The sequence below is a fragment of the Capra hircus genome, chromosome 19, assembly GCF_001704415.2.
Source record: "Capra hircus breed San Clemente chromosome 19, ASM170441v1, whole genome shotgun sequence".
Lineage (NCBI taxonomy): Eukaryota > Metazoa > Chordata > Mammalia > Artiodactyla > Bovidae > Capra > Capra hircus.
Window position 1 is genome coordinate 24,037,661 of NC_030826.1, and position 261,190 is coordinate 24,298,850.

The window sequence follows — 261,190 nt, forward strand, 5'->3', positions numbered from 1 at the left end:
ATCTGTAACATGTATATGTCTCTATATGTATAATTTCATGCTTGCAAAACAAATCCCATTAAGCCAATTTCATTCCATATTCAGTGCTCTATAGCACACAATTAAGCTGCTTTGAAACTTTCAGCATTTATTTTTGCACTTTACCAAAATTATTTTCTTTGGAATAGACTCTCTTCCTTCTGAATTCTTTAGTAAAAAAAAATTTTTTTTATCAATTGGCTTTTGTATATAATTAGATTTACCAAGCTTCCTTCTCCCACTGTGAATGTTTCTTTGTGTCCAATGCACAAGTTCAATTTTTCTAGGTCAATTTTTCCATATATATACTTTGGGAAAAATACTTTATTTTCCCATCAAATTTTAGTTAGTTACAAAATTTACAATGTGCAGTTTAGGCCACTGTAGTTTCAGTTTTTGTGTTGATTCTTTTCTATCAAGACTAATTTTCTCTGACTCAATATTTATAGACTTTAGAGTTTCTAATTAGACGTTATTTTTTTTAATCTATAACATATTGCTGTGTGACTTTAGCCACTTTCAATTTCATTTCGATTATTTCTAACAGTCTACAGACTCGGTTTTCCCATTTATAAAATAGGGATATTCATAATAATAGTGTCCCTTTCATGAGATTGTTGGGAGGATTAAGTGGGCTAATGCATACAAATACTTACCACAGTGCCTAGCACAGAATAATAAATTATTCACATTGAAATTTCTAACACAAAAAACCCTTTATGATCTGTCCCACCCTCCCCACAACCTCTCTAGACTCATCTGCCTTTAGCTCTTTTCAGTTTCAGTCGGCTTTGCGTTGTTTTATTCCTGTGTGTCTTTACGGAGTCTGGCCCTTCCACCTAGAATTTTTTTCCTTCCCTTCTCTTCCTCCATCCCTGACACCCACACCAGACCTCACCTTATCGAATTCCTATTTTTTCTTCCAAATGCAACTCAATTCTCATTTCACCTATAATACCTCTCTTGACTTGGCCCTCTGCCCCTCTCTGCTTCTATCCCATCTCAAGGATATTACCAGTGTCTTTTTCAGTACCTGCAATCTAGTAAGTGCCCTGTGAGTTCAGCTGAGTAAATGAGTGTGCTCAGACATTCCTTCTCTACTGAAACGTCTTCATGTTCCACTAATGTCTCTGCCTTCTCTTTGCCTTCTTCCCTTCTTTCCCAGTCACTTCCCAAGTATCTCTTTCACTGTCAGGTGGAAATCTCTCCCTTCCACACTCCAGACTGTGCAGTTCAGTTCAGTTCAGTCGCTCAGTCGTGTCCGACTCTTTGCGACCCCATGAATCGCAGCACGCCAGGCCTCCCTGTCCAGCACCAACTCCCAGAGTTCATCCAGACTCGTGTTGGTCGAGTCAGTGATGCCATCCAGCCATCTCATCCTCTGTCGTCCCCTTCTTCTCCTGCCCTCAATCCCTCCCAGCATCGAAGTCTTTTCTAATGAGTCAACTCTTCGCATGAGGTGGCCAAAGTACTGGAGCTTCAGCTTTAGCATCATTCCTTCCAAAGAAATCCTAGGGTTGATCTCCTTCAGAATGGACTGGTTGGATCTCCTTGCAGTCCAAGGGACTCTCAAGAGTCTTCTCCAACACCACAGTTCAAAAGCATCAATTCTTCAGTGCTCAGCTTTCTTCATAGTCCAACTCTCACATCCATACATGACCACAGGAAAAACCATAGCCTTGACTAGACGGACTTTAGTCGGCAAAGTAATGTCTCTGCTTTTGAATATACTATCTAGATTGCTCATAACTTTTCTTCCAAGGAGTAAGCGTCTTTTAATTTCATGGCTGCAGTCACCATCTGCAGTGATTTTGGAGCCAAAAAATAAAGTCTGACACTGTTTCCACTGTTTCCCCATCTATTTGCCATGAAGTGATGGGAAGTGATGCCACGATCTTAGTTTTCTGAATGTTGAGCTTTAAGCCAGCTTTTTCACTCTCCTCTTTCACTTTCATCAGATGCTTTTTAGTTCCTCTTCACTTTCTGCCATAAGGGTGGTGTCATCTGCATACCTGAGGTTATTGATATTTCTCCCAGCAATCTTGATTCCAGCTTGTGCTTCTTCCAGCCCAGCGTTTCTCATGATGTACTCTGCATAGAAGTTAAATAAGCAGGGTGACAACATACAGCCTTGACGTACTCCTTTCCCTATTTGGAACCAGTTTGTTGTTCCATGTCCAGTTCTAACTGTTGGCCTGCATACAGATTTCTCAAGAGGCAGATTAGGTGGTCTGGTATTCCCATCTCTTTCAGAATTTTCCACAGTTTATTGTGATCCACACAGTCAAAGGCTTTAGCATAGTCAATAAAGCAGAAATAGATGTTTTTCTGGAACTCTCTTGCTTTTTCCATGATCCAATGGATGTTGGCAATTTGATCTCTGGTTCCTCTGCCTTTTCTAAAACCAGCTTGAACATCAGGGAGTTCACGGTTCAGGTATTGCTGAAGCCTGGCTTGGAGAATTTTGAGCATTACTTTACTAGCGTGTGAGATGAGTGCAATTGTGCAGTAGTTTGAGCATTCTTTGGCATTGCCTTTCTTTGGGATTGGAATGAAAACTGACCTTTTCCAGTCCTGTAGCCACTGCTGAGTTTTCCAAATTTGCTGGCATATTGAGTGCAGCACTTTCACAGCATCATCTTTCAGGATTTGAAAGAGCTCAATTGGAATTCCATCACCTCCACTAGCTTTGTTCGTAGTGATGCTTTCTAAGGCCCACTTGACTTCACATTCCAAGATGTCTGGCTCTAGGTTAGTGATCACACCATCGTGATTATTTGGGTCGTGAAGATCTTTTTAGTACAGTTCTTCTGTGTATTCTTGCCACTTCTTCTTAATATCTTCTGCTTCTGTTAGGTCCATACCATTTCTGTCCTTTATTGAGCCCATCTTTGCATGAAATGTTCCCTTGGTATCTCTAATTTTCTTGAAGGGATCTCTAGTCTTTCCCATTCTGTTCTTTTCCTCTATTTCTTTGCATTGATGGCTGAAGAAGGCTTTCTTATCTCTTCTTACTATTTTTTGGAACTCTGCCTTCAGATGCTTATATTTTTCCTTTTCTCCTTGGCTTTTTGCTTCTCTTCTTTTCACAGCTATTTGTAAGGCTTCCCCAGACAGCCATTTTGCTTTTTTGCATTTCTTTTCCATGGGGATGGTCTTGATCCCTGTCTCCTGTACAATGTCACGGACCTCATTCCATAGTTCATCAGGCACTCTATCTATCAGATCTAGGCCCTTAAATCTATTTCTCACTTCCACTGTATAATCATAAGGGATTTGATTTAGGTCATACCTGAATGGTCTAGCGTTTTTCCCTGCTTTCTTCAATTTGAGTCTGAATTTGGTAATAAGGAGTTCATGCTCTGAGCCACAATCAGCTCCCTGTCTTGTTTTTGTTGACTGTATAGAGCTTCTCCATCTTTTGCTGCAGAGAATATAATCAATCTGATTTCAGTGTTGACCATCTGGTGATGTCTATGTGTGTTGCTATGTCCCAAATGTTGACAGATGGAAAAATACACCCTTTTAAGTCTGCAACCCTATGAGGGGAAAAGGAAGTGTTCATATCCAATAATACCCTTGTGTGAAACCTTTTAATGGTTCCCCTAACCCTCAATATGAAATCTCAAAGCCTTTCCCAAAGCTGGAGGAGTCCTGTGTGCTCTGGCATCTGCCTACCTCTCCAGCCCTGTTCCTAGCAATTTGGCCTCACAGACTTCTCCATCCTCAAATTCACCCTACTACCTTGGGGTCTTTGCTTCTCTCCATCTATGGTGCGCAGGTTCAGCTGCCCCAGGGCATGTGGGATCTTAGTTCCCTGACCAGGGGTCAAATCTGCATGCCCTGCACCAGAAGGCAGATCCTCAACCACTGGACCACCGGGGAAGTCCCGATACTTATTCTTAAATGTGATCCAAGGACTTCCCTAGTGGTCCAGTGGCCAAGACTCCACACTCCCAATGCAGGGGACCCCAGTTTGATCCCTGATCTAAGAACTGGATCCCACATGCTACATCTAAAAGATCCCTGTGTACCACAACTAAGACCCAGTGCAACCAGACAAATTTGTTTTAGTGTGACTCAGGCTAGGCTAACCCACCCTGGTATAGAAGACCATTGACACTACTGGACTAGTGCACACCAGCACACCAGAAAACCTGGACCCTTGGCCCAGGAAAAAGCACTGCTACCTCAACCTCTCATTCCATCTCTCTCTGAGCCTCAAATTCCCCAAGTCTCCATTTTCTCTGTTCTGATGAATGGCAACAGAATACTCATCAAACTATCTACAGAATTGTGGATTAAGATAACCAATATGAATGAAAGCACTTTATAAATAGGAAATTGTGCAATCTCAAAGGCTGAAAAAGTTGCAAAATATCTTTTGGAAGGTAATTTTTCATAATATCAAAAGTCATAAAACTGTTCATCCTCACTGACCTAGGCATCCCACTTTCAGAATACATCCTGTGACAGGGGCGCCCACACTTCATCAGTCTACCCAGAATGTTCCCATGGATGGCACATTCCTAGATTATAGGCTGAAGCCTGTTTGAACTAGCATGTGGATTATGTACAAGTCCCGTTTCCTTGCCAGTCAAGAAAACACAGCCCAGTGAAGGGTATTATTCTGGGAATCGTTTGGATGAAGTAATGGACCAAATTCAGCATATTGCTTATTAGTAAATTGTTTGCAAGTTCTACAACCCTTCAAGACACAGCAGCATCTTGGCATTCAAGTTGAGAACTACCATTCTTTAAAAATAACTCAGAAGAATGAAAAAATGCATATACATATACATTGGGCAATAATGACAGCAATAATATCAGCTCTTTCTTATCCATTCCCTTATTGCCTCCTCATAAAAGTTCTGTGAGGTAAACAGGAGGGGTTTCTACTTCCTGGTCTCCAGGCGGAGCCATGAGTTCATATGCATGCCAAGTGGAGAGCCAGTAAGCATGATGGATGGACCCCCCTGCTTGAGATCATAGGACCTGAACCTGCAACATTTTCAGGCTGTGACTCCTTGCCCATGTCGCTTCAAATCTCTAGGTCTCTTTTTACTCAAAATTCCTCCCAGTTATTGAGTGGTTTAGATGGGGTACTGGATGTGATGTACTTTGAGAGGTACACATTTGCACAAAGGTGGTATGTCTTAGCGTGCTGAGCTGGGACCACTAATTGATTCTTTAAGTCCAAAAAGTGACCTTCTCTTTATCCACTCATGTTAAGCAACACCCTAAGATTTCAGTCATCATAGTGGCCCTCCTAAGACAAAGATAAAACATGATCATAACAAAGCAAAATAAATATTTATTAGAAATCATTAAAGCATTTCTTCAATGACACTAAAATGTTCTTACTCCATTTATGATTTCTCTCTTGCACATAGAGTTTCACACACACGCAACACTAAAAACAAGGATGTAAATGGAATTTGCAAAGATTAGGCACATTCAGTGAGAACAAGGTAACAATTCTGTGAGACCAAGATCGCAATAAAAAAAAAAAGAAAAAGAAAATCGATGCAGAGATCAAGTATGGCTTACAGGCCCACATGACGGTCCATCTATCTGGCCCCTACCCAGAGCCAAAGGACTTAGTCCAGCAGGCCTTGTGGAAGGAAAAGAAGGTCAGTAACACTGGGCTCCAGGGCAGGAGCCCTCTAAGAGCTTGGTGACTTCACAGTACAGCCTTGAACTCCTCCCATTCCCCGCCCAGGGAGGAAGGTAAGCACCTTTTTTACTCCAAACATATATAACTTAATTTCTAGAATAATGGATTCTTCCTGAGGCAGAATTTAGCTAAAGGAAAATTTCCAGCCACAACTATTATCTGAGCGTGTGAGATTCCATTCCTGAAAAATGCTTTCCCCTTAAATTAGTGAAATGTGAATCACTTAAGATACCCTTATACACCTGTGGATTCAGTGTGGTGCGGTGTGCGTGTGTGTGTGTGTGGTTTTGTGCACATCTGTATGTACACACTTGAATTAAAAACCCATCATAGAGATCACAGGGACAATGCAGACTGCCAGCATGAATCATCTGAGCAAAAAACCTAATCCCCTGACACATGCCAACCACAAAGGCAGACTCAAGTTTACCAAAGAACTGTGCCAAAAAAATAAAACTTCACAGGAGGACATCTGTGGTCCAGAATCAGAACACTCCAGCTTCAACAGCTCTGATACAATCTACCGCATGACTTTGAACAAGTCCACTTTTCTCTTGGAGCTTTGGTTTCCGGGTGTCAAATAAGAGAAATGGTCCTTTTAAACCAATGCTCTTTGACTCATCACCTTCCTTGGAAAACTGCCTAGGTTGAGACCGTCTAGGATAAAAGCCTTCCAAGAGGAAGATTCAGTATAGAAAATGGTCCTGCCAGCAAATTTGATCCAGATCCATAGACAGGTCTCCATATGCATAAGAAGACAAAGATCCAGTTATTCACTTCTGTCTGTCTAACCTCCCAGCTTTTATTCAAGTGGGAAGTGAAGAGTTACACAGTTTTATCCATGCATATCCAAACCAAAACAATTCTGAATTCCCAGCTGCACAGAGTAGAGCGTGGAGCCATGTATCCAAGTTGCTGCCCTTCAAACCAAGACATCTATCTGTTCAGGGTAAAGGCAAGAAGTTGATTCAAGATACAGGATGCTACTCCCCAGGCTAAAAGGAGCTTCAGGTTCATCTGATGATGATCTTTAACAATATCCCTCATATATGCTCAACCAGCTTCTGCTTAAATATCCCCAGTATCACAACTTCCCTTTAGGTCCAGTGTTTAAAACTCCACGCTTCCAATGCAGGGAGTGTGGGTTCAATCCCTGGTTGGGAGTGAAGACGGCAAATGCTCTGGGGGTGTGACCGAAAAAAAAACAAACATAACATCTGAAGAAGTTGTTGGACTACATTGAACCATAATCGTTTTCCCTGAAGCTTCCAACTTTGGGGCCCTAGTTCTGTTCATCTGTAATACATCTGGTCCTCCTGCCTCCGTGATAATCCCCCTAAATCTTCCCTTCTGCAAGAAACATGCCTAGTCCCTTCCTCCCCTGCTCACACCTGAACCTGGTCTGACCACTGCAGCTTGGAGCACTGGGCAGTTCCCTGGGTCATCTGAGAGTACAGGGGCTGCTGCAGATTGCAAGGCTGCATCTTCGACTCATCTGTCCCTGACCCAGCCCATCAGGGACACAAGGGCCAAGATTCTGCCCACCCAGGTAAGCTGGTGCACAGAGCAGCCCAGAGCAGAGAAATGGGCCAGGAGTGGACTGTGTGGCCCATGCTCCTTAGTTTGCTTCTAGTCAAATTAACTAACCAACAGCCAAGTTATCTAAAAGCTGAATGATTTTTGTGTGATTTAAAATTAAAGTTTATGGTTAATATCATTACAATTTCACATTGGAAATCCCACAGGACTGTGATGACCTAAAGGGGTGGGATGTGGGGGTGGGGGGCAGGAAGGAGGTTCAAAAGGGAGGGGATATATGTATATTCATGGCTGATTCACATTGTTGTACAGCAGAAACTAACACAACATTGTAATGCAACTATACTCAAAAAAAAAAAAAATTCCCACATGAATCTTTCACCATATAACTGAGTCAGAGTGGATTTTCTGGTTGTTTAGGTTCCAATAGGACTTCTCTACTGGCTCAGATGATAAAGAATGCCCCTGCAATGCAGGAGACCCAGGTTCATTCTCTGGGTCAGGAAGATCCTCTGGAGAAGGGAATGGCTACCCACTCCAATATTCTTGCCTAGAAAATCCCATGAACAGAGGAGCCTGGAGGGCTACAGTCCATGGGGTCACAGATATGGACATGACTGATGGACTAACACACTTGAGTCAGCTGGAACATTTCTACTCTCTCCACTTCATCTCTGTCCCCAAACTGAGTAATTTCAGGGAAGAAAATCAGAGGATGAGAATCTAAAAATAAGCCCCACATCTTGGCTCCTCCCCAGATGCCTTCTCTGCTTCAAAATTCACAGTTAAAAAAAAATATTGAATACCATAGCATTTCAGATAGTCTGTAAAATTCCTCCAATGAAAAATACTGATGTGTAAGAGTAACTTCTGAGATTCAAGACCATATAAATAGAGCAGCTGCTATTTCTGTTTCAGACGAAGCCACTATCCCAGCTTGGAAGCCTGCACTGTGCCAGGGCTGGGACAAGGAAGCCAGCCAAGATCTTTCACCCAGATCACAGGCCCTGCCTGGCATGTCTCATGTGGTTTTAAGTATGTAAAGAAAAGCTTTTTGTCCTTGTTCTGGCCACCTTGAGGCCAAGTATATAATACTTACGTCCAACCCCCAAATCCTAAAATCTATTTCTCAGCTTTTAAAATCACACACTTCATTTGAAGTAATTTTCATTTAAAACTGAATTGTCCTTTCTCTACTGAAAAGAAAAACCCTGTGTTAATTATGCTTCTAGAATTGTCTCTCAGTTGGAGACAGTCTGAGCCTTGAGTACCAAGGCTACTTATTCCGAGGGTGTTTTCCTGCTCCCTGAAGATTCCAGAAGCTCATTCCTCCTGGCCCCAGGATACCAGGCTCAGCTCAATCCCCTGTACATTCTAGGATCAGATCAAGAGGCCCTTAAATTCAGGAGATCCAGTCACAGTAGGGGAGATGGTAGAATATTAGGGCTGGGGCCAGGAGCTGTCAAGACATTGACAAGACATTGTCAAGACATTGAGAGAAGAAAGACCCCTCTCTGTGCTCCTTGGGCCCCTGTGCCTGCCCTGCCATCCTCTCTCCCAGCCAAGTCGACCTGCAGTTGGTGAACACAGGAGCTTCACCCAGGATTCAGGGCTCCTGGAACTCCCAAGCTCAGGACTGCTGGCCATAGGTCTTTACAAGCTCTTTGCCAAATAACAAACTCCAGGGTGTTTCCCACTCAGACAAACTGACAACTGCCCCTTGGTTCAGCTACACGCTCAGCATGAGGGTGCATTCCTCATCTCTGCAGGTGGAGCCAGGCTCCATTGCTCTGCAAAGGACACAGCGCCAAGTCCAGCACCCAGGCTCCAGCATCAGATGGCCCACACGCACGTGAGCTCTGGGTCCTGCTTTTACACTGAAGTTTCCGGAAATTCATCTATTTCCTCAAATGCGTTGAGGGTGGTTTTGCTGTTGCTCCTGGAAGTGTCTTGGATTTTGTTGAAATCTGCTTTAAAGACAAAACACTAGTTTACAAATAGAGAGCGCTCTGCAAGTTGCGCCCCCAGGTCGGTCTTCGCCCACCACTCGACTTTCAGAAATGTTTCCAACTCAGGTTATAAAATGATAGAGCTGGAAGGGATTAGTTCAACCCTCCTCCCCCACTTTACAGATGGGGAAAATCACGGTCCCCCAGGGTCACAAGGTCAGGCAGGAGTGGGCATCATGCTTTCTGACAGCAGTGGTACCTGTCCGTCTCCCAGGCCCCGGATCTTCATTGAGGAAGGAGACATGAGTTTTCCATTCAGTCCACTTCACCTCGTTGATCCTGAGGGTGTGATAATCATTCTCACTATTCCCCAAGTGTACTTCATGAAATACAAACAAATATACTAGCACCGCATTTGGGGTGTCGTCCACGGGGATCGGGAACACCCCTGACTCATGTGTACATAGCAGTGTTACTGGGGCTTGAAACCTGCCCAAGCGCACATCTTCCCAGGCCTCCAGGATCAGTCTCCTCCCAGGATATGGGACCCAGGAGCTCCAAGAGACAAAAGTGGTCCCCTGTGAACCCACACAGGGGAGACAGAAGGACAAAGGGTGCCAGGCTGGCACATCTCTTCTAAGGCAGGTACTGGGCGGGGAGGAGCCACAGAGGCACCTCCAGAAGGGCAGAGTCCCCTCCTCTCCCTTCTGAGGCTCAGGAAGCCTGTCCCAGGGCCAGCGACCCCAAGCAAGCAAACTCCACCTTCTGAGGAGGCGGAAGAGACCATGGCCACGGTCCGACAAGCAAATGGCAGCACCGCTTCACGAACACTCACACCGCGTGTCTCTTCACCCACCCAAAGAGCACCAGCAAAGCGCCCTCCTCCCTCTGTTACCGCAAACACAGCCGGAAATCGTCTTCTGCCACTTTACACAGCTCCCCCATCCGGAATCTGCTCCTCAGCCATTCTGGTAATATTTTCTCAAACTCCAAGATGGTCCTGGCTCTCTGGGAACACAAAGGAGCTTAAGTGTGTCACCAAGGAGCCAGCACCAAGGTGCCCCATGAGTGTGGGTGTACCCACACACGTGCACACACAAACAAGAACTTGCACACACAAGAACACACACACACACACACCACCAAACAGCCCACTCCACCTGCACAGAATGCTTACTTAATGCTTGGATCCTGAGTATCTGGCTAACCTACAGAATTCAAAAACCCTGCGTCTTCCCCGATGGTCCAGTGGTTAAGATTTCACCTTTCAGTGCAGGGGGTGTGGGTTCAATCCCTGGTTGGGGAGTTAAGATACCACAGGGCTCAAGACCAGAAAAAAAAACCACATCATACAGAAGCAATATTGTAACAAATTCAACAAAGACTTTAAAAAATGAAAGAAAAGAAAGCCCAGTAAGTTTGGGAAAGGTGTTAAAATTATTAAACATCACATAAACTATGTTTATGGGAGTCCAGAGTTTCCTAACTGAAAGGTAGGATTCTGAGCTCCTGTGGTGAAAGGAGGTTCAGACATCACACAGTCCTATTCCATCTCAGGCTGGGAATCCCCTCAGCAATTTTCCCAACCATAATTTGTCTAATCTCCCCTGAATGTCATTGACAATCCACTAAGAAGGCCCTAACAATTAGTAACTTCCTTGTATCAGATCAAAGCTTTTCTCCCTCTTGTTCCCCATCTGTCCCATTTCTGCCTCTGGGATCACAGAAGAAAGCGGCTCCCTCTTTCCCAAGTAGCTCTGCAAGAAGGAATTCTCACCTTCTTCAACCCAGTTTCAACACCGTCTGTTGTGAGGCATGGTTGCCAGGCCTGTCCCATGCCTGGGCCATTCTGTGGGTTAGTGTCCCCAGTGTGGAAGGCCCACCGCATATAAGGAGCATTGGAGGGAAGCAGAATTGTCACCTCCATTGTCCTATACCCTATACTCCTCTTAATGCAACCTAAGGTCACACTTCAGCACCCACATATCACAGCACTGACTCTAAGCAGAGCACAGCCATAAGCCTGAGTACCTCTCACACATGCCATTGTCCAGCCACACTCCCTGGACCCTTTACTCCAGGAACCTACCTTCCTCCGGCCAAGCACAGGGAGCTTATGCAGGTTTCCAGGCCCCAGCCTAGATCCACAGGTTCTGTGTGCTGAACTGAGTCCCCATGACAGGAGCCCCCGCCCCCACTGCCCAGAGGGGACTCTGCCAGGCTCACCTGTAGGCGCCAGATGCGCTCGCTCTCCTTGGAGACGTTCTCCACCGTCTCCCCCATCAGGGCTATGAGCATGTTGAGAAGGAGGACGAAGGTGAGGATGACGTAGGTGATGAGCAGGAACAGGAAGAGGATGGGGTACTTGGAGTTCTGCTGGATGTTCAGGTCGCCCAGGCCTATGGTGAGCCTGAAGAGTTCCAGCACCGCGTCGCTGAAGCTGCCGTAGGAGCTGCAGTTCTCGTGGTTCTGGGGGCACTTCTCGATCAGCGAGGCCAGAGCTGTGAGAACATAACAGGGTGTTGTCTGCAGCCTCTCTGTCCGGTTAATTACTCAGTGAGCTCGTGCACACCTGCGCGTACACACATGCACACACACACACACTGCTGTCTTCTTCTCTCTGGTTATTGAAATCATGTCTCTAGCCTCAGTTCCTCCGGAAGCCTCATCAGGCTGGTGTTCTGCCTTGACTGACTGCAGAAGACCTTTCTGCCTAACAAAGCCCAAATTCTTCTCTCCCTTCACTAGCCCACTGTTCAGCCCTTGACCAATCAAGGGTTTGCAGAGTTGAAAATTATAATCTATAATCTGTGTGTCCCTGGCTCCTCAACCAGGCTTGGAGCTCCCAACTTCCAGTAGCCTGGGTTGTCTCTCCCAAGACTGGCAGGTCCTGAGTCTCCTTCTAATGCTGTGTGGCATGATCTCTGGTCACAGCCTGAGGCTCTTTCTTCTTTTCTTCCCAATGCACTACAGCAGTGGCTCATGACTTAATGAATGGTGGATGGATGATCAAATTAATCAGTGAGGAAATGGGTGGATGAATAAACAAGCAAGTGAAGGGGCAAATGAATAAGCAAACTGTGACCCAGAAAAGGTACCAGACAGATGGAATCAGCTGCCTAGTTTCAAATGCCAGTGATAACTGGGGAAAAGAACTGGCTTGGGAAAACAAAATCATATCTTTTTAGGCAGAGGTTAGAAGCAAAATCAGGTTGTGCTTTTCCCTCTGTTGTAAACAGGGAGGTTTTTAAGAGGGTTTCCCATCCCTGGTCCCCAGCAGACCAGAGGCTCTCACAGATAAATCTGAAGCAATCTATGACAGTAACATGACGTGGAGGGCCGAAGGAGGTTACCTGGATGCATTATTCTACTCCTATTTTTCAAAGACTGTCAATCACATTTCTGCAAACTTTAGCTTCCCTATCTGTCAGTTTGGGCCAAAAACACCTGCCAAACCTATCCGAAGCTGCAAGGGACACATATGATGGATGTGAAGGTGGGGGGCATACCACACAGTGTGGCCAGATAAAAGCGACCTGGTCAAATCCTGGCGTCTCTAAGCCTCAGTTCTCTTACGATCAGAGATGATGATGACTCCTGCCTTGGCCAATACATTGTGAGAAGTAAAGAGATAATCATTGTTTTTGTTGTTGTTGTTGTTTTGAAGCAAGGAATCCAACTTTATTTGGAAAGCTAGGCGTCCTAGAAGATGGCAGGCTAGTGCCCCAGCGTATCATCTTATCTGGGTCTGAATGCCAGTTTCTTTTATAGACAGAGAAGAGTAGGAGGTGAGGAAAGTGAAAGTGAAAGTGACGTCGCTCAGTCGTGTCCGACTCTTTGTGACCCCATGGACTGTAGCCTACCAGGCTCCTCTATCCATGGGATTCTCCGGGCAAGGGTACTGGAGCGGGCTGCCATTTCCTTCTCCAGGGAGATAATCATTGTTATTGTTGCTCAGTTGCTAAGTCGTGTCTGACTCTTTGTAACTCCATGAACTGCAGCATGCCAGGCTTCCCTGTCCTTCACTGTCTCCTGGAGTTTGCTCAAACTCATGTCCATTGAGTCAGTGATGTTATCTAAGCATCTCATCCTCTGCCCCCCACTTCTCCTCTTGCCCTCAGTCTTTCCCAGCACCAGGGTCTTTTCCAGTGAGCTGGCTCTTCACACAGACAATCACTGGGAAATGCTGATCACGGTGAGCATTCCACTGGTGACCGATACAATTGTTGCTGAGGCTCCTGCTTGCTCTGTCATGTTAACATCTATATAAAGGGCTTTACAAATGTGGCAGTTGCTATTATTTGTAAATCATTTACCTACTCCAAATCCAAGTAAGAACACGATATATACAAACAAGAACTTCAGAACATCATGCAAAATGACCTACAAAGAAAGAAACACGATTCAAGGGTAACGTTTGAGCATATATTCGCTATAGATTGAGCTCCTGCTTCCCACTATCTCCCAGGTTTGCACCCCAACCATGCCCTCATTTACTCAGGCCACTCTTCCGTGACCCTCCCCGGATCCTCCTGACGCTCCCTCCACAGCTCAGCACTGGGCCCACCTGTTCCAGAAAGACTCTTCTATTCGTCCTCTCCACCCTCCTCCCTCCTAGAACGCAGTCTGTTTCTGTCCTTGCTGATACAGGCTGCACATCAGCCCCCTCCCCATAGAATCTCACACCAGGAATCCTCACTCTTCCTGGAAATGGCCGTGTGCTGGGGTCTGCTCACACCAGCTCACAAGAGCTGACTGTCACACTCTTGTGAATCTCCTGAGCTGGTTGCTAAGCCAGCCATGACTAAGCATTGGATTGTGTAAACATAATTAAATAAATTACATTAGAAACAAAGATAATAAGTAGTCAAAACATCACTTCCAAATGACGTTACTACATTTTACAATTATTTAGGCTTTTTTTTTTCTTTTTTGGCCACTCCATGTGGCTTGCAGGATCTTAGTTTCTAGATCAGAGACTGAAATTGCATCCTCCATAGTGAAAGCCCAGTGCTAACCACTGGACTGCCAGGGAAGTCCTAACAATTACCTAGAATTTAAGGCTATTTACAGCTATTGTAGCCATATGTTGGAAACACTATATAATGATGCTTTAGTGTGCATCCTTGCCCGATTCTGTACTCATGTTGGTAACTGGAAATCAGCCATGGTGGGTGATTTACGCCATAGAAACTGGTGAAAGCTACAAGTCAAAGATTGTTGATTGTCTAGACCTGGACCTAAGACAATGATGGAAGAAATGTTAAGGCAGATAAAACTTTTAAAATATACCCTATCTGTGGCTGTTATATTGTGAATAGTACAAAAACATTGATGAAATATTCTTCTAGTATTTGAAAACTATTATTCAATTCAGCACATAAGTGTCTCAGCATCACTGGCAAACAAATTCAGCTTCAACACGTCTTCATTGTTTCCTTTTCATCTTACTCCTTAAAGCAAAGGAAAGGACTTCCCCGGTGGTACAGTGGATAGGAGTCCACCCGCCCATGCAGAGGACACAGGTTCGATCCCTGATCCTGGAAGATCCCACATGCCATGGAGCAACTAAGCCCATGCGACCAAACTACTGGGCCCATGCTCCAGAGCCCACGAGCCACAACTGCTGAGCCCACATACCGCAACCACTGATGCTTGCATGCCCTAGAGCTGGTGCTCCACAAGAAAAGCCACCGCAATGAGGAACCCTCACACCAAACTAGAGAGTAGCTCCCGCTTGCTGCAACTAGAGAAAGTCCATGTGCGGCAACAAAGACCCAGGGTAGCCCCCCAAAAAATATTTTAGTTAATTATTTATTTTTTAAAAGCAAAGGAAAATTTCAGGCAACATTTATATTGGCACAATGTTCACTTGTCAATTGCAACCATAGGTTGGCAACAGATACAAGTTAAACCAAAATCAACAAATTATTTGGTGAGACTCAACTAGCCATGTGGAATTTACAACAAAAAAGTATTGCATATTTTATTATTATTTGTAACTTGCAGGCTACACAGTCCTTTATATGGTAAACATCTATAATAAGCATATCTACATATATATATATTATACATGCATATGTTTCCTCCAAGACCCTGAGCAAGGGCAAATGGAAACCAAGACATTTGAGAGAAACAGCAGTGGCCTGTCCCTTGGGTGAGTCTCTTTTCCTCTCCAGACCTCAGTTTCCCCATCTGAAGAGTGGGCCTTCTCTGAGGGGCCCCTCCCTGCCCATCTCTGATGCTCAGCATCCCCAACGCACCTTCTGGATCATGACGCTGTACATGCCCATGGACTGGAACCCCCGTGTGTAGTAGAGCATGTTCGCCCAGCCCAGGGCCATGGCCAGCACGAGGCAGGCGAGGTACTCTTTGTAGGCAAACAAGTACAAGAAGACAGACAGTATCACAAGCACAGCTTGGGCAAAACTGTTCAGGAGACACAGGAAACAAGGGCCTTACTTACTTCTCCTCGGCATCAGGGCAGAGATGTCCAAACCCTCCAACCTCCCTTAAACCCTGTTCAATGACCCTGGTGGGTGGTACTGAAGAGATAGCCGAGGCTGCCCTAGACCTGCTGAATCACGTCTAAAACCCAGCCTTGCAGACTGCATCGCCAGATGCAAGTCAGGGCTGGTTGCAGTTGACAAGGACTTTTTACAGATAGAGTTCCCCAGGGCCCAATAGATTTTGGTTCAGATGGCCCAGGGTGCTTGCCAGGAGGCTGGATGTTTTTTAAATCACCCATGTGATTTGTGATTCCCACAGAGATTGAGGAACTCTGGAGTAGACGAAGGATGCAGTGAAAGATTCCATCTTTAATCAAAATGACAAAGCTGACAACATGTATACTCAAACCTCAATCATAACAGAAGTCCCCCATAACCTTCTTTGAGAAGCCTTTTAAATAACTACAAGACATGCCATGTAATAGATATGCTAAAAGGAGATTGCACACCAATGCAAACGTACCTAACAGTATTGAACTTAAAAATGGTTAAGGTGGTTTAACTTTCATGTTACATGCATTAAACCACAATTTTAAAAATTTAAAGTACAATATACACCAAACATCCAAGATCAAAACCCACTCCTAAACATTGTCATCAGTTAGGCAGACATCTGGATAGAAACCCTCTCTTGCTTAGAGCATCAGGCAGTCTCCGCGATTATGAAATACCTGACTAGTTAAAGTTGGGACACAGTCAACCTCGATTTTGTGCAGTGGAAAGCAAACATTTGGGTGATCAGTGTATTTGGCGCTGAAGTGAGGGAGCATTTTAAACACCTTCCTCCACAGGAAGAAAACAACAGAGAAGCAGATGAGCAGGACAAGGACTTTCATCCGCACCAAAGCCAGTGGCAGTGCAAATGGGTCTTTCTCTGGGATCGTCACACTTTCTTGAAGGTGCCAGGCTCACAAGTGACTTGCACCATGGGCAGGACGGCACCTGGCCTACTCATTCACTGCAGTGTCAGGGCGCCCCACCCGCCCACAGGGATGGAGAACTCGGTTCATACTTCTGGAAGGCACATGCCTACTTAATAAGACAGCTATTAATAAACAGGTATTTGGAAACATCAGGTCAAGATTCAAGGTGCTATAGACCCACCCAAAGGCTCAGAAGAGGGACTTTGGTGGGGTCCACAGAACCCTGGAGCCCAACGTGCTTCACCCCAAGCCGCAGATCCTGTTCCATTCATGCGGCCACGATGCTGAATCAGCCTTCTGTTGTTTAGAGACAGGGTTATGTAATCCACTGATATCAGCTGCACATGACTTCATTCAGAGAAGCTGCTGAGCTGGGCTTTCTGACTGGGGCCTACAGTAGCTGATCCCAGACTAGCTTGCGGTGAGGATGACTGGGACACTGGGCTGGCTTCGACATGCCCGTAGCTCCACGTGACTCAGTGATTCACTTCCCTCCTCTGTGCCTCAGTTTCATGAGATCAGACACGGTGACTTCTCAAGTCCCTTCCAGCCCTGATCTGCCAGGGTCCAAGACGGCAGCTGGGAGGAACTGGCCTGGAATGTCCCTTCGTTAAAACATGAACATGCTTTCTCTATGCTGCCTGCCGCCCGGGGCTCTGGGGCAGGGTGTAGTCAGCTCTCCCTGCGGCCAGATGGTGGGCACTCTCCCAGTGTTTTCCGGCCCTCCCCTCTGTGCCTCTCTCAACAGACGGGAGAGAGGAGGTCCCCGGCCACGCGCCTTGGCGTAAGGACTGGGACAGGGTGACACAGAGGGTGGCCACTGCAGAGGGACACAGCAGCCCCGTACAGGACCTCGGCCCTGACTGTGAGGTGGCGACCAGGGCGACAGACCCACTTACAAGACAAAGTGAAACCAGGCATCCGAGAGAATGGACTGCAGATCTGACGGTCTCAGCAGGAAGATTGCAATGCCCTGCGGCCAGAAAGGAAAGAAAAGCTGCCCCCTCTCTGTGCCCCTCGCTGGAGGACCTGGGGAAGGGGGCATCTCCCCAGGACTGAGACTCAGGAACCAGGGGAACGTGTAAAGGCCCAACCAGAGTCCGAGTGAGGGCTATGGAAACGGACTGGTGCCTGGGGGACAGAGACAATCCCAGGGTAAGAGTGGATGGTCCCCCCAATCTCCTCACATCTCTGACTTTCCTCTCCATCCTCACTCCAGAACCCACAAAGCGGCAGGGCCACACAGCTGCCTGCCATTCCCCACATACGGCCAGGCCTCCCAGCCTCCGAGCCTTGTATACTGCTCCTCTGACCTGCCCTGTAATATCTTCTCCCCCGTGTCCTCATGCCAACCCCACCCTGCCACAGTTAGCGACATCTCTACCTTCCAGCTTTCCTAACCTCCCCCATCCCCAAATAAAAGTCACCTCTCTTCTGAACATGGGTCTGACCCCAAAATCAGGCCCTTTCCACAGTCTATCTTACAGTCTTGATATCTGTGTCCATGTGAAATTCCTACCAGACTATGACCTCAAAGAGGCCAGATTCCCTCCATCCCTATCAGCTCCCCCAGGGCCCCACAGGTTGAAGGTGTTCAGAATATACCTGCTGAATCATCAGTTGGATGGATGAATGGATCAAATGACAAACAGATGGAAAGAGAGTTGGATGAAGGACGGAAGGGCAATAGGTGGGTGTCTGAATGGATGGATAAGCAGTTGGGTGGATGAGAGATGGCAGGTGATTGGGTGGATGGATGGAGGGAGGGGAAGATGGGAGGGACACTGAGTGGCTGGGAGTGCATTTAAATGGCAGAGAGATGGACAGATGGATGGAGGGATGGATACATGAAGTAGGAAGGATAAGCCTGCTTATTTATGTAAGTCTTAAATTAAAGAGGAAATGAGTCCCCACAGTCCCCCAGCAGTAGTAGCAGACAGAGCTTGCTGCCCTGCCACCTGCCTCTCAGGCCAGACCAGGAGGGCTCAGTGACCCACTCACCTCTTTCACAGAAATGAACATGGCCCAGATGAGCACAAACATCCTTCCTAAGAGCTGCAGCCACCCCATCTTGTGCGTGAGGGCCAAGGGGTGCGGCAGGGCCTATGGAGGAAGGGAGAGGAATGGATAGGTGTAGGATGCGGAGTGAGGAAGGCAGGGGTAGCGCCCCCTCTGGGGCGACCATGCATGTACGCATGCCGGGCCCTCGAGCTGGACCAGAGGCCAGCATGAAGCCCGTTCTCTGTAAGGGCCAGTGCAGGAAGGGCAGCCCCCGGCCCCTGCCTACCCCACCCGCAGAGGGAACCCAGAGGGCAAGAGGCATGATTCAATCCATGCTAACAACTTCCTCATCCCTCTTGGCGCTTGTCTGTCCCATCTGTATCCAGACACTCACAGGGCCCCACCACACAGTCAAAGCCCAGACTCTGTGTCTCACGTGACTGGACAGGAAACTGAGTCCCAGATTGGTGGGAAAGCTTCTCCAAGTGGCCTCCACCTTCTCGCATTTCCTCCCACAGTCAAAACACCCAAACAGCTCCAGATCAAGACCTGGAGCCTGGGCAGGGCCTGGGGCTCCTAATTCCCTGAGCCCCCCTCAGCAGGGGTCCACGTGGGACTAAGCACCTGGGGCTGAGCTCCACTCAGGGCTGGAGACATATTCTGTGTCCAAGACACTGTAAAGCGTGACAGTCGGGGGGCCCCACGCAAGTCTCTTGGCTTCTCTGGGCCTCAGTTTCCCCATATGCACGTGGGGTGGATCCCATCTCCTGCAGCTGTAACCACCTCATCCCCCACTTCAAGGGGCCCAACGTACCTCCTCCTCCCGGGGGCGGTAGTAAGAGACGAGGGTCAGGGTGACGTTGTAGAAGAAATAGAAGCAGAAGGACAGGAAGAACATGTACTTGGCGAACTTCTTCCACTTCATATGCAGCAGCGTGTGCAGGGGCTCCAGGGTCAACATCTCATGCCGGTTCTGGGGAGAGAACAGCACCGGTCACCATGGAGATGAGAGGGAGGGAGGGACCATTTTCAAAGGGCCCTCATTTCAAAGGGAACTCTGAGTCAGCAGTGCCCCGGCAGAAGGGGCCAATGAACTGGTTTGGCTGGAAATGTTGGGAGGGTAATTTCCAGCTCCTGAGGCCCCAGTGCAACCAGGCACAGCCAAACGCCACAGGAGCCTGGTGCTTTTGGCAAGAGGATCTGATGCACAGTGGGGAGTGAGGGCTAGAAGTGGGGCCAGGGCCACGACTAGGGTTCTGGCCCCTCCTGGGCCCCCCTTCACTGTGTGACCCTTGGAAAACCCTTTACCCTTTCTGGGCCTCATTGTCCTCTTCCATAAAACTGATTGCAATCCCTGCCCTACCAGTCAGGCTGCTGTGAGAGGCCAGGGAGACCCCAAGCAAGGCAGGCTCTGGGAGGCACGAGTCTTGGTAAAATATAAAAGATGCGTTGCCTTTGTTCCCCCAAGAGCCAAAAACTTCCCACTGCTGATCCTTTCTTTTCTCCTTCAGCTTCACTGACCTCCCCACCTCGCCTCCTCCAGAAAGACCTCCCTGATTGCTCCAACTGCACACTCCCTGACCCCCATTTGAGGCCAGGTTTGGGGAAGAGGGGATTCTAAGCTCAGCCATAAGGAACCAGTAAGAGGAGTTGGGGGGAAACAAGATGGAGAAGATCTACACCCCCATCCCCACCCTGCCCAGAATTACGGGGCCAGGAACCCCTCCACAGGGTCAGCTGCGAACAGGTGTCCCCAGCACCTGCCCCACCCACTGAGGCTAAGGAATGGGGGAGGCAGACACATCCAGCAAGTAGAATGGGGTCTCCCAGGGCCCCTGGCCTGACGCGCAGCCTGCTGCCTCCTGTCTTCCCCCAGCCCAGCCGGGAGACCCACGTCGATGTTGGTGTTGTAGACGATGATCTCCAACACCGAGTTGTCGGTCGTGGTGTCCACGTTGGTGAGGTCGTACAGCGAGGATGACACAGGCCCGTACGCCCAGTCGGTGAACTTCCTGGACAGGCTCCGAAGCCGCTTGTCCTTGATCTCACGGCTGAGGATGTACTTCAGGATCTGGGAACAGGAAGAGGAACAACCGTCAGCCAGTGGACAGGGCCCGGGGCCAGCACAGCTTGGCCCTCCACCCCCACAACAGACAGGGCCTGGGAAGGCTCTCCCACGAGAGCCTGGCCGAGCGCCTGCTGCTGTGACCCCTGGGCCCCGCTTTATCTGTGGAATGAGCACAAAGCTTGCTGACCTGCGCGTTGCACCAGAGACTGTGAATGCCAGAGACAAAGGGGTGAAGGCCCTCTGCACACTTCAGAGAGCTGCACAATCAGCTCACAGATCCTTCCACCGGCTGGGGAGTCTGTTCAGGGAAGAATCTAGGAACTGACCATTTTGAGAAGTAATTTCTGTTTGACCTGAGCTTGAGTTAGAAGCTTCTCCAGCTTTCACATCCCATTCTCAGTCAAGACCCTGCCAGTTGAGGCTCACTGCCCTGGCCAGTCAGGGAATGGTGCAAGACACCAGCCTTGGGAATTCCTGGGCAATCTAGTGTTTAAGACTCTGAGCTTCCAACACAGGGGCATGGGTTTGATGCCTGGTCAGGGAACTAAGATCCCACATGCCGCATGGCGCAGTCAAAAGAAGGTTAAAAAATTAAATTTTTTTGAAAAATTAAGAAGCGCCAGGGCTTCCCTGGTGGTTCAGACAGTAAAAGAATCTGCCTGCAATCCAGGAGGTTCGATCCCTGGGTCAGGAAGATCCCCCAAAGAAGGGTATGGCTACCCACAGCAGTATTCTTGCCTGGAGAATTCCATGGACAGAGAGCCTGGTGGGCTACAGTCCACAGGGTTGCAGAGTCAGATATGACTGAGCAACTAACACACCAGAAGCCACCAGGCTTTTTCAGAGAGATTCGTGAAACCTAGGTCAGCTAGCCTCGCTCTCTGGTGAATGTTAGAGTTACTAGGTCAATTTAAAATTCCCACACCACTGACTAATTCAATCCAGATCTCTGAGGATGGGGACACCCAGTCATCTGCATGTTGTAAAGCTTCCTGGGTGGTCCCAAAGTGCAAGGAAGATGGAGAGTTTACTAGTTCCCCAAAGCAAGCCCTGGGGACCACAAGATGTGGCAGGACTTCCTGGGGCACCAACCCAAGGCCCAGGAAGAGAGTCCTCATGGGGAATACAATGTCAGGGCCCTGATCTCACGTGACCCAATGGGATTCCCACGTCATCTCACACGAGAGCCTAGTCACTACAGACCAGGCAGGGAGCTTCTGGGGACAGGGCACGTCTCCCCTTCCTGCACCCCAGCCTAGAAGAATCCAAGGACAGGGACTGTGGCCTAAGCATGTCCTAAGCATCTCTATTCCCAGCAGTGACCAACTTGAGCAGCATCCAGAAAGACATCCAAAGAACAGTAAGTGAAGGAGAGAAGGGGAGTGGGAAGGGTGCGGGGGACCCCCCAAGACTGACAGGAGTGTTTGGGGTATGGGGAGGGCATATTTTCCTTCAGGGAACCAGGGGGTCATGAAGCCAGGCTGCATGCAGGAAGCTTCATCTTGGGCTCCCCAGGGACTTCATATGCCACAGTGGTCCTTGGAGAAAGTTCCAACTTGGCAACCACAATCTGACCCTCCTCAAAGCCCCCAGGAAAACTGTGTTCTTGGGGTGGGCAGGAGACCAGGGAGGCAGGCATACACACAATTGCTCCTTTATCCAAGCTGTTCTTCCTCCCCTCTCCTCTCGCAGAGAATGAAAAGGTCCCTTGTGGGCACCAGCCCTGAGCACTGGGACGGAACCCAAGGCCCTCGGGGCAGCGCCTCCCTCAGCAGCGGCCCTGAGGCTGACACAGCTCTGCCACCAGGGCTGCTCAACAGCCTCTCCCCCACCACACCCCCACCCCCATGCAGCACCCCCTTGCAGCCTCCCCAGAGCCTTGACCCCTCCCAGGGCTCAAGATGTGAAGGCAGAAGAGGCTCTGCTGTGACCCCAGCCCCAACCTGAGTCCTACCCTTGAAATAGGACCAAGCCACGGCTCCAGCTACTTGGAGAGACGAAAGCCCTCCCCAGCTGAGTCTTCACCAAGGCTCCCAGTTAATCTGAGTTCCTTGGCCCTCATCTCAAGGGCGCAAACGGCCACCAGCCACCGCGTCCTCTGCTGGGGACTTGGCTCCATGTTTCAACCTGACAGACAGGCTGGGGTCTCCCCAGAGTCTGGGGGCAGCAGCGCATTGGCTCTGTATCCAGAGCAGACAGTCTGGGCCTCCTGTCCTCACAAGAGGCTGAAGGCTCCGAGGGTCAGACACTCAGCCTCCGCGTGAGTGCCTCGCCACCCAGGAATCCTCAGCCACAGAGCTGACATCACCGCAGCCCTAAAGCTCCTCCACCCTGGCCCAGGCAACGGGGTCCCAGGACAGGAGACAGAAAACCAGAGTGTCAGGGCCTGAAGTCCTGAGGGTGGGCCCACGAGCTGCCTGGCCAAGGCTCTGTGCTCAGCCACTCGGAAGAGCCCCCACGGGGGCGCACCTGGTGCCCTCCCGCCTGCCCCCACCTCGCCCACCTCGGCCTTGCCCATCTTGGCGGCCAGCTGCAGGGGCGTGAGGCCGTCGTTGTTGCGCGTGGTCTCCAGCTCCCAGGTGCCGCTCCTCAGCAGGATCATGTCATACATGCGTTTGACGAAGTCATTCTGCGTCTTGAAGTCCTCGGCCACGGTCACCAGGGCGTGGAGGATGTTGTTTCCCCGCGAGTCCTGCGACGTGATGTCCGTCTGCTCGTTCTCCATCAGCATCTGCACAATCTCGGGCTGGTTGGTACAGGCTGCCAGGGCCAGGGGTGTCTCGCCTAGGGGAGGGGGGCACAGGGGCTCGGTTCTCTCCCGGGCCAGAGCTTGACTTGGATCCTAGTGAAGATCTAAGATCCAGACTTTTGATCACCAAGGTCTACGACTGGGGCTTCTCCTGACCATCTCAGTGGGAGTGGGAGACTGACGTTGGATCATTGCTTCAACCTCCTAATGGGTCTCCCTGCTACCACCCTGGCCCTCCAACCCTATCCTCAGCACAGCAGCCAGAGTGCTCCTGTTAATACAAAAGGCTCACCTCACCCAGAACAAAAGCTCAGGTTCCAACAACAGCTTACAAGGCTCTTCTGACATCATCTCCTCCACTCCCTCCCTACTCACTCCCCTCCAGCCACAAAGGCCTCTTCCTTTCCCCGCCCCCCACCCCAGCACACACAGGTGTTTTTCTACCTCAGGGCCTTTGCACATTCTGTTCCCTCTGCCAGGTGTGCTGTTCCTTCTGCTGAATCACTTCCTCCCTCACTACCTCTGAGTCTTTGCTCAAACATCACCTGTTCAATGAATCACCCTAATTGCCCTGTTTAAAATTGAAACCCCCTGCCTTCCTGCCCCGGAACTCCTGATCGCCTTCCCTTGCTTTGCTTTGCTATGCTGTGCTCAGTAGTGTCCGACTCTTCTAGACTGCATGGACTGTAGCCTGCCAGGCTCCTCTGTCCATAGGATTCTCCAGGCAAGAACGCTGGAGTGGGTTGCCATGTCCTCCTCCAGGGGATCTTCTCCAGGGATTGAACCTGCATCTCCTGCATTGGCAGGTGGATTCTTTACCACTGAGCCACCTGGGAAGCCCTCCCCTTGCTTTACTTTTTTTTTCAACAGCACTTATTATTTTCTAACCTACTACATAATATTCTTAGTTATCATGTTTATTATTGATGGTCTCTCTTCCATCTAGAATGGAAGTTCCATGAGGGTAGAGATCTTGGTTCTGTTCACAGATATATTTCAAATACCTAGAACAAGGCCTGGTAGTAAATGACAAATGTTTATTGAGAAAAGAGAAGGCAAGTGACTCACAGATGGTGACACAGCAAAGCGGGGGACAGAATCAGGGCTGGACATTGGGTCTCATGCTGTTTCCCTGCCAGTCTCCATCCTGTCTCCTCTCCTCATCCCACCTGACGAAGGTTTCCTAGCCAGGTCTGACCAGAGGCTGCCCAGGCCCATCTAGTCCTGTAGGCTAACTAGTCTTGCAGGTCAAAAACAGTAATAATAACAAAAAACACCCAGAAGAGAAAACCAGATCCATGGCGATCAATCAGGGCCTTCTAGGAAGTGGAGTTAACTACAAAGTTGTGCTTGGAGATTTTTTGGTGGGATGAAGCTCCTTGTTCCCTGTCCTGATCACAGCGGTGGTTACACAACTGTATGTGTTTGTGGAAATGAACAGGACTCTACATTAAAATGAGTAACTTCATTGTATCTAAATTACATATATTAAATTTTTTATTTTTCATCTGGGATAAGGCTTCCTTGATGGCCCAGATGGTAGAGAATCTGCCTGCAATGCTGGAGACCCAGGTTCCATCCCTGGGCTGGGAAGATCCCTTGGAGAAGGGAATGGCTACTCACTCCAGTATTTTTGCCTAGAGAATTCCATGGACAGAGGAGCCTGGTGGGCTACAGTCCATGGGTCGCAGAGGGTTGAACACAACTGAACGGCTTAACACAACACAGCCTAACCCCAATTGTTTTTAGAGTGTCAGCCAGGGAACTTTCATCTTCTCACTTTTTCCTCCCTGTTGCAGTCCTGAGAGGCACTAAACACAGGGAACAGAGGCCAGACCTGGTAGTCTGAACGCCTACATTAGCTCCTTGCTACACTGGGACAAGCCATTTCCCTTCTCAGAACCTGTCTCCTCTCCCATCAACTAGGGTTTAAACTGGCTTCTCTCCTCGCCCTCCCTCCCGGTCCTGCTTCCCTGCAGAGGGCTGCTCGGGGGCCTATGTCCCCTCTAAGACCCCCAGGGGACACTTCTGGAATGCAGGCTCCCCCATCTTCCCCACGACTCCGCTGCTTCCTCCCTGGTCCAGCCTGGTGGTCCCATTTGGATATATCAGCCCCTGCCGCCTCCCTGGTCACAGCTCTGTCCTCCAGGGTTCTCCCACAAAACCCAGCAGGCAGAGGCTGGCAGTGGGGTCTCCAGCCCTCAGTCTGCTAGCGCCTTTCTCAGGGGAGGAGCCGAGCCCCGCCCTCCGCCCCCTCCCGGACCCCGGACCCCGGACCCCGGACCCCGGACCCCGGACCCCGGACCCCGGACCCCGGACCCTGGACCGCAACCTGGGCGGGGGCGCACCCACCGAAGTAGAAGCCTTCGTGCTGGTACTTGGGGTTGAAGAAGACCCCCTTGGCGTGGGCGTTGACGTCCGCCCCAGCCGCGATGAGCACCGCGGTGATATCTCCTTGCCGCCGCTCGATAGCGATGTTGAGCGCCGTCTGCCCTGTGGACCGGACCGGGTGGGTGAGGGGCGCTCAGCGGCTGGGACCCGGGGTACCACACCCTCTCTGGCTTTCCCCTCTCTAGCCTCTGTACCCTCCATGGACCGTGGAGAAATACTAGCTGCCTGTCTGGTCGGCGTCGCCCAGCTACCAAGAGTCCCGGCTTCATTCTTTGCTTCATTCACTCTTGCCTGGAAGCAAGGATTATCCTTGGAGCATCTGTTCTGTGCTCCACTGGGGACACAACGGCACAAGGCTATAGCTTTAATTCTTGTCCTCTGGAAGCTCACAGTCTCCCTGAAAATTTAGTGCTACGATGGGGGCTGTGGTACCCAGAGGTGCTCTTAACACAACCTGGAGGACTGGGGTGCTTCCCAGAAGTGGCCTCTCAGCTGGGATCAGGAAAGTGTAGCCAGGCTGGGTGGGGCCAACTCAAAGCCTCCTAACTCAGGATAAGAGGTTAGAACTTCAGGGACTTAACCAGTGGTCTGGTGGCTGACTCCATGCTATCAGTGCAGGGGGCCTGGGTTTAACCCCTGGTCAGGGGACTAGATCCCAAATGCTACAACTAAGACCTGGGACAGTCAAATAAGTAAATATTACTTTTTTTTTTTAAAGAAGTTAGAACTTTATCTTAAAGGCTACAGGAAGGCGCAAAGGCACGGAAGCAGGGAAGTGACATGACTGAAGTCTGGGGTTTTGTGCATATGTGTTTCAGATCACTCTGGCTGCAAAATTGGAAGATGCGTTAAAAGGAGCCCAGACATGTGAAGAGCTGTCCATCCAGTGCGCCAAAGATCCTTAGGAGGAAGAGTCCTCAGGATGGTCTGTGGGGTTTGGAGGAGGCGTGCCTCAGGCCAGATCCAGGCATCTAGCATGGGTGCTAGGTGCACAGTGCCCTGATGACTAAGAAAGAGAACAGGGGAGAAGAAGCAGGGAGGGGGCAGAGGGACACTGACCCTGTTGGTGGAGCCTAGAGAACCTCCACCCCACTGCAGTCCTCTTGCCTGGAAAGTCCCGTGGGCAAGGAGCCTGGTAGGCTGCAGTCCATGGGGTCGCTAAGAGTCTGACACGACTGAGTGACTTCAGTTTCACTTTTCACCTTCATACATTGGAGAAGGCAATGGCAACCCACTTCAGTGTTCTTGCCTGGAGAATCCCAGGGATGGGGGAGCCTGGTGGGCTGCCATCTTTGGGGTTGCACAGAATTGGATATGACTGAAGCGACTCAGCAGCAGCAGCAGCAGCAGAGAACCTCCAGACAGAGGGGACTGGAAGCCTGGGGGATAGGGAGGTCTCAGAACTTTCTACCAGAAATAGCATTTTCCAAAGAGCTGTGATCATGCCATACATAAAAATTAAGCCTAGTGGATTAAAAAAAACTAAGAGTTTTTAAAAACTGGTAAATTGTTTGTAAACTAAACTTTTAATTTATTTATTTATTTTAATTGGAGGATAATTACTTTACAATATTGCGACTTTTTGCAGGGAAAACCTTCTTAAGCAAAATCCAAAATGCAGAAACCATAAAGAAAAAAACTGATATATTTGCTTACATAAAAATTAAACACATTTCTGTGTTTCAAAAGACATAGAAAGTGAAACAAGTGATAGACTGGAGGAAATATTTGAGATGTATAAAAGAGGCAATGTGTTTTTAAGAGTCCATAATGGATTAAGAGCTGCTACAAATCAATAAAAAAACAAGCAGCCTAAAAGAAAATGGAGAAAAGATTATTAACAAGTACCTCGCAGGGAAGAAAACACACACAGCCAATACAGAAAATGAAAGATATTTGGAATCAGTGGTAATCAGGAACAGGAAATTTTGAACTTAATGATTTAACACTTTTCCCCCACCAGACTGGCAAAAACCAATCATAGTAATAATATATATATACATAAATAGATACACACAAATAAAATTACTTTATCCCATGAGAAAAGTTAAATTCCCAAGCCAGATCCCCACCTGCAAAAAGCTGACATGTTTAGCACCCATGACATATCAGCAAAATGACGTCAAGTTATTCTTGGGCCAGTCATTTGTGTCACAAGCATATCATAAGATCCTAACAGGCTGTTTATTGACTCCAAAAAATCAAAGACACACCTTACTGATAATCCACAATGGATTTCCTGAGCAGGAAACATCTCAAATTTGGTCTCATTGCCCCCTCTCCAGCCCACCTCAGAGAGAAGCCATAAAACCAAGACCCACATGGGGCTGTAATAATGATAATGACAATTTGACTTCCCTAGTAGTCCAGTGGCTAAGATTTTATGCTCCCAGTGTGGGGGGGCCTGGGTTCAATCCTTGGTGGGGGAACTAGATCCCACATAGACCACAACTGAAGATCTCACATGCCACAACTAAATTTCCCATGTGCTGCAACTAAGACCAGGAACAATAAAAATAAATACTTTTTTAAATGGAGTGTCTTATATTTTAGACATGGTGCCTATGACATGTTTTTTTGAAAGAATTACAATGATGACAATACTGCCAGTTGCCATGTGTTAGCCCTGCCCAGTTCCCTAGCCTCATCTCCAGCCTTCTTACCATCACTCAGCTGCGTCAAGTTCAGTCCTATCTTGGGCTTCCGCTCTTGCTTTGTCCTGGAGCCTTATCATGCTGGCTTCGGGTGCTCTCTGACCACCCACACTAAAGTTGCCCATGACCAATCACTTTTAATGACATTATCTTTTCTGTTTTTTTTTTTTTAACTTTCCTTTTCATAGCGATTTCCATCGGTTTTTAAATTACCTTATTTAGAGCCAAGAAGCTTCATCTGGTCTCGTTCAATCCTGTGCTCTGGGGCCAAAAGCACTGCCTGGCACATGGTCGGCGGTCCAGATTGTTTGTAGAATGAAGGAAGGTGCTGGGCACCATGTTAAGTGCTTTGGGCTTCAGAGACAGCAGTGCTTGTGTGTGACATGATTCCCCCCACCCCTCTGCCCCACAGGCAAGTACCTTCATAGGCCTCCTCCGTGTACTCGGCATTGATGAACCTGTCTAGGATGTCATTTTCCTCAGCAAAGGCAAGAAGGATCCGCACGATCTCCTTGGTGCTGGGGTTGATGTTTAACAAGGCCTTCATCAGGCAGGTCTTCCCTGTGTCCAAGGCTGTCAGCTTGTGCATGAGGAAGTCTGCAGGCAGGAGGGCAGGATGGAGCCACAGTACAGTGGGGCCCCGGCTGCCCTTGGCCCTCCCAGCCCGGAGGAGGGGAGACTGGATTGTGGGGGCTGCAGCCCCAGACGGCAAGACCCTGCCCAGGCCCTCTGCTGAGCTCCCTGCCCCAAGCTCCTCCCCTCCCTCTTTCCTGTCCAATTCTTCCTCCTCCAGCCCCCTGGCTGGCCCCTCCTCCTCCTGGGTGAGTTACCTAAGTCTTATCAGAGACCTTTTGCCCTTGGCCTTCTGCATCATCTCCCTGGTAGGGGGCAGTCCCACCCACTGCCTGACTTCCCATTGTCCATCTCAGAAATCTCAAGCCCACCACCCTCACCCTGGTTGCTTACACATAGAGCTAGCCGCCTCCCTTTAACTCTCTACTTCCCTGGTCCCCAAGACGGCTCAGGCCCCACCAGCCACCAAGTCTCCTAAGTCCAAGTGGCACCACCCTGGATTCACTCCTCACGTCTTTGAGTCCACGAAGAGTTGTTCTCCATTTCCCAGGCCCGCTGCTGGGGTCCCAGCTCTGCCTGAACAGCGGTCTTCTCCAGATTTATCTCCATCCTCTGCCAAGTAGCCAGACCACGACCACCACCTATCTAAGCCCTTCCATGGCTCCCCATTGCCCTCCGAATCAGGTTCGAAGTCGCCAGCCCAGCATTTAAGGCTGGAGGGCAGGGTGAGGGGTGGGGAGAGGGAGGGAGGTGGACGGCAGGGGCGGGCACTGACCAGGCACATCCAGGCTGTGGCGCCGCTTGCAAAGCTCCTGCAGCTCCCCCAGCAGCTCCAGCAGCTCCTCCAAGCAGCCCTCCGACACTGCCGTAAAGATGCGTTTCTTCAGCCGCTTCTTTTTGCGCCTTTGCTCTTCCTTGGCCAGGTTTGCACTGAGGCCAGAAAATGTTTCCAGCTCACAACATGTGCACCGCCCCTCCCCAGGGTCTCACCTTCCTCCGACAGAGCCACTGTGCCCACAGGCTCTGCCCACAGGGCGCTGCACCAGTATTTACATCTGCACGTGCCCATCACAATGCCTGACCTCCCCTCCCTTAGTGCTGGTGGAAGGGGTGAGGGGGATTCATGCGCTGCTCCCCTTCTAATCCAAAGGCAATCACGTTTTAGCAGACTGTATCTCTGGTTCCACATTGTAATGATCAGGAAAGATTCGTACCTAACTGTTCATTGTGAAGACCTCAAAAGCACGAGATCACAGGAAGAGAAATTGCACCTTCATATTTTGTGTTGTTTGAATATTTTTAATATATTCAAATATCTCTCTCCCCACCCCCACACTCGAAATGGGCAGCTGTAGTAACACATCGCTGCATAGTCCTTCTCTGTGTGTGTGTTCTTGTAAAACACGCATTAATGTTTGATGGTTGCATGCATGTATTTTTAGTTTAAGTATATGGCATTGCAGCAAGTTCTCATTCTGTTGCGTGTTGTTATTCCGGTATTTTATGATGAATGGATATTACTTTCATAAAATGTAATATCCCTCCCTTCCCCCAAAAAATGACCTACATGCCTCTGCCATGGGCCCAGACATATGTTGCAGCACTCCGCAGTGGCAGCCTCTTTCTCTTCTGCAGGGTCCTGGTGCCTGCCCCTCTAGCACTGCCTGGGGGCACAGTGGGAGGAGAGGGAGGGCCCGGCTCACCTGGGACTGTTGGGATTGGACGGGGTCTCTGTCACGTCATCCTGAGGAGATTGTGGGGAATCCATGTCATCACAGTTCCCAGAGACGCTGGAGGGGAGTGGGGAGGGACAGGGTTTTAAATGGACAATGGCAGCATGCCACAGCCAGGCCTGGCCGTGTGGCCCAGGGCAAGTCCCTGCCTACCCGCTGGAGCCAAGGGCTGGAGTACTCACCATTGCCGGATGTTGGAGTCCATGGGCTTAGAGAAGATGGGGGGAGAGGTCTTGGCAACCGTGGGGTTGGGCTCGAACCCTTCTATCTCCAGGAAGAAGTGGGCACTGGCAGGACACCCAAACAAGCCCATTAGAGCTGGGGCAGGGCCTGCTCACCTGTGTGTCCTGCAGCCCTGCTGCCAAGGGTGCCCACCTCGCTGAGTGGTCACTCCCGGTCAGGCCCAGACAAGCCTGGAAGGCTCAGAGCTAGTCCAGAAATGAGGCATAAGCGAGGTGAGGGCAGGGCTCACTGATACATTGGCCCCCCTTCCTGTCTCCTGCCCATCAAAAGGAACCTTCTGACTTGACTTAGAATCAAATCATTCTTCCAAAAGAGAGGGGCAAACCCCCGGTTGAGAGCCTAAGGCCAGGGTTCTAGGCTGCCTCTGCCTCTCCTGTTGTGTGGCCCCAATGTGGCCCCACTCACTTTCCCTGGGTCAAGTGTCCTCACCTAGAGAGACTGGGCTAGATGCTCCCTAAGGCCTGGGCTCAGGAGCAGCGCTGCTCCAGAGCTGTCTCCTTATTTCAGACCGTCCAGCTGAAACGGGCATCAGAGACCACCCTATGCAATCGGTCGCCTTCCTCTGCACCCCTGCAGTCCCCCAAACTGTCACCCCAAAGTTGTCCCCATGCCACTATGGCAGCTCGGACCCAGCGACTACAGACACATCTGATAGCAGCTCAGCCCCAAAACATCCCGGCTGGGATGTGCTGACTGTCTCCAGGCAGAGCCGGACGACTCTCACACCGGCAGCTCTTTCCCCAGTTGGTCCAGCCCCTGCCCTTCCTCTATTCCACCCTACCTCTCTGGGCTCAGTAGTGCATTTACTAGCAGACATTTACACGTACAATCTGCCAAGCACTATTTTAGGAGCTGGGAACACTGTGGTGAACAAGTAGACAAAAATACCTCCCCTTGCAAAGCTCCTGTTCCAGTAGGTTGGTAGGAAGAGACCAGGTTATAGCACAGTGAAGCCACTGCTTTCCTTGCTCTAGACAACAACACACTGTCTTTCGGCTGTAAGTTCTTCAGTGGCGGGAACTACAATTGCAGCATCCTAAGTCTCTAGAACCCAACCCTGATCGTGATACTCAGAAGACCTAATAATGGATGAGTGTAAGGATGGATACGTGAAAGATAAATGAGTTGATAAAAGAATGACTGGTTGCACAGATGAGTGGATGGCTGAATAGGTAGGTAGATGATGGATAGTGAGAAGGATGAATGGATGGATGGATGGATGAGGAATGAATACTTGGCTGGATAAACAGGTGGACAGATGGAGAGACCAATAAGGAAACAGACCAACACAACCTTGAACTGTAAACTGTGGGAGGTTGCTTCCCTCAACAGGAAGATGAAGGCTGTGACTGAGAAAGGAGGTCTTCAGTGTCTGGGAAGGAGGGTAATGAGAGTTGAGCTACAAAGGACCCAGTTGTGGGTCAGGAGCTAACTCCTAGGGTGGCCTGTCCCACACCTGCCCTGCTTGCCGCTGTACGTGCCATATCTCATCCGCCAGCATGAGCAGACGTCAAGATCTTGGCCAGGTGACGTCCTGGCTCTTGACCCGCAGCAGCTGCTCCTTGTTTACTCCTATCTTTGACCCAGCCCTAAAGGAGCCACCACCCACGTGTTGTTAACACAAGTAGGCAGACAGCCCTGCAGCTTTTCTCCTGCATTTCTATTCCTTTGAAGGCAGAGAACGATCCCTAGGCAACTCCTGGGCTGGGGAGGACTCTCTCTTACTTTGTCCCATGGACAGCCCGAGGGCTCTGAGCTTCAGGGCCAGCGCCTCTATAGCCTTTGGCCTGTGCCTACGTCCCTGGTAAGGCCCAGGGGACAGGAACGCCAGCAGCTTCTCACAGAGAGGGACATGATGCTTCAGGAAAAGCTCCAGGTCCAAAAATTTCCCTCAGATCTGGAGTTTTGGGTGCCTCCAATTTCACCGTTGATACATATTTCCTTAGCAGTCAGAGCTGCCATCTTTACTTATATATAACATTTAATTTTTTTTTCTTTGTAAACCTGAGTCCTATACTCAGTTCTGAGGGAGATGCCTAAATCTTTGGGGTCTGGGGAGAAGTAGGCACGTGAGGGCCCTCAAAAAGCCTTGGGAAGGAGAAGGGATCACCTATTCAGAAGACCAAGGTCACACCTCACACCAAGCCCTTGACTGGGTAGGGGTCATGGGCAGAGCTGAGACTGGAACTAAGTTCATGAACCAGGCTGGGCCCAGAAGTGCAGCTGGACTACACGAAGAACCTGGGATCTTCCTAGAACGCTGTCCTCAGTCCTTCTCTGAGGTCCAAACCTCCCCTGGGAAAGTGAGAGGGGAGGGAAGGGGGACGGGAGGCAGGAAGCTTAAGGCAAAGATTTAGCTGCTCTAGGACTTGCCTGGCAGACCAGGAATTCAGACTGTGCTTAATGCAGGGAATGGGGGTTTGATCCCTGATTGGGGTACTAAGATCCCACTTGCCGTGAGGGGAAAAATAAAACCACCCAGGTATCTCTGCTCCTACTCAGGCAAGCCTCTCCAGAAACAGGCTTCCCCCACAGGCCTCTGACACCTGTCTGACCTCCACGTCCACCCAGTCTTCTCTCTAATGCTCCAGACTGGAGCTTCCACAGAGTGTGCCACTAGTACCTCTCAGCCAGCATTTCACACCTGAACTTGGCTCTTTCCTCCTGACCTTGCTCCTGCTCCTCTGAAGTACTGATGTCAGAGACAGCCCTGTCATCCATCCGGGTCCCACCATCAGAATTGAAAATGTCTCTCAGTCCTCCTTCTCCCTCCCTTCCCATAGTTGATACTTCAGACTCCATGATGCTAATACCTCTTTGATCCCTGCCTGCTTCTCCATGCCTCACCACCAGGCTAACCACCTATCACCTGGGCAACAATCACAACAGACTCCCCTTTGATCCATCATCCACACAGATCACCCAGAGTATCATTGGTGCTGCTGCTAAGTCGTTTCAGTCATGTCCAACTCTGTGCGACCCTGTAGACAGCAGCCCACCAGGCCTCTCTGTCCCTGGGATTCTCCAGGCAAGAATACTGAAGTGAGTTGACATTTCCTTCTCCAATGCACGCATGCATGCTAAGTTGCTTCAGTTGTGTCCGACTCTGTGCGACCCCATGGACAGCAGCCCACCAGGCTCCTCTGTCCACAGGATTCTCTAGGCAAGAATACTGCAGTGGGTTGCCATTTCCTTCTCCAAGAGTATCATTTCCACAATGCAAACCTCGCCCTGCCCTCCCTCTCACACAAAAGCCCTCAATAGCTCCCCACTGTCCCCAAGGTATCCAATCTAAACTGACAGCCAAGACCCAGCCTCAGAGGGGCTCATCTCTCCCACCTACCCAGCACTTTAGCCACATGGGACTCCTCACTGGTTCCTGCCCCAAGCCCTGCCCTTGCCCTTGCCCCTCCCCAAGGGAAAGGGATGCTCTTTCCCTTCCTGTCTACCTGCCATCATCCACGGTAACACCAGCTCTCCTACAAAGTACACACAGAATCAGAACAACCAGCCCCTCCTCAGGTCCAGCCCACCCTCTCTCCAGACCACTCCCCGCATTCTCACTGGGGTCCCCCTCACCATCCAAACTGTGAGCAGAGGTGGGTGTTCTTTCTCTCATGCCCCAGTCTCCCCAGCCTGGGCCCAGCCCTGGGCCTGGTGCTCGAAAGACCTCAGCAATTGTCACTCAACCAACAGAAGGGAAAGCACCAAGCTCACCTCGGCCTAAGACAGGCCTGGGACAGGGTAAAGGAGGTGGGGCAAATGGGACAAGCCAGACCAGGGCCCACTCGGGTCCAGGGGAAGCACAGCTGGGGTGAGGGAGGGCGCTCAGGTGGAAAGTGAGAGTGTCAGTCACTCAGTCGTGTCTGACTCTGCAACCCCATGGACTGTGGCCCACCAGGCTCCTCTGCCCATGGCATTCTCCAGGCAAGAATACTGGAGTGGGTTGCCATGCCCTCCTCCAGGGGATCTTCCTGATCCCAGGATCAAACCCAGGTCTCCCCCATTGCAAGCAGATTCTTTACTGGAGCCACTACTCAGGCTGAAGGGCAGCAAATCAGCTGAGGGGGGCAGGGGGACTGCAATGGGGTCAGCTCAGGGGCCAGCTGTGACCCCAGAGAAGTACTTTCTCTGCTCCCACCTCCCCCGTGTCCTCACCTGGGAAGTGGTCATAACTGTCCCGGCCCTGCCCCATTCCCAGGGGCCCTGGGGAGTGACAATGACAATAACAAGGAAGACAAAGTTCAAGGCAGTAAAACACCATCAGGGCCATCAAGTTCTGTGGAGTGAACCGTCACTCTATGGACTGGTGTCCCCCTTACACAGGTGGAGTTGAAGAGCTTGAATTACCTGGCTGGCACCCAGTGGCTATGAAAGCCCCCCAGTGGACACGGAAAATGTACCAAGGAGGGGGCCCCTGCCAACCTGGAATTTCCACCCACTTTTCAGCTCCTTGTCTCAAGATGACTTCCAGCAACTCCCCGCCTCCCCAGAAACCTTTCTGAATGTTTCTGCCTCGGTGCGCCAGTCCCTCCAGTCGTACTGACCTCTCCAGCTCAGCCCCAGAGTATGCAGGGCTCCCCGCTACACACACATACATCCCTACTTACACCTGGCTGGGCACCAGGCCACCCAGATGAGATGAGAATGGAGTCTCAGGTCCACCCCCAGCAAGTGCTCCCTGAAAGTGGGCACCAGGCCCCTCCCATGCCTCTCAGCACAGCACCCAGGCCCAAACCTACTGGCCCTACCTCTTTTTGGTGGGGGTGACCTCTGATGGCCTCTTCTCCTGCAGGATGGCAGGGTTCACAAAGGGCATGGTGGCTCTTCTGCCCGTGAGGGGCACCATCTCCTTGGGGTGGGCGTTCATGGCTGGAACACAATTGCAGTGCAGATGCTCAGGTTGAGGGGACAGGGAGGAGCTTCAGGGGGGTTTTCAGACCATGTGGCCCCTGCTTATACCCCTAGGATGGGACGCTCATTCTGTCTTTCCAGGCTGCCAACCCTGCATAGGGTTGACGTCCCTGTTGGCTCAGATAGTAAAGAGTCTGCCTGGAGTGCAGGAGAGCCGGGTTCGATCCCTGGGTCAGAAAGGTGCCCTGGAGAAGGGCATAGCAACCCACTCCAGTATTCTTGCCTGGGAAATCCTGTAGACGGAGGAGCCTGGCAGGCTACAGTCCATGGAGTCACAAAAAGTCGGACACGACTGAGTGACTCACACAATTGTGCATAGACGGTCCCTGCAGTTTCTCTTGCTCCCTGCTTCAGCACCCCTGCTCCTGGGGGTCTGAGGAGAGCCCATCAGAGCTTCCAGGTAGAGACCACCATGCCCTTGACCTCTCTCTAGTCATCTGCCCCAGCCCCACCCATCTCCAGGTAGATTCCTGAGAATTAACTCTGCTTTTTAAATGTCTCAGGGTCTGTGTTCAGAATGCTCCTTGACAGAGCAGGACTGTCACCTCCTTTGTTCTAGACACTATGCTGCTAGTAACACAGCCCAGACCTCTCTGGTTTTTTAATTTCTCACACCCCTTGTGCTCTCTTCTGCTAACACACAGATCATCTTTCTTCCCTCCCCAAAGCTGAGTGTAACCAGCCTGGTGGCTATCTGTCTGCTGGAGGAACCAGCTGAGCCTCACCCAGCTCAGCACAGACTTGTCTCACTGATGCTCATATGGGCTGGACCCTGTGTTGGGCTGGAGGGAGTACTGGAAAGAGGAACTGATATGTCTTCCAAGGAAACCGAAAGGAACTTAGAGGTTTCTGTGTGGAAGGGGAGGCCTGTCCAGGCAGAGGGGATAGCCCGAGCAAAGACCAAGGGTCAAGAAAGTTCAGCAAGGAACAAGGAGCTGGTGTGCCTGGACCCCTGGGCAGTAAGAGGCTTGAGAGCATGTCGGGCCTGGAACAGCAGCAGGAGTTGGCTGAACCTGAGGGCAGGGGGGAAGTGAGAGGGATCTGGGTCTTATAGGAGACAGCACGAGGGAGAGGGAGGAGACCAGAGGCCACGAGGAGGCTGCCGCCAGAGCCAGCTGGCTGGGGGTGGTGGGCTGGCCATAGAGGAAGAGGTGGACAGGGGAAAGGGTTGTGTAGATAGGAGGTGACTCTGCAGTTAGCTTGAGCCACCCTCAGAGACACGGAGAGGCCAGAGGGGGTGATTTCTATAAGAAGAGCCCAGTTGGGTGGAGGGGCACCATGGGTCATCCTGACCCACACAGGAGAGCTCTCTGGAGGAGGTGTCTGGATTGTGGTGTGTTCAGACTGTGTGTATGTAGCTCAGTCATGTCCGACTTTTTGCAACCCCATGAACTGTAGCCCACCAGGCTCCTCTGCTCATGGAATTCTCCAGGCAAGAATATTGGAATGGGTTGCCATTCCCTTCTCCAGGGAATCTTCCCAACCCAGGGATGGAACCCAGGTTCCCTGCATTGTAAGCAGATTCTTTACCGTCTGAGCCACCAAGGAAGCCTGATACATAGAATTACACTACTGCAATGATTTCATGTTGCATTTTTAGCCATATACGTTTTGTTGGAGGCCTGGTTACAGATTGGGTGTTATAAGAGACCACAGTCTTATAAATTAGACAAGATATAAGCAGTGGACCGCGTGGTACTGACAGGGCACAGGGCACAGACAGATCTGAAAGTGAATTAAAACAGCGGCTAATCAGTTTAAGGGGAAGGTTTTCCTTACCCTGGAAAACAGATCTAAACCAGTATTTTTTAAGATAGAAACCACAAGATTATAACCACATCTACGAGTTCACTCAGTCCCCTATAACTCATCCTTTCTGTTAACAGCTTTATGAAGCCATCAGTTTTCCCATTAGAATTATTTGCACTGCTCTGAAAATCTCTCCTATAAATCTTCTTGAAGGGGAGGCATTTTTGCAGAGGCATCAGAGTGAAACCATAGGTATCTAAAATGACAGAAAGACTTAAGAAGGCACGTTTAAAGCAACCAGGTTACTGCTGATGCAGATATTCTAGAGATCATATGGAAGTCTGATGTGTCCTGGTAAAGCGTTCAGTCATAATTCTAGTTATTATCTGAAAGTACTGTGCATCGCAGCATAGCCTGGTTCAGACTGTGGTGACGTCTAGAAATGAGAGAGCCTCATTACCACCCCGCCTCCCCGCCCAAACATGAGCAGCCCTGAAAGAGGGGAGGAGAAAGGGGTGGGGGCAGGGGGCATCAGCCCTGGAGTGCAGGCACCTTGAGGCAGGGAGCTCCGAGAGGGGGCCTCGGGCATTCCATTAAGAAAGACCCATCAGCACCAGGTCCCTGGCCATATCCACAGTCACACCACCTCCATCAGCCCAAAGCGACCTGTGGACAGATGGGGCTAAAGGCTGGGCTGGGCCAACACTGGAAGAGAGGAATGGAGGGCAAGTCTCTTATCCCTCCGTGAGACTCAGTTTTCCCTTCTGAGAAATGGGCTAAAGGGTCTCCTATGTCTTTCACCTATGACCTCTGGCTGCTCCATCTCCTCTGCCCTGGCCAGTGAGTGTAGGGCAGTCCCTGCCCAAGCAGGAGAGGGTCAGGAGAACTGTGGCTGGGGAGACTGCAGCAGCTATAATTAGCTGCCTGAGTCACCTCGTAAACCTGTGTTCTCACCTGCTGGACTCTCGCGGGCCTGGCCCTCCCTCTCTCAGGGATTGGGCTTCCTCACCTGGAAAGTGCCTCCCAAGCCCCAGCACTGACTAGAATGGCCTTTCCTGGGAGATGGTGTAGGCCCGGGGCCACAGGGCCCACCCCCATCCCGGGCTTGCTGGCTCAGCCCCTATGAGACACCTGGGCCCCATCCCTCTCAGGCTCTGGGGCCTTCTCATCCCATCCTGAGCTCCCATCACATTGCTGCCCTGGAGTTCACATCCCCAGGGTCTGCTAGAGGTGTCAGGAGCCTCCTTCACCTCTGCCCTGGGCAGCTATGAGTGTCCGCCCTCCCTGAGACCCCCAAACCTCAGTGGAAGGTGCCCACTTCCATCAGAGCCTGTGCTCTCCCACACGCCCAGTGGCCAAGAGCTCACGTCCAACTTTGCCTCCCCGGCTAGAGGCCCAAGCTTTCTCCCAGTCCCAGCTGAGGCCAATCAGCAAAGGGCAGGCATGGCCCAGAGGGACCCCTGAGCTCCTCACTCTGGGCCCCCTGGGACCTTGGAGAGCACTCAATACCTGTGCGGCAAAGACTCATCTGGTGAAGTCCAGGTGTGGCAGTGGCTGCCTTGTTCTCAGATCACCGCATGTCCGGGGCCCAGGGCCTACAGCCGAGGTGGCGAGAGGCTCTCATCGTAGTCAGAGGGATGGCTGGAATGAAGTGTCAGAGGCAGAACTGGCTGGGTCACCTGCCCTTGGTGCCAAGCAGGCCACGCCCACCAGCCACAGCTACAGTGCCTGCCCACCGCCCACGTGCTTTGCCTGAATCACCCCCACACCCACAGGGCAGCCTCACCCCAGCCCAGGAGAAGACAGGGAGATGGCAGGTACCCAGACTAAGGGCCTGGTCCAACTCTCCTCTGGTATTTGATGCCTCACATCACGACCCTCATCACATTTACTTCCCAAGGATGCTGTGAGAAGTCAGAGATCCTGCTGGTAGGAAGGCCAAATGAACTGAGTGCTCAGGGCCAACCCTGGGAGGCAAGGCCACCACCAAGGGTTGGCCCATTGACCCCATAGTGGCCACCTCCAAGGCTTGATTTCCATCCTTCAAAACCTGGGATCAAGTCCCCTTGGAGAGAGAGGAAGTCTCCATTCAATGCTTCCCTATGGAAATTATGCACCACAGACCTCGGTGTCAGACAGCTTCACCCCTAGACTGTATGACCTTGGGCAAGTCATTTCTCATGAAACTCCATCTCTTCATTGTGAAATGTGCGTAATAAACTCACCTTGCAGAGGTACCACAGGGCTTACATGTAACAATACATAGAAAGGGCTAGAACAAGGACCAGAGCACAGAAAGAACTCTGTAAACAATGACAGCTATGAACTGTTATTGTTTTATCCTGCATTCAACTGCCAGGCCACCTGCTTCCAAGGCTGGAGCATCAGGGGAGATTCTGAGCCCTCCCTCCCTGCCCAGGCCACAGCTGTGAGGAGGGTGGAGCAGGGCTGGGGCAGGCCTGACAGTCTCTGCATCACTCAGGAATTACACACCTGTTTCCGCAGCAAGACAGGACTGGGATGGAGCAGGAAGTCTCTGCTGACAGGGACAGCGCTGGTGACCCATGTGGCAGGGACTTCCTCGGGTGCTGTGGGGACAAGGCCCTCCATCTCTCATCAACACAACCTGCCAGGCCTGGGCCGAGGCAGGTCAAGCTTCTGACCATGGGACAGCAGGACCTGTGGCCAGTGAGGGGCAGAAAAGCTGGATCCATGGCTGACAAGCTTCAGATGTGGGTGAAGAGGGGGCTGCTTCTGCAGTTTAAGTCAAGGGGGCGCCAAAGCTTCCCAGGTGACCCAGTGGTAAAGAACCTGCCTACTAATGCAGGACACACAAAAGACACGGGTTTGCTTCCTGGGTCAGGAAATTCCCCCGGAGTAGGAAATGGCAACTGACTCCAGTATTCTTACCTGGAAAATTCCAAGGACAGAGGACCTGGTGAGCTACAGTCTAAGGGGTTACAAGGAGTCAGACACGACTGAGCACATGCACACACACACGCTCACACACACGTGCGCACACAACCCAAGCACACATCCCAACTTCATCACTCCCTGAAACTCCATTAAAGCCCCAGCTTAGATCAAACATAGTCTGTCCTCTATTACTCCAGTAATTGCCCCTCCTGACTCAGCCCCCACCCCTTCCAGCTTGCTCCTCCCTGACTGCCTCTGAGCCCTAAGGGTGAAGCTGTTGCCCAACTTGAGGATTTGCATTTTGCCATGTGTGTTAGCACATTTTCTCAAAGGCCAGACTGGCTAAAATGGCCCCTGTCTCCATCCCAAAGGCAAGCAGTATGCCCAGCATGGAGAAAGGGAGCCCCCCTCTGCTGTGTGTGGAACAGGGGCTAGTCTGCATTCAATCCCATTTAATCCAATACATCATGGAAGCCCACACTGGAAGCCCAGGCAGGAAGCCAGGGCTCAGTGTAGGGTTCAGAAATGGGGAAAGTGGTCTCCACCCTCAAGGAGCTGTGAGCCACAAGGAAGCCAGGCTCGGGTAGAAAATCTAACCCTACCAAACAAGTTAGAGGACAAAGAGGACTCGGGCTATCCAGGAGGAGGAAGCGCCGCTAATGGAGGCTGGGGGACGGCTTCAGTGAAGAATTTTGGGGTTGGACTTGGAAGGAGGGAGTGATAGGGACAGAGTAAAAGGACAAAGTAGGTGATTAAATCACTTCCCTGGTGGCACAGTGGTAAAGAATCTGCCTGCCAATGCAGGAGACTCAACAGATGTGGGTTCGATCCCTGGGTTGGGAAGATCCCCTGGAGGACATGGCAATCCCCTCCAGTATTCTTGCCTGGAAAATTCCGTGGACAAAGGAGCCTGGTGGGCTACAGTCCATGGGTTTGCAAAGAGTTGGACACAACCGCAACTGAGCACACACAGGTGATTAAATAGTTAATCCCACTAGGGGACTGTAGGTAGAAAAAATATGGGAGACCCCTATAAATGAATGATTACTTAAGAAAGGTTTGCTTAACCACAAAACAAAGCGGGCTTGCTTAGCAACAAAACCACGCAACAGAAGCATGAGACATGCCTGCAAACAATTAAATAATGGCGGCATGAGCCCCACATCCTGCCCAGTGTGCTCAGTAAGTTCGTGATTCCTAGGATATGCTCTCTGTACACATAAAAAACAATAATCTGTGGGCCTAGCTTGACCATGTAGGAACAAGAAAATTCCCCTGCTCAACCTGGAGGAGGAGCTGATGATGCAAGCATGATGTCTACTCAAGAAAGACAAAGAAGTTCTTCTCCTCCTCCCTACTTTTCCTTTTGATTATAAAACTGTAGCCCACTAAGTTCTCGGGGCATGGCATCTCTCGCCCGCCAGTCTGTAAACCTCAGAAGCCTCCTATGCTAATAAATCACTTCTTGTCTATCACTTTGCCTCTAGCCGAATTCTTTTCTGTGCTGAGACGTAAAGGACCATGGTACCGAAACGACAACTAATGGTTTCTGAAGGACAGTCTAAACGGATAGAGTCATGGAACAGACTTGGAAGCAAGAGACTCGGGCACGTTGAAGGAGTGGTGACAACCTTGGGGAACGTCTAAACTCAGCGGGGCATCAGAGATGCTCTGCCAAGTCTGGCTTCAGCCGCTGAAGCTTCAGCACTGAGTCAGCCCTGACCCCTTGAGCAGGTCTCTTCCCCACATCTTCCAAGCCCTGCAGACATCAGGCCCAGGTTGTGGGCTCGCAAGTATCCCCTTCTCCAGGAAGGAGAAGGGAGAAGAGGATCTCTGTGGGGTGGGTGCAGCCAGGGAGGAACAGACTTCTTAGCCTGTTCTGGGAAATGCCCCATTGGGTGCAGTGAGGAGGGAGCGGGGGACCAGGAGCCAAGCAGACCTGCATCAGCAGCCTCAGGCCTGAGTGGACCCACCTGAAGGTCAGTGGAGGGTCTGTCTGTGTCCTGGCGGCCACAACTGTCCCTGGGCTAGCAGAGCTGAGCAGCCTGCCCATGGGGGATTCTGGGTGGTGGTGACTCATGCTACCTCCGAGTGATGGAGAGCAGGGGACATGGGAATAGAGAGAGATCAAAAGACAGAAACAGACACAAAAAGATCAGGCTGGTTGCAGGTGTGTCCTCCTTTAAACAATGCAGGTTCACACAAAAGGTTGTAATCATTCATTTTACAAAAGAACACCCACAATATCCCTCTACAACTAAGTCTGAAAGTTGATCCAGTTTGCAGAAATTTTAAAATATCTGACATCTACATGTTTTCTGAGGAAGGCCTACAAGTAAAGCAAGGATTCCCAAACCGAACCAGGAAGCAGAAGGCTGCACGTCTCCCTTCTTACCCGGGGATAGGCTGGCATGCCCCAGCTGGTTCTCTGCCACTCAGCCTAGCATCACTGTCAAGTTTGAGCTTTGGAGTCCAATTTGTCAGACCCAGGCATTGCTGTTTACTGGCTATGTAACCTTACTAACAGTCCCAGCCTCAGTTTTCTCATCCATAAAATGGAGGTAATAATAAATCTTCATGGGCTGTTAGGAGGCTTAAAGGATAATGAACATAAAGCACTTTATATAAATACTCCACGAGTTCTAGTCAGCAGTATTCCTCCACTGAGCTCGTTTGCTGTGGTCTGGCCAAGGCTCGCTTTACACCCAGCCCCTTCATCAACCAGATCCAGGCTCCTCTGCTGGGCTTGTGTGTGGAGGTGGACGTGCTGCTGAAGAATTTGAGGAGGGTGACCCAGGGTTCCCTCTGGGTAGACTTCTCACAAAAGCACCGAAGCCTGGCCTCAGCTAATGTCATTCTTCATCTTGTGGACCAACACCCCACAAGTTAATGACTGGATAGCTCATTCCACACTCCACAGACATAACGAAACCCACTGGTGTCTGGGACAGACTGCTTTTCTAGATCATTCCTTCTTAAATTCTAGTCCATAATATAGGGGTCCTCAAAATTTTCCAGAAAGGCCCAGCTTTGCAGCTATCTGCAGGCTATTCAATCTCTTGCAACTGCTCAGCTCTGCATGGTGGCATGACAGCAGCCAGATAGGGTATATAAATGAAAGGCTACATTACCTGAAAAATAAAAGTTCGTTTAAGAGATTCTCTGGTGCTCCAGTGGTTAAGACTCCATGTTTTCAAAGCAAGGGATGTGGGTTTAGTCCCTGGTCAGGGAACTAGGATCCCACATGCTTCAGGGCACTGGCCAAAAAATTTCTTTTAAAGTTTACTACAATAGGTGGCAGACCCAATTTGGCCCATGGCCCACAGTTTGCTAACTATGGTAGGAGGAGTGCCCTTACCCACAGGTAACAAGTAAAGCATGACCAGAGGCTCCTAGCCATACAGGGTTCCACATACATGCACATGGGTACACACACATGCACACACAGACCACATGGAACCAAAGAGCCGCACTGGCCCAATGACTGACACGCAGTTCACACTTGGTATGACATATATGTTTATTTCTGTATTTATTTGATGGATGGCAAGTTGAGTGGAGATGGAAATAGGTACCACTGCAGGCAAGCAGGGACTATGGCCACATAGATGGAAGATTATTAAAAAAAATTCTTGCCACATGGTTTTGGGACATGGTCCCGTACTTTTATTTGAACAGCAGAGATGGGGGATGGTGGGCTGCCGTCTATGGGGTCGCACAGAGTCAGACACGACTGAAGCGACTTAGCAGCAGCAGCAGCAGAGCAATATTTTTGGAACTACGATGCATCACATAGAAGGAGGGAGTCACTCCAGAAACACCTGATTCTGGCAGAGCTGGGAAGAGGGCCAGGTTCCCCCACCTTCTCCAGCTGAGCAACCATCACCGTCCCAGACCACTCTGGACAGTGGAGATACTAAGCACAATACAGACAGGCGCTTTGGCATTTTATCTCAAAGGAAGCATTTTGTTCTCAGAGGTGTTTCCCTGGGCTTCGCTGCCTTTCACTCCTAGGAATAGAAAATCAAAGGGGCATTGCATACGTGCATGTGGAGACTTCTCATTCGCATGTTTGATAAAGTCAGTAAACCCCAGAAAGCGAGATCCTTTTGTCTTAGGAGATGCAGCTGGGGACAGCGAAGGTTGGATGACTCTTCCTAGGCATCCAGCAACACCTCCCACAGCTTGTCCCATGCGGTCCAGCAAAGGCTGGGAGGCGACGCTGGTGGGGCCAGGCTGCTGAGACTCCCTAGAGGCCCCTACATGCCCATCACCAGTGGCAGTGTGGTACCCAAGGCCCACAGGGTGGAGAGCACCCTGTGCAGTCCCTCACTTCTCCCCTAAAGCAGCAGAATCTTTGATGACCTCAGCATCTTCGGGCTTGAGGGACCCTGTGAAGTGCCTCAGGTGAACTTCTTCAGGCTGGGCAGGGTGCCTTTCTCGAGTACTTGCATCTCGTAAGAGGGGAACCAGGGCGAAGTTTTTCCAGTTCCTCCCTGCAACTGAACAATGATGAAACACTATTACTGCCTTCGTTGTTGTTTAGTCGCTTTGGTTGTATCTGACTCTTCACGACCCCATGAACTGTAGCCCGCAAGAATCCTCTGTCCATGGGATTTCCCAGGCAAAAATACTGGAGTGCGTTGCCATTTCCTTCTCCAGGGGATCTTCCTGACCCAGGGATGGAACCTGCATCTCCTGCATTGCAGGCGGCTCCTTTACCACTGAGCCACCAGGGAAGCCTAATACTGCCTTGGAGGCAGCAAGATGATACCAAAGAGTCGTTTGCCATTACCACCCTCTAGATAAAGTGGGATGTAGGCACCTCAGTGCTTCCAAGACACAGGGATGGGGGCCGTTTCCTCTTCCCTCAGCTGCTCCAGGAGCCTCATCTGCTCAGGCAGCTCCTAAATTCCCCTCCTCGACTCCACCCTGACTTGCTTGTGGCCCCAGGAGAGTCCAGGGCTTGCTACTCTCAGCCTCTGTTTCTTCCCTGCCCACGTGGGAGGGAAAGAGGCACGGGGGCTACCCCGGGAGCGGCTCCACACCAGATCAGCTGCTGGGGATGAACACCAGCCGGAGAATCAGGATCTGGGGCCCAGACCCCACCAGTGAACAGCGGATTGGGAACAACGCCAAGGGAACCATAACAACATTGGGCCCTGACGTGGGCTCTCATGTGTGGCCTGAAATCCCAGGAAGGCCCTGAGGAAGACCCCATTGTCACCCTCATGGGATCTCCAGCTGCCCACTCCCCTCCCCCATGGTGACCCTCAGAGAAGTGACAGCCCAGAGGGCTGTCCTCCCACTTGCCAGAGCCCCGGTCAGCCAAGCCCTCTGGCTGGCCCTCTCAGCTCTGATCTCTCTAGAAAGCCAGCCTAAATCATACCTTCTGCCCTCAGGCCACAGTTCATTCCCCTCCACTGGTGTCCTGTCCTGGCCACGTCTCAAAGGCATCAGGAACATGGGAAGCTGGGCCCAGCTGAATTCTCCAGGTCCTGGGTTTCCCCTGAGCCCACAGGCTGACCCTGGCCTGCTTCCCAAGCCCCATCTGATACTAAAGTAGATGGCTGACGGAGGTTTTAGGGAAGGCATAGAAGCAGGGGGGCTCCATGGGGAGACAGGCCAAGTGCTCACTGAGACACCCTCTCCTTTCTGTCTGGCTGGCTGGCTGGCTGGTTGGGGAAACCCAACCTCAGAGACTGCTTGACCCAGCTCCAATTCCCGGGCCCTCAAAGAAGGCATGGGGCTCCCAGCACCCACTTCCCTCAGTCTTAATGCCGAGACCCCCTCACATGCTCTCCCTGGCTCAGCCACTGACCACTATCTCCCCTGCCCTTTCTCTGATGCATTCCCCCACCCCTTCCCAATCACATGGGCTAAGTGGGTGGGGAGAGTTCCTCATTATTAAATGATCTCACTACTCATTACGGGAGTTTCCACTGTTACGAAGTTGATTAGGAAAGCAAAATCTTCAGGAAATGCTTCCTAATTAATCATATGTGTGAAACCAGGGAACCTCTAACCATCTCCAAGCCGCACCCCAGGTAGCATGAGTTGTGTGTGTATCCCTGCCACTGGGTCAACGGCTTTATTAATAGTACAGTGAATGAGCAATGCTGTAAACAGTCAACAATGTCATGCAAACACAACTGCAAAGCGAAACAGCAAATCTTGTCAAAGGTGCGTAGTTTCATGAAATCAATGAGCAATGTCAGAAAACTGTTCATATCACATGCAAAGCCATCTCTGAATGGCTCTGTGGTGAAGCTGGTCCAGTTAACAACTGAAAAAGAGAGGATCAATAAGTACTCTGATACAGGGAATGCTTCTAATGAAACTCAGGATGAGCAGGGGGAAGTATAGAGGCCTGAAGGAGGCCCTTGGGAGAACCGAAGAAGCCCCTGAGTAGTTTTCCAAAAGTAAGCCTCATAATAAAATAGATCTCCACGTTTGGCTCTGATAGCCAGCCATCCTGCTGTGAACAACCATAAAACAGGACAAAATACATGCAGCAAATGTCTTCAGGCATAAGAGCACAGCCTGAGAAGCTGCAATTGCTGAGAGAAGTGAAATTCACAAGGTGAGCCCTGTGATTGCCCTAAAGTACTCTTTAGGGACTAGTTCTCAGACTGTAGTGCCATGAGTTGGAGTCTCAGCAGAGTGTGGAAGTGCCTCTGAGCTAAGGAAGAAGAGAGCAGAGTTTGAGCAGCCAAAGCAGCTAGAATCCCTGGGACAGGGTGCAGGAGAAGAAGAAGGGAGCTGTGGGGGTAGAGGTCCAGAAGTCTTTGGGATGGGGTTCCCCACAAGTCCTTGGCTCAGAGTTAGTATACTTGCACAATCTTATCAGAGAGTAGCTGTTGTGGGGTTGAAAATGGGACAGAAACATCAGAATCTGAGCAGTACTGAGAGATATTGGAGATCCAGTCCAACCAAGGGACAGACCTCCTTATACCCTTTTCCTACTCTGAGGATCAAGCTAAAATACCAGAAATGCCCTACTTACGCTATACACACTAGAATAAGGTCTACTCAAGACCCACTCTAACTTCCCTGGAGGTCTAGTGGTTAAGACTCCATGCTTCCAATGCAGGGGGCACAGGTTTGATCCCTGATCAGAGAACTAAGATCCTACCTTCCCAGAAGCTCAGCCAAGAACCAAAACAACAACAAAAAAAAAAACCAGAGAGAGAGAGAGAGACCCACCTTAAAAAACCTAAAGTCAAGAGCTGACAAGATCCACAGAGGAAAAAGTCTGGATTTTGAGTCCCACAAGTTTGATGGGATTGGTAAACACCTTGACATTTCCACAGATCTACCATAATTAAATGTTAAAGCTAAGCATACACAAGTTCAAAGTGATTCATCAGTAACTGAACCGCCAGCTAGAATGAAAATTCAATCAAAAGTCTCTACAACATATTATTACAATGCCCAGTATGCAATTATAAGTTACTAGACATACAAGAAACAGGGAAATGTGACTCACAGTCAAGAAAAAAACAGTCAGTAGAAACTAACCCCAAGATGGCCCAAATGTTGGATTTAGCAGATTTAGGAGGTGGAAAATCAAAACCAGCCATTATAAATACATTCAAAGAACCAAATGAAAGCAATCTTTTTTTTTTTTTTGGCCACACCACGCAACATTTGGGATCCTACTTCCTAACCGGGGATCAAGCCCGTGTCTCTTGCATTGGAAGAATGGAGTTTTAACCACTGGACCACCTAGGAAGTCCCAGGAAAACAATCTTAATGAAGGAACAGCTAAGGAATCTCAGGAGAGAAATGGAAACTATTTTTTAAAAGAACCAAATAGAAATTCCAGAACCAAATAGTCCATTCACTGAATGGGCTTAATAGCAGTTTGGTGATGACTGAGGGAAAGGTCAATGAACTCGAGACAGATCAGTAAAAATTATCAAATTTGAAGGAAAATGAACAAAGCCTCAGAAGCCCACAGGACAATATCAAACGGCTCAACGTGCCTGTAAAACAAGAACATAGGGAAAATAAAGCGAAGTGTATATAGTCTCCAAAATTTGATGAAACATATTGATGTACGGATCCAAGAATCTCAACAAACCACAAGCAAGATAAAAGCAAAGAAAAGCATACCTACGCACATTTTAGTTGAAATGCTGAAAACCAAAGATGAAGAGAATATTTTGAAAGCAGTTGAGGGAGTGAGGGGAGACACACCGCAGACAGGAGAACAGCAGTGCAAATTATGGGTGATTTTTCATCAGAAACAACAGAGGCCAGAAGACAGCAGAGAATCATAGTTTAAGTACTGAAATTAAAACCAACAACAAAAGGGGACTTCCCTGGAGGAGCAGGTGTTAAGACTCTGGGCTTCCGCTGCAGGGGGTATGGGTTCAATCCCTTGTTGACGAACTAAGATCCCATACACCCTGTGGCACAGCCAAAACATAATTTTAAAAAAATTAAATTAAGATATACAATTAAAAAGCAACAAAAACCTATTAACCTAGAATTCTGTATCTGGGAAAATATCCTTCAAACATGAAGAGGGAATTAACATTTTCAGGTAAACAAAAGCTGATGTAAAACTAATCTATAGAGATAGAAATTAGATAGTTACCCGGGATGAGGAGGGTGGAATTGACCACAAAGGGGCATGAGGGCCTTTCCGCGCTGATGGAAACAGTCTATATCTTGAATGAGGTGGTGGTTGCCTGAGGGTGTGATGGTGGTTTAATTGCCACGTCCTGTCCAATTCTTTTCGACCCCAAAGACTGTTAGCCCACCAGGCTCCTCTGTCCATGGGATTTCCCAGGCAAGAATACTGGAGTGGGTTGCCATTTCTTTCTCCAGGGAATTGTCAAAACTTATCAAAGTGTATGCATAAAATATGTGCATTTTATTGGATGCAAATTGCATCTCAATAAAGGATATTTTTTAAAAGTTTGTAAAATAGACAAAAAAAAATGAGCTTCTCTGTGAAGCAATAGCAAATATAAGACCTGCAGTATCATGCTATCAGGCAAGTTTGCCTGAAAAATCATGCCTTTCCCCAGTGAACCAAAACAAGGAAAAAAAACCTATCAACATTTGATTCATTCTTTGCTCATTTAAGAATTAGCAACAATAAAAACAAAATTAGTGACACCAGCAAATGTCAAAGTAGACAGCTCCAAACATGCATGCTGCCACAAAAACATTTTTTTTAAGGCAGAAACTTTAGAAGCAACATAGTCAGAACTCTGGGAAACAGCCCAAGGTTTTCAGAAACCAAGAACATGCTGACTCAAGAAAAAGGCAACTTAAAAACGGTAGGGAGTAGGTAGGAAGGAGGCTCAAGAGGGAGAGAATATATGTATACTTATGGCTGATTGGTGGTGGTGTACGGCACAAACCAACACCACATTGGAAAGCAATTATCCTCCAATTAAAATTTAAAAATTATTTTTTTAAAAAGAAAGGATATAGAAAAAATGGTAGGGAGCTAAAATTAGAAAACTCTCTAAAAGAAAAAAACAAACCAGAGGCAATAATCTTCCTGACATTGGACTGGATTTGACAGTGATTTCTTGGACACGACACCAAAAGAACAAGTAACCAAAGAAAATAGTAGATAAATTGGTATGTATACTGATAGCTGATTCACATCGTTGTACGGCAGAAACTAATACAATATTATAAAGCAATTATCCTCCAGTTAATTAATTTTAAAATATAGATAAATTGGAGTTCATCAAAATAAAAGCTTTTGTACATCAAAGGGCAATTCACAGCATAGAAAAGATATTGAAAAATTATATATCTGATAAATAATTACATTTGGCAGATACAAAGAACTCTTATAACTCAACAATTTAAGAAAATTGAACTGAACTGAACTGAAGCACATGAAAAGATGTTCCAAATCATTAGTCATTATGGAAATGCAAATCAGTGGGATACTACTGCATATATGTTAGGATGGCTATAATCCAAACAAAAACAGGAAATCACAAGTTGTAGGTGAGGATGCGGAACCCTGGTACATTGCTGGTGGGAAGGTAAAATGACTCAACCGCTTTGGAAAAGTTTGGCAGTTTCTCAAAAAAGTTAAACATAAAATTAACATACATCCCGCAATTCCACTACCATCCCAAAGACTGGGAAGCAGAGTATCAAGAAGAACCTTGTACATTAGCGTTCACAGCGTTATTCACACCAGTCAAAAAGATGGAAGCAATTCTAATGTCAGTGAACAGATGAATGGGTAAATAAAATACAGTAGATACATACAGTGGAGCACTACTGAGTCAAACACAAAAGGACAAGCATTGTGTAATTCCTCCTACAAGAAGTACTCAGAATAGGAAAATTCCTAGAGACAGAAAGTAGGTTAGAGGTTACCAGGAACTGGGAGGAGGGGGAAATGGGATTAATTGTTGAATGGTACAGAATGCCTGTTTGGAATCTTGAAAACGTTTTGGAAATAGGTAAGGGTGATGCTTACCCAACATCGTGGATATAATTAATACCACCAAACCGTACGGTTTGAAAAAAAAATAGTTAAAATAGCAAATTTCATGTTATATATATTTTACCACAATTAAAAAAAAAAAAAGAATTAGTGCAGGGTTGTAATTATAACATGTGTTCAATATTAAAGACTAGGTGTGCCTCACTTTCAGGTGAGTATCTTCCCCGGGACCGTTCATTTCCTGTATACTCTTAAAATGTTTACCAGTGACGGTTTGAAGGGCTGGTTCCTGGTAGTGGTTTTCCGCGGGGCTCCTCTGCTCCCACTCCTCCCTCCTCTGCCTGCCTGCACGTGAGGCAGGTGAGAGCCCCTGTTCGTGTCCGTAAGCCTCGCGTTGCGGAGTGCAGACGCTAGGTGTAAGGACTGGGAGGGAGGAGTCAGGGCAGCCCACCAGAGGCTGAATGTGGGCTGACAGCCTCCCCTGGGGCACGGATGACCAGGAACCCTGGCAGAGCCAGCAGGTACGGGGCCGTGGAGCTGTGGGCGGAGCGGGCATGCGTGAGCCCCTGTGACTGAGTGTGCGGGTGGCTGACCCCCGAAGCTGCTCCGGGGAGTGGGGGACCCCAAGGCTTCACCTGCCCCCTTCCGCTCGCACCTCACCTCGGCTTGACCGCAGGGAGAAGCTCAGGGTGCGCTTGATGCCCTCGCAGTTGCCCGGGTCTTCGTTGATGATGCCCACATTGGTGTTCCAGGTGGTCCAGTTCACCTCGTCCACCCTGCGAGGAGATGGGGCAGCAGGGAGCTGGCGGTCCACAGCCCCGCAGTCCCAGCACCCCCGTAGACCAGGACGGGGTGACACAGCTGGTAAGAGGAGGGCCCGGAGGGGCCTGCCTTTGGTGTTTGTTTTTGCCAAGTGCATCCTTGCTAAGTCGTCTCAGTCACGCCCAACTCTTCTTGACCCCATGGACTGTAGCCCACCAGGCTACACTGCTGGGGGCCTCCCAGGTGGCGCAAGTGGTAAAGAACCCACCTGCCAATGAAGGAGAGAGGACCGACCAGGCTCCTCCCTCCATGGGGATTCTCCAGGCAAGAATACTGGAGCGGGTTGCCCCACACTCCTCCGGGAGATCATCCTGACCCGGGGGTCAAACCCACGTCTCTGGTGTTTCCTGCCTTCGCAGGTAGGTTCATTACCACTAGCGCCACCTGGGAAGCCTGCCACACCAAGCAGCTTGCTGCTGCTGCTGCTGCTGCTGCTGCTGCTAAGTCGTTTCAGTGTCCGGCTCTGTGCGACCCCATAGACGGCAGCCCACCTGGCTCCCCCGTCCCTGGGTTTCTCCAGGCAAGAATACTGGAGAGGGTTGCCATTTCCTTCTCCAATGCATGAAAGTGAAAAGTGAAAGCGAAGTCACTCAGTCGTGTCCGACTCTTGGACTGCAGCCCACCAGGCCCCATGGACCCCATGGACTGCAGCCCACCAGGCCCCTCCGTCCATCGGATTTTCCAGGCAAGGGTACTGGAGTGGGGTGCCATTGCCTTCTCCCACCAAGCAGCTTACGGGATCTTTATTTCCTGACTAGGGATCAAATCTGGGCCTGCGGCAGTGAGAACACAGAGTCCCAACCACTTGAACTCTCAGGGAATTCCAGGGAGGAGGGGACCTGCCTTTTGGACACCACCTCTGAAGATGCGTCCTCTGACTATACCTTGGGGCCAAGGGACTTTAAAGACTGGATTCCTAGTTCTGACTCTGATGGCTAGGTGACCCCTTCTGGACACCTTGTTTTCCAGTATTTCACGTCTGGGTCCCACAGTCTGAGATCTAGGCTGGGTCCCCTGTACCCACAGCCAACCCCAGGGGAGCCCCTGTACCTATAGCTGGCCTTGGGATAGTCCCCTATGCTCATGACTGGTCCCAAGAGACCCTAAGAAAGGCTTCTGTTCCCACAGGTGACTCTAGGTGGTTCCCCAGGTTCATACTAAGCCCCAGCATAGGCCCCTGTACCTACAGCTGGTTCTGGGTGGGTCCCCATGCCCACAGGTGAGCCCTAAGGCCAATCTCTGTCCTCACAGCTAGCTCTGGGTGGGTCCCCATATCCGTGGCTGAGCCCCCGAGCTCCCCGAGCTTTGACCCTGCCTCAGAAATTACCTGAAACACCACCTGTAGTCGTCCTTGCCATCAGGTGTGTACCCCACCTGCAGCAGCTTGCCTGAGCGAAAGGCCTTCCTCATACACTTGAGGAAGCTCTTCTCCGTATCTAGGATGGTGATGGCTCTCTGCAGGAAGGAGACACAAAAGGCAGAGGGCAGAGGGCTCATCCAGGGGCCACCCCGGCTGCCAGTGCCTCCTGCCAAGTGTCTTCAGGGGCTCTCCTGTCCCTGTACCTCCAGGACGGACGTCCAGTACCCTTTGCACCAGGCTTGGTCTTCACAACCCGGCAGGTGCACACCCCTGGATGGAGCTCAGACCTGCACAGGCACAGCCAGCCCCAGACCCTTCCCCGAGGAGCTCAAGAAGGGGCAACATAATGCAGCAGTGAAGAGCAGAGCCTCGAGGGTGAGACTTCCTGGGGCTGAGTCCTGGCTGGGCTACTTACTGGTTGCCTTGGAGACAGGTAACTAACTTCTCTGCCTCGTTGTTGTTGTTTAGTCACTAAGTCATGTCTGACCCTTTTTGCGACCCCCATGGACTGTAGCCCGCCAGGTTCCTCTGTCCATGGGATTCTCCAGGCAAGAATGCTGGAGTGGGCTGCCATTTCCTTCTCCAGGAGCTCTTCCCGACCCAGGGATCGAACCCACATCTCCTCCATCTCCTGCACTGGCAGACGGATTCTTTACCACTGTACCACCTAGGAAACCAGTGCCTTCATCCAAAATCGGGGATACTGAGAGTGCCCTCTTGGTAGCAGTGTTATAGGATTAAAGACAGCATGTAAGTGAGGCACTTAGAACAGTACCTGGTGTAGAGCCAGCGCTACTTAGTAAGAATGATGCTTTTATTATTAGTTGGGAAGGCAGAGGTGGACTAGGAAGCTCAAAAATGCACTTGTCAGGTGACGTCCTTAGTGGCCCAGTGGCTAAGACTCTTCTCTCTCAATGCAGGTGGTCCAGGTTCAATCCCTGGTCAGGGAACTAGATCCCACATGCCACAACTAACAGCCTGCATGCCGTGTGCAGCAACTAAGACCCGGCACAGTCAAACAAACAAACAAAAAAATACAGCTCTCACGGCCCATCCCATCTTAGCTGCTCCCAGAGTGTGGCTTCTGGTGCCCAATCGAGACGGAGATCCTCTGCTACAGGCACCCCATGGGGCTGAACCCTGTGTCTCCTCCTCCCAGGGACTGCCCAGCCCACAGTAGACGCGGAGTCTACGAACACCCGCTGGTGACCCTGGGCAAGCACCCCTGCAGGGGGAGCCAGAGGGGAGACATCTGAGGGGGAGGCTGCTGCCTGAGCCCCCGGTCTGGCTGGGCTGTCTGCGCCCTCCCCAGAGAGTGCCCCGTGCACCCAGCTGTGTTGCGCAGCAGCCGGAGCAGCTGACCCCTGGTGCTGCCGCTCACCTGCAGCTTCCAGATGTTCTTGCTTTCCTGCGCAATCTTGTTCACCGTCTCGCCCATGAGGGCGATCAGCATGTTGAGCAGGAGGATGTACGTGAGAATCACGTAGGCCAGCAACAGGATGACAAAGACAGCCTTAAAGTCGTAGTTCTCGGTGAATTCCAGGTCTCCCATGCCGATGGTGAACTTGAACAGCTCCAGACACGTGGAGTACAGGCTGTTGTAGCTGTCGGCCGACCGGCAGCCATGCGCTCGCCACCTGTGTGACGATGGCTCACCCGACGCAGAGTCATTCTTTTCATCCTCAATCAGTGTCACCACCGCTGGAGGACACAGGGAACATGAGGCCGATGGAAGCCTAAGACCCCAGGGTCCCCAACCCACACACCCACTGGCCCAGGTTTGGTCCACAGCAGGAACTCTGGCTTGGCCATGTGGCATTTTTGTGTGAATTTAAAGGGAAAAAAAAAATGTACTCCCTTCTTCAGAACTATCAGTTTGTCATAATCTGCTCATTGCAACTAGAGAGAGCCTGTGTGCAGCAATGAAGACCCAGCCAAAAATAAATGAATTGATTTAAAAAACCACAAAGTTAGCATCACTAGAAAGGGACAGACAGACATCATGGGATACCTGATATAAGGAAAACACACATTCCTTCCTTGATATTTTGACCAAAAATGCACACCTGAATTTAACTGTGAAGGAACATCAGCTAGACCCAAACCAAGAGACACTAAAAAAACAGCCCTTTACTCAATAAAAATGTGAAGGTCACAAAAGAGAAGGAAAGATTGAGGAAACTGCTCCAGACTGAAGGAGACTAAACAGGCTTGACAAGTGACTGTAATGTGTTATCTGGGATTTTCCTTTCTACAAAAGACATTATTAGGACAATTGGTGAAATTTGAAGAAGGCTGGAAGATTAGCTAATAGTCCAATATTGATGTTAATTTCCTGATTTTGATCATTATGCTGTGTTTATGTAAGAAAATGTTCTTGTTTTCAGGAAATACACACTGAAGTATTTAGTGGTAAAGGACTGATCATATCTGCAATTCTGGTTTTTTTTTTATAAGTATGGTGTAGTGTGTATCCGCCTGCAACGCAGGAGACCCCAGTTTGATTCCTAGGTTGGGAAGATCCCCTGGAGAAGGGATAGGCTACCCAGTTCATTATTTTTGGGCTTTTCTGGTGGCTCAGATGGTAAAGAATCTGCCTGCAATGCAGGACACCTGGGTTCGATCCCTGGGTGGGGAAGATTATCTGGAAGGGGGCATGGCAACCCACTCCGGTATTCTTGCCTGAAGAATCCCCATGAACCGAGGAGCCTGGTGGGCTACAGTCCATGGGGTCGCAAAGAGTCGGGTACGACTGAGCAGCTAAGCACGTGTGTGTGGTGTGTGTATGTATACGTAGTGGAAGAGAAAGTGATTTTTTAAATGTGGTAAAACAACTAGGGGAATCTGGGCAAAGAGTGTAGACATCTTGTGCCTAGGGTGGGGAGGGAGGTTCAGGAGGGCAGGGACACATGTACATCTATGGCCAATTCATACCGATATATGGCAAAACCCACCACAATACTGTAAAGTAATTCTCCTCCAATTAAAATAAATCAATTAAAAAAATTTTTTTGAGTCAAGATGCAACTATACCACAGGCAAGCAGCGTTTTATACCTCCAGAATGACCTAAAATCTTTTATGAATCAATCTCCAGGTTCTCCTGCTACTATCATTTCAGTGTGCTCCTTGTCCGTCTGCTCTGTCGCCTGCAGACACGCACCCCGGCGGGCCTCTCCCCACGCAACCCTGCAGAGTCCTCAGGCAGCCGAGGTCAGCGGGAGCCCAGGCCTCCCAGCAGCCCTGACCACACCCCATTACCTGTGGAAAACCCGAACAGGAACACGAGGTAGACAAACATGAAGCGGCACAGGTCTCTGAGGATCATCTGCAGGAGAGAGTGGGCTTGTGAGACCCTCCTCCAGGCCCGGGAGGGGCCAAGGCAGGTACCAGGGCTGTGTCAGCCCGGGGCTCTTTCTTGAGCCCAGGTGAAATTAGAGGACAGACAGCTAGGTTTGGTTTGGTGGTTTTCAGCTCAGGAGTCATGAGGGACTTACTTCTGGTGGGAGAGGGAGCCTGGCAGGTGTGGGGGGGTCATGTTTCAAGGGCGCCCCCAACCCTGGGTCAAGGCCAGATTGCCTGATTGTTGGGGAATTCTCTGGGAAAGTGGGTCTTAAAGCAGGACCTTCCCAGACAACACAGAGAGGATGGATGGAGTTTGCGGAGCTGGGTTGCACGCCCCCAGGAGGTAGTCAGGCTCTGTGGAGGAGCCCCGGGGCACCGGCACCCACCTTCTCGATCATGACGGCGTAGATGCCCATCTGCTGGAAGCCGCGGGTGTAGTAGAGCATGTTGGTCCAGCCCATGGCCAGGGAGAACACCATGGAGGCCACGTACTCCTTGCAGCGGCAGAAGTACAGCACCACGGTCGCCAGCATGAACAGCGACTGCATAAAGCTGAGGAGGAGGGACAGCAGGCCCTGCCCACAGGCACCCGCACAGACAGGACCCCAGGCGCCTGGCGCGCATGCACGGTAAGTCCCTTCAGTCGTGTTCAGCTCTTTGAGAACACGTTCAGCTCTGTAGCCCACCAGGCTCTTCTGTCCATGGGGATTCTCCAGGCAAAAATACTGGAGTGAGTTGCCGTGCCCTCCTCCAGGGGATCTTCCCGATCCAGGGATCAAACCCACGTCTCTTACATCTCCTGCACTGACAGGTGGGTTCTTTACCACTAGCGCCACCTGGGAAGCCCCAAGACGCCAGGACCTCCCCTCAAAGGCCACAGGGGGAGGTGGGAGAGGGGATGGCCATCCTACCTCCATGAGTGTCAGTGGGAGCGATATTGTCCCAAAGAGGCAAAAATCAGTCCCGGGTGCTGGTTGGGGGATAGGAGGAGGGTACGTGTGCAAAATCTTATTCTCTTTACACACAATGCACAGATATAAAGACAGTACCTCCCTGGTGGTCCAGTAGTTAAGCATCCACCTGCCAATGCAGGCTCAGGGGTTCGATCGCTGGTCAGGGAACTAGATCCCAGATGCCACGGGGCAACTAAGCGCATGTGCTGCAACTGCTGAAGCCCACGCGCCTAGAGCCTGTGCTCTGCCACAAGGGAAACCACTGGGATGAGAAGCCCGGCACCCCAACTAAAGAGTAGCCCCTGCTCGCTGCAACTAGAGAAAGCCTGAACGCAGCAGGACCCAGCACAGCCAAAAGCAAATGAATAAATTTTTTAAATGAATAAATATAGTACATAAGCAGATATACAGCATATCTGTGGTAAGAGATTTCATGGGAGGAGCAATTAGGAAAAAAAGAAAAGGAATCTAAAAGCAACAATGAAAACAGGCTGGAAAACAGGGCTTTAGCTCCAACAACCTCCCTACGCAGTTCCTGGGAACAATAGCCTCACAGACGGCAGAGAGTCTAGGAGGCCTAGGCTCGTGAGGAGAACAGGCTGTGCGCTCCCAAAAAACCACAGGTAGAGTCTGCTGGTCACATCCTCAAACTCAGGAGCAGAGCCAGGGAAGATGTCCTTTCTGCTCCTCAGGCTGGCGGGGGCTGCCCATCAGAGGCCTGGACAGGCTTAGAGGACATGTGGGCAATCCCATGACAGGGTCTGCTCAGCGGTCCCTTCCCAGATGGATGAATAAAAGGATGGAAAAAAGGAACAAGGGTACATCTAACTCTGACTATAGACCACGGGAGCCTGGGGAACAGGTTGGTCATTCCCTAGTACCTGGAACATACCTGGTGCAGAGTGGACCCTCAATATTCACTCACCCAGCAAAGGTTTACTGGGTGCCTTCCATCATTCATTCAACATGTTTGTGAAGCCCTACTAGGTTCCAGGCCCAGTGTATGTGAGAGAATGAGTGAGAATGAGCTGACTGCTGTCATCCCGGGTCTCATGGCCAAAAGATGCTATCTGCTGCAGAGGCATAAGGGTCAGTATCACTTACAAAAGCATCTCACTATAGCTGTCCACAAACAAGGTCTTCAGTGACGGTCGCCTTTGCAGGAAATACTGAATCTGCAGGTAAACAGAGAATAAGATCTCAGGAAAGGTTAAACACTGAGCAACTAGACTGTTTTCTAAACAGCACCACGATGTACCACAGAAGTGCAGCAAAGCAAAGATAATGAAGACAGTGGGACAGCCTGGGTCAGGCTAATGGGGTAATATCGTATGACTCGGTCAGGTGAATTTTCTAAAATAGAGTGAAATTACAACTGTATCTAGAAGTTAAGCCACCAAAATAGTATCAATCGCTATGCTTGAATGATGGGATTGGGCGATTTTTCCCCCCTCCTTTCTAATTTGTGCTTTTTCTAACTAAGTTTGAATTATAGTAAAAGTTCTTTAACCAGCCTCCACTGAACTAACTCATTGGATAAACCGGTGCTCTTCACTCTCTGAAAACATTTTGCCTGATGCCCATGGTGAATGCTCCTCTCCAGGATGCTCACACGCTCCGTGCCCTCCCAGTGGTTAATCCTGTTTGCCAAGAATGCCTTTTTGCCCACTGCACTTGCTACTACAGTTTCATACTTTACGATAATATAAACCATGAGTGTGAAAATAAAGACGGTTGTTTCTATGAAGACAGCGTCCAATGATTAGGAAAGACTCCTTAAAGATGAGTTACTAAAAAACAGAGTGTGGCTTAGATCAAAAGGATTAAGGGGAAAAATTCATAATAATCTCAAATTCTGCATTCAGAATCCTTTGTGCATGAAACAGAGGTCCCACATATGTTAGAAGAATGGCCTAGGAATATGCATGTTTGGGGATTTTAGTTAAAATGATTCCAGGGACTTCCCTGGTGGTCCAGTGGTTAGAACTTTATGCTTCTACTGCAAGGGGCACAGGTTTGATCCCTGGTCAGGGAACTAAGATCCCACAAGCCGCATGGCATGGCCAAAAAAAAAAAAAGGGGGGGGGGGGTCTTTTAAAAATAAACAAATAATAAAATGGTTCCAGTATATACATATTTCATTCTTCTGAGCTTTTACTGAACTGTTTCAATTAATTAAACAGCTACCAGTCACGATCCTGTCTCTTAAGAGACTTGCACTCTACCTCTGTAATTAAAATATTACGTTCAGTGGACAGCCCTGACTGCCTGTCTTCAAGTGTGACTGACCTGGGTCTGCAGGCGGACACACTGGGGAAACCAGTACCCTCTCCCCAGCCGTGAATGCCTGAGGGTTCTCATCTTAATCAAGCAGGGCCGTTACATGGCTGATGAGTTAAAAAGTGAGTGAGCCACTGCTATATTTAAAATGGATAACCAAAAAAAATAAAATAAAATAAAATGGATAACCAATAGCGACTTACTATATAACACAGGGAACTCTTCTCAATGTTATGCGGCAGTCTGGATGGGAGGGAAGTTTGGGGAAGAATGGATACAGGTATATGTATGGCTGAATCTCTTCACTGTTCACCTGAAACTCTCACGTTGTTCATCAGATATACCCCAATACAATATAAAAAGGTTTTTAAAACAATGGTGAGCACTGAATGAGTCTCTTGGCTTTTTGTTTAGGTGATAATGGAAACTCACAGCATGGGAAGGAATGCTTACCCCTCGGGAGAAAAAGTAGATACCACCTGCCACAGAAATAATCTCTCCAGTGACTCGGAAATAGTCCCCTACAGTGTGTTTCAGCTTAAAGGGAGGCTGCAAAGGACAAAGAGATTAATGATTCCATTCACTCATTCATTCAACAAACATTTACCAGGTGCAAAGCCTTGTGATTAAGACCCAGCCCCTTCTGGAGAGGCTTAGCCTCCATCAGGAGAGACCCAAACAAAGACAATGTATTACTATGGGGGCACCTGTGAGGAGATGGGACCTGATTCCCAAGGGGCAAGAGGAGAGCCTCCAGGGGATAAGAGGAGCATCCCTGATGTACTGTGCTGGCTCTCGGGTGATGCCCTAGTCTAGAGCTCTGCTTGGCTGGGAGGACAGTGGTGGCATAGGTGGAAACACCCTTACAGACACAATGCCATGTGCTCCCTGCTGTTCCCGCAGCCTATGGTGAACCCCCGATCTCCCAGGACTGTCAAGGTTTCCCTCAGATGATGAAAGGAATGCGGTCACATACACATGCATGTGTGTGTGTTGTCCCTGTGTCTCAGTCAGTTTTCTAGAGTGGGTTTCCTTTCAGCCTACCATCCATATTTCATAAGCACTGCTTCACTGCTGCTGCTGCTGCTGCTAAGTCGCTTCAGTCATGTCCGACTCTCACTAGCTCGCTTCATTAGCACATTTCTCTCTTCTCTTAAAGTCAGCCCTGGCAGCCCAGTGATTAAGACCCTGTGCTTCTGCCATAGGGAACGAAGGTCCAATCCCTGACTGGGGAACTAAGATCTCATATGCATTCAGTGAGGCCAAAAACATAAATAAATAAAGGAAACTCATTAGATGGCCTTAATAGATGTATAGAAATCAGATTCCACCTAACTAGGAAGTTGAGTTTTTCAGCCAAATTTATAAGCAAGGCACTCTGGAAATAAAGGCAGCAAGTTAAATGCTGGGATATTGAATGAAGGACTCAGTTAAGAAACTTGAGGTAGCCTATGACTTCTGATAGTAGGGAAAGTCTGATCTTAGGTTGATCTGATGCATGGTCCAGGGCCTTGCTTAGAAGCAGTGCTCAAAGTCTGTGTCCAGGGAATGAATCGTGTGTGAATGAGTGAACAAAAGCAGGCAGGAGAGAGAGTTGGCAATGTGCTCAGGGCTTACACCACCCACGACCCTGAAGACACCCAGCCCAGCGGAGAGCTGCTTCCAGCCCCCTAATCCCTGCATCCTTTCCAACCTAGTTCACCCCCTCTATGATCAGGTACCTCAGTGACCATAGGCTCAGCCTCTCAGAACCAGGAGGCCGAATAAGGGGCTGAGAACACGAAGCAGGTGCGGGACATCCAGGAGAAGGATGGCTGAGCGCAGGAACATAAGATCTCCAGGCGGCCCTTCCATGTCTCCTGGGCCCCGCCTGGTCCGGGGTCTTGGGGTCTTTTAGGAGCGCCCATCCCCTCCCCGCCTCCCCCTTGAGGCCCGAGCCTCAGGCGCACCCGGCCTCCCGCAGGTCTGTAGTAGGCGACCGTGGTGAAGATGATCATATACAAGCAGTAGACGAAGAAGTTGAAGTAGAAGATGCGCTTGACGAATCTGTCCCACTTGTCCTGCAGGAGGCGGTTCAGCGGTTCCACCAAGAGCATGTCATGGCGATTCTAAGGGAAGCAAAGAGAGGTAAGGCCCACTCCTCCCAGTAAGATCCACCTTGCAGGCCCCCTTCAGCCCCAGGACTCTTCATACCCACTTTCTGAATGACCACGCCCTTGGCCTGAGCAGCAGCAGGGGGTCACAGGTCTGGACCAGCAGGCTCCTTGAATGGCCCACCCTCTAGTTGTGTAACCCCTGTTGTGCAGTGTAGTTGGACTAGTGACTCTAAGATGGACCCAAATGATGCAAGTGAATTTTTTAAGAGGCTAGGAGACTAGGAGAAAATAAAACATCTGAAATATGTGCAGTAGAGAAAGGACCAATTCATTTTATAACAAGAGCCTCTACGTACTAAAAGGATGAGGCAAATAGTCCAGTAGAAAAGATGGCAAAGGATAATGAATGTTGCTGTTCTACCAAAGAAATACAAATGGTTGAAAACATACGAAAAAATTCTCAACCTCACAGCAATCAAGAAAACAAGAATTAAGACATCAGTGAAATAGCTGTTTGGGTTCCATGGACTTAAACTAGTTTTGAAAAAAAGGAAAAAAAAAGAAAGGTAATACCCAGGTTGGCAAAGACTTGGGTAGATGTGTACCTACTGATGGTAGGCTAGTGCTTTCATGCAATCTTGAGGACCTAAGTTCTGATTTAGCAATTCCAATTCCAGGTGTCCTTCATAGAAAAATTCTCAAGCCCGTGCCAAACAACCTGCAGCATGTAGTATGAAAAAACTGGAAATAACTCAAAAGTCCTCCTGTGGATATTTACCCCCATCCCTATCGACTGCAGCGACTTCGCAGAAGCAGCAGCAGCAGCTGTCGTGGAATACTTACTGCTACTTTGCTCTTTAGTCGCTAAGTTGTACCCAACTTTTTTGTGACCCCATGGACTGTAGCCCACCAGACTCAGTCTATGGATTTCTCAGACAAGAATACTGGAGTGGGTTGCCATTTCCTTCTCCAAGGGATCTTCCCAACCCAGGGATTGAACCCACGTCTCCTGCATTGGCAGGCAGATTCTTCACCACTGAGCCATCTGGGAAGCCCCGTATTTGCAGTTTTTTTTTTTTTTAATAAAGTAGACCCATATGTGCTGATATAAAACTATCTGTAAGACATGCCGCTAAGCGAAAAAACAAAAAATGGTTGTTCTGTACTATATGGAGTATGATTCCATTTATATAAACAAAATGAAGCTATATGTTTTCATGTGGTATAAATGGAGGATTCTTGTCTATCTACTTTTGAAATGTTAAAGTTTCATTGTAATGTTATCATGTATTGAGTGTATGATACAGGAAAACATTCAGTGGGAATAAATGGGGAGGTGAGGCAGCAGGGTCCAAGCCCCAGGTAGCAGGTGATGGGAGGACAGGCAGAGTCAGACCATGGGCTGGAGAGGGGGCTGGGGCTGCAGGGAGGCTGGAAGCCCTCCCTGCAGTGAGACCGGAAGCTGGGTCCCGGCTCCGGTCCACTCACAGGGGTCTCGCTGCTACTGTAGGCGATCACCTCTAGCACAGAGTTCTTCTCACAGGTGTCGATACAGGACAGGTCGTAGAGTGAGGAGTGCACAGGCCCATAAGCCCACTCGGTGAACTTCCTGGACAGGTGCCTGCACTCAGGCTCCTGGATCTCCCTCTGGAGAATGTAAGCCAAGACCTGCCCCAGGGACACAAGAACCTGTTAGAGGCTAGCCTGAGGCCCTGCGCAGGCCACTAGCTCTGTTCCAAGAGTAATTCTGCTTCCGAGTCCGTTGAAGACCCTGCCCAAGCCCCAGGACGGTCCCCACCCACATTCAGCGATCTCTTAACTGCCTTCTAGATCAAGCTGCCCAGTGCCTCAGACCTATCACCTGATCACACCTGGCCCCCTAGTTCTCAGTGAAGGACTGCAGTGGTCCCCTCTAGAAAACCTCAAGCCGAAAGGAAATAAAGAAAATTCAAGAAATACAACCAAAGTTATAAAGCCAGGCTTCTCGTCCTAAGAGACTCAGTATGAGCAGGGACCAGCTCCCAGAATCCCCTGGTACTGAGAAACTCCCACCCTACCCCCAATTCCCAGCTGCCCAGCCCCATCTTCAGCCTTCCATGGCCTGACATCATCCACAGACTTGGAAGCCTGTCCTACCCCATTAGGACTCCCTATCACCTAAAAGTCCTGTCTTGCATGAAAAATTACCAACAGCTTCTCTTTCCATTTCACTCTCGGCTCAACCCACCCTCACCCCCTGGCTTGTTGGTGACGCTCAGAGTTGAAAATCAGAAACGGCCACATGCGGGCAGCCTGGACAGGAGGGGAGTTTGGGGGATAACGCATACATGTATATGCGCAGCTGAGTCTCTTCGCTGTTCACCTGGCACTATCACTGTTTATTAACTGGCTATGTGTGCTTGCGTGCTCAGTTGCTTCAGTCATGTCCGACTCTTCTCCACCCCATGGACTATAGCCCGCCAGGCTCCCCTGTCCATGGGATTCTCCAGGCAGGAATACTGGAGTGGGTTGCCGTGCCCTCCTCCAAGGGATCTTCCCAACTCAGGGATCGAACCCATGTCTCTTGTTTCCTGCATTGGCAGACAGGTTCTTTATTGCTAGCACCACCTGGGAAGCCTAATTGGCCATACTCCAATACAAAATAAAAAGTTTTAAAAAAAAATAGTATAGGAAAGAGAAAAGAACTGGCCATATGTGTGCTGCTGGCTTCTGCTCAGCACCTCACAATTCCTTTGGCTTACTTTAACGTCCCCACCCTTCTGACCCCCTACAGCCTGATGTGGCAGCTTCTCTGATGCCAGAAGTTCAGAAAGGCAGGCAGACCCCCTCCCACAGCATCCTCATCTCAGGCATGACTCCCCCTCCCTACCCCAATCTTCCCACTCCGGGCGGCCAGAGCCAGCGGCGTCAGCCCCTTCTTGTTGGTGAGCTCCTCCAGCTTGAGCGTAGGGTGGATTTTGGCCCCCAGGATCAGAATCTCATTGTACATGCTCGTCACGAACTTGGTGTTGTCAGCCGTGTTGTCGGCCACCTCGACCAGAGCGTGCAGAACCGTGTTGCCCACTGAGTCCCTGGCGCTGATGTCAGCTGGCTGCCAGGAGTTCTGCAGCAGGAACTTCACGATGCCCAGCTGGTTGGTGCACGCAGCCAGGGAGAGGGGCAGCTCACCTGCAGCCAACCACAGGCACACGGTGGGCCTCCCTGGAAAGAGACTGGCTTGGCCCTTGCACCACCCAGCCTCCACTCCCTCTGTCTCCACCTCAAACTTCCAAGATGCTAAGTGTCTACCACATGGTCTCCCTACCAAAATGAAAGACTGGCTTGGCCCTTGCACCACCCAGCCTCCACTCCCTCTGTCTCCACCTCAAACTTCCAAGATGCTAAGTGTCTACCACATGGTCTCCCTACCAAAATAGAAGCCAGGTCGCCCTTTGGTTTTCTTAAAGAAGTCCCCGTTGGCCGCAGCCTGGACATCAGCCCCGTTCTCCACCAGCAGGGTCACCAGCGCCATGTTCCGCCTCTCGATGGCTATGTGCAGCGCCGTCTGGCCTGTGGAAGATGCATGCTCTTGGCTTGGGACTGGTAGTCCTGAGGGGGTGACTGGCCAGGTGCTGAGGGAGGGCCTGGACAGAACATGTGGGATGATTCCCCCAACAGAGCAAGCCAGGACCCCCTAAAGATGCCCAAGGAGTCCCTGAACAGGAGTAGAGCCTCCTGGGAACTGGGAACACCAGACTGGGAGCTAAAGGACTCAAAATTGCCAAAGATCAAGGAGCAGCAAGCCAGAGGTGGGAGAGGAAGGGAACCCCCAGGACCAGGAGATCCTGATTCGGTGGCTGGGAAAGGAAGTACGGGGCTCAGAGGCTTGTCGGGCTGTGAGGGTGTCCCCTCGCTCCAGGAGAGCATGTGGCCAGAGCCGTACTGGCCCCAGCCGCCTCACCTTTGTAGTAGCTGTCTGTGTAGCTGGCGTTGACGAGCTCCTTCAGGCTGTCCGTCTGCCGGGCTATCTCCAGGAGCAGGGGGATGGTGTCATTCTGCCCGTCGTGCAGGTTGAGCATGGCTTTCAGCAGACAGGTCTTCCCTGTCTCTGGGTCTGCAAGACAAAGCTGGGGTCAGAGCAGGCACTGCAGAGAGGCACCTCCCGGGAACCCAACAGCCTCGGGGCCACCTTTGAACTCGCTGTCCATGAGATGCTTCTTGCTCTTCTGCAGGAAGAGCAGCAGGCTCTCCAGCTCCTCACAGTTATTCTGAGCGACTGCTTCAAAGATCCTCCTGCGATCGTAGAGCTTGAGGTTCTCAGGGGCAGCAGAGTCCTGGGACAGCTGCCTGTGGACCAGAGAATACCTTTGTCTCATATTCTGGTCTCCCCTTGGCCTTGAGACCTTCAGAGCTGGTTGGGGAGAACAACTAAATCCCGAGGCAAACCGAAAGGGGGTAACTGTAAAAAGAAAGCCACCCCTCAGACCAACTTGTAACAGGGAACAGTGGGGCACATGTACCCTCATTCTGTCTGTAGGCATCAGCTAGAAAATCTCTGCAGCCACTACTTCCTGCAACACCCAGGCACTCACTTCTCTGCCCGCTTGGAGGCTGGGGTAGCCTGGAGGGGGTTGGGGACAGGGGTTCAGCTAAGTGGAAGAGCATCCTCATAGAGCCCCAGGAGTCAGCCAGACCAGGGGAGCCCCTGTCCTGCCTTGGAGGTGGTGGGAGATTTCTGAACGCTCACTGGAGCAGTCTTGTACTCTGTTTAAAAGCGTCTTGCCCTTAAGCTTTCCAACTTGAAGTCTACATGATTGAGGCTGGTGCGCCTTCAAAGCCTGGACCCAGAGATCAGCCAGCAGCTAGGATCAGCATATATGCCAGCACATGTGGCCACATGTCCTATAGCTTCTGTGAGTACTGATGCTGGATCAGGCGACCTCTGGAGGCCCCCTCAGCTCCCCAGTTCTATGACCTTCTGCCCATAAACTCAAGTATCACATGGAGTCACCATGGCTGGGATCTCAGCCAGCTGGGCCAGTCAGGCTCCTGTTGGAAAGGGAGGTGGGGGCTTCACATGCGGCTTACCTGACACAGGTGGGGCCATCCCCAGGCCTCTGGATGATGACTACAGGGCTGATGGTGATGGCTGGGCAGGATGCTAGCTGGCCTTCCTCATAAGAGCAGTCCATGAGGGATGTGTCCTCCGAGTCACCCCTGCCAAAGAGCCGGCTGCGGCTCTTAGCCGTGGGGAAGCTGTGGGGCTTGGTTGGAGCTGGCCTGTAGTTAGGGTCTCCATCTAGGGGGTCTGGGCAGGAGTCCTCTGGAGGCAGGTCCTGAGATTCCCGTGATTCTGAGCTCCCCCATTTCTTCATCCGTCCCAGATTCTCCATGGCCCAGGAGGCAGCCTGTGGGCAGCCACCAAGATCAGGCTTATTTCCAGCTGGAGGACTGCATGACCCTGGCCCCCGCTGCACTTGTTGCAAAGGCTCCTGTGAAGCAGGAACCCCCAGAAATCCAACAGCTGCTGCTGCCAGCCTTCCAGAAAGAAAGCTTTTAGGGTGTAGTAACTCCCACCCTAGAGGCCCCAGTGGGGAGCAAACCCAGCAGACCCCTGTCCATCAGCCTCCAGAGATGGAAGAGCCCCCAACTTGGATCCACCAGGATGGATGGATCACTCACCTTCTCCGGGCCTCGGTTGCCTCATCTGTAGAATGGGGGTGCTAACCACTGCCCTGACTCCCCCAAGTTCAGAATAGGGGAAACCAGAAGGAAAGTTTATTGCTGGCTATGCATTCGGGAAGGAACTGAGTGGTGAAGATGGTTCAGCCCCAAAGAGCCAAGCAGTCTGCATTCCCAGGAGCAAGGTGGCTGGCGGAGACCAACACTCACACTCCACAGTGTCCACACTGCATGGTCCCTCGGGTGCCACGTGCCCCTGCCACCAGTCATGCACTTGCCTGCCTTTGCTCTTTGACCTGGCTGCTGTAACTGTTGAGTTTGTAGGGAGTTTTTTGCACTTTTTTTATTTTGTAAAATTAGCATATTCAAAGGATCCTGGGTTTGTGACATTGTACAGGAGGCAGTGATCAAGACCATCCCCAAGGAAAAGAAATGCAAAAAGGCAAAATGGTTGTCTGAGGAGTCCTTACACATAGCTGAGAAAAGAAGAGAAGATAAAGGCAAAGGAGAAAAGGAAAGATATACCCATCTGAATTCAGAGTTTCAAAGAATAGCAAGGAGAGATAAGAAAGCCTTTCTCAGTGATCAACACAAAGAAATAGAGGAAAATAATAGAATGGGAAAGACTAGAGATCTCTTCAAGAAAATTAGAGATACCAAGGGAATATTTCATGTAAAGATGGACACAATAAAGGACAGAAATGGTATGGACCTAACAGAAACAGAAGATACTAAGAAGAAGTGGCAAGAATACACAGAAGAACTATACCAAAAAGATCTTCAAGACCCAGATAACCATGATGGTGTGATCACTCACCTAGAGCCAGACATCCTAGAATGTAAAGTCAAGTGGGCCTTAGGAAGCATCACTATGAACAAAGCTAGTGGAGCTGATGGAATTCCAGCTGAGCTATTTCAAATCCTAAAAGATGATGTTGTTAAAGTGTTGCACTCAATATGCCAGCAAATTTGGAAAACTCAGCAGTGACCACAGGACTAGAAACAGTCAGTTTTCATTCCAATCCTAAAGAAGGTTAATGCCAAAGAATTTTCAAACTGCCCCCACAATTGTACTCATCTCACATGCTAGCAAAGTAATGCTCAAAATTCTCCAAGTAAGACTTCAACAGTACATGAACCAAGAACTTCCAGATGTTAAAACTGAATTTAGAAAAGGCAGAGGAACCAGAGATCAAATTGCCAACATCTGTTGGATCATAGAAAAAGCAAGAGAGTTCCAGAAAAACATCTACTTCTGCTTTATTGATTATGACAAAGCCTTTGACTGTATAAATCACAACAAACTTGAAAATTCTTAAAGAGATGGCAATGCCAGATTACCTTACCTGCCTCCTGAGAAATCTGTATGCAGGTCAAGAAGCAGCAGTTAAAACTGGACATGGAACAACAAACTGGTTCCAAACTAGGAAAGGAGTACGTCAAGGCTATATATTGTCACCCTGCTTATTTAACTTATATGCAGAGTACATCATGTGAAATGCCAGGCTGGATAAAGCACAAGCTGGAATCAAGATTGCCAGGAGAAATATCAATAACCTCATATACGCAGATGACACCACCCTTATGGCAAAAAGTGAAGAGGAACTAAAAAGCCTCTTGATGAAAGTAAAAGAGGAGAGTGAAAAGTTGGCTTAAAACTCAACATTCAAAAAATGAAGATCATGGCATCTGGTCCCATCACTTCATGGCAAATAGATTGGGAAGCAGTGACAGATTTTATTTTCTTGGGCTTCAAAATCACTACAGATGGTGACTGCAGCCATGCAATTAAAAGATGCTTGCTCCTAGGAAGAAAAGCTATGACCAACCTAGACAACATATTAAAAAGCAGAGACATTACTTTGCCAACAGAGGTCCATCTAGTCAAAGCTATGCAGTAGTCATGCATGGCTGCATGGATGTGAGAGCTGGACCATAAAGAAAGCTGAGCACCCAAGAACTGATGCTTTCGAACTGTGGTGTTGGAGAAGACTCTTGAGAGTCCCTTGGACAGCAAGGAGATCCAACCAGTCCATTCTAAAGGAAATCAGTCCTGAATATTCATTGGAAGGACTGATGCTGAAGTTGAAACTCCAATACTTTGGCCACCTGATGCAAAGAAATGACTCATTGGAAAAGACCCTGGTGCTGGGAAAGATTGAAGGCTGGAGGGGAAGGGGACGACAGAGGATGGGATGGTTGAATGGCATCACCGACTCAATGGACATAAGTTTGAGCGAGCTCTGGAAGATGGTGATGGACAGGGAAGCCCGGCGTGCAGCAGTCCATGGGGTCACAAAGAATTGGACGTGACTGAGCGACTGAACTGAACTGAACTGGGGCTGAACGTTTAGACTTTAAGTGATTCAGGGCTGATGGGCCTTGGACATCTGAACCCCTGGAGTTATACTGGGAGCTGGTGCCAGCACCTATGGCTGTAATCTTGTGTTGATACTGTTCTCTACTCCCTAACCTCTTCTCCTACTCTTCCCCTCCCAGCTGGGCATTGTCACTCCCTAGTACCCAGTGATGTCCCAGGGGCCCCTCAGGGGCCTTGACCTCCACGGTGCCTCCACATGCGGTGCTTTTTCCTCCTTCTCCTCTTGTCCAAACCCTGTCACCTCTCAGATGCCACCTCCCCACTGATGCCATTCCTCACGCCCCTAACTCTGCACTGATGATGCTCCCCTCCCCCTCCAGGGTGGCCCAGCTCCTTTCATCCATCCTCATGACCCCCTAAGCACCACGTCCCCCCGCCTGCCCTGTGAACTCCTGGGCAGCAAGCTTGCCTGATCCATCTCTTTATGTGAAAAAGCTGTGCTGGGAAATGAGCAAGATCAGATACACACCCTTCTAGCTCCCATTCCCAAAGGAAGTTAGAGAAATTTATGTTCCAGCAGCAGCTGGATTCTGGAAAAACAGCCACTGAAGGAATGGAAGGCTTCTTCAGCCTGCATGGTCAAGTAAAGTTCAGGCAGTGAAAACTCAGAGCGCGTGGCTGGACTGTGCGAGTAGACCAGCTGTGATCTGATGCACAGATTCATACAGGAAAAAAGAAAGGCAGCCTCACCATTTCACAACCTGTGAGCAGGACAGATGCTGACTGTCGGCTCCATTCCCCTCCTGCCTGTTGTTTTGCATTCAGGAGGGCCTGAGTCTTTCTCTGATTCATCCATCAGGTAGAAACCTGCCTGCAGGAAGTCTGCCTGGCCACATAAAGCCGCACTTCCAACCGATACTCACGCGTGCATCCCATCACTCAGCCTCCATCCACTGACACTACCGGGTGGCCAGCCCAGTGCTGGGGGCACAGAGAGGACCAAGACTCCATCAGAGACAGAAAGCAGGGGCCGGCTGGGGCAAGGGGAACCACAGGAGGGCCCGGAGTGCCGAAGACGGCATCGTGGAGGAGGTGACAGATGAGCTGGGCCTGGAAGTGAAACGAGGCTAGGCTGGGACTAGGGGAGAGGATGAGGAGCCACAGAGTAAGTGATGAAGAAGAAGCCAGTGGGGTCAGAACCAGATGGCTGTCTGCCTTGAATGCCAAGGAGCAGGATGTGGACGTTATTGCTCAGATGGCAGGAAGCCATGAGAAGCTTCAGAAGCAGGGACACAAGGCACTGTGCTCCCGGAGACAACTTCCCATTGAGACCTGTTCGCAGTGTCGGGGAGCCTATTGGCAATTAAAAGGCATAGGAGGCTAATGAGAATAAGAGTAGCTGATGATTTGAGCACATGCTATGCAAAGGAAAGCACTGCTCTAACCCTTCACATGCACTCGCTCACTTTATTCTCACATCTCTAAGAGGTAAATGCTTTACAGATGAGGGAACTGAGGCACAGAGCAATTATATGGCTCACCCAAGGTACACACAGTTAGGGAAAGGTGGAACCTGGATTTGATCCCTGGCCCCAGAGCCTCTCCAGCACTCCACCACCCTTCCCAAAGGCTCAGGACACTTTCTCAGCCATTAAACTCAGCCCCAGACCTCACACTAAGACCCAGAGGCCAATCAAACCTGGTCCTCCCAGCCCTGGGGCCAGACAGGTGGGAACAAGGCTCTTCCACTCAGCAGCCCCAATTCTGTAGCACCCTCCAGCTCAAAACAAGCATCCTATGAAGCTGAAAACCTCAAAACAAATACAAATAAAGCCCAGGCCATATGCCAGGCCTGGGTCTCCCAGGAATGTTTCCCCTTGAACAAGGCTGGCTATAGAACCAGCAATAGACCTGCTCCCCAACTAGCAGGTTTAACAGCCCAGCAAGAGAGCACTCGTGAGCAGAAGCCACCACAAACTTTTCAATGATGTTCTTTTTTACAGCTTTGCCTGTTTCGCTGATTGGTCCCGATCTAACCAAATCTAACCATGAAGCAGACCACAGTGCTCCCAGTCAGTCAACAAATTCTGGATGTGCCCTGCAGTGCTGCACCTGATTCCCTACTGGAAACCAACCTTCTCCCTGGACAGAGGATGGGACAGGAACTAAAAGGTCAATTGCTCTAGACTAGGAGGGTAAACAGGCTTCTCTGGTGGCTCAGATGGTAAAGAATCTACCTGCCATTCGGGAGACATGGATTTGATCCCTGGGTTGAGAAGATCCCCTTGAATAGGAAATGGCAACCCACTACAGTATTCTTGCCTGGAGAATCCCATGGACAGAAGAGCCTGGCAGGCTACAGTCCATGGGGTCACAAAGAGTCAGACATGACTGAGCGGCTGACACAACATTTAAGAAGGTGAACAGGGACAAAATACTTGGCACTGCCAGGCCTGGGCTGTGCCCAGCACGGAGCCCCGGAGCCATGCACCTGTGAGAGTCAAACGTGCTACAGAGATGGGGGCATTTCCATGATTTAGGGGTGTTTGGTTCAGTTTAACACAAGATTCACAAACTCACCAATCTGGACTGAAGGGTGGTCTTGAGAAAATGACCCTCCCAGCAAAGACCTGGTTTGGCTTCAGGGTCTTTCTCAACTCCAGAGCCAGGAAGGACACTGCCCACCAGCTGGGACAAGCCTCCCTTCCTCTTTCCGCAGTCTAGGTGAGACATCCTGGAATACAGGTCTCCCCGTCACCTCTCTGCCCAAAGCATCCGTCTGCATCTGGCCTCCCTGCAGGCTTCTGGGAGCCGGTCCAGGGCCCAACCCTGATCATGTTCACCCCAGCATCCTACCTGAGCATTTCCTAAGAAGGGATGCAGAGCTGGGGACCTGGCAACCCATGGATGTAGAGCCGGAGGAACCCAACCAAAACCAGAGGTTAGACAAGAATCCAGGGCTCCTTCCTCCTGGCCCAGAATTCCTTCATTTCAGACAGGACTACACACTGAATCCTCCAGCCACAAACCAACTGCCAGCCTCTGCTGCAGCCAAAGCCTCTTGGCCCCAGGATGCCCCTGGCACAAATAATATCAGCCTCCATTGTCACTTACCAAGTGCTCACGACTAGCCAGGCCAAGGGCCCTACTGTGCCACAGCCTTTGAGGAAGCTACTGTCATTACCCTCAATTTTCAGATGAGCCGCCGAGAGGCTCATTGAACGACCCATAGTCACACAACTAGAAAAGGCACAGCCCAGCTTTAGACGGCTCACTGTGCCGTTTCTGAAAGCGAACGCCTGCACTGGCCATCCCGCTACAAAAGTGACTCACCAGCTAGACGCAGGCACACCCCGGACCTGGCAGGTGCGGCAAGCTTGAAGGCTGTTGTGCTCCAAGGGAGAGCTGAGCTGGTGTGGTGAGAAGAGCCACCCCTGCCCTGCCTCCGTGAGGGTCCTCGGCCCCTCCCCAGGCCACGGCTGCTCTGACTGGCAGGGACGGGCTGTGGGTACGCTCTGGCAATCAAAGAAAATGTTTCCAGCAACAGCAGCAGCTGCAGTTGCCGAGGCTCCGAGTCCCAGAGGACCCCAAAGCCCTTCCCATCATTTTTGCCCTTTTTTCAGAAACCACTTAGCCGCTGCCCCTCCTCCAACCATGCCAGGGCTACAGTGCAGTCAGCCACACACAGCCCAGAACCAGCTAGAGCTGGTGACTTCAGCTCTCAAGGAAGGAGGGAGGTGCTTAGGCCCCCCAGACCCACTAGCCTGGCAGACAGGGCGGTCTGGGGGTAACAGCTTGACAAACAGCATGACCGGAAATCTCAAAGCCAGGGCTCTAACACTGCTCCGTTTCCCAAATGCGGAAGGAAAGGAAAGGGTCGCATCACCCATCACACAATTCTGACCTGACAATCAGGGGTCTCCTGATTTTGGGTGCTGCCTTTGCCACCAACCTGAGTGACCCAGAGCCAGTCCCTGCCTCTCAAGGGCCTCTCATTCCCCAAATCTGGGGTAGGAATGGCAGCGGGAGCACTTTTGGGTCCAGCCTTTCTCAACTGGAGTTCCTCCTGGAGCCACGGAATACAGAAAACAATGAAGGTTTATTTTCTGTTTCCTAGTATGACCCTAAACGAACAGGAAAAAATTCATCATGTCCAATAGGGCTTAATTCCCTTCCAGAAACTGCCTGAGGAAAACCTCAAAGTTTTTCCCAGTGTGCATACCTTGTAAGGTTACATAAGGGTCACGAGGGCTTCCCAGGTGGCGCGGTGGTAAAGAATCTGCCTGCCAACGCCGGAGACGTGGGTTCAGTTCCTGGGTTGGCAAGATCCCCTGGAGTATGAAATGACAACCCACTGAAGTATTCTTACCTGGAGAATCCCATGGACAGAAGAGCCTGGAGGGCTACAGTCTATCGGGTCGTAAAGAGTCGGACACGACAGAATGTTCACGCAAAGTTTACACAGGCTGCAGCCCCAAAAGCCCGAGAAGCTGTCCTAGCAGCTACCCATGGGAACCCTACAGGACTCCAATAAGTTTCGGGGGAGACACAGCCTGAAAAGAGCAGCCACATGCCAGAAAGGTCCGTTGCAACAAGCTCTGACCCCTGAGTGAGGATGGAAGCGCAGACACTACATGGGTCCTGCATGACTCTCTACAGTTTACCAAGAGCTCTTACCGACCCCTTGCCCAGGCCACGCCACAGCCCTGCACAGCAGGAGCACGGAGCCTGTCGTACCCACGTTACAGGCAAGAAATCTGTGACCTCTAGCAGTTAGATGACTGCCCAGGTCACTGCCTTGGTCGGGCCAGGAAGCTGGGCCCATTCCACTATGCCCTACCATGTCGCCTGCTTGCACACTTTTCCACGTATACCACTTGTTAGATGCCACTTTAACTTCAGTTTAAAAGAAACTTGGAACTAATAAGGACCTAGTATAGCACAAAGAACTATTCTCAGTACTAGTTATTGACCTACATGGGAATAGAATCTAAAAAAGAATGGATGGGACTTCCTTGACAGTCCAGTGGTTAAGAGTCTGCACTTCCGGAGCAGGAGATGCAGGTTCAATCCCTGGTCAGGGAACTAAGATCCCTCATGCCACATGGTGCAGACAAAAAAATTAAATAAATCAATAAATCAATAAATAAGTGCGTATGCATGTATATAGAACTGATTCACTTTGCCCTACAGCAGGAAGCTAACACAACACTGTAAGTCAACTGAACTCCAATAAAAATTAATTTTTAAAAACTGAAACTTGGAATTCATTCTTTTGATAAAACATGTACGACATAAGTTACCATTTCAATAACTTTTAAGTGTACAGATCAAGAGTACTCAATACACTTCAGTATGGAGACTGTGACGGGCCGACACTGGATGAGGTACAGCCCTGCCTCACACACAGCCTGGGCCCAGCTGGGGTCCCAGCCGTGGGCAGCCCCCGGGCACAGGTGGGACACACCTGGGAAAGGTGCTGAGAACATTGGCCAGCCCAGGAGCAATGTTCAGGAAAGCGGGGGAGGGGAGGGAAGGGGCTACTCCTCTCCTCCGGGCCTGTCCCCTTAGTCTCCAAAGTGATTTCTGCCTCCGGTGAGGACAGCACGGATCACTAAAGGTGTTCTCTTCACAACAGAGGCACTGAAAGTTGACAGCATCCCGGAGCCTGCATGGTACTGTGCATGCTCCGAGAGCTGCGGGAGGAATCCCGCCCTTCTCTTCCTTCCCTGCCAGCTCCTTCTCCATCTCCTTGGTCTCTTGTTGCCAAGCCCTTCTTGCCACACAGGGACCCTTACCTCCTCCTTCTCTGAGATTCTCACACCTCCAAGAACCCATCTGGCATTCCCAAGATAGTGACTCCACCTGGGGGTCCACCCCAGCCCTCTCCCCTGAGCTCTGTCCCTGCCTCCTGGAATCTCCAGGTGAAGACCCTGAGCGCCTTCCCCTCACCACCTTCCAAGGTGGCCTCCACTCCCCGCCCTTCCACATCCCCTTCCCTCCACGCTCCTGCCTGAAAGGGCACCATCTTCCTTCTGGTCACCAAGCCCAGCATCTTCATCCTCTCCTCCTCTGCCCTCGCTGTCTGGGCTAAGGCAGAACATCTGAAAAAGAATGGACGGGACTTCCCTGATGGTCCAGTGGTTAAGAGTCTGCACTTCCAACGCAGGAGACGCAGGTTCAATCCCTGGTCAGGAAACTAAGATCCCACACGCCACATGGTGCAGACAAAAAAAAAAAAAAAATTAAACATCATCCTTATCTTGCCCCCTCACCCAACAAGGCCCAACCCCTCCACCTGGCACCCTGAGTGCACAGCCCCAATCCCCTCCACCACTGCGGTCCACCCCTCCTATCACCTAGACACACCTCCTCTCCAGCCACACTAACGGTGCCTGCCCTCTGCTCAAGACCCATCCCACTGGACCCAGGTGGCAGGTGAGACCTATAGACGCTGAGATTCTATCATTCAAATCCCACCTCCTCCAAAGGATGCTTTCCTGGGACTATTGGTGCATTTGATCACAGTGCCAGCAATAAAGGCAGGCAGAGTGCCTGGCACTGGGATAAGCAACTTATATGCACTATCTCATCGGACCCTTGCAAAATTTCATGGGGTGAATACAACTTTGTGCCCACTTTATAGATGAAGCAATGAAGAGCAGACGGGCCATGCAAACTGCCCAAGGACAGGGACAACTGTCTCACCTGGAGCTTCCTAAAACTTGTACTGCACTTTAACTTCTCTGATGTTTGTATCTGACTTTGCAGATTTCAGTGGCTCCAGGAAGAAACAGTCTCTGACATCCATTTCCCTTCTCCAAGCTTAGCTCCATTCTTTTCCCAAAGGTGCGTGCTGGCCTGGCCTTATCTGAACAGCGCCTGCCCTGAGTGGTTCCACTAAAGCTCATAAGACAGACCTCAGGACTGAGCCTTGCCACCATCAGTGTGGTTTCTGAGTCATTATTTTGAAACACAATGTTCTTGGATCTATGTAATGATGTATCCATTAAAACTCCTTGTAAGTAGATCATGTTTTTGTAAGGGCGTCCCCTCCAAGTTCCAGTCTGATGGGGACCAGAGGCAGCACAGAAAAGCGCTAGAGGTCTCACAGCACACGGTTGAGCCCAGTCTGGTGTGGCCTAGGCCAAAATTACCGGCATCCCTTATGGCCTCAGTTCTCTGTCCATGTTACCACCATGGGGCACACTGACCCCAGCAGTTTAGTGCCTCAGTCGTGTCTGACTCTGCAACCCCATGGACTGCAGCATGCCAGGCTTCCCTGGCAATGGGAGACCCTAGCAATGGGAGACTAATACATTTTCTTCATTTACCTGGGTTCCTCTCAGATTTGAACCCAGACTTTCTGGCACAGCTGAAAACCAGCAAACTCCCCTGTGCTAAAAGAGCTGAGTGCTAAAGTCCAGACCTGTCAGCCTGGCACTTCGGGAGGAGCCAGGTGGGAAGCAGGAGGTAGACCCTGCCCAGAAAGACTAGGGGAGGCACTACTATAGGTGCCTATAACACCCAAGGTCAGTGACAACACTACTAGTCTTGTCTCAAGCTTTCTAAATCTTGCCCTAAGATTTCTAAATCTCATCCTGATTTATGGGTCTTGCCTCCCAAAGTTTGAATGGCTTCAGGGTCCCAGATCCAGAGGGAAAACAGCAAACCAGGAAGAAAACGACCTTCTTTTCTGCATTTGGTCGGTGCGTGATTGTCCCCAGGGACCCTCATGAGTCAGCTCCCGTGGAGGATGGGGATCTGTGAAAGGGGTCTGCAGACACAGAGGGAGCTGGCCATCTGAGCTAGGGAGGGAGCAGACACCCTCTTGGCTCCCCCAACTGAGCCCTGCCCTGCAGAGCTGGGGCCCTGGGGAGCAACCAGAGCAGAGTGAGAAGTGAGAGGCGAGAAGCGGTTGGAGGGTCAGGGATGCGGGCAGAGAACGGAGGCAGGAGGGAAGAGGCCCGGCTGCACCAGACGCCAGCTGCATGAACTTAGGCGGTAGCTGAAGCTCCAGGCCTGCTTCTTCAGCCACAAAACAGGTGAGAGCACCTGCCCAGCCTGCTTTCCGGGGTTTTGCTGGGGATTAGCGGGGATATGGATGTGAATGGGCTCTGTGAACTGGTACAGCTCTGGGCAGCCCTGAGGGTTGTACATCTCATTATTCCAGCCCGCATCTGCTGACTGCTAAGCTACATCCGGCCATTAGCTTGAGGTGGTGACTAATCGTTTCTCTGGTGAAAAAAATAAAAGATTTCCTTAATGTTTCATGAGTCACGCAATGAACATCTCTAGGCCAAGAACATCTCAGTTTAGAGATGTAGCCTGTTCATCTAATCATGCCTGAGAAGCAGTCAGGCATAACCGACCTTCCTTCCTGAAGCTCACTATGTGGTTTGTGAGCCCAGAGCGGTGAAGGGTGAATAAGATCATCTGTACCCTCCAGGAGGCAGGGATGGATAAGGAGAGAGACCTGCTAGGCTCTCTCTGATGCTTACAGGGTGGGGCTCCCTGTAACCGATACAAGCCTGGGGCCAAGAGGTCATACCAAGAGCAAACCCTGAGCAGTGTCCTGGAGGCAGTTGTGCATGTGTGTGTGTGTGTGTGTGTGTGTGTGTATGTTAGTTGCTCACTCATGTCCAACTCTTTGTAACCCTATGGACTGTAGCCTGCCAGGCTCCTCTGTCCATGGGATTTCTCAGGGCAAGAATTCTGGAGTGGGTTGCCATGCTCTCCTCCAGGGGATCTTCCTGACCCAGGGATTGAACCTGGGTCTCCTGTATTGCAGGCAGATTATTTACCATCTGAGCCACTAGGGAAGCCCTGGATATGGTCGTCACCAGTGACAAATACGCTGCAGGGGGACTGCAGCAGCGACATCAGACCAGGCACAGGGCTCTGCCCCGGGAGGTGGACATCAGCCCAACTTCAGATGCAGGAGGAGGAGAAAGCAGAGAACACCTAATAGGGACCCTGCCAGCAAGGGACTTTCCTGAGGACAAAAAAAGAAATACAGGGAGCATGAAGGACGCATAAATGTCATGTTCATGTAGCCAGAGGCCAAGGAGCCGGGTGGGGGAGGTGTGGCCCTGGGAAGGGAGGTGAGATCAGGAGAGCTGGCGTTCACTCCTCTGCCCCTGGCTGGTTCTGGACTCACCATCTCTCACATGCTGCTTTCTTGGCCTCTCTAACTGGGACCCACCTCCTATAATACCCAGCCTCCAATTCAGAGTCCATGCTGCTGGCTATTCTCCTAAAGCCGGAGAAGCCCCAGTCGGCCCCCTAACCCCGCTACAAGGAGAAAGTCCAAATCCTCAGTCCGGCATCCACCACGCTTACCAACATTCCTAGCCACCACTCCCACGACACCCTTGCATTTGCCCTGCAACCAGGTGACGCAAGACAGTTCATCACACCCTGATCAGACCAATCCCTTGAACATAAATACATTTCCCTAGCCAGACCTCGGGGCTGCCTAGAATGCTGAAGAATGTGGGCTCTGGGTTTGGAATCCTAGCGTTGTGATCTTAGGCGAGTTACTTAACTTTTTGTGTCTCGGTTTCATCAGCTGCGAAACAGGAATAATATACTCACCTTCTAGGATTACCATGACGATCAAATGAGTTCAAACAAGTAGAGTCTAGGTTAGCTTCTAGTCCATCAGAGGCACTCTAACTGGGGTCAATATCGATGGACTGAAACTCTCTGAGGTTTAGTTCAATGTTGCTTACGTGAAGAATGGATCGCTCCTCCTCTGGGCATGTGGGTAAACCTGTGATGGCATTTATTTCATTCTCTAGTGATGGGAATTCGACAGCACGTCACTGTGCCTGATAGAACCCCCAGTGCTGAGTGGATGATTCACCTGGGTCTATGCTGTTGACTTTTCAGACACAGTCTCTACCATAGCTGTAGCGGTCAGGGGAAAGTAAGTGAAGCTGTGGTAACAAACAGCCCCCAAATCCCAGCAATACTAAACATCAAAGGTTTATTTCCTAGTCACACCTCGAGTCACTCACTGGGTGAGGACTGTACCCCACATTGCCCTCACGTGGGACCCACACCAGCAGAGCCTCCTCTCTGGGACACCTGGGGTCACCTACGGCAAAAGGGAGGAAGTGCGGCAAACCTCAACACTTGTTCCGAAGGGCTTCTGCCTAGAGGCGACACACTTCAAGAGAGTCGATCCCTAGGCAGGGTTATAAGAAGTCTGGGGTTCCTGAGGAGGAGAAAAGGTTCCAGAGCCCTTGAAAAGGAGAAAGGGGTGTGGGGCCCTCAAGGAGAAAAGGACTAAGGTTTATTTCTACATCACTTTGTCTTAGTCAGTATAACAATGTTTCTTGCTCGAGGACATGTCTCTCCTTAACAGGAGCCTTCTGACTAATCCTCTCATCTTGAAATGTATATGATGGGAGTGGGTCTGGGGAGACCTATATGTTGTTAGTTCTAATCTTGTTCATTTAAGATGTATGTTGTGGGAGTGGGTCTGGTAAAAGTGTATAAGGCCTTGATAAGACTAGCTGGGGGCACTCTCCATCCCCCTTCTGATGTCTATGTCAGAAGCTTGAAGATTTCTCTGTCCCTCTTCACTGTAATAAAACTCTGCTATACAAAACTCTTGAGTGATCAAGCCTGGTCCCTGGTCCCAAAGCTAAATCTTCTTCTTCGGAGATCATGAATCCAACATTGTTCAGCTTTCATCTCGGGGGCTCGTCCGGGATCTTCGGGACAAGGTAAGAACACTCAGAGCTCTATTCTATCTGCTTTCTCAGTATACATGTTTTCTGCTTTACTTTACTAACTCTACGGTGTGTTTGTGTGAATGAATGACACGCCCTGCTTGAAGGAAGTGATGAGCCCTGCTCTGTGGTTTTGCGGTGCCTTGTAATGACTAAAGGCAGCCCCCAAAAGGGGAGCCGTGTTGGGGGTTTCTACTGCCCTGCCAAAGCTAAGAGACACCCAACCTCCCTGAGAGGGGAGTGGCCAGAAATGGGAGAAGTGTGTGTGCTGAACTTTGCTTTTTTTTGGTCACCTTTTCCTGGCCTCTTTGATCACTTCATAATTTTGTGGGGAATTAGAACTGTTAACCTAATCTGTTGGATCATAGGCTTTCAAGGGACCTGTGATCCGTGCCATTACAGTGTGCTTTTACTTAGACCCCAAGCTTGGTAGCCGCGGGGAATCCAGACCTGCTAGGAGCACGTTCAGGAGGGAGGCCGAACTCTAGCTCCAGCAGCAGTTTCAGGGCGAGGCAGAGCTCTGGCCCCAGAATTGTCCCTCAGGCTAGAGGTCGCTTCTTGGCTGCCTGCCGCAGGGGCCAGCGACCTGAAAGCAAGTCTCTCGCGGCTTTGCCTCCGATCTATGTGGATAGAAGCATTGCTGGTGACCATGAGGTTTTTGAGGACCCAGATCAGGAACTGCAGGATCTGGTCAGATTGGAAGTGCGATGGGCTTCTTCTAACGGTAGTGCTAGCTCTTAGCAGACCAGAGGAGGCTCTCTGATGGCTTCTCTCTCAATTTTCTAGATACTCCTTCTGTGGAATCTGTGGAAATGACCTGGAAGGATTGGTCCTACTAGCTTGAGGACAAAAATCACTATTTCCTCACTGGCCAACCCTTTTACCATCACATTACTGGCCTGGTGACACTCAGAAGGGACATCTTGGTTGCCGTTTATCCTTTTATGACTCACCTTTTCTGCTGCAGTCAGGACTGTACTCAGGAATGAGCAAAGACACGTGTAAGACGGATACTTACCCTAGTAGGCCTAGCTTGGGAAACATTCCAGAAAACTACTCTTCTCCACCCCTGGTGGCATCAAAGGAAAAGGGCAAATCAAAGGTCTTGGTGGTAAGGAACTAGATCAATCTGGGATGCCAGCTGCTCATCTCCTAATGCCTGGTGCATCTCCACCCCGCCTCAGTGGTAGAACCAGGAGGGGCTGGTAAGGCACCTGTGTCGATAACAGATGGACTAAATCTGACCAGGGAAGGAAAGCTTTGATGGAAACTCTGTCTACACCCCCATCCAGAGCAGGGAGGGACGCCTCAGCGGAAAGAAGCCATGGCTGTGGATGGCGCTTTTTCCTCTCTTACAGACGGGAGCTAGCAGTTCCAGAACCACGCCTTTAAAAATGTATTTTTTAAAAAACTGGGACAAGTGTGATTCCCAGAATTTTTTTTTTTTTAATTCACACCTGATCTTCTCCTGTGATACTGAATGGCCACTGTAGTCTTTGGAGGATGGGGAATGCTGGCCTGTTGAAGGATCTCAATTACAAAACTGTTTTACCGTTAGACCAGTTCTGTAGAAAATAATGAAAAGGACATCTTTTTTGGGTGTTAGTTCTAAAAGATCTTGGAGGTCTTCATAAAACCGTTCAATTTGTTTCTTCAGCGTTACTGGTTGGGGCATAGACTTGGATAACTGTGATATTGAATGGTTTGCCTTGGAGACGAACAGAGATCATTCTGTCGTTTTTGAGATTGCATCCAAGTACTGCATTTTGGACTCTTTTGTTGACCATGATGGCTACTCCATTTCTTCTGAGGGATTCCTGCCCGCAGTAGTAGATGTAATGGTCATCTGAGTTAAATTCACCCATTCCAGTCCATTTTAGTTTGCTGATTCCTAGAATGTTGACGTTCACCCTTGCCATCTCTTGTTTGACCACTTCCAATTTGCCTTGATTCATGGACCTGACATTCCAGGTTCCTATGCAATATTGCTCTTTATAGCATCGGATCTTGCTTCTATCACCAGTCACATCCGCAACTGGGTATTGTTTTTGCTTTGGTTCCATCCTTTCATTCTTTCTGGAGTTATTTCTCCGCTGATCTCCAGTAGCATATTGGGCACCTAATGACCTGTGGAGTTCCTCTTTTGGCATCCTATCATTTTGCCTTTTCCTACTGTTCATGGGGTTCTCAAGGCAAGAATACTGAAGTGGCTTGCCATTCCCTTCTCCAGTGGACCACATTCTGTCAGGCCTCTCCACCATGACCCACCCGTCTTGGGTTGCCCCGCAGACATGGCTTGATTTCATTGAGTTAGACAAGGCTGTGGTCCTAGTGTGATTAGATTGACTAGTTTTCTGTGACTGTGGTTTCAGTGTGTCTGCCCTTTGATGCCCTCTTTTAGAACTAACACCCAAAAAAGATGTCCTTTTCATTATAGGGGACTGGAATGCAAAAGTAGGAAGTCAAGAAACACCTGGAGTAACAGGCAAATTTGGCCTTGGAATGTGGAATGAAGCAGGGCAAAGACTAATAGAGTTTTGCCAAGAAAATGCACTGGTCATAGCAAACACTCTCTTCCAACAACACAAGAGAAGACTCTACACATAGACATCACCAGATGGTCAACACTGAAATCAGATTGATTATATTCTTTGCAGCCAAAGATGGAGAAGCTCTATACAGTCAACAAAAACAAGACAGGGAGCTGACTGTGGCTCAGATCATGAACCCCTTATTGCCAAATTCAGACTTAAACTGAAGAAAGTAGGGAAAACCACTAGACCATTCAGGTATGACCTAAATCAAATCCCTTATGATTATACAGTGGAAGTGAGAAATGGATTTAAGGGCATAGATCTGATAGATAGAGTGCCTGATGAACTATGGAATGAGGCTTGTGACATTGTACAGGAGACAGGGATCAAGACCATCCCCATGGAAAAGAAATGCAAAAAAGCAAAATGGCTGTCTGGGGAGGCCTTACAAATAGCTGTGAAAAGAAGAGAGGCGAAAAGCAAAGGAGAAAAGGAAAGATATAAGCATCTGAATGCAGAGTTCCAAAGAATAGCAAGAAGAGATAAGAAAGCCTTCTTCAGCAATCAATGCAAAGAAATAGAGGAAAAGAACAGAATGGGAAAGACTAGAGATCCCTTCAAGAAAATTAGAGATACAAAGGGAACATTTCATGCAAAGATGGGCTCAATAAAGGACAGAAATAGTCTGGACCTAACAGAAGCAGAAGATATTAAGAAGAGGTGGCAAGAATACATGGAAGAACTGTACAAAATAGATCTTCACGACCCAGATAATCATGATGATGTGATCACTAATCTAGAGCCAGACATCCTGGAATGTGAAATCAAGTGGGCCTTAGAAAGCATCTCTACTAACAAAGCTAGTGGAGGTGATGGAATTCCAGTTGAGTTATTTCAAATCCTGAAAAATGATGCTGTGAAAGTGCTGCACTCAATATGCCAGCAAGTTTGGAAAACTCAGCAGTGGCCACAGGACTGGAAAAGGTCAGTTTTCATTCCAATCCCAAAGAAAGGCAATGCAAAAGAATGCTCAAACTACCACACAATTGCACTCATCTCATATGCTAGTAAAGTAATGCTCAAAATTCTCCAAGCCAGGCTTCAGCATTACGTGAACTGTGAACTCCCTGATGTTCAAGCTGGTTTTAGAAAAGGCAGAGGAACCAGAGATCAAATTGCCAACATCTGCTGGATCATGGAAAAAGCAAGAGAAGTCCAGAAAAACATCTATTTCTGCTTTATTGACTATGCCAAAACCTTTGACTGCGTGGATCACAATAAACTGTGGAAAATTCTGAAAGAGATGGGAATGCCAGACCACCTGACCTGCCTCTTGAGAAATCTGTATGCAGGTCAGGAAGCAACAGTTAGAACTTGACATGGAACAACAGACTGGTTCCAAATAGGAAAAGGAGTATGCCAAGGCTGTATATTGTCACCCTGCTTATTTAACTTCTATGCAGAGTACGTCATGAGAAACGCTGGACTGGAAGAAACACAAGCTGAAATCAAGATTGCCAGGAGAAATATCAATAACCTCAGATATGCAGATGACACCACCCTTATGGCAGAAAGTGAAGAGGAGCTAAAAAGCCTCTTGATGAAAGTGAAAGAGGAGAGTGAAAAAGTTGGCTTAAAGCTCAACATTCAGAAAACGAAGATCATGGCATCTGGTCCATCAGTTCATGGGAAATAGATGGGGAAACAGTGGAAACAGTGTCAGACTTCATTTTTTTGGGTTCCAAAATCACTGCAGATGGTGACTGCAGCCATGAAATTAAAAGACACTTGCTCCTTGGAAGAAAAGTTATGAGCAACCTAGATAGTATATTCAAAAGCAGAGACATTACTTTGCAAACTAAGGTCCGCCTAGCCAAGGCTATGGTTTTTCCATTGGTCATGTATGGATGTGAGAGTTGGACTGTGAAGAAGGCTGAGCGCCAAAGAATTGATGCTTTTGAACTGTGGTGTTGAAGACTCTTGAGAGTCCCTTGGACTGCAAGGAGATCCAACAAGTCCATTCTGAAGGAGATCAACCCTGAGATTTCTTTGGAAGGAATGATGCTAAAGCTGAAACTCCAGTACTTTGGCCACCTCATGCGAACAGTTGACTCATTGGAAAAGACTCTGATGCTGGGAGAGATTGGAGGCAGGAGGAGAAAGGGACAACCCAGGATGAGATGGCTGGATGGCATCACTGACTCGAAGGACGTGAGTCTGAGTGAGCTCCGGGAAATGGCGATGGACAGGGAGGCCTGGCGTGCTGCGATTCATGGGGTCGCAAAGAGTCGGACACGACTGAGCGACTGAACTGAACTGTAGAAAATAAGAGAAATGGGTAGAAGCACCATATGCGTTGCTCTTCATCTCTCTGTGAGACGGGCCAGACTTGTGTCCTAAGGGTGCAGATTTCAGTGTGAAAATTTCAGCTGCCTCCTGTTCTCTTACTTTGCTCCCAACTGAACAGGCTGAGAATCAGGGCAGCCTTTCGGGAGGGGTTGCCTCAGTCTAGGTAGAAATTCAAACAGTTCCAATTGTGGTCGAGACTATTTAGAGGATCCAAAGGGTACATAGAGGCCTTTACAGGACTAACTTTACTTTATGCCCTTATTGGAGAGATATAATGCATGTCTTGGGACTGATGCTGACTCCTGACTTGAGAGCCTGAGTTTTGGGGGAAGCTACTGTTTTTGGAGATGAATGGCTTGAACGTGAGACAGGGGAAAGAGGGTACATGAAATAGCCCTCCTCCCTACTGGGAGCCAAGCGGTTCCCATAAGCGTGCTAGACTGAGACTATAACATGGTTAAAGGAAGGTAACATCAGAGTCACTTTGTCAGGTGTATTCTTGAAGGATTCAAGCGAGAGTGTGCTAGGATTTTAGATTATGCTACGTTGGCTGACATAGAACAGGGAGAGAAAGAAACTCCTGGCAAATTCCTAGACAGACTATGAGAGGTTCTCTGAAAGTTTGCTAATGTTGATCCTGAAATTGCAGAAGGAGGAATAATTTTATTTTATTTATTTATTTTTTTTTAGAACACAGTTATTTTTATTTATTTTTTATTTATTTTTTTTTTAATTTTTTTTTTAATTTTAAAATCTTTAATTCTTACATGCGTTCCCAAACATGAACCCCCCCTCCCACCTCCCTCCCCACAACATCTCTCTGGGTCATCCCCATGCACCAGCCCCAAGCAAGCTGCACCCTACGTCAGACATGGACTGGCGATTCAATTCTTACATGACAGTATACATGTTAGAATTCCCATTCTCCCAAATCATCCCACCCTCTCCCTCTCCCTCTGAGTCCAAAAGTCTGGTATACACATCTGTGTCTTTTTTCCTGTCTTGCATACAGGGCAATGACGACCCTGTATGCAAGACAGGAATAATTTTAAAAGATAGATTTCTCACTCAGTTGGCTCCAGATATCTGCTGTAAGCTACTAAAATGGGCATTTGGACCAAATCAGTTTTTAGAAAGAGCTGTTGCAGCTGGCTCAGACAGTATATTATGGTAGAGAATACGAGGAGGAAAACAGGAGGAAAAAAAGAACCAGGCAAAAGACTGGAGCCCCAACAATGGCTGTTAGATACACTCTGAAACAGCCTGAGAGAAATGCCCAGAGGAACCCGGGTGAAAAGGGGCAGGCTTGTTATTACTGTGGAAAGGAGAGGCATCTTTAGCGGGACTGCCTTCAGGCATCCAAGCAGCCCCTCAGCTCCATGTCCAGTCTGTAAAGGGCCACACCTGGGAAGAGACTGCCTTCTGAGGCGTAGGCCCCAGGGGTCAGACTCTCAGGACAATCCAGACTGAAGGTGCCCAGGGGTCCCCACACAAGTCCCTGTCCTAACAACACCTGAGGAGCCCTGGGTGTTAATAACTGCGGGGGACCAATCAGCTGGTTTTCTTCTGGACACTGGGGCAACTTTCCCTGTGCTCCCTGAAGCCCCTGGCCCACTTCCCTCCCGATCCACTACCATAACAGGACTGTCTGGATGAGCCAAACGTTATTATTTCAGTTTTCCTTTAAGCTGAAACTGGGACTCTGTGCTGTTTTTTCATTGTGCCAGAGTCTCCCTCACCCTTTCTGGGTCCAGACCTCTGTTTCCATGAATATGGAACCCTCTCTTTTTAGCTAAACAAAATGTAAAAGTGTGGGCTGATGAAAAAACTGAGTCAAGCACAAAATACTGTTCCTATTGTTATCAAGCTCAATGACCCTCACTTATTTCCACATCAAAAGCAGTATCCACTAAAGCCCAAGGTTAAGGAATGGGCGAAATCTTACTGTAATGACTTCTCATGATGCAAGTGGGATCTTAAACTCTAAAGTTCAGAGTGACAATGGTCCACCTTTAAAGCTGCTGTAATTCAAGGGGTGTCAAAAGTTCTAGGAATAGAATATCACCTACACTGTTCCTGGAGACCTCAATCTTCAGAAAAAGTTGAAAAGGCTAATGACATTATTAAGAGGCTAACTCAGGAAACACAAAACAGTTGGTTTAAAGTTTTACCCATAGCTTTAATGAGGACTTTAATGAGAACTGCCCCAAGAAGGGGCTGTCTCTAGGACAGACTGTTTTTGCACACAGATATTGTCATATATCCTGAAGCCTTAGAATTAACTATGTGACTCAGCTTTCAGCTTTTCAACATCCTCATCAATTGAAGGCTTCCCATGGTGGGTTTTTCTACTTCAGGGAAAGGACTTTCTTCAACTCTGCGAATACCTTCACCAACAACAATCATATGTGACGCTCTTCTTGATCTGATGATATCTAAGATTGCCAGGAGAAATATCAATAACCTCAGATATGCAGATGACACCACCCTTATGGCAGAAAGTGAAGAGGAACTAAAGAGCCTCTTGATGAAAGTGAAAGAGGAGAGCAAAAAAGTTGGCCTAAAGCTCACCATTCAGAAAACAAAGATCATGGCATCTGGTCCCATCCCTTCATGGGAAATAGATGGGGAAACAGTGGAAACAGTGTCAGACTTTTTATTTTATTGGGCTCCAAAATCACTGCAGATGGTGATTGCAGCCATGAAATTAAAAGACGCTTACTCCTTGGAAGAAAAGTTATGACCAACCTAGATAGCATATTCAAAAGCAGAGATAGTACTTTGCCAACAAAGGTCCGTCTAGTCAAGGCTATGGTTTTTCCATTGGTCATGTATGGATGTGAGAGTTGGACTGTGAAGAAAGCTGAGTGCCGAAGAATTGATGCTTTTGAACTGTGGTGTTGCAGAAGACTCTTGAGAGTCCCTTGGACTGCAAGGAGCTCCAACCAGTCCATTTTAAGGGAGATCAGTCCTGGGTGTTCACTGGAAGGACTGATGCTAAAGCTGAAACTCCAATATTTTGGCCACCTCATATGAAGAGTTGACTCATTGGAAAAGACCCTGATGCTAGGAGGGATTGGGAGCAAGAGGAGAAGGGGACGACAGAGGATGAGATGGCTGGATGGCATCAATGGCTCGATGGACATGTGTTTGAGTAAACTCCGGGAGTTGGTGATGAACAGGGAGGCCTGGCTGCGATTCATGGGGTGGCAAAGAGTCGGACATGACTGAGCGACTGAACTGAATTGAAATGAACGATCCTAAGATGGACTGGTATAATGTATTGTACCTTAACTATGGACATAATGTGACTTTTAATTTTGATTATATTTTAATTTGGTTTAATTACTCTTTTACCTTACATCTGTAACTGTAAAGTGGGGTTTGTTTCTAACCATCTGAAAGCTTTTAGGTTATAAATGGTTGTTCAAGCTCCTACAAGTGCCACAACCTCCTCCAACTGTTACTTGAGGCCCCTGGATCAGAGACCCTCAATATGAGAGTTAGGAGAATATGTTGCCTCAACAATTTAGGGATGATGCCCCTCAACAGCAGGAAGTAGTTATGGAATGAAAATGGTGCCCCTTTCCCCTGGCAACATAATTCTCCTAAAAGAAAAGAGGGGAATGAGAGAGTCAATTCCTAGGTAGGTTGATAAGTCTGGGGTCCCTAAGGAGGACAAAGGGGCCTGGGGCTCTCAAGGTAGGGGTCTGGAGTTCTCAAGGAGGAGAAAAAGACAAATGCTTTTTTCCTTAAGCCCAGAGCTGGTGATTGTGCAAAAGTGTGTGTGAAGTCACTCAGTCGTGTCCAGCTCTTTGCAACCCCATGGACTGTAGCCTACCAGGCTCCTCTGTCCATGGAATTTTCCAAGCAATAGTACTGGAGTGGATTGCCATTTTCTTCTCCAGGGGATCTTCCCGACCCAGGGATCGAACCCAGGTCTCCCACATTGTAGACAGATGCTTTACCGTCTAAGCCACGTGATTACACAACAAAACAACTCATCTTGCTCAAGGATATGTTTTCCCTTAAACTCGGTACCAGTGTATGATTCTGTACCATTATGACAACAATGTATCCTGCTTGACATATTTCTCCTTCTTGAGAACCTTCTGACTAATCCTGTCATCTTAAAATGTGTGTTATGGGAGAGGGTCTGGTAAGATCTTTCTATTGTTAGTTTTAACCTTGTTATCTTAAAATGTATATTGTGGAAGTGGGTCTACAAACTTGAGACATTCTTTCGGTTTATTGCAATAACCAACTGAAAAAGTATATAACTCCCTTCCTAAGACTAGCAAGGGGGGCACTCTCCATCCCCCTTCTGGTGTCTATTTCAGAAGATTTCTCTGTCCCTTTTCACTGTAAGAAAACTCTGCTATACAAAGTCTCTTGAGTGATCAAGCCTGGTCCCTGGTCCCGAAGCTAAATCTTCTTCGGAGATCACTAAACCGACATCGTTCACCATAAGCTATCACTTCTGTTGACATTTCACTGACTGAAACCAATCGGGTGGGAAAGTCCAAGCCTACTTTGTGCTTGATCAGGATGTTGACAAACCACTGATGACCCAGTTCCTCAGCTGAGGCTCAGGCTGGTACCTCCTAAGCATGGGAGCAGAAGTGAGCGCTTTATTACTGCGGACTGGAGAAGTGAGGCCCCGGCAGCTGTACCCAAACTGCTGCAGAGGCTCCAGGCCACCAGCAATAGAAACAGCAGCAGGACTGCTAGCTAACAAGCTTGGACTGTGCAAGGCTCAGCCCTGAGAGATACAGTGGACATGCAGAAAGGGGACACAGAGTTTCAGTGCTTTGCAGAGTACCTATCCAGCTCCTGATCCTATATTTACAGTCTCCACCCCGAGAACCCTGGGAATGCAAGACAGGCTGCCTCCCTGACATTGGCTCCTCCCGAAGGATAGGGCTCTCTGCTATCCTTTGGTACATCATGCCTTCTCTCTCAAAATGGAAATTCCATGACTTTCCTGAGTGGTCTGCAGCCACTCATCTCAGTAGAACTGTGGGGCAGGCAGGGCTTTGCATGGGACAACCTACAAATGATTCCCAGAGCCATCACCAACTTCCCAAACCCAGTTCTGCAGCAGTGCCAGCCTGGGGCGTCAGGGCAAGGGGTTCTCTCTGCTCTCTCTCTGGCAGGAGCACACGCAGCTGCAACCCTCCCCTTGGAAGGCCTCCTGGGGACGTGCAGGGGCAAAAACACATTGCTGCACAGACACACTCCTAGAAAAGGGTTTTTCTGCTATCTGGCCAGACTCTTGGGAACAAAATGCCTGAATGGTGTGGCTATACATCATCTGTCCCCCTTGCTGGTCACGTCACCCACCTTTCCTTCCCTCTTCTGTGCCTTCAACCAGCTGTGTTGTGAGAACATAGGACGGGGTGTTCTTAGTTGGAGCCCACAACCACCAGATTATATTTTGTGTCTGAAGCAGACATTTATTTTGTCTACAGATGAATCACAGGTGACCCTGTTGACCAGGACGCTGGGTTACCACTCCTTTTCCTTCTCTCTTTCTCTTTCCTTCTTCCTTTCTTTCTCTACATTTGCAACCAGCTCTCAGGTGAGTTTCAGAAGGCACTGATTTGGGGTCTGGTTGATGATTCTCGGCTGCATTATGAGTGTGTGACTCTTGAGGCCCCAAGAACAAGCATTGCTTAAAAGCTGCCCACAGAGCTGTCCAGGAAAAGGATGACCCCCAAGATTGGGTCAAGGATGTTAATTAGATAAAATTTGCAACAGTCCTCTGGCCAACGGGTGTGCTAGGACTTCTGCTGGCTAAGGCTTCTCTGGAGCATGACCAGGGCGGCCCCCACAGCTGCGTCTACATCCTGTCCATAGGACACTGGCAGGGGGAATGCCCTCTGCACCTCCTGCTTCAGCACTTCATTCCTGGACAGTGCACTCCCACTGCCAATCACCCTCTCCACGCCCCACTCCCGGAGCTGCCCAAATGGAAGCATCGAGTGCAAGTTCTGAACGATGCCTCTGCACAGGGCCCGGGTCACGTGCCCCAGGGAGAGGTCAGAGGAGGAGATTCCGGTCACTGAGGCCAGCTGGTCTGGCAGGTGCCTCTCGCCCAGCACTGTTGGAGTGATGGTCAGGCAGGTGTCTCTCTGCTGGGCAGCTGCCTGGATCATGCATGAGTACACCGTGGATTCTTCAACCTCCAGGCCTGCCAGGGACAGAGAAGGTCGTGTGAGTTCAGGCACCCCTGTGAGTGCAGGCTATAGAATTCCCAGGGGGGCAGAAATGGGTTGACTTGCTGCCCCTCTTCACTGTAGGAGGCTGCTTCCTGGCTCAGAACTCACATAGTCTGGCTGGCTGTGCTCAGCTCCAGACCCCAGCCAGCTCTCTCACTGCCCACCCCAACCCAGCCTTCAGGGAGAGAACTTACATGCTGTGTGAGCCCTAACCATCCCACAACTGTGGGATGCTTGCTCCCAAGTGGGCCAAATGCATACACTGATCAGCAAGTATCATCACAGCTGCTAGTAGACTTATTAGTGGTGTCAGAGAAATCCCAGGACCACAGTCTAGCCTGCCCCTCGGCAAAGGTTGAGAACCACCAGTCTAGACCAGAGCTTGGAGTTCTGAATCACTCAAGGATCTTAATAAAATATAGCTTCTGGCTTAGTATGCCTGGGATGGGGCCTCAGCTTCTGCACTTGTCATCAGCTCCCAGAGGAAGCCAGTGCAGCTGGCCTGAGGACCACACTTTTGAGTAGAAGCTTCTAGATCAGTGCTTACCACCACGTGAGAGCATCAGAATCACCCGGGGAACTTTTAAAAAATATTTTATTCACTTATGTGGCTGTGCCAGGTCTTAGTTGCAGCACGTGGGATCTTCGATCTTTGTTGTGGCGTGCAAACTCTTAGTTGTGACAGCATGTGGGATTTAATTCCCTGACCAGGGATTGAACCTGGGTCCCCTGCATTGGGAGTGCAGAGTCTCAGACACTGGACCTCCAAGGAAGTCTCACCTGAGGAACTTTTACAAAATCCCATGCTCAGGATCCCCCTTTCCCAAGTCAAATATTCACCATTTCTAGGGATAAAAATAGTGCTGAGAACCTCCAACCAAAAGCCACTCTAGAGTCTCGTCAGTAACGCATTTAACTCCCATGTGCTGCAACTAAGACCCGATGCAGCCAAATAAGTAAGGAAAAAAAGAAATAAGGCAAATCTCAAATACATGGGACCCAGAGGCTTATTGATCTACAAAATAACACAGTGGGGTGAGGGAGAGCTGGCAGGCTATCAGGACACTCCGCAGTCAAGGTTAGGAGCAGTGCTCTCAAAGGAGGGTAGGCAATGGCCGCTCAGAAGATGAGAGTAAAGAAGGCTGCCAGCTCAGATCCCTGCAGAAGGAAGGAATGTGCCAGAACCTCGTTCAGTCTGAGACATGGATCTAGATGTTTATTGCACATTCAGCACCAGGACACTGCCACACAGAAAGGAGAAGCAGAGAACACACCCCTGAATGGACCAGCCTCACCTAGATCTGCCATCCACTGGACCAGCATACGGACAAACGTGGCCAGCACGTTCCCCCCGTTGAGTGACGCTGCCACAGCCAGGTAAGTCCTGTCGAAGTATGGGAAGTAGGCAACTGGGGCTGCGGGGTCTGGAGTCTGCGCTGGCTGGAATCCTGAAGGCATGGAGGCTACCAGCTGAACCGAGGTGCTGATGTTGAGAACTGGGGTCCGAGGAAAGCAGAGGTTAGGCCTGTTGGGCTAACTCAGAGGCCACAAGTCACAATGGGGCTGGGGAAATGTGCCACAAATTTCTGGATACTCCTCCTTTCAGGAGGCAGAAACTAATTGAAATAAATCAACTGGACTTCCCAGGTGGCACTAGTGGTTTAAAAACAAAAAAGCCTGCCTGCCAATACGGTAGACAAAGAGACAGGTTCCATCCCTGGGTCAGGAAGATCCCCTAGAGAAAGAAATAGAACCACCCACTCCAGTACCCTTGCCTGGAGAATCCCATGGACAGAGGACCCTGGAGGACTACTGTCCATGGGGTCACAAAGAGTCAGATGTGACCTAGCAAATAAACAACAACGAAGGATAGTACTGGTCAGTTTTTAAACTAAAGTTTGAATTGTAATAGTTCTAACTGATGGAGGAAAAAAGATGTGATGACAAAGAAAACCCAAGAAAGATGAATGTATTCTCTGTTCCCCTTGATAACAAGGCAGGGCTGTAGGGAACAAGGTGTAAAGAAGGTTGAGAAGTGCTTGCAAATGAGACTCTCAACCAGGGCTGAACATTCTTGCAAACGAGATGGTCTGCCCAGTGTAGGGAACTAGGTTTAAGGAAGGTTGAGAAGTGCTTGCAAACGAGACTCTCAACCAGGGCTGAACATTCTTGCAAATGAGATGTTCAGCTAAGAATCCTGTTTGTTCCCGTGGGAAAAGAACATTTCTTGCACACAAGGATGTTTCTCTGATTCCTCAAAAGGAACAGACCCTGGGACAAAACAGATTCTAAGTTGATAAAGAAGTTCCCCAAAACAAAGTCTTAGCTGCAGTAAATAAGTCAAGGTAAAGGTTATCTCGCCCTGCGCCTGCGCACTGTATAGTCTCTGAATCATAGTGGTTGGCAGCTTGCCCTGTAGGTTGTTGTGCAAGGGATATAAAATAAAGCAGCTGTAAAAAAACAAGTGTTAAAATATAAAGATTCAAACCACTCTGCAGTGTTGGTGTTTCATTCTGTCGCCAGCACAGGGCTGTCAAAGTGGGCCCACTCAGCCTGGTTGCCCTGAGGATCAAATGAAACACACAGTCTGCCAACACCTTGCTGGGGCAGGCAGGCCCAAAGTCCAAGGTCTACTCCACCCCAGCAGGGGCAAATGACAGCCCCCAGATCATATCCAGCCTGGCCATCTGTTTTTATATGGCCTAGGAGCTAAGAGCGGCTTTTGTATATATATCATTTTTAATGATAAGTTTATTGAGGTGTATTATAATTCAAATAAATTCACCATAAAATGCACCCTTTTCAAGTGTGCAGTTCTGTGCTTCCTAGCATATTCCTTTATGCACTGTTTATAGTACATACACAGGTAAACATCACTGTGATCTAATTTTAGGACATTTTTACCACTCTGGAAAGAAATCCCTTACGGGTTAGCAATCAACCCCCACTCCCAGCCCCTGACAACCATGACTCTTCTTTCTGTCTCTATGAATTTGCCTGTTCAACTCTGGACATTTCCCAGGAATGGAATCACACACTATGTGGCCTTTCACTTTCCTTCCCATGTTGTAGCATGTTATCTCTGTGGATATACCACATTTTAAAAATCCGCTTATCAGTTGATGAACATTTGGGTTGTTTCTATCTTTTGGCTATTATGAATAAGGCTGCAGGGAAAAAATTGTGTACCAGTTTTTGTGTGGACACGTGTTTTCAAATCCCTTGGGTAAACACCAAGGAGAGGAATTGCTGGGTCATGGTAATTCCATGCTTAACTTTCGGAGAACTGTCAGACTGTTTTCCAAAGGGACTGCACCATTTTACAACCCCAGTGGGATATTCTTACCTTTTTAAATGGTTGAAAAGAAATGAAAAGAAGAAGACTATTTCATGAGACATGAAAATTTTATGAAATTCACATTTCAGCCTCTAGAAGTAAAGTTTTATTGGAACACAGCTACACCCACTCACTTATGCATTAGCTAAGGCTGCTTTGCTGCCCCAACAGCAGGTAAGTAGTTGTGGCAGAAACTAAATGGCCCACAAAGCCTGAAATATTTACTACCTGGCCCTTTACAGGAAATCTTTGCCAACCCTTGCCTTGGAGGGCAGCCTCTACCTCACTGTGACTCTCTCACACGAAATACAGGAAAATCTGCACTTCTAATCAAATCCAAGAGAACTTCCATTGACACACACACAGTAACAAAAACCCTAATCTACTCATCTGTTCCTTGGTCAGGGAGACACACAGAAACCAGCTAACTAGAGAGAGTCATTTTCCTCCCCTGGCCCTAGAAAAAAAAGGCACTGGCTGTGCTCAGGGCAGAGCTCTTCCTGCTAGATGATAAGCTCCCTGGGTAGGGGCTTCACCTGTAGGGATGACGGTGGGGTTTTCTGTTCGTTTATTTTGTTTTTTATTGGACTAAGAGCCTGTGGGCTCTTAGTTGCAACATGCAAGATCTAGTTCCTTGATCAGAGATCAAACCTGGGCCCCCTGTATTGAGAGCATGAAGTCTTAACCACTGGACCACCAGGGAAGTCCCGAAGGTATTTTTCATGTTTGCAGGACAACGGTCAAGAGGACATTGAGACGGCTGGCTATGTGTGCCCCTCAGACCCTCACACAGAGCTGAGGCTTATGAGGCCCCAGTAGAGACTAGAGGAGAGAACCAAAGAAAGACTTACCTGCATCGGTCTTCTGGGCCATGCAGGAATAGACGGAGGCCTGCAAATCACCCAAGGCCACGCCCACCTGTGTCCCCCTTGGGATCTCAAACCAGGCCTGCGAAGTTCTTCCTGCCACACTGCCAGGCTCCGCTACATCTGGGAGCAGCTGGACAGGAAAGCCGGCGGCCTTCAGTCTGCAAATCAAAAGTGGACAGCCTGTCTAGTCAGTACTGGATCTTCTGTCTCCTGTTGCTTCCAGGAAACTGAGCAAAGGAAAGTGCCCTGGGACACGCGTTCAAGAAGAGAGGGCAGAATCCAGTGTTTGTACAGACGGCCCTTTTGCCTCTTTTTAAATCCATGAGATGTCTTGAGTGTTTTAGAGTGAACACTGGCTTTCAAGAGCTCGGGATGGGCCTTCCAAGGAAGAACATAACCAGTTTAAGCAGAGGTGATCGGAAAGGATTGGCTAAGAAGCAGATCAGCATCTGGCCTCCTATGTTTGAGGGGAGCACAAACACTCTGCAAAGGGGGGCAGTCAGAGTTTTAGAGCCAAGTCACAGTTGGTTAGCACAGGCCAAACCAAAGTCAAACCCATCAGTCTCCTGAATACCAAATGTAGTCACCACTCAGGGTTAGTGAACATGGGGCTGTCAATTTCATAAAACATGCTAGAAAGTCCTTTACCTGAACTACCAGGCGCTTTTTGTTTTATTACAGAGCTCAGAATTTGGGACCTGGAGGAAGTGAATTTATGGACCTCTGGACCTGAAAAGGCAAATGATTGTTTCAAAAGAACTTAAAAGGTATCCCTCATTCCTTCCATTTCTTAACCCTACTTTTAAATATATTATGATAAAAATTAATTTTAAAAAAGAAAATGCCTTTAAAATATTATCAAAAACAGTCAAATACCTACAATAAATTTAATAAAAGATGTAAAACTCTATGCATACAAGCTATTTTTAAAAGAAATTAAAGATTAAAAATAAATAAATGAAATGCTTTTAAAGGTTTGTGTCATAAAAAATGTGTGTGTATATATATATATATATAAAATGGTGGTGGGGAGGGATAGTTAGGGAGTTTGGGATGGACATATACACACTGCTATATTTAAAATGGATAACTGAAGGACACACAATTTACACGGTCAGGAGCCTGCCGTGTACCCCCTTTGCCTGACAAAGCAATAAAGCTATTCTTTCTACTTCAGAAAATAAATAAAATAAAATGGAAAAGCAACAAGGACCTACTGCACAGCACAGAGAACTCTGCTGAATGTTAGGTAGCAACCTAAATGGGAACATAATTTGAAGAAAAAATAGGTACATGTTTTTGTATAACTGAATCACTTTGTCACACACCTGAAACTAACACAACATTGTTAATCAACTATACTCCAATATAAAATAGAAAGTTAAAAAAAAATAAGATAAAATAAAATTTAAAAATGAAAGTTGTTGTTTGGCATCTATGGGCTGGGTCCAGGATTCAGAAAGAACCGGGGAGTGCACCCCAGGCCCGGGCAACAGTGGAGGAGCAGGAGAGCATGGCATGGTGGGCAGCACCCTTCCCCAAGGACTTCACTTACAGTCTGGCCCACCCATGCCCAGGGGCTGGAACAGGCTGGGGGCTCTTGAAACCTAATTCTTGGCCTCATGGAATCCTCCACTACTCCCAGATGGGAAAACACCACTGAAGCTCCCACTTCAGAGATTCTACCTTTCAGCCTCAAGCCAGCCTGCAAGGTTATACTCACATCTCCAAGTTCCAGCTTTGGCTCGTGGTGTTGAAATAGCCCCAGCTAGCAGCATTTTGGTCGGACATCAAGGGTCTTGCCAAGCCGCACAGCATGGCAACCACATAGTCATGGATGGTGCCAGCTGTATCGTAGGACTTGAGGAACTCCGGGCTGTTTGTCATACCCAAAACAATTCAGCGTGGTTTAATATTGACTGAAAAGCACGAGCCACAGCTAACTGAGGGCAGTGTGGACAAGACATGGCATAACTGGGCAGTGACTAGAATCCCGCAGGGTACAGTCCCCCACAGCCGAACTTCCCAAGGTGAGGACCTCCAAAAGCCTCCAAGCCGAGCTGGCCGGAGTCAGCCTTAGGGGAGGGTATTCACAGGAGGTCACATCATGCCTGGGAAAGCAGGACATCAACCGTTCTTAGCAGTCCTGAGCCCACTATGAACCCATCATGTGACCATTGGTAACTCCCTTACCCTCTCTGGCCCCTTCTTTTCCCCTCTGGGTTAGAATCAGATAACCAACAAGCCCCCTATGCAAAATGAAGAAGCAGTGGTAGACCAAGTCTAGGTCTTGAGACTGTACTCTGTGCAAGGCCACGCTCACTAAGGGACAGTCCAGTGTGGAGTGATGCTGACCAGCTAGAGGTACAGCTCCCTAGCCACTCTCCTGCATCAAAATCATAGTGCTTGGGCTCAGTTGTGTCTGACTCTGCAACCCCATGGAGTGTAGCCCTCCAGGGTCCTCTGTCCATGGGATTTTCCAGGCAAAAACACTGGACTGGGTTGCTATGTCCTTCTCCAGGGGGCCTTCCCTGACCCAGGGATCAAACCCACGTCTCCTGCGCCTCCTGCACTGCAGGTGCATTCTTTACCCACTGAGCCATCAGCTAGCCACTCTCATTCCCCTGAAAATCCATCATCCGATTCAAAGAACAGTCGTCTGTACCTATTTTTCAAAAGCCAGAAGATAGTTGCACAGCCAAACCCCGTGGCCACGCTGAGATGCGACTCCGGCTGGGGCAGAGAAGCCAGGAACTCACTGCTACACCGGCCATCCTGCCACGTGACCAGGTGGCTCACAGCTCTAGGCTCGAACACAGGGGCGGCCCCTCCCTCTGTCCATGCACAGCCTGGAAGGAAGATGAGCAAAAAAGGAGAATAGGGCAACTGATGGGCAGCAGCATGTACTTGAGACTACCCTGCTAGTGAGGTTACAGGACAGACTTTATCACCCATGACAATGCTTTATTCACACACAGGGGTCCTAGCCAGGACCCAGAAAAGCAGGAAGTGGATGGACCTAGAGATGGTTACAGTGAGTGAACACTTGACACAGGACAAATATCATATGACAGCGCTTATATGTGAAATCTTAAAAAAAAAAAATGGTACCCATGAACTTATTTACAAAACAGAAATAGGGTCACAGATGGAGAAAACAAATATGGTTACAGAGGAGGAGGGGAAGGGATAAATTGGGTGGTCGGGATGGACAAATACAAACTATTATATATAAAACCAACAACTGGGGACTGCCCTGGTGGTCCAGTGGCTAAGTCTCCATGCTCCCAAGGCAGGGGCCCTGGGATCGATCCCTGGTCAGGGAACTAGATCCCACATGCGGAATTAAAGATTCTTCATGCCACAACGAAGATCAAAGGTCCTGCATGTCACAACAAAGACCCAGGACAGCCAAACAAATAAACAAGACTTTTATTTTTAAAAAATAAATAACTAATAAGGACCTACTGTATAGCACAGGGAACTCAAAACACTGTAATCAACTATATGGGAAAAGAAGCCAAAAAAGAGTGGGTATCGGTATATGTATCACTGATTCACTTGGCTGCACATCTGAAACTAACACAGCATTGTAAATCAACTCTACTCCAATAAAAGTTATTTTTTAAAAAAGAAAAAGAGCAGAGAGGTGGTCACAAATGTATGCACCTGAACCTTTTAAAGTTTCACCTGGAAAATAGGGGTAAGCGGGCAATGGGATGGCCCCCCTTTAGGGTAATCTACCCTCAAAGCCACATTTCTGCCTAAAGCTGGGAGTCTAACCCCTGCACTGAAGCTGGACATCTGCAGCTTTTTTTTTTTTCCAACCCTTTTATCTGCTTCCAACACTCTTTTGACCCTTTTTAAAAAATTTCTAGGACTATCATTTTTATTTTGTCTGTGTTATAAAACAGAGTTCTTACCATGTAAGAGGGATTGTTCAAAGCACTTTCAAAATATTAATTTATTTAATCTACATATTAGCCTTACAACATATGTGTGATAAGAGCTCTAGAGCACAGGCTCAACAGTTGTGGCTCACAAACTTAGTTGCTCGGAGGCATGTGGAATCTTCCCAGATCAGGGATCAAACCGGCGTCCAGGGAAACCCCCAGGAACAGTATTTTAAAAAACCAATTTTCCACCCCCTTTGCCAACTCTTGACATTCTCAAACTGATTTCTTACAATCCAGTGAGAGGAAAAATGATTTCTCACTGATATTTTCATCTGCATTTCCCTAATTAATAGTGACATCGAGCAGCTTTTCAAGTGCTTATTAGCTATTTGTACTTTCTCTTCTAACATCTGCCTATTGGTTTCCTTTGCCTATTAGTCCACAGGGCCATTGGTCCTTTCTTTGTTACTCATTCTTCATAGGCCCCATTCTTCATCCTTTGTCTACTATACACTGCTGAAAATTTTCTCCCTGCCTGCTGCTGGCCTTTTAGCTTGGTTTTATGATCCCCACTTGTCTCCTGCCATTACTGAGCCTGAAAATGGAATGTGGAAACTGGCATAACCACAGGCCTCTCAAAAGACACCAGTCACTCCCTCTCCTCTCCTCCAATGGGCTCGCCTGTGCCCTCAAGGAGGCACTTAGCTCTCTGCTCGGGTTACTGGTGCCCGTCTGTGCTGACCGCCTTGAGTGAGCCCTGGCAGAGGAGGGCTGAATCCCCATTCCTATGTCTCCCAGGGGGCCCAGCAAGGAGCCTCAAGCATTGCAGATTCTGAAATCAAACCGAATTATGGCCACTGTTAAAAGCAGAACTACTTGATCTCAAATAGGATTTCACTCGCTCCACTAAGCGGGTTATCATCATGGTCGAATGGTGGCTCTCCTCCTTCCCATAAACAGAAACCAAACCAAGTAGGTGGGCAGACGGGCTCCATGAAATATTAAGAAGCTCTCTCCACCCATATGGATGACGGTCTGTGTGGTTGTTACAGAGTCCAGGAGATGGGCAGAAGGGAAGGCGTGTGACCAGACCACAATCATTAGATCTCTGCTGTCCTCTCTGGGAAGGGTTTTAGTATTAAAAGGACGTTTATTCTCATTAATGCAAAATTAAGGAGTTTAAAAAGCTTTTACAACCTAGAGTCTCCCCAAGAGGTCAGCACTAACACCATGACCAGCCTTTGGCTCTTGCTACTGATTGGAGCCAAGCAGTTCCCGCGGTCCCTGCTGGCCTGACGATGGGCAGACAATGAGAAAAGAGGTGGGGGAGAGCCTGGGCTGGCTTCTGCACTTATCCAGGCCCATCCTGGTGACTGATCAAAGGCTGCATCACCAGACCTCCATCAAGCTGCTCAAAAGCAGGTTGCCACTCACTTGGCCCAGGGGAATCGGAATCACTGATTCTCCAGGCAAAGGAGGGGTGAATCCCATGTTCAGATCTCCTTAACTACAATCCCTCCCCCAGTAGCCATCATCCTCTGCTTAAAACACTTGCAGTAAAATGTTGATATTTTTGAAGCTGGGTGATGGGTGTGTGTTGATTCATAACAACACTGTTCTCCCTACTTTTATGTCTATGTAGAACATATATATATATATATAATTTTATTTATTTATTTATGACTGTGCTGGGTCTTCATCGGAGCTTCCCTGATAGCTCAGTTGGTAAAGAATCTGCCTGCAATGCAGTATACCCTGGTTCAATTTCTGGGTTGGGGAGAGTCCCTGGAGAAGGGAAAGGCTACCCACTACTTCACGGGCTTTTCTCCAGGTGCAGAGAGTGGGGGCTACTCTTCAATGCAGTGTGTGGGCCTCTCATTGCGGTGGCTTCTCTTGTCACAGAAGCACAGGCTCTAGGGCAGTGGACTCAGTAGTTGTGGCCCACGGGCTCGAGAGCACAGGCTCAGTAGTTGGGGTGCACAGGTTTAACTGTTTGGCAGTACATGGGATCTTCCCAGACCAGGGATCAAAACCATGTCTTCTGCATTGGCAGGTAGATTCTTTACCACTGAGCCACGTGGGAAGTCCTGAACATTTTAGAATTTTTAAAAATTTTTTTTCATGCTTGCCATAACAGAAGCTCACAACTTCCTCCAGGAGCCTGATCCTTCCTTCCTCGGACATTCTGTTGGGCTGTTCCTCCCTTCGTTGAGCTAGTGTATCCTTGTGTGGCTCTGGTCCTCCCAGAGACCTTTCAAAGTTCAGGTGTCTGAAGTCAGACAGACTTGGGTTTGAAAGCTGGAGTCACCACTTGCTGTCATATGACCCTAAGCATATTATTTTATAATCTCTCTGAACCTCCACTTCTCATCTGCTCAAGAGGGACAATAATGCCACCTACATCATAAGGATGTTGGGAAAATTTGATGAGATCACACAGGTAATGCCCTTAGCTCTGCACCTGGCATGCAAAGTGCTCATTGCTGTTTTGCTGGCTTAATTCCCCTCCTAGAGGCCAAACAGAACAAGCCACCCACATCTACACTGTGGCAGACCTTCTGAAATAAATACCCCAACAAAATAATGCTTAGCAACGGTTCCCATGAAAAGGACATGGAACTGAAAATTCACGAATATCTGTGATGATGTTAAACAACAAAAACTATGCTCAAATGCAGAAAAGTTTCCTCTGTGTCTCTATATCTCCCGCAGCTACACTAATCTCTTAGTGTTGGCAGTGATGATCCGAGATCCTGGTACAAAGAAAGAGAAAGCTATGAAAAAAATCCACTCGATTGAATCCAACAGAGAATCAGAGAGGACTCACTCTTCACCCTCTCCCTGTTCATGTTTAATGTGTGAGTGGACAGTTCAATTTATTACATCTTTGAACAGGACAGGATGCTCACAAAACGCAAGAGGACAGCCTGACCCTTCACAGGGAGTCTTTGGCAGCACATTTCTGGTTCCTGGTGAGGCAAAAGATAGATGAGCCCCAGGCTGAGCAGCTGGAGTTTGTCCCCTGTGGACAGACACTCCAAGACGAGGATAATAGCAGGAGCGAAGGGGAGCTGCACCCTGCTCAGAGGAAAGGTTAATAAGAGGCCGAGACTTCCCTGACAATCCAGTGGTTCAGACTCCGTGCTTCCAATGCAGGGGGCACGGGTTTGATCCATGGGAACTAAGGTCTGGGAACTAAGATCCCACAATCCCACATGTCTTGTAGCCAGAAAAGAGAGAGACCACATATTTCTCGTTCTTGAGGTCATGGAGACCTTCCCAACTACACATGCGTAAAAAGGCTCCTCAGGGGTCAAAAAGGGAGGGAGTGCCACCCCATAGTAGGCGATGTCAACATTCCCATAGGCCTCTTTCCTAGAATCCATCTCAGCTAAGAGATGAGCATGCACACAGGGGAGGGCCCTGAGATAAACTAAACATGGCAAAGCAAGGTGATTGGCAGCCAGAGGAAACCAGAAGAAATGCCCCATATAAGTGATTCAAACTACCACGAGGGCACAACTCTTTCCCTGAGCCCACCCGTGCATCTATCCACACATACCCTTTCTCCTCCTAGCAAACAACGTACTTGTTTCACTATGTTTTGTATCTCTGTGGAAATTCCTTTCTACAAAGCTGACAGACCAGCACCTTGTCCCTGGCTATGGGTCTAGGGGCTAGGATTCAGCTCTCTCACTGCCTCACCCTGACTTCAGTCTCTGGGCAGGGAACCAAATTCCTGCTTTCAGTCGCGCCACAGGCTGAGGCCATTGAAGATCACAGGGTGACTGCTTTTGCTTTGTTTTGTTTCAATGTGGACCATTATTAAAGTCTTTATAGGGCTTCCCTGGTGGTTCCGTGATAAAGAATCTGCCTGCAATGCAGGAGACAAGGGTTCGATTCCTGGGTCAAGAAGATCCCCTGGAGGAGGAAATGGCTACCCACTCCAGTATACTTGCCTGGAGAATTCCATGGACAGAGGAGCCTGGCAGGCTGCAGTCCATGGGGTTGCGAAAGAGTTGGACATGACTGAGCAACTAAACAACAACATTGAACTTGTTACAATATTGCTTCTGTTTAACACTGGGGTTTTTTTGTCCTGGAGGCAGGTGGGATCTTAGTCACAGAACAGGGATAGAACCCACACCCACAGGGCGACTGTTAACAGAACATGATTGCCCCCAAGCCCAGCATACCTTGGCCTGTTTTCCAAAACACGACTCCATGCATCTGCCCTGACACGCCGATGCCACAGACCTTCCGGAGCTGCTGCCGGGGAAGGGCAGCAAGACACTCGTGGAGGGCCTGGATGATTCTCCTCACATCCTGTTCTTGCCCCTGGAAACAGAATAGGACATGCTGGGCAGAGGCACACACTCTGGGAGGAGAGGAAGACAGAGGCGGCAGGGACTTCCTGCGTGGGGGCTGCCTAGCTAATTCCCCCGAGGCCACTTCCAGGACCTGCTGACTGGGCATCAAGGCTGAGATGTGGGCCTGAGGGGTCTCCACCACCTCCTCCTGGAGTAGGAATGTGGTGGGTAAGGCTCCACTCCTCCCTTTACCAATGACGGAGGGCTTGACCCAGGTTTGATCCCTGGGTCGGGAAGATCCCCCGGAGAAGGAAATGGCAACCTATTCCAGCATTCTTGCCTGGGAAATCCCATGGAAGCAGGAACCTGGTGGGCTACAATCCATGGGGTCGCAGAGAGTCAGACACGACTGAGCGACTTCACTTAGAGATGAGGAGCCACTGCAGCTCAAGCTCAACCAGTGGCCAGACTCTGGCCCTTGCTGCGGAACAGTCTGAGCTGAGCAAAGCGCTGCCCTGCCCTACCGGCACTTACGGTCCAGCTGCGCTATGTGCCGTGCTTAGTCACTCAGTCATGTCTGATTCTCTGCAACCTCATGGACTGTAGTCCGCCAGGCTCCTCTGTCCATGGGGATTCTCCATGCAGGAATACTGGAGAGGACTGCAAGCCCTCCTCCAGGGAATCTTCCCAACCCAGGGATCATACCCAGGTCTCCTGCATTGCAGGTGGATTCTTTACCAGCTGAGCCACCAGAGAAGCCCAAGAATACTGGAGTGGGAGCCTATCCCTTCTTCAGGGGGTCTTCTGGACCCAGGAATTGAACTGGGAACTCCTGCATCGCAGGTGGATTCTTTACCAGCTGAGCTACCAGGGAAGCCCTATAGTCCAGCAGCACAGGCAAACACAAGAAAGAGGTGCTGCAAGGGGAAATAAGGCAAGGTACAGGGAACGCTGGGGCAGAAAAAGGATGGAACACAGCAGGAAAGATGTAGACAAGAGAGCTTTCCTAGGGACTTCCCTGATGGTCCAGTGGCTAAGACTCTGAGCTCCCAGTGCCAGGGGCTCAGGTTTGAGATCTAGTCAGGGAACGCTATCAAATTTGCCACAGCTAAGAGTTTGCATGCTGCAACTGAAGATCCCTCATGCCACAGCCAAGAGCTGGTGCAGACAAATAAATAAATAAAAATTTTAAAAATAAAAAAACTTGTAACTTATTTTTTAAAAGAAAGAGAAGAAAGGCTTCCTGGACTAAAGCACCTGACAACAGGTGCTAGTGGTTGCTTCCGATCACATTAGGCAGACATTTCCTGATGTGCTGAGGGGCCACAATTTGCGCCAGGGGCAGTGCAGGCCTCCCCTCCTTGGAGCTAGCACTTCATCTGTCAGCTGGCCTTGGGCTGTGGCAGTTCTTGGCTCAAAACAGATATGACCAAAGGATTAGAAAGAAGGAGGTGAGGAGGGATAGGATGGGGGAAAGAGTGGGCAGACAGCACTGAGCATTTTCTTGAGGAGGCAGCCTCGTATCCTAACAAGGCTCTTTTCTTGGACTGAACCACTTGGCGCGGTGTGGTCAATTAACTGGTCAACCCTAAAGGAAATCAACCCTGAAAGTATTCATTGGAAGGACTGATGCTGAAGCTGAAACTCCAATACTTTGGTCACCTGATTCAAAGAACTGACTCCTTAGAAAAGACCCTGATGCTGGGAAAGATTGAAGGCAGGAGAAGAAGGCGATGACAGAGGGTGAGATGGCTGGATGGCATCACCGACTCAATGAACATGAGTTTGAGCAAGTTCTGGGAGTTGGTGATGGACAGGGAAGCCTGGTGTGCTGTAGTCCATGGAGTCGCAAAGAATCAGACACAACTGAGCAACTGAACTGAACTGAACTTGGCATGAGGGATCTTATTTCTCAGACTTGAAATCGAACCCGTGCCTCCTGCAACGGAAGTCTGGAGTCTTAACCACTGGACTGCCAGGGAAGTCTCCTAACAAGACTCTTTATGCAGAAGAGACTACAGGAGAACTGACTGAGCAGTAAAAGACAGGGCGGAAAGAAGCTGCAGAGATAAGCATGATCCCCCAGGAGGGAAGAACTAAGACAGCAGGCAAAGGAAGAAGGAAGCAGGGAAGAGACATTTGTTTACACCTGCCCTGTCCAACACAGCAGTGATTAGCCACACGAAGCTAGTCCACATTGAAAACTACACACCAAATTTCAGATTTAGTAAGAAAAAAATAAAGCACAATCTCTCATTAATAATTTCATATTATTACATATTGAAATGATACATTTGGATACATTGGGTTATGTAAAATAGGTAATGAAAATTAATTTCAGGGTTCCTTTTTACTGTTTTTTTAACACGGCTGCCAGAAAACTGAAAACTACATGAGACTCACATTTCCACTGGACAGTGGTGGTTTACAGAGTTCCCACGTGGCCGCCAGATGGTGCATGAACCCAGAACAGAGAAGTGGTTCTCTATATGGGCCCAAAGTGGGTGAGCTGTGGGGATAGGGACAGTGGAGGAGGGGAACAGGCTGGATGGAGTGAAGACAAGGAGGCAGTCAGTGTACAGCGAGTTTTAGTGGTGAGTGTGACGGGGGAGTAGTTCTTGGACAGACAATGGGTACGCCCACAGTGTAATAAGACAGGTGCTGCCCCCATTCCTTGGTTCGGAATATCAAGTGGTCTATATCCAGATCAAATCCTAGAACTTCAGATTGGAAAAAAAAAAAGAGCTTAAGAACTCATTCAACCCTCTTCCTCCCCACTCCTTTAACAGAGGGGGAAATGGAAGCCCAGAAAGGAAAAATTAATAGCACAGAAAGGGTTGCAGAGGTAATTTCCTGGCAATTCAGTGGTTAGGACTCAGCACTTTTACTGCTATGGGCCTGGGTTTGATCCCTGGTCTGGGAACTAAGATCCCACAAGCCGTGTGGCACAGCCAAAGAAAAGGGGGTAGACAGAGTTTCCCCTCAAATATCCTGCTATTTTAAAGCTGCAAAGAGCTAAACATCTGACCTTCCACATAGCTGCCAAATTTGGCCATGGAGTACACAGTGCTTCTAAAGAGTGAGAAATGTGGACAGGAGGATGGAACAGAACCATCAGGGGTTTCTATAGATCAGTAGTTCTTACTCCAGGGGTGATTTTTGTCCCCTAGGGGGCATTTAGCAATATGGAGATATTTGGGGGTGTTGCAACTGGGGAGGAGGGTCTACCAGCTTGCAATGGGTTAGAGGCCAGGGATGCTATTAAATAACCTACAACGTATAGGACAGCCCCTCACAACAAAGAATCATCCTGCCGTCTAGTATCAACAGTGCCAAGGTTGAGAAATCCTGCTCCAGGTGAAATTACAGTAGTGCTGTTTGTCCCAGAGCACAGCATGCAGGCGGGGGATGCAAGGGAGGGGGCTATTACGAACATCTCCTAAACCCCTCCTTAGGCAGGTGTGGAGCACTGGGTGTGCCTATAAACAGAGAACAGCATGCTGAACACTGGAGGAAGTGGGGAATGTGGCCCTATGTCTAGAGCCAAGAAGTAGCACTATCTCAAGAGAAAAAGGGCACTGCCTAAAACCCACTTCCTGGAATCTTGGCTCTGCTGCTCAGCCCGACGGGGTCCAAGCTGACGTTGCCTCCGTGTCAAGGTCCATGAAGTGAGATAACGATACTAAAATGCCCTGATGCTCCAACCAAACTAATTTTGAAAGACTCTGTGAAAATGTGCTCCTGAAATCTTTACCCTCTGAAGTGCTTCTGAGCAAGATGGACTCTGGGGACTTCCCTGGAAGCCCTGTTGTTAGAACTCTACACTTTCACTGAGGAGGGCCTGGGTTTGAACCCTGGTTGGGGAACTAAGATCCAACATGATGCAAAGTGCAGCCAAAAAAAAGAAAAAAAGATGGAGTGTGAACCCTAAAGAACTGAGCCCAGTTATGTAGCAAGAGCTTGTGAAAAACAAAGTTCTTGGGAATGGGGTTTGGCTCAGAAAATCGAGGTTTGTGGCCAGCAGTGGCCATAGAGGTTATCTATTTCAATTATAAGAGCAAGCAGAGATCCAGAAAGTCATGAGGTTACAAAGAAAGTTCCTTGATATTAATTTCTATTATCAATGAATTGAACATTGAGCTACCTTTTTCAGGGAATTAATGGACTCCATCTCTGAGAATTAACATCCTTTCTGAACCCACCTCTTACAACTGAGCCCACTGTGGTGAAATTCTCAATTTCTATCTCATAGCTGGCAACCTACTCTAGTACTCTTGCCTAGAGAATCCCATGGACAGAGGAGCCTGGTAGGCTGCAGTTCACCGGGTCGCAAAGAGTCGGACAGGACTGAGCGGCTTCACTTAGTCACTTAGCTTTCACAAGACACTAGTTTTTGTGTAGAAATATCAATCTGAACTTCTCAATGTCAACCTGTCCTAATGTCTTTCCTCCAAGCTCTCTCAGCCTTTGGGGTCAAGGGACTTTTGCTAGCCAAATGTTTGAGTTCCTCCACCCACAGTCTATAGCTGTGGGATGAGAGAGGGGCACGTTACACCTGGTTTTGCATCTGATTTCTCAAGGAAAACCCAGACACTGCCCTAAGAAACAAACTGAATCCTGAATTTGAGGACACGGGGCAGATGTGAGGAGCAGAGAGCCACAAGAATGAGAAGGTGGCCTGAGATCACTCCATATGCAGGAGAGCAATTTTCCCGCAGGTCAGGGTACAGAAGGTGAAGGGCAGAGGGCACGGGGATCTAGCGCCGAGGGCAAGGCTTCCAAAGAAGGCTCGAGAGTGGCTAGATCGGTGCCAGCAGATGGGAAAGCTCCTGGGAGGAGAGCTATCGAATCGAGGGACTTGCATCAGGCAAGCAGAGATCAGGCAGGCAGAGATCAGGCAGGCTGGAGCAGTCAGGGAGACTTCATTGAGGAGGGAGAGGGTGTCCGGAGGCTCCCGGAGGCGGTGCGGCTCCAGGGAGCTGCCTCACCTGGGGCCCCGCCGCCGCGCTCTGGGCCGCCGTCTCGGCCTGCGCAGCCCGAGCACAGCTCGCCAGTACCACGAACCCGGAAGGGTCGCCGGGTGCGGCCTCCACCAGGGCCGCCTTCACAGAGGTGGTGCCCAGGTCGATGCCGAGAGTGACAGATCGTGCAGCCATGACAGCGTCCGCGCCAGCACCCTTCACCCTGGACCTAGGCGCCGAGGCGGGCCCTCGCCTACCAATCTTTCCAGCCACGCCCAACACACAGAATTCTCGTCTTCCCATTGGTTGAGGAGGGCTGAGTTCTTCGCATTCCGCGCGACGGTCCCCAGTTATAGGCGGAGCCGCAGGGAAGACGGGACCTAGAGGCCCCGCCCCGCGAGGCAGGGTGTGCAATGTTGGCCGAGGCTTCAGCTTCGCTCACCAAAGTATCTCGAAGTTCCCAGACAGGCCCTGGAAGATTCGAGAGCCCTTGTGGCCCTAACAGTGACTTAGCCCTCCGGAGTCCCCATCCCTGCCAAGTTGCCTGAGCCCCTCCGCTCCTCACCAACCCCCAGGTGTCTCACTGAGGCCCGAGAAAACTACAGCTCCCAGGCTGCATCGCGCCGAGGCCCGTAGTCCGCGAATCAGGCGGCTCGGGTCAGGTGACTTCTGCCCAGCCCTCACGGTATGTCAAGCCGGCCCCGGGAAGCGCGTACAGTCCGAGACGACTGCCTCGTTCCATCTGGTCGGTGCCCTGAGCCTAGAGGACCTCAGGTGAGAGCCGACGCGGCCCCGACAGCCTCCCGCGCCTTCCTCGCCTCATTTCCCAGGCAGACCCCCTGAGGTTCAGAGACTGGCACAGCAAGTCAGTTGGGCAGCCTGCCGAGCATCCAGCCTCCTTCAGCCCCGCCAGGGTTCCTTCACCGGCCACCAGTCCCGGCTTCTCGGTACCGGACAGCCCCCGGGTTGAAGGGCTCTGGTAGTAGCGAGCGGAGGCAGGGGACACCGGGCTGCCAGGATAGTTTGGGAGGCTCCGTTCCAGTGCAGGTTTTGCCTCTTCCCCGCCTTCTGCTTAGCTGTCGCTTGAATCCGGTGGCAGAATTTGCAGATGGCTTTCCAGAGGGGAGACACTGAGAGGACAGACCACTTCAGAAACTCTTTTTGAGGTGCTGAGCACCGGCCTGGGCTCCAAGGGGAGTGGGGCGGACGAAACCCCCCTCCCGTCTCCGGGGCTTTCAGTCTGGAGGAAGCGAGGACTGCTGGGCCCTGCCTCTTTGAACAATGTTGAGGGAAATAACAAAGTAGGCCTTGTGAGAGCTTGCTAAGTGCCCTCGACAAGGGTTGTATTTATCAACACTTTAGAACATTGTTTCTCAACCTTTTTTCTTACCAACCTCTCCCTCTTGAAATTGTAATACTGCTTATAAAAGGGCTATGGACTTCCCAGGTGGCTAGTGGTAAAGATTCCACCCACCAATGCAAGAGACACAGGAAACGTGGGTTCAGTCCCTGAGTGGGAAAGATCCCTTGGAGGAGGAAATGGCAACCCACTCCAGTATTCTTGCCTGGGAAATCCCATGGACAGAAGGGCCAGGTGGGCTACAGACAGTCCATGGGGGTGGCAAAGAGTCAGACACAGCTGAGAATGCGCATGCATGCATGCCTGAAGGGGCCGCAAATCGTGCTTCATTTTTCATTTACATCCTGTGATTTAGTTTCCACTGCCCCTGTTTTTCACTTTAGGAAATTGGAGCTTGAGGTGGTCAAGTAACACCCCAAAGTGGCACAACTAATAAATGGGGAGCTCGGGTTCAGACCTGTGCAGTCACTCTCCAGGACACACGTTCCTGGCCATTCTCTGTGTTACTTCTCCAAGAGAAGACGATCTAGGGAGTTCCAGATGGTGGAACAGGTGACAGAATTAACCGGATACCTGACCAAGTGAAGCTGCCTCAGGAGACCCCTGACCCCAGGGACCCCTGGGGAGGGGATTGGGAGTGGGAGACTTCTTAAAGCAGGTGGCATCTGGGGGAAGCCTAGAATATAGAACTTACTTAGGAAGAGCAGCATGCCACACAGAGCCCATCATGATGAAATTCTCCACTTCTACTTTGTAGCATTTGGAAGACACTAGTTTTTGTGTAATTATTAACTTGATCTTTTTCGAACATTTTATTCTACCACATATCTCTCAAGGTCTCTATCTCTCCTGATGTCTTTCCTCCCACGTGGGTCGGCCTTTGGGATCAGGGAACTTTTGTTGTCCAAGAATTTAAGGCCCTCAGTCTACATTCCACTCCTGTGGAATGAAGGAGGAGCCAGTTAGGCCTGATTCTGCACGTCTGAGTCCTCAAAGAAAACCCAGAATCTGCCCTGGGGGACAGACTAAACCCTGAGCTTGAGGACATCAGCAGGTGTGGAGAGAAGAGAGTGGCAAGAAGAGGTTGGGCAGGGAGGTCATTCCACACAGACCAGAGAGCAGTTTCCTGCAGGTCAGGCTACAGAAAGCAGAGGAGGAGGGAGCATGGGAATGCAGGGCCAAGGACAAGGCACCCAGCAGAGGCCAGAGAGTGGGGAGACGGATGCTGGAAGGTGGGAAAGCTTCTGTACACTACAGCAGCATGTAGAAACCAAGTTATGGATATTTACGCTGATCTGCCCCATCCTGACCTTTGGTTCACCTCTCATGCGTGGGGGTTATGGGTACACAGCAACCCATCTCCTTCACTTAACCGATAAACTGCTCCAGGACTGATCTGGGGTTTGTTCCACACCAGGTCCCCTTTGTCAATGATCCCTGCTGGTCCCAGAAAAGTGACACCTGTCAAATGAAAAAGTCCTAATCAAGAATCTGTTGGTGGCATTAACCTATAGACGCTTCTCCTAGGACAGGAAATAAAGTTAATTTCCTTAAGGTTTGGGGTTTTCCCTGGTGGCTCAGTGGTAAAGAATTCGCCTGCCAATGCAGGAGACAGGGGTTCTATCCCTGATCCAGGAAGATCCCACATGCTGCAGAGCAACGAAGCCTGTGCAACACAGCTATTGAGCCTGTGCTCTAGAGCCCAAGAATTAAAACTGTTGAGCCCACGTGCTGCAACTACCGAAGCCTTCACACCCTCGAGTCTGTTCTCCACAAGAAAAGCCACCATAATGAGAAGCCCACACACAGCAACAAGAGTGTAGCTCCCACTCACTGCAACTAGCAGAGAAAAACCAGCACAGCCAAAAATAAATAATAAAGCGATTTAAAGAAAAAAAATTTCCTTAAAGTTTATAGGTTCGTGGATATCTGACTACAGTTTCAATATCTTCTGAAAAATAAAAGAACCCCCAGCCAATAAAGCTGCATCTTTCTTTCTGTTGTCTAGGTTGCACAAAACAGTTGAAGAGGAAAAAATTCAGCATTTGTCCACTTCCTCAGGGTAGGGCCTTACACAACCCACTGAGCCTCTCAGAGCCCATTTCCCCACATATCAAAGAAAGATGGATCCTCTCTGGGGTCCTCTTCTCCAAGCTGGTGATGCAAAGCCTGTGAGGTCACAGGTGTGAAGTGAAAGTCCTTTATGAACTGTCCATGCATGGTTCCAGGTGGCTTATTGCCCACTTGTTGCTAGGCAGATCTGACTTTAACCTGAACTTCTCTTCCTCTTTGTGTTTCTTCCTAGTTTATCGAAATCAAGGAACATGATAAGGAGGTGGCTGGTTATTTTTATCCTTTTTCCCCTGCAGCTCATAGAGAAATGTGGTAAGTCTAGAAATGGGTTACCTGCTGTGTAGAGGGAAGTGGAGGAGGTAGCCTTACTTATTTGCAGCCAAAGGTTTAGGACCATCCAGACAGCATGTGTCCATCTGCTCTTGGCTAGGTGGCCACCCAGGTAGCGGAACAGACCGAGGTCTGGAGTCCAGGAGTTTTACAGGGAGCCAGATGGTTCACAAATAATTGACTTTCTGCCCCGGGGGCCCTTTTCCCTTTTCTGTATCACCAATGTCAAACTGTGGAGCTCCAAAAATCTGGGATAATGTCTGTAGAGAAGAGCTTGTGTTCACCCCATGGACCTCACAGAGTGACTTATGGGTCCTGGGAGATGCTGCAGAAGCAGCTGAGGTGGCCACCTTGTTACCTGGTTCTGCCAAGCAAAGACACCTGAGGAGCCTGCCCAGCACCCCCTGGTTAGATGACAGAGCCCTTCCCTTAGAGAAAGACAGAGAAACTGGGCTCAGCAGGGGTAGGGGCCTTACAGAATCTGGGCTGGTTGTCGAAAAACACATCAGGGTTTGTGTGTCCTTGTGAGGCGTGACCTTCAGGGCAGGGCCTTTTAAAGGCCTGTATCATACCATCAATTTTCCATCGCCCAAACATTGCTGAAGTTCTTTCCATGAAAGCTGTGTAAAGCCTCCAAGGACACCAGGCCCATTATTTTTATCATCTGGCTGTTGTCAAAAACCAAATACAGGGACGTCCCTGGCAGCCCAGTGGTAAGAATCCACACGTCCATACAGGGGGCATGGGTTCGATCCCTGGTTGGAGAACTAAGATCCTGCATGCCACTCAATAAAGCCAAAAAAATCAAAATAATTTTTTTTAAGTACATCTTGGAAGTTCCCAGGTGGTTAGGACTCCCTGCTTTCACAACCAGGTGCCTGGGTTCAGTCCCCAGTTGGAGAACTAAGATTCCATGAGCTTCACAGTGTGGCCAAAAAAAAAAAAAAAATCAAATACATCTTAAAACCCCCAACCAAAGTTTCCAAATTAACCTTGCACAAACTATGCAAACCCTTGTCGAAGCTTGCCAAGAACTATACAAAGTGGTTCCACTGCTACTCATTTGGACTCTTGAGTCTCTGAGCAAACACTGGTCACCTGATCAGCTCTTCCAAGTTTGTTAAACAATCAGTCATGTTACTTTGCAGTCACACCTTGTGGGGAAGGTGTGACTTGTGGGGAATTGCTTGTGGGGAAGCAGTTTCTGAGAAAGAAGAGGTTTCTTCCAAGAAAGAAAGAACACCATGGAGCCTGGTATTCTTCAGTACAGATGCCAGAGCCCCAACTCCAGACCTGCTGGGTCATATTCTCTGGGATTAAGGCCCAAAAGTGTGCATGCATGCACCTTGGCTTGCTTTAAATAAAGTTCCATTAGTCATGCTAATTCATTGCCCTTGGGAAGAACAAGTTTAGCTGCTACTACTTGATTATACAGAGGGCTAACAAGCCCAGAGAGGGTAGAAGTCTCTCCCAAAGTCACACAGCCACCAAGTAACGAGACTGGGACCCCTGCTGCATTGTGTCACTGAGTCTTTTATCCTAAATGTCATAAAGGAATAGTCAGAAACCACCATAAAATCGAGGAGCTAGAATTGGGTTTCTGACTTCATTCCGCCCTGCCTGTCTTGTCTTTGCTTTGGGGAGTGGTCAGGGAGCTGACTCAATGGAAAAGGCTGATGCTGGGGAAGATTGAGGGCCGGAGAAGGAGGGGGCAACAGAGGATAAGATGGCTGGATGGCATCATTGACTCAGTGGACATGATTTTGAGCAAACTCCAGGAGGTGGTGCAGGACAGGGAAGCCTGGCGTGCTGCAGTCCATGGGGCCGCAAAGAGTGAGACAGGGCTGAGGGGCTGAACAACAGAGAGGGCCTACAGTGAGCTCACTCACCTTCAGTGTGTTTTGCCCCTGCTGGCTGTGGGTGGACCCTGGAAGTGCTGCCACCTAGTGACAAGGACCTGAGCCCTGCACCCGAAGCCGCCCTAGGTTTGCATCCTGCCTCTACCATTTCTGAGCTGTGTGGACGGGACTCTTCCCCTCTTGCAATTCTGTTTTCTTCTGTCTGCAGTAGGCGTCATTTTGCCCACCTCTCACTGGTATAGTAATTAGAGAACGGCAGTGGCTGGTGTGGATTGGGAGAGATGCCAATGAGGATTCGTTTTTAAAAAGCAAAGGCTCGTCTTGGAGGAGGCTTCAGGGAGTCTCATTTGAGTATTCCAATGTGGTATCCAAAGCCTCCTGCCCCGGGGCAGACTCTAAAATGTGCTTTTTAGGATACTATATGATGCCAGCTTCCTACCTGCCTCCCATCTTGGGCTGAAAGGCGTCCTTTGAGGACAGAGCCTGCACCTGCATCCACACGTGGGGCTGGCAGGGAGAAGGTGGCTCGGGTAGAGTCTGAGAGGCCCCGGGTCCCAGAGCCAGGCCCCAGAGGGTGAGTCTCAGGCTGGCCAGTCCCCTTGTGGGAGATGAGTTTATTCTTCCTTTTCCCTGCCTCTTCCCCATCTCCCCCCTCCCCTCCTCGGCCACTGGCCCAGGTGTCCAGCCAGAGGAAGAGAAACTACCAGGGAGGAGTACTGAGAAGGAGCTAAGACAGTGGAGGTCAAATTAGGGAACTTTTAAATTCCTTCTCAACCTGAGTATCTAAAATTTCATTTCTTCATCTTCTGCATTTGAGGGGTCTGGGGAGGGGAAGACCTGGGCCTCACCTGCAGCCACAGCCTCCGGAAGGAACCGGAGCTCATCAAATGGAGCACCTGCTTTCTCCTGTGGGCCCCCTTCCCAGCCCAGTCTAGATTCACAATCACACCTTAGGCTGTGAGTCACCCTGAAGTCTCCCAGGTGAGGGAAGTGAAGTAGACACACCTGGGGTGGGGGCAGGGATGGGGCGGTGAGGCCCAGAGAACAAAGGAAGAGTCCAAGAGAAGGTAACTCCTGTGGCCAACTGCCCTGGAGTGTTTGGCCTCCCAAACCTGCTTCCTCCTTCACCCCAGCGGCCTATCTGTCTACCTCCTCCTGAGTTAACATCTTAATGCCAAGGAGAAATCTCCGATAGTGAAATTCTGTGTTGTTCATCAGTCTCCCCCAAGTCCCCAGCAGGGTCAGCCTCCAGAAGGGGATCAGTGAATGGAGTGAGCTGGGCTTTTACAGGGAACCAAAGGCGGTTTTTTAGAAAGAAGTTAACTGGGCCACAGGGGTGTCTCTGAAACTACAGGAAGGGGCAGGACTGGTTCTGCAGGGCCATTTTAGCTCCACGAACAGAGGAAACCCTTGTGCTTTCCATCTGAAGAGGTGGTTTAAGCCCACAATCTAGTCCCAGATCGTGGCTGAATTCCTTTGTGACCAATTTTTGGGCTCCGTGGTTTCTATTTCTGGGTGACTCCTGCAGACCATTAGAGCTCATCTGTGGGGGAGGAATAAGCTTCAGCATCTCCTGGTCAGGCCTGTGTCTCCCTCTGTCTCTAGCAGCAGGAGGAGAAAGTGCATAAAGAGGGCATTTCCCGCCCAGTCACTTACTTAGCATCTCAGAACCTCGGGAGTCTTCACCTGGGGGATAGAGGTGGTTATGAAGCATAAGTTCAAGTGTCAGGACCCCTCCTCCCAGTGTCTTGTGGGCCTGAGCTCTCGGTCGTAACAACTCATGTTACTGATTTGGGTTGTTCCAGAGTCAACAGTTGACTTCTCTGTACCCCCCATCGTGAAGCTGGAAAACGGAAGCTCCACCAGCGTCAGCATCTCCCTCCTGTAAGTTTCCCAGGCCTGGCTCTGTCCTCAGTCCAGCCCGTTTGCCCCAAGGCTGGGTCAGGGCTGACCCCTGCTCACTATATTCATATTTTAAGCGTGATACCCTTGCCTCTTCACATTAAGACAAGCCAGGGAAAGACAGGCATCGGCCCTGGGCTGCAGATTGAGGTCCCAAGGTCTCTCTCTCCCCACCACAACTGATGAAACCTTGTTTCTGGTGGGAAGGGGAAGACACGTGAGCCTTTTTCTTAGCTCCTTGAGTGACCAGCAGTTGATGCTGGACTTCAGAGTGGTCCTTTGCAAGGCTTTGAAGAGAGTCCTGAAGATTGCTAGTGGAGGTGATGGAATTCCAGTTGAGCTATTTCAAATCCTAAAAGATGATGTGAAAGTGCGGCACTCAATATGCCAGCAAATCTGGAAAACTCAGCAGTGGCCACAGGACTGGAAAAGGTCAGTTTTCTTTCCAATCCTAAAGAAAGGCAATGCCAAAGAATGTTCAAACTACTGCACAATTCCACTCATCGCACACACTAGCAAAGCAATGCTCAAAATTCTCCAAGCCAGTATGTGAACCGTGAACTTCCAGAACCGTGAACTTCCAGATGTTCAAGCTGGATTTAGAAAAGGCAGAGGATCCAGAGATCAAATTGCCAACATCCATTGGATCCCTGAAAAAGCAAGAGTTTCAGAAAAACATCTACTTCTGTTTCTTTGACTATGCCAAAGCCTTTGACTGTGTGGATCACAGTAAACTCTGAAAAATTCTTAAAGAGATGGGAATACCAGACCACGTGACCTGCCTCCTGAGAAATCTGGAGGTCAGGAAGCAACAGTTAGAACTGGACATGGAACAACAGACTGGCTCCAAATTGGGAAAGGAGTATGTCAAGGCTGTACATTGTCACCCTGCTTATTTAACTTATATATGCAAAGTACATCATGCAAAATGCTGGGTTGGATGAAGCACAAGCTGGGATCAAGATTGCGGGAGAAATATCAGTAACCTCAGATATGCAAATGACACCACCCTTACGGCAGAAAGTGAAGAAGAATTAAAGAGCCTCTTGATGAAAGTGAAAGAGGAGAATGAAAAAGTTGACTTAAAGCTCAACATTCAGGAAACTAAGATCATGGCATCCGGTCCCATCACTTCATGGCAAATAGATGGGGAAACAATAGAAAGTGACAGACTTTATTTTCTTGGGCTCCAAAATCACTGCAGATGGTGATTGCTGCCATAAAATTAAAAGATGCTTCTTGGAAGAAAAGCTGTGACCAACTTAGACAGCATATTAAAAAGCAGAGACATTACTTTGCTAACAAAAGTCCATCTAGTCAAAGCTGTGGTTTTTCCAGTAGTCATGTGTGGATGTGAGAGTTGGACTATAAAGAAAGCTGAGCACCGAAGAATTGATGCTTTTGAACTGTGATGTTGGAGAAGACACTTGAGAGTCCCTTGGACTGCAAGGAGATCCAACCAGTCCATCCTAAACAAAATCAGTCTTGAATATTCTTTGGAAGGACTGATGCTGAAGCTGAAACTCCAGTACTTTGGCCACCTGATGCAAAGAACTGACTCATTAGAAAAGACACTGATGCTGGGAAAGACTGAAGGCAAAAGGAGAAGGGCATGGCAGAGGATGAGATGGTTGGATGGCATCACCTACTCGATGAACATAAGTTTGAGTAAGCTCTGGGAGTTGGTGATGGACAGAGAAGCCTGGTATGCTGCAGTCCATGGGGTCACAAAGAATCGGACACGACTGAGCGACTAAACTGATTGGCTGGCTGACTCAAGGTTGGGAGAAGGAGCCGAATCACTTGGCAGCACTTTCTGAGGTGACATCCAGCTCCCTTGGGTGGATCCCACTGTGCAGTGCTCCCAGTCAGCCTTATCTGAGAGTCTCTCCAGCTGCCCTCTGCTGGTTCCCACACAAGGGTGCCCACCTAGTCCAGATTGTGCCAGAGAACCCACCTCCTTTTTACCCTTCCCTGCTTTCCCCAGCTTGTGCCGCCCAGCCGTGAGGATGCCCCAAGATGAAGATCTGGAACCCTAGTGGGGTTTTTTTTCCCCCTCTTTACCCTTCTCCCTTTTCCTCACCTCTCCTAGGATGTCTGATCTCAAACCAGAGCTTTGGGACCAAGGCGTCCTAACAGACCTGCATCCCATCCCCAGATACTGCCACTTCTGCACACTGACACCTTGTAAATACAACACATCATCCCCCTTAGCACAGAATCCTTGAGCAGCCTCCCACCCCCTTCCAGATTAACTCCAGGCCTCTAAGCCCAGACTTGAGCCCGACAGGCTGCTCCCACTCAGACATGTCTCATCGCTTTCTGGGGATGCTGCCTGGGCCTTCTCGGAAGTCTCTCCCGGGAAAGCAAATGCCATGGTCCTGTCTTCCTCTGAACACCTTGTGTGGCATTCACAGACTATTTCCCACCAGCTGTGTTCTTACTTGGCCAAAGGGACCCCACCTCTCAAACCCCCAGGGCTAAGCACATAGCCCTATGTCACCCTAATTGCCTGAGATATGCCAGGCCCGCCACAAAATCCAGAAGGCGGGTTGAGACCTCAAGGAGTCCAGCTTCTCAGCAGTAACCAGACTCTTGTCTTCCACAGGCGCCCTTTAAATGCAACCTTGGTGATCACTTTTGAAATCACATTTCGTTCAAAAAACGTTACTATCCTTCAGCTCCCTGATGAAGTAAGTAATGAATCTTAACAGAATGGGTAGAAAATGACTGGATAACAAAACACATTTTAACTAAGTGCTTGTAGAAGTAGGCCAGCTTGTTTTTATACGGGGGGCTGCCCCTGACCTGTTATTCTAGAAATCTCTGATTTGGGGCTTTGTTAGTCTCTTTGACACCGGATGTTTTATGCTGTCAAGATGGAATTAGGAAGATGATGGTAAAAAATGTGAGGCAGAAATGGTTCTGAGAATGTAGAAGAAATTCTTAAGATGATTTTTTAAGACCTTGCTCCTCAAAGAGCATCCATGGATCAGCAGCATTATCTCTGCTCTAAAACTTTTTTTTAATTTTATTTTAATGGAAATATAGTTGATTTACAGTGTTGTGTTAGTTTCAGGTGTATGTACAGCAAAGTGATTGTTAAATATACACACAAATATATATTCCCTTATATACTTTTTCAGATCCTTTTCCCTTATAGGTTATTACAAAATATTGAGTATAGTTCCCTGTGTTATACAGTAGGCCCTGGTTGGTTATATATTTTATATATAATACAATACTGTATATATGTTAATCCCAGACTCCTAATCTATCTCTCCCCCTTAAAACCTTTTAGAAATACCCCATCACAGACCTACTGATTAAAAATCTGCATACAAGTAAGAGTCCCCAGATGATTTGGGTCCACATTAAAGTTTGCAAAGTTCCCTTCTGGGATTCCATTGGTTGAGTGTCTGGAAAAACCAGTGCCAGAGGCTGTCTGGCATAATAGTAATAGCTATTTATAGCCTTTATACATTTATATTTTAATAAACACTGCTTCCACCTAACGGAGGATTCGAGCCAATTACCAGTCAACTTGATTTTTTTTTTTAAATCAGTAGGGAGGGAAAAAAACAGATGAGAGATAAACACAGGAATGAAGATAAACACAGAATGAAGTGGTAGCCCTGAGGCTCAGCAGGAGGCCCTGAGTGGTTGTAGAAATGGGGTGCAAATCAGCTCAGAGCCCCTGAGCAAGCCAACAGTATTGACACATGATCAGATACAGGGCAGATGCCTAGTTCCAGAAGGGACTTGGTGGCCACTTAGAAACAGATAATGTTGCCAGCAAAACCTGCTAAAAGTAAGAATTAATGAGGATAGGAAAATAAGAGCCAGGAGCTCTTATTGTGAAAATGAAGCTCACAAGACACTGGCCACGAACTGGATCCCAGGCTTTGCAGCAGCCACTTACACCATTTCAATTGTCCTGCCAAAGTCCCCTGGTTTCAGGGGTTAAGAGCCAAAATACATGTTCAAGCGTCCCTGAAGAAGCCACTGCAACCCAGTGAGCCACATCTTCATGGAGCCCACGACACGGGTGGAAAGTGGAGCCCGGGCATGATCCAGGGAACAGAGAGATGGGAGTAGGGGGACAGTGTGATCCAGTGAAGGTCTCATCCCGCTCCCTGCCTCACTCAGAATTCAAGAGCGTCAGGAGGCATGATGCGGAGGTGAGATATTACAGGCAGGCCTCCAGTTTGTTACAGCAGAGCTTTCGATGAACATTGGACAGAAATGAGAGTAAAGGTGTTCTCCCTGCAGTGTCTGGTGTGTTGCATCTCTTCTGGTTTGTCTCTTGGCAGCCAGGCTGGGCATGGGGCAAACATCTCTCTGTGGATCTGGAAAAGCCGTCCACAGTAGAGGAAGTCGAGTTAGTAACAGTCATCATAGAGTAGTAGTGATGGTAAACAGTTCACCGCTTGCCATGTCGGTGCCGCAAGCTTTACGGACATCGTGTCGTTCAGAGCAACCCTGTAAGGTAGGCTCTTGTGTCATCCCCTTTTACAGATGAGCAAACTGAGATCAGAGCTCAAATAACTTGTCCAAAATCCAATATCTAGTGAGAGGAAGAGAGCCCTCCCACCTTCCCTCAGAGATAAGCCAGGGGAGGGAGGGCCCTTCTGCTCATAACGTCTGACACTGGAGTAGGGAGAATTCTGGTTGGCTGATTGGCCCAACATTTCTCCCTCCTGTTAGGAAGCTCCTAGAAGGCAGGGGCTTATGTGACCTGTCCCTCCATTCCCTAGTGAATAGCTTGGAGCTGGATGCTCCCTAAAGGTCCCAGTAACTATGGAGCTCTGGACCTGATTCAGTTTTCTAACAGGTTGTAGTGCCTCCCGGTACAACAAATTCCTCTTTTCGAGTGACATCTCAAAGTGTTGGACAAGTTACCACTTATCTGCATGGAAATCACTCCAACCAGACCAGGTAGGATGGCCTCCACCGGTGGGGGCCCTGAGGAGGGAGCCAGTGCCGGCGCGTGGGGTTTCTTCCAGACACCCAGCCCCAGCTCACCCCAGCCCCCGCATTCTCTCCAGCCCAAGGATTCGCTTCTTGGTGATCCACAGCAACATCGTCAGCATCATAAACCAGGTGATCGGCTGGATCTACTTTGTGGCCTGGTCGGTCTCCTTCTACCCTCAGGTGATCACCAACTGGAGGCGGAAAAGGTAACCCACGGAGCTGTACAAGCAGGTTCACTTGGGGCCAGTAGGACGGGCATGCCAACGAAGCTGTAGGCAGCCTGCATTCCGACTTATCCCTCTGCTCTTCCGTCTTCCTACCCACTCTCCCCCACCCCTTCCTTTTATTTTATTTATTTTGGCTGCCCTAGGTCTTTGTTGCTGCACTGGGCTTCTCTCCAGTTGTGGCGAGCGGGAGCTACTCATGGTGCTCGGGCTTCTCAAGTTGCTGAGCACAGGCTCTAGAGCTGGGTCTTCAGCAGCTGTGGCACATGAGCTTAGTCACTCCTGGGCATGTGGAATCTTCCTGGACCAGGGATCGAACCCATGTCCCCTGTATTGGCAGGCAGATCCTCATCCACTGTAGTACAAGGAAGCCCCTGCCCTTTCTTAAAAGTGGTCTGATATGAAAGTTCTAAGAGCCCCTGTAACAGTTGCAGTGCTGGGCATTTGGTCTTTTGCCCAGTTCAGCCCCTCTCTCTGAAAGCAACCAAATGGGGCTTCTCAGTTGAGATGGAGAAGGAGCTGGGGCCAACAGGGGGTGGGGGGTGGGGGGTCCACCCACAGCTGCTGTGCTCCTGGTCCCCGGTCCCTGGAGGAGTTCGTGTCAAGTTGGAGAAGAAAGTTGGCCCACCTTGATTTTAAAGACCCAGGCATCAGGCACAAGGCCAACAAGGCGCATGGGCCTCTGAGGGGCTGCTGAGCTGGGAGCCAGGGTGGGAGGCACTTCGTCTCTGCAGGAGGCCTCCAGACAGCCCCAGGAGGAGGAGGGGGTCAGATGGCATGGGGTGGGCATGGAGGGACTGAGGACTGTGCTCTCCTTGGAGAGCTCTGTGTCCTCCAGTCCCCCAGGCTCCCCGCCAACCCTGCTTTGTCTCCCCATCCCTCTCCCCCAGTGTCGTGGGTCTGAGCTTCGACTTTGTGGCCCTCAACCTGATGGGGTTCATGGCCTACAGCGTGTTCAACATCGGCCTCTTCTGGGTGCCTTCCATCAAGGTACAGCCCTGCCCGCCCCCGCAGCCCCACCAAGCTGGCCGGCGGCCAGGCTGCCCCTCATGCCCCTCACCCCCCAGCTTCTCCCCACCCCCACACAGGAGCAGTTTCTCCTCAAATACCCCAACGGCGTGAACCCCGTGGACAGCAACGACGTCTTCTTCAGCCTGCATGCGGTGGCCCTCACCCTGGTTGTCATAGTGCAGTGCCTCCTGTACGAGGTGAGCCGCGACCCTGGCACCTGCTGCAGCCTGTGCTGCCCAGGCCCCACCTGCCCTTTTACACAGGACCCAGAAGCCCCCCGGAAGGGAAATGTGTCCGTCCACTCACATCTGCTTCCTGGATCGTAGACCAGACGACCCCATGCTGGGCCCTGTGAGCCCAAACCCTTGGGCGCCCCCAGGTCTGCAGTGAGGGACACAGAGGGAGGCAGTGACGACCCAGCAGGCTGAGAGCTGAGCGGGCAGGGAGAACACAGGCAGTTTGTGGGCCCCACGACTCAGCAGGGAGGAGGGGGATGGAGGGCGCTGAATTGTGGTCCATGGGATGAATAATGTTCTGTGGTGATGGGGAAGAGGGCCAGGGTGGGCCACCCCTGCAGGGGAACAGACCTGTGAAGCCCAGGGAGCAGCTAGAGGAACCATGAGCAGGTGGGTGTGGCCAGGATGGCCACGTAGGGAGCAGGGGGTGGAGCCTGGAGGGCCGAGCTGGGAGCCTGGGCACAGCTGTGTCACTGGAGGACCACCATCCACTGTCTCAGCAGGGAGGGACGGCGTTAGTCAGCACGTTTCAGGGCATCATTGATGCTGCTATTCTCTTTCACTTCCCTGTGGGTGCACCACTTCCCCCTGGGAATTCTCTTCCCACCTGCAAGGTCAGCCAGGGTTGCTCAGCCCCGACCTTCACGAACCTTCTGGATTTTCCTACCCTTTGCTGAGAAGGTTATATGAGGGAGGCCTGCTTTGGGGAATGGTACACGGGTGGGGAGAGATTCCAGAGTTGAGCAGGCTCCCTCGGGTGGCTGAAGGAGCCCGGGCTGCAGTGAGGTGCCAGGCCTCCAGCGTGATAGGGGCCAGGTCTTCACATCCTTCACTGCTGGTGGATTCTGAGAGGGACCCAGTTCTGCAGCGTGGGAACAAGAAGCAAAAGGGCTCTGCTAAGTCCAAGAAGGATGGAACCAGAAGCTCTGATAGTGACCAGGTGTGGGTGGTACTGGGCTCTCCACACCCTGCCCCCACCCCACGCATGTCCCTCCCTTCCCCCTCCCCTTCTGATCCCCAGCGAGGCAACCAGCATGTGTCCTGGCCGGCCATCAGCTTCCTGGTGCTCTCCTGGCTCTTCACGCTCATCGCCCTGATCATGGCTGCGGTCGGGGCCACAACATGGCTGCAGTTTCTCTTCTGCTTCTCCTACATCAAGCTGGCAGTGACGCTGGTCAAGTATTTTCCACAGGTACCTCCGAGGTCTGCCCGCCTTTTCCCGTGGCTGTTAGCATGAGAGGGACATGGGTCTCTTGGGGGCAGCTTCTGACTGGGGCAAGGAGATGTGGGTTGGAAAGCTCCTAGGAGAAGGCCAGCGAGCCCAGCAGGAGTGGGACATCACACCAAGCCAGCCATGACCTCTGCCTGCTCCTCCCTGGGCCCAGGAATCCCATGGGGAAGTTGCTGGCACTTCTCTGACGCACGCTCACTTCTGAGAGTCAGGGGTCATGTAGGTCACTCGTCTCTCTCCTTTGCGACCTTTCTAATGACTTCAGTCTTGCCCGCCACCCTACCACCGCTGCCCATGACCACCAACTGATGTCCCTGACAAGCCACAGCAGGATACTGGGGAGATGAGCTGGGAGGAGGCAGCCCACCAGCACCCAGGGTCCTCCTTGTGGGCCCTCACACCCTTCCTCGAGTGCTCAAGACAGGCCTACTCAGACTCAGGGACTGAGAGTCATACACAGCTCCCGCCACAGCCAGAATGGCCTAGGACCAGTTCAGGTATGAAAGAACTGACAACCACAGGCTCTACTCATGAATCTGGGACCTCCTTTAACTCGCTTCCCCAGCACAGGGAACCTTTTGTTCCAGGGACTCAGGAAGGAGAACATTTTGGCCAGAGTCAGGGCCAGTCCCCTGGAGGGCACGGGAACAGAGCCATACCCTTAAGGATCAGCAGGACTCCGTCCCATGGACCAGGCAGGAGGGGCCACTCCAGGCCAGTGCATTCTGCACAAAGGTGCTGTCAGGGGAGGCCTTGCTGGTGCAGCAGTGTGAAGCTAGGAAGGTGGGATCGGGGCCCAGGGGGCTTGGGAAGGAGGCTTCAGAGTAGGGGAAGGGCCTGGGGTAAGTAGGGCCTCAGTCCTGAGTGTGGGAAGCCTTGGGCCTGGGAAACCTGGGAGGCAGGAGCCTCAGTTGGAGATGTCTAGGACCATCCAGGACTGGAGAGGTGGCAGCAAGCATGCAACATAATGGGAGAGGGCCAAGAAGGGGACCTGACAGGCGGCTGACTGGGAGAAGACCACTACAGAGGCCAGGCCATCCCTCGGGTGGTGAAAAGAGCGGTCGCACAGAGAAGCCCAGAGGGGGCTGGTGCTGGAGGAAGGGTGTGGGGCCCTGATACCTGGAAGAGGAATGATGTCCAAGTGGACTGGACCTGGGAAGCCCAAGGTGGAGGCCCTAGAGCCTCAGCAGGGCTGGGGAAGGAGTTAAGTCCACTCTATAGGTGGGAAAACTGAGGCTAGGAGAACTCAAGTCACTCTCCCAAGGTAACACAGCTCCCATGGTGAAGCTGGGATTCCAAAGTAGATCATCGGACCTCCCAGGCTGTGTTCATAAGCCCAACATGAAGTCCAGGCTGAGTTTGGGGAGAATTTCCATTTGAAGGTGAGAAGAAACAAATCAGAGTTGCCTGAAAGCCAGGATATACGGAAGGATGAAGACAGAGACAGCATCCACACACACCCCTCTTCCTCCTCCCATCGCCCTGGCTGGAGTGGGGAGTTTGGGGCGGGGGGCAGGGAGGAGAGCTCTGTTCGCTTGGCTCACAGAGGAGACCCCAGGACCTGCCCAGACTGTGCCTGCTGGTCATTGTGTTTTGAGGGCTGAGGTCCAGAGGAGTAGGAGGCATGAGAGCCGCTCGTTTGGACATAGTCACAAGGTGCAGGAGGCCGCCGCTCAGCCCCCTCACCGCCCTCTGTCTGTCTGGCCCAGGCCTACATGAACTTTCGCTACAAAAGCACCGAGGGCTGGAGCATTGGCAACGTGCTTCTGGACTTCACTGGGGGCAGCTTCAGCCTCCTCCAGATGTTCCTGCAGTCCTACAACAATGGTGAGTCAGCCAGCAGGCTGCTGCCCACCTGGACGGCTGGAGGCGCAGGGCGGTGGGAGCAGGGCTTCCTGGGAACCACCCCTCCCCCACTCTGGAATCCTAGCCAGTCCAGGCCCCTGGGTGAGGCTCCCCTAGGGGGCATTTCTCAATTTACTTGGCTGCGTCCTTCACAGGTGGCGCAATGGTAAAATATCAGCCCGCACTGTAGGAGACCTGGGTGGGGATGATCCCCTGGAGGAGGAAATGGCAACCCACTCCAGTATTCTTGCCTGGGAAATCCCATGGACAGAGAAGCCTGGTGGGCTACAGTCCATGGTGTCTCAAGACAGACACAATTGAGCACATAGCATGGTGTGTGATCTTAGTTCCCTAACCAGGGATTGAACCTGCATTCCCTGCATTGGAAGGTGGATTCGTAATCACTGGACTGACCACCAGGGGATTTGACAGCTAGAGGGTTTGTGGTTTCCTGGGCAAAGGAGGGAGCCCCCACTCCACCAACTCCCTGAAGCTCCACTTGCTCCAGCTGTTTAAGAAGCAGCCAACCTAAAACCACAACCCATCCCGTCCCCTCTGGCTGTTCACAGACCAGTGGACACTGATCTTCGGAGACCCGACCAAGTTTGGCCTCGGCATCTTCTCCATCATCTTCGATGTTGTCTTCTTCATCCAGCACTTTTGCTTGTACAGAAAGAAACCAGGGTATGACCAGCTGAACTAGCTCCCCGGGAACCAGTGGAAAGAGCCCAGGCCCGGGCCCTGGTGGGGAAGTTTCCATCAGGAAGGCTGGAGAAGCAGTCTGGAGAGCTGGGCTGGCTCCGTGCAGAGAAGCACTCTCTTCCTCAGGGCCAGACGCCTTAAACTTGAGCCAGCCTGCCTTCATCTTGGACTCTCCCAGGCCAGGGAGGACCCTCCCTCTGGGATAGGCACCCTGACTGTGTGCAGAGATTAACAGCTGGTGGCCCCTCCTGGTCTCCCCAGAGGCCTGTGGCCCCTGGCCTTTCTGGTCGGGCGCCTGGCCCTCCTGCATCTTGATGCTACATCTGTTTTCTTTAAGGCTTCAGGCAGCACACAGGGCTTCTGGCAGCTGTCCCAGGCAGGACTGAGCACTGAGCTTGGAGCTGAAGGCCTTGCCCCACCGCCCAAGCAACCAGTGTTTCTGGGAGCGGCTTGAAGGACTGACCCGGCAGCTGGGAGAGTCAAGGGAGCCTTGCTGCCACTGCTGTGTTCAGAGACCAAGCAGCCAGGTGCTGTGCCTGATAGACCCGCACGTGCTGGTGTTGGTGGCAGAGGGGCCAGGACTTCGGAGTTAGGCCTTGGGGTGCCACCTCTGAAGGCTATGTTCCCTGAGCACTCACTGTGCGGACACTCATCCTACATCCAGGTGGCCCCAGCCAGGCTCTCGTAAAGAACCAGTATTTCCAAACCTTGAGGTGCCCAACAGATTGGTTCGGAACCGAGCTCACATCCAGCTCTCTCCGGATCGTCATCACACTAATGAGCCATTTGGGATTTTTCAGAGGGATGCTTCGGAAGTGAGTGGCTTACTTTCCTCTGCCTCTGCCTACCTCCACTTTCCCATATTCAGGCCCCACACGTGTTCCTTGCCCTGAGTTTGGAGGACAGGACACACACGTACACACACACACACACACACACACACCAGTCTGTGCCTTGCCACTAAGTCACTTCAGTCATGTCCGACTCTGTGCATTAGAGGCATGTTAGACCTGCCCAGTGGTGAGAGCAGCTCCTTCCCTCACTTTCCCAGACTCCGACCTGAGACTCACCAACTTGCGGCTGTTCCAGAGCCTCAAAGGACTTGAGACCACCTCACACACTCCTTGTGGGCCCAGCCTGACCCCAGAGCCCATTCCTTCCCACCCCAAGCAGTCGTCCTGCCTCTGGCAGGAGGGGAGGTAGATGTGCCTTGTCCATACCTCAAGCTTGTCGATCCATGAGATGAACAAGGGGCTTCTGTCCTCAATTAAACCTGATTCATTTCCTCTCTGCACACTGAGCATTTGCCAGATGCAGGAGGCAGGTGTGTTGGCTTCCGAACCAAGTCCTTAGGGCTTAGGGAGACAGCCTCAGTCATTCCATCGTAAGGAAGTGCGTGGGATTTCGAAGTTCACCAGTCCCAAAATGGCTGTGTGCCAACCTGGTGTATCACCAGGGGAGCCCTGCTGGGTGGCACTGTTGGATGCTCAGGGCCAGGCTGGTCCCACAGGGACTGTCTGCATGACCAAAGGCGTGGCAGTCCGGCTGTGTGGCCGTAAGCAAGGGCTGGATGGGTTCTTTAAGGGTATGTGGGAGAAGGGGCAGGGGAGGGAGTGGTAAATCTTCCAGATTCCTCCTCTAGCCAGCCGTACTAAGTATAAAAGAATTTAGGGACTTGTTTCTCTAAAGCAGAAAGTGCAGCCTGACCAAGCCCACATGCCTGATTTATTTGGGCCACCCAGTGTGTGGTTGGGTAACACACTTTAAAGATGGGAGATTGCAAAAATCTGACCTGCCTGGGCTAGGTGGGTCCATGAGTGGCGGCAATTCCCAGTCAGTATTGCAACCAGTCCTGGGCCAGGCAGAGGGCACAGTGCCCCCCAGCTCACTCCCATACCATCAAACCACAGCCTGCGTCCCTGGCATGGATAAACCAAGTTCTCTTATGTCTCAGGGGGTGCGGGTCTGCCCTTGGTGTCCATGAGGCCCCTTCCCGATGGGAGCTGAGGCTAGGTTACACAAGGGTAGTGGGGGTCTCCCTGGCCCAGTTCCAGTGAAGGGACTTTCAGGCATTCCCACAGAGCAGCCCCGGCCCAGTACCGCATCAGTGGGTTTGGGAATAGATGAGCTCCATCCATGGCCAAAGACAGTTCACCCCCAAATATCCCTCCCCCGTGTCTCAGCAAAGACCCCTGGTGAATGAATTCCAGCACTGTTTATTGGGCACAGGACGTAGGGCAGCTTCCCACTGCCCCATTTCCACAGTAACCAAAGTCAGGCCAGTGCCCTCACTAAGAGTAGCTCCCACGTGTGAATTAGTAAGCTTAAATTCCAAAGTTGAACTGGCACCTCCAAAGAGTGAGATAAAAAACACTTTGTATCAAAGCTGTGATTAAAAAAATAGAAAAGTTAAACCCACAGGCATAGAGAAAAATGGCAATCCTGAAAACTGCCCTGAAATGTTACCCTCGTCTAAATCCTGTAAGCCGGAACCGTGGGGGAGGCCAGCGCCCCTTGGGGGTGGGGGTGAAATGGGGTGACTTATGAGCCTGCCTGGCTTCCATCCCGGCAGACCTTCGTAGTGTCTCTGGCAGTGAATCAAGTCCCCTCAGGGGGATGCAGGGAAAAGCGTGGGGCACAGGCACTGCGGAGCTGAGAAACGGGGTCAGGGCCAAGCCCTGTGCTTCTCAGCTGTGTGATACTATCAGGAAGTGGGGCCCCGATCACCTGGTCACTACCGTGGCCAGGCAGCAGGGTCTGGGGGCCAAGACTGGCCACTGCAGGCTGACTGTGACTCGGCTCCAGGCCCTGTTGCCAGTCCTCAGCATCCAAGGGGGAGAAATGGTCCCAGAGCCTTGGGCCAGTAGGGGGAGAGGGGATCAGGCCGGGCCAGGAATCCGCTCTTGCCCTTCTGAGTTGGGGACCCAGCAATGAGCAGAAGCCAGGATGGGAGGCAGACAGAGCATGGAAGTGGTGTCACTGTACACAGGGCGGGCAGGCGCAGGCCAGGGACCCAGGCAGCTGCTAGGACAGCATGGACTGCTGCACCGCCTTCTGCAGCGACTGCCGCGTCACCAGCAGACGCACCACCTCCTCCGAGCGCTTGGTGAGCCGCTTCCGGGCCTGGTCGTGTGTGACCATGGTCATGTCCCAGCCGTTGACCTGGCCCAGGGAGAGAACACAGCCCACTTCAGGTCACTGCCTTCTGGGATCTGAAAATAGGACTGCTCTGGGGGGCTTGGGTTACCCAAGCTGCTGTCCCTGGGCTGGACACGTGCACACACACACACACACACACACACACACACACGAGGGCTGGACACGTACACACACACACACACATGTACACACACACACACACACACACACGAGGGCTGGACACGTACACACACACACACACGTACACACACACACACACACACACACACACACGAGGGATCCAGCACAGGCTCCTAAACTACTTCGGTGTGTCTCCCAGGTGCCCAGAGAGGTAGGCAGGGGCAGCCCCACCACCCCCAAGGGCTTTACACCCTCCAGCACAAGCCCTGTTTTCCTCTTTCGGGACACTGGTTACCTGCATGATCTTGTCCCCGATCTGCAGCCCAGCAATTTCCGCAGGGCCTCCTTCGGATACCCGTGTGACGTAAATGCCCTGGGAAGAGGCAGCCCACGTCAGTCCCTGGGGGATCACTGGACTGGCCTCCTAGCCATAGAGCAAAGCCCAGCAGAGCATACTCCTAGCCATCTATCCCACACCCTGGCCACGCTAAGACAGCCAAGGGGGAAGTAGGGCAGCCCCACGGATGCTCCAACCCCTGCTGGCCACCTGGGCTCCATCTGAGCAGGCCTTACTAGTGCTGGGAGGGCTGGGAGGCCTACTCTCCCCCACCCCACCCCTAGTTACTCCCACCAGATCACCTCTTAGACCTTCCTTTTTTTTCTTGGACCTTCTTAAGAGAGGACCATTTGAGAGAGATGAGGCCTGCTCCTTCCACAAAGGCCCAGGAATTAAAGAGCCACTATCTCAGGCCTCTGTGCCCCACAGAGAGGTCCCCAGATCCTAGTCCAGCTCACCTTGTCTGTCTTATCTTCTGAGAAAGGGTTCTGGGAGGGATCCTGGTCAATTCCGCCTCCAATGCTGAAGCCCAGAATTAAGTTCTCACCTTGACGCAGCTTGTGAATTTCAACTCTTTGCTGGCAAAGATGAAAACAACGAGTTGGGGATGAGCAGGTATAGAGAGCAAATGGGGTCTGTGACCCCTGCAGCAGCCTCAGGTGGCAGGGTAGCCATGTCCTGGGGGAAGGGCCCAGGGCCTCCTGCAGGAATCTAGCTGGTCACCAGGAATCTAGCTGGTCACGAGGCTGGGAAGCTGGGGGGTTGAGACAGAACTCAGCCATACCAGTCCACCTCCACAACCCTCTGTCCCAACCTCTCCCAGCTTCCTCTGCCTCAGGCACCAGCCTTCCTCACACATGTTAAGCCAAGCTGCTGTGGCTGCTCTGGATGGGCTCCTGTGTCCCAAGGGAGTGGTCAGGCCCCGAAAAAAAAATGCAGGCACCTGGCTGAGCCAGTTCAGATTGCTGAGCCAGCCCTGTCCAGGGCAAGCCAGGAGATGCTTCAGGAAAAGCAGAGACTGGACTTGCACAGAAAGGAGGAAGGGCTGTCCTGGCCAAAGGAACAGGAGCAGAGGCTTGAAGGTACTGTGGATACATGTCCACGAGACCGGAGTATACAGTGCAGGACCGGAACTGCAGATCAAGAAGCCTGGGAGGACAGGAGGGAGGGGGGCATCTCCCTAAGCCTCAGGCCCTGACTTGTGCAGTGTAGGAAGCGGAGAAGGGATCTAGAGCTCTCCCACCATACTCTGAGGTTGGGGGTTCCCATCTGTCCAAGCTTCTTTCAAAGTCCTCAGCAGGCACCTCCAGTCACCAGATGCTGGAAGCCAGACCAGAGAGCCCCACCTCCAAAGTTGAGGGTCTTAACAGGAAGAAGAAAAAAACCAAAGCAAAAGGTGACTGGATCTCGACCAGAGGGGCTTCAGGAAGGAGGTACCATTAGCACCAGGCCTTGGACTGACAAGGAGTTTGGCCACTTGATCTTGATTCTGGGCCCACTGGAGCTCTTAGGAATTGGGGAGGGCTGGGTGATGGTAGATGGTGGTCAAATTTGATGCTAGAACAACCACTCAGGCAGAAGGGGAACAGATGTCTCACCAAGGTGGGATATGGAGGCCAGGGGACATAAGCCACTAAGAAAGTGAGATCCACAGATTCCAGGGACTTTGCTGGTGGCCCAGTGATTAAAACTCCTTACTCACAATGCAGGGGGTCCCAGTCAGGAAACTAGATTCTACAGGTCACAGCTAAGAGCCCGCATGTTGCAACAAAGACCAGGCGCAGCCAAATTTAAAATAAAATGAAAAAACAGACTCCAGACTACTTGTGGCAGAAAAGCATCAAGGGAGGCACCGGGCCGGCCACCTGGCCTGGCTGAACACCACCTCCCAGATGGGGACCCCAGAGGGGAAGGAACATGTTGAGCTGGAGAGCCAGGAGCGCTCCAGGCAGGGGTCCAGAAAGCAGACCAGCCTACGAAGCCAGAGTTCAGAGGAGAAGGCAAAATGTTCACTACATGGGAGAGGGCATGGGGTAGGGAGGAGCTTCTTCCACCCCATCCTGGATCCAAGACACAAGAGGGAGAGGCCAGACCCCACCCACCGTGTTCAGACATGTTCCTAGTATGAGAAGAATTGGAAGGCCAAGGTCCTAAAGCTTTGAGGAAGGCCCAGGGACCAGCCATGACATGTGAGAAAGGGGTTGTAGGAAGCGTGACACCTGTGGCCCACTGGACCTACGTCCTCGTGCCCAAACATGTGCGCTCCTCCAGGCCCGCCTCCACCTCCTCTGACATACACCTTTGCACACCTTTGACACTCTCCAAGGTCAGAAAAAAGTACAGGCTCTAAGCCTGGGAGAGAAGGTCCTGTCACTGATTTGCTGGGCAAGGTCAAGCAGGTTACTGCCCCTCTATGCTTTCCCACCTAAGCCCATTCCCCCCCTCCACCCCAGCTAAGAAGCAAACTTGACCCTTTCTCTTTAGGGCAGCTAGAGAGCTGGGAAAAGAGGCTGGTGCACCCAGGGTGAAGCTGAGGACTGCTGTCAACAGGTCCTGGAGCTGGTGCTCTAAGCTCAGCCTCAAATGTCAGCTTTATCAGTGGCTCCCTGGTCACACCACCTGACTGCAGGAGTCCCCAGCACTGCCATCTGAAATACTGTAGCCAGTCCCAGGCCCCAGGGTTGGGACTTCCACCCAACCCGCTCCCTGCCCAGAAGGCATTTCTTCTCAGCGACCTGGTTCCTTTCTGAGGGCTTCTTTGCACAATTAAGCATGACCAGACTTCTCTCCCAGGGACGGGGGAGCCTGGTGGGCTGCTGTCTATGGGGTCGCACAGAGTCGGACACGACTGAAGAGACTTAGCAGCAGCAGCAGACTTCTCTCTAGGTCTCAGTTTCCCCACCTCAGCCACAGAATGGGGCCTGCAGGTCCCATCCGGCTGTGGCATTAACATCCGGCTCTAATGTCCCCGCCTGCCTTTACCTTTTCTAATAGTACTTGGCACCCGAGACTAGCCAAGGGAGAAGAGGAGGGCCTCAGCGGACCCCAAAAGGTCTCCTCAGGCCCCAGGTGCCAGCTAGGGGATCTGGACTTTGCCCCTAGGGCTGGCAATCCAGGGAAAGTTCGATCAGGATCGAGCCCGTTGTATGAACCTTCACTCTGGCCCGGGCGGCGGTGGGTCCGAGAAGGAAGGGCTGCACAGGAAGGGTCAGGGTCTGGCTGCTACGCTGGCCCCGGCCACCTCCACCCCACCAAGCCTCCCTCTGGGCGGCGGCGCCGGCTAGAGCGGAGGAAGCACTTCCTCATTCCAGAGGCTGCGACTCATAGACGTCGGGGCCGGCGCCCGGCCCTCGCGGCTGCCCAGCTGGGGACACAGATCCAGGAAAGGGGCGCTTTCCCAGACTCCCACAGCCGGAGCCTTTCTCCTCAATCTTCCCTGCCCCCGGCTGGCTGAGAGAAGTCCAAAGCGCCAGCAGTAATACGCGGGGTCTGGCCTGGATCCTGGCTCTTCAGGTTTCTGGGTCCCAGGCACTTCTGTTGCATGGCTGGGGAAGACCGCGGCCCGGCTCAGGCAGAGCGGGAATCGGAGCTCTGGCTGCAAGTTTGCAAGAGCCCCGCTCGACGCTCTGTCAACCTGTTTGAGGTGTCAGTTTACCTATCTGCAAAGTGGGGGCAAGCCAAGACGAGGAGGAGCCCGCGCGAGCGCACTCACCACCACGGCGGTGACGGGCTGGCCCGGGACGTAGGACATCTCGACCCCAAACTTGGTAACCAAGCGTAGTTTAGAGAAGCCCTCAGCGAAAAACCCCGCGGCCGCGCCCTCTCTTGGTTAACAAAGGCGGCCCAACCAGGCCCGCCCCCTTATGAATAGTTAAGAAGTCTCCGGCCAATCACCGACCGGAGCGCTGTTCGGCTTTCGGAAGTCATGGCGTGTGCGCAGAAAATCAGGGAGCGGGTGGAGCGTACGCGGGGCTACCACTGCGCATGCGTCGCAAGGCTGGCACCGGGTCCAGGCGCCTGCGCAGCCTGGGCCGTCCCAGCATCCTCCAGCGCAAGATGGCGTCGCGGGGACCCGTACCCGAGGCTTTCTGAGGGAACGTCGAGTGACCGCATCCGCGGCTGGGTTCCAGGTAACTTAGCGAGTCTGGGGGGGAAATGCAGATGTACTGCCAGCACCCCGAGCTCTCAGCCTTCTCAGCATCTTTCGAAGGTTCGAGACCGAGGGGTGCGGGGTCTCGGCGGCCCCAGGGGGAGGGGCGGCGTGAACCCAAACTCGCTATGCTCCGGGCGCCACTTGTAACTTGGTTCTCTCCGCAGCCCCGCGTTGCTCCACGAGAAATCAGACTGAGCCCGGGAGGGTGCGATGGCCGCTGTGGTGGCCAAGCGGGAAGGGCCGCCGTTCATCAGCGAGGCCGCTGTGCGGGGCAACGCCGCCGTCCTGGATTACTGCCGGACCTCGGTGTCGGCTTTGTCGGGGGCCACGGCCGGCATCCTCGGCCTCACTGGCCTCTACGGCTTCATCTTCTACCTGCTCGCCTCCATCTTGCTCTCCCTGCTTTTAATTCTGAAGGCGGGAAGGAGGTGGAACAAATATTTTAAGTCGCGAAGACCTCTCTTTACAGGGGGTCTCATCGGAGGCCTCTTCACCTACGTCCTGTTCTGGACATTCCTCTACGGCATGGTGCACGTCTACTGAAACGGGGGCAGGGATGACTTTTTTTAAAAAACCAGATCGGGAGGACTGTTGCCAGAAATTAACACCGGGTAGATTTACCTAGTTTTTAAATTGTTGGAATCGCTGCTTGTTCTGTAAAGTTATAAATAATTTATATCTGAAGACGAAGAGCCTGTACAGTTCTTCAGATTAAATGAAGCGTGAGACCCTTTGTGGAGTGTTTTTCCCCTCCCTTAGTGCATAGCCCCTGGCTGTCAGGGGGTGCAGAATCCCTGGTACTGACTCTGGGAGACCTGGGACTGGGGCCTTAGCTTTCTGTCTTGATTCCTTACATTTACGCATAGGGCCACCCAGAGAGAGGACCCGAAGACCTAAACAAGGAGAGAGCTTACCGTTAACATCCTGAGAACTAGCAACAGTTAAAGTGTTGCCTACAGGGACAGAGGAGCCGGTCGAGCTACAGTCCATGGGGTCGCAGAAGAATCGACTTAGCAACAACAAATACGCCAGGCATTGTACCTTGTACCATCTACTCTTGTTACTTTTCTACACTTGTTATTTTACACTTGTAACTCAGTTACTGGGTGCTGAGTTCCTCAGTCATGTACCACTCTTTGGAACCCCATGGGCTGTAGTCCGCCAGGCTCCTCTATTCATGGAATTTTCCAGGCAAGAATAGTGAAGCAGGTTGCCATTTCCTTCTCCAGGAGATCTTCCCGATGCAGGGATCAAACCCAGGTCTCTTGTGACTCCTGCATTGGCAGGCAGATTCTTTATCACTCTGCCTGTTGCCTCCCTGTGGGGGAATCATCACCGGTCCCCAGTAGGTGGAGATACTCTTATCACTGTACTCAACCAGGACTGCTACCTGATGTCACAAATAGATTATGATAAGAACTATGAAGAGTACAGAGGAGCCCGAAACCTAGTCCAGATTATTGTGGGGGGGGGGGGGGGCGGGTGCATTGGGTAGCTTCCTTGAAGAAATAATGTTACAATTGAGACTCAGAATTGTGGAGAAGGGGGTTACATGCAAGAAAGTGCATGTGTGAGGGTGACTGGGAAGGAAGGTCTTTGGCCTGGGTCTGCAGTTAAGAGGCTACGAGGTAGGCCACAGTGGGGAGTTCTGCTTTCAAACCAAACTTGGGTCTGCCCACCCATGGGCGCACGATACAGCTAATCTGCTGACACTGTTTATCACAGGCAAGAAGCAAGGAGACCAGGCAGCTAGTGCTCAAAAGGCCCCAGAACTGCCCACCAGCTTTCAGGGAGAGGTTTTTTTGAAATAGGATGGAGAGGGCTTCAGGGTGTGTTATTAACTTGAGGACATTCTTCTGATTGGTTGCTCTTGAAGTGACCGGGAGTCAACACCATCAACCAAGTGGTTCTAACCCATCTGGGGTCTATGTGCTTATGGGCAGGATGCAGTTAACTTCCCCCTGGTGAGGGTTTCCGTATCTGCTTAACAGTTCAAAAAACATGGCTCAAAATATTATCTATAGCCCCTGGGAAGGGTCTTAGCTATTATTGGCCTAACTATTGTTATTGTCTTCCTTGACTGGTTTAATATCTTTCTGCATTTTCTCACTTCTCTGATTAAATTAGTTCTTTGGAACTCAGGGAAGGCTCAGAGGCAGAAGTTTCTACAGACAGGAGGCAGGTAGAGAACAGTCTATCCTGGGAAGGCCACATACGCTCTTGCTCAATTACAGTTTGACCTTTATACTAACATATAAGGGGGAGCCTTTGAAAGTTTTAGTTAGAAGTGATGTGATCAGATTGGAAGTTTTAGAAAAAGAATCAGTTTTTGATCAGAAGGGGATCTGAAAGCTTGAAGCCAAGTCCCCTTTCACAGATAATAGGTGGCCTGTGACCAACAGCGGAGGCCCAGGCCTCCTGAATCCCATTTGGGTTCTGTACCAGATGCTTTCACATGAAGCTAAGAAGTGGCTAAGGCGATAGCTTTGCCCGTGTCTCCCAGGGACCACCTCTGAACTCTCAGTGGGGAGGGGTCGGTCCTGACACCGAGTAAGAGGGAAGCAGATTGAGTCCTACTGGTGAGTAAATCAGTGATCTGATTTACTTAACCTTTCCTCTGTTGCTGGGCAGGAAGATTGTTTGAGATGCTCACTTTTATAAAAAAATAAAATACAGCAGTGCATGTATCATTTTGAGGGAGTTTAATCTACTAGAGCAGAAGCTAAAAACCTGATTTTAAATGCTAAGTACCAGTTTTATCAGTGCCCTCCTGGTCCTTTAATGTTAGCGCATTTAAGAAGTTTCCTTCCTTTAATCTGAGTTTCTCTGCAAAGACAGGAAGGAAGGTAATACGTTGCTCACTGTTCCTTGTGTCTGCCTCTTGGTCATGTCTTTACATTTTCCTCTAAAACATGGGATGTCCGTGAAAATACAAAAGATAAAAAAAGAGCACATTTAAAGTTAACACCTTTTTATTGTCTTATAGCCAAATTAAAATGTCAGAGAATGCATGTATTGGGCAAGACCCAGAAAATGCTTGCCATCCTCCCTGCTTTAATTCTGTGAATGGGCCTAAGGGGGAAGAACTGGAAGAAAGGTGTCTTTTGTAGAGAGCATTCTTGGCTCCCCTGGAGAATATGCTCTGAGGAATGTTGTACCACTTGGGGAGGAGAGGAGCAGGTTGGAACCAAGTAGACCAGACATCCAAGATGCCTCTCCACGTGGGGTGAGGTAAGGACTTCACAGGGAACTCAGACACCTGGAGGAAGTCACATTCCCCGTTTATGACTGGTCCCCCAGGGGGCCAGCTAGCCATTGACAGAGGAACTGATGGGGTTGAGCGGGGAGCAGAAGGGCATCCATGATGAATCAGTCCTAATGACCCTGCATCAGGACTAAGGGCACTCTGCTCTTTCAGTGGCTGGTCCCCATCATGTCACACTAATAGCACTTAATTTAAAACTTTCCTGTTGGCCAGCATCATGGTACTCCAAAGGCATGGAGTAAGTCTGATTGTCAGGAAGACATTAGGCAGATGGCTTTTAGGCCAAGGCTTGAACATAACCATAGACATTTCCTGTGATACTGAGATGTCAGCATGGATAGATCTGAGAGGCTGGCGTGGTCATCTTCCTGTGCCGAGGGAAAGGCGCTTTCCCAAGTGTGAAAAGTGCTCAGACTTCTGCTCCTCTTCTTCCCCCTTCAAAATCAAGATTATGCGGATGGTGGGGAGGACTGTGCAAAAGCCAGGGAACTGGCTATGTGTGACTATCCAGAAGCTGTGATGGGGGTCACAGGGCCATCTGTGCATGGGGCTCCTGACATCTAGTGGGGAAGCCACCAGGAAGGTTTCGCTGGACTTAGAGAAACAAGTCCTCTATGGCAGGAGGTTTAAAGGGGCAACCCTTAAAAGGAATTAATGCCCACGTGATGAAAGCGTCACAGAAGCTGCTCCGGGCACACTGTTCATCCAGTTCCTTGCTAAGTCCTCCTCATGTCTTTTCTACGTGTGGGTCCCTGACCTGGATGCTTCCCCTCACCTGGTTAGCCTGCTACTAACCTTTCAGATTTCAGCTCACATGTCACTTCCTTGTGGAAACCTGGGCACGCCTCACTGAGGACTCGAGAAGCATCCCGTCCTGTTTGTGACTGGTGTGTGACCCCTAGACACTGGGTACCTGGGAGCAGAGGCCGTTTCTGTGCCGCTCACCACTGCCATCAGCATTTGGTCCAACAGGCGACACGAGAGGCACTCGATAGGATTTACTGGCTGGATGAATAACTAGGAAGACATTTCCATTCCAATATAAGACAAGTAGCACAGCTGTCTGCACATTATGTGGCTGCTGCCAAGCGATTCCAAAACCAGGCTAAAGGAAACCAGACCAACTTCTAAGCGGCTGGGACCCCTGCCCTTTGAACTCCCTTCCAGACATACACGTAACATGCTGTGTTATTAAATCCAAGGGTTTGCCTTAGAGAGGAAGGAGACCCCACAGCAGATCACCTGCGTCTTGCAGTTTGGGCTTACTGACAGGTCGCCTGGCAGCCCAGGGGGAGGAGCTGCTTGCTCTCCAAGGGGTCCTGTTCTGGGGACCACGCCCCTCTGACCCTCTCCTCAAAGGGCCCAGCAGAAGGGGGCTTACTGCCCACTCTGGGCAGAGGAGAGCCAGGGTCCTCACAGAGAGAATGCTCCCTGGAGGCAGGGCAAGTGCTCAGACAGCACCCAGGCTCGCGGGGAGACAGGCAGCACCGCAGGCCTTGGCCGTCCGGTGGTTCCAACAACAGTGATGGAGCTCTAGGCCCTTCCCCTTGCGCAGGGGCTCCCCAGCCCAGCATATTCCATCACGTCCAACAGCAGGGACTTGGTCTGACTGCAGGTGGCAATGTTCATTTCCTGAGGGAAGACATGAGTAACCCAGTGGATTCTCAGCAAGACTGGTGAGCCACTTGGAATTGGTAGCACAGGTTGCCTCAGGGAACGGGTGGAAGAGAAGCTTTTCACTTCCTGTTCCTCTGTAACTCTTAAGTTTTGAATCATTTAAGTATGACCTACTCAAAATAATTTGAATGAATTGAGCATAATGTCACTTTCCCAGGGCAGGGAAGGAGGGGATCTGCTTGGTCTCGAGGTAACTTCAGTGTCAGTTGACCCAGAAATTGACACCACCCACCAAAGCGGGCCTTTTCAGAGCCAGGCCTTGCATCCCCTCAAGCACTGCTGCTCACACCTTCACATGCACATGAATCACCCGGGAATCCTGTTGAAATGCAGGTTCTGATTTGGGCGGATGAGGGAGGGGCCTGAGACTGCATTTCTAACAAGCCCCTAGGTGATGCCAGTGCTGCGAGTCCACGGACCACACGTTGAGAAGCAGTGCTTTACAGCAACCGCGGGAGGGGGTCAAGGACCAGCTTACTTACAACTGTTTCCACTTGACACTGAGCACCATCCATCATCTCATTATCCCTTCAGATGGGGCCTTAGAGAGAGGAAGGGGAGCCAAGCAGGGAAAAACAAGCCCAACAGAACAGCAAGGGCCCAACCACACAGGCAAGCACATCTCCCATCGGGGTGAGACGCTGTCCCCCAGGCTTCCCGAGGCCCTCCTCCTCCTCCCGTGGCCAGCTGCCTCCTCACAGGTCCAGTCCTTTAGTCCTTTCCTGGTTGCCTCCTTGGCCACCTTTAAATTTCACCCCTGGGGGCAAGGCCAAATGTCCGCTTGGGTGTTGACCAAGGCCTTTCTCTGTGGAGCCATCATTTGCTCTGAGGATTTCAGAGCTAATGGTACAGGTCTCAGCTAGCGGCTGGAGTCAGGCCAGAGTCTGGGGCCCAGCTGTCGTGTCCGTCAGCTCCGAAGGGAATTAGATGAGTGCTCCCCTCTCTGAGGGCCAGGTCAGTGTCCCATTCAAGCATCTTTTGGACAGGGCTCAGCCCACAGCCAGCATCAGAAACTGTTTACCACATGGATGAATGAGTAACTGAATGTGCTTTAGGGCCTCTTCTGCATGAGCCACTGTGTGTACTGGGAGGCCCCCCCTCCCCACACACATAACAAGAAGCTTGTAGCAAGATCCCAAAGTGCAGGAGAGGTGCTCTCCCTGGAAGCCTGGTCCCACGTGGACGACGACGGGACTCTGCCCCCTTCAGAGGTGTGGACAGCTCTGCTCCTGGATCCGCTCTTGGCCAGCGTCTCTGGCTACGCCTCCACGGTCTGCAGGCTCTGCAGCTGCTCCACGCTCACCTTCCCGTTGCCCTGGTGGCCAGACCTGTGTGGGCAGGTAGGGGCACACGGGACGGCTGGGGCAGGGCTGGTCTCCCTTGGGGCAGACTCGGCCCGCAGAAGCTTCTGGCAGGCAGCGCTGCAGGCGGTGAGTGCGGGCAGAGAGCACAGTCTGATGCTCGGGCTGAGGCCTCTGGAGCTGCACCAGCAATGAGCAGCAACCACCTCGGGGTGGGGGCCCTCCTGAGCCCCCCCACACCCGCAGCAACAGGTGAGGCTTGCCAAGACCACTCCCCTCTCGCACGTGAGGGAGTGTGAGGGAGTGCAGGCGAGCACCCAGGAAGTGGCACTCAGCTCAGGGAGCATGTGGGAGGGCTGCTGGCACAGGCCTACCCGGCAGGTCCCCCAGCTTCTCCCTCTCTTTCCCCACGCATCTCCCTACCTGCCTCCCCTCTCATCCTGGCTCACTTCTCTCTCTCCCCCTGCCCGTGCTCAACTCCCCACTGGAGGCTGCCCATCACTGAGTCAGCAGAGAATGAGCGCTCAAGGCAGATGGCACCCAGCCCGGGTCAGTGAACCCCTCTGACAGTTGACAGGAGAGTCAAGGAACCCTGCTCACTGAGCCAGAGGGGCCCCTGTGTCCAACACCCCTGGATCAAAGGGTAATCAAGCCCAGAAAGGGCCAGGCGCCTGCCCAGGGGCTCATAGTGAGGCAGAAGCAAAGCAAGGCCCAGGGCTGCCTCCCTTGCCAGGCTGCCCGAGGCAGCATTCCAGGGAAGGGTGGCCTGCAGGCCACCTGTCAACACAGCCACTGCCATCCTGAGGCTCGGGCAGCTCCAGAATGTCCACATCAGAGAGGAGCTTAGGGGAGGCAGCTCTGACAGGAGTAGAGGAAGGAAGGGCTCGGTAAGGTCAAATAACCTGATGGAGAAGGACTGGGTTCTAGGAGCACACTGCCCAGGTTCAAGTCCCAACTCTGCCGTTTACTAGCCGTGTGACTGAAGCAAGTCACTGGACCTCTCTGTGTCTCGCTTTCCTCGTTAGTAAAGTAGGGACTGTTAGTGTCCATCTCATTCGGTGCCGAAATGAGCTCCCAGGGCTCCGCGCAGTGCCCAGCAGAGGAAGCCCGAGTGCATGTTAGTGCGTTGCTGCTGTAGCGCTGGGGCAGCATAGCGGCAGACAGGTCTGTGGTCACCGGGGGCTGGGGGGTGACGGGTCGTGGAGGAGCTAAAGCGCCAACCACCAGCACCCCTCCTCCCAGAGCCCAGCTTGGATGGGCTCCGTGAGGTCCCCGGCACCCTGCCTTGCGGCCAGATCACCCAGGGCCGGGAGCGCAGTGGCAGCTGGGCCATCTCCACAGGCCTTCCTGGCCCTTGGCTGGGCCGCCCCTCACCTGGCAGGCTGGGGGAGCTGCCCACACACACAGCCGTTCTCCTTCTGGGCGCTGCCTTCATCCTGCACCTCTGGCTGCTCCGCCAGCCCCGCTGCGTCCAGGGCCACGCTCTGCTGTGAGGATTCTGCCATTTGGGCGAGGACCTCTAGGTCCCTGGGCAGGACATGACCTGTTAACCCTGGCCTGGAGGCCCTGGGCGTGACCCCCTCCCTGGGACTGGTGTGCCACTTGCCCTGCAGGGGGCACCCCTCTTCCTCCAGCAGCTCTGCAGGGTGGCAGGTGCAGTCAGGGCTCAGGGCTCAGCCTGAGGACCAGGGCTGGGGGTCAGTCCAGGCAGAGGAGGCAGGCTGGCCCCCTGTCCCATCCCAGGGTGTGGCGAGACTGAGGGAGCACCCAGTGCCTATCCCAAGCCGACCAGCTGCAATTCCCCGCTCCCACCCCACTCCCAGAAAGCCTTCCCCAAGGCCTAGGCCAGAGCCCCTTGCCCTGTCCTGTCTGCCTAGCTCTCAGGACTTCCCACTCACACTGTAGTCCGCTCTTCTGAATACACACACACAAACCCCACTGAGCCCACTGCCCAAGAGAGCCTGGAAATAGGCCTCTGTAGTGAGGGGTAGGGGGACTCCATTTATTTTTCCTTCCTTTACCACTCCAGCTTCCCTCAACCCCAGACCCCCAGGACCACCACGTCCAAGAATCCTAAAATCACAGGTGCTGGAAGACACTATATAGACCAACACTCCTGTCTCACACAGAGAGAAACTGAGGCCCAAGGAGGCCTGAGAGACAGTGGCAGAGCCAGGCCTGGAAACCAGGTCTCCTTCCCGTGGCCTTTGGTGGCCTTCTGCTGGCTGCTCCGAGGCAGAATCCAGTTCTGTAGAGCCGGTACTCAGAACATTCCACTTTCCCCAGCCCTTTCAAGACAGCTCCCAGCATTCATCCCTGCCTCTACCCCACAAACATCAACAGAAAACCAGGGTCAGGGTTCTGAGCCATGGAGGGAAACGCCGACCTAGTGGGCTCCCCTAGGGCCACTGGGAGGAAGCATAACTGACCTCACTTCCTCGTATTTCTTGTCTCGATAAAAGTGGCTCTTTTTGATGAAGTAGATGAGTACCAGGTCACAGAAGAAAGACCCCTGTAAAAGAGTGGAGGTCCCTGACTCAGTGCACCAGGCCACTTGACACCAATAGATGAGGGCGCTGAGCTTAGAGGCTCCTTTGTCCAAGGCCACAAAGCTGGCCCACGGTGCAGCCAGTTAGCCTGTGGTCCGTCTGATCCGTCAGGCCAAGCACCTGCGCACTGCCTTGACCCCTTGGAATCGCGTCTTCAGCCATTGTTTGCTCAGAGCTCACCGGTGCCAGGCACTGCCCTGAGGTACAGGGAGAGCTAAGGCAATGGCAACCTTGGGGGCCCTCCCCCCCCGCCGCCTCAGGTGCAGGAGACAAGCTCATAAGTGATGAGTGACCTGTCCCACGATGGGAAGAGAAGCAGGGAGAAGACGGGACTTTACTCAGCCTGGGAGGTCCTCTGGGCCGAGTCTTGAGTCTGAATTGGATTTTATTTAAGACAGAAGGAAAAAAGCTCAGCAAAGAACCAGCTTGTCATGCCTGGGAACCCGGGCAGGACGTCACATGGATTGGAGGGTATCTGAACAAGGGCACCACAGCAGGGGCCAAGGAAAGAGGACAGGGCCTGAGCTAACCCAGCAGACCCACTGACACCCGAACATGAGTTCTTCAGACCAGACCAGGTGGTGCAAATACCAGTCTCCTCCACCAGAGGGCAACTCCCCCCAGAGCACAGGCGGAGCGGGTGGGAGAGGCCTGAGGGACAGGCCCACAGGTGAGCCTGGTTCTCTGACCCTGGGCACTGGACACCTTTTCTTTTTTCCCCTCCAGATGTCAAAAGGGTCATCAATTCATTGTTCCATAGAGGGCACCCTCCCACCCCCACTTTTCCTGTTACCTTCATCACACAGTATGTCCCCAGATGCCCATGTTCTGATATATGCACATCATAAGAAAGAGGCCTGAACATGGCCCCTCTCTACATACGCACACAGACAGGGCTCCCCAACAATACTGTCTGCAGTCAGAGTCATTTGGGGCCCACTTTCATCCACTGACCCATCTCTCAGGAGCATGGCCTCGTTGAGTCCTGTTACAGGACATGGTGTTTCTGGTCTCAATAAAAAGTCAGCCCCAGGTCCTCCTGGCGGAGAAGGCAATGGCACCCCACTCCAGTACCCTTGCCTGGAAAATCCCATGGATGGAGGACCCTGGTAGGCTGAAGTCCATGGGGTTGCTGAGGGTTGACACGACTGAGCGACTTCACTTTCACTTTTCACTTTGATGCATTGGAGAAGGAAATTGCAACCCACTCCAGTGTTCTTGCCTGGAGAATCCCAGGGACGGGGGAGCCTGGTGGACTGCTATCTATGGGGTCGCACAAAGTCGGACACGACTGAAGTGACTTAGCAGCAGCAGGTCCTCCTGGAAGCCTCCAGGGGAGCTGTTGTGACCTCCCGGGCAGAGGAACCAGGGACAAAGCTGCCAGAAATCTCAATAAGGGGCTCACCGGGGTGGATGCAAGCCACTCACCGATAACTCCCTTGTCTTTAAAAAACTTCCAGAAAAAAACAAAGGGGCGTGAAAGGTCAGGAATAAGCCTTTCCCTGCCCTCCAGTGCTACGTCCCCTTCTGTGGCCGCTCTGCCCAGCTGAAGTTCAGAACAGACCCGAGGAAGGACCACAGCCCGACTTTCCCTGCCTCTCATCTTTTTAGTCCCTGTGATTCACAACTCGGGGCAGTCTGGCAATGCCTGCAGACATTTTTGGCCAGCACAACTGTGGGGGAACTTGCTTTTGACACCTCATGGGGAGAGGCTGGGGATGCTGTTAAACACTCTACAACGCACACGATCGCCCCACAAAAAAAGTTATCTGGCCCAAAATATAAATGCGGCCAGGGCTGAGAAGCCCTGTATATCACCGGATCTGCCTCGTTTTAGTGGAAGTGGAGACAAGGCTGTGGAGGATTCCGGAGAACCCCCAGCTGCCGAGCCACAGGCAGAAGCCTCTAGCTCTGGGAAGAGAATCCCAGGCAGGCACTGACACGCGGGGGCCACCAGAGGGGTGTGAAGTCCCAGGAAGCCCTCAGCCCCGTCCCACACTGACCTCCCCAGCTCTGATTTCTTCTGGAGCGCTGGGACAGCTCTCTGCCCTGGGCAGTGCCCCCTCCCCCTGCGGTGCTCAGAGGGTCAGGGGGAGGGGAGAGGTACTCACCACTCCCATGAGTGCCACCCCTGAGCCCACGTTGATGATCGTGGGGATGATGTTGAACTTGCCGGCCTGGAGCAGGGAGACAGGGTGAGGCGCAGCGGGGTTCCCAGGGGCTCCACCAAAGCCAGCCTGGACACCCCCACATGGCCCACCCTCCCGGAAGGGGAGCCTCACCCACACACCTTGCCATTCACCATCACATCGAAGCGGATCCCGTAGGCTTTAAACAGTGTGCGGAACTCCACCCCAGCTGCATCGCGGTAGTACTTGGCAAACCTGGGGGAGACACGGCTCAGCCTGCGTGGGCCTTTCCTGTTTTCAGTGCAGGCTCGGCTGCCTTGGAGATTTATAAACCCACCCACCCCGGCACCCTGGCTCTCAGCAACCCCAGGAAAGGCTGGAGACGCTCTTGCTTATGTGACATTAAAGGTTCGTTCAGATCTGTGAAGTTCTTGCCAGACAGTCCCCAAAGGGTGAAGGCTTTCCCACCACTGCTGGACCAACCTGGGGCCACCAGGCACTGATGGACCTGACCCAGCCCTCCGCGCCAGGGCAAGTCCAGAGCCATGACAGGTCCTTCTTTCCCAGAGGCACCCTGGCTGCCTCCCTACACCTCCCACTCTGACACCCACCCCCAGGAAGGGGTGTCATAGCGCTGGCACCCAGGGAAGGACAGGAAATGTGGGCAGGGTCATAAGGTGGCAGGCTTAGCGCCAGTTACCTGAAGTTGTACCCGGAAGAGATAGAGTTTCCTGAAAATCTGTTGTCCAGACGGTTAAAGTAATAGCGAGGGTAACATTCAGAAGGTGCTTTATCAAGATCACAGTCCCATTCAATCTGAATTCCTATCACACCGCCCTTGATGCAAAAGAGACATGAATCAAGGCACAGAACTTTCTGGAGGTGGACAGAAGCCACAGGCCAGCTCTTCATGGAGAGCTCGGGTAAGGGCTCAGCTCCACTGCAGCATCCTTCCAGGAGGATGGTGGAAGGCCCAGGGTTCACATTTCTGGAGTGGCTGAGAAAAATGTATCACCCACAGCCCACGTCTCCTGCTCCATGCCCCAGGGAGAAGGGAATGACTGGAGCGAGCCCCTACTTGGGCACTGGCCGCTCACAGCAGAGGACTTAGAACCAAACGCAGGTGCAAGTGTGCCCCTCAGTAAGTGCAGCATGGCTGACTGCCTCACAGCCAGTGCTGAGAGAGCAGGCCCCTGGGCAGGTTACTGCAGGGCCGGCTCCTCCTGTGGGTCCTCCTCCACCCCGCCTCCTCATTGCAGAGCCCAAGCCCACAGCCCTCGGCCCCGGGGAGGGCTCCCTGAGCGCATACCACCCACCTGCACTGCTATCTCCTGGAAGTTGCTCCCCGTCCAGCTGACCACAGAGCCCAGTCGGAAGATGGGGCAGTAGGGGTTCTCGGGGCTAAACTTACAGGACTTCAGGAAAGTTCTGTCTGTGGTGTCCAGCACATTGGTCCTGGGTGGAGGCCATGAAGAGCCAGGGGAATAAAGGTGAGACTTGCTGTTCCCAAGCCAGAAACGGCCTGAACCAGGAGTCACTGGACCCCTCGCCCAGCCCAGATTGAGCCCTTGACTTAGCCCTACCCCAGTCCTGATTACTTCCTCCACCCCAACATCCTCCAGTAAGAGTCCTGCTGCCACAGCAGAGGGAAGGGTGCCCCTTCAATGCCCAGTGGTTCATTGACACATAGCGTCACGCACACTCCATGCACATGGGCCCACGTACTTGGAGAAGTTGAATTTGGGGAAACGAATGAAGTTCTTTATGTAAACAGTGAAGTCTTTAGCTTCGCCCAGGAGTGGCTTCCTAAAAACAAAGGCAGGACAGCTTGTTCAGGGGGGCCTGCCCGCTTCATGCTGAGGCTGAAGCCTGCATGGCCCTGGGTGCCCCGAAGCCTTTGCAAAGGACAGTTAATTCAATCATGTTGGATTGGTCGTTGGGCCTTTGTGGGGTGTCCCAGCTCCTCCCCCAGAATGAGGACTCCGAGTCAACGTGTCTCCACCATCAGGCTGGGACCCACTGCCCAGGACTGGGTGACTCCTCAGGGTCCCAAGGTTATAGCCACTCACATTGGCCTGGATCTTGTCTCTACCGGGCACCAGGCGAAGATCTCACAGGTGCCCTTCTGTGCGCTCCCCTCCCGCAGGCAGCGGCCAGTCCTCACTCCTGCAGGGGGAGGGGGACAAAGATAGTGCCAGGAACCTCCCGGCTCCGGCCCCTCCCCGACTCCCAGCCCTGGCCGCTCCAGGCCTCACCATTTCCAGCCACAACAGGCTCCCCAGGAGGGCAGTCGCTGTCCTCATAGCACAGGGCATCGGGAACACTTGCACTCTGCCAGGAGAGAGAGCACCTGGGCGGGGGTGCCCTTTCTCAGATCCAGGTCCCACCCCAAGGAGAGGACAGGGGCTCCTCCCCTGCCGGGGGCCACACACACACCTTGGGAGCCTGCTTCTCCCCTGAACAGTGCAGGCATGCACACTGGTACACACATTCCCCCAGGGCCTCTGGGAGGGGGTAGAAACCCCTGCTTCAGGAGAGAGGTGGACCCCAAGCACTGCCTGCACCTCTCCCATCCCCACTCCCTGCTCTCAGCACCAAAACACACCTCAGCACAGGTTTCCTGCCGCTGGTTGGGGGTCACGACCAGGTTGGTGATTACGAAGAAGACGTTCTCTCCCTGAGAAACCAGAGCAGGGTTGAGGAGCCCCTTCCTGCCATCTGGGGTCCCTCCTTCCCGGAGCTGCCTGGCAGGTGGTAGGGACTCTGCACAGGTACTGAAAACACTGGGGCCCCAAAATCAGTGGACCCCCACCCATGTGCCCACTGGTCTCAGAGTCCATGAGCAGGTGTCCTTAGATGGGTCTCTTTCACGCCCACAACCCCAAACCATGCTGACCTCAGCCCCCAGGGTCCAACCCTGAGCTCCAGGAGGAGAGAGAAGGAGCAGTGAGGACAGCCCAGCCCTGGCCCAGGAACTGTGACCAGGCCAGGGAACTGCTGCCGGGGGCAGTGGCCAACATAAAGGTGGGGCTCTTGGTGTCAGACCTTCCGACTCCCACGGACATGGAAGGTCTCTGGGTCCCACTTGGTCTCAATAGTCTCAGGGCTTGTTGCAAACAGAGCAGCCCCGTAAGGCACAGTCGAGGAGTATAGGGGTTTGGTGCAGGGGGGAAGGACCTGGGCAGAGCCTGCAAACCTTGCAGCTGTCACAGGCCAAGGGAGACAGTGAGTGGAGGCCCCTGAGTCCCCAGGCAACTTCCCATATGACCCGCCCAGAGCCAGACCCTGCTGGCCTGGGTCCCCCTGTGCTGGGTGGGACTCAGACCTGGGGTGGGATGACGTAGTCAGCAACATCCCAGAGCCGCTCCCCAAGCTCCGAGGTGTTGGTGAAAGTCACACCCTTGACTTTGGTGATGATGCTGCTCTGCAGGGACGTGTCCGTGTCTTGGTAACACTTCTTCACCAGGAACACCCAACTGCAGGGAGGGGCAAGCAGGTGGGCATCAGCCTCGTGTTGCCCTCAGGAAGTCTCCCCAGACCCCAGGGCGCAGAGAGGGCAGGCTTGGCGCTCCACCCTTCCCACCCACTCCTGGACAGGAGTCACAACCCCACTGCTGCCTGAGAGCCAGCCCTGCAAACAGTGGAGGAGACAAGCAGCCCCAGAAGGGAGAGGCTGCTGCTGTCAGGGACCAGGGCCCTGCAGCCCGCTCACCCCCACTTGTCACATGACCTCGGGCAAGCCAGTGAACTCTGGGGGCCAACACAGGGCTAACGGCACCTCCCTCCAATTAAGGGGCATGGGGTACAACCTAGAATTAATCATGAGGAGACCTCAGACAGATCCAAACTGAGGGGACTCTACAAAACTAGAGCGCAAAATCCTACACTCTGAGGCTTCTCTGGTGGTCCAGTGGTTAAGAATCTGCCTTGCAATACAGGAGACGCTGGTCCAGTCCCTGGTCCGGGAGGATCCCTCATGCCACGGGACAGTCAGGCCCAAGCACCACAATGGCCTAGAGCCTGAGCTCCACAACAGAAGAAGCCACCACAATAAGAGGCCCGAGCACAACCATGGAGTAGCCTGTGGCAGCAGTGAAGACCCAGGGCAGCCAAAAGTAAGCAAACATTTTTTTTTTTTTAATCCTATACTTTGACACCCAAAACACAAGCAACAAATGGAAAAAAAATAGAGAAAAATAATGGACTTGGTCAAAATTAAGAACTTTTTTTGTGCATCAAAGGACACTATCAACAAAGTGAAAAGACAACCCATAGAATGGGAGAAAATATTTGTGAGTCACACATATTGTGATGAGGGTCTAGTACCCAGAATATACAAAGTCTTACAACTCAATGGTTAAAAAGACAAATAAACCAATTTAAATATGGGCTAAGGATGTGAATTGGGAAGATCCCCTGGAGGAGGGCATGGCAACCCACTCCAGTATTCTTGCCTGGAGAATCCTATGGATAGAGGAGCCTGGCAGGCTATGGTGCATAGGGTCTCTCAAAGAGTCAGACACGAGTGAAGCAACTTAGCACCCAAGGATGTGAAGAGACATTTCTTCAAGAAAGACACACAAATGGCCAATATGCCCCTGAAAAGATGCTTAACATCTTTAGTCATTAGGGAAATGCAAATAGAAACCACAATGAGATAATACTTCACACCCAATAAGTTGGCTGCGGTCCAAAAAATAGAAAATAACAAGTGTTGGTGAGGATGCAGAGAAACTGGGGCTTGCCAGTGGGAATGCACAGCTGTATAGGTGCTGTGGAAAGCAGATGGATAGTTGCTCAAACATGGATAGTTGGTCACCATGTGACCCAGCAATTCCATTCCCAAGTATGTAAGACAATGGAAAATGTATGTCCACACAAAAACTGACACATGAATGTTCTTGGCAGAATTATTCATAATAGGCAGAAAGTAAAAACAATCCAAATGTCCAACAGATGAATGCATAAGCAAATGTGGTGTCTGCATACAATGAGATATTATTCAGCCCTTGGAATGGTTCACTGACACAGGCTCCAACATGGATAAACCTTGAAAAATGATGCTAAGTGAAAGAAGCCAGACAAAAAAGGCCACATGTTGTAATGATTTGATTTATATGAAAAGTCCAGAATGGGCAAGTCTACAGAGACAAAAAGCAGATTAAGCAGTTGCCAAGGGATGGGGGTAGGGGAGAACTGCAACTGATTGTAAATAGACACAATCTATTTTGAGGGTGATGGAAACATCCTAGAATTAGATAATGGTGCTGGCTGTACAACACTGTGAATGTCCTAAAAACCACTGAACTGTATAACTTTAAAAGGCTAAAGTGATGAATTACATGCTACATGAATTTTACCTCAATATAAAAATGGTTTTAAAAAGATCCTGTACTCTAAAAAATGTCAGAGTCACAGATATAAAGACAGACTCGGGAGTGATTCCAGAGCAAAGGAGGCAGGACAACTGAATACAAGGCATGATTTCAGATTTTCTTTTCCTATAAAGGTAACTAAGGGGACAATTTACAAAAGGTCTATTGCTCAGGTGATAATATTATTTCGATGTTCATTTCTAAATTATCATGTCTGCAACCTATTCAACAGAAAAAAATTGCACATACATATACACACAGAGAGAGAAACAGGTAAGGACAACACAAATGAAGTACAGTGTTAACATTTGGGGGAATCAAGGCGAAAGGCACTAAGAACGTCTGCAGTACTCTTAAAACTTTTCTGTAAGTACAAATTAATCAAAATATAAATATACATTTTTTTAATAAGATGGGACATGTAAATTGCTTAGTACAGTGAGTACCAGGCACAGAGGAGAAGTTCAATGAACACATCAACTTATTACTGATGTTACTGTTAGTTAGAGATTGTGCAGGTGAACCCCTTGGGTAAAGCTGGAAACACTGAGGCCAGGAGAGGGCGGGAAGCCGCCTTCTGGAGGTCCCGCAGGAAGCCCTGCCCCTCAGGGGTGCCAGGAAGAGTTCTCTGTACAGCAGGCACCAACCAGGACCCTTCCACCCTCGTCTCTGGGAGCAGCGCTGGCATGGCCCATCTCCAAGGGCCTCTGAGAGGGTTGAGACCCGTGAGCCAAACAGCTGTTTTAGTGGGGACGCACTGGGCCCGGCCTGGACACAGACATTCAGCAACAACATCCACTCGTTCACTTCACATCTGGTTCCCTAAGCAGCTCAGCGTTGGCAGGCAGGCCGGGCCCTCAGGGCATTCCCAGAATGGCAGGGAGTCAGCACAGACACCAGACAAACGATCCCCTGAATGAGCATATAATTACACTGCGGGATTTCTGGGGAGGAGCCTGTTAGAAGCCTGGTGTGAAAGGGACCCCTGGCTGAGCAGCAGCACCAAGAGAAAGCCTTCACGTGGAGACAGCCAGATGCCTCAGGGATGAAGCCCTCCGGTGCGAGCAAGGTGAGGTCAGGGCTGCCCTCCCAAAGGGGCAGGAAGGAGGAGGGACTCCACAGCAGTTACTGAGGGAGTAACAGAGGCACATCTCTCCACCCGTCCCCTCCCTGCTTGGGCGTGAGGGCTCTGAACCCCTGGCTGACCCCCAGGAGCTGCCCTCTCAGCTGATGGTGCCAGCTCCTGCAGGGTGGGAGAGGCGGGTGCCAGAGAGGATCGAGGGATCCCAGCAGGACCCCCGGCCCCGGCTGGGGCGAGCTGACCAGCAAGGAGTTCAGGGACACGCCAGGCTCATGAGTTGCCCCAGCCCCAAGCCTGGCACTGAGCTCAGTGATTATAAATAACCTACCCAGTGCCGGGGCCACTCCAGACCAGGCCCAGGGAGGCGGCAGGGACAGCTGAAGCCCAGCGCCCTGCCTCCTCACCCCCTGCCCAAAGCCCTAACGCTGGGGCCCCAGCCCTGAGGAAGGAGCTGATAACGAAAGCCTGAGAAATGAAAGGACCCAGGAACCCCTGGCGCATCTCATCACCTCCTGAGCCGGTGGGGGAGTCAAGGCCTCCCCTTCCTTAGCCCCTACCCTTACACCCACGGGTACAAGAAGGGCCCCCTCCAGAAGCAGAGTCCCAGACCCCAGTCACAGGGCACCCCAGGCGCCCACACACCAATTCCCAAGCTCCGGAGGCCACCGCTGCCGCCCCCGGCTGACCCTGCCCTCTCCCCAAAACCCCCAGAGAACTCACACCACCAGGTAGGTCAGGATGGAGACCTGCAGCAGCCGGTAGAGCAGGCCCACCTTCTTGTTCTTGGCGATGACGTACTTCTCGGTCTTGTAGTCGAAGAGCGACTGGTAGAGCCCCTTGCAGCCCGCCTGCCCCATGGCTCCGGCTCACCTGGCCGGCGATCGCGCGGCCGCACGTGTGGCGCATGGAGCCGCCCCCGCCCGCCCACCGCCCGGCCCCCAGCTTGGGCCCCGGCCGCCGGGTGCACGGCTCAACGCGCGGGGCCCGGCTGCTGGCGAGGCTGCGGCAGCGCCGCCGGAGGCCAGGCGGGGACCTCGGACCGCGACCTTGCCGCCTCCTCCCCTGACAGTGACAGTGACAGCGCCGGCCCGCCGGCCGCCCTGCCCGGCGGCGGCCCTCCAGGCGACCGCCGCGCGGGAGGGACGCGCCGAGAGCGGCTTCTGTGGAAGCAACCCCCGCTCTTTCCGCCTCCCAAAGAAATCCCGCTGGTTCCTCCTATGGAATAGACGGGGAAACTGAGGCCCCCGGGGCGGGGGTTGGGGTGGTGGGGTGGGGAACCTACAACACAGGAAGTGCGGGCGGGCAGGATAAAGAGCAAGCTGCGGGAGGCTAGACTTGTCAGACCCTCGGCTTCCGCCTCGGCTGGAGCGAGGTGCGTGTTCCTACTGCAGCAGCTGCGGCCGGTTTAAAGCCCGCACTCCCCGGAGTCGGCGGCCAGGACAGGGAGGGGTGGGGTGGGGGCGGGAGACAGGCCACCGAGGCCTGGGATCTTAAAATACGCCTGGAGAGAGGGCGGGCGCCAACTGTTTGAAATGTTCCCAAGGCAATAGAGGGGACCTAATCTAAGCTGCTAAATCTGTCATCCTCACAACACGCGAGATCAAATTGGAGGTGATGAGAGCGGAGAGGACACCTCTGAGATCAGGTTTGGACCCTGGGGCAGCCAGAGAGCGCCTGGGGTCCTGGGCGAGTTTCGAGTGCATGTGTGTGGGGGGCTGTGCACGCTGTGTTTTCTGCATCTCAGGCATTACCATCCTGCAGTCTGACCGGAAGCCGCCCTGCCCCTCTCCATGGCCTGGCCCTCACACACCAATGAGAAGTCCCCTCCCTGAACCACAGGCTCTGGGAGTCAGAAGCTGAAAGGGACCCTAAACTTCACCAGGTGTGATCTTCTCTCAAAGTAAACGCCCCAGGGCAGCAGGTCTCCAGTTTTAGTGAGCCTGGGCATCATTTGGAAGAAAAATGCAAATTCCTGGGCACTGTGCCTAATATTGTCATTTCCTTAAGACTTGGATGGAGCCTAGGAATCTGTATTTTGCCTTCAAAATGCCGTTTGGGAAGCACTCATTTTTGCATCTGGTCCTCAGTTTCAACTCAAATGCCAGTTCCTTTTTTTTAGAAAAAAAGGGGGGCCCGTTCTTACTACCGCTCACTAAAGCAGCCTCCACCCCACCTACTTTCTATCCCATTACCCCTTCTTATTCCCTTAGAGGCCCTGTCACTCATTTACTTACTGCTTGTGTCCCCCTCTAAGACCATAAGCTCCAGGAGGACAGGGACCTTGCCTTTAGGCATCTCTGCACCCCACAGCCACTGCTGTGCCTGCCATAAAATAAGTCAATGTTTTTTGAGTGAATTCAGGCCTGATTTCTTTAAACCCAGAGAGGATTCCAGCTGCTGCTCCAGTTATGACTGGGGATTTTGGAAGTTGACATCATCCTGGCAGAAAGGCTTAGGAATTGTCACCAGGCCTTCCTCTCTCCCTCAGGGTCTATCAGCTGGTACAGTGGTAAAGAATCCGCCTGCCTCTGCAGGAGATGCAGATGTGGGTTCGATCCCTGGGCTGGGAATGGCAGCCCACTCCAGTATTCTTGCCTGAAGAATCCCATGGACAGAGGAGCCATGGGGTCTCGAAGAGTCAGACATGACTGAGGACACACCATGTGCTCCCTCCCTCTCCTGCCAGCCTCTCCCTTAGCCCTCCCTCACATGGCTCTCCGACAACCTGCTCATTTGCCCTCCAGTGTGGGCAGCCCCTCCTGATCTCCCCATGGCCCAGCCAAAGCCAGGCTGCCGTTTCTGACAGAACTCTCTAGAGGCTTCAGAGATGTGAGGGACGTCCAGAGGGGAAAGGGCTCTTCTCAGAGGTGGGGCCAGACTCTCCCTGTGGGCGCCCTCACAGCTTCTTAAGCTAAAGCTAGACCCATTAGTGGGTCATAATAGCAATTTCCTGGGTTCCAACCAGCATTTCACACACAAAAAAGAAACCATTAGAGTGTGTTTAAGGAAGTATGGGTAGACAGTTTTGTGAAACTTCTCTTTGAAGTATGTGTGTGCATATGACATTATGACATGTGATGCATTTCTTCCCATGGGTCAAGGTCACAACGTGAAAAATACTTCCCTTGAGCTGCAAACCCAAGTATCTGCAACCTACCTCCATGTGGCTGGGGCTGGCTCACCACCCCAAGTTCAGATGTAATTCCCATTGTACCCCAAGCAGGAGAAGGGGTTTTTGCTTTTTGCGTTGGCATTACTAGAAGTCCAAGTCCAGGGATGCTTCTAAAACCAAGATGAATTCAAGCACTTGAGTGAAAACTGCCTGCAGTCTTTGAGTGATGGTTTCCCAGTCTCTATCTAAACCCATCTCACCAGGCACCCTGTTCAAATGATCTTCGCCACCATTACTGTTCGAATGTTTATCAGCTTAGCAAATAGTTAAGTCAGCGGTCAGCACAAATAGTCAAAGCCTCTTTCTCTCTCCTCCCCCAAATCATCCACATCATGCTTCACTGTAACGAGTGTCGTCCACCTGGAAGAAAGGAACTGGCCGTGAAGGGACTGGCCAGGCTCATCTGGTTCGCAAGGCTGTCTCGGACGATCTAAGGTAACTGCAGTGCAGTGATGGGGAACTGTAAAATGAACTCAGAGTGTATTCTCCAAAAAATTAAAGGAAGCACAAGAGGAAACACAAACTGCATAAAACAATCTGGTCCTTGGAGGAGAGGTTCCTTATACCTAACAAACAAGGTTTCATTTCCCATCCCAGAGGAGAGGAGGGCTCAAGCAAGGGCTGAGACAGGAGATCTCTGTCTCAGGACACAAAAGGAAGTCATCTCAAGGCAAGGAGAGCCCTTGCTTCAGAGCCCGGAGGATGCAGGATGACCTGGAAGGGACAAGAGTGGAAAAGGCATGGTGGCATGGAAAGGGTTTCACAAAGCAATTTATCCTTTAAGTCTTCTTTTGCTCTGGAGAGTCCTGCTATGATAAACATGTTCCATTAATAGACATTAGTGGTCCGTTTAAGAAACAGCAGATATATTATTCATGTTGCTTCAAAGAGTCAACAGGAAGAAGGAAGCCCGTCTCTGTGGGAAGCATTTCTGAGTCCATCAGCACCCTGGTGACCTGTCATAATTGACGGGCTATTCCTCATTACTCAGTTCTCAGAATGTGACCTGGGGAAAAACTCCACTGAGGTGGCACTTCAAAGAATAAACTGTCAAATGCTGGTCCACTTGTTATCGAAAAGGATAAAGGCTCAAACTCAAGTCAACCAAACCTAAGTGACGCCAGCTCGAACATGGTACATGGTAGAGAAAGCTGATCTTGCTCCTGCTCCCTGCAGGGGTTTCCCCACAACCTGCATGCAGCCACCCTGGTCCATCCCCTCCTCTCTCGCCTCGAGTTCCCAGGGCTGTAGTGATGAACCCACAGCAAGTAGGCCATCCTCCTGTGAACCCTGAGAGTGGGTGTGGCTTCCGCAGCTCCTGCACTCAGTCCTTCCAAGGCTCTTCCTCTTTATTGCAGTCACTGTCCCCGCCTGCCTTTCTGGCCGAACAAGCCCATTAAGCACACCAGCTTCAGGGGGGTTGGCTGACAAGATGTGATGAATCACATCCTGCACTTTCCAACTCCCGGGCCTTTGCTCAGGCCGGTCTCTCCTCAGCACCCCGTGGCTTCAAGATTCCGATTACAGAGGTCTGTCTCCTTCACAAAGCCTTCCTGGGTCCTTCTCCTTCTCTGAATTCCCAAAGGACAGGATCCACTCTTCCGTGAGTTACAGTTGATTGCTGTCTCATCTGTAGGGCTATGAGGGAGGGAAAGGCTTTACCACTTCTGCCCCACCTGCCTATAATGAGACAGACGATCATCCAGGCGAGAAGTGGGAGGGTGGGAGAGGGAGAGAGGGTGGAGGGAAAGTTGATTCCTGATCATCCTGCCTGTACCCATTAGCCTGCATATTTGAAGTGTCAAGAGTACAGTGACTAAGCCTTTATTTTGAGTGTATATTCTTGAAGATTTGAACAGAGATCATTCTGCTAGAGCATTATGTTAAATTTGTCTCCTGAAGCAACTTCTTAGTCATCAAGACTCTGAGTCTGTGCTATCCATTGACAAAGTGTAAACAGATGAACAAACTCTGATCCAACTAGTGTCTCACAGGGTGTGGCTCTTGCATCAGAGATCACTCAGAGAGCTTGCCGGAAAGCTGATTCCCAAGACCAGAGCATCAGCACCTTCAGCATCCCACCTGCAGCCTGGGAACTTGAAGAGCTGAGCACCACCTGTGCCTCTTCCCCAGCAAAGCCTATAAACCTCCATTCCACCAACCTACACCTTGCCCATCTGTAATTGAGCATTTGTGGAAAAACAGACCTGGAGGTTTTTCCTTAAACTAGTTTTAACGCCTCAGGCAAGTTGTTTCCTCCTCCATGAAACAGCTAATGGAGCCTGGGGTGACTCTGAGATGAGCTGCCAAAGTACAGAGCCCGGGGTAGGACAGATGTTCTTATTAAATGGACCAGAATATACGGAGGAGGTCTGTGAAGCTGGATGGAGAAACTGTTTCACATTTATTTTTACTACTCTTTATCTGAAATCTAACATTTCCTTCAATCACGAATGCAGACAACAAACCACAGGAGCGTCAGTAGTACCTGTATCTTTTTTTGTTTTTTGGCAATACCTGTATCTTAATACCAAAAGAAATTATATTTTCCCATCACATTATAGGTATGCCTTAAAAAACATTTTAAGCTCATCACTACTTCAAAAGTAGCACAGTTATTAGACCTGTTGCTTTAATACATTTGTAAGTACATTTAATAAGTACATGTGAATATTACAAAAGCACAGAATATGGTCTGGAAGATACGTGCCAGGCCAGTTTGCCTCAGCTCTGAGGAGGGGCACAAGACGGGGCGAGGTCGCGACCAGGGCAAAGTTTCACTTTCCACTCTGATCCTACTATGAGAATGAATATGTATTCAGTAATATTGATACTTATGTAGTTTTTGAAATGTCCTTCCACTGATCAAAATAAAGTCAACTGGAGTTGGGAACTGTCTCTTTAGGTGCATCCAGCTACCTTCTGAATTCTTGAGAGTTGAAACAACTGCTCTTCCTGGAGTGACTAAGAGTCCCTTGATTCCATTTACTGGAGCTGTTCTTAAAGTAACATAAAATTATGGCACTATTACAAGGTTATAATTAGGGCTAGGAGACCCCAAAATACCTAAACCCTGATCTTAACCAAATATCCCTGCTTGTATGGATATTAGAGAAAATGCATGGAAGAACACACTAGTGCAGATCATTTCAGACTGCTGGGCTTGGCTGAAGGGAATCGAAATCTAACTGGGCCTAAATAGTTTGACCAATTTATTGCAGATTGATCCCTGAGTTGGGAAGATCCCCAGGAGAAGGGAAAGGCTACTCATTCCAGTATTCTGGCCTGGAGAATTCCATGGACTGTATGGTCCATGGGGTCGCAGAGTCGGACACAACTGAGCAACTTTCACTTTGACTTTTTCACATCTGCTTATTTCATCCCTCCATGATCAAATTCAAAGTTCAGATGTTATCATAAGAGAACAAGGTTAACTGAATGAGCACTCACAGGCCTGTAACGGGGAAATGAAAACACAGAAACTGGAGGGGCACTTCTCCCACACTAGTGTCCAGCTGGCCCCTTCTGAGTCCTTTTCTGGCCAGGACAGTGGGCCTGTGGCATGACCCACTGTCCTTGGATCTGTGCAAGCTCTGGCATGTCCTGCTCCTGGGCAGAAGGTCAACAGGAAACGGGAAAGGTCTGGCACTAGACAGGCATCTCTTGGAAGACAAGGTTACAGCCCAAGTCACAGCCCATGAATTTATACAATGCAACCATGTCTCCATTTCAGTCTCCTCCTCCTCCTCACGGACTGATCCCTTATGAAGTCTCCTGACTACAACACTGGTCTAATCCAGTCATAGCCCAGTCGGTCAATAGCTTATAGGCAGTCAATGTAAGACTTGACTGTTATATATAAGTGCATTCTTATTTGCAATGAACAAGCATAAAAGCAGAAACTGCAAGTCACCTGTAATAATGAAAACCTGGACACACAACAGGGAAATATCTAAGCAAATTTACTTCTTTCTTTTCCTTCAAAGGCATACCTCAGAGACAGTGCAAGTTTGGTTCCAGGCACCATGACAAAGCAAATATCACAATAAAATGAGTCATACAGATTTTTGGTTTCCCAGTACATATAAAAGTTATGTCAGGACTTCAGTGGTTAAGAATCCGTCTTGTTATGCAAAAGACACTGGGTTCAATCCCTGGTCCAGAAAGATTCCACATGCTGAGGTAACTAAACCCATGTGCCACAACTATTGAGCCCCTGCTCTACAGCCCATGAGCTGCAACTACTGAAGCCTGCGTGCCCTAAGGCCTGTACCCTGCAACAAGAGAAGCCAAAGCAAGAAGAAGCATGTGCACTCAACTAGAGAGCAGTCCCCACTAGCTGCAACTAGAGAAAGCCCGCAGGCAGCAACAAAGAGTCAGCACAGCCAAAAAAAAAATTTTTTTAAGTCAGGTACATGGGTAAGTTCTTAGACCCCCATAAGTCCTAGTTAGAAAAATAATGATGTGAAAAAGTGTAAATATCAGAAAGACTCCAAATTACCATTATGTGCAGAAAGGACTTTGAAGTCAGTGGAAAAGCTATGAAGAAACAGAGTCCAGGGACTTCCCCGGCGGCCCAGCGTTTAAGACTCAGCCCTTTCACTGTGAGGATTCAATCCCTGGTTGCAGAACTGCGATCCCATAAGCCTCACAGCTCAGCCAAGACAAACAGAAATAATGAAAGCACTTGAATTAGATAAAGAACACAGAGGGATCGCAGGATTGCTTTCTACATTATATACTCCTGCTTCGCTTGTTTGCAATGATATTTATCGCCCATGAAAACAAAGACTGTGCCACTGCACGGTTGAGAGTGGAGAGATGCAGTCAAGTTTTTAACAGCATGGGGCATATAAATAAAATAAGGATACTAAGAGCAAAGTCAGCCCGTAATGAGGCCCTAATCTCAGTGTCCCCAACTCCCAGGCCAGGTTCCACCTCCCCCTGTGGACAAGCATGTCTCTCATTGAGACACGAAGGTCCCTGAGCAAGTCACTCAGCAGGAAGCCAGGCGAGGACCCGCACAGGATGTTAAGCAGACACTACAAAACAAAGTCCTGGTCTCCTCTCCCTCCTTGTTCCTGTTTTGGTAACCCCTGTTTTTCTACTTTTTACTTTTGTTCTGGGGGGTGCTTTTTCGTGGCCTGATTTGAAATAACAGACTGCATCCTTCGATCATAAAAATGCCTGACTAGGAACTGCTTCTGACCACTGTCCCCGACAAAGATGTACTTCATGGAAGACTATTTTGGAAGATGTTAATAGAAATGGCATGAAAAAAGTGCTCTTAGGCAAGTAAGCCTGGGAGATGCTGTATAACCTCCTCTGGGGCGGGGCGGGGGCGATCACAAAGTATATCATATTTGCATATTAAAGGCACTTCTGTAAAGAAAATACCTTTATTCACCACCAAATGCTTCCCAGGTTTCTTTTCTGCACAATGCACAGGCACTTTGGGGACAAGGTATGGTAAAAAACACTCCACAAACAACTTGTTAGATTCCGCACTTGGTCATCCTAAAGGAAAGGTCTTCTGTACAACCTAAAAGGAAGGTCTCTAGAAGCTTCAGGACTGGCTGATACTCTCTCCGGATGGATGAGGAAGCTGCTCCTAATTATCTTCTTCCAGCAGACTCTGTGATTTTAGCTGGTCCTTTCTTATGCTCTCCAAGTTCAGCTCTCTGTATTTTCTTTTAAAAAAGCCACACTAAAACAAAAGGAGGGAAGACCAATTACAGGCCTAAGCTATCGATCTGCTTTAAATACCACCTTCCCACAAGCATTCCCTATGTTCAGTCCCCAGTCAGAACTGGTTTTCCACCTTCCTCTGAACCCCAACCCCACTTTCACCTTTTCAATTTAACTAATTCTGCTAAGTACTATCGTTTCAGCTGTACTGGATCTGTTTATGTAAAAGATAGAAAGAGATCAAGTACAGCCCCCCTACACATCAAGAAACTCACAATTTAGTGGGAAGAGAAATAATGACAACACAGTATAACCACTGCTTCTTGGAAGGGTTTCTAGAGGGCAGTTCAAGGGAAAAGCATAAAGGTCAGTTCAGAGGACTCAGGAATCTCTGGGCTGAGTTTTAAGGGAAGAGGGAGAGCAAATTATGAAGGAAAGGGCTTGGGAGGCGGGTGTAGAGAGCCTCATGCAAACACAGAGACACAAAGCTATTCAGTTCAGTGTGTTGAGAAAAAAAGCAAGACTCGAGGGTAGAGAGAGTAGAGGCAGATATTAGATGCCTTGAATAGCAGTGAAAGAGTTTGAACATTAAATCAGGGGAAGGAAAGGAAAGGATTTAAATAGGAAAGGAACATCAGGTCCCTTTTAGGAAAATATCTCTGTACTCCAATTCTTCAATTAGACCTTGATCTTTTTCAGACAGAAACTGTCTTGATTCATTTGCCTCAACAGGTGTGTGGCTAAAGGAAGAAGGAAAAGGGGTCACAAGGCTAGAGTAGCTGCTCATGGTCGGTGGCTGGCTCTCCAAGCAGAATTCTGCCCAACACCAGAACCTTTATGAACGTGGGGGGGACTGACCTTGACTAGGATAACTATAATCACGATCAAAACCAGAAGGCCCCCGACACTGCTTTTAATGATGAGAGACAGAGAATATGCCTCCTCATCTTTCAGGAGGATGACAGTGATCTGCAACAAAACAGAAACCACCCTGTAAGTTGTGAAACAAAATGAGGTAAAAATTCCACATTATTTTTAAGAAGCAAAATATGAGAACTTGGCAACATACCATGTATTGATCAAGACTGACAGCAGTAAAGCAAAAAGCTAAACATTTCCTGACGCAGTATTTTAAATTATCTAATGAGATTCCTGGTTTCTGGTTCCACATGTAAGGGGCTTGGAAGTCACCACTTCATGCTAACAAGGAAAAAGGTGACCAGACTGGAAAATCAACAACTTTTCTTGGATCCCTAAGAGAGGGGAGGACACCAGGCAAACCTGCTGCCACCAAGAGCAGAGGGACAGACAGACAGATGGACACAGAGGGCAGAGGCTCACCACCTCCAGGGAAGGAAATCCTGAACTGCAACTGATGGGACTGCTGTAAGCACAACAGTGATGACTCTGGGGCTACAAACTCCAGGGAACCCAGCCACTGGGGTGAGGTTTACTCCAGGAGCTTGACCAGGTTCCCACACTCAATGCTGGAGAAAAAATCCTTCATGCTTCCGGCAGGGGGAGCAGAAAAGGAACCACTTTGAAATAAGCCAAAGAACTCTGATCTGAACAAGGACTGGGCTCAGGGAAAACTAGTTAACCCTAGCCTAACCTGCTGGATATAATGAGAGCCTAACTGTTCTAAGGAAAGGGAAGTGCCCAACTGGAGCCCACTCTAGCCATCCTGTCCCAACTAAGGGGGCTGAAAAACACAGAAACGGTGAGAAAGTTCACAGGCCAGAGGCCTGAGGCTCATTAAGACTGAGACCTAATCACAGAACCACAGAGCACCTCCCCTCCCCCACACCTCACTACATTAATGAAGGTCTGTCTACAGAAGTTCCTTTTACCTGGTACAGCATTTCCAGCTATCAAAAGAAAATTACCTGGTATACCAAAAGACAAAAAAACAAAATTTGAAGAGAGAGAGTAAGCACCAGAACCAGATAAGGCAAGAATGTCGGAATTATCAGACTGGCAATTTAAAACAACCACGATGAATATGCTAAGGGCTCCAAAGGATAGAACAGACAGCACACAAGAACAAAGAGCAGGCAGGCAATGTGAGCAGAGAGATGGAGACCCGAAGAACGAACCAGAAAGAAAAACGAGAGATGAGCAGCTGCTGTGACAGGAACAAGAATGCCTTCAATGCACTCATCAGTAGACTGGACATGGCTGAGGAAAGAATCTCTGAGCTAGATATAGCAGCAGAATGTTCGAAAAACAAAGAGAACAAAACCTGGAGATGGGGTTGGGGGAGGAGTAAACCAGAGGACAGGAAAGTGATCTGATGACCAAAATACTTGAAACAAACTATTCTGGTCTCTTATCTAGCGGTCCGCCAGGAGACTGTGACCTTCTGGTTGTGTGTGTGTCAGAGAGAGAGTCTGAACCAGGCATGGGTTCAATCCCTCGTGGGGGAACTAAGAGCCCGCATGCCATGTGCCATGTGGCTCGAAAAACGAGAAAAAGAAAGAAAAGGGAAGCCATGTGAAGAAAAACTCCTTTTGCTACTGACCTCTTGGCTTCCTATTCTGTATTCTGCCATGTGAAAATGTACTGCTGGGAGAGGTGGTGACTTTGGGCCAGCCACAAGGGAAGGCATCACCAGCACACAGTCAGGAGAGCCCAAGATTCGAAGGAGCCCGGCCACTAACACTGGTCTGCCTCCACCCCCAGATAAACACAAAAGGCCTTTAAGGCACGTTAGCAGGAGGTTTTTGGGTTTTTTTTGTTTTTTTGCAGCTGAAATGCACTTAAAACTTAGCTTCGGGTACTGAATTTTAAAAAAGGAAAATCATCATGGGGCTCTACAATAAAAGCATCAGTAAGTAAAGGGGGAACATTTATACATAAATAAATGACTGAAGAATGTGCATATAAGACACTGTTAACAGGAACTCTCTTGGGGAGGAGGGAATCTGGGGTGTGGGAGACAGGGAGTGAAGGAATCACTATTTTTCATTTGGGATCTTTGCATAAGACTTGAATTTTCTTGCTTTTCTGTTGCTGTTTTTTTTTTTTTAATCTGTGCAATGATATAATGGGAACACTTCTCTTTCTTCCACATCATTTTCTGTATCAGACACACTTAAAAATAAACAGAAATGTTATTTCTGACATGTCTAGAGAACTGTGCCTTTCCCCTCCTCCAGGGAGGAAAGCAGAGGAGCTAATGTTGAGCAATCCACTCTCACCCTCTTGACACTCAGGCTTCACTAAAGAGCTCACAGATGGACCATTTCTGGCGCTACCAGCCACCTAGGGCAAGTGTCAACAAGAACGACAGCCCTGCTGGGGCACATACAGTCTTCAGCCCACAGATCACAAAGGTCAAAGGTCAGTCTGATTTGCAGTCACATGTAAAACCTCTGCAAAACAAACCCAAGGGTTCCAGGACTTAGTTTAAGACTTACAAGAGAATTCTGCGCTCATGAGTATTGTAACCGTGGGCCACTGTAACTAAACACTGGTGTCACACACTAGGAAGCGAGTTAATACATATAATTAAAAAACTTCTCAACTAGGAAATACAAAAATTTTTCAAATCAAAATATACATAGATAGGTGTTGATTCCAGCCTAGTTGCAACAACTGAGACTTCCTCTGCTTAGGCCTCTTATTCAGTTGCCTCATTTCAGAGACAGAAAAACTTAGGCAGAAGCTGAGTAACTCAAGGTCATAGAGACAGCGAGTTGCAGAGTCAAGAGCAGAGGTGATAAGACTGAAACAGGAAGAGGGCAACAGCAAGTGCCTATTTGTACAAGGGCGCTAAAGCCAGGCACAGGCTTCCCAGGACAGCACCCAGAAAACAGCCAGGGATATTACCTTAGTTCTGTGGTTCTCTGTGTTGAGCCCCTCATACAGAGATTTGTTGAAAGATATTTCACCAAGGATCTGCAGCTCAGTCACATCTCTTAGTAACTATAAGATGGGGGAGAAAAAAAAAGAAACATATTTTAGACATGGACCTACGTTTTTCGGGGGGGGAGGGGAGTTAACTTTTTTTTTTAATTGGAGTATAGTTGATTTAAAATAGACTTCTAAAAAAAATGGACTTACAATTCCTGGACAGCATCATTCCTTACGTTTCTGTTTTTTTGGGATCTTAGTTCCCTGACCAGGGATCGAACCTATACCCCCTGCACTCGAGGGCAAAATCTTACCAACTGGATTGCCAGGGAAACTGCCCCTCCCCTCTCATCTTTCCCTTTAAATGTGTTCCTTCTCCAGTATTCCTCAAGTCTAAAGAATGGCCTCAGCAACCACTAAGTTTCCCAAGCCAGAAACCTAGTTAAACCTCAACTTCTTTTCCCTTACCCTTTACCTCACACCACACTTCCATCCCCAAGTCAGTTCTTAATGATTCTTTTCTTTTTTCAGTCTCTCTGAACACCTGCCCCTTTTCCTCCATTCTCACTGCTACTTCTTCAGCTCAGATCCCATCATTCTCACCTGGATCATAGATGTTAAATTTGACTTTAGTTCCTACTTTTGAATGAGTGATCAGGGAAAGTCTCGCTAAGAAGGTAAAATGTGAATTAAATATAAGAAAAAAGCACACACATGAAGATACAGGAGAAAAGCTGTCTTATGCAGAAGGAACAGCAAGTACAAAGGTCCAGTGGCTAGAACAATATCAGCAAACTAGAGTCTAAGAAGCAGGGAAGACGAAAGTATTAGGAGATGGAGGAGAAAGCGGAAACCAGATCATAGGATGCCTGGGACACCACTGAAAAAGACAAATTTTAGTCTAAGTGTATACAATTTTTTTTTAAAGCAGATAAGTGGTATAGTGTTTGCTTTTTAAAAATAACTGTTCCATGAAGAATGTCGGTGAAGGGCATGGCAAAAGCACAGGCAAGAAAAGCAGAGAGGAGGCTACGGCAGTGAATCCAGCAAGAGGTGGTGACCTGAACAGCAGCAGCAGTGGAGACACACTGAAGCGAATGGATTTAGAATATATCTGGGGGTGGGTAGAATGATAGAGTTTGCTGCTGGAACAGATAAGCGGATGTAAGAAAAAGGATCGGACTTCTCTGGTGGTCCAGTGGCTAAGACTCAGAGCTCCCAATGCAGGGAACATGGGTTGGATCCCTGGTCAGGGAACTAGTTCCTGCAAGCCACAACTAAGACCTGGCGCAGCCAAATAAATAAATGTTTTTAAAAAAAAAAATTAAGGAAAAGGAGTCGCCACAAGGAATTCCTAGAATCCCTAGTAAGTCAGCAGTGTAAGGGTATCCCAGATGGCTCAGAGGTAAAGAATCCGCCTGCCAATGCTGGAGCAGCAGGAGACGCGGGTTCCATCCCTGGTTCGTGAAGATCCCCTGGAGGAGGAAATGGCAACCCACTCCAGTATTCTTGTCAGGATAATCCGATGGACAGAGGAGCCTGGTGGGCTGCAGTCCGCCGGAACGCAGAGTCGGACACCCCTGAGCACGCAAGCAACTGCTAAGTTACCCTAGTTAGTTACCCTGAGAGAGTGAGGAAGCAACAGGCTGGAGCAGAAGGTGGATCAACAGTCCTGTTTTGGACACGTTATATTTGGAGATGCTATTAATATTCTCTTTTCCAGGGAAGATGCCCGAGAAACGCGCATTAATCAAATCGTAAGTACCTGCTTTGGCTGATTCAAGGAGAGCTCTGCAGCCACGGTTACATTTTCTTTATCCGAGGTGACCTTACAGCTCACTGAATGCCATTCTTCCACAAGCTGAAAGAGGATGGGTGTTAATTAGCACGATCTATTTATGGGGTGGGAAAGCTGGGAATTTTAACGCTTAGCACACAGACCACCTCAAGGTCGAGGAATAAAGGGTGTGAGCAGTTTCTGCCTTCATTTGGTTCCAGCAAAGCCGCAACCGTGGCAAAAGTGAGCCGGTGAAGAGGCTAAGGGGCGCCTCAGGAACGTTCGGGCTGTGCTTTCAGGGCAAACCTCGCAAAGTACAATCCCGGCGCCTCACGGCACCCGCTTCAGGCCCTCCTCTCTCCCCCATGACCCCCTCCCTCCGGTCTTTGGGATGACTGCGCTCACCTGAACCAGATCGCTCCCACAAACTTGCTCGTGAGCCTGAGTGCACACGGTGTGGGCCTGAAACGACAACCACCCCAGTCCATCACCGCAACACAACGAAAAAGCCAAACCGCCATAGTTACCCGCCCCCTCCCACTTCTCGCGAGATCCGTCGTGATTGCGCGGACGGCCGGGCGCTAGGACCCGGCGGGCAGGCGCGTCCGCGTCTCGAGGAAGTCTCGCGGTGCTGTTAGCATTTGAACTGCATGGCGGGTGCGGGCCATGGCGGCGTCACTCCCGCTACCCGCGAGTGGGCTCTTCCGAACGTACGGGGCAGCTGGCGGCGGGAGGCCGCGGCGGCGGCCGGGCCTGGCAGCCGTACAGTGGTTCCCGCCGCAGGACCGGAAGCGCTTCTTCAGCAGCAGTAGCAGTGACGCCAGCAGTGGCGGCCCCTCGCAGTCTGTCGTCTCCGACGATCCTGACGACCCCGACTTCCCCGGCAGCCCGGTGGGTCAGCAGCGGAAGCGCGCTGGCGCCCGACTCGCCAAGGGGCGGCCGAGTCAGATCGCGACCCCGAGACGCCTGAGGCTGCGATCGCGGTGCCCGCAGAAGTGCAGCACCCCCTGCGGCCCGCTAGGACCGCCGTCCTTTCCCAGCGGCAACCCGGGCTGCCTGAGCCCGGACCTCAGTGTGTGCGGCCAGCCCAGGGACGGCGGCGAGCTGGGCACCAGTGCCTCCCTGTTCAGCTCTCTGGCCTCTCCCGGCCCCGGGTTCCCTGCGCCAGAAGACAGCATCTGTACCGACCCTTCCACCTTTCTGGATGCAGCCTCAGAAGCTCCGAGCAACTTCCACCTCCCAGAAGCCTCCCTGGACCAGGCACCCCTCCCCTGTTCCCAGGACGCAGCGACAGGAGGAGGCAGGCTCACCAAGTTGGCCCACCAAGCCCAGGCCAGCCTCAGGTCAGCTCTCTTTAGCTTTTTGGACTCAGGAAATCCTGAGGATTCCGAGCTTAGGACAGATGGGAAGAATTTGCAGGAGTTCTGCCATGACAGGGAACTGGTGGGGAGGAGGCAGGAGAGCCCAGGTTTATCAGGCAGGGGTAAGAAGAGGGCCACAGACCAGGACTCTTGTCGAGAGATTGAGTCTCAAGGGTCTGTCCATATAGAATACGAGGAGGCCCGTGGGTGCAAGGGTGGAATCGCACCTGGGAAAAACAACTGGCCTGAGAGAACCAGGCTAAGCCGAAAAAGGAAGCATCAAGGGACAGCAGAAACCTCCCTCCTCCATCACTGCCAGGTTACAAAAGGCCAAAAGATGGAAGACGGTTCATGTGTCACCCAGGACCTGACTCGTTTACAGAATGCCTGCTCTTGGACCAAAACCAGAGCCTCCTTCAGTTTCCACAAGAAGAAGATCGTGACAGCTGTGTCTGAAGTGTGCAGCTGCATCACCCTGGCCAGTTCTCTGTCTGAGTCCCTCGTATCAGAATATTCACACCACCCTGTTGAGAACAGAACAAGCTGTGCTCTGTCCCCCCGGCACTCCTCCTCTATGTATTTGCTAACCCCCTTAAAGACACAGCAGGTCACAGACAAAAAGACATCTGATGCAGAAAAGCTTTATGGAGAATGCAATCAGGTGGGTCCCATCCCCTTCAGCGACTACCTCTCCGAAGAAAAACTAGAATGCTGTGAGAAGATTGGAGAAGGGGTATTTGGTGAGGTGTTTCAAACAGTTGCTAACCACACACCTGTAGCCCTAAAAATCATTGCTATCGAAGGACAGGACTTAGTCAATGGAGCTCACCAGAAAACTTTTGAGGAAATCCTGCCAGAAATCATCATCTCCAAAGAGCTGAGCCTCTTGTCTGATGAGACATGCAACCGCACACAAGGCTTCATTGGGCTGAACTCAGTACACTGCGTTCAAGGATCTTACCCTCCCTTGCTCCTCCAAGCCTGGGATCACTATCACTCAACCAAAGGGTCTGCAAACGACCGGCCTGACTTTTTCGGGGAAGACCAGCTCTTCATCGTGCTGGAATTTGAGTTTGGAGGGATCGACCTAGAGCAAATGAGAAAGAAGCTGTCCTCCATTGCCACTGCCAAGAGTATTCTGCACCAGATCACCGCTTCCCTTGCCGTGGCTGAGGCCTCACTGCACTTTGAGCACCGAGACTTGCACTGGGGGAACGTGCTCTTAAAGAAGACCAGCCTCAAAGAGCTCCATTATACCCTCAATGGAAAGACAAGCTCCATCCCCACCCGAGGGCTGCAAGTCAACATCATCGACTACACCCTGTCCCGCTTGGAGCGGGATGGTATTGTGGTTTTCTGTGACATCTCCGGGGACGAGGACCTGTTTACGGGACAAGGCGACTACCAGTTTGAGATCTACAGGCTGATGAGGAAAGAAAACAACAACTGCTGGGGTGAATACCACCCTTATAACAACGTGCTCTGGCTACATTACCTTACAGATAAGATCCTGAATCAGATGACCTTCAAGTCCAAACATAACACCCCCGCCTTGAAGCGAATGAAGAAACAGATCCAGCATTTCTATCAGACTATGCTGAACTTCAGCTCTGCCACGGACCTGCTCTGCCAGCACAGTCTGTTTAAGTAAGCCGGGGGTACTGACCACCCCCAAAGGAAAGGGCGTGGAACTAGAAGCCCCTGATTCTGTTTTTAATCTCTGTCCCCACAGCAGGGTGGGATTCCTGCTCTTACAAGTTTCCAATCAGCTATTCAAACAAGAATTTTGTTTCCAAGTGGAAACTGACATGTTTAAACTTAACAAATATTCTTTAAAAATAAACTATATGTGAGACCACCATTTACAACTGAAAAGCCCTTTTTCTGTCAGCAGACTTCATTTTGTAAATTCCTTTCCACAGTTTCCTTTTTGAACCTGGACACTTTATGTAGCCTGGACAGAAAAGAAGAAAATCAGGAACACCCAAGGCCTCAGCTATCATACTGCTAAGAGCCTGTTGCTGTAGGTGTCATAAGGCTGGTTTTGGGAACCACACTACAGATGAGTCAACTAAGAGCAAAGAGGCTGTACCACAGCAGAGTCTCAGGCGTACAGACTGGGAGACAAGAGGAAAAGAAGAAGGTAGACAGTTTATAGGAAGAAGGGCCACATGTTTATCAATCTCATTTGCCAATCACAGAAAAGCAGAATTTATCCATGATTTTCAAAGGGAAAATAAATGTCTCCGTGGCTACTAAAAAGGTTGAATTTTGTTTACTTTTTTCATCAAGGGAAGAAAAATTGAAATGTCAGTTTGGGCTGAGTAGTTAATATTCCTCATGAATATGACTTGGGTAATTTACTTCTAAAATGCGTTCCCAGGTTAACTCATCTTTTTTCTACTCCTTTTTCTAGAGTTCTAGTTTTTATACCTTTGAGAATCCATAGCCACTCTGGAAAGAGATGTGATACAGAACCACCTCTATGTACCTGAGTCTTGGTCAGGTTCGTCACTGTTAGGAACTGGAAACCTTGTAATTTAACTGGAACACAAATTTGCAACTGGAACTCAGCTCCAAAGAGGTTCTCTCCATGTATCTACAAGATAAAATCCAAGCGGAAAGTCACGGCTGGTGGTGTTTTGCCACCTGTTGGCTTTGCGATGATGAGCAGAGCACTTACGTTGAAGAGGAACTCTTTGTGGTGGGAAGACCCCTGGCTTGTGTTCATGTACATCACTGAGGGTCTGCAGTTGAGAGGACATGGGTTAGGCCTCAGGGCCCCTTTCTCATTTTAAATAAACTCATTGCTATCAATTGGGCACACTACAAGGGCCCCTGATTCTTAAGAGAGATCAAAGTTGAATAGCAAAATGTTGAGCAGTGGTGGGGCAGTTGGGATCAGGTTAGAATATTTGAATTCAGTCCCTTCAGGCTGGTTCTGTATCTGATTATCATTCCTCAGGGGGCCTTACTTTTTGTCCTCCTTTCTTCCTAATCCCTTAAGTCCTCTCTTCCTTCCTTAGCATCCCATCCATTCCCTTTGGTATCAAGACCTGTTGGCACTTTTCCTTCTTTGATTACAGCCACAGGGTTTCTAGGACCTAACAGTTAGTGCCCTAGAGATCAGTGGGAGCCTGGATTCTAAGCAGCCTCCTCTCAGGGAAAGGCAATGCCCACATCCACCCTGACCACTAGACCCACCCACAAAAGAAAATGCCTGAAGCTATCCCGCAGGTGTGGGGCCCCCCGGAAGTACTTACTTGGGAAGAACTGCAATGAAGGCATGTTTGATTGGAAGGCTGTGAGTTTTATTGACCAAAGACCTTCTTTCATTGGAACTAGGAAATAAGAGTGTCAGTTTATAGCACCCCTGCTTTGTACACATGGCTGCTTCTTACCTTGGCTTCCCAGGATCACGGGGGGTTAGATAGAAAAGACTCTTGGAGATAAACAGAGTGCAGAAGACTCTGCACTGGAAGACCAGACTTGGAGAAACACTGATTTTAAAAGGGTTTCTCCAGGACTTCTCTGCCAGTCCAGTGGTTAAGACTCCAGGCTCCCAATGCAGGGGGCACGGGTTCAATTCCTGGTCAGGGAACTAGAATCCTGCACGTTGCACAGTGTGGCAAAAAAGACAGTTTCTCAGCCTTGACAATATTGACATTTAGGGCCAGGAAAGTCTGTATGAGTGGCTGTCCTGTATATTGTAGGATGTTAACATCCCAGGTCTCTACCTACTAGATGTCAATAACACCCCCACCAAAGTCATGCCAATCAAAAATGCCTTCAGTCGCTGCCCCTGGGAGCAGAATCACCCCTGTTTGAGAACTTTACCAACTGTGTACCCTACCCCAAACATAGAGGTTTTGCAGAAGATAGCATCTCTGGGGTTAGATGAACCAAAATGAGCTCTCCAGTGCAAAACTCAAGTCTACCAGACTATACCATAGTTTTACTTTGTCAATAAAGGAACATTTTAAATATCTCTGATAACAAGGCAAAGCCAGATCACTGCAGGGACACAGGTGCCTTCCTGGGGCTCCCTGAGGCTTCCCTTCTAGGGTAGTGAGGAGTCATAGCTCTGACGCACACATGTGGGAGGGAGCCTTTTTGCAGGACCACAGCCCAGGCTCCCCTGACCCAGGCATGACTTACTTGGTGACCATCACAGTGATGTTGGCTGTCCTGTTTGGAAAGGCACTCTCCTCCAGCTGCCAAACTAACGAAAAGTTTGCCTAGTTAAACAAAAAAAGGTGGATTGATTCCCGTTTATTCCACTCACAACTCAAACTGCTTCCTACTAGCTAAACAGACCTGGAAAACGTAATTCAATACTCCATGCTTCTGTAGCACAGGATGCTTCGAGGTCCCATTATTCCACGTAATACAGTGTCAAGATGGGGTGAGCAGGGCAGACAGCATTATTCCCCTTTCACGGCCAAGGAAGCTGCTTGAGAGGTCTCCCACAGCACAGAGATCATCAGTGGCAGGTCAAGGCCTCCCCTCAGGGCTAATAACCTTCCAGACCACCCCCAGCTTCACTCTGCTGTACAGGGGTGAGCCCACCTTGTCTCTGACTGTACCCTCACCTCCACCGCTCCCTACTTCCAGAGCACACTGGGCAGCTTTACGCTCTGTTACAGATGACAGTATAGTCAAGCAAAGTATGGAAATTGCAACTGGGAGATTCTAATGAGCCTGGGAAGTAGAAAACACCAACCCTAGGGTAGTGAGAAGAGTCAGCTAATCAAAACAGACTCACAGGACTTCCTTGGTGGTCCAGTGGCTAAGATGCTGAGCTCCCAATGCAGGGGGCCGGGATTCCACCCCTGGTCAGGGAACTAGATCCCACGTGCCGCAACTCAAAGATCCTGCATGCCACAACTAAGACCCAGAGCAGCCAAATAAATAGAAAAAAAGAAAAACAGACTCACAGATGACCTCTTGAGGATGGGGTGACCAATCTTGCACTTCATGACCAGGACAGAAGCAGTCGGCTTAGGGTCACCGCACTGAATGTCTGGAGAAGGAGGCTGTTAACACAAAAGACATGGTTTTGAAAAGGCGAAAAAAAAAAAGGTTCAGTTTCCTCACAACAACATGCCAGACACCCTGCCAGGAGCTGGGGATGCAAATAAACCAGTCTTTGTCCTCATCTCCACAAGTTGAGCAGAAGGGCTCGGTACTAGATGAAGAATTTAAACGCAAGGCCTCAGGAGGGGTCCTGTGAGAGCGGCAGACACAAGCAGTGGAGAAAGATGAGGTCCAACCAGGAGGAATCAGTCTTCCTGGGGAGGGAGGCGTCTGAACTGCACCTTGGACCAGTGGAAGGCCCCCTGCATTGCCACGCAGCCTTTTTCAGCCATGGTTCCTCATCTGGACCAATGGATATGGAAAATGAGTGGCCACTGTTTTCTTAAGGGTCTAGTTCCATTCTAGATGCTTGGGAGATGGTGGCATGTAACGGATGCTGTCCTAGCTCAAACAGCCTCAGACCACCAGGGACACACCCATAATAAGACAGAGCCAGGTTTGTTGAGAGGAAAACTGCACTGTGGTGTATCTCGCCAAACAAAGGAAAAGATAGTTATTAAAGGATTCTTGGGAAAGAGTTTGGGGAACTATAAACAAAGCAGTGTTTTATAGGCTCAAAATAAAGCAGGGATGGGACGTCCCACATGGTCCAGTGGTTAAGACTTCGCCTTCCAATTCAGGGGGTGCAGGTTTGATCCCTGGTCAGGGAGCCAAGATCCCACATCCCTTGCAGCCAAACAACCAAAACATAAAACAGAAGCACTATTGCAACAAATTCCATAAAGACTTTAAAAATGGTCCACGTGAAAAAAAGAAAATACTTTAAAAAAAAAAAAAAAAGCCAGGGCTATGTGTAAAAGGGCCACTCAACATCAATTCTGGGCTGAAAAGTGGACCCAAAGACCCACTTTCTTGGAAACTATTCAGGTGAATGTGAAAAGCTGTGTGGAGAAACATTTTATCTGAAGTTTCAAGTCTCAGATGGAAAATGAGAATGCTTCTCTTTGTCAAAACAGTTTAGATTCTCCAGGCAACAGTAAGATGGTTTCATAATTACAGATATAACTTCAAACCGCAAAGTTTCTGATTGCCTATGATTTTAGAGAGCAAAATTTCTCAGTGTTACAATATTTTACAGCTGCTGGGTGTCCTTGGGAGAAATACTGTTTTCTGGTATCTTTACAGCTGGCTTTGAGTCTGTGCTCCCAGGCTGATGAAAGGCGGAACAGACTTTTGCTTTCCAGTCAAGCTAATTTATTATAGATTATTTCTCTCTCAGAACTCTAGGTAAGAAAGGCTGCGGGCAGAAGGAGTGATTGGGCGGCAAAACAGCACCATTGATGTTTAAGGCAGAGAATGATATGACTGGATCCATGGCTTATTGTTGGATTAGAGGGGATTTGTCTAGTTAATAATCATCTATTGAATGGACGAGGATGCGGCAGGAGGCAGAGTTAGGAGGTTTCCATAACCAAGCAGAGATGCAGGAAGGGAAAGTCATGAGCCATGTGGTTCCAAAACTGCTGTCATAGTTACCTTCTGTATCCTCTTAAACTGCAGGTTTCTGGGGAAATTCAAAGCCATGCTCGTCATGTAGGAATCTTCCCCAGAGTTAGTCAGGCTAATGTTCATGGTCAGCTCCTTTGTGAGACCCACCACCAATTCCTGCCTGCACAGGGTAGGCAAAGAGATAAATGTTACCAGTTTATTTAATCTGTGAAAACCTCAGTGCAATGCAACAGTACCTTCTTAACTTCTTAGATAATATTACCTAAAGGATACATTTAGCCTAGATTTCTTCCCCACAACAGAAACAAGCACCTGGACCACCATACCCACCTCAGTTGCTGTGTGACATGACCATTTATTTAGTGTTTGCTGTGTGTTGGGGACTGTGTTAAATGTTTCACACTCTCTGCTAATCCTGGTGATAACTCTGTGAAATTGTATGGTTACTCTCTGTGCTGCAGTGACGGGAACAGAAGCCAGGGGAGGCTCGCTCACTTGCCTGAGGTCCCACAGCCCCGAAAGAGAGTTGGGAGAATCAAATCTAAATCCTCTTTCTACCACCAACTCACTGTGACCCCAGGCAATGTACTTTGAGACACAGATTCATCCATTTCACGTACATTTATGGGGGACTTTGTGCCAGACACCCCACTCAACGCAGGAGAAACCATGCGGGGGACAGACGCTGCCCCAACCCCTGCCTTGGCCTGAGCTTTCCCACCACAAAATCACCCCAGCCCTTCCAGATTACAGGGTGTGAGTTAAGACATGAGTCTGTTCAGCATGGAGAAGAGAAGATGTGGGGACGGGTGAGGGCTTCCTTCACACTGAGGCACGGTGGGGTCCCGGAGTGCACAACCACTCTCAGTAATTGAGACCTACAGGGAAACACATTGACAACACGAAGAAAGCTTTCTAACCATCTGAAAGGTCTTAAAATAGAATGTGCTGCTCTGGGGAGTAATGTGACCTGTGTCTTATTGAGTCATTTTTGGTTTTTATCACAGCTGAGTGGAGAATAGTGGGCAGTGACAGAGCCTGTGTGCGGATCCATCTGGGAGATGACACAGGCCTGAAATAAGACAGCAGCAGCGGCGATGGGCTGGCGTGCTGCGGTTCATGGGGTCGCAAAGAGTCGGACACGACTGAGCGACTGAGCTAACTAAGTGGCGATGGGGCCATGCTTACAAGCAGAGCGCAAAAGAGACAGGAGCTGGGGACTCCCCTGCCAGTTCAGTGGTTAAGGCTCGGTGCCTCCAGTGCAGAGGGTGTTGGTTCGATCCCTCATCAGGGAACTAGATCCTACATGCCATGAGCATGGCCAAAACCTAAAAAACTTTTTTTAAAAAAAAGAGAGTCGAGGATGTGTCCTGAGTTTCTGTTTCAGAGTTTCCAGCCTGGATGACCCAGTGGGGCTGGCTGTGATGGAGAGAACACAGCGGGAGACCAGAGGGTGGAAACTGACCAGATGAGTTCAGTCCGGGACGTGATGAAAAGCACTCAGAGGACAGGAAGGCAGGGACACTGAAATGTCAGTTGGGTGTCCTGTCTCAGAGCCCAACAGAGAGATCTGAGAATCACTGGAATATGTACAGGGATTCTTAACTCGAGGTCCAGGGACAGTTTCAGAGTTCCCTGAATGTAAACGCTTTATGTTTGCAAGTGTGAACTTCTAAAGACAAGTGTCTGTAGTTTACCTTCGATTCTTCAGGAGATTAAAGTCCACAAAAAAGGTCAAACCACTGAGGCATTTGGATGCTAAGGATTAGGCTCAATACTTTGGAAAAAAGGCGAGACTGCCAGCTGTGGACACTAGGGGGTGATGTAGGGCCAACTGTTTCACAGTCTATTCCACAAGGACGTGGCTGGGAGGGCTTTAGGGGCTGTAATGAATTCCCAGTTAGAAACAAGTCTCCCTGTTAGGCTGGATTCCAAAGCACTCAAAAGCCTTGACTTGGCTCCTCCATGACTGAGACAGGCAGAGCTAAGCTATCTGCATCTGAAACACAAGTCCTGCAAATGTCTATGGAAAGGTTTCTCAGGACTCAGGACAGAGCTCTTCTTCAGAGATGCCAACTCAGCCAACCGGCCATCAGTGCCATGTTCCGCACACAGCACTAGGTGTGCGGGGAAGGAGCATTTTACGACCACCACACGTCCAAAACCAAACTCATGCAACCCACTCCAGTATTCATGCCTGGGGAATCCCATGGACGGAGGAGCCCGGCGGGCCACAGTCCATGGGGTTGCAAAAGAATCAGACATGACAGCGAAACAACAGCAAATCATAACAACAGAAACGATAGACAATTACAAGGGAAATGGGAAGGAAATCCAAAAAAGAGGAGATACGTGTATATGTATAGCTGAGTCACTTTGCTGTACAGTAGAAACTAACACAACAATATATGGAAACTATACTCCAACAGAAATAAATTTTAAAAAATTACCAAGCTCATGACCTCTCCTCCCCACCTTGCCTTCCAAACCCATTCTTCCGAAAGCTTTCCCAATTCAGTTCTTGGCATCAGTATCATTCTAGAATTCAGTGTGGTTCAACAGAACTTCTGAAGTAACGGAAATGACCTATTATATATCTGTGCTGCTCAAAACCACTAGCCATTATGTGGGTACTGAGATGTGCCTAGGGCGACTAAGGAACTAAAATCTTCTTTAATTCATTTCAATTTAAATAACCACATGTGACCAGAGGCTATTGTGTTGGACAGCACAGTTCTGGATGCTCGGGCAGGAACCCTGAAAGACTTCTTAGACCCCTCTCTCACACTCCCCACATCCAATCTGTCATCCAATCCTGTGGGCTCTAACTTCAAAATATAACCACCTTCATTGCTACCACTCTGGCCCAAGTCATATCATGTCTCACCCGAATTATCACAATAGCTCCTTACTGTCGCCCTGCCTCCACCTCTGCTCCTACAGTCTATTCTCAACACAGCAGCAAGAATGATCCTATTGGGACTTCCCTGCTGGTCCAGTGGTTAAGAATCCACCTTCCAATGCAGGTGACATGGATTTGACCCCTCGTCAGGGAACTAAGATCCCACATGGTGTGGGGGAACTAGAGGGCCCTAGCGCAGCCACAAAGACAGCAGTGTGTGGGGGAGAGCAGCCCCCCACACACACACACACAAAGAATGATCCTCTGAAAGGGCATGGTCACGGCATTCCTCTGACTTCCCGGCTCACAGTAAGAGTCCTCATGGAAATGGAGCCACATATGATTTTTCCTCCCCTCACAGGGCAACATCGACTCAATGGACATGAGTTTAAGCAACCTCCAGGAGACAGTGAAGAACAAGGAAGCCTGGCATGCTTCAGTCCATGGGGTTGCAAAGAGTCAGACAAGACTTAGCCACTGAATAACAGCCCCCCCTCCAATTCACTCTGGTGTCCTGGCCTCTTCCTCCCACCTCCAAGTGCCCAGCTCAGGGCACTGACAGGTGCTCTTCCTTCAGATACCCACAGAGTTCATTCCTCCACCTCGCTTCCATGAGCCTAAACATCACCTTCTCCATGAGCCCTTCCCGGACCACTCTATTTGAAACTGCAACCCCAACCGCATCCCTGGCACTTCCCTCCCACCTTTCCTGTCTTCTTTTTCTTCATAGTACATCTTTTCAACACAGTTGACTTACATATTATCTTCTCTCCCTAAGCAAAACTGTGAAAGTGAAAAAGGGGCTTCCCATATCTCCCAACACCTCGAGTTCTGGGCACAGAGGAAGTGCTCCCTAAGCATGTAAGGAATTAAGTAATTTGGTAAAGCGTTGAGCCAGGGAAGAGGTTATCTCTAAGTGAGGGGTCCTAGGAGTGGAGGACCCTGGGTTATGGAAAGAAATCTGGGTGTAAGCCCATCCAATGATCATAGGAGTCCACGCAGGCCTGCAACTACTGACTCTTCCCAAATTCATAACATAAGAATGCAAATCTGTCTTGCCTCCCTCATTGGGTGGCTGGGGAAGCAATGATACAATTAGTGCAGAAGCCCTTTGTGGGCTGCGAGGGAAAGGAGGAAGCGAGTGATCCTGGTGAGGGGTTTGCCCCGTAAGCCTTCAGGAGGTGAGCTAACTGCAGAAACCATGACGGCCGGATTCAACTCACTGAGAGATGGTGGCGGCCAACTGTAACTCCGCGACACAAAACAGCTTATTCTTGCAGTTCTTCTCATAGGGCAGCTGTAAGCAGAGAGGGAGGGGCAGGGTCAGCCCAGGGACCCCGCCATCCCCCACGGCCTTGCTTCGTGGTCTTCTCCCCAGCACATGTGTGTCCCTTCCGCTGACTCTGAGAAGTGTAGGTGAGGCTGACGGGCTGAAGTTGTGTCCACATGGCTATGAGAGGTGTGACTATGCTATACCTTGATTTGTCGGGCATGGGGGTGTGCTTGGTCCTACAACACAGGTACCATGCGTCAGGCCACTGGCCAAGGTCAAAAAGAGGGTGACCTTTGTGAAATGGCGGAAGTAGCTGTCACTTGCATATTATGTGAATTAAGTAGCAACACTCACAGCTCACTGCTCTGAACATTTAGGGGTGGGTGAAACCATATGAAGAAAAGCCTCCTTAGTCCTCTTAAGTAGAGCAGGAACAGCAGGGGACAAAGTGGGGGGGTACCTAACCAAATATTGTCAAGGTTCAGTCCCGTGAGCTCTTCTACCCCCAGGGCTAGTCTTCTCTGTAGGTTAAATATTCCCCCTTGTCGTCTTGCCTACACCAAACAAATTCAGAAATCACAGTGGGCCCAAAAGGTCTGTGTAAGATTGAAAAGTTCCAGCTCAGGTTGCAAAGTCACGTTTTCTAAAGGAGCAGGTCTATTTTTTATTATGGAGACACAGCCAGCTCCCTACCTAGGGAATCACTGCATTTATCTTCCCAGCAGCCAGTGACCATCACAGTAGCTTTGTGCAAGGACTGTCTCCATGATTGGAGCTACAGTGAGAGCCCAGAGCAAGAAAGGAATTCTTCCACTGCCCAGAGAAGGGGGATGCAGAATGCAGAAGTCAGAGCTGGGGGCTCTGTCTGACTGGGTCAACAATTGAGGGCTTTTGTTTGTTTGTTTGTTTTGCTTTTAATATAGCCAAGCAGCTTGTTCTCTTTCAGCAGGATTAAAACATCCTGAGCTCCCAGCTAGAGCTCATTCTCTGGAAAAATCTATGTGCTTGCTGCCGCTGCTGCTCAGTGGTGCCCGACCATGCGGCCTCATGGCCTGAAGCCTGCCAGGCTCCCCTGTCCATGGGATTCTCCAGCAAGAATACCAGAGTGGGGTGCTATTTCCTTCTCCAGGGGGTCTTCCCGACCCAGGGACTGAACCCCCATCTCCTGCATCTCTTGCGCTGGCAAGCAGATTCTTCGGCACTGCGCCGCCTGGGAAGCCCATCTCTGTGCCTAGACACCGAATAATTGCCCCTCACCCGTTTCCTCAGTGGGATAGTTTTTTTTTTAATCTCTTTCCCAAAGCGTCAAAGTAATTATTGATTAAGATAAGAATCCTGAATGGATGTTAAACAGGATACATCATGGGTCAGCAGGTAAAGAATCTGCCTGTAATACAGAAGGCACAGGAGATGCAGGTTCCTGATCCCTGGGTCAGAAAGATCCCCTGGAGGAGGGCATGGCAACCCCCTCCAGCATTCTTATCTGAAAACCTCCATGGACAGAGGCACCTGGCAGGCTACAGTCCATGGGGTCACGAAGCGTAGGACACGACTGAGTGACTAAGCACACGCAAATGTAATCTCAAAGCATCTCATATAATATACTTATTAATTACAAAGAGAACTAGCCCCAGCATGGCTTTCTGTGTACAGGGCAGGTGAGCTCCAGTCCAGTCCCCACACAGGCCTTCCGCCACACCATTATCAGAGACCTGTGCCAAGTATCCATATGCTTCATTAAATGTGTAGCAGGCACCTTTTGTGAACAGAAAAGAACCAGCCTTGGGAGTCATTTGGAGACCTGTATTACCCACCAGTGAGGTCCTGGGCAAATTAACACCATCTTAGGAACTCTATTATCCCCATCTGTGCAGGGAGGGTCCTAAACGTTGTCTGAAGACCCTCCCAACTTTAATATTCTTTGAAGATAAGGGAGCAGGGACTTTTACAGGGGTAGCACCTGGGAGAGTCTGGTCCTAGCCAAGTCACCTGGAAGATGGCGAAGGGCTCAGCATAGAAGTCCAGGATTGGTTGGGGTTGGTCCATCCGGCCCTCAGGGGACTGGAGGTGGTAGCTGACCTTGACAGTGATGTTGGAGAAGCAGTCCTCCTGACACAGCTGCACAGTCTCCAAGGAATGTGAGGTTGGAGTTGGATGTGGGGGAGAAGATGACAAAAAGAATACTTTTAACTTTGATGTGGTCACAATATTAAAGAATGAAAGGGGTTAAGCTAGGAGTCCTAAGCCTCTTCCAAGTAAGCCAGGCTGCCAAGAGCATTGGGAAAACCTCCCTTGATCTGCCACGGCCTTAGGCCTCCTAACTCCTTCTGGTTCCTACCTCAGTTACAGAGGGGTTCTGGCCAGCAGGAGTTAAATGCCAGCTTGGACTTAGAGGACAAAGGGGAGCCAAGAAGAGGAAGAGTTGTGGTCTCAGCTCTGTTTACAAAGATCTTTCTTGAAGCGGCACAGAGGACATATTGCTGCTGCTAAGTCGCTTCAGTTGTGTCCGACTCTGTGCGATCCCATAGACGGCTCCTCCATCCCTGGGATTCTCTAGGCAAGAATGGAGTGGGTTGCCATTTCCTTCTCCAATGCATGAAAGTGAAAAGTCAAAGTGAAGTCACTCAGTTGTGACCAACTCTTCACGACCCCATGGACTGCAGCCTTACCAGGCTCCTTCGTCCATGGCATTTCCCAGGCAAGAGTACTGGAGTGGGGTGCCATTGCCTTCTCCAGAGGACATATTAGAAAAATAAAAACTGTAGACCAGAACTTCCCTGGAGGTCCCGTGGTTAAGACTCCGTGCCTCCAATACAAGGGTCATGGGTTCAGTCCCTGGTGGGGGGACAGCCAAAACAAATGAACAAAAGAACTCTGAAGACCAGGAGATGGCCTGGGATGCCACTTGCCATTCTCTTTGTTTATTGAGACTTTTTGCCAGGTGGGAGCTTTGAACACTTGAGAACAGGTGAGCAAGCATCTTGGCTGGAAAAGGTAGCTATGCTTATCTTTAGGGAAGTCACAGACTTACTAGAAGTCTTAATCCATTTAACAACCAAACAGATGTTGGAACAGATGTGTAGTCTAAAGCATAATTTATGCGTTTATTGGAATACATGACCCTTTGAGGTCCACAGTTTGGGGTGCTGGCAGACTCGGAGTCCTGACAAATACATTTTTTTCATGTTTCTAGGTACCTTTGTCAGAAGTAAACTTTTGTAAATGACAACTTTTGTCTTTCTATTTCTACTTTGCCTCACTCAGGTTTTCTAATGTCGTCTCACATAAGGGCCTTCTGCCCCACTGTTGTTATCAGGTGGGGGAGGGAGCTCTGTTATTTCCAGTGTATTACCAAGAAAAATGGCAGCAATTAGAGGATTTCCCTTTTTGTCCAGTTTCTAGGAAACTCAGAGATTTACTTAGTGTTCAATCTCTGTAGATTGCTTTAACTTGGTTTTCTGGTACCATAACCCCCATCTCCCACACCATCATGTGATTCTTTACCTATTATGATTGTTTTAGTTGCCTCATTTGTGTGTGTGGACCCCTGTACTTCACTCCATGCACCTCAGTTCTTTTCTCAACAATACAGACCCCCTCTGGGAACTTCCCTGGCAGTCCAGTGGTTAAGACTCCCAGCTTTCACTGCAAGGGACACAGGTTCGATCCCTGGTCAGGGAACTAAGATCCCACATGCCACATGGCACGGCCAAAATAAAATAAAATAGATAACCAACAAGGACCTACTGTATAGCACAGCACAGGGAACTCTGCTTAATATTCTGTAATAATCTAAATGGGAAAAGAACTTGAAAAAGAACAGATACGTGTGTATGTATAACGGAATCATTTTGCTACACACCTGAAACTAAACAACACTGGTAATCAACTATGTGTGCACGCTCAGTCACGTCCGGCTCTGTGCGACACCGTGAACTCTAGCTCCCAGGCTCCTCTGTCCCTGGGATTCTCCAGCAAGAATACTGGAGTGGGTTGCCGCTTCCTTCTCCAGATCTTTCCGAAGACCCAGGGCTGGAACCCACATCTCCTGCATCTCCTGCACTAGCAGGCGGATTCTTTAGTACTGTGCTACCTGAGAAACCCCTGTTAGCCAGCTATACTCCAGTATAAAACAAAAATTAAAAAAAAAAAAAAACAATGAAACAAAGCAACCTTAAAAAAAAAAAAAAGACAGACCCCTCTGGACTCTTGGAAACTCCTCCACTCACATGTCCATCTGTAGGGATGAGCAAGAAGGACTCACAGAGACGGGGCCCCCTGCCCCACTCCCTAAGGGAGCTCTGATCCATCCTCTTGTCTGAATGCTGCAGCCGTTTCCTCTGCTTCATCACATCCACGTCCAACGTGAAGTTCAGAGAGGTCTCACCAAGGCCTGGGAATGAAGATCAGATCTTTCTGATTGAGCCACGGAGGTCAAACTCCAGACCGAGGGCCCTCCCATGAGCCCCTCCTGAGTGGTTTCCCCCACACAGGCACATCCCCGAGTTTCTTCGTTTCAAAGTTACTTTTCTCATGTCTTCTGTCCCCTGGTTAGGGTCCCTCCGTGCCCGAGACCCAAACCTGGGGCAGAACATCCCCAGGGCTAAGTCAGTCTTCCCTATGGGAAGAGGGCTTTTAGAGAGGAGGCTGGGATTGAGGGGGAAAATATTGAGGAGGAAAAGTTCAAGGAAGGGGGAGAGAGAGAGAGCATACAGTAAAACCTGAGGCCAGCAGAGCTGGAAGAACCTCGTGGATTACCTGGGCCAACTCCCTAACTGCAGAGAAGAAACCAGGGGCCCCAGCTACCCTAGTGGCTCAGTGGTAGGGAATCCGCCTGCCAGTGCGGGAGACAGGGGTTCAGTCCCTGGTCCAGAAAGATCCCGCGTGCTGGGGAGCAGCTAAGCCTGTGTGGTGCAACTACTGAGCCAAGTCTGAGTGCCCTGAAGCCTGGGCTCTGCAACAGGAGAAGCCACCACAATGAGAAGGCCGCACACCACAACTAGAGAATAGCCCCCACTCGCTGCAACTAGAGAAAACCCACATGGCAATGAAGACCCAGCACAGCAAAAATATATAAAATAAATAAATATTGAACAAAACAAAATACCAGGCACGGAGAGTGAAGGACACCTGCCCAGTGTCACGTGACCACCCATCAGATGCAGTTCAGGCTCTGTGGCCCAAACCTTCCAGCCTGTACAGCTGGAAATGACAGGGCTGCCCTTCTCTAATAACCAGACTTGATCCTGGACTCCTGTGGTAAAGCCAGGCCGCCTGGGAGCGCACTTTCTGACCTGCAGGAAGTAGAGCGACTTCTCGGGGATGGTGACTGAGAGACAAAGCCCTGGGGACTGTTGCTGAGGGTTTGTGCTGGAGGAGACCTCTTGGGTTGGCAGGAAGTACCTGGGCTGTGAAAGTCATGCCTACCCTCTGCCTTCCAGAAGCTCTCCCAACCAGCACCAGCCAAGGGGGTGGGAAGGGAAGCCAGGCCTCCAGCAGATTATCCAATCCCCCTACACTAGGGAGAAGGCAGAGGGAGGGAAGGGGAGAAGATGTAATCAGAGAGAAAGAGGAGAGGCACCTATACACACTGGCGTGGGCATAGCAGCTGGAGATGGAGAAGGGCCTGCCTTTTTCCAAGTCTTCTTTCAGAAACCCAACCCTTCAACCCGAGGACAGGATCCAATGCCCCTCTTCCCAAGAGGGTCAGAAAGACTCCTTCAGAATGTGGACTTAACAACAGGTCACCCTTTTCTGGGGCGGTTCCCATTGAACTGAACCTAAAGTCAAAGGAACACCAAAGAACTGATACTTTCAAAATGTAGTGTTGGAAGAGACTCTTGAGAGTCCCTTGGACTGCAAGGAGATCAAACCAGTCAATCCTAAAGGAAATCAACCCTGAATATTCATTGGAAAGACTGACACTGAAGCTGAAGCACCAATACTTTGGCCACCTGATGTGAAGGACTGACTCATTGGAAAAGACCCTGATGCCAGGAAAGATTGAGGGCAGGAGAAGAAGGGGGCAGCAGTGGATAAGATGATTAGATAGAATCACCCACTCAATGGACATGAATCTGAGCAAACTCTAGAAGAAGGTGAAGGACAGGGAAGCCTGGTGTGCTGCAGCCCATGGGGACAAAAAGAGTCGGATACGACTTAGCGTCTGAACAACAACAACAGGTCAAAGGAACTAAAATCTAATAGAGAGATTTCATAACACCCCACCCCTACCCAGCCCTCTTTCTCTGTCCCCTCCCCCACTGAAGCCAACAAAGAGTGACCAGAGCACTGGACAGGTCAGCTAGGCTGCCTGTTACCTGATTCAGCAGCTAGGGTTGCAGAGTTGATTTCAAAACACAAACACACATTCACGCTGCTGCTGAAGCCAATGGGCAGTGCCTTGGGAGTGAAGTTCATGGACACCTTCAGATGAACCACAGGTCTTGAGCTAAGTAAGACAGCAAAGGGGAACATGAGAAGTGACCACAGGACTTCTGGATCAGTGTCTGGCTCTTTCATTCATTCAGTGAGTATTTACTGAACATCTCTCATACGCCAAGTGCTCTTCTGAGTCCTCAGAATATAACAGAGAAAGAGACAAGACTTGCTCTAGTAGGAAAACAGACAACTATCAAATTAACATGAAAAAATAGGAAAATCCTCTGTGCAGGAAAAGGTATGTTAAAAATAAAATAGGATAAGGTAATAGAGACTAGGGGCTACTGTGAAGTAGGTGCATTGTCATTCCCATTTATAGATGAGAAAACTGGAACTTAGAGATTCTGCCCAAGCACACACTTAAGTTCAAGCTTAGATTCAAACCCAGTTCGATGGAGCCGATGCTCTTAAACAGCGTACTCCCTCCCTCCCATCAGTGCCTGGTGTCTTCTTGGGGTCATTTAGGGTAGGGCAAAGGGGTGAAGCTACTCAGAAGGCAGGGCAGACCCCTACCGGAGTACAGCCGCCCGGCCCAGCGCACCCACGGTGATGTCAGCAAGGCCATCGCCATTGAAATCTAAGCCACCGGCCACCGAGGTGCCGAAGTACTGGAGTCCTGGGGCCACAGCCGAGGCTCTGATCCTCTGTGGGGGAGAAACACAGGATGTCGGGGAGAAACACAGGATATCAGGGAGAGAAGGGGTTTCCTTTCAGTTTTATTCAGTCAACAGATTGGTCCACTCCAGGGACACTGAGGCACTGGAAAGAAAAAGTAAGGTTCTCCCAGGAGAAATGGCATTTGAACAGAGGCTTGAAGGGGGGTGGGGCTTGACCAAGAGGGTAAGGAGGGTGGGGGGTGGGGAAACAGCCAGGGGTCAGTGCAGTGGGAAAGGGGAGACAAGGCGCCAGGAGGCCTGATTTGGGGCTGGGGGGTGTCTACAGAATTACACTTCAGAACCTTACTGCAGACTCAGGGTGGAAGATGAGGTAGGAGTCAGGGTGTAGTGATGGGGCTGGATAGGAGGGGCTGGATTTGGAAGATGGTAAGATCTTCAGGACGCAGAGGCTGACAGGCTGAGCTGGGGGTCTATGATTAGTCCAGGTTTCTGCTGTGAGCAGTGGAGGGATGGGGCCCAGAGGAGCAGCAGGTAGCAGGGAAGAGGGTGCTTTCCGTGGGGCATCCTGGGAGTGAGATAATGGAGGCCATTCAGGGGAGGGGCGCAGGAGCAGCTGGACACACAGGACTGAAGCTTGGAGAGAAGCTGCAGCTGGAGGTGGGTGGCAGTGCCCATGAAAGATATGGTGTGGAATTCGGCAATGGAGTCCAGGGGGATGAGGGTTATGCAGTGGGGTGGGGCGGGGGGCCGTGTGGGGACAGGAGCCAGAGAAGGGACACAGAGAGAGAGGAAAGAGGATCTGGGGCAGGCCCAAGGTCAAGAATGCCAAAGAAGGAGACAGTCATAGGTCAGGAAAGAAGATGGATATTGCCACAACCTCTAGCCCCACTGGAAGGATGTGGAGGTGAGAACCTCCCAGTGACTTCTGTCCCCCAGGGGCCCTCTCGACCCCCTGGGAACTGCCTGACACTTAGGACTGGAGCTAGCTCGGGTCTCAGGCCCTCATACCTGGGGAAGATCAAAAGTGCCAGAGTAAAGGCAAGAGGTCACCTGTGGCTGGTTGGCAGAGAGGTCAGCCAGCTGGTTGGTAGAGCGTCCGTTGTAGATGTACACACTGCCGAAGCCTGCACCATTGTCTCCCTCAAAGTCCTCCAAGGGGGCCCCAATGGCCACGTCTGTGAGCTCATCCTGACTGATATCCCCCACTGTTGCCATGGCAAAGCCAAATCGGGCATAAGTTAGCCTGGGGTGCCCACTCAGCATGCGTGCCAAGGAGAAGGAGCCATCCTGTAAGGCAGAGAGGCAGCTCAGCCCTCAAGACAAAGAGGCAGTGAGGTCCTGCCCCACTGTCACTCCGGGAGGCAGGCTCAAAGACTCATTGATTCTGACTCTCCAGCCGGGAGTCTGAGGCTCAGAAAAGGCAAGAGACCTTCTCAAGTTTACATAGTGAGTGACTGATGAAGCTGGGGTCCTGCTGCCTTGCAGTCCAGGACCCAGAGCTGCACCCCTCGCTCCCACAGTTGGGGTACTACACTGGTGATCAGGAGGCCTGGCTTCTTGGCTTGGCTCCATCACACACTGGCTCTGTAAACCGGGGAAAGTCTCAAACATCACTGAGCCTCAGCTTCCTCATCTGTAAAATGGGAGTAACGCCACCTCCCACAGTTACTGTGAGAAACAGATGAGATTACAGATAAAACATACTTTGTCAACTGTGCAGCTGTGTGGAATCTCACCATCATCAACATGAGATGGTAGGGTGGGGAAAGTAAGAAAGAGGGGGCGGGGAGCAGCCGCCCCACCAGGCTGCCATCCACCCTGAGCTCCCCATCACCGCCCTCCCGTGCCAGGCGGGGCCGGGGCACCTCCAGCCTCTGTCACCTCAGCCCCAGGCTGAGTGGCCACAGCCTCTGCCACCTTGTGAAGACGGAGATCTCTAACCTGCTTGTTCACACGGTACATGTAGACTCTGCCCTCCTCTCCTTGAATGTGGTAAAACGGGGCCGCCACCAGCAGCAAGTCTGTGATGCCATCCATGTCAACATCCACAGGGCACAGCTCAGAGCCAAAATAGGACCCCAGCTACAGGCCAGGGGAATTGCAGCTCACGGGGAGTGCCAGGGACCCCCCACCCCCACTGCCACCACCACCACCAGCCCCCTCGGCCAGGCTAGACCCCTGCTCATGTTCTTCCTGGACCATCCGATTTGGGTCAGACCAGGTCAGTATGTTCTCCAGAATAACATAGGAGGCTGGGTGAACGACTGGATCCCCCACGATGGGGAAAACCAGCTGGCACTCAGGCACACAGAGCCGGGGCCAAGGCTGAGTTCTGTTCAGACACGGTCCCCCACCCTCTGTGTGCCCTGGAGCCCACTCCTTTCCCTCTGGGGTCTCTGGATCCCCATCTATAATAATGGTGGGGGAGAGGGGGCGCGTTCCTTTTCTAACAGGTACCTGCTCGCCCTCCAGCACTGGCATGAAGTTGTTGGTCTCTCTGCCCACCTTCTGGAGCTCAAACACAGCCCCCCGCTGCTTGTGCCGTGGGGCCCCCGCCACAAAGGAGAGGCCACGGGCCTTGTGCAGCACAGCCACCGAGTAACCTGCCAGGTGGGGGGGTGGAATTGTGATCAGGACCTCCCACTGGGCCATTCTTTTTCTCCTCCACCTTCCCAGTCAGGCCTTCCAAGTAGCTTGGGCAGCGGGGAAAAACTGGAGACACTATCTCATCCTCTTAAAAAGCATCAGTGGTGGCTCCCACTTACCCATGTACTCCGCCACACAGAACTGATATACACACATTACCACATATATAGCTTCACTCAAAACGCTCTCCACACACATGCACCACCCACGCTCATCACAAACGCAATATATGAAGGCTGAGGACCGGGTGCAGGGTCACTCATCACTATTACTAATGGAGAGGCCCCGCCTCCCTAGGCAGCGGCCCAGGACCTGGCACTTTGGTACCAGCCTCAGAGTCCATCCCTCAGTCCACATGAACAACCAGGGCCCTCTCCAGCTAGGAATCCTACCACAGCCTTCGTCCCTACTCAGGCCCCGCCCCCACCCAGGCACCTCCAGGCCCCGCCCCTCACCCAGGCAGCCTCCAGGCCCCACCCCTCACCCAGGTAGCCTCCAGGCCCCGCCCCCACCCAGGTAGCCTCCGGGCCCCGCCCCTCACCCAGGCAGCCTCCGGGCCCCGCCCCTCACCCAGGTAGCCATACTGCGCAGACTTGGTGTCCACTGCTGTCTGGTTCAGGAAGCTGCCATTACAGCTGTGTGTGTCATAGAGCAGTGCGCCCCCGGACCAATCAAAGGCCCCTACGGTTCCGAGCAGCACCTGCCCCTGCAGGGGAGGAGGGTTGGAGGCCATCTGAGCGGGAGGGACTCAGGGCCAGCCAACCTGACTGAAGGCCTATCTGCCAGCACAGCAAACCTTGCAGGGGACTGGGGGAGGAGCCGGTGGAGATCAGTGCCCACCGGCCCAGAGACGCTGGAGGAAGGTGAGAGGCAAACACTGGGTTCCGGCCTTGTACCCAGGACTCCACCAGGGCAGCTGTCCCTCCAGTACCAGCAGCCTCTGGCACAGAAATCCAACCCGGGGGGCCCAGATATTGAATGTTTGAAAAGGGCGTGCGTGTGTATTCAGTCACATCAGACTCTTCCTGTGATCCTATGGACTGCAGCCCGCCAGGCTCCTCTGTCCATGTATTTCTCAGGCAAGAATACTGAAGTGGGCTACCACTTTCTATTCCAGGGGATCTTCCCAACTCAGGGATTGAACCCATGTCTCCTGCATTGGAGGCAGATTCTTTACCACTGAGCCACCTGGGAAGCCCACATTAAACAAGTATGGCTCAGCAAAATGGGGCTTATCTCCCCCAAGGCTGCACATCTGGACCTGGCACCCAAGGCCCACGTGTGCTGAGCGACATGCTAACCATGCTCCCACCAGACTCGTGGACCGTGTCCTCAGGGCCTGTATCCCCCCCCATCGGTGGGGAACAGGGCCTCCAATGGGGAGAAGTAGGCGGCTTGGTGGGCAAACCCACCCAGGCCTGGGGGTTCCCAGTCTGTGTTAAGTGAGCAGCTTAACCCTTGAACACAGGACGGAATGACTCCCTGTTATAAACTGGGTCACCCTCTCCTTGACCACACAGGCCCAGGTTAGGGTAAGTGCACAGGCCCAGGTTAGGGTAAGTCCTTTGTCCTAGAACGGCTCCTTTAGATGCCTCACTACAGGAGGACCCTGTAAGCCAGGTTGGGGCAGGGGAGACCCCGAGTTCCTAGGAGTCCCTGGGGCCCCTCCTCTGTGCTGAGCTTGCCTGGTGCTCAGTCAGCCACGTACCTTATCCAGGATCTGGGCGCTAAACCCAACCTGTGCCAGCTGGTAGTGGAGGGCATCTCCAATTGTGCCTGAAAGCCAAGAAGCCCAATGAGCCCACTGTGAGTTGAGGCAAAGGGAAAAACCAAGTCAGGGTGGAGATTGAGGGGCCTGCTTTAACAGCTGCTGGCAAAGTAGGCTGGGCTGTTCCCTCCCTCTTCCTGGGCCTCAGTTTCCTCATCTGTGAGCTCCTGGGAGCAGGAACCATTCCCCAGTCACCCTTCTTCCAGCACGGGAAAGAGCTTCTCATCAGAGCTTCACAGAACTTGGGAGTGCCGAGGATGGCTGAGACTATTGTTACCTTTTTATTTTGATTTTTTAAACTTTTTATTTTATATTGGGGGCTTCCCTGGTGACTCAGATGGTAAAGAATCCACCTGCAATGCAGGAGACCTGGGTTCAATCCTTGGGTCAGGAAGATTCCCCTGGAGAAGGGAATGGCTACCCACTCCAGTATTCTTGCCTGGAGAATTCCAAGGACAGATGAGCCTGGCAGGCTACAGTCCATGGGGTCACAAAGAGTCGGACGCAACTGAGCGACTAACACTTTCATTTTATATTGGAGTATGGCCGATTAACAACGTTGTGATAGTTTCAGGTGGACAGTGAAGGAACTCAACCATACATATACAAGTATCCATTTTCCTCCCCCAAACCCTCCTCCCATCCAGCTACCACATAACTTTCAGGAGAGTTCCATGTGCTATACAGTAAATAGGTCCTTGTTGGTTATCCATTTTAAATATAGCTGTGTGTACCCGTCGATCCCAAACTCCCAACGGTTCCTTCCCCCCACCTTTCCCCCTGTCACTTGTTGCCTTTTTAGAGATGGAACAGCTGAGGCTTGGAGAGGTGAAGGGAGTTGCCAGAGTGCCACATGGAGGGAGGACAGGGATGGGGCTGGAGGGCGGGCCTTGGGCCTCCTGCTGAACAATGAGGGGGCCACCACAGGGCGGCCTGGGCCCTGGAGCCTCACCTTCCATGCGAATGATGCTCTCCTGCAGTTTGCTCAGCAGCCCATCCAGAGCCATGTAGTTGGTCACCTTGAAGGCATGATCCTCATCGGGGTCCGAGGCGATCAGCTTCAGCTCATGGTACGCTTTACTTTTATTAAATGCTTCTCCCACCTGCGCAGAGGCCCCAGGTCAGTGGGCCAGCACCGTGAGTGGTCTCAAGGCCCAGGGAGAGAGCTGAGCCCCTCCGTCTGGCCTTCAGGGCCCCCCGTCACCTGCTTCCTTCTTTCCCTGTACCTTGCTTCCCCATACACTCTACCTGAATGTTCCTGAACACACCAGGCTCCCCCCCGCCCGTGCTGTTTCCTGTGCCTGCAGTCCTTCCAGCCTTCCCCGGGCACTAGGTCAGTGGCTCCTCTTGTCCTCTGAGACTGGGCTCTGCACCAGCTCCTCCAGGAACTCTCCCTCCCGGGGGCTCCCAGGATATCCAGTGCTCTCCCCATAACTTCTGGGAGAGTAAGCTGTGACCACCAGTGGGAAATGAGCCATCTGGGGGAAGACCCTGAGTGGGGTTGGGGATGTGGGGAGCATGGGACACAGGGGCTGAGAGAAGTTGGTGTTTGTGACTGGAGCAGGGTTTGGGTAAGCTGCTTTCTGATGCCCCTCAAGGAACCCTGACTCCTCACTGCCTCAGGCTGTACAGAGTCATGAGGTACCCCCAGGTCCTGGCTCTTACCCCAATGGCAAAGCGCTCAACACCACGCATCTTTGGGGAATTGATGACAGTCGTGAGGTTGAGGGGGTCCTGGAAGATTTCCCCATCGGTGAGCACCACCATGACCTTGGATGCCTTTGCTCTTGAGCCTTGGTTTGGTGTGAAGATGTTATCTCTAAGTCGGGGAGGGGAAAAGGGAGAGAGAACTTTGCCAGACGGTTGACTGAGCCCTGGAGAGGTTTTATTCACTGGCTTGTTTTAGGATCAAAGATTAAGGAGCCCTCCTAGGAGGACGGAGCCCCAAAGAGGGGTGGTGATGTCCCTGGGTACACAGCAGCACAGGTGCAGGAGGTAAGACCACAGCGCAGGTGTTCTTACCCCTCACCTGCCCCCAACAGACAGGTGACACCAGAGGACAGCACTGGAGTCTATTCCTTGTGTGTATGTCAAACTAATAATGATGTTAATTACAGTGGCTAAGATTTACATAGCACGTATGCGCCAGCCACTGTGGTAAGAACCATAAATATTTTTTTTTGGTTGCACCCTGTGGGATCTTAGTTCCCCAACTAGAGATCGAACCTATGCTCTCTGCATTGGAAGTGCACAGTCTTAACCACTGAACCAGCAGAGAAAACCTAGCACTGAACATATCTTAACCCATTTATCCTCAAAAATCCTATAAGGCAAGTACAATTATTATTATTATTTGGCCACCCCTTGCAGCTTGTAGGATCTTAGTTCCCCAAACAGGGATTGAACCTGGACTTCAGCGGTGAAAGTGCAGAATCCTAATCACTGGACCACCAGGGAATTCTCTATGATTCTCAATTTTAATGTGAGGCAGTTGAAGCCCAAAGAAGTTAAACAGCTTGCCCAAAGTCTCACGAGTGCAAACTGGAGCTGGGATTGAAGCCAGGGAGCCTGCCCACTCACTCCTCTGGTAAGCACGGTGCCCTACTGCTGCTCACAGGAGTAGTCTCTGGAAGAATTTTTGGAGGACTGTCCTGGGGTGTCATCCATCAGCCAAGGCTGGATTGGAAGACCTCACAGTCCCCTTTTAGCCAAGGAAGAGCCTGAACCCTGACCCAGCCCTCTACGTAGTCTGTCCAGCCACCTTCTCCAAGCAGGATGTCTCAGAGCCTCTGGGCAGGGTCCCAGGCTGGCAGCCAGTGGGTCTACAGATAACTCACAGGACGTGCTGCATGGCAGAGGCAGTCTTGGTGATTTTTCCCACTTGACTGATGTTCTTCACTCTGTCCAAGGAGGCTCTAATGTCTTGGCTGTCCAGAAGGTCAAGCTCGGTCTGGATGACTTCCCCATATTGCACCACGGCAAATCTGCACTGCAGGGCAGGGGCCAAGAGGGGAGGAGTTTGGCAGAGCTGCTCAAGGCCACCCCTACCGCTTAGATGGCTCCCCCTGGAAGAAGTGGAAAAATCCACTCATTCCTCCTAGTCTCTGGGCAGGAGGAGATGCTCAGGCAGAGGGCAACCTCTAAGCCAGCAGGAGTGGAGAAAGGTGTGATAGCAATGGCTCCTGGTGAATCATGGGCTTCTCCCGAATCTACTTCCCTGTGTAGCCCCCTCTTCCACACTGACTCCAGGATAGGCTGTGGTGACTTGCTTTGGCCCATGGACCTCAGCAAATGTGATGCAATCAGAGGACTGGGAAGCGCTTGCCATGAAAGAGTTGGACTGGGCTGCTGGAGACACATGGCCCAGAAAAGTGAAGGCAATTTAGGGGCCAGTCAAGCAGGTGTCTACATCTGCAGGAATTAACTCCAGGTAATAACAGCAGAAGAACCACCCAGCTCAGCCCAAACTAAATTGCTGACCCACAGAAGGAGAACGGATCCTTGGTGGATGTTTTGAAGCAGTTTGTTCACAGTGGTGGTAGACGACCCACAAGTTGTGTGAATCCAGCTCTAAGGGAAGCCCACCTCAAAGCACTTCTTATAAAAGTTCTCCATCATGTCGTAGATGAAGTCTTTGGCTTTCTGGAAGTCTGGGGGATCAATGCTTCCTGAGCCATCCAGGACGATGGCGATCTCGGTGCCTGGGCCAAGATGGGCAGCAGGTTAGGAGTGGGTGTGGCGCTTGGAGTGAGGGCAGCTCTCCCTGCTCTGAAGGGTACCCGCCCGGTCAAGCCCTGAAGGCTCAGTTCAGGGGGGACTCAAATGCCACTCCCAAGAGTGAAGCCTTTGTCTCAGAGGCAGAGACAGCCAGAACCTACTCAGGCTCTGATGCTGTATGAGTTTCTCCCAGCACCCCTGCTCCCCTCCCCTCTCCAGGTCCCGTCCCTGGGGGAGACAGAGCTGGTCAAGCCTGCAGAATGCAGCCACGGCTCCCCACCTCTTGGAAAAGGCACACCTCACCCCTAGAGGTCACCAGCCTAGGGGTCAGCTCTGACAACCTCTGGGAGAGCCCAGATCTGCCTCTTCTCACCAGCTGCCTCCTCCTCTTCTTCCTCCTCTGCCACCGCCAAATCCCGTCGCCTCCTGACTGTGTTCTCTGTGCTGCCTTTTTTGTCCCTGTGGCAGGCTCCAGCATCCACAGGGGCGTCGGGATCCAGAAATTTTTCTTTAAAAAGTCCACACGGAAGAGCTCAGAGTCAGATGGCTTCCTGGTTCACCTCCAGGCCAGCCCTCACTTAGCTTTCCCTGGTTCCCTTCAGGGGGGGCAAAGGCTAGCCTGCCCCCTCCAGGCCCCTGTGTCCCTCCACATCTACCGCAGGCTGGTACCTCTTCTTGCAGACCCCAGGAGAGCCCCTGGAGCTGTCCAAGGCCAGTGCAGGCCCAGTCCTTACCAAGGTTGGAGAAGTAGACCTGGGCCCAGGGGCGGAGGTCAGGGGTCAGCAGGCTGCAGTTGCCTGTGAGCTCTGAGCTGAGGCTGTGGGGCTGCCGGGTTGGCACTTGAACACAGACCTGGTAGAACAGGGGAACAAGGAAGGGGAAAGCCAGAGTCACCCCTGACCCGGGCCGCACCCGCACCCCCGTGCCGGCGCCCAGAGCCCCAGCCAGGCAGGGCGCAGGACAGCCTGTTCACCCCTCCCCGGGGGCAGGATGAGTCGGTGCCAGCGTCTGTGTGCTGGGTCACACAGTGTACCCAGGTCATAGCCGCCATCAGCCCTGGGGTTGGTCAATGATAGAGCTGGGCTCAGCCCTGAGAATGACACACCAGCCAGGACTAGTATCCACAGGGGTCAACCACACCAGCTCCCCAAGGCCCTCCATCCCCTATGCCGCACACACTCACCAAAACACCGTGGTGGTTCCGGACAGCCGTCACACCCTGGTACCTCCCCTTTGGGATGGGGACATGCTCTGAAACAGTGAAGCCCAGGTAAGGGGGGAGGGATGCTAGGAGGCAACCCAGGAGCCAAGGCTGAGGCCACAGGGCCGTCTTGGTCAAGGCCCCATGAGGACCAGCTGGCCACTCAGAGCAACCTCTAGAAGCTGGATAGAGGAGCCTTCCAGGACAAGCCTCTCCCCCAGGCTCCTTCAGTCTCATTCAACACGTGCCCCATGATGTCTGCTCTATGCTTGGCCCGTGACAGAAACACTGAGACCTCCTGCTGGTCCTCAGGGGCCCCTGGGCTGGTGGGCAGGCAGGTAGAGAAGCAGCAGCTGGCGTGTGTCTGCAGCACGGGGGAGGAGGGCAAGAGGCTGAGGGACTGGCCGAAGAGTCCGATGAACCCTCCCCTCTCCAGGTCCCGTCCCTGGGGAATCTTATTGCCCCACAACCCCAGGGGCAGAAGTGTAGCTCCTTCCCCTCCCTCCCCACTGTGGACTCTCATATTTGAGTCACAGGATCACTCAGCCACCATGCTGGACCATGTTCCCTTCTGAGGCAGAGATGGAGGCTGTTGAACACAGGGCCTCCCACATAGTCTAGGACTCCACCCAACACGGCTGAGCGGTCATCAGCAAAGATGGGCCTTCAGCTGGACTGGGTTGGATGGGGAGTGTTTGGTCAATGAGTGAATGAGGTCCATTCCTTTGTTCATTCAAACAACATTATTGAGCACTTAATATATGGCAGGCCCCATGCGTTGGGAAAGACCCTGATGCTGGGAAAGATTGAAGGTGGAAGGAGAAAGGGACAAAAGAGGATGAGATGGTTGGATGGCATCACCAACTCAATGAACATGAGTTTGAACAAGCTCTGGGGGATGGTGAGGGACAGGGAAGCCTGGCATGCTGCAGTCCATGGGGCTGCAAAGAGTCGGACACGATTTAGCAACTGAACAACAACATGCTGGACAACAGGATGGCCACAGTGAGATGGGAGGGGGAAGGGTTGGGTCCCACTGAGGTGCAATGAGTTGGGGTAGGTTGGGTTTTGGAATCAAGTGGAGCTGGGTTCACATCTTTGGTACTGCCCAGATATGTGATGTTAGTCATACTGGAAGCCAGAAGCCTTCTCTGAACTGTAGCTTCCTCTTCTGTAAAAGGCTGTGGTTTTGAGAATTAAAAGTACACGAAGTACGTAACAGAGTGTCAGGCGACATGGTGAACACTCCATACATTTTGGATTTCATTCTCATTGTTAGAATTGGGTCTGGAAAGATGGGTTATGGGTTAGGGTTGGGTAGGGATGGGATCGGGCACCAGGGTGGAAGGCTTGTTGTGGCAGAGTCTGTGGTGGAGGGACCAGATTAGGTGGGGCCGGGGCTGGAATGATTGGCTTGGATGAGTGGGATTCCTAGAAAGGAGGTCCTGGGAGCATTCCTTGGAGTGGGGCTGACTTACCTACTGGCTGGCAGTGGAGCTCATCCTGGATGAGAGAACACTGATGCAGGGGCTTTGCTGTTTGGCTGGTTCTGGGGCTGGTGACCAGGAGCCTGAGCAAAACAGTCGAGCTTGTCAATGATCCCCTGTCTCCTCCCCACTGTCCAGGCTCAGTCCTTCCGTCCAGAGACCCACAGACTCCCCATTTGCAAAATGATGGAAAAGACCAGACCAAGACAGGCAGGCAGGCTCCCAGCCCAGGACAGTGGATCTGCATTTCAAGGGAGGCACAGGCTTTAACCTTGACATGGTTTCTAGCAGGCAATGGCTAAATACCTCCCCTCTCTGCCTGCTGGCCCACCTGACAGACATGGGGTGATATTGGTGGTAAATAAAGACTCTCTGCTCTTTGATGGTGGTGGTGGTGGGGCACCAGGAAGCCACCAGCAGCGCAGTTGTTTCTGTTGCAGGCAGTGCTGGCTTCCTAGTGGCTGCTGGGGGGGAGTGCGGTCTGCCCTCACCTGGCTTCAGTGACCATGCTTCCTGAGAAGAGCATTCTAGTGCCCCTCTCCCAGGGGCTGGTCAAAACTGGAGGTTCTGGGCACCTCGGCCTGGAGGTTAAGGCAGCCTCAGGAGACGTGATTCCAGATGGCAAACTCTGCCCTCCACCCAGAGCCCAGAGAGACACAGAGACAGTGTCAGCCTAAATATTCTCAGAGTCCATGCCACCCAGGGAGATTAAGAGCTGCCCCACAACAGGGAGGTCTCTCTGTCATAAGGGCTGTGAGTAGGGGCCACTGGGGAAGGGTAACAGGGAAGCAAGTCCAGGGTTTTACACCAAGGGCAATGCGAAGCCACAGAGGGCTTTATGAAAGGGAACCACACGCTTATACAGGTCATGATGAGCTACGGGGGGCTGGGGTCCAGAAACAAGGTTGCGTTGCCACTTCCTCTTGTTACTTGACATGTTAGGAAGTTATGAAAGATATTCACTTTATCTTTCAGGTTGACAGGATAACAATAAAATCTATACTGTGTGTGTGCCCTCCCCAGCTTATCCCAAGCTGACTTCTACCCCAATAGGACTCCTGTCAAGGTCAGTGGTGGTCCCCACATTGCCAAGTCCAAGGGACACCTTTTCTGTCCTCGTCTTCCTCAACCTCTCAGCAGCCCTGGACTTAAGGGCCCATCTCCCCCTTGAACCACTTTCTTCTGGATTTCCCCTGACCTCCCTCACTATTCCTTCTCCGAATCCTTGGCTTGTTCCTTTGCTGTCTGACTTCTAAATGTCACCTGGGCTGGGTGGGTCCCTGTATTCCTCACCACACACTGATCGGCATAGCTATAGAAAATAGAATAATGACCCTTCCACTCCCAGAGAAGTCCATGTCCTAATCCCCAGAACCCACAAATAAGCTACTTTTTATGGCAAACGGCACTTTGTAGGTGTGATTAAGTTAAGGCTCTTGTGACAGGGAGTTTATCCTGGATTATGTGAGTAGGCCCAATGTAATCAGGCTTTCCCGATGGCTCAGCAGGTAAAGAATCTGCCTGCAGTGCAGGAGACACAGGAGACTGAGGTTCAATCTGAGAGTCATAAAGATCCCCTAGGGAGGAAAATGGCAGTCCACTCCGGTACTTTTGCCTGAAAAATCCCATGGACAGAGGAGACTGGTGGGCTACAGTCCAAAGCATCGCAAAGAATCGTACATGACTGGGCGACTAAGCATGCACATCAGTGTAACCACAAGGGTCCTTGTCAGAGGGAGGCGCTGCTGGCCTTAAAGATGGAGGAGGGGGCCACAAGCCAAGGGATGCAGGCAGTCCCTCGAAGCTAAAATAAGTGAGGGTACAGATAGATTCTCCTCTTGAGGCCCTAAAGGAACAAGGCCCTGCTAACTCCTTGATTTTAGTTCAGTAAGACCCGTGAAGGACGCTGACCTTCAAAACTTTAAGATCATAATTTTTTTTTTTTTCTCTTTTCGGCCACAGGGCACATGGGATCTTAGTTCCCTGACCAGGGGTCAAAGCTGTGCCCCCTGCATTGGAGAGGCAGAGTCTTAACCACTGAACTGTGGTTTCTGTACAAATGTGTACTGTTCTAAGCCACTTAAGTTTGTTGTGAATTTTTAACATGTTTATTTTGGCTGTGTCGGGTCTTAGTTGCTATATGCGGGATCTTTTGTTGCTGAACATGGACTCACTAGCCGTGGCTTGCAGACTCAGTAGACGCCGCACACAGGTTTAGTTGCCCCACAGCATGTGGGATCTTAGTTCCCTGATCAGGGATTTAACTCTTGTCCCCTGCACTGCAAGGTGGATTCTTAACCACTGGAGCACCAGGAAAGTCCCACGTTTGTGGTGACTTTGTTATAGCAGCCCTAGGAAAGTAATAAATAACCTACTGCCCAAAGTCTAACAGATCTCTCAAATTTAGAATGTCCAAAACAGGACTATGGTCTTGTCCTCCTGCGCCTGAACTGAACCTTTCCGTCTCCCCGCCACGGATGCATGTCACCCCTGACCACCACGTTCTGGAGTCCGAGGCCTAGGAGGCACCTTGCTTCATTTTTTCACTCATATCCTCCATCAAATGCATCAGTAAACCCTACTGGTTTTTCCTCCCAATTATATCTAGAAAACGTCTCTTCTCTCTGTTTCCCTTGCCACCGTCATCTCGCCTGATGTGTAGTAATAGCCTCCTAACTGTTATTTCTTTTTTTAAATTCAGTCTTATAAATTACACCACATCACTCCCCTACATCAGCAATCTCCCATGCCCTTAGAAAGAGAGTCTGTCCATACCCCTTGCTGCAGCCGACAGGGCCTTGCACCATCTAGCACCTTCCCCAACCCTGAGACTCCCCTCCGGCTCCTTTGCTCCTCAAGCTCTAGCTCCACACTGGCTGGCTGCTGTTCCTAGGCTGCCCCCAGCTCTTTGCTGGCTTGGGCCTTCTGCCTTGCTGTCCCCTACTCTCCCCAAACCTGGCCCATTCTCATTCCTTGGCCTTGCTTAACTGTCACAAATGCTTTCTCCAACCAGCCTCACATCACAACCCAGTTTCTCTGCTTTTTATCAGCCCATTCACTCCCTTCCCAGAACTTGTCCTGTTTGATGGCATCCTGTTCGCTTTTTTACTGTTTATTATCTCTCTCTCCCCCGAGATGATAAGTTCCCCAAGGATCTTATCTATCTTGTTTGCTGTATTATTTAAGGCGCCTGGAATATGGTACAGAGCAGGGGCTTGGTAAATATTTGTTGAGTGATGATTGAATGACCGTCCAGGCAGCAGGTGAGGGGGCCAGTTTAGGGTGAGGTTGAGGAAGGCTGCATGCAGCTCAGCTCTGCGAGCTTAAATCTGAGTCCCCAGATTAGGCTGCCTGCTCAGCAACCTTGCCTCTTTCCCAGACCCTGCCCAGCCCGAGCCCCAGCCCTGGGCCCAGCACCGTATTCTCTGCTCCCACACAAAGGTGGGCTCAGAACTGGGCTCTGACCCAGACCGCATTTTGGTGGTAAAGGTGCAGCCCTGAATAGCCTCAGGTCTCCTTCCTCCTTTAGGCCTTGGCACAAGCTGTCACTTCCATTTGTGGTGGCTTTCACCTCCTTTTCCTGCAGAACAGTCGTCCTAAATACCAGCTCCTCAAGAAGCCTTCCCAAAAGAAGGAGCACCTTGACCCCTTCCAAGCCTTCTAGGAAGCCCCCAGTCCTGGACACCTACGCTTATCCCTGACTTCTGTTCCCGCTTAGACTGTGAGCTCTGGTGGGACTACCATGTACAGTTGCACAGGTTGCCCACTGCAGAACTCAATGTTGCGTTTCAACCATAGTCATGCAGTGCCGTGGCCTGGGGCCCAGGCTGAGCTGCTTCTGCTGCTCACCCCTTTAACCAGCCCCTCCATAGTGCATGGTCTCTTGATCTCCAGGTTTATCCACCAAGAGACTGGCAAACTAAACTCAAACTGACTTTACCATCAGCTGATAGCCCCAGAGACCCTGTTACACCTGGGCTGAGCGCAGCCCATCTCCTACCTTCACCTAGCTCTCACTCAGAGTCTATTCCCATACTTCCCAGGTGAAGTAAAAGTGAAGTCGCTCAGCAGTGTCCAACTCTGCGATCCCATGGACTGTCAGGCTCCTCCATCCATGGAATTTTCCAAGCAAGAGTACTGGAGTGGGTTGCCATTTCCTTCTCCAGGGGATCTTCCTCACCCAGGGATCAAACCCGGGTCTCCAGCATTGCAGGCAGATGTTTTTCCCATCTGAGCCACCACAGGGGGAAGGCCTTATTTATATACCACTCCACCTGCTGAAGCAGCCAAGTCCATGCTGCTGCCAGCTCTGGCTGTTACATCTTACAGAGAAATGCCATGAGGGAAAGAGGGGACACATCCTTGCCCAGGGACCCCAGCTGGTTCCTCTGTGGCCCAGACGGCCAGAAATGCATTTCCTGCCCTGTGAGCAGCCCGTGGTCTCAGGCTCCAAGGTTTGAAACCCAGAAGTGCCTCCCACCACATCCTCCTCCCCTGCACGTTCACACCTGTGAGCCCCTCTCTGCTTCAGCAGGTGTTCAGGGAGGTTTTCTTGCGCCCAAGAGGGCTCTTCCCCCAGCCCCGGGGTGGGAGGTGGGGTGGCTCAGAGCCTTCTGCTCTGGGAACTTCAAAGACCCCTCCTCCACTGTGGCCTTTTGGCTTGGCTTCTAAGAGAGGGGGGTTAAAGTCTGTTGGGCCTGAAGTGGGTGTGGTGAGGACCCTGCTGGGGTAATGGTGGGAGGGGGGCTGGGCAGAAGACAGTCACAGATAACTCAGGCTGAAACCCAGCCTTGACCTTGATGAGCTGGGGGAGGAATCAGAATGTCATGCACTGCAAACTTTGTTAAAACTGAACGCTGATCCAGTGCAGAAGCCATGATCTAGCAATTCCACAGCTGGGCGCCCTGGTGCCTGATAAAAAAAGATGCCCAGTGAAAGAAAATGCAGAGCTGTGCTAGTTGTCATAGCCCAAGGAAACTGCCAGAACACCTCTCATCAGCACTGTTCCCACAAGGGAAAACTCTAGCAATGATAATGGGTACCACTGCCACAGGAAACACTGATGAAATTCCTAGACTGGGTGTTGAGGGAGAGAAGCCTGACTGTATACCTTGTTTATGACCCATTCAAGAACAGGCAAAGCCAGTCTATGGAGACGGGGGAGGGGGTGGGGGGGCAGGGGAGGGCACGTGGGGACAGGGGTTAACTCCCGCCCAGGATGTGCCTGGTAGGGAGCGCATGGCTGTAGGGGGCTTGTGGGGGCAGGTCCTCTTCTGCCTCTTGTATGGATGCGGCTCACGTGGGTGGCTCACTTCGTGAACATTCGCCGAGCAGCACGCTGACGCCAGGTGCAGTTTGCTGTGCAACAGTGCAGCAGTAAATTTACCAGAACAAAACACAGCAGTGCTTACCTTTAATTCACCTTCCTGCAGCCAGAACATTCCTAACAACCTCACCACCCTCCCTGCTTCAAGCCCCTCTGGCTCCCCACACACCTTTGGTGCAGGGGGACGGAGCACAGCCCACTTCCTCCATCCAATTCTCATCGTGCTAGGCCTCAGCAGCCAACGCCTTCCCAGCTCCCTGACTTGCTCAGGCTGGCTTCCAGATTTCTGCCCAAGCTGCTCTCAGCCCTGACACCCTGCTCTATGCTGACTCCCTCTCCTATGCCTTCTAATTCCTACTCAGCCCCTATGTCCCAGGGTCATTGCATATCCTCTGACTGAAGGACACACGTGGCTCCATGTCACCAAAGCGCCTGGACATCCCCACAGAGCACTTATCCTTCCTCCCAATCGACCAATGGGTCTTTTTCCTGCAAGAGCCTGGGAGCTTCCTGGGGGCAGGGACTGTGTCTCTTCTCTCTTATGCCCCAAGCTTTACCTGGCCCTGAGCAGCTGCCCCATAATTACTGCTGAATGAATGAATGAGTGAATGGGCCCTGCCCTTACCACTGAAATCTAACGGTCACCAGCCTCTTCACTGGACAATGAGGAAAACAAGCAGGAGGTCCAAGCCTGCTTGGCTGGTGTGGTCATGGCCCAAGTTCAGGGCTATGAGGCTGACTCAGGGGCCATCACTGCCCACCCATCCTCCACCAAGCAGAGCTCCACTAAGTCAGACCCCCTGAGCGACTCTGCCCCAAGCCGTCTGGACCCTGGGCTCATGGCTAAGGTGTGTGGGATGGGCAGGAAACCCTGGACCACTGACCAGAAGCAAAGCAACTGAGGTGGGGATGAGGAGTTAGGGAACCAGCCAGGGGCAGCTGGGCCTTAGGGCAAACACAGGAAGAGCCCTGTGACCATCACAAACAAGACAGGGCGAGGAGGGGCTGCTGTAGATAAAGAGGTGCAACAGCGACAGGCAACACAGGAACCTTGCGTGAACCCTGGCCTCGAGACAAAGCAGCTTTAAATGGCATCTCAGCGACCACAGGGGACGGTGGAGGGTGTGTCGTGACCCTTGACTGCAAAACTTCTAAAACCAGACATATCTCTACATACCACCACGACCTCCAGCTGATAGAATACACATTCGATCTGCTTGCTTATCTATCTTCCTTGAGCGTAAGGATTTGTGTCTGCTTTGTTCACCACGGTACCCTCAGGGCCTGGCACACAGTAGGTGCTCTGTATGAATGCTTGTGAAAGGACTCTGGTGGTCCAATGGGTCCAATGCAGAGGGCCTGGTTTCAATCCCCAGTCAGGGAATCAGAGTCCACATGCTCCAAGGAGAAACCCCACATGCCACAACTAAAGACTCAGTTCAGTTCAGCTCAGTCACTCAGTCATGTCAGACTCTTTGCGACCCCATGAATTGTAGCACGCCAGGCCTCCCTGTCCATCACCAACTCCCAGAGTTCACTCACACTCACGTCCATCGAGTCAGTGATGCCATCCAGCCATCTCATCCTCTGTCGTCCCCTTCTCCTCCTGCCCCCAATCCCTCCCAGCATCAGAGTCTTTTCCAATGAGTCAGCTCTTCGCATGAGGTGGCCAAAGTACTGGACTTTCAGCTTTAGCATCATTCCCTCCAAAGAAATCCCAGGGCTGATCTCTTTCAGAATGGACTGGTTGGATCTCCTTGCAATCCAAGAGACTCTCAAGAGTCTTCTCCAACACCACAGTTCAAAAGCATCAATTCTTCGGCACTCAGCTTTCTTCACAGTCCAACGCTCACATCCACACATGACCACAGGAAAAACCATAGCCTTGACTAGATGGACCTTTGTTGGCAAAGTAATGTCTCTGCTTTTCAATATGCTATCTAGGTTGGTCATAACTTTTCTTCCAAGGAGTAAGACTGGCACGGCCAAATACATAAATATTTTCAAAATAAATAAATGCTTGTGGAGTGAAGGGCCATGGTATAAATCATCCTACAACCTGCCTTCTCCATTTTATAATATGTTTCAAGATTGACTCAGTTCATAACCATTGCACTCAATTCATTCATTTTACCAGCTTTTGGTATCACATTAGATGATTCACACCTTATTTCTTTCACTTTCTGATGATGCTTATTTCAAAACAGCATCACAATCAATACCTCTACGAGTATCTGAGAATATCCCTGGGGTTGGTATCTAGGGGTGGGATCCCCAAGTCAAAGGCCATGTGCATCCTCAGACCTGCTTGATACGGCAAAATGATTCTCCCAGGAGATGATACCAACTCGCATTTCCACAGGTTCTTCCTTCACCACATCCTGGCCAACAGAATGTTGTCAGACAAAATGTTTTGCTTATCTACTGGGTGGGTATGGATGATATGTTTAAAATACAAAGTGATGTTTATTGATCTTAAACTTGGCCATAAATTGTGTCAAACCCTTAACATGCATTAACTTAAACAGTCTTTGCAACAACCCTGTAAAGTAGAAAATATCACCCCAACTGCAGAGATGAGAAACTGAGGCTGGGGGTTGAGTGTCTTGCTATAAATACAGAGTGAAGCTGTCACCCAACCACGGCGGCCAGACCCACAGCTGGCCTTGCTCGTAACCACTACGCCGCATGCCTCATAATTTCCATTAAAAAATATATATTTTTTTGTCACTCTCCAAAATTTCAATATTGAGCATGTGTTACTTTTGTAAGAGACACAAGAGCCTTGATAAACTGTATTGTAAGAGAGGTAGTTAGTCTCCCCCTCCTCCACCCCAGGAGAGGCCAGAGTGAGGTCAGGGGCCAGCCTGCAAGGACTGACCCTGGGCTCATGGCCTCTCCCCTGCATGCCCTTCTGAAAGGGTTTCTCCCCAGCTGTGGAGTGGGGCGCCACAGCCTTGTATTGGGCCTTCTCCAGCTCTCCGAGGACCCTCGGTCCTCACTGCCCATCCCCTATCTGCCTACCAGGTCTGCTTGGTCCTGGAGTCCTGATGCAGAAGGGAGCTAAGCACATACGGGGCGCCGCCCTCGGGAGTCACCCAGGTCCGGACCACGTCCACATTGAAGGCAGCCAGGGGAGCCAGGCCTGAGGAGGAAAGAAGAACAATGAACAGGCGAGGCATCGTTATTCCATCACCTCCTGCCATGCTATTATCCCCACTTTACAGATGGGAAAAGCAGGACTCCCATAAGAATGGGACTGGAACACAGGCACACCTAACCCAGAACCCTTGATCCTCCAGCTAAACCAAGCTGTGTCTGTACTGATCCCTGCCCCAGGAGGTCTTCTTTTTTTCCCCCTTTGGCCATGACTTGTGGCATGCAAGATTTTAGTTCTCTGAGCGGGGATCAAATTAGTGCTCCTTGCAATGGAAGGGTAAAGTCTTAACCAGGGACAGTCAGGGAAGTCCTCTGCCCCCCCAGCCCCCGCTCATCAACCAAGGGTCTTTTTCCACAGGAATAGGACTGAAATGCAGGTGTGTCTGATCCAGAACCCCTGACCCTCCTACTAAACCAAGCTATGTTGGCGCCAAGGCCCCCTCATCCAGGAAGCCTTCCTTGGTTCTGTCCCAGAGCACTTCCCACCTCCTCACACCTCCCACTGTTCACTTTCTGTACCTGCCTCAGAGCGCATGCTCATCACTGTGCCAGGTACCAAAGTTAAAATAGACTATGGGCCCAATGGAGAGGATCTGCTTACATTCTGCGTACATACACCTCCATCAACTGACCCAAGAGAAAAGATACGTCCTCAAAAATACCTATTTGTAACAGTCCCAGACTGGAGCAACCCAAATGACCATCTGCTGGGGAATGGATAAACTGATATTTTCAGACAATGAATACTGTTCAGAAGTAAAAAGAAACAGACAATTGACATGCACAACGAGATGGGTGAGTCTTCCCTGGTTGGTCCATTGGCTAAGACTCTAAGTTCCCAATGCAGGAACCTAGGTTCAGTCCCTGGTCAGGGAACTAGACCCCACATGCTGAACTAAGAGTTCCCGCAACTAAAGATCCCACATGCTGCAACTAAGACCAGGCACAGCTGAAATGAATAAATAGAGAAAAATAAATATTAAAAAACTGTAGCAAAAAATATTGCCTGGAGTAGTGAGAGTAGGGGTGGGAATTAACTGAGAAGGGGCAGAGAGGAGCTTTTGGGGTGTTGGAAATAGCCTACATCTCTATAGGCATTTGGATTACAAAGACATGCATTTGTCAAAAATACATCAAATGATCCACTTAAAATTTGTGTGGCTCACTATGTAAATTTTACCTCAAAAACAAAAAAAAAAGAACCATAAGCAAATATTGAATTCTAGTTAACATGTATGCTGAAATGTTTAGGGATAAACTGTGCTGATGCCTGCAGTTTACTTTGAAATGCATCAAAATGTGAGACGGCTTGATGGGTGGATAGCTGGATATATATATGGATGGTAATTTACATAGAGATGGGTATAAATAAATGTTTTTTATACACATTGATTACAATTGTCAGCATTTTGTTGCATTTGCACTATCACACATATTTTACATATATGTGATATACAAAAATATATACATTGTAAAATCTGTACATTGTCAAGTTGTTAGGGGAAGCACACTGATTGAAACCGCCCACCCTGGCCAGGTACCATAGTAACCATTCGCATGAGTTGTTTTATGACAGGAAATCCTGGTAAGGAATAGGGAACTAATAAGCCACCACCAATCGGAAGAGTTTGGAAAGGTCAAAAGGAGACACCCCATGTCCGTCCACTTCCCAGAATCCCTCTCGCTAGCATCCATCTTGGCTGAGTGATGTGTGCGCCACCAGGAAAGACTCTAAGTTAGAATGATTGGCCAAAGACCACCCGGAAACGAATCCCATCACCATAAAACCGGAGACTGCGAGCCACGTGGCAGAGCAGTTCTCCTGGGTTCCCTTACCCTACTGCTCTCCACCCGGGTGCCCTTTCCCAATGAAATCTCTTGCTTGGTCAGCGCGTGTCTCCTCGGACAATTCTTTTCCGAGTGTTAGACGAGAGCCTGCTCCTGGGGCCCTGAAGGGAGGGCCTCCCCCTTCCTACAACAAAGTCTGTCATATGTGGTTGTCCATTGCACAAGTTTTTCAACTTTTCTGTATGTTTGGAAATTCTTCACTAAAAATTTTTGGGGGGAACTTGGGAAGGCAGAATTGATATGGATAGATTGCTCCCCAAAGAGGCTGTGCCAATTTGTACTCCAACAACAGAATGGAAGGCCTGTTTCCCACAGCATTGCTTGACTGTGCAGACCTCTTCATCTTTGTTTTAAAAGAGTATCTCATCATTTTCTTCCAAGCCTCTTATTATAAGTTGTTTTCTGTCTATTTCATGTACATTACCCATCTTAAAGAGGTCTTTATTGTTTTCTTTTTCATTCTTTTGGGCATACAACATAGCATGTGAGATCTTTAGTTCCCTGACCAGGGATTAAATCCACAACCCGCACAGTAGAAGTTTGGAGTCCTAACCACTGGACCACCAGGGAAGTTTTCTTACTTAATATACAAGAGCTTTTTTTTCCCAAAAGAAATTGCCAGCGTGTTACTTAGCTATTTGTTCGACTTCCTTATATTTTTTCCCAAACCTACGTTTATTACGTAGTCAAATTCTTTTTCTTCTGTCACTTGAGCTTTGTGTCATACTTTCCCACCAGAGATTATTTTTTTAATTTACTATTATTTTCTCCGGTATGTTATTTGTTTCATTCTTTTATGCTTACATCTTTGATTCATCTAGACTTTTTTCTTTTGGCTGCACCATGAAGCTTGTGGGGTCTTAGTTCCGTGACCAAGGTTCAAACCCATGTCCCTTGTAGTCAAAAATACAGTGTCCTAACCACTGGACTGCCATGAAAGTCCCTAGATTTTATTTTTGCATATACCCAGCTTTAATTTTTCTTCCCCCCAAATGAAATTGTCCAGCGTTCCTTCTCAACTAGCTTATATTATTCCCATAGGTTTGAAATACCACTTTATCATTCTCAGAATTCTCACATGTAATTTGGTGTCCCCAGGGACTCAGTTCTGCCCCACTGACCTCACTTTCTCCTGCTTGGACACATTCATTAGTCTCCTGACTTTCTCTTTCCAGATTTGTCCCTCCAGGTACATCCTTTCCATACCAGTAGTCAAAAAAAATTTTCAAAGGCATAGTTTGACCGTGCTGTGCCACTGCTTAAAATTACAGTATATGTTTGCATGGAAAAAAAGGCAAAGTAAAGCATAGTCTATAGACTTATCTGTTCAAATACTGCTCAGTTAACAACTTTTTGTCACAATGGCTCTTGACAAGCTATGCCACTTCTTGAGTTTCGCTGAATTTTTTTGTTTTTGATTTGGCCACACCCCACAGCTTGCAGGATCTTCGTTTTCAACCAGTGATTGAATCCAGGACCACGGCAGCTAAAGCACCAAGTCCTAACTACCGGACTTCCAGGGCGCTCCCAGCTATGCCACTTAAAAAAAGGACATTACTTTTTTTAAATGTTGATATGATGATTTTTTTTCACCCCTGAATACACCAAATAAACATGCTATAAGGAAGTGTATTCTGATGTTACATTTTCAGGCAAAAACATATGCACCAATTTACTTACAGGAGAGTTTCTAGCCCAACAATATCATAGGAAACAAACCTACATTGCTTGCCATGTTTGAAAGTGTGAAAGTGAAAGTGAAGTCGTGTCCGACTCTTTGCGACCCCATGGACCTTAACCTACCAGGCTCCTCTGTCCATGGGATTTTCCAGGCAAGAGTACTGGAGTGGGTTGCCATTTCCTTCTCCAGGGCATCTTCCAAACCCAGCGATCTGAACCTGGGTCTCCCGCATTGCAGGCAGACGCCTTACCGTCTGAGCCACCAGGGAAGCCCCAGGTTTGGGTAAACCTCATATACTTTGCTTTGCATATGCATGCCCATCGAGGAGCCTGAAGAGATAGTGTCTTCTATGAGTCTACAGGCTACTGAGTGCACAAGCTATTTCCCTGTGTCTTGAAGTGATTTTAAGGTTTAGTATTTATTTTGGCCTCAAAATAGTTCTCTGTGACTTTATTTTTAAAGGGAGTTTGAATGTAAGATAGCCATGGGTCCCCAAAAAGTCAAAAAAAGAGTAAAGAAATGGTACAGAAAGGAAAACATACTTTTTCAGTAATGACCCCCTCTCACCCATCCTCCACCACCCACCCCTAAGTCTTCATTTCCTCCTCTAATGAGGACAGCAAGCCTTCATTACAATAAGTTGTATCTATAAATTATAATTTAATATTCAAATTATTGGGTTTTTAATATGCACTTGTTTTGTTTGTAAATTTATAAAAGTTACATCATTAAAAGTTATTTAGATATTGGGGTGGCTGGAATGCACCACAGTTTTTCATTTGAAAAACTGATGGACTTTTTTTTTTCCCAATTAATGGCTTTTCACCTGGCATTAGAGATTTTAGGAACAAAGTAAAATCCTTAAACAACAGACAGGTATAAACTATTCTTTGAACTAAAGAAGAGAAGGAAATACAAAGTTCCGACTATGCGGTTCTTCAGTCCCTAAGGGAGACATAACCATTTAAAATATGTATGTCTCCAATAACATTCCTTCAAACTATATAAAGCAAAAATTGACTGAACTAAAAGATTTAACAAGTCTTTCACAGGTATAAGAGCAGACAAAAAAAAGGAAAAAACCAAACCCAGTAAGTATCTAGAAGATCTGAACAACACAATTAACAAACTTGATATAACTGACTAACAGATAATGTTATAGCCAATAATGGCAAAGTAAACATTTTTTTCAAGTACACATGAAATATCAAAATTGACCATAAGTGTGCCGGGTCATAAAATAAACTTCAGTAAGTTTCAACGGATTTACATAATCCAGAGTATGTTCTCTGACTATAGCAGAATTAAACTAGAAATCAATAACAAAGAGAAAGCAAGAAAAATCTGAACTTCTTGGAAAATAAGCAATGTACTTCTAAAGAATGTAAGGTCAAAAATGGAGACCTTAAAATATTTTGAACTGAATGAGAATTAAGATAGGACAAATCAAAACGTGTGTGATACAGTTAACAAAGTGCTTAGAGGAAACATACGGCATTATATGCACATGTTTTTTAAAAAAAGAAAACCTGAAAACTAATTATCTGATATTCCATCTCAAAAAGCTAAATGAAAAGCAAGTCAAACTCGGAGAGGAATATGGAAGGAATAAGGATATGAGCATATCAGTGAAATAGAAAACTAACCTACATAGAGAAAATCAAAGCCTGGTTTTTAAAAAGAGTGATAAACTGATAAACCTCTAGCAACACTGATTAAGGAAGGAAAAAAAAGAGAGAAAGAACATAGAAATTACCAATATGAATGAAAAGATCACATCGGAACAGAGCCTAAGACATTTATGAAATAAGAGGATAGTGTATACAACTTGGGGCTTCCCAGGTGGCTGTAATGGTAAAGAACCCAGCTGCCAATGCAGAAGACATAAAAGATGCGGGCTCAGCCCCTGGGTCAGGAAGACCCCCTGGAGGAGGGCATGGCAACACACTCCAGTATGTTTGCCTGGAGAACCCCATGGACAGAGGAAACTGATGGGCTACAGTTCATAGCCCAAATAAAGGCAGCCAAATAAATAAATAAAATAAAATTGATTAGTTAAAAAGAAACCTAGCAAATTATTGTGGGGAGAGGGGAGATGTTAGCAAGCCATTTAAAAAATGTATGTGAAAATGCAAAGGGCAATATAATTGTGACTGATCCGAGTTCTAGGGCAGAAACCAACACAACACTATAAAGCAATTTTCCTCCAATTAAGAAATAAATTAATTTTTAAACAAAGAAGACAGAGCTGACTTTTTTTAAAAAGGAAGAAAGAAAGAAACACAATGGGAAAGAATAGTCAGGTCCTCTTGAAGAAGAAGAATAAAATTTTTGGATTTATCATTTATCAATATTATTATAAATTTACAGTTATTAAAACAGAATTATATTGACATGCTGCTGCTACTGCTGCTGCTAAGTCGCTTCAGCCGTGTCCGACTCTGTGCAACCCCATAGACGGCAGCCCACCAGGCTCCGCTGTCCCTGGGATTCTCCAGGCAAGAACACTGGAGTGGGTTGCCATTTCCTTCTCCAATGCATGAAAGTGGAAAGAGAAAACTGAAAGTGAAGTCACTCAGTCATGTCTGACTCTTCGACTCTTCATGATCCCATGGACTACAGCCTACCAGGCTCCTCCATCCATGGGATTTTCCAGGCAAGAGTACTGGAGTGGGGTGCCAAAGATAGACAGATAGATCAATGGAACAAAGAGTCCAAAAACATACGGTCACTTGATTTAGGACAAGGGTGACAGTAAGGTGCCACTTACTCTTTCACAGTAAGGTGAAAGAATGATCTTTTAAATAAATCGTGCTGGGTCACTTGGATATCAACACTGAAAAAAATTAATCTTGACTTATGTTAGACACAAAAAATCAATTCCTGATGAACTGAAGATTTAAATATGTGTTTAGATGGACCATATATCTAACTATGAAAAGTGAAAAAGAAAGCTTTTAAGAGAAAACAAAGGACCTTCAGGTAGACAGATACTTTTTAAACAGATCACAAAAAAACACTAGCTATAAAGAAAAGCATTGATAAGCTGAACTTCACTAGGCTTAAGAACTGTTCATCGGAAGACATCACTAAAAGAGTAGAGAGGCAAGCCACAGAGAGAGAGGAGATGTTTGCAATACAAGCATCCGACAAAAGATTCATGTCAGAATCTGTGAAGAGTTCCTACAAATCAATATGAAAAAGGCATGTAAGCTAACAGAAAGGAGGACGTTTCACAAAAGAGACTATCCAAATGGCCAGCAATCATATGAGAAGTCATCATTAGGCTGCACAGAAAGGCAAACTGAGATTATGCAATACTGAAACAATGCAAGATCTTATGGGTCCTTGCCCCGACCCTGACACCTCTGCCTGCCTTTTGTCTGTGGAAAACTTTAGTCAAAGAATAAGTTTTATCCAAGAAGCGAGAAATGCAAAATCAAGGGGAAACTGTCAAAGGAGACTAAATAATAAGAACGTAGTCATTAAGCATAGTCAAGGACCTTTAATTCTTTCTCAAGGGCTATAGGTAATGCTCTGAGCCATGTCCTATGAGCTGTCTTCTAGACACACCAGGCAGAGTAGTTAACTACATGATGACCAGGCTGTACCCAGGACAATTCCTGCCACAATTCCAAGAATTGGCCACAAAGAAATGAGAACAAACGGACCCTGGAGATGAAGATTAACTGTACCTAAAACAGTGAAGATGATACTGGTCAGACCACTGATGACCAATTTGAAGATGACTATCAGAGCTGATTGTGGTTTCTGCATGTAGCCACCCCCGTCCTTCTGTCTAGAAAAGCTCCTGCCCCACTGGTTGCCGGGGATGTGGGGGAGGGGATTGGACTTTGGACAGACATCCACCTCCCCCCACCCTCCAGCTGCTGGCTTCTGAAATAAAGCAAACTTTCCTTTCCACCTATTTGGCCTATTTACTGGCTTTTGAGCGGCGAGCAGCCGGACCTCACACACACTCTTTTGGTAAAAATACCACTACATAACCACCAGAATGGCTAAACCGAAAAAGATAATACCACGTGTTAACAATAATGTAGAGCCATTAAAATAGTCATATACTGCTGGTGGGGGTGTAAATTTGTATAACCCCTTTAGAAAACCGTTTGGCTATTATCAACTACAGCTGAATATATGCGTAACTCGTGACTCAGCGATTCTAGCCTTAGCCATAAATCCAATAGAAATATGTTCATAAATTCATAAAAAGACATGTACAAGAATGTTCACAGCCTCACTATTCATAATAACCCCAAACTGGAACAACCCGCATATCTACCAACAAGCTGCTGTATATTCACCAATGGAATACCCTGCAGCAACAAAAATAATTGACTACAAGGTGGGTAGATCTATGAACACAATGTCGGATGAAAAACAGTGGGGATGAAACAGAACATGTATGATTTCATGTAAGCGAAGTTCAAAACAGGCAAACTAATCCATGACATTAGAAGTCAGGAGGACGGTTAACCTTGGGGGTAATGACTGGAGGGTCCACAGGAGGTGTTTATGGATGTTGGTGACGTTCTGTTTCTTGAAATGGGTATCAGCATGTGGATCTGATTTAATTGGAAAATGCACTGCCCTGACTTTGTTCGTTTTTGTGTGTGACTTCAAAAAACAGCCTACCTTAAAAAATAATAATCGCAGGGGTGAGAAGGAATAAATTAGGAGTTCGGGATTAATACACTGCTATACTCCAGTATTCCTGCCTGGCAGTTACTCCCATTAACAGAAGAGCCTGGAGGGCTACAGTCCATAGGGTTGCAAAGAGTCAGACACGAATGAAGCACACATACATAAAATAGATAAACAACAAGGATTTATTGTAAAGCACAGGGAACTATATATATAGTCAGTGTATCGTGATAGCCTATAAAGAAAAAGAATGTATATGTGCAATGTCTTATGGAAAAACCTGAAAGAATTTTTTGGCCAACCCAATACAATGGAATCATTTTGCTGTACACCTGAAATTAACTCAATATTGTAAATCAACTATAGTTCAATTTAAAAAACAATAATAATTGCGAGTGTCTGAAACACACTTAATATGTAAAAATTCCAGGGATTCTTAATGATACTTAAAAGACAGTTGTTGTTGTTCGGTCGCCAAGTTGTGTCCAAGAGGAAACAAAAACAAAAGAAATCAAAACACTACATTGTTCGCCATCAGCAGTGAAATGAGGGCATTGTCCCCTAACTCTGAAAATCGACTATTAAAGGGAAAGTATTAATCTTCTTGCCTTTCCTGTATGCACTACATTTCAAGGTCACCAAACAGTCTTAGTTGGCGAGAAAACGTTCTTTAAGGAAAAGTCGCTACCAACAAATGGGGAAGGAATAATAGAATCATAAACACAGAATTTTGCAGAACATCCCTGGCAATCCAGTGGATTTGGATTTAAGTCTTAATTTGGAGTTAAGTTTTCAGTGCCAGGGGCACAAGTTCAATCTCTGGTTGGGGAACTAAGATTCCACGTGTAATGCAGTCAAAAACAAAAAAAAGCAGATAACTTTGCAAGTCATAATGAAATACAACAGTGAATTCAGGCCACAATCATCAATGGACAAAACCACTTGGTTGAAAGGTTGATGGAGCACTTCACAATTAGACTGACACCCCCAGCCCACTAGTTCATCTTAGCGCCCTTAAGAGTGGGTCCCCCAGGCATGTGTGCCCCCTTGTGTGACTCCCCAGGAAGAATAGTGGGGCCCAAGACTCTGCATTTCTAACAGCTCCCATGCGATGTCCAGGCTGCCAGTCATCAGACCACACCAAGAAGCAAGTCTTTAAAATAACCTCAGCAAAGGAAACTGGAAAAAGGAGCAAGGGAAATGCAGGAAAAATGGCAAAATCCTCCTGATTTTTCTCTGACTGGGGTCCTTAACTTGTGGGATCTAATGTCTGATGATCTGAGGTGGAGCTGATGCAATAACAATAGAAGTAAAATGTACAATAAATGCAATGTGCTTAAATCATCCTGAAAACATCCCCTCATCCCAACTGTCCATGGAAAAGCTGTCTTCCACAAAATCAGCCCCTGGTGCCAAAAAGGTTGGGGATGGCTGGTATAAAGTGTGTTCGTCAAAAAAGTTAACCCTGCATGTAATGAAGGCGTTAGCCCTAACTGCCAGGTTCCAGGAAATTAAGGGGGTTGAAGGACAAATCACTCTGAGAGGAAGCAAACATGCAAATCTTTCATGAAGATCTCTTCTGCAGGACAAGCGTCCGAGCTCTGCAGTAAAGCATGAAAAAGACACAGAGACGCCCAAATGAGCAAGGGGGCCCATCTAGACTAAGAAAGGCATAGCAACCGCACATGATATCTGGGCCTTGTTAGGGTCTTGATCTGAACTCATCAACTGTTAAAAATAGACATGTGGAGACAGTCAGGAAGATTCGAATACAAGCTGAGTATTAGCAAAAGGAGAAGGAGGTGGCAGAGGATGAGAGGGTTAGATGGCATCACCGACTTAATGGACATGAATTTGAACAAACTCCAGGAGATAGTGAAAGGCAGGGGAGTTTGGCATGCTGCGGGTTATGGGGTTGCAGAGTCAGACACAGCTTAGCAACTGAGCAACAACATTAGACATTAACAAAGAATTACTGTTCATTTTGTTAGGTGATGAGAACACTGTGACTGTAAGAGGATATCTCCTATACTTTAAAAATTTGTATTGAAGCATTTGAGGGTAAAATGACTGATGGTGGGGATTTTCCTTCAAATAAAGCTTCCAAAGCAAGTAAGTGCAAACAGATCACCCAAGTATCTTCTTCTAAAATGCAGGTTCTGATTCAGGACGTGAGGGAGTGGGGCTGAGGTCCTAGCCTAACAGGCTGGTAAGTGATGCCAGGCTGCACCTGGTCCCCAGACCAAACTGTGAGCATCAAGGCTTTAACATACTTTGGAAAAGCAAACAGGAAAATGACAGGTGAAATCAGTGCAGCAGGTGTGACAAGATCTTGATAGCTGTGTCATCTGGGTGTCGGGCATATTGGGTTTACTGATGTCATTTTCTTTTGGCCACACCACTCAGCATATGGGACCTTAGTTCCCCAACCAGGGACTGAACCCGTGCCCCATGGAGTGGAAGGGCAGAGTCTTAACCCTTGGACCATCAGGGAAGTCCCCTCATTTTCTTTACTTCTGTACACACTTGAAACTTTGTTAAAATCCAATCTTCCAAAGGCTGAAGGCGCAGGCTCCCTCTAAGGGGCACTGTCTGCGCTCACCTGTCAATTCTCATTCCTCTTCCCTGAGCCCAACGCAAAATCTGTACTTTATTGCTTTCCCTTTATACCCCTGCCTTGCCCAGAATGATGGGTGGTGGCTCATAAAAATGTATCATCCGCTAAAATAAAACTTATTTTAAAATGATGGGGCAGGTAAAAAAAAAAAAAAAAAACTAAAAAGTGAAGTGAGAACTACCCACTTCTTACAAAGAGTGAGTGGAAGGCCTTCTTTCCCCTTTTTACCATCTGTGTGACTCACAGACATGAATTGAAACCCCTGTGAGAAGTCTAGCCTTCCTTCCCGGACATGCATGGTATCTCCCTTCCCAGCCCAGTATCCCCTCTGCCTGCTCTGTTCCCCAGCTGCTTGATACCCCACTTCCTGAACACACTCTGCACGCCTCCCACCACAGGGCCTTTGCACAGCGGCTCCCCCTGCCCCGTGTGCCTTCCTCATCACTCTCCCAGCTCCGCCCCATCCTTTGGGGCCCTGTTCAGGCTCTCCCTGCCCCAGGAGCCAACTAGATTCTTGACCAGAATGCCCTTCTGGTCTCTGAGCCCCCTCAGCATCCTGGGCTGTCTCTGTCTGGCTCTGACTAAATCCTGTCTGGGTCAGAGTGATCTGCGATGAAGTTTGTTTCCCCCAGACAGTAATCTGATCTGTCATCCATGATACCCTCAACCACAAAGCCCCACTTGACACAGTGCCAGGCCCAGATTAGAAACATCAGATAGGGCCAGAGATTTCTGATATCCACCCCTGCACCCCCATTTTTCGCTTTGTTCAACTGAGGGGTCTTGGCTCAAAATCTCTGAGGGGTGAGAAAGGGGAGGAGGTAAGCATAGAGACACTCACGACCACCTTCCTGGACCACCTGCTCTCTTCCAGGCACCATACACAGGTGCTGGGGCTCAGGGAGGTCAGGGGATTGCTTTGTGGCCCATCTGCAAGTTGAAATTTGTGTCTGGGCCCCAGGTCTGCCTTATTCTAAGGTCTCCAGTAAAAGCCAGAGGCCCTGGGGACAAGGGTGTTCGTGTAAATAGAGACCAGGCTCCCTGTGTGCCAGCAGCTGAGAACTGGGGCAGAGCTCTGGGTTAGCAAGCTGGTAATTAGGTCAGTGAGAATATGTGTATGTGTGCGTGTGCGTGTGTGTAGATGTGTCAACTGGTCTGCTGAGAACATGTGCATGTGTGTAGGCTGTGTGTGTGTGTGTGTGTGTGTGTGCACGTGCGTGCGTGCTAGGGTGTCACTGGGTCCGCTGAGCTGAGAATATGTGCATGTGTGTGTGTGTGGGTGTGTGTAGGTGTGTCAATGGGTCTGCTGAGCTGAGAAAACAGGCACGTGTGTGTGTGTGTGCTAGGGTGTCACAGGGTCCGCTGAGCTGAGAACACACGCACGTGTGTGTGTGTGTGTGTGTAGGTGTGACAATGGGTCCGTTGAGCTCTCTCAAAAGGCCAGCCGGTGCCTGGGGTCCCCCAGACGTGAGCTGCCTTGCTGGAGCAGACTCTACGCCCAACTGCGGCCACAGTCCCTTTACCCAGACTGTGCATCCATCAGGGACTCCCCCACCCTTCCCACTTCCTCCCTAGACTCAGAGAAACGAGCATGAGCCCCGGAGGGAGACAGTGCCCGCTTTCCACGGAGTCCCTGCAGGACCTGCGGTCACCTCACTGCCGTCTTCTCAGCGGGGCGACGCCGTGTGCAGGGCCCGACATACCGAAGGCTCCATAGGTGGGTGCTAACGTCAGTGCTGTAACCACAGGGGGCCCGCCACGTCCTCTGACGTCTTGCTCTCCGGGTGAAGCCCCCTTCGAGCGCTGTCAGAGATGAGAGCCGGCTGAACCAGAGTCTGTCACCACACCACCCACAGGGCTGCCTCCCCAAGCTGCCTCAGCCACAGGGGCCTGCTGAGTCAGACCCCACTCCATCCTGTCAGCCCCACGGCCCCCCTCCAGCCCCCTCTCTCCCCCATCACACTGGGCCATTTAGATACACATTCTTACAGCACTGTCCCCAGCTTAGCAAACTGAACCTGGGGGATATGGTTTCCCAAGATTAAGCAAGAAGCCCGGCCATAGCAGCCGTCCTGACGCCCGGCCGAGAGCACCCAGAAAGGTCTGCAGGCTGCCTGTCCCATGCGGCGGCTCACCCTGCGCTCACCCACCTGGGCCGTTAAAGCTGAGCCTCATCATCTCAGCCCCAGGCCTCATGCCTGCCCTCCGACTCCCTCACAGGCTACCCGATGGCCACGGCCAGCAGGTCTGGGGGAGGCTAGGCTAGGTTCCATACAAAGTGCTTGCGGCTTCCTCCTACATCTTCCCCGTGTCTCCTCCTCCCCACGTCCTCCTGCCCCAAGTCTCAGCAACTGCCTCTTCATGAGCCTCTGCCTCCCTTTCCTCCAGGACACTGCCTTCTACACAACAGACAGGTCTCATGGTCACCTTTGGGCTCGGGGCCTACTGGGTATCCCCCTGCCCTCAGGGTGCAGCCGGAGCTCCCTTAGCCTAGCATTCTGGATCCCCCACACTCCCACCACCTCCCTGACCACCCGCGTGGCCCCTGTCTACACTCCCCAAAAGCCAGCCTCCTGGAGGAGGTCAGAGGTGTCTGGCTCCCGAGTGGCCTGCCCTCCACACCTGGCCTGCCCATGCACTCTGCATTTGTCTTACCTCTCTGCCTGGGGGACACTTTCCCCATCCCCATGTGCTGCCTGAAGGTGTCCTTAGCGGGCCCTCCAGCTGGGGACAGAGGGTCCTGGTGTGCATGTGGCCTGCTTCCCCCTGGGGCCCAGGGTGTCCTGGCTGTGGGGGCCAGACGACATCAGAGCAGACAGCCCTCTGATCCCCACTCAGATCTCACCCTGTGTCTCCTTAAACATGATCTTTACACCAGGGTCTCTGTCCATACTGCTTCTCCTGCACAGAAGCTCCCTCCCACCCCTACCACCTGTCTGCACTTGCTAAGGACTCCCCCATCCTACGGGCCACCTCGGACACTACAGTCCTCCACCCTCAGTGGCTGAGGTTTTCCATCACAGACTTGCCCTTCCATCTAGGTTGTGCCCTGGGCAGATCCTGGTCTGGCACCTGCCCAATTCCCCCAGCAGGACTCAGAGGGGTCCCCAGGCTCCAGCCTGAAGTTAATACAAGAGCTAAGCCAACCCTGGACTTCTGGTTCTTGTACCACTGAAAGGTTTTATAGACCCATAGCATAGTTCCCTTCTTCACCCGAGCTATGTAGATGCAGTCTCTAAGAGCCTGGGAGGAGAAGTGAATGGCTGCGGTCACTGAATAAGTCAGGGTGAAGACTGACCCGGGAGTAGCAGGCTGCAAGGAACAGCTACAGGGCTTCACCACAGTGGGAAGGGTAGAAGGTCAGACCAGGAACAGTCTGGATTCTCTCTAGCCTAGCGAGGTACAGCCAGGATGCAGGGCCTGGGCTCACAGTCTGAGGAGATCCTATGCCCTCCCTTGGCCTCCCCTTGTCACTTTCTCAGACTCTCACCTCCTCCAGGAAGCTCTTTATGATTAGTCCACCCCTAAGTCTCAGGACCTCACTCTTAGAGCAACTGTCACAGCTCCATTTCTCCCAATCCCACTGGTGCTGCTCAGGCCCTGCTCTTGTCCCTGGCCCACAGCATAGCCAAGCTGCAGGCTCATGGATCTCATTGCAACTCTGCTCCATCTTGCTCTCTGCTATCCATCCACCTGGGGCGTGCCTTAGCCTCAGAAGGGGTTTTGTAAAGCTCATGTGACTTGACATTGCCGAAAAAGGTGCTGGGGCGATAACTGATCCTTCCAGAGGCCACAGGAGAAAGAGACGAGCAGGAGCCCAGAGTGACACCAGGGTTAGTGGACCAGGCCGTGGGGTATTCTGGAGCTTCTAGAGCAGGGAGGCAGGCAGAGGCCTGGGCTTAAGCCTCGTGTCCACCAGCACTTGCTTGTAACTAAGGCCAGTCACTACCCCTATCTGGGCCTCAGTCACCTCTTCCATGCTGGGAAGGAGTGGACCAGGGTCTCGTCTAAACATCGTCTATGGACACGCTTGGTGACGCAAGATCAAAGAAGCATGAGACCTTCTCCACACGCCACACGTAACTGAAAGTAAAGGGAAGTCTAAGCTGTAAAATAAGGAAGAGGAAGGTCAACAAAGTTTTGATCTTTCCATGATAACTATTTTTTTTAATAATCAAATATTAAAATTTGGCCAGCCTCTTGGGTGGCCCTGCCCTGTGGTGGGTGCTACTAGTAATTCTGAGCACCCCCCAGGCTGGCCTCAGCTCAGCCACGGTCCGGCCTCACTCAGCAGCCTGCATCAATCCTTAGGGGAAACTGAGGCTCCTAGGAGTTTTGAAACTACATCTGCCTGATGCCCGGACTTATTCTTCCACCAGAAGCTTCTGACCAGCACAGGAGGCCGCCAGGAGTCCTGTCAGATTGCTAAGCAGGACCACCTGGCCTCAGGCTTGATCTGAGCAGCCCCGCCCTGCAGCAGGGCTCACTGACCACGCTTTTTCTCCTCCCTGGTTCCTGGTGGGTGGTGCAGGCTCCTGGCTTGGCTTGCCCCCAGGGGCTTCCATGGGTGTTTTAAAGGCCAGAAAGGGACCCCCTAGGCAGTGCGGAGAGGAAGCGCCCCCTCCCCCACACAGGTTCTCCTAGGGCCTTAACGTCAGGAACAGGAAGCTGGCCCCCCTTGCATTCGTCCCCCACCACACAGCCCACCATCTCTCATCAGCGGTCACCTGCTCACAGGGTCCTTACCCCCTCCTCAGCTAAACCCTTCCTGTGTAAGAGAAGGGGGCTCTGCTGGGCAGGTGGGCTTGCACACTCTGAGGAGAAGCGCGGCATAGACCTGAGGGGCTGCCTGACATGGACGCCTGGTTGGGGAAAAGGGGACGCATGGGGAGGGGAGGTGGCAGGAGGAACAGGAGGCAGAGCCCCGGGGTCCAAAGGAGTCCAAAGTCAGAGGGAGCCTCAGGGGTCCTTCCCAGCCCCAGGGGGTGTCTGACCCACTGAGCAAGAGCCTCCCTCTGGGGGGAGGCCCCACCTCTTCTCTAACCTTGGGCCCTGAGCCCCACCAGACGCACAGACAGACAGGCCGAGCTAAGGGCACAGCAGCCCCCTGAGGGGCAAGGCTGAGGCCGACTTACTGGTCACGCAGAGCAGAGAGTGAAAGAGCCACATCCTGGCGGGAGCGCAGGCAGCGCCGAGGCCTCAGGGCTCAGCTTCCCTCCCGGCTCCTGGGCTGAGCAGGAGGCGGGGACAGAGGCGCACCCACAGGCCAGGACCACAGACAGACGGCTGCGCGGCTTCCTCAGTAGAGGAGGGCTGGGTCCCAGGAGCCCAGAACCACTGGCAGCCCTGCTCCATCTCTGCCACTCTTGTGGGACTGGGAGCTGAGGTCTGGCCTGGGAACAGGCCCGGATGACGTCCGGAGCGGGTATGTGAGGTACAGGAGCAGTATGAATCCAGCCGTGTGTTGTTTATCATCCTAGTGGAAGAGTCCCAGCCCCCTTGCCCTGCTCCATCACCCACCAGCCACCTCTGCCCCGAGCCTGGCCCAGGGTCCCTCCCACAGGAAGCACCCTCCACAGCCCGAAACCCGCCTCCACACTCAAGGCCCTGAGACTGCGGAGGGCCAGGTGGAGGGAAAGACCCTGGCACTGACGGAATCACTGCCTCAGTTCAGCTTTGGCCGCATTCTCTTCATTTTTGTTTTGAATTTTAAAAATAGTTTTATTTATTTCTGTGCTAGGTCTTCTCTGGTTGCAGCGAGCGGGGGCTACTCTCTAGTCTCAGCGCACGGAGTTCTCATCGCCGGAACACGGGCTCCAGGGCATGCCAGCTTCAGTAGCTGTGGTACATGGGCTCAGTGTTAGCAGCTCTCCAGCTCCAGAGCGCAGGCTCAGCAGCTGTGGTGCGTGGCTTTCGTTGCCCTGTGGCACTGTGGGATCTTCCTGGACCAGGGACTGAACCCATGCCCCCTGCATTGGCAGGGGAATTCTTAATCCACAGCTGCTGCTGCTGCTGCTGCTGCTAAATCGCTTCAGTCGTGTCCGACTCTGTGCGACCCCATAGACGGCAGCCCACCAGGCTCCCCCGTCCCTGGGATTCTCCAGGCAAGAACACTGGAGTGGGTTGCCATTTCCTTCTCCAGTGCATGAAAGTGAAAGGTGAAAGTGAAGTTACTCAGTCGTGTCCGACTCTTAGCGACGCCATGGACTGTAGCCCACCAGGCTCCTCTGTCCATGGGATTTTCCAGGCAAGAGTGCTGAAGTGGGGTGCCATTGCCTTCTCCAATTCACAGCTGCATCCTCTTCCTATCCTGACTACAGTGCCATGGTGTAGAACCTAACAGAGATCTGGGCTACCAGGACAGAAGTGAAATTCCATGCATCTGTTAGCACATCTCTGACTCAGCCCAGAAGCCCAGAGAACTGCACTGCCGACAGCCCGCAGTCGCATGTAAATGCCAACTTCACGCTCTGTCAGATTTTCCATGTGTGCCCACGTCTGTCGCAGAAGTCTCTCCCGCACCTTTGCTTCCCAGACAGTTGGCCGTGCAGAGCAGCACTGTTCCACGGAGCCCAGCAATCAGTGTCTAGACTTACACGGTCCAACTGTGGTTACTGTGTCCTTTAAATGTCCCGTCACTGAGGAACTGAATTTTCCATTTTATTTGATTTTGTTTACAATCAAAATGTCTCTCTCACCTGGATGCGTGCATCTCCAGGGAGACCACTTCACAGTGTTAATATAAGGGTTAAAACACAGCAGATGGGATGCCCTGGGGGTCCAATGGCTAAGACTCCATGCTCTCAATGCAGGGGGCTTGGGTTCGATCCCTGGTCAGGAAACTAGATTTCATATGCCACAGCGAAGATCCTGCATGCTGCAACTAAGACTTGGCACAGTCAAATAAATTCATACATATTAAACAAGGAAATTAAAAAAAAAAAACCCACAGCAGAGGACGGTGTTGACTCGATGACTAGATGAAAATCAATTTTATCTTGTTTCTCATGATGAAAGCCTGCTTGGCTAAAGTTCTGTAATGACTGAGGTCACACAACAGTCTTACATTGCTTGCTTTGGTCTGACAAAATGCCTCCACCTAGCAGGACAGTTCCCGGATGTTACATGGTTGTTGAGATTACGATTCATCATTTTCCACACTATATACCACCCAACGGAGAGGTTAAACAGCTGAGAAAGCAAAGCTCCAGGTCTGATGAGTCATCCGCCAGGTCACAAAGAAGATCGTCCCAAGGTGGCTTAACCCTGTCGTGGGCTGGGGTCCTGGCTGTCTTCCCACACTCAGAGCTCAGCGCCTCTCTCCCTCCCTGTCCCCAGCTCCCGGGGTGCCTGGCAGAGCAAGGAGGGGCTTGCTGGCCCAGAAAGGGAGAGAGCAGCCCCAGGCCACAGAGCAGAGCAGAATTAGGGACAGGCTGGAACCCAGGACTGTGCCCACTGGAGGCTTCCAAGAAAAGCAGGCCTTTGGTTGGGAGTGTGAACTTTGGGACGTCTCGGGAGGCTGGGCAAAGTTGATGAGAGGATACTGAAACAGGTGTGGAGCCAATTTCTGCATCTTTGGAGACTTCCAGACTGCTAACTTGGCCTGCATCCTTCTGAAATGCGTTTTCCAAGCTGTGGGTGTCTGCACAGCAGACCACTGGTCATGAGCATGGAGAGGCCCTTCCAGTCCTTCTGACAGTAACTGCCCACAAACCCAGACTTCAGGTCCCAAGGCAGAGCCAGGCTATATCATGCTCCCAACTCACAGAACCTAGTGCAAGGCATTCAGGAACTACCTATGTATCTTAAAGGAATGTGAAAATAGCTTCTGAAGTACATTTTACTTTAAACAAATGTTAAGGGACCAACTTGAGGGACATTATATAACATAACTGGACTGAACTGTTCAAAAACAACCATATCATAAAAGGCAAAGAAAGACAAGGAATTGTTCCAGGCTACAGGAGCCTAAAGAGAGGGTATCAAGTGCAGTGTGTGATCCTGGATCGACTCCCAGGATCAGAAGAAAATTGCTTTAAAAAAACATTATTGGGACAGTTGACAAAACTGAAACATGAATCACAGGTTAAATATTATTGTCTTGTTAGATGTGTGTGTGTTAGTCACTCAGTCGTGTCCAGCTCTTTGTGACCCCGTGGACTGTAGCCTACCAGGCTCCTCTGTCCATGAGATTCTCCAGGCAAGAATACCAGAGTGGGTTGCCATTCCCTTCTCCAGGGGATCTTCCTGGCCCAGGGATTGAACCTGGGTCTCTGGCATTGCAAGCAGATTCTTTACTGTGTCTGAGCCACCAGGCAATAAAATTAAACAATTTCTGAATCTGATAACACTACTGTGGTCATATGAAGGAAAGTCCTTGTTCTTAGAAAATGTACACTAAAATATTCAGAGGGTGAAGTTACATATGTATGCAAGTAACTCTCAAATAGTTCACGGTTGGGGGGATAAGGGTTAAGGGGGAAAAAGAGGCGAGGAAGAAGAGAGCTTTGTTCTACCCTCAAAACTATTCTGTGATTGTTAAATTATATCACAGTAAGAAGTTTAAAGAGTTAGAGCACAGAGGACACGTGTTTAGCATGGGGTAGGCCTGATGCTCTGTCTGCAAGTGAGTGAAAAGCGTGGCCGTCCACACTCACGGGGGCGGGGCGGGGGGCGCTGTTCCCACAGTCCTCTCCCACCGCCCCCAGATGCAGCAAGTGTTTCTAATCACTTGCCTCTGAGTCCTAGGATGCTAGGAAGAGGGCATCTGGAAGGGTGAGGATGTTACTGAGACCAGCAAAGGACAGAGTTGGCAAAGGGGCAGCGGGAAGACTGACAAGCAGCCGTAGTCACGTCTGCTGACTGAGCGTCCAGAGTGGGCACAGACTCGGTGCCAGGGGCCTCCACACAAGCCCCTGCTGACCCTCACAGCCACCCTGCTCGGTTACCCTGATTGCACAGATCAGGATGCTGGCTCAGTGATAGGTTAAGTAATTTGTCCCAGATCATATGTGGTGCTAGTGGTAAAGAATCCACCTGCCAACGCAGGAGGGGCAAGAGATGCAGGTTTGATCCCTCGGTTGGGAAGATCCCCTGCAATAGGAAATGGCAACCTCCTCCAGTATTCTTGGCTGGGAGATCCCATGGACAGAGGAGCCTGAGGGGCTACAGTCCATGGTGTCACAAGGAGTCGCACAAAACTGAGTGACTGCACACACACACACACTCTCTCTCTCACATGCTAATAAGTGGCCAAGATGGGATTCAATCAAAACTGTTTTCCTCCAGATCCAGGACTCTGAACGACTGCAAACCCTACTGCCTCCAGACCCATGGGTCTAAACTCCTCCCAGTCCATGAGCCTTTAAAAAGCAGGGACTTCATTCCACACAGACACTGGGATCCTTGCAATCCTGGATGCCACGGACAGAACTGGGTCACCCCTCCCACATTTGTATGTTGAAGCCACAACAAGGTCACTGCATTTAGAGACAGAGCCTTTAGTAGGGCCCTAATCCAATAGTCTTGGAGGTCTTAGAAGAGGAAGAGATGTCTCTCTCTCCAAGTTCATGCGCCAAGGAAAGGCCACGTGAGCCCACAGAGAGATGCTGTCTGCCAGCCAGGAAGAGAGGCTTCGTGAGAACCCAACTGCTGGCACCCTGATCTCAGGACTTCTACTTCCAAAATCTGAGAAAATATATTTTTTATTTAAGCCACCCAGTCCATGGTATTTTGTTGCAGCAGCCTGAGCTAAGACATGGGCTACCTCCTAAAAATTCTCCCATGAGAAAACATCCATGTGTGCGTGTCTGCTGGAGAAAGAGAGCTGAGTGGGAAGGGAACAAGGGTGAGGATCTCCGTGTCCTTCCATAACTGGGGCTGGGCAGGCGGGGGCGAGGGCTGGGTGGTGCTGTTACACTGGGTCATGGAACCAAGGATCCAAGGACTTAGGCATCTTATTGCTCAGTCGCTCAGTTGTGTCTGACTTTTTGTGACCTCATGGACTGCAGCATGAGGTCTTCCCTGTCCTTCACCATCTCCCGGAGCTTGCTCAAACTCATGTCCGTTGAGTCGGTGATGACATCCAAACATCTCATCCTCTGTCAGCCCCTTCTCCTTCTGCCTTCAATCTTCCCAGCATCAGGGTCTTTTCCAGTTAGGCGGTTCTTCACATCAGATGGCCAAAGTATTCTAGCTTCAGCTTCAGCATTAGTCCTTCCAATATTCAGGACCGCTTTCCTTTAGGATTGACTGTTTTGATCTCCTTGCAGTCTGAGTGATTCTTCAACATCACAGTTCAAAAGTATCAGTGCTTTGGTACTCAGCTTTCTTTATGGTCCAACTCTCACATCCATACATGACTACTGGAAAAAACTATAGCTTTGACTAGACGGAACTTTGTCCGCCAAGTAACGTCTGCTGCTTGTCTCCAACTCCTTCCTGTCCAACTTCCACTCCAGATGCTCCTTGGGAAAGCTCAGCAAAGACCCTAGAACTCGCATTAGCACTAGAAGGAAACCTGGAGACATCTCCGTCAAGCCTGTCATCCGACAGACAGGACACAGAGGTCCTGAGAAGTAAAGGGACTTGCTTGGTCTTTTCCAGTTTCTAGATGAGACAGAATGAGCTCCCAGGGCCCCAGGCCCGGCCCCAGCTGCCACCCTATTTGACCGTCCTCAGAAGACATTCCACCTGAGCAAAAAGGGCTGGCTGCCTCCTGGAGCACACGGGTCCTCTGAGGAGCCCTCGTCAATAACGAGAGGGGACGTGTTAAGCACGAGAGCCCCAGGAAGGGACGGGAAGGCTGTGTCAGCTCCCCCATCAGTGGTGTGTGCTCTCTTGCTCTGACTAACCAACACTGGTTGGGGGCGGAGGTGACAGACAATCTGAGGTAACACAGAACGTCAACTGCTGAAGACTCTGTCCTCCAGGAAGGGCCTCTAGAATTGCTCTAACAAAACCAGCTAAGAACCCCGGGGCTGAGTGCTTACCGTGGGGTGTTGAAGACCACCCACACCCTAGTTGTGTCTGTAGCAGAGCAAAAAAGCCCACTGCAATGCCTCACAACTATCTGAAACAAGGTTTTGAGTGAGCATTTCCCTAACTGCTCCCAAGAACATCAAAGCTCTGTGAAACATTCAAAGAATTTCATTTTTTTAAAAAAGCTACAGTAGTTAAGATTTATTTTATAAACGTGTAAGAAAAGTTCTACATTACTGCTTGTCAGATTACACAATAGTTTGCTCTGAAGCCAGTATGCTGTTCTCAAGATCAGACACTCTGTCCTTTTAGTTCTTGAAAAGAAAAGAAATGGGTTGACTTCTAATTTACTTCTTGTTACGTTAGATTTAAAGCAAAGGCTTGTACATCAACTAATTTGGGCAGCAATTAATTAATCTGTGAAGCTGTCATTTTCTGTTAACCTTCATCTAAACTGTGTGTTAGCATTGCACTGTAACTCTCCAAACCGCCCAGCCTGACAGCAGGAAGGCTACTCTAGGCTAAAGGGCCGTAGACAGAGATGAGTTCTGTTTCTCTGTGTCCTGTTTGGGCTGCTATCACTTCCTTACCCCTTGGATCGGATGCTAAGAAGTGGCCTGTCTCTTTGAGGCCTCTCTTCCACCTGCCCACTTCCCTTCCTGCTGTCCTTGGTACAGATGAATGCTTTCTAAAAAATATTCTAGACTAGCTACCTGACTCTTCAGCAAATTCTTTATAAAGCCAGGGAAGCTTCAGCTCACAGATAGCCAGATCATTAAGACTTGAATTTCAGGGAAACCTCCTTAATGAGATTCTTACAAGAGCGCAGTTTATGCACTTGTGGATAACCTCCCTCTTTTTTGAATCCAGTAGTCTGGACTTGGGCGAGCTCCAGGAGATGGTGAGGGACAAGGAGGCCTGTCATGCTGCAGCTCATGGACTCACAGAGTCGGACACGACTGGGCGATTGAGAAACAAGTCTTGGCTAGAAGCAGACCAGCCTGCAGACAAAAACGCCAGAGCTTGGTTGGGTTTCCACAATTTATTCATTTTCCCAAACATTCTTTAGGCATCACTCTGGAATGACCTGGTAGGAGGAACAGAGATTAGAACACGAAGACGCCTCCTCATCAGAGGCTGCTAGCAGGGGACAAAACATCACGTGTTACATGTGCAAGGCAGAACCACGAGGCCTGGCCTGTAAGACAGTGCCCGGCCTTCAGAGAACGGAGCTGTCCCTTGTAACGCTGGCGATTTACACAGTCGGCCTTGTGTAGGGGGGACCTGCCAGGTGCCAGGCATGGTACCCGGATGGGGGACCCCCATGAACAAGCTGGATGCGGCCCTGCTCTCACGGAGCTCACAGTCTAGCAAACAGACAAACAGGAAGAGGAAACTGTGAAGCAGTGTACGGGTGTGCTGGGGCTGGGGGTACGGAAATCTGGTACATTCCATTACATATTTCACTTAAGCAAACACAATGGTATTTGTCTGAAAAAGTTAGGGAGGAAAAAAAAAAGATAGGGAAAGCAATTTTAAGTTATTTGGGTCACAGAGGATGAGATGGTTGGATAGCATCACCAATTCAACGGACATGAACTTGGGCAAACTCCAGGAGACGGTGAGGGACAAGGAGACCTAGTGTGCTGCAGTCCATGGGGTCTCAGAGTCAGACACGACTTGGCGACTGCACACCACCTGTCCCTCCATCCCGAGCAGCCAGGCAGGAGGCCCTGAGGCGAGCTTAAGCCCCTGTTACTCCTGTGGTCTGTCTTGGGTCCCCGGGGCCTCTTCAAGAGTGAGCGGCTCGCCTGAGTGTGAGTCTAACACCTGCTGTTTGCACAACACAGCCCGAATTGCAGGTCCATCACTTCTCCTGGGGCTCACCCAAAGAAATCTGTGACCTGCTCCCACATGGGCAGGCAGCAGCGGCACTGGGCCTCGCGATAAGGGTCTTCAGCAAGGTACCTTCCACAGGGTTTTGGAGAGGAATTTTTATCACGCTCCGTTTTTATCCCAGGCGTGACTTTATACCCTGACTCTGGAACTTAACGAGACTCCTTCGTGGCAATGTCATGGGACACGTAACCCAGTTCTGGAAGTTACAGGTAGCTTCCCAGAGAAGTCTCTACGTCCTTGAGGATGAGGGAGAGGAGAAGCAAAGTCCGACAGAGTTGGACACAACTTAGTGACTAAACAACTATCACAAAGGTGATGCAAATTAGATCCCAGCTGCAGTGTTCAGAAAGGAGAAAGGCAGGGAGAGGAAGCAGGAAAGAGGCTGCCGCAGGGGTGGAGTGGGAGAAGACAGTGGCTGAACTGAGTGGAAGCACTCACGGGATCAGACTGGAGATGCCAGGGGAGGAGAGGTCCCATCCGGCGGTGGGCTCCACAAGCTGTCCTGGGTAGCTGCTACCTCTCCCAAGACGGAGAATGGAAGAGAGGAATGAGGTATCTGCCATTATCATCAAGCAGCAAAAATGTATCTAAAATCCCACACTGTGTCAAGACTAAAATGAATAGAGAGAAGTTTGTAGCCCTGCCACCCTCATAGGGGAGGAACACCCTGAGCTGCTGGCCAGGGACAGCCCCAACCGCCCATCCTCGCTCCCCAGCTCCCAAGAAAGGGCCTGGCATCCAGAACATGTGTCAGAGGCCGCACCATCTGAGTGCTAGAGCGTGGGCTCGACAGTGAGAGGCTGAGGCCCATAACCTCGGGAAATACATCTTTAAAATGTAAGGCTCTTACAGCTTCCTGGGTAGCTCAGCTGGTAAAGAATCTGTCTGCAGTGCAAGAGACCCCGGTTCAATTCCTGGGTCGGGAAGCTCCCCTGGAGAAGGAATAGGCTACCCACTCCAGTATTCTTGGCTTCTCTGGTGGCCCAGATGGTAAAGAATCCTCCCACAATGAGACCTGGGTTCAATCCCTGGGTTGGGAAGATCCCCTAGAGGAGGGCCTGACAACCTACCTTCAGCATTTTTGTCTCAACAATCCCCATGGACAGAGGAGCCTGGTGGGTTATAGTCTATGGGGTCACAAAGAGTTGGACACGACTGAGCACATAAGTAATTTTCCGGGCTCTGCATGTATATGAGAACTGCAAGGCTGCTGAAGTGGGCACTCTTGGTTAGGTCAGCCTCCACTAGACACCACCCGGCTTCCTGAAAGGCTGCCTTGATCTGTAGCAAACTAGTGACCGTGGTAAGGCCCTGGGACAAATAGGCCTGAACTGCTGGTGGGAGGGGGTCTGGACTGGGAAACACAGGTGTAAGAAGGGGCATTTTCTGAACAAACATTGCAGAGAGCACGTCAGAGGGGACCCTAGCCCCAGGGACATCTCACTAGAGGACCCACGGGGTGGAACGTGATGGGGTTAAGTCCCATCCACAACCTCATGCACACCCTCGGTGGTCTCCTTGACCTTCCCCCGGCCTGCCACAGACGCTGGTGCTGGCCAGCCCGCAGCAGCCACCGCTCTGGGGACAGTGAACCACCACTGAGACACACTTGTGAAGCCAGCAGCTCTGGAACCAGCCCGTTCACTGGCTAGAGGCGGAACTGAGGCCTGGGCCCACGAAGCAGAGCAAGTAGTTGGCATCTCTGACCACAGCCCCTGCACTTCTCGTGTGACTAACCCCCCCAAAACCCTCCCTCCCTCTTCAAGAACCTGGCTCGCAGCTCCGTGCTTCAGAGGCAAAGAGCTGAGAAACCTCAGCGACCTTCGGTCTCAACTGGCAGAGAAACGAGAACCAGCTCTTTCCAGGAATCTTACCAGGAAGCTGAAACATCATGGTTATACGTTCTCATCTTTCTACAGGGAGGGAAAACAGCAGGTTAACCAACAAAATACAGACAGCACCATTTTTGCTGTAACTCTCGAGCCTCCTCGCCCTTTCCTTTTTTTTACTAAACCACAGCATCCATTCCGCCTTCAATCACACCACAGTGGCATCAACCACTAGCGTGACTCACTGGCTCAGCAGCGAGCAAAGACTCTGGAGCCCCGAGCCACACTGGGTGCTGAACATTCCAGGCAGGTGAGGGCTTGTGACACCACACAAGGAGCAAGGGCTTTATTCTCTCTAACTCCTAAGCTCTACTGAACTGAAGTTAAAACACTATTTTTACGCCTGCAGAGGAATACAAACACTAAATACTTCAAAATAAAAATCAAGACAGGAAGACCAAAGAATCTAAGGCCTTTTCATGGTTAAAATAATCTGAAAGGAGACTAGAAATAAACACACTAAAATTTCTGTAACTATTATCTTATTTGCCAGTTTTGAAGATGTCCTCAGGTGCCAGAACTTGGGAGACAGAATAAACAGCAGTGCATCACTTCTAAAGTGATCACAGACAACAGGTTCCCATCTCAGGGGATAGGTTTTTCTGCTTTCGGTGGCCAAAAAGCAACTTAGACTCTATGTATAACAGACAGACTCTACAATTAGGATCCTTTAAAAATAATGAGACGCCTCTCTTTGCTGTCTTCCAAAGTATATAATATATATTTAACAGCACATAAGAAGACACCACTTGAGCTTCCCTGGAGGCCAACAGGAAGTATTTTCACATATAAAAATTAAAAATTTAAACTTTCAAATCATCAGTATTTTTTAAACATAATACAGACTTACAAATTGTTCAACATTAACCCATGACCCCACCCCTAGCACGAAAATCCACCCCAAATCCAGAAGTCACAGTTTTTTGTTCCTAAAAACCCCACAGCACTGAACTTGATCTTCACTTCAAGCTGATTGCTAACGAGGCTCCTGACAGAGATCCCCGGGGAGGAACGAAGGGCGGTTGGCGCTGCAGCTCTGATCTACCCGGGCGGCACGGCTGCACCTCTGAGGTCAGGTCCATGTGAGTCAGCCCCCACACTAGGATCCTGGAAGGGTGAGCTGGCAGCTTCCCTAGTCTTTTCCTCTCGAAGGCTGTCCGATAAGCACCTGGGAATTGACTTTTCTTGGAAAAAGGGTGCTGGTAAAGCTGTCAGGGCCAAGGCAATAGTGAGAAGTTCAGTTCTCTGCTCTTTGGATGAACTGTGTAAAACTTTTCTCTTAAAAGACACAATGTTAAAAATATTAAGAAAAAAATGTCTACAAAATCTGGAGGGCTGCCGTTTCCTCAATGGGTGAAGCTTGTGGGGTGGTGGGAAAAGAATCAAGGGCCCAGAATTGTAACTCTGCAGCAAAAAGATTAGATGGATGCCCTTCAAAACAGGTCACGTTTCCTAAGATGTCTTGCTGAAGTAGCAAGAGCTGAGGGTGACTGCATGAGCAAGAGGGGAGGGGCGCCAACTCCCAAGGAGGGGTCCTACTGTGCGCCCCGCCCTACGCAAGACTGTCAGGTTTCAGGGCGGCCGCCTCGGCCCCCAGGGCATCAGGACTCAGCGTCTGAGCCAGAGCTGCTTTCCCGACTGACTTCGATCTGGAGAGATGGCAAGTTATCTAAGCGGCTCTTCTTTTGGCGAGACTGTTCTTTCTCCTTAATCAGCGCCCCCCATGCCCTCTGCAGCTCCGAGTCGTCTTCCTCTGTGCCCGGCGCCCTGTGATCCCCTTTCTTCGGGTTCTTTTCTTTGGTCTTGGGTGCAGATCCTAAGCGAGTCCATAAGCTACCTGTGTGGGTGAGAAGGCATTTCAGCTCTGGCAGTCGATGCTGAGCAAGAGGGGCACTGCAATGCCTCACGTGCAGGGAACACTGGGGGTGGGGGGTTCTGGGGCACTTGCAAAGAGGGAGCAACCCTGGGCACGTCCTCTCAGTTCCCTGCCGGCAGACAGGGAACTGGACCCCCTGGGAGATTCTCCCAGCTCGGGGACACGCCCCCCCAAAAACCGCCACACCAGACACATCAGAATGAGCTGGGAGGCTGCCTGTGCTCCCTCTGCCCCTGTCTGCTGAGACAACCGCCTGTGCACAACTTCCTTCCGTCAGGAGTGGGCCATTCCCAGGCCATCCCCACCTACAGCATGCTGCAAATTCATGGACCTGCGACCCTGTCAACTTTTGAGATTCTGCCCACTCTCTGTTCACTTTCTAAAGTGTATTTGACAATAGACAAATACATAGACTTTCATAGGATAGCCACACAATCAGACAGTTAGAAATTTTATTTCTAAAGGCTATAATTTATATGGAAAAATGATCATGATAAAATGCTATATGAAAAAAGTACGAGATGTATACGGGCACAGGCTGGAATAGCAGGGAACTGAAAAGTATTTGTGTTAGACATCAAGACTCAGGGGTGAGTCTTGTTTCCTGCTTTCCTTGTTTTCCACACTGTTACCATTATTATTACGGTGATGATCGTAATGGAAGAGGGAAAAATAATGTATTTTTCTCCTGTGCCACTTCTGTCCTTGTATTAACCAAGTATTTCCACGCTGCACCCATGGTCTCTACTCTTACCCAGTTCCCTCCCCATCAGTTCCCACTGTTACCAACCTGACTTCTTCTCTCGAGTATCAGAGTAGAGGCCTTTAACATCCTGCCTGGGAACACCCAGCCTACTATGTACATCAGAAAAGGGCTCCCTCCGAACAACTGGATTACTACTGAAAGTCTTTTCCGGAGAATATGGTCTTTTTCCCAATCGCTGGCGTATATCTAGAAAAAGAAAAAAGCACTGCTGTGACCATGTAACTATACTTTGTCATCTGTACTGCCAACCTGACATCTCCCCGATTAAGGACATGGGGCCCAGCACTACCAAGCGTCTAAAAGCCTTCCCTCTATACAGCCTGGATTCTCCCAGGAAAATTCAAGTGAGAATGCACAGGGGCTCGCAGCAGGGGTGGGGGAAACCTTAGCTGACTGCTCCAGAAAGGAATTTTTGAGGCAGAATTGTCTTTTTTCTTCTTCTTTAAACAGTAGAATCAAGAGCAAATAATTAACAGTGCAGCTAATGAGAAACACTGTAAGCTCCCTGAGGGCAGAAGCCCCATTCTTTGAACATATAAGAAGCTAGTCAATAAAGACTATTACATTGAACAATAAAGGTAATGAGACTGACAAAAAGCAAAGGACCAAGGGAAGCGGTCCCAAATCAAATCTGCTTTTCCTCCAACTCCTCCAGAATCTGCCAGTCCTCTGGAGCTCTTTCTCACAATAACAGCAGCAACACAAATACTCACGAGCAAGTCCCTGTGCCGGGCCTTCTCCCACCTCGCTCTGCTCTCTGAGAACAGCGACCCCATCTTTCAGCCCCCCAGGCCTGAGCCCCATGGCTTCTTTCCCTTTCCTCCCAGTGCTGAGTCTTCCTCCTTTACAAGGCTGGACATTTTCATCAGAAGATCAGGTTGCTTCCCACCGCAAAGAACTCGGTTTGCTGACTGAGATCCTGGTTCCTCTCCGAGGCCTCGCTCCACTGCCCCCTGCTCTGAGACGCCTCCCACAGCAGGCTGTTCCCCAAAAGACCCACTCCCCTCTTTGCTCCCTCAGCCCACTGCTCATAGTGCCTACCGGACCACTCACTCTCTTCAGCTCCAGGCGGATCACCTGAGCATGTGCCCTCATGCTGTTCCATCGGAGTCTATGATGAGCTGGCATCCCCTGCGAAGACTCATGACACCCCCGGTGCCTAGCCTGGGCACACAGCAGGTACGGCCTGCTATGTATGTGTCTGCACATATAAACTCACCAGTTCAAATTCTTAACCATGTATACATTACTTCTACCTAATTTCTATTACCCTTAGGTATACCAATGACATACAGAGTAAAATCACTGTTGGGACAAAAATATCAAAAGCTAATATTGCAAAAATCTGATTAAATTTTATGCCCTCAAGTTCCAGTGCCTAACCCAAAATTTAGAAGTGATGAATCAGGACAATTAAACTGGTCCCCAGATGACAGTGTTTTATTCAAGAACCTCCCCTGTCCGCTTTGCTTTCTGGGACTCAGGATAGAGCCCAGAAACACAACTGAACAACAATACCTGTTTTAGTACTGCTGCCAGCTGGCCGTGGACGTGTGTGCTGACGTTTTTCATCTAACAAATGTCTGACATCTGCAAATTTCTCAGCTGGCAATTTGTTACCAATTCGGTTTTTTATATTGCTTGTGGATAAAGTATCTGCCCTCATGGAGTTCCTTAAAAAAGAGAGGTGGGGGTACAGTAAAGCAACTTGAACTGTTAGACAACACTCACACAACAATCTCACACACTGTGGAAAAAACAGTTGAAGAAACCCAATCTAATATGGCCAACATTCACTTAATGACACCATACACCATAGTTATTTGCTCACAAAAGTCACGACCGGCTTGCCAAAGAGGCCAGTTGGGGTGAGCAGCTCCCCAAGTTTTCCGGGGTGGTTTCCACACGCAGTATCTGGGAGCAATCACAGAGCACATAACCATGCCTGCCCTTCTCCTGGGACACAGGCCTACGTAGAGGCCTGCGAAGGATTGATGGCCTCTGCTTCTCCGGCCTGTGAACTGGTTGTAGTCAAGATATAAGATAGCCTACAACCCCTTTCTTTAAAGGGAAGACCTCTCCCACTGTGTCAGGGCAAGGGCATTATTCTGGCAGCATCTGCCATTGGAAAGTTCTCTAAAAACTAAGGATGTGAACAAAGCCATACAAATCAACCAGCTTTAAGATTCTTGTTCCCTTTTCCCAAACACACCATCAGGAATTCTTAAGAGAGCACCCCAGCCTCCAGCCCTCTGAGACATGCCTATGCTCTCTGTCTTCAGGAATCTGCTCAGCCCCACTAGTTATCAAAGAATGCATATTAAAACAGCTGTACTTCTTTGTCCATGAATAGCAAAAATCACAATGATAATACCTAAGGTTGGTGAATATCTAGGTAACAGGTGGTAATGTGAGCGGGTAAAATCTTTGAGGAAGGAAATTTAGCCATACCACATTTTAAGGCATGTGCACAGTTTTGCACAGTGACTGGAATGTATCTAGTTAGTCCAACAGTAAGAAAACAGAAATCTAGGGAATTCTCTGGTGGTCCAGTGGCTAGGACTCTATGCTTTCACTGCTGAGGGCCCAAGCTCAATCCCTGGTCAGGGAACTAGGATCCTTCAAGCTGCAGGGTGTGGACAAAAAAAAAAAGAAATCTACATGTCCAACAGGAAGGGATTGGTTCAACAAATGATAACACCTGGAAACAAGGGACTACATACAGTTGAAAAAAGAGCAAATGTCTACACTATATTAAATGGAAAAAGCGTATTTCAAAACAATATAAACAGTATAACTTAATATTTGTATTTCCCCATATGTTATATATACACATAAAGCTGACAATAAAGTTATTCACCCAACTGCAAACAGTCACTCTCTTAGGGGAGCATGAGATTACAGGTGACTTCACCTTCTGTATCATTCATAATTTTTATAACAAGAATCACTTCTTGTTCATTAAGAGGAAAAGCCAGATGCTTTTACTCAAATTCTATAAAGGGTTGAAATTAGAACCAATAAAGTGATTATAAAATTAAGAGGTACTAAGAAGAAGTTAGCAATTAGATTTCAATCAAATTAAAAGCTAGCAGTGATAAAAAGAAAAGAATAGTTTTACCTGATATTTTTCAGCTGAGATTCCACCTCATCAGCATACATGGTCATTTTCATGCTTTTCTTTGGTGAAGGAGTGGAGATCATCTTCAGCTCTAGGTCATAGTCCATTTCGTCGGAGTCTGAGCTGCTGGCACTGGACCGCCTGGATGTGCTCCGCTCCCGGGCCTGCTTGAGGGCCGGGAGCTCCTCGTGGTACTCCACCACCACTCTGTCGTCGGCATCCATGTCCTGCTCCTCCTCCTCCTCTTCTTCTTCCTCTTCAATAGGTTCCTCAGGAACATTCACCAGTCCTAAGGAATTTAACCGAAAATCATTATTAGTATAAGCCCGAACACTAACACCTGATTTTCTGTTCTACATCAGTGACCTTTTTAGAAGATGAGAGTCCCATCCCAAGAGTTTACTGGAGCACTGGCTCTAACAGTGCTGATCTGGTGACCATTCTGACCCCTACAACACATGAACATCTAGGTAAAGGATGGCCTAGCAGCCTGATGCAATTTTATAAAGTTTTCTAAAATACAGACCCTCATCATTATTCACCAATTCTAGATTTATGAATCTGCCAATTTTATTTGTAATTCCACAACCAACACCCATGGCACTTCTGCGGTCATTTGTGGACATGCACAGGAGCAGCAAAAAACTGAGACACCAGCCATGCAAGTCCCCAGGTGCAGGGACACAAGGTCTGTCCTGCCTTTCTGCTGCAGCTCTCAAATACTGCACACGAGTGTGCTTCTTGCAGCCCATGAGCACCACTTTCTAACACCTTCGTGATTTTTATTGATGATTTCCCTGTTACAAACAGCCTCCGAGCATAATATCAAGGCTGTCTAGCGTTCCTAAACACAAGGCGGCTGTGATATGCCTTATGGAGAAAACACATGTGTGAGACAAATTTTGGGTGTGAGTTCCAGGGCTGCTGCCCTTGAGTTCAACGTTAATGAATCAACATGTATTAAATAAGGTGTCCTTAATCTGAAACATATATCAAATTAAGGTTCTATATTCATCAGTTAACAAAAAGTATCATTAAGAGTCTCTGAATGGTTTTCAATGATCACGTGACTTTACAGAACATAACCGCCGTAAATAATGAAACGTACCTTTAAAGGTCATGGAAAAATGCTTATAAATGGAAGAAGCACAATATAAAATATATGTCCACAACAGTTATATTTATTGTGAAAAGAGACAAATAAGAAAAATGTAAAATGAAATCAGTTCTTATCTTTTTGCTTTTTAATTTCTTTGACATGAATACTAAGATTATATGATAAAAATATCTTTAACTGAAACTGGAAAAGCTTAACTGTCTAACAGAAAAGTATGTGCAATAAGATGTAGATTTTAAAATATCCAAGTTTGGACATTCACATTAAATTAAAATGTATAGATTTCACCTCTCCCTGTCCCTACTACAAAGATAAAAGTGTATGCCTGTTATTCTGTGTTTGTATGCTGACTTGGCTGGTTCTACAGAGCGTGTAGATTTTCACAGATCAGTTTCAACATAAAAACAAATCTCTATAAAACATAATGAAAATGGTTCTTTAAGAATAAGCACCAAAAGAAAGAAAGGGGGGAAGAAAGGGAGATTTGAAGGGTGGGAAGGTGGGAGCCCCGGGGAGACAGAGGAACAGAAAAAGAAGAAAAGAAAAAAGACAGAAGGAAAAAAAAAATGAAACCCACGTTGTATCCCACTTCACCGCGGCATTCACGTGCACAAGCCAATGAGCAGAGAGTACCAGACACAGCAGCTTATTTTCATCATCAGACAAAAGGACAATAAAATCAACTCGTCTAACAAAATAATTAAAAATTTTTTTCATGCAGCTTGTTATTAATTAGGAAAATTAGATTCCTTAGGAAAAGTTTTAATTTTTCCTACATTTTGCCTTTATTGTTAGAATAGCTTTTATAAAACCATTTGACCTCTTTGTATGGGCAAATTCAAATTAACTGTGACTTGACTTACTTTCCTATATGTTGGCAGAGGGTGAGGGCAAGGAAGAGAGGATGAGAAAGTTTGGAACCTTAAAGGACTGTATTAAGGATAAAAATGTCATTTCGGGAGCCAAATATGTGTCTACCCAAGAGCTGAGCAGGCAACTACCGGAATGTCGGTGTTTATAGGACGTCAGGCCAACGTCGTCCCCAATCAGGGCTCTCTTCTTAATAACATCCCGCTGAATGCGACGGGAATGGTATCTCCGCTTCCTGCAACATCGCCAAAATAAGCACAGAATCAAAAACCAAGAGGAAGGGCCTCAACGTCCACTAGTTAGTGTCAATTACACCCTGACGCGACGTTAGGTGCCGACACAGAGACATGTCGCATGAAACCGAAACTCAGTGTTCTCACACCATTTACCACAGTTAAAAGCCCTGAGCTCTTTCTTCTTGTCTGCCTTCACGTCCATCCACACAGGGTGTTGACAGTCCACTGCAGAATACCCACTGAAGAATACCAACTAATGGAGATCGCTGAAGGATTATGAAAAGCTTAAGTACTATATAAACTGTTGTATTTAAGGTTTTGGACTCACCAAGAGTTACTGAGGATTCCTTTCATGCCTCCGTAATTTGGATTCCCATATTTCATGTAATACTGACTTCTTCTTGCTGCTCCAAGTTCCTTTTTGTCATCTAAAAATTAATTACAACAGTTACCAAGGACTCCCTATGAGTGTGAAGGCAATGTTAAATGGGTTTGAACAAACAAAAAGAATGTTTTTCATAGCTGGGATCAGATCAGCACACTCTGCCTACAGAAGAGAAAGATGCACTATGACCACTCTGAGTCCTCCTAAAGCAGTGCAGTGTCGAGAGGGCGGGGCAAAACTCAGAGACAAACGAGGTTAAGCTGCTGTCGGGGCGCTGACTTCAAAGAGAAAATACCAGGAACAATAACAACAACAACCACAACACAATTCCCAAGCAGCATAAGAGAATGTAGGCTATCACCAGTGTTCAGGAATCAAAAAGGCTTTTTAGAAGAGGTGGCATTTTCATTGCCCCCCGAAAGATGATATTCATTTCTGAATGACAACATGCCAATAACACAGAATCAGGGTCCAAGAAACAGGTTATAAATGGGTCCATGTATTTGGTAAACCATGCACTCAAATAAGCAAAAGGAGAAAAGATCCCATTTATCAAGGTAAAATGCCAGTTAGCAGGAAGAAAAGGTGGTCAATGAACACATATATTTTCACAATATAAAGGCCTCTGACAACTCCCTGGGCACTCACTAACTACAAAAGATGAATACCGATGTGAATGTGCCCAGTGCTACAGGTAAACCTCGTGGCATAAGTCAGAATGTGCGCCCCACAAAAAACACGCCCACCAGCTCCTTGGAGCAATGGCTGGTTCCAGATCTGGGGCTAGGAAAGCACAAGTTGAGACTGGCAAACCAAGATGGCTCCTTGTGCCATAATAGCAGGGAGGTACTCAAAGAATCGGGCAGGCGCGTCAGAGAACAGTGTGAAGAGGCCCTACTGATTAGATCCAAAATAATCTGTGAGTCAAAATAATGACAGAAGAGGTGATAGCCCATTGAAGAAAACTCCACAAATCTGAACTAATATAAACAAGTAAATGCATTAAAAAAAAAAACAGGTAAATACATCAATAAATGGGTAAAAAGGGAAAGCTCTTCCTTACAGTTAAGCGCCAACTGGTAAATGAGAGTTAAAAAGTCATCAATGGATCTAAAGTATGGCAATCTGAGGAGGAACAGGCTATTTACATAGCCTCAAAGCATCTCTCCACAAACCTGCAAATTATAAATGGAAAAAGAGTAACTTTACAGTGAGAAACCTGGCGGCTGTTACCTTAACCAGGAGATAATGGTTAACATCCCCAGGAAGGGGACAAATAAATACAATGTGCCTCCTGGTGCGTGATGTTACACACTGAAAATGACACCACTTCCATGGTATAAAACGCACAACAAGAATTTAATTAGAAGGAGACATCAAACAAACCAAAACTAAGGGGCCGCTTACAAAATAATGAGCCTGTTCTCTTTAAAAATGTCTCAGTCAAGCAAAGCTAAGCGGAGGAGCAGCTCCATGTTCAGGGACACTGAGGGGACACGGCAGACTGAAACGCCCAGTCCAGGAGAGGGTCCTAGTGTAGCAGGGAAGGAGTACAAAGAATAACCCAAATTTATTTGACAATCACCATCGTCGCTATCTTCATCATCATCAAAGACTGCCAACATACTGCACTCAGTGTGTGCCAGGCAGTTTTACTATACACAGCGGGGGTACTGGTAAAATCTGAACACAGACTATGAATCGGGTAGTAGAATGGCACTAATGTTAACTTTCCTGATTTTGATGACTATGTGTAAAACAAAGTCCTTGTTCTTCAAAAATACTTACTGAAGTATTCAGGGGTGAAGGGTTGTCATTTCCAATTAACTCTCAATTGACTCAAAACCACTCCCCTCACATTACTAATGCATATCAAAATCACTATGCATAAAAGGCCTTATGAATTATTAATAGGCTTTTAATTTAATTCTTCTGAGAATTAGAGCTGAAAGGTACTATTAGCAATGTCTAGGAAGACACTGCCATGATACATGAAATTTTTAAAAATTTTCATAGTTCAGATGATAAATTGGCCAAAAAGCATATGGGACAAACCAGCTTTAATAGAAAATAATTTTAGCCAGATATCACAAAAGTATACAAATAGCTATTATCCACTTTCAGTGTCTGAAATTCCAACTCAGGCAGCAAGTCATCGATTTTGTTAAGTGTAGAATGTTACAGTTTGAAGGATTTTTGAGATTACTTGGTCTAAGTTCCAATTCAAAAGAGAAAGCATCACTTAATAAAAATCACTTCATTAAAAATAAAAGTCAGGGGCTTCCCCGGTGGCTCAGTGGTAAAGAATCCGCCTGCCAACACAGAAGATATGGTTTAGATTCCTGATACAGGAAGATCCCACATGCCAAGGGAACAACTGAGCCCCTGCACCACAACTAACTGAGCCTGTGCTCTAGAGCCCAGAAGCCACGACCACTGAGCCACACACCACAGCTACTGAAGCCTGGGCACCCTAGAGCTCACGCTTCGCAACATGAGAAGCCACCGCAATGAGGAACCCCCCGTGGCCAAAACTAGAGACAAGCCTGGGCAGCAAGGAAGACCCAGCACAACCAAAAATAAACAAATAAAATTACTTTTTTAAAAAGTCAATACCAATTACCATTTACCTTTTGTAGCAAATCTCATGAATAACCTATTTCCTTTAGCAAGTTTGTTAGCTGGACGAAGATCGTTTCTTAGCAGAGACTCTTCTTCTACCTGCGACAACGTGTCCAACTTAAGAAAAAAAGAGCATTTTCGATATAAAAATTAAAGCCTTTTCTCATGTTCATTCAGTAGCAAAGATACCATGGATTAAGAAAGCAATCTACTTATAATAAAACCCATAAGCATCACAGCGCCAGTTCCTCTGCAGAATGTCTAAGTCAGAGGTCTTCCCTGACCACCTTGTCTAAAAGAATCGTCTGCATCATTCTCTATCCGCTTACCCTTCTTTACTTTTCTTCATAGCACTCATCACTTCCTGACATTACATTACATATCTGCGTATCTGTGTATTGTCTGTCTTCCCCACTAGAATGTAGGCTCCAACAGGGCAAGGACTTTGTTTTGCTTGACGCTATATCCCCAGCACCTAGAATTTGGTATATAGTAGGCACTTAATAAATAATTTAAAAATGAATACACGTTAATATTTCCAACAATAGTACATATGCCATCAGGAGATACACCGTTACTTGCTATTCCTTAATTTTACCGATTAGATAGCACTGCAAAGTCTTTCTCAATAAAACCATTTCCTTTCATGCAGAAGTGTGAGTACTAAGATCTCAAGATGAATCATTACACCCACAAGAACTTAAAAGGCCAAGAGCCTGGGCCCCCCTCAGGAGGTGCAATGGTGCAAGTCAGCGGAAGAACACAATGTCCCATCCTAAGCCTTTAAGGCTCAGGTATCAAGGCTGTAGGCAGCTGTTTACAGTGAAAGCTCACAAACACCTGTGCCCTCTACTGACCTCTACATCACTTGAGTTCTCATCTTCAACTTCTCCTTCTTCAGCCTCATCATCATCAGAACTGTCTTCCTGCTTGTCTAAAACGGAATGTGAGGGACAAGATGAATCTTCACTCCATCTCACACACATTAAAAGTCTAACACTGTCTCCTCCTCTTTATTAATGATCCAAAGCATCATAGCTTGTTTCGGAAATAACTGGCAATGAGATACTACGTTAACACTGCACAGAAATTCAAACTGCAAAGAATAGGACCTTCAGCCCCAAAGTTCCTCCTCTGTCATCAGTTACCTTTTTTACTTTTCTCAGATGACTTGTCCTCATTGGCATCCTTGCTTCTTATCTTATCCAGGGCTGGCAGAGAACTCATATTGATAAGGGCTCTTGTGGCCGTCATTTCATCCAACCAAACCACATTACCTAAAATAAAATGTAAAACAACACGTCGCATCCAAGCGATTAAGTTTCTTGACAGCAGAGACTACATTATATTCATTGCTACAGTATCATTCAGCTACGGACTGGCATCAATAAATGTACAGACCAACCAATGAAAGAAGTATAGAACCTAGTAGTAAAAACTTCTTTAGTAAGATTAACCTAGAGAAGTATTCCAAACTGGGTCCCACAAAATAATGGTCAAGTACTCCATGAAAATAAGTTCTATACATTAAAAGTGCCTGGCATACAGTAAGTGTTATAAGTAAGTGCTAGTAGTTTCTGATGATGAAGATGATGATGAAAATGTCAAATAAAAGTCCTTCATCCTTTATTCTTCTGCCCCTCACATGGAAGCCCTCTGCTCTTCCTTGTCATCCAGACATGCTAAATGATGTTCCCCTACTGTACAGTGCGGGTGATGAGGGCACCCATGGCATATAAAGACTGGAGGAATGACAGCCACTTGGCTTTGCAGCAACCAATTTATTTTGCTCCTGTAAGAGAATTTAGCAAGAAAAAGGTCTTGAGAAGATCAACTTTAAAGCAGCATTTCTCAAACTTAAGTTGCCCCTGTATCTCAGTTTGGGAAATGAAGGTCTAAAGATTCTCATTTTTTGTTAATAATATGCTACATTGTTGCTGCTGTTATTTAGTCACTAAACTGTATCTGAATTTTTTGTGACCCCATGGACTGTCACCTGCCAGGCTCCTCTGTCCATGGGATTTCCCAGGCAAGAATATTGGAGTGGGTTGCTATTTTCTTCCCCAGGGGATCTTCCTGACTCGAGGGATCAAACCTGGGTCCCTTGCACTGGCAGGTAGATTCTTTACCACTGAGTCACCAGGGAAGCCCAATATGCTACATGATCCTGAGCAAGTAATTCCCCTCCTCTTTCCTGATGCACAACATGAGGGAGTGAGCTGGATGACACTAAGGGGCCCTCTAACACTGCTTAGATAGACAGTTATAATTAGTTAAATCAGGTGTTAGCAAATCCAGCCCATGACCCATTATTCATTCATTCATCCATCTTCCATCCATTTATCTACTTATATTTGTACTTTATTTATTCAGTTATAAGTAACATACAATAAACTACACACCTGCCACCTGTTTTTGCAAACAAAGTTTTACAGAAAACAGCCAGGCTCATTCAATTATATGGTCTATGGCTGTTCATGCTACAATGGCAGAGCTGGGTAGATTCCAGAGACTAGATATGGTCTGCAAAGCTTCCAATATCTTTCATCCAGTCTTTTATTTTTATTAAAAAAAAAAAAGAAAAAAAGGTTTGCCAACCCCTGATCTGGATGGTCTAAGTTAAGCAAACAGAAAAAAGAATAAAAGTCTTTTAACTCTGTCAGTCATGTTTCTTCTTTCGGTGATTTAACATCTAAAAAAAGCAGCCAGAAAAACTGGGAAAACCAGGTCAGCACGCTGGCAGAAAGTGAAGCCAGACTAGAAGCGAGTCAGGACCAGAAGCCAGCAGAGTGGGTACCGAAGGTCAGGCTAGACTTGAAGTAGGGACGGAAGTCAGAAATCACAGTTAGCTCACAAGCGGAACAGCCCCAGATTAGGACCAGCAGATGAAGCTCAAGAGAACAGAGGCCAGAGCAAGCAGAGGTGAGAGGTCTGGTACAGCGCCAGAGGGTTCTGGTCTAGTTCCAGGTCAGAGACAGCACTCTGAAAAGCTGCTGCAATGACAAGGCTGAAAGCCCTGAAAAGGCAGCCCCAAGTCTATGCGGCTGGACTCACGCCTTTGCTGGGAAACTGTGGGTGTCAGGAGAGGTCTCAATTGTGTACCTGGATTCAGATGCCAGCAACCAACCTCCCAGAGGCCTGACCACCACCTCTGAGCTGCCTCAGAACACTTATGGAAAATGATGTGGCAGGATGGCTAATGTACAAGGACTCTGGTTCTCATCAGTGGGAAATTTTTCTCTCCTGGGCTGAAGGCAGAGATTAGACATAGTCTGGCCACAATCATTCACCATTTGAGATGGCAAGAATTCTTTTTAAATCATATACAAAAGCATATTCAACAGAACACTTTGGGGGTACTTACAGGAGGTATCATCCAACCACTCGATGTGAGCTGGAGGATATTCTTTAAAATAGGAAAAGACATCCTGGGTGCTCATCTCATCTACTCCGCAAATGTAGATTGTCTCCAGTCTCACTTTGGGGATTGCTAGGAAAACAGGACACAGAAAAGATGAGAGAATTTCCCACCTGCTGCTGCACAGCCCACCAGTACCCCTTTATAACAGTTCAGATAATGATTTTAAAGAGAAACGCACTGGGACTTCCCCAGCAGTCCAGTGGTTAGGACTCTGTGCTTCTACTGCAGGGGGGTACAGGTCCCATCCCTGGCCAGGGAACTAAGATCCCCCATGTCACATGGCAAAAAAAAAAACGAATATGCTGAAAGAGATGACAATTATTTCAAGAGAAAATAAGACTTGACAGCAAGGCAACCTTTAAGTTTTTATCACACAACAAGAGCATTAAACAAATGACTTAATTCAGAACGGGCTTATTAGGCTGAGAAAGATTAAACAGGTGGTGCTCATAATATACACGATACCTTCTCCTCAAAATGACCTGTAGTAATTAAAGGAATATCAAATGCAACAGGATTATACACTGAACTTGATAAACTGACTCTAACATTTTTTAAAGGTATGTCAAAGAGAAATGCGTGTTAGTCCAGACAGTTCTGAAAAGAAGAGACACTGCCCTCGGATGTCAAGCAAAGTCTGAAACTGAAGTAAAGAAATCCTACAAACCAGTAGGAAAATGACAGTCCCAAACAGAAATGGGCAAAGGACAGGAGCAGGCAGTTCACACAGAAAGAAAGAGGAAAGGCCGATAAACACGTCAAGAGATGGCTGGCCTTACTACTAATCAGGAAAATCCACCTTAAGATTATCAGTTTCCACTGACCAGATGTTTAACTTAAGTGTTTTAGCATCGGTTAGTGGCAGAATGAGCCACTGCCTCTGCTGGTGGAAGTGTGCACTAGCACAGCCACTCTGAAGGGCCAATCAGAGTACCTATTACAAGTGAATTAATAGGCTTAGGAATTCTCTTCAATATCTGTCCTAACACATGGGTTCACAGAGTGGCTCACACAAAGATGTTCGTTGCAGCACTATCTTAATAACCCAGTAGCTATCAAAGTAATAAATTATGGCTTATCCATATCAAACGAATCATGGTTTATCCATAGGATAGTCACAGGACAGTAAGCAAGCAGTTAAAAACAGAGATAATTTATCACATACCATGGAAAGATTCTAAGACACATTACTGAGTGAAAAAAAAGATGCAGAAAAATACATACATTAAAAAAACATAAATATCACCGTATAGTTTCTAAAGGTATATATTTATTTACACAAATAAAAAGGCTGGAATAATTCTGTCCACACTGATAATAGCTCTTACCTCTAGGAAGGAAGAAAGGTTGAAGGCTGTGGTCAAAAGGAACCCCAGCATTACCAGAACTGTGTGTTAACTTTTTTAGTAAACACTTGAAGCACATTACTTAATCTTCTTAGTTGTGAAATATATATGCAAATACATCAACAAAGAAAAGATATTTTTAAAAATACCTTAGATCCACCACCTAGCTTTATGCTTAAATTCTTAAAACAATGTGAGGCAAATAAAACGTTACATATAATACCAGGACCTGTGTAAGCTCTCTGTATCCCTTCTCTCCCCGGCTTCCCCGAAGCAGTTCTGTCAAGAATTCAACATCCAAGACTCCTAAGGATGCTTTTGTATGTCATATATTTTATTTAAAACAAATCCAAAATACATGTGAACACTTCCAGATAAAAATTCCCTTTTTTGTGTGTCATTCTGAAGAGTAAAAGATCGGTTTAATGGGAGCCATTCAGTGTGGCCAGAATAAATTGGGTAAGTATCTTTCTGCCAACTCAGATTCATGAAAACAGATACATCAAGATTTATGAATCCTAGCACTAATCCTTATCAGTGCCCAGCAGTACAACAATGAGCAGAAGGGCTTCTCTGGTGATCCAGGAGCTAAGACTCCACACTCCCAATGCAGGGGGGAAGGACTGATTCCTGGGCAGGGAATTAGATCCGACATGCCTCAGTAAGAGTTTGCATGGTGCAACTAACACCTGGAATAGTCAAACAAATACATATATAAATATTAAAAAAAAAAAAAAAAAGGAAACATAAGCAGAGACCCAAATGAGATGGAAGCCACATTGGCCACGCAGAGTGACTCTAACATGCAGGGTGGGAAACTGAAGGGGTAGCCCAGGGAACTTTCTCAGTTCTTCAAACTAAGTGCCATGATTTTGGAAGAAAAAAATCCTATGAGAAGTAAAGAGCTGGTTCTGAAGAAGGTAACAAACAACAAGGAGAGCTCCCGGTGAAGGCAGAGGAAACAGACTACGGAGCAAGAGAAAAAAATATTGAAGATGCTGATACAAAGAAGGATTTAATCATATGTGAGACAAGCTCAAGATACGATGGAAGCCTGCCAAAGCAGAATGTCAACACTTCGTCACCTTGCTGACAATGTCACTGCTTAAAATAAAACAAAGCAACAAAGACAGCACCTAGATTTAGGCCCAGCTGATGAGCAAGGACTAACTGCTGAGGTGGCAGTAAACAGATGAACTGGGGAATGAGAACTGGGTATTTACCGAGTGCTGACTACAAGCAAGGGGGTAAGGGAACCATCTTCCCTTCCAACAGGGAAGATCCCAATTACTGACAGGTAGCGGTACACAAAGGGCTCTATGGTGGCTCAGACAGTCAAGAATCTGCCTGCAGTACGGGAGTCCTGAATTCGATCCCTGGGTTGGGAAGATCCCCTGGAGGAGGGCATGTGGCAACCCACCCAGTATTCTTGCCTGGGGAATTCCCATGGACAGAAGAGCCTGGCAGGCTATATCCGTGGGGTCACAAAGAGTCAGACATGACTGAGCAACTAAGCACAGTACACAAAACTCAAGTTTTTAGGAAAGCAGATTTCTGAAAATCCAAAGAAGTAGTAGTCAGTCCAAGCCTAAGATCAGAAGGATCAAAAAACCTGGAAGACACTAAATACAGTAACTCAGAGTATGAGAGGTGATCCCAAGAAAAGAGAAAGCAGCAAAGCTTAGCTGAGCATGACTTGCCAAAGAACACATATGGGAGACGGATAAAGGGCAAATTAACAAATATAAGAGAATAGATGTAAGAATCTGAAAAACTGTGTCAGGCTCTGAAGCAACACAAAGTGCCGATGACAGACTGTCACATGAAGAGAAAGAAAGCAGTGTGACTACAAGGGGAAACAAAAATAAAGTCCACACTCAGAAGAGATTAGAAGGAAACCCGCAAAATGCTGACAGTGACTGGGTTGGGGTGGCAGACTGTGCGCAACCTCTCTTCTTGCTTCATTCTCCAGACGTTCTTTGGTGGACATGAACTGTCTGTCTAACATCTAAAGAAGAAAAGGTTATGGTCCAGAGCCAACAGGCTCAACAAAAACGCTGATGGTTGGTTTTATTTACAAGTGTTTGGAGCGACACTGCTTTGGGAAGATGATGCAGGAAAAAGGGCAGGACTGATCAATTTTGCTCAGTACTAACGGACAGCAGCACCTATCATTAAGTAAGAACCAAAACCCAAGACAGGTGACAAGGGCTTTAGAAATAGTTTTTTTTTTTTTAATCTTTTGGCCTTGTCCTGTGGCATATGGGATCTTAGTTCCCTGAGGAGGGATCGAACCCACGCTCCCTGCACTGGCAACACAGTCTTAATCGCTGGACTGACAGGGAAGCCCCCAAGGAATAGTTTTAATAGATTCAAACCATCTAGTTTAGAGTTATACCCTATTATACTGACTAAAACACGAAGCAGTGATTTCACAATCGGGTAATAATCTCTACGATTACTGCAAGGAAGGAGCAAGGTACCTTAAACTTTAAGGACTGATCCCATACTGACTTTCATAAAAGAAGAAAAGAGAAATTCCCAAACAGATCAAAAAGACTGTCACTCTCAGAAATGTTTAAAATACAGCTTAGACAGAATCTCTGATCCCTTAAGAAACCAAGTCTTTCCCATAGGAAATGATAAGCCAAGCAGCAAGCCAGCTGACCTCTTCTCTTTTTTGACTGGATTAGCAGGCCAAGAAATTCAAAGAAGACCACAGATGGTGTTCTACCTCAAGTTTATTAAGGCACGTAAGCTAGATCCCCACGGCAATAAAATGGAGACGGGCCAGAAAACAGAATAAGACTATCATTCATGGATCTGTGTGTCATGGCATGACATGGGATTATCCTGTTAGACGTCTACCAACAACTGGATGAACATGCAGAAGCCATACCAAAGGGGGGAGCGTAGCTAAAATGTTGAAGGGCAGAATTAAAACGAACGTAACTCCACAGGTGGAAACGGAGTCTTGAAATCACGATGGAACTTAATCAGGACAAATAAAAAGGCAAGTTTTTTAAGGACACAATGAGAAAGACTCTTTCAACAGGTGCAGTTCCTGGGGGAAAGAACTGGTGCTCTGGTTGGCTAGAAGGTGACTACTACAAAGTGGCCAGGACAGACACCATGGTCAGAGAGAGTCCTGCCAAGCACTCCACAAATCCAAGCAAATCTGGAATCTGCACCTCACCTGGTGAAGCACAGCAAGAAACTGAGCACGCTCTAAAGGAGGGAGACCACAAAGCCTTGTCACTTGAGAGAGTCCAGGGCACAGGCTGTCCATTCCTTCACCTGCAGAGTTACTGTGTGAATGAGGAAATGACTTAATGTTCTTCTAAGAGTTATGCAGTAACTAACAGATAGAAATTACTAGAAAGCAATTTCTTTTCAACATGAAGATGTATCCAAAAACAAGACTGACCGCTTCATAAATAGCTCTCATGCCACCACTAAGAACTGTTCACGCAGAGGCCACAGACCATTGGGAACTTTGCCTAAAGGCCTGCACCACAGGGCCAGAAATGGAACCCAGATGACTCTTAAGGTCCCTTCCAACCATGAGGGCATTGACCTTGGAGATAAAAAGATCCAAGCTGCTTAACACCCAGTCACTCAAGAGTAGCAGGTCATTCAGTACAGACTGGTCTAGCACACTGCATCCCTGAAACAAGCAGAGACGTCAGGAACACAGGCTTCAGTCAGACCAGCCTTCTAAGTCAGCCTTGCTACTTACTCCCTGTGGGACCTTGGGCAAGTTTCTCAACCTCTCAGCATCTTCCTTTCCCCACCAGTAAAACAGAAATGATAAAACTTTCCCTGCAATGGTTGCTGAAAGGGTACATTAACCACACAGCAGAGTGACTGCCACGTGGGGAGCACTTATAGAATGGTATATTTCATCACTGTTGATGTTAATAAGAAGAAATAACCCGGTACCTTACTGTGGCTGCAGGAATCGAGATGTTTATTCCAATGTCCCCATTCTCACAAGAGGCTGGGCCACTTAAATGGCTGTCTGGAAGATGGAGAATGCCAGATAATAATAATAACTAACATTTACTATGTGCCAGGCACCACTCTAGGAATCCTAACATTTTGTTAGAACCTCCCAACAACCCTGTAAGAACTAAGTTAACCTGACTTTCCAGATGAAGATACTGAGGTTCTTAGAGGCTAAATAACTTGCCTAAGATAACAGAGTTAGAAGGTGACAAGTCAAGATTTGAATACAGACAGTCAGGTTTCAGAATCCATGCTCTTAGGGTACAGTTAACCCCGACTTTACAACAGAATTACCAGGGGAGATGAAAAAATAGTAACTCTGAGATTTATCCAAACCTACCCCCTACTCTAAATCAATCTGTGAAAGGCAGCAGGGTTCTCTGGAGTTCAAGAACACAGTCTGAAGCCATGCTGCCTTCTGGGCCGAAAACAGGTTGTAATGAGCCACTGATAGTTTAGGGAGATCTACGGTCTTTTATGAGTGTCTTCAGAATCATGAGATCAAGACTGTTTTTCAAAAAGCATTTTTTTTTTAATTAAAATTTAACCCCAAAAGAAGAGGTCCTATTCAGGAGGGTGTCATATTCCCATTCTATGAACAAAGAAAATGAAACCTAAAAAGGTTCACTAACTCCCCCACATTCACTAAAGAACTGAGACTGGATCCCAGGAGGGCTCTGGGCTCAGAAGAGCCCCAGCACAGGTGGGAAGAGAGACTGACGAGGGTAATTAGGGATGCTGCAGAGGGCATGACATCTGAACCAGACAAAGTGAGGGACAAGGAAAGACAAATCAGCAGGGTGACAGGCATGAACGAGATCAGAGGCAAGATGTCACATGGAACGCGCCCAGGACTAGAAGTAAACAGGCGTGGTGTGAAACCACGGTGCGTCCAAGGTGGGGCTGTAGGAGAGGCCTCGGACATCTGTGTGGGTCCAGTGTGCGGGCACATGAACGACCAGCTGCACAGCTGGCCCTGGCCTTCACAGGACTTTTCCTGAAACAGACAACCACTCGAGCAGAGGCCTGGAAACCTAGCCTGCGAGGCAAGCAAGGTCATGTTTCCAAATTGAACACGATGCAGAATAAAAACAGTGAAGTAGCATCCAGAGTTGAGCTACTCTGACCACTGGGAAGGACCGAGGAGGCCTGGGTCTCTGCTATCATGTCATACATTGCAAGGCAACAGAGCAAAACAGTTAAAAGCAAGGCTTTAGGGTCAGAGAAATCTGAGTTCTAATCCTGACTCCACTTTTACTAGTTGTATAAACCTGCGCATGTATTTAATTTCTTTGAGCCTGTTTCCTTCTTTGTAAACTAGGGATAAAAATATATTCCTCGAGGGGTTGTTGTGAGAAATGAGTACGAAACAAATATGTAATGTGCTAATTAACACAGCGCCTCATAAGAGAGCAAGTTCCCAACAAATAGTAGCTACTCTTTCATTCATTCAACATGTTTTTATCAAATAGGCAAACCTAGAGAAACTCATACAGCAGAGCACAGACCTTTAACGTGCCTTCAGATGGCTGCCTATTAAAGCCCTTCGCCAAGTCTCCAATTTGCAAATACAACAAAGGCAGATCATTTGCATTTACGGAATAATAAACATGGCTGTGAACTCACGAAAAGGGAAGCAATAATTTTCCCTTCTATTTATAAACTGTCTTCAAAATCTGGGGTAGGTTATCATATTTAAGAATTCAGGGTGAGTTTCAGGAAGCAAAACACTTAACCTTAATAAAACACAAAAATAAAGTAAAATCACAAACCTGGATCAACAGAAGTATTAACGGTATCCCTCACCAATCTGACTCCTCTAAAAGAGTCTCACTGCGATACACTCCTGCTACATTCAAAGGCAAAGAAAAGTGAACACTTCTACAATAAAGCGGAAAATGAGTAAGAGTCCCACAGAGCCACAGTTCTAATTGCCGATCTGCCACCAACTCCATGAGGTTCTCTGGGGCTCCTTAGACAGTCTCCTGAAGTCCTGACACAGCCAAAAGAATACACACACACACACACATACACAAAACACTGAGACACAGCTAACGCAGCTCATCACTAATAGGCCACCTCAGAAGTGGCGAATTCACAAGTTCCACGTGAGGTGAGGCCAGAAGCACAAGGCTGTGCAAGGAAACTGCGGAAAACTCCCCCCAAACACCCTGTACCTTTCTTCATCATGTCTCGGTCCAAGGCTACATTTCTTTGGGCAAGATTTACTTCTGATCGAAAATGGAAGCGCTTGGCTCGCTGCTCCTTCTTTTCAATCGCTTCCTAGAAGGTGCAGAAAAAAAGCCAAAGAAGTGAAATGCGGAGGAGAGTTAAATCACAAACATCACGTGATACACCGGCGACAAGCAACTCAGAAGGTATGAACAGCACTGTGCCTTGCCTCATTGTTGCAATGAGCAGGGTATCGGCAATGGCTGGCAGAGTGGGCGCTGGCAGTGCTGCAATCTGTCATCATCTCGAGGACGACTCAGTGCCTATCAATGTATCTGTGCAGAAACCGGGGCATAAAAAAGCTAGAATGTTTGCCAGGGGCACTTCAGCTGGTAAGGGGCAGATCTTCTCAGCGCTATTTCTAGAAGCCCCACCACCGCCCCCATTTCACATCGTCTGTGTGCATGGTAATCACACCTATCACGTTATGTCTGCCTGAGCAGTCCACTCCCTAAAGCTTTTTTTGTGTTTAAAAATAACACTGAAGCCAAGAAACTCTCTCCTCTATTGCTAAACTTGCGTCCACAGAACTGCCAGTTTTCATCTTGAAGTGAAAAGAAGCACTGATGCTTTCTGAAAAACCAAATAATCAGCTTCCTAATTTTTTTTTTTTCCCCAAGAGCTAAAATATACCGAGGTCCAACTGTGGGTTTCTGATAGCTTTTTGGAACCTTCACTAATTGTATATTGACTTTGCCACACTAATTGAAGGTCTGACTATAGAAAGCTTCTGGGGATTGGTAAGGCAGCAACACTTCTGTTATTTCCCAATAGTTATGTTAATTTTCTCCACTGAAGTCTTCCCACTGGAAACAACTAGTTTACCTTCCTTTGGTAACAACCAAAGTACCAATTCTTGGCTACCACCCTTTCCACTATATATTTGTTTCAAATAATGGTAAATTGTGTAGGCTTAAGAACAGGACTGCATACTGCTTTTTCAGTTTCAGTAAGAAAACACCTTCACTTCATTCTATTTTCCTGTCAAAAAAGATGATCAGTTCTTTCTTTTTACCTTTAAGCAATTTGAGACAGATTGAGACCCAGATAAAACACAAAAAAATAAGCAAGACATACTTATTTTTATTTTTGCTTTCATACATCCAATATAGTAACACCGTGTTATTTATTCAGAGTTTTAATTCAACTCTTCAAATGGCACACATTAAAATCAGAAAGAATGTTTAAGCTGAATATCAACACCAATTAAAGCAACAAATAAGTACTGATTGTAAGGAAAATAATGTCTGGTTCTGTGAAGAGCTGCAATGAAGCTGGTAATCTAGTAACAGCTATCACCAGATAAAAGGCAATACTCCCAGGCAGTGAAAACAATTCAGTCCACTTGGCCTTCAAAGCTTAGCCACATAGTCATGAAAGGCTATTTTTCTAGGCCTCAATCAGTGAGGAATAAAGACATTTACTAAAGCCTACTATGTGCCAGACACTTTTATGCTTTGCTTCATTTAAAGTGGAAACACTTTACACATTTTTTAAAAAATGGATAGGGACATCCACCTGCCAATGCAGGGGACCCAGGTTCTACTCCTGGCCAGGGAACCAAGATCCCACATGCTGCGGGGCAACTAAGCCTGTGCTCGGCAACAGAAGATCCCACGTGCCACAACTAAGACACGACACAGCCAAATAAATATGTATGTAAAAGGAACACACAGAACTTTTTCTTGGACATGGTTAGGCACAGGCGTCTAGTGATTTTATCTTCTCATGGATTCAAGAACACACAAATGCTGCCTGAATGTTCTCAGGCATCATTGTGAAACACAAAATATAAACTTAAAAAGGCTTAATCCAACAACAAAAAAAGGTGGTAAAGAATAACTGCTGTTCTTCAAGTCCTAGGGACTTGCTCATTAAGTTCAACCGCTTCTCAAAATGAATAAATGAATCATGGTGTATCTTACCTTGGAGGTGACATCAATTCCGGTGATGAAGCTGCCAGCCTTGTTTTCATATCTTCTGCTTGTGTCCTAACACCAAGGGGATGGGTGAGAAATGCTAACAGGCAACTGAGGACAAGCACACGATAAACAACAGCCTGACAACCCATTCCTTCTGGATAGTCTTCTTTTCAGCAATCTGTTCCCTACCCTGACAACCCTTTATTATGAGGAAGCCTGTCCCAGTGACTCCATGGTAGCAATCAACCACTCTACCAAGAAGCTTTTTCTAAATCAGAGCCTGCCTGTCCACAACCTAAAGTAATTCCATCTACGGAAGGTATCCGTGTAAATGAAAACCCAAAGGCATTCGTGAGAAATATCCATGATGAGGTACAGTCACTCATCTCCCTGGCTCAGACTGGACAAATTCATTGTGCCAGGCCACCAGATGGGGCACAAGTCTTCACTGAAATGCAGAAAGTCCAGGCTCACCTCGACCTTCTGGGGGAAACACTACACTGTGCAATGAAACAGGATGAGACTCGGCAGCCGGGGGACTCAAATCACAGCTCTAAGCTTCGCTGGTTACAAGACACTGTACAAGCCCCCTGGCTTCTCTGGACCTAGGTTTCTTCTGCGGCATCTGCCTACCTTTCTGACCTCTTTTACTGCTCTCCCACTTGTGCTACAGAACTTTCTGTTCCTCCAATAAAACAATCTTGTTCCCATCTCAGAGCCTCTGGGTTTACTAAGTTGCCCCTGCTGGGAACAAACTCTTCCAGATCTGCACATGGCTGGCTCCTTTCTGTCACTTAGGGTCCAGCTGAAATGTCACTATCTCAGAGGACTTTCCTGGTGATCCTGTGGCATTCTGCTTCCTGCTCTCCACAGCTTCCCTCTGCACTCTTCCACCCCATTAACGTGTTTTATTCTCTCCACAGCATTCACCACTGTGGGAAATTATTGGTTAACTTGTGGCCCCCAACTGGAACATAAACTCCAGGACAGAGTCTGACCTTGATCTTGATCAAGTGGCTAGGACTGTGCCTGCCACAAAGTGTTAGGGATACAACAGAACACGTCCAACGGAATGAATGAAGGGATGACAACATCTACTTCTCAACTTCCTTGATATTTAAATGATAACATGTAAACCACTATGTTAACTGTTGTTGCCAGAGTCATTATAATTTACAATCTGTAGTGCTCCTACATTTTTAAAAAACCTTCTTCCATGATTTCAGTTGAAAATCAACACTTGCAGACATGTGGCAAAAAAGTGGACCAGGTCAGATGAGAAATTAAGTACCAATACACAAGAAGAGCCACGCAGGCCTGAGACCAGCCCTAAGAACATCAGGCCACCAAACCACAAGCAAAACACCTCTCCTCATCCTACTGTGACAGAAGAGAGGGACCAAGGACCACTGCTGGCTCGCTGATGTTCTGATTCCCCGAAGGGTGAGATGCTGGAGGCACGGTGTAGCAGTGGAGGCGCGCGGGGACGAGATGACCCGCAGGTCACAACAGAAACACTGAGTTTCTGCAGCTGACAAGCCCAGCCCTCCCGAGGGAAACCGCGGGTGCTCTGGTTAACAAACGCCAGCTAAACCGGAGCAGGATGCCCGCGCCCCGCTCCCCGACAGTTCCTCTGGGCCGCTCCAGGTTGTGTCCCCGCCCGGGGGGGGGGGCTCCCTCTTTATCTCAAACCGCACCCCCCAGACAAGCCCTAACCCTCCTCACTAGTCCTCTTGCACAGAGCGGCTCGGAGGGGCAGCGAAAGGGGTGTCCTCAGCTACTACCCCAATCTCTCCGACCCCTCCTCCTCAAGCCCCCTTAACACCCATTTCCGGGCGTCCTTTCTCTCGCTCCTCCGACTCTGCTCCAGTCTGGCGCCCCCGCCCCCCGGGCGCTCGCCCCGGTGCCCCCCTCCCCAGACTTCCCCCCCTCCCCAGACTTCCCCCCGCCCCGGCCGCCTCCCCTTCCGGCTCGCTCGAGCGCGGGACACTCGCTCTGCGACCTCCTCCTCGCCCCCGCCCCCCGCCCGTACCGGGATCAGTTCTTTCAGCGAGCGCCGAACCGGCACGACCTCTAGTTCGCCCTCCTCCACCTCCATGGGCTCCGGTTCGCCTCGGTCCAAACCCGCTTCAGGCGACGGGAGCCCCAAGGCCGGCCCCGCCGGGGCCTCCGCCTTCACCGACACTCGCAGGCCCCGTACGGCCGCCATCGCCTCCCGCCGGCCGCACCACTGAGAGCCCGCCCGGCACACTGCGGGCTAGAGCGTCGCTGCTACTGGCCACGGAGCAGCCGCCGCTACCTAGAGCGTCACCTTCTGCGGCCAGAAAGCCTTCTTAGGCGCTGGCGTCCCCTGGTGGCAGGAGGGACGCGGGGCCGGTTGGAGCTGTGTCTGGTGAAGAAGAGGCGGGACCGACTGGAAAACCGGGGCAGGGCCTGATGGAGGGAACGGTGCCTGGGCAAATAGATGGGGGAAAATTGGAAACAGTGACAGGTTTTATTTTCTTGGGCTGCAAAATCACTGCGGATTGTGACTGCAGCCACGAAATTAAAAGACGCTTGCTCCTTGGAAGAAAAGCTATGACAAACCTAAACAGGTATTAAAAAGCAGAGACATCACTTTGCCGACAAAGGTCCATCTAGTCAAAGTTACGGTTTTTCCATTAGTCATGTATGGATGTGAGAGTTGGACTATAAAGAAGGCTGAGCGCCAAAGAAGTGATGCTTTTGAACTGTGGTGCTGAAGAAGACTCTTGAGAGTCCCTTGGACTGCATGGAGATCAAACCAGTCAATCCTAAAAGAAATCAACCCTGAATATTCATTGGAAAGACTGATGCTGAAGCTGAAACTTCAATACTTTGGCCACCTGATGCGAAGAGCCGACTCATTAGAAAAGACCATGATGCTGGGAAAGGTTGAAGGCAGGAGGAGAAGGGGATGACAGAGGATGAGATGGTTGGATGGCATCACCAACTCAGTGGACATGAGTTTGAGCAAGCTCCAGGAGACGGTGAAGGACAGGGAAGCCTGGCATGCTGCAGTCCATGGGTTCACAAAGAATCAGACACAACTGATCGACTGAACAACAAAAACGATTATGTAACCTCTCCCTACTCACCAGGGAAGGGGGCACAGTTCTTGAGGTGCTCGCCTACTGTGTCCCCCCTTTGGCTGGAAAAGTAACAAAGCTACTCTATTCCTCTCAAGAAAAGAAAGAATAATTATGTAACAAGACAGAGGTGTTAGCTCCTGTTACAATGGCAATCTTATTGCAATACAAGTAGATCAACGTCATGCACCTTAAACCTATATAATGGGATATGCCAATTTTATCTTAATTTCTAAAATAATTTAAAAAAATTTTAAACCATCTAGATGCTGAAAGGATTATGTACTGAATCCAGTAAAAAAAGAGAAGTGATTGCCAAGCACTGGGGGAGATGGCGGGGAGGGGAGGTGGTGGTGGTGGGGTGGGGGATAAACAAGTAGAATACAAGGAATTCTTAGGGCAGTGAAACTCTTCTGTATGAAACTGTAATGGTGGATGCATGACATACATTTTTCAAAACTCACAGAATGTGCAAATCAAAAAGTGAACCCCACAGTAAACTGTGGACTTTAGTTAATAATAATGTATCGATATTATCTCATCTGTTGTAACAAGTGTACCACATTAAGGCAAGATTACTAGCAGGGGAAATTGGGTCAGGGCTGGGGTCAGAGGGTGTATGGGACTCTGTACTTTCTACTCAATTTCTCTGTCAACCTCAAACTGTTTCAAAAACTAAAGTCTGTTTGTTAAAACAACAACAAAACCTTGACACCCAGATTACATCCTAGACCAATTAAATCAGAATCTCTAGGGATGGATGATTTTTCAAAAGCTCCCTGGGAGGGACTTCCTGATGGTCCAGTGGTTAAGCCTCTGCACTCCCAATACAGGGGGCCTGGGTTCGATCCCTGCTCAGGGAACTAGAGCTCGTATGTCGCAAGGAAGATGCCTCGTGCCATAAATGAGACCTGGCACCGCCAAGTAAATAAATAAAAATTTTAAATAATTAAAAGGAAAAAAAGCTCCCTAGGAAATTCTAGCATGTAGCCACATTGATAACTGCTGTTTAGGCTGAATTGAGAATGGGAGAGGGCAAACCACAGCTGGGAGCCCTCTCTCCCTTTTGGGGTGTAGTTTCTCAGGAAGGTAGGTGGAAGTTGGCAAGACTAGCTGAAAGAAGACCAGAGTACCTGAGAATATGTGGATCCTCTCCCGGGAAACCTCCTCACCTCAAGGCTGATCCCCTGGACCTGGCGGAGACTGAGGGTAGAGAAGTTTAACCAACTCCTTCCCATGTTTTTGTTCCCTATGGTTGTGAGATCATTCCTTCAGTGTGGACCTGTGCCTGGGCCAAGGGGGTGGGTCTTGAGACCAAAAGACTAGTGGGTCAACAGGCTGTCAGTGCAGAGTATCAGCCAAGAGCATGTGCTGTGACTAGGCCAAGCAATGACCAGCCCTGCTGGGGACGGGGCAGAGTGAACCAGGCAGCAAGAGGGAAGACGGAGCCTGTGCAGAGGATGTTTGAGTGAGAAGGCAAAAGGGGTTCTTTTTGAATGCCTGGGAGTATGAAGCAGCAGCCTTCAGAGAGCCAACAGAGTAGAAATTGGGTAATGGTTAAGGGGAGACCTGAGCTAGTTAGAAGGCTGAGGAGCGGGAGGTGATGACCAGCAAAGGCCAGAGATATACAGGCCAGAGAAGGAGCTTCCTAGGGATCAGGTGGAGAGAATGGGATTCCCGAAGTGGGGGATGGGTGGGAGGGAGGCCCTGTTCTTGTGATGCAGTTGAAAGATGCTTTTTGAATGGTCTTCACCACAGCAGATCAGGGAGTGACACAGTCAGTGGACAAGACTGCAATGCCTGAGCCCTGTTTCCAGTCTTGTAGGAGATGGACCAGACACCAGACCACATGCCAAGGGTGCCTCTGGGAGAGTGGACCAGGGAAGGCTTCCTGGAGGAGGTGACTTGGAGATGGTGGAGGTCTAGGTAGGGAAGGCAAGATGGGAAGGGCAAGGAAGTTGACCACAAAGCTGGCACGGGCTAATGATAAACTGTCAGCTGCTCTGGAGAGTGAGAGGACTCAGACTTTTTTCCCTGGGTCATCCTAGCTGGAAAAATGGATGTGTCTGACACCCCAGGGGGCAGATCCAGGGGTGTGTGTGTGCAGGAAGGGACAGGGACAGGAAGTGGTCATTTAAGCCATGGACACCTAGGCCATCAGGAGGCTGATGCAGTGCAGGGAGCGACCAGGGCTTTGTTCTACAGGTGGGACAGAGGACAGGCTCCTCCAAGCTCCTCCAGGTCTTCTTCTGGGCCCCAGTTGACTCCTAGGGCCCAGTACCACCCACCACATTGTTCCCTGGCCTCCCTCATGGAACCCCAGGGGCCCAGGAGGAAGCCCCATAGATGGGTCTGCTTGTTTGCCTGAGGGGCGGTTATGTGGATGTGCCAGTCTGTGTTTAGGGGAGTGATTCTAGAACCTGTAAACTGTTTATATCGGTCCCAGTATGTGTCTGGATGTTCCCTGGGAATACTGGGCCTCTCAGTGGCCCTGACCACCCAATCCTCTTCTCCTTCGGGCTGAGACCATATAGGATAATAGAGGTTGGGGGAGGAGAGACCAGGCACAGTGCCTGTGGAATTCCAAGCCCAAAGACATTCTCTGCAAAAAATCAGGACCTTCCAGAGTAAAGCTCGGACTTGCCCCAAGCCTTCAGCTGGGCACCGTGGCCTGGACTCACCTCCACCCTGTGGTTAGGCCTGGAAGTGCAACCCCTATCTCTGATTTTTCCTAGTTCTTGCTGGTGTGCAGGGCTCTTGGTTTTCCTGACAGCTGACATGGGAAGACCTGGGTAGGGGTAGGGGCAGGAGACCTGGGCTCTAGCCTGGCTTTTCCCTAACTCACGAGTGTGACTCTGAGCCTGTTTCCTGACCTTAGTATGCCACATAGAGTGGTTGTCCTCATGGCGAAATGACATCGCGGTCCAATTTAAAGCTCCTGGAACACATGACAAACTGGACTGTCAGACCCAGGCAGGAGATTTGGTGACCAGCGCTGGGGAGGAACCAGCCTGAGGATTTTTCCAACCGCAGAATAGGCCTTGGAGGGTGGGGCCAACAGTGATGAGCAAAGGCGGGGATGGGGGATGGCCACATCCGGGAGAAGTGAGTCTAAGGGTGAGTCTGAGGAGCCATGGGGAGCAAGGAGTGGCTGGAGAGGGGGTGCGTGGGGCACGGGTCAGGAGAGCATACAGGGAGGCCTTCAGGGCTGATGGAAATGGCCTCAAACGCCAGGCTGAGCGCTGTAGGGAGCTCAGAAGGGTTCTGAGAGGGGTGGGTGTGGCCAGGTGGGTACCCAAAGATCCCTGGGTGCTTGTAAGAGGATGGACTGGAGCATTGATCAAGGCCAGAGACCAGTGAGGAAGTGAGAGACGGTGGGTCCAAAATTGAGGGACGGAGTAGATCATTTTCTAAAAAAAATATGTATTGGCTGCCCCAGGTCTTAGCTGTGGCATGTGAACTCTTAGTTGTGGCTTGTGGGATCTAGCTCCCTGAACAGGGATCGAACCCACACCCTCTGCATTAGGAGGGGCAGCCTTGACCACTGGACCACCAGGGAGGTACCCCAGTGATGACTATTCTCATCATGGCTATGGAGAGGCCTCCTACGAGAGGGGAGCTGCTGGGTCCAAAACGCTGGTGAAAGTTGCTCAGTCA

General features: G+C 49.7%; 10 protein-coding genes across 17 annotated transcripts; 3 read left to right on the forward strand and 7 right to left on the reverse strand.

The window, feature by feature from the left end:
• TRPV3 (transient receptor potential cation channel subfamily V member 3) lies at window positions 4,538-39,316 on the reverse strand. Of its 3 annotated transcripts, none has more exons than XM_018064423.1 (18): window positions 39,200-39,316; window positions 35,779-35,899; window positions 30,967-31,071; window positions 30,755-30,841; window positions 29,827-29,981; window positions 28,899-29,075; window positions 25,786-25,926; window positions 23,188-23,468; window positions 20,511-20,687; window positions 19,431-19,589; window positions 18,617-18,718; window positions 17,515-17,588; window positions 15,447-15,612; window positions 13,500-13,566; window positions 11,410-11,684; window positions 10,079-10,191; window positions 9,443-9,522; window positions 4,538-9,201 (listed from the first exon to the last, which is right to left on the reverse strand). In XM_018064423.1, the coding sequence occupies exons 1-18, from the start codon at window positions 39,216-39,218 to the stop codon at window positions 9,107-9,109; spliced, it is 2,394 nt and encodes a 797-aa protein (XP_017919912.1). In that variant the 5' UTR covers window positions 39,219-39,316; the 3' UTR covers window positions 4,538-9,106. The 3 variants fall into 3 exon arrangements, with proteins under 3 accessions (XP_017919912.1, XP_017919911.1, XP_017919913.1); XM_018064422.1 differs by having other exon boundaries at window positions 4,538-9,204; XM_018064424.1 differs by lacking the exons at window positions 4,538-9,201; window positions 9,443-9,522; window positions 10,079-10,191; window positions 11,410-11,684; window positions 13,500-13,566 and having other exon boundaries at window positions 15,077-15,553.
• Window positions 44,375-73,342, reverse strand: TRPV1 (transient receptor potential cation channel subfamily V member 1). Of its 2 annotated transcripts, XM_018064037.1 has the most exons (16): window positions 73,214-73,342; window positions 66,967-67,286; window positions 66,068-66,225; window positions 65,840-65,992; window positions 65,308-65,448; window positions 64,769-65,067; window positions 63,388-63,567; window positions 61,753-61,911; window positions 60,257-60,352; window positions 58,628-58,698; window positions 56,957-57,122; window positions 56,487-56,553; window positions 54,608-54,927; window positions 53,194-53,321; window positions 51,705-51,820; window positions 44,375-45,108 (listed from the first exon to the last, which is right to left on the reverse strand). In XM_018064037.1, the coding sequence occupies exons 2-16, from the start codon at window positions 67,269-67,271 to the stop codon at window positions 44,936-44,938; spliced, it is 2,532 nt and encodes an 843-aa protein (XP_017919526.1). In that variant the 5' UTR covers window positions 67,272-67,286; window positions 73,214-73,342; the 3' UTR covers window positions 44,375-44,935. The 2 variants fall into 2 exon arrangements, with proteins under 2 accessions (XP_017919526.1, XP_017919527.1); XM_018064038.1 differs by lacking the exons at window positions 63,388-63,567; window positions 73,214-73,342 and having other exon boundaries at window positions 66,967-67,334.
• SHPK (sedoheptulokinase) lies at window positions 90,939-109,505 on the reverse strand. Its single transcript, XM_005693410.3, has 7 exons — window positions 109,127-109,505; window positions 104,025-104,166; window positions 98,598-98,781; window positions 97,656-97,808; window positions 95,915-96,090; window positions 93,022-93,222; window positions 90,939-91,698 (listed from the first exon to the last, which is right to left on the reverse strand). The coding sequence occupies exons 1-7, from the start codon at window positions 109,400-109,402 to the stop codon at window positions 91,286-91,288; spliced, it is 1,545 nt and encodes a 514-aa protein (XP_005693467.2). The 5' UTR covers window positions 109,403-109,505; the 3' UTR covers window positions 90,939-91,285.
• On the forward strand, window positions 109,654-128,552 carry CTNS (cystinosin, lysosomal cystine transporter). Of its 2 annotated transcripts, none has more exons than XM_018064425.1 (11): window positions 109,654-109,873; window positions 112,765-112,844; window positions 116,527-116,605; window positions 119,232-119,316; window positions 121,458-121,561; window positions 121,672-121,803; window positions 122,712-122,811; window positions 122,910-123,029; window positions 124,090-124,260; window positions 126,009-126,126; window positions 126,714-128,552. In XM_018064425.1, the coding sequence occupies exons 2-11, from the start codon at window positions 112,784-112,786 to the stop codon at window positions 126,845-126,847; spliced, it is 1,104 nt and encodes a 367-aa protein (XP_017919914.1). In that variant the 5' UTR covers window positions 109,654-109,873; window positions 112,765-112,783; the 3' UTR covers window positions 126,848-128,552. The 2 variants fall into 2 exon arrangements, with proteins under 2 accessions (XP_017919914.1, XP_017919915.1); XM_018064426.1 differs by lacking the exon at window positions 109,654-109,873 and adding an exon at window positions 109,893-110,046.
• TAX1BP3 (Tax1 binding protein 3) lies at window positions 129,047-134,410 on the reverse strand. Of its 2 annotated transcripts, XM_005693411.3 has the most exons (4): window positions 134,175-134,410; window positions 130,921-131,040; window positions 130,421-130,498; window positions 129,047-130,008 (listed from the first exon to the last, which is right to left on the reverse strand). In XM_005693411.3, the coding sequence occupies exons 1-4, from the start codon at window positions 134,211-134,213 to the stop codon at window positions 129,871-129,873; spliced, it is 375 nt and encodes a 124-aa protein (XP_005693468.1). In that variant the 5' UTR covers window positions 134,214-134,410; the 3' UTR covers window positions 129,047-129,870. The 2 variants fall into 2 exon arrangements, with proteins under 2 accessions (XP_005693468.1, XP_005693469.1); XM_005693412.3 differs by lacking the exon at window positions 130,421-130,498 and having other exon boundaries at window positions 134,175-134,283.
• Window positions 134,286-135,348, forward strand: EMC6 (ER membrane protein complex subunit 6). The gene is made up of 2 exons (XM_018064427.1): window positions 134,286-134,592; window positions 134,780-135,348. The coding sequence occupies exon 2, from the start codon at window positions 134,826-134,828 to the stop codon at window positions 135,156-135,158; it is 333 nt and encodes a 110-aa protein (XP_017919916.1). The 5' UTR covers window positions 134,286-134,592; window positions 134,780-134,825; the 3' UTR covers window positions 135,159-135,348.
• Window positions 137,566-153,398, reverse strand: P2RX5 (purinergic receptor P2X 5). Of its 2 annotated transcripts, XM_018064429.1 has the most exons (13): window positions 152,713-153,398; window positions 148,862-149,012; window positions 148,142-148,213; window positions 147,792-147,867; window positions 147,606-147,702; window positions 147,262-147,342; window positions 146,853-146,991; window positions 146,237-146,373; window positions 145,698-145,791; window positions 145,519-145,584; window positions 143,288-143,370; window positions 142,233-142,385; window positions 137,566-140,885 (listed from the first exon to the last, which is right to left on the reverse strand). In XM_018064429.1, exons 1-13 carry the CDS (start codon window positions 152,847-152,849, stop codon window positions 140,816-140,818), a joined length of 1,356 nt encoding a protein of 451 aa, XP_017919918.1. In that variant the 5' UTR covers window positions 152,850-153,398; the 3' UTR covers window positions 137,566-140,815. The 2 variants fall into 2 exon arrangements, with proteins under 2 accessions (XP_017919918.1, XP_017919919.1); XM_018064430.1 differs by lacking the exon at window positions 142,233-142,385.
• Window positions 160,531-220,987, reverse strand: ITGAE (integrin subunit alpha E). Of its 2 annotated transcripts, none has more exons than XM_013972207.2 (31): window positions 220,872-220,987; window positions 204,794-204,914; window positions 196,435-196,526; window positions 194,939-195,006; window positions 194,490-194,607; window positions 194,129-194,263; window positions 193,624-193,739; window positions 192,876-193,027; window positions 191,704-191,857; window positions 190,991-191,141; window positions 189,979-190,046; window positions 188,841-188,976; window positions 188,082-188,227; window positions 187,566-187,706; window positions 186,675-186,911; window positions 185,521-185,651; window positions 184,887-185,017; window positions 182,796-182,959; window positions 180,556-180,684; window positions 178,517-178,590; window positions 174,419-174,551; window positions 172,783-172,881; window positions 172,004-172,083; window positions 171,109-171,186; window positions 170,529-170,592; window positions 170,337-170,444; window positions 166,890-166,946; window positions 166,473-166,568; window positions 164,684-164,779; window positions 161,711-161,821; window positions 160,531-160,871 (listed from the first exon to the last, which is right to left on the reverse strand). In XM_013972207.2, exons 1-31 carry the CDS (start codon window positions 220,903-220,905, stop codon window positions 160,776-160,778), a joined length of 3,516 nt encoding a protein of 1,171 aa, XP_013827661.2. In that variant the 5' UTR covers window positions 220,906-220,987; the 3' UTR covers window positions 160,531-160,775. The 2 variants fall into 2 exon arrangements, with proteins under 2 accessions (XP_013827661.2, XP_013827660.2); XM_013972206.2 differs by lacking the exon at window positions 220,872-220,987 and adding an exon at window positions 212,153-212,234.
• On the forward strand, window positions 166,890-170,107 carry GSG2 (germ cell associated 2, haspin). The gene has a single exon (XM_005694161.3). The coding sequence runs from the start codon at window positions 167,151-167,153 to the stop codon at window positions 169,494-169,496; it is 2,346 nt and encodes a 781-aa protein (XP_005694218.2). The 5' UTR covers window positions 166,890-167,150; the 3' UTR covers window positions 169,497-170,107.
• Window positions 231,205-256,635, reverse strand: NCBP3 (nuclear cap binding subunit 3). The gene is made up of 13 exons (XM_018064428.1): window positions 256,459-256,635; window positions 254,430-254,495; window positions 252,450-252,555; window positions 244,862-244,987; window positions 242,646-242,774; window positions 242,355-242,431; window positions 241,506-241,614; window positions 238,819-238,918; window positions 238,386-238,489; window positions 236,268-236,556; window positions 234,665-234,819; window positions 233,171-233,332; window positions 231,205-232,341 (listed from the first exon to the last, which is right to left on the reverse strand). The coding sequence occupies exons 1-13, from the start codon at window positions 256,633-256,635 to the stop codon at window positions 232,106-232,108; spliced, it is 1,836 nt and encodes a 611-aa protein (XP_017919917.1). The 3' UTR covers window positions 231,205-232,105.

Bases quoted from the DNA above. Each gene is read 5' to 3' on its own strand.
- TRPV3 (XM_018064422.1), bottom strand. The intron at 31,072-35,778 runs GTAGGGCCAGTA...GTGTCCTGCCAG, and splicing joins GTCACCCCCACCAAAAAGAG to TGCCCACTTCTTCCTGGAGA. The intron at 13,567-15,446 runs GTGCGTTGGGGA...CTTTCTTTGTAG, and splicing joins ACAGCGTCATGATCCAGAAG to GTCATTTTGCATGATGTTCT.
- TRPV1 (XM_018064037.1), bottom strand. From the start codon at position 67,271: ATGGAGAATCTGGGACGGATGAAGAAATGGGGGAGCTCAGAATCACGG. The intron at 57,123-58,627 runs GTAAGTGATACT...CCTCCTCCTCAG, and splicing joins AGCTATAGTGAGATGCTTTT to CTTTATGCAGTCGCTGTTCA. The intron at 54,928-56,486 runs GTAATGGGGTGT...TGTGTCCTCCAG, and splicing joins CCTGTTCGGGTTTTCCACAG to CGGTGGTGACACTGATTGAG.
- SHPK (XM_005693410.3), bottom strand. From the start codon at position 109,402: ATGGGAAGACGAGAATTCTGTGTGTTGGGCGTGGCTGGAAAGATTGGT. The intron at 98,782-104,024 runs GTATGCTGGGCT...TCTTCCTTCCAG, and splicing joins GTTTTGGAAAACAGGCCAAG to GCTGTGCATGGACAGAGGGA. The intron at 93,223-95,914 runs GTAAGTCTTTCT...CTCGGACCCCAG, and splicing joins GGCCCAGAAGACCGATGCAG to TTCTCAACATCAGCACCTCG.
- CTNS (XM_018064425.1), top strand. From the start codon at position 112,784: ATGATAAGGAGGTGGCTGGTTATTTTTATCCTTTTTCCCCTGCAGCTC. The intron at 116,606-119,231 runs GTAAGTTTCCCA...TGTCTTCCACAG, and splicing joins AGCGTCAGCATCTCCCTCCT to GCGCCCTTTAAATGCAACCT. The intron at 123,030-124,089 runs GTGAGCCGCGAC...TCTGATCCCCAG, and splicing joins TGCAGTGCCTCCTGTACGAG to CGAGGCAACCAGCATGTGTC.
- TAX1BP3 (XM_005693411.3), bottom strand. From the start codon at position 134,213: ATGTCCTACGTCCCGGGCCAGCCCGTCACCGCCGTGGTG. The intron at 131,041-134,174 runs GTGAGTGCGCTC...CATCTTTGCCAG, and splicing joins AGCCCGTCACCGCCGTGGTG to CAAAGAGTTGAAATTCACAA. The intron at 130,009-130,420 runs GTAACCAGTGTC...TCCCTGGGCCAG, and splicing joins TCGGGGACAAGATCATGCAG to GTCAACGGCTGGGACATGAC.
- EMC6 (XM_018064427.1), top strand. From the start codon at position 134,826: ATGGCCGCTGTGGTGGCCAAGCGGGAAGGGCCGCCGTTCATCAGCGAG.
- P2RX5 (XM_018064429.1), bottom strand. From the start codon at position 152,849: ATGGGGCAGGCGGGCTGCAAGGGGCTCTACCAGTCGCTCTTCGACTAC. The intron at 146,992-147,261 runs GTACGTGGGCCC...GCCTCCACCCAG, and splicing joins CCCAAATTCAACTTCTCCAA to GACCAATGTGCTGGACACCA. The intron at 142,386-143,287 runs GTCAGTTATGCT...TGTCCTGCCCAG, and splicing joins AAGAAATACGAGGAAGTGAG to GGACCTAGAGGTCCTCGCCC.
- GSG2 (XM_005694161.3), top strand. From the start codon at position 167,151: ATGGCGGCGTCACTCCCGCTACCCGCGAGTGGGCTCTTCCGAACGTAC.
- ITGAE (XM_013972206.2), bottom strand. From the start codon at position 212,234: ATGCAGAAACCACAATCAGCTCTGATAGTCATCTTCAAATTGGTCATC. The intron at 194,608-194,938 runs GTGAGTGTGTGC...CTGTTCTACCAG, and splicing joins GGAACCACCACGGTGTTTTG to GTCTGTGTTCAAGTGCCAAC. The intron at 166,569-166,889 runs GTGAGCGCAGTC...ATCCTCTTTCAG, and splicing joins GTGGGAGCGATCTGGTTCAG to CTTGTGGAAGAATGGCATTC.
- NCBP3 (XM_018064428.1), bottom strand. From the start codon at position 256,635: ATGGCGGCCGTACGGGGCCTGCGAGTGTCGGTGAAGGCGGAGGCCCCG. The intron at 242,432-242,645 runs GTAACTGATGAC...ATTCCGTTTTAG, and splicing joins ATCTGAGAAAAGTAAAAAAG to ACAAGCAGGAAGACAGTTCT. The intron at 236,557-238,385 runs GTAGTTGCCTGC...TAAATTCCTTAG, and splicing joins CTATAAACACCGACATTCCG to GACTGGTGAATGTTCCTGAG.